The 288,358-nt window shown below is 42.4% G+C and overlaps 6 protein-coding genes and 1 long non-coding RNA gene across 22 annotated transcripts in view; 4 read left to right on the plus strand and 3 right to left on the minus strand.

The window, feature by feature from the left end:
* Positions 1-1,185: 1,185 nt before the first annotated feature.
* On the minus strand, positions 1,186-50,106 carry LOC118379282 (TBC1 domain family member 9B-like). 5 transcript variants are annotated; one of them, XM_052511178.1, is made up of 22 exons: positions 49,821-50,100; positions 39,080-39,190; positions 37,118-37,236; positions 36,480-36,585; positions 33,799-34,057; positions 33,246-33,453; positions 32,712-32,876; positions 31,289-31,459; positions 30,475-30,625; positions 24,540-24,754; positions 22,277-22,394; positions 15,606-15,891; positions 15,187-15,316; positions 14,956-15,054; positions 9,739-9,807; positions 9,066-9,306; positions 8,762-8,827; positions 8,281-8,349; positions 7,774-7,824; positions 6,931-6,990; positions 4,106-4,197; positions 1,186-4,008 (listed from the first exon to the last, which is right to left on the minus strand). In XM_052511178.1, exons 1-22 carry the CDS (start codon positions 49,936-49,938, stop codon positions 3,376-3,378), a joined length of 3,537 nt encoding a protein of 1,178 aa, XP_052367138.1. In that variant the 5' UTR covers positions 49,939-50,100; the 3' UTR covers positions 1,186-3,375. The 5 variants fall into 5 exon arrangements, with proteins under 5 accessions (XP_052367138.1, XP_052367133.1, XP_052367136.1 ...); XM_052511173.1 differs by having other exon boundaries at positions 36,357-36,585; positions 49,821-50,099; XM_052511176.1 differs by lacking the exon at positions 7,774-7,824 and having other exon boundaries at positions 36,357-36,585; positions 49,821-50,099.
* A 6,079-nt stretch (positions 50,107-56,185) lies between these two features.
* Positions 56,186-135,409, minus strand: LOC118379326 (E3 ubiquitin-protein ligase RNF130-like). Of its 7 annotated transcripts, XM_035766344.2 has the most exons (11): positions 135,068-135,340; positions 134,060-134,517; positions 110,412-110,606; positions 109,573-109,686; positions 93,173-93,435; positions 86,594-86,665; positions 80,433-80,515; positions 68,164-68,260; positions 65,147-65,369; positions 61,147-61,240; positions 60,263-60,474 (listed from the first exon to the last, which is right to left on the minus strand). In XM_035766344.2, exons 2-11 carry the CDS (start codon positions 134,325-134,327, stop codon positions 60,456-60,458), a joined length of 1,428 nt encoding a protein of 475 aa, XP_035622237.1. In that variant the 5' UTR covers positions 134,328-134,517; positions 135,068-135,340; the 3' UTR covers positions 60,263-60,455. The 7 variants fall into 7 exon arrangements, with proteins under 7 accessions (XP_035622242.1, XP_035622275.1, XP_035622237.1 ...); XM_035766358.2 differs by having other exon boundaries at positions 93,185-93,435; positions 134,060-135,337; XM_035766349.2 differs by lacking the exons at positions 60,263-60,474; positions 61,147-61,240 and adding an exon at positions 56,186-58,950 and having other exon boundaries at positions 134,060-135,345.
* Positions 135,410-138,734: 3,325 nt separating this feature from the next.
* LOC118379368 (proteinase-activated receptor 4-like) lies at positions 138,735-145,079 on the plus strand. Its single transcript, XM_035766402.2, is given in 3 exon segments — positions 138,735-139,322; positions 143,088-143,679; positions 143,681-145,079. Coding segments are annotated over 3 exon segments (1,176 nt in total). The 5' UTR covers positions 138,735-139,216; the 3' UTR covers positions 144,159-145,079.
* A 5,430-nt stretch (positions 145,080-150,509) lies between these two features.
* On the plus strand, positions 150,510-151,699 carry LOC118379444 (leukocyte cell-derived chemotaxin-2-like; the record flags this gene model as incomplete). Its single annotated transcript, XM_035766468.2, is given in 4 exon segments — positions 150,510-150,591; positions 150,594-150,612; positions 151,094-151,245; positions 151,533-151,699. Coding segments are annotated over 4 exon segments (420 nt in total), but the record flags the coding sequence as incomplete, so codon positions are not given.
* Positions 151,700-169,939: 18,240 nt separating this feature from the next.
* Positions 169,940-171,916, plus strand: LOC118384037 (uromodulin-like). Its single transcript, XM_052518252.1, has 3 exons — positions 169,940-169,958; positions 170,337-170,597; positions 170,664-171,916. Exons 1-3 carry the CDS (start codon positions 169,940-169,942, stop codon positions 171,914-171,916), a joined length of 1,533 nt encoding a protein of 510 aa, XP_052374212.1.
* A 44,910-nt stretch (positions 171,917-216,826) lies between these two features.
* Positions 216,827-224,715, plus strand: LOC118379452 (uncharacterized). 3 transcript variants are annotated; one of them, XR_004824639.2, is made up of 4 exons: positions 216,827-217,082; positions 217,777-217,807; positions 218,149-218,239; positions 224,434-224,715. It is a non-coding gene; the product is annotated as an uncharacterized LOC118379452 (long non-coding RNA). The 3 variants fall into 3 exon arrangements; XR_008094072.1 differs by lacking the exon at positions 224,434-224,715 and adding an exon at positions 220,061-220,091; XR_004824636.2 differs by lacking the exon at positions 224,434-224,715 and having other exon boundaries at positions 218,149-218,250.
* Positions 224,716-287,258: 62,543 nt separating this feature from the next.
* The window catches only part of LOC118379465 (leucine-rich repeat and immunoglobulin-like domain-containing nogo receptor-interacting protein 2), a 319,412-nt gene continuing 318,312 nt past the window's right edge, over positions 287,259-288,358 (minus strand). For all 4 annotated transcript variants that reach the window (XM_052511204.1, XM_052511207.1, XM_052511206.1 and 1 more), the window contains one exon: positions 287,259-288,358. This exon is cut by the window's right edge and continues 2,618 nt beyond it. The gene's annotated coding sequence lies outside the window, so the exon portion shown is untranslated.

Genomic DNA, 288,358 nt, shown 5'->3' on the forward strand with positions numbered 1-288,358 from the left:
CCGTGGAGAACGTTCTGCTGCCTGCAACATCCTCCAGCATGACCGGTTTGGCGGTGGGTCAGTCATGGTGTGGGGTGGCATTTCTTTGGGGGGCCGCACAGCCCTCCATGTGCTCGCCAGAGGTGGCTTCACTGCCATTAGGTACCGAGATGAGATCCTCAGACCCCTTGTGAGACCATATGCTGGTGCGGTTGGCCCTGGGTTCCTCCTAATGCAAGACAATGCTAGACATCATGTTACTGCAGTGTGTCAGCAGTTCCTGCAAGAGGAAGGCATTGATGCTATGGACTGGCCCGCCCATTCCCCAGACCTGAATCCAATTGAGCACATCTGGGACACCATGTCTCGCTCCATCCACCAACGCCATGTTGCACCACAGACTGTCTAGGAGTTGGCAGATGCTTTAGTCCAGGTCTGGGTGGAGATCCCTCAGGAGACCATACGCCACCTCATCAGGAGCATGCCCAGGCGTTGTAGGGAGGTCATACAGGCACGTAGAGGCCACACACACTACTGAGCCTCATTTTGACTTGTTTTAAGGACATTACATCAAAGTTGGATCAGCCTGTAGTGCGGTTTTCCACTTTAATTTTGAGTGCGACTCCAAATCCATACCTCCATGGGTTGATAAATTTGATTTCCAGTGATCATTTTTGTGTGATTTTGTTGTCAGCACATTCAACTATGTAAAAAAAAAAGTATTTAATAAGAATATTTTATTCATTCAGATCTAGTATTTTAGTGTTCCCTTTATTTTTTTGAGCAGTGTATATTGCCAAAGAACAGTCATTTAGTTTCATTTGTCCACAGAACATTTCCCCCAGGATTTACTTTTATTTAGGTGGGGTTTTAAGAAGTTAAAATCAGGCTTTCTTGTCTCCTTCAGCAGTGGGCTATTCCTACGTTTACCAATGACAGTGACTGTGTTGCCAGTGGCCCCTCCAAACTTCCATCCTACTTTTGTCTTTAGACGCAGACCTGAACTTTGCCCAGATGGGGAGATAGCAGCATGTACGTCTGCTCTGTGGGGTCCTCTCAGGAACTGACAGGGAACAGCAAGGACTACACTGAGCTCATAGTGCTGAGTGAGTGGCTCTTATCCTCTCAGGGCTTCCATTGATCCCCCTCACATGCCTGCATTTTGCACCACCACCCATCCATCCTATGACAAAACAAACAAACAAGTTATTCCATTCACTATTTGTATTTAGTACACAACATAGCACAGTACTGATCAAAGAATTTAAAATGCAAGTTTGTGAATCAATAAATCTGTTACATGAATACAGTGATGACATTATAGCTATAGGTGGATAAACAGACTTGCAACAGCCACATAGGCTATCCTAGAACCAAAAAGGATCCCAAACTGCTTCCTCATTCTTTGTTTTCACATTTAGGAAGTAGTCTGCAAGGTAAACAAGTACAATTAGTCATTTTCATTATATATCAGAAACATAGGCAAGTGCAAAGCAAATAATATACAAAGAGTGAGACAGGGTTTGTGTGCAAAAAAAGATAGAAAAACAACATACAATTGAATGAAATGGTACTTTGGTGTTTTAGGCCAAATAACACTGTGATACATTTACCTTGGGGTATAAAACAATTATCTTACAAAGCTACAAACAACGCCGGACTGTTGTGTTATGCACAATGGGCCAGCCAGACAACCTTTTACTACAGTCTGGTTTTAGTGTTACAGAAGAACATTTCTGAGATTAGAATTGAGCAGCGGCAGCACATTTCTCAGCTGATAACCAGACCCGTCTGGATAGCCATAGGGGAAACAAACTGTGAGGAGCCAATAGCCTTGTCTAACAATCCCGAACTCCTATTTACTACTCTAGTGTCTGAAGTAACTAGATAGGTGTGAGAAATATTCCAGACAATCCCCAAACCTCATCTGGACTGGAGCCATTGTTTACATCTGTACAGTCCCTTCCGAAGTAGGGGAGCTGAATGGTTTAAAAGGGCTTGTTAAAATATACTTTTTTTCTGGTAAAACATTAAAGATAGCTGTTGACGAAAGAGGGCATTAAGCATTCTGTAGAATTGCCTGTGTAAAATATCTGTTTGTGACCAATGTGGGTTTGTAGTAAATCAAAATACTGCGTACAAAGAATCTCTTTTTTACATTTACAAGCTTTGAACAACAGAAGATACTACGAATATGATATGCAGCAATTTACAGGTTGACACCTACAGGCGTGATGGATAATCCAACAAAAAGCCTTACATGACATTAAGCAAATATTTATAGACTGAAATGTAATTGCAATCAGTAAAAAATAGTAGTTGCTTGTTTTCAGTAAACCATCAGGAAGTGTTTCCTTACTGCTATTCTGAAACGACAGAAGTGCATTGCAGGGGTATCCATCGAACACTTACTTACAGGTGTTCAATTTACCTCGGCCCAAATACATAGATAAAACTGACAGTTAGGCCTAGTAACTGTAATGGTATTAGTATTTCTGTAATGGTTATAGTATTTATGTTGGTAAAACAATACTTGAGGTAATTTGATGAATGAACAGTCTAATCAGGCCCTAGTATGTTACGAGTGGCAGGCAAGTCACCCAATGAGAGAAGCTCCATGCTTATCTGAAGGCTGCAGATTCATTGACGGTTAGTTAAGACTGCTGAATTGGGACTAATAAAACAAGTACTGGCCAGAGAACAGACTGGTAACGCCAACGTTCTTCCGAAGAAAAAAACTACATAAAACAAAAACAAGCTCTTTCCAAAAAAATCTAACATCCAGTTTAGTCTTTTTTTTTTTAAGGCAAGGCTTTCTTTCTTTAGTTTGAGACCGCTGTGGATTTCACAGACACACAAACGTATACATGTCTCATATACAGGTCTTATATTTAAAGGCATTTATCCACAGCTTTGATTGTGGTCTGCAGAGTGCAGAGAAGCAACAGAAAGGGCACAGGGATAGATACAATAATACAGTTGAGTACCAACATCCTACCCTTGGATTAGCCACTACGCTCCAAGGCCCGGTTTTCCATATCAATATTAAAGCTTAGTCCTGGAATAGAAAGCGTGATCAATGGAGAATTTATATTATGAATGTGCTTTTTAGTCTAGTTACAGGCTTAGGTGGAATGCGTTTCTGGGAAACCAGCCCTAAATGTTTTGGGTCATGTGGCTTTTATCAAAAGGTAGGATCCGTTGGGCAGACTCTGGAGTATTTTGTTTCAATAGATATATTTCCTATATACACACACATCTGGTTCTGTATAAGGATGACAATCACAACAGATATACAAGTCTAGAGCTCCCTGTGAAATGGTAGTGAGGCAAGGAGCAACAGTAACTTGAGTAGGACAGTGATGGGTTTCCCCTACGGGTGAGAAGTGAGGTGAGTCAGGTTGAGAGCTGGGCCAATTCGTGGTCGCTTGACGAGCTCACCTGCCTTTCCACTCTCCTTTGCATCTTACAGATAGCCATCCTTGCCTGAATGTCTCCCTTCTTCTCAAAGTAGTCCACCAGGGGCGGCTCGGTGAGCATCGACGCCAGCACCTGCTCAAAGGTGATGGACCAATCGCCGTCCAATATGCTTCCCCGCCGCTGCTGGTCGCCGGCGCAGCCAATCAGGACTGTGTCGTCAGCGATGTCCTCACACTGCAGAGAACCTGTGCTCAGCATGGAGTAGGACGAAACCGACGTGTCATCCTTCACTTCTTCGTCCGACGTCTGCTGAGGTGGCGTTTCCAGCTGGGCCTCCGCCAAGGCCCTGCAGACCAGGGACTGCCCTGAGCTGCTCTCCCCGTTCGGCTCCTCTTTTTCGGGTTGGAGCAGTTCAGCAGCGGGGGCGGGAGCCTGGGCGTTGATGGTGTCAGTTGGTTTGTTGGCGCCGTTGTTGGTGAACTTCTTGCCCACCTCTCCGATGCGCAGCAGCAGGCTGGCCACAGTGGCGATGGCGTGGTAGAGCTCCTGCTCCAGTGGGTCCTCGCTGAACATGTTGTACAGGGTCTTACACAGCTCTATGAACTGCTCCTGTAGGGGACACACACAGGGGATCAGGAAGAAATGGCTTCTCTAAGTGTGTATGAGTGGTCAAGTTATGGTCATCTCTCAGTAATGTGGCATATACCTGGTTCATCCTGCGAAGGTCTTTAATGGTCTCCTTCTTGGGCTCATTCTCCATGGCCCACATCCGCAGGTAGTACTTATAGTCCTTCACCTCTGAAACAGATATCACAATATTACACTGGATTCAGTGCCTTCAGAAAGTATTCATACCCCTTGACTTATTCCATATTTTGTTGTGTTACAGCCTGAATTTAAAATTGATGAAATAGATTTTTCTCACCCATCTAAACACAATATTCCATAATAACAAAGGGAAAACATATCTTTAAAAATGACTGCAAATGTATTGAAAATGAAATACAGAAATATATAATTCACAAGTATTCACACCCGAGTCAATACTTTGGAAAAGCACCTTCGGCAGCGATTACAGCTTTGAGTCGTCTTTGGTATGTCTGTATCAGCTTTACACATCTGGATTTTGGAATTCTCACATTCTTCCTCAGATTTTCTCAGGCTCTGTTAGTTTAGATGGGGAGCAGCAGTGAACAGCAATCTTCAAGTCTTTCCACAGATTTTTAGTGGGATTCGTCTGAGCTTTGGCTGGGCCACTCAATGGCTTTCAAATTCTTGTTCTGAAGCCATTCCAGCATCACTTTGGCTGTAAATCTTCACTGTAGAGACTTGTCCTTCTTGCAGGTTCTCCCATCTCAGCCAAGGAACTCTGTAGTTCTGTCCCCTCCCTGACCAAAGTCCTTCTTGCCCGGTTGCTCAGTTTGGTCAGATGGCGAGCTCTAGGTAGGCTGGGTAGTTCCATATCTCCCAATGATGGAGTTCACTATGCTCTTGGAAACTTTCAACACTCTAGAAATTGTTTTATTCTCTTCCCCAGATGTAGGCCTCATCACAATTGTTGGAGATCTACGGACAGTTCCTTGGACTTCAAGCTATAGTTTCCGCTCTGACATGAACTGTCAAATTTGGGACCTTATATAGACAGGCGTGTTTCTTTCTAAATCATGTCCAAACAATTTAATTGGCCACAGACTCTAATCAAGTTGTAGTGACATCTCAAGGATGATCAAAGAAAATTGGAGCTCCGGAGCTCAATTTAGAGTGTCATAGCAAAGAGGTGTGAATCCTGATGTAAATCATTTTCAACAAATTTGCAAACATTTCTAAAAACATGTTTTACTTTGTCATTATGGGGTATTGCGTGTAGATGAGTAAGAAAAACAAATGTAATACAGTGGCACGAAAAAGTATGTGAACCATTGGAATTGGTCCTAAAATCACACCAATAGACAAACACAGTGTGCTTATCTAATAACACACAAATTATTGTATTTTTCTTGTCTATATTGAATACATCATTTAAACATTCACAGTGTAGGAAAAAGTATGTGAACCCTTAGGCTAATGACCTCTCCAAAAGCATATTGGACTCAGGAGTCAGCTAACCTGGAGTCCAATCAATGAAACGAGATTAGAGATGTTGGTTAGAGCTGCCCTGCCCTATAATTTTTTTTTTTTAAACTCACAAAATTTGAGTTTGCTATTCACAAGAAGCATTGTCTGATGTGAACCATGCCTTGAACAAAATAGATATCAGAAGACCTAATAATTGTTGACTTGCATAAAGCTGGAAAGGGTTACAAAAGTATCTCTAAAAGCCTTGATGTTCATCAGTCCACGATAAGACAAATTGTCTATAAATGGAGAAAGTTCAGCACTGTTGCTACTCTCCATAGGAGTGGCCGTCCTGCAAAGATGACAGCAAGAGCACAGCGCAGAATGCTCAATGAGGTTAAGACGAATCCTAGAGTGGCAGCTTAAGACTTACAGTAATCTCTGGAACATGATAACATCTCTGACGAGTCTACAATACGTGAAACACTAAATAAGAATGGTGTTCATGGGAGAACACCACGGAAGAAGCCACTGCTGTCCAAAGAAAACATTGCTGCACGTCTGAAATTTGCAAAAGAGCACCCGGATGTTCCACAGTGCTACTGGCAAAATATTCTGTGGACAGATGAAACTAAAGTTGAGTTATTTGGGAGGAACACACAACACTGTGTGGAAAAAAAACAGTAAAACCTCATCCTCACTGTAAAGTATGGTGGAGGGAGAATCATGGTTTTGGCTGCATCGGGGTCTGGACAGCTTGCTATCATTGACGGGAAAATAAATTCCCAAGTTTATCAAGACATTTTGCAGTAGAATGTGAGGCTATCTGTCCACCAATCGAAGCTCAACAGAAGTTGGGTGATGCAACAGGACAACGACCCAAAATACAAGTAAACCAACAACAGAATTGCTTCAAAAGAAGAAAATCCTTATCTCAACCTGTTTTGAGATCCTGTGGCATGACCTCAAGAGAGCAGTTCACACCAGACATCCCAAGAATATTGCTGAACTGAAACAGTTTTGAAAACAAGAATGGTCCAAAATTCCTCCTGACCGTTGTGCAGGTCTGATCTGCAACTACAAAAAATGTTTGGTTGAGGTTATTGCTGCAAAAAGGAGGGTCAACCAGTTATTAAATCAAAGGGTTCACATACTTTTCCCATCCACACTAAGTTCAATAAAGACATGAAAATGTATAATTGTTTGTGTGTTAGTGTAAGCAGACTGTGTTTATCTATTGTTATGACTATATCATGCAGAAATCCAGGTAATTCCATAGGGCTCACATACTTTTTCTTGCCACTGTACATTTTGAATTCAGGCTATTACACAACAAAATGTAAGTCAAGGGGTATGAATGCTTTCTGAAGGCACTGTATGCATAGCAATACCGTTTGAATCCTGCAGAGGGCAGGACAAGGACGAAGACCAGTACTGTAGAAGGGTCATTAATATTGGCAGGGGAGTGAGGCTCACCTTTCTTCTCCTCTGCATCTCCGCTTCCCAATGCGTCCTCAGCCTCTTTCACCTCCTCTCCTGCAGACAGAGTAAACCACCACCATCACCATGCCCACAAAGCCACTCATCAGACCATCCACACCAGTATACACACTACACATTGACAAGTAGGAAAGTGGGTTATCTAGACAGGGGTTGGGAGGAGGGGGGTCTTTTCAGTGGAAGATGATTGTGCTTGTGTGTGAGACATCCACTTAACAGAAGATGAGGTGAGTCAACTAGCCCCCAGATGCTAGGTGGGTAACAGGCAGGGAGGTGAATCAACTAGCCCCCAAATGCTAAGAGGGTAACAGGCAGGGAGGTGAGTCAACTAGCCCCCAGATGCTAGGAGGATAACAGGCAGGGAAGTGAGTCAACTAGCCCCCAGATGCTAGGAGGGTAACAGGCAGGGAAGTGAGTCAACTAGCCCCCAGATGCCAGGAGGGTAACAGGCAAGGATGGAAGATACAGATACCACAGCAGATATATACAGGGGGAAAGCGATGCAATGTCATTCACACCTGGACCGGAAAGTACCAAAGAGAGCCCAGAGTGGACTGTACCAAGTGGACAGGGAGAGTAAATTAAAAGGGGGGAAGAGTACCACAAAGAGCACCACAAAGAGCACCACAAAGAGCACCACAAAGAGCATTTTGATCAAGGGTCTACATTCTGTATAAAGATAGTTGTGTAATCTGCTGGTATGATGTCACTGAGTGTGCTATACCACATGAGATTGACTATTCCCCCTGAATACAGTGTGGCCACCATTTTGTTGATCAAAAGTGTCTTTGTGACAAAGAGATTTACAGAGAGACAAACCTGAGGTCACTTCCTGCACCAGGAAGTCCAGATCAGACAGGAAGGGAGGTTCTGGAGCAGTGAGAAGGAAACGGAACCAGATGGAGAGAGGACAGACATGAGAGAAAGAATTAAAGAGGGAGAGATAGATAAAGAGCAAGATGAAGAGATTAAGACAAAGTGAGAAGGGATGAAGGTGAGACGGAGGAAAGAGGGCAGGTGGAGAAAGAGGGAGGCATGGAGGAGAGGATCAAACGATAGGAAGATGAGAATACACATTCGGTCAGTTAAGTCAGTAGTAGGAATCAGTTTTCAATGCACAGACACATGCAAGGGACCAGGACCACTCATTGCCTCAAGCAAAAGAAACAAGAAAAATCGAACCAACATGTCAAATATCACATGGAAATTGTGAGCAAACTACAGAATGAAAGATGGTTCACACGTGTGCGTTTTCCCTCCTGAGGGATTATGTTACGTTTATGTCAACAGCAGTACGTTTATGTCAACATCAATGTGTGTGTGTACCCTGTGGAGTGTCATCAGTGAAGAACTGTGTAGCTTCCAGTGCCGACTCGGCCTCCTCTGGACACAATGCTGTAAGAGAGACAAGAAGTATGTTCGCCCCAGTATGTATTATCCTAACACACACACACACACACACACACACACACACACACACACACACACACACACACACACACACACACACACACACACACACACACACACACACACACACACACACACACACACACACACACACACACACACTTTATTCAAAACTGCTCAATTGTTCCCATTCTATAACATTATAGTAACACACCCACAGACACCAACACAATTCTTCCATCACAAATATACATGGTGACTGTCCCTTTAAAAAAAAAAAAACACACCACCCAAAGCACAGGGCCACAAGACTGTGCTGATTCACTACAACTGTGTTTGAGGGAAAAACGTGTGTGAAGCTAATTAGTGAGACAGAGTTGTATTTTCCCCTGCTTACCTGGCGGCAGGTGAAGATTGTACAGTAACTTGAGTTTCTCTGTCATGTCTCCGTGGTACATCCCACCTTTTGGGAGACACGTGGTGGGTCAGTGGGATCCATGCTGACTAATCGTAAAATCACTACCAGCCAATTAAGCAGTGAGATGTATCCTGCTACAAACTAGCACATAACTGATCTCGAAAATATCTCAGAACACCAGCTACACAAACCCAACCCCTCCTCCCGACACATCCATGTTTAATATAGAAATCAATTAATATTTTCAACGGAAAGTTGCGATTCTCTACTTCTTCAAACTCACTCAGACCCGTGACAAACTCCTTGAAGTTGATGAGGCCGTCCCTGTTCATGTCCAGCAGGCGGAAGAGGCGTGCGGCCAGCGTGGCGGTGTGCGTCCCACAGAGCCAGGTTCCCAGGGCCCCGAACAGCTGGCAGAATTGTCCCAAGTCAATGCGGTACTGCTCCAGGTAGGGCAGGCTGGGGTCGTGGCGCTCCGCCGCTGTGGTGCTGGCCCCCCAGTAGCAGCTAATTATGTGCTTGGCCTGCCATGGGGAAGGGGAGTGGGATGCAGCTCAGAGGTGGTACTGGCTGATTGAGACATTGATTGGAGAGTGCAAATGGTGCTTGACAGTTGAGACATTTGATCTATTGACAATGGCTTGATAATGATGGTTTTGGTGCCAGCTTTCAGTTTAAAAAAATACAAAATGTTTTGTCACATATACTGGATAGGTGCAGTGAAATGTGTTGTCTTACACTTGTTTGGGACATGAGCCACAACTTGTTTTGTTCTCAGTCTATTGATAATGCTTACAAAACACATACCGTGTAACAGCTGTGTGACTTGTCATCACAACCATGACCAGCATCACACAACAAACAACTTATTTACCACCTAAATGTTCAATGTTCAAAACCACTGCTGGGTAATGATGTAAAAAGCCGTAGGAACGATAATAACGATGATTTGTTACCTTGAAGTGAACATAGAGTTCCTCGAGCTCCTCGATACTGAAGGCTGAGTCTGTCATGATGGCTCTTACCTGTGGATAGACACACAGCTCTACATTAGACAGAGAAACACCTCTGGCTACAGCATATGAAGTGGGCACTGTATGACTTAAGTATGCACATGTTTTTGTTCCAACCTTAACATAACCTATTCGATACATCTCATATCCACAATTGATCACTATTAAAATGATTATTTTGGATTTTGGCAATGAGGCCCTTTATTTACTTCCCCAGAGTCAGATGAACTTGTGGAATCTCTCTCTCTCTCTCTCTCTCTCTCTCTCTCTCTCTCTCTCGTGTCCAATATTAAGGAAGTCAGTGGTAGTTTCGCGAGGTAATGCGAACTAGCGTTAGCCCAATTACTGGAAGTTTATGCGTATATGCTAGCATTTTGGCCTCATTGCCAAAATCTCAAAGTATCCATTAAATGTAAAACAATTTTTTATTTTAACCTTTATTCAACTAGGCAAGTCAGTTAAGAACACATTCCTATTTACAATGACGACCTACCGGGGAACAGGTAACTAACCAACTAATTAACTGCCTTGTTCAGGGGCAGAACGACAGATTTTTATCTTGTCAGCTCGGGGAGTTAATCCAGCAACCGTACGGTTACTGGCCCAACGCTCTAACCACTAGGCTACCTGCCAGCCCATGGGACTCCCAATGACATCCGGTTGAGATACAGCCTGAATTCGAACCAGGGTGTCTGTAAATCAAATCAAATTGTATTTGTCACATACACATGGTTAGCAGATGTTAATGCGAGTGTAGCGAAATGCTTGTGCTTCTAGTTCCGACAATGCAGTAATAACCAACGAGTAATCTAACCTATCAATTCCACAACTACTACCTTATACACACAAGTGTAAAGGGATAAAGAATATGTACATAAAGATATACAGTGGGACAAAAAAGTATTTAGTCAGCCACCAATTGCCAGAAATCTTGCTTGTTTGTAGGTGACCAAATACTTATTTTCCACCATAATTTGCAAATAAATTAATTCACAATCCTACAATGTGATTTTCTGGATTTATTTTTCTCATTTTGTCTGTCATAGTTGAAGTGTACCTATGATGAAAATTACAGGCCTCTCTCATATTTTTAAGTGGGAGAACTTGCACAATTGGTGGCTGACTAAATACTTTTTTGCCCCACTGTATGAATGAGTGATGGAACAGAACGGCATAAGCAAGATGCAGTAGATGGTATCAAGTACAGTATATACATATGAGATGAGTAATGTAGGGTATGTAAACATTAAAGTGGCATTGTTTAAAGTGGCTAGTGATCCATTTTTTACATCAATTTCCATTATTAAAGTGAGCTGGAGTTGAGTCAGTATGTTGGCAGCAGCCACTCAATGTTAGTGGTGGCTGTTTAACAGTCTGATGGCCTTGAGATAGAAGCTGTTTTTCAGTCTCTCGGTCCCTGCTTTCATGCACCTGTACTGACCTCGCCCTCTGGATGATAGCGGGGTGAACAGGCAGTGGCTCGGGTGGTTGTTGTCCTTGATGATCTTTATGTCCTTCCTGTAACATCGGGTGGTGTTGGTGTCCTTGATGGCAGGTAGTTTGCCCCCGGTGATGCGTTGTGCAGACCTCACTACCCTCTGGAGAGCCTTACGGTTGTGGGTGGAGCAGTTGCCGTACCAAACGGTGATACAGCCCAACAGGATGCTCACGATTGTGCCTCTGTAGAAGTTTGTGAGTGCTTTTGGTGACCAGACAAATTTTTTCTGCCTCCTGAGGCGCTGCTGCGCCTTCTTCACAACGCTGTCTGTGTGGGTGGACCAATTCAGTTTGTCCGTGATGTGTACACCGAGGAACTTAAAACTTACTACCCTCTCCACTACTGTCCCGTCGATGTGTTTCCTGAAGTCCACAATCATCTCCTTTGTTTTGTTGACGTTGAGTGTGAGGTTATTTTCCTGACACCACAGTCGGAGGGCCCTCACCTCCTCACTGTAGGCCGTCTCGTCGTTGTTGGTAATCGAGCCTACCACTGTAGTGTCGTACTCAAACTTGATGATCGAGTTGGAAGCGTGCATGTCCATGCAGTCGTGGTGAACAGGGAGTACAGGAGAGGGCTCAGAACGCACCCTTGTGGGGCCCCAGTGTTGAGGATCAGCGGGGTGGAGGTGTTGTTACCTACCCTCACCACCTGGGGGCGGCCCGTCAGGAAGTCCAGTACCCAGTTGCACAGGGCGGGGTCGAGACCCAGGGTCTCGAGCTTGATGACGAGTTTGGAGGGTACTATGGTGTTAAATGCTGAGCTGTAGTCGATGAACAGCATTCTCACATGGGTATTCCTCTTGTCCAAATGGGTTAGGGCAGTGTGCAGTGTGGTTGCGATTGCGTCGTCTGTGGACCTATTGGGGCGGCAAGCAAATTGGAGTGGGTCTAGGGTGTCAGGTAGAGTGGAGGTGATATGGTCCTTGACTAGTCTCTCAAAGTACTTAATGATGACGGAAGTGAGTGCTACGGGGCGGTAGTGACGCCTCTAGCACTGAGATGCAGTGCCTTAGACTGCTGCGCCACTCTTGAGCCCCCTTGGAATGAATAACCTAATCCAGAGATATTTACACAGAGCATACCAAACATTAGGAACACCTTCCTAATATTGAGATGCACCCCCTTTTGCCCTCAGAACAGCCTCAATTTGGTCAGGGCATGGACTCTCCAAGGTGCCGAAAGCGTTCCACTGGGTTGCTGGCCCATGTTGACGCCAATGCTTCCCACAGTTGTGTCAAGTTGGCTGGATGTCCTTTTGGTGGTGGACCATTCTTGATACTCACAGGAAACTATTGAGCGTTGCAGTTCTTGACACAAACCGGTGCGCCAGGCACCTACTACCATACCCCATTCAATGGCACACATACACAATCCAAGTCTCAATTGTCCCAAGGCTTAAAAATCATTCTGTAACCACTTACACTGATTGAAGTGGATTTAATAAGCGATATCAAATAAGGGATTTTAGCTTTCACCTGGTCAGTCTCTCATGGAAAGAGAGGATGTTCCCTCAGTGTATTGGGCCAATGTGGTTTCTGTCTGAACGTTCCAAGAGCACCACTTTCTCCTCCATAACCATTGCTAAGTGATAATTGACATGTCTGCGTTATGCTGTTTATTTCTGAACGTTTTTAAAACATATGAAGATGTCCAGTGAAAGCAGATACGGTTGAAGTTGGAAGTTTACATACACCTTAGCCAAATACATTTAAACTCAGTGTTTCACAATTCCTGACATTTAATCGTAGTAAAAATGCCCTGTCTTAGGATCACCACTTTATTTTAAGAATGTGAAATGTCAGAATAATAATAGAGAGAATGATTTATTTCAGCTTTGATTTCTTTCATCACATTCCCAGTGGGTCAGACGTTTACATACACTCAATTCGTTTTTGGTAGCATTGCCTTTCAATTGTTTAACTTGGGTCAAATGTTTCAGGTAGCATTCCACAATAAGTTGGGTGAATTTTGGCCCATTCTTCCTGACAGAGCTGGTGTAACTGAGTCAGGTTTGTAGGCCTCCTTGCTCATACAAGCTTTTTCGGTTCTGCCCACACATTTGCTATAGGATTGAGGTCAGGGCTTTGTGACGGCCACTCCAATACCTTGACTTTGTTGTCTTTAAGCCATTTTGCCACAACTTTGGAAGTATACTTGGGGTCATTGTCCATTTGGAAGACCCATTTGCGACCAAGCTTTAACTTCCTGACTGATGTCTTGAGATGTTGCTTCAATATATCCACATAATTTTTCTCCCTCATGATGCCATCTATTTTGTGAAGTGCACCCCCACAACATGATGCTATAGTCCTATAATTCCCATAATAACTACAACCTAAAACTTCTTGCCTGGGAATATTGAAGACTCCTGTTAAAAGGAACCACCAGCTTTCATATGTTCTCATGTTCTGAGCACGGAACTTAAACATTAGCTTTTTTACATTGCAATATGTGCCCTTTTACTTTCTTCTCCAACACTTTGTTTTTGCATTATTTAATCCAAATTGAACATGTTTCATTATTTATTTGAGGCTAAATTGATTTTATTGATGTATTATATTATGTTAAAATAAGTGTTCATTCAGTATTGTTGTAATTGTAATTATTACAAATACATTTAAAACAGAATTGTCCGATTAATCGGCATCGGCATTTCTTGGGTCCTCCAATAATCGGTATCGGCATTAAAATCATAATCGGTCGACCTCTACTTCAGGCGTTTGGAAATTGCCCAAGGATGAACCTTGTGGAGGTCTACAATTTGTTTTCTGAGGTCTTGGCTGATTTTTTTTTATTTTCCCATGATGTCAAGCAAAGAGGCACTGAGTTTGAAGGAAGACCTTGAAATACATCCACAGGTACACCTCCAATGGACTCAAATTATGTCAATTAGCCTTTCAGAAGCTTCTAAAGCCATGACATCATTTTCTGGAATTTTCCAAGCTGTTCAAAGGCACGGTCAACCTAGTGTATGTAAACTTCTTACCCACTGGAATTGTGATACGGTGAATTATAAGTTAAATAATCTGTCTAAACAATTGTTGGACAACTTACTTGTGTCATGCACAGTCCTAACCGACTTGCCAAAACTATAGTTTGTTGACAAGAAATGTTTGAAAAACGAGTTTTAATGACTCCAACCTAAGTGTATGTAAACTTCAGACTTCAACTGTATGCAACACAAGTACAGACTTGGATAAACATTATCCCACTGCTCTCTTTTGCTTGTTTCCAGAGGGTAATTTCATAAGGAACGGTCAGAGGTGAGGTCACCAAGCGCTTCATTCATGGTCACATCTTTGCAGTAATGGAAAAAGTACTCAATTGTCACACGGACAGCTAGGGGCACACTCCAACATCATTTACAAAAGCAGTATTTGTGTTTAGTGAGTCCGCCAGATCAGAGGCGGTAGGGATGACAACGGTTATATTGATAGGTGAGTGTATTGGAGCATATTGCTGTCCTGCCTGTACTTTTGGGTGTCAGGGAAAATGTATGGAATAAAAAGTACATATATTCATTAGGAATGTAGTGTAGTAAAAGTAAATGTATAAACAGTGAAGTACAGATGCCCCTCAAAACTACTTAAGTACTGTAGTATTTCAAAGTATTTTTAATTAGTTACTTTACACCACTGCTTCTTTGACGTATGAACTCACCACGCTCCTCTTGGCGGTGTCCTCCAGCGATTGGATGACCTTTAACCTCTGATGGAATCTCATCTGCTCGATGACATCAGCACGCAAACTACCAAACTTCTGCTCAGAGACACAGACAGAGGGAAAAGGCAGTGAAGTCACTAATATGTAGAATGGAAATCAATCTCTCCTTGTGCTTGACTTAAGTGAGTTGTATGAAAAAGTCACGTGGTTCTACTAGTCATGTCTTACCTCACAGGATGACTTGATGAGCTGGAACACGTCAATCTGAGGCGGCGGCTCATCGCCACTGGTCAACAGGGCGTGGAGGTGGGGAATGGGCGGAGACACGGTCTGCTTGTTGACAACATTGTCCAGATACCTGTGAGTGAGTGAGAGAGATAATCCAATATTTCTCACTCTGAGCAATATGGCTATAGCTTCTTCAGTATAGAGTAGTAATGCCATCATTCATAAATAGTAAAAAAACATAGAGTAAAAAAACAAGTAAACCTTTCTGTATAGTTACACTATAGTTACTATTCCAATTAAACATTTTGGCAGTGCAATGTGTATTGGTGTCAATTACATGGAAGTCAGTTCAGTCAAGTGAATTAGGGAAGAAGCACTTGAGAAATTGTTCCTTCCGTCCCTTCTATTCCCCCACTCACCGTCCAAGGATGGTCATGGCCTCTCCCTCGTCATTGCAGTCCAGTAGGGTGTCCATGTTGGCGTGCAGCACGGCCAGTGCCACTTGGAAGATGACCTTGATGCCCTCGTAGAAGAAGCAGTCAACCAGAAGCACGGCGCTGTCGAAGGGCATGACGCTGAGGAACAGGGTGAGGAACCAGGAGAGGGAGATGGTGGAGATGACTCCCAGCTCCTGCATGTGCTCGTAGAGGAAAGGGAGGCATGCGCGTGTCAGCTCCTCAAACACACCCTGGTCAACGAGAGCACCTGAGAGAGAGAGAGAGAGAGACTATTTAGAACGTACTATTTAGTAAAAAGGTATGCAATAAGCAACAAATATCAACATACCTCTCATCCATACTGAGAAGCAATGTTCCCTCCAAAAAAAATGTTTTATCCAGTTTACTGTGAACACTAATGCAATACCCACTTTAAAATAGTTTTCAGACAGTGGTCAAGTAGGCTACTGTGGCAATTTGATCATAATGCAGGCCTACCAGAGTAACCTACCATCATAAACAACGGAGAAAATGCATCCCGTAACATTTTAACATGGAAATAGCTGTTCTATCATTCAGCCTACAGTAGCAGCCAATGTGCGGTGTTCAATGTAGGCCTACATTCCATGAGACTTTTGAAAAAAACATGCAGGGCTTGACATTAACCCGTTTATCCACTTGTCCTTCAGACAAGGAGGTGACTGAAGATGGTGGTGTGTTGTTTGATGCAAGAAACCACTTTACAAAATACAATGCATTATTATTCCCATGTCATCATTACAGAGAATCAGACAAATTATGCTATCCTCTGCCTACTTAGCTTATTCAAGCCGGTCTCAAAATACAACACTGCCCTTTGAAGACACAAAAAAAAGCGATTGATTTAACTACTCACTTTTCAAAGATGTCTAAAAATGTACACGTTTTGTCCACTTGCAGGAAGCAATCACTGACTACAAATGATCTGTAACTGGGCCGACCGAGTGACTCAATAAATATAAAACGATATGAACAAAATGTGGCTACATGCAGCTCTCGCTTTGATCTCAAAACAAGCCATCTACTCCTGTACTCCTGACCGCTCATGCTGTAAACAGTCAGAGTCCAGTTCAAAGTGAACAGAACAGATCCATATACAGTGTCTTCGGACTCCTAGACTTTTTACACATTTTGTTACATTACAGCCTTATTCTAAAAATAATTAAATAAAAACAATTCCTCAGCAATACACACAGACTACCCCATAATGACATAGCTAACAGGTTTTTAGAAATGTTTGCAAATGTATTAAAAGTAAAATACAGAAATACCTTATTTACATAAGTATTAAGACGCTTCGTTATGAGACTCGAAATTGAGCTCAGGTGCATCCTGTTTCCATTGTTCGTCCTTGAAGTTTCTATAACTTGATTGGAGTCCACCTGTGGTAAATTCAATTGATTTGACATGATTTGGAAAAGGCACACACCTGTCCATACAAGGTCCCAGAGTGCAGGTCAGAGCAAAAACCAAGCCACGAGGTCAAAGGAATTGTCCGTAGAGCTACGAGACAGGATTGTGTCGAGGCACAGATCTGAGGAAGGGTACAAAAACATTTCTGCAGCATTGAAGGTCCCCAAGAACAAAGTTGGCTCCATCACCTTTAAAAAGGAAGGGAGGTGACCAAGAACCCAATGGTCACTCTGACAGAGCTCTAGAGTTCCTCTGTGGAGATGGGAGAACCTTCCAGAAGGACAACCAGCTCTCGGCAGCACTCCACCTATCAGGCCTTTATGGTAGAGTGGCCAGACAGAAGCCACTCCTCAGTAAAAGGCACATGAGAGCCCGCTTGGAGTTTGCCAAAAGGCACCCAAAGACTATCAGACCATGACAAACAAGATTCTCTGGTCTGATGAAACCAAGATTGAACTATTTGGCATGAATGCCAAGTGTCTCGTCTGGAAGAAACCTGGCACTATCCCTATGGTGAAGCATGGTGGTGGCAGCATCATGCTGTGGGGATGTTTTTCAGAGACTGGGAACTAGCCCGGGTTAGGGTTGCAAAGGGTCGGAAACTTTCCAGGAAATTGCCGGAAATTTTCCAATGGAAGTTAAGCCCGGGAATTTAGCTTAAATGAATCAAAAAATGTTAGCTTATAACAGTGAACCTTTTCTGTGAGGATACACACAAGGCAATTCTAAGTCTTGAGGCATATTTTGGTTAAACTATCCCCAATTCAATGGAATTGCAACCCTCTGCATGCACAGTGCATTTTTCCATCACATGTACTGCTGATTCTCAAGATGTTGAACACTAATGAGATGCTATTGAGCCAACACTACTACACTGTCTGAGCCAAGGACTACATACTTTTGATTACAATACTGGGTGGGGTGAATATATTTTATGACATACATCATTTTTTGTTAACTAGTGAATAGTAGCCTACAGCAAAGTGTGTTTAAATCATTTCTAACTTGTTAACAATTTCTGCAAGTTAGTTTTTGCTACGATGTGGGTTTTATCTTGCTTGAGCCTGCTAACTGAGGAGTGTTAATTCACCTGTTTCCAAACATGTTTCATTTTAAAACAATCTGGACAAGTGCATAAATTCCCCTCAGTGCTCATAACAATCAACCTCTGACAAAAGTCCCTCTACCTCTATTCAAGGTGAAAATGATGAATCAGACACCTTATCGATAGCAACAGCTCATGATCCTCCTGCAACCAGAAGTTTTTTTTGACAAAATGGAGGAACGTAGTCAGAGATGCTGATGCATGTCTTGCTCGAGCTGTGTATGTAACTGGTTCACCTCTAATGCTCACAGGCAATGTGTATTGGAAGAGATTTCTGAATGTTCTTCACCCAGCATACACCCCTTCAACCAGACATGCTTTATCTACTCATTTGCTGGATGCAGAGTTCAACAGAGTTCAAGTGAAGGTCAAGCAAATCATAGAGAAAGCAGACTGTATAGCAATCATCTCTGAAGGGTGGTTGAATGTTTGTGGGCAAGGAATAATTAACCACGTAATCTCCACCCCTCAACCAGTATTCTACAAGAGCACAGACACAAGGGACAACAGACACACCGGTCTCTACATTTCAGATGAAGGCAGTCATCAACAACCTGGGACCACAGAAGGTATTTGCACTGGTGACAGACAATGCTGCGAACATAAAAAAAAATAAAAAAATATGCCATTTAGCAGACGCTTTTATCCAAAGCGACTTACAGTCATGTGTGCATACATTCTACGTATGGGTGGTCCCGGGAATCGAACCCACTACCCTGGCGTTACAAGCGCCATGCTCTACCAACTGTGCTACAGAAGGACCACCACATGAAGGCTGCTTGGTCTAAAGTGGAGGAGTCCGGCCCTCACATCACACACATTGGTTGTGCTGCTCATGCATTGAATCTGCTCCTCAAGGACATCATGGCACTGAAAACAATGGATACACTCTACAAGAAAGCCAAGGAAATGGTTAGGTATGTGAAGGGTCATCAAATTATAGCAGCAATTTACCTCACCAAGCAAAGTGAGAAGAATAAGAGCATCACATTGAAGCTGCCCAACAACACCCGTTGGGGTGGAGTTATCATGTTTGACAGTCTCCTGGAGGGGAAGGAGTCTCTCCAAGAAACGGCCATATCACAGTATGCAGATATGGGCAGACCCATCAAGAGGATCCTCCTGGATTATGTATTTTGGGAGAGAGTTGTAAGCAGCCTGAAACCTAAAGTAGTAGCCATTGCACGGATTGAGGGAGACAATGCCATCCTGTCTGGTGTTCAGACTCTGCTTGCAGATCTAAGAAGAAATCCGTTCTGCCCTGCCCACTTCACTGTTGCTCCAAGCAGAGCAAACTGCAGTTCTGAAATACATCAAAAAGCATGAAGACTTCTACCTGAAGCCCATACACACCGCAGCGTACATGTTGGACCCCAAGTATGCTGGCAAGAGCATCCTGTCTGGTGCAGAGATCAACAAGGCCTATGGTGTCATCACTACCGTGTCTTTTCACCTTGGCCTGGATGAGGGCAAGGTTCTTGGCAGTCTGGCGAAGTACACTTCCAAGCAAGGGCTTTGGGATGGAGATGCAATATGGCAGTCGTGCCAACATATCTCATCAGCCACCTGGTGGAAGGGACTTTGTGGATCTGAGGCTCTTTCCCCGTTGCCTCCATCATCCTCCAAATCCCACCAACATCAGCCGCCTCAGAGCGCTGGTAGCCTGGTCCTGGTCCTTGTTTGGGAACTGATAAGGGAATTTACATGTTTAAAGTCTCAGTGAAATGTATTAGAATTATAAGACTATAATCCAATAATGTATGTGTGAGACAAGTTAAGGGTGAGAAATGTATGGTTGAGAAAACAAAGGAAATTTGAGCTACACATGACCTGGTTGTAACTCTGAAAACTGACAACAGGAAAGAGGGCCCTTCCAAGGCCTCTCTAAACTAGGGAGGAGGGGAACGGCGAGAAATTGCCAAGGCTGGTAGAAAAGTGATAAAACTGTGTGTGTGTGTAAGTAGGTCGGGGTGGTAGTTATAAAATTACTGCTTTTGCATTTTTGACTTCAGAGCTCTCTGAATAAAGAATTAACCTTTTGCAGTATCTGAGAATTTGCACAATTCTTATTTTGAACCCGGGATTTACAACCTCGGGTGAATTGGTCAAAGCTATAAAATAGTTTGGTTAGACCATTGGGAGAAAATTCTCGTGACAGGAACACACATACCAAAGCACGCAATAGGCTGACCAATACAAGGGTTGAAAAATTGGTGGCCATCCGGGCAAATTTGAGGCTTTTTGAGCCTGACAATGAGCCATCCTCAACGAGATCAGAACGTGACAGTGAAGATGAGGCCCCAGAGTCTGATGTTCAAGAGGTGGACATTGAGAAGTTCCAGGGAGAAGACATGGAAGACAGAGGAAGACAACCAAAGCTTTAGTTTCTAGACTATAATTTTACAGATGTATGTTGAAAATGTTTTGGGGAGATGCGATGGATCATTGGGGATCATTCAATATTCCCTTTCTTTTGTTGTTCAGTGAAATCATCCCATGTGAAGAGTTGACTCATTTAATTAAAGTTCAATTTGTAACGAAATGTATTTATTTTTCTATTGCAATTATGTCTACTTGTTATGTTATGGTAAATATATCCAATGCAAAAAACATTACATTTAAATGGTATTAATATTAATTTGCAGATATTTCCATTAATTCCGATATATTCCCACAGAAAGTTTCCACCTCTGAATATTCCCCAAAATGTGCAACCCTAGTCAGGATGGAGGAAAAGATGAATGGATCAAAGTATTGAGAGATCCTTGATGAAAACCTGCTCCATAGTACTCAGGACTTCAGACTGGGGTTCACAGCCAAGACAACGCAGGAGTGGCTTCAGGACAAGTCTCTGAATGTCCTTGAGTGGCCCAGTCAGGGCCCGGACTTGAACCCGATCGAACATCTCTGGAGAGACCTGAAAATAGCTGTGCAGCGACGCTCCCCATCCAACCTGATAGAGCTTGGGAGGATCTACAGAGAATGGGAGACACTCCCCAAATACAGATGTGCCAAGTTTGTAGCGTCATACCCAAGAAGACTCAAGACTGTAATCGCTGCCAAAAGGTGCTTCAACAAAGTACTGAGTAAAGGGTCTGAATACTTATGTAAACAAATATGTTTTTGCTTTGTCCTTCTCGGGTATTGTGTGTAGATTGATGAGAAGAACCATTTGATACATTTTAGAATAAGGCTGTAAAGTAACAAAATGTGGAAAAAAAAGTCAAGGGGTCTGAATACTTCTGAAGGCACTGTATAGCATTGGTCTATTTGCATATAGGCCTAATGCAGCTCTGATTGGTTATGCCTCACTGGTCTGTGTAGAGTATGGGCTGATTCGTGCGTGTTAATGCAATAGAATCCTACCTGCATTCTGCCCACAACAAAATCTCTTGCATAGTTTTTTTTTGTTTAGGTATGTTGCATTGCATTAATATTGCGTTGGTTCGATCACAATTCCCACAGTAAAGGGAAACGTTGATAGAGTTTAACTAAGGGGGAAAACTCTAGAAAGTTGAGTGAAGTTCAAACTCGTGCTTCTGTGTGGGCTGATATTTCTTCATGGCGTGCAATTTAGAGGGAACATTGCTGAGAAGGTGTCATCTTAGAAGTGCAATCGTGCTTGTTCCCCAGACATTCGTTCAATTTTGTAGAACGCGTCTCCTATTCTAATTATCAACTATTGTCAAACATGTGTGGAAAGACAATTCTCTGCAGGGAATTCTACTAGATGAAAATACAAAATGAGTATGACATCCTGGCATTTAAAGCATTCTCAATTTTCTAAAATTTCACATACTATAGAATGTTCTATTTTTCCATACCCAAATAGCCTATTAATTTAGAGCACAAGTATAGGTATTGGGACACAGTCACTGTGTGACCACTGTAAATTTAATTTAAGTGACGGCCATTTGAAGGGCAGTGAACGAAGAATGGGCTTGTCTACCCTATAAAACACTCTGAAATGAGGGGATTTGGAGGAATCATAACAGAGGATTCTTTCCTAAGCGTGTAGTGAGCGACAAAACAAAGACATAACCCAATGGAATTAAACACAAGTGTGTGTCTATGAGAGGTTGTGTCAGTCACTCACCCACCACCCTGGTGTTGTAGTAGTCAGGCAGCATCCTCTCACACAGAGCCACCAAAAGCCAGAAGGCCTCCTCCTCCGTACAGTACAGCAGCAGTACCGATGTCACAATGTTCATCGCCTGGAGAGAGAGAGAGAACGGTTCAGTGATAGATACAGAGGTTTATAACAACAGAAACAGACAGGTACATTAACCCTATTACAGGGACTGAGTCACTGACTTACTGATGCTCTTCCATGCTCTTCCAAGTGTAAATGTAAACTTCCGACTTCAACTGTAAATCACCACATGGTCAAATTTCTCTGTTGGCTCTTTAATGGTGTACATATATATTTTTTTCCATGTATTTCAGGGGTTTGACCAGCTGACGGCAATGACAAAGCTGGCCTCGCAGTTTGATGATTTGGGGCTGTCTACTCCTGCCTTAAACAGCTGGCATGCAAATGCACCGGCAATACCAGTGCCTTCTGTTAATTGTAAGAGGGTGTAGGAGCATTTAAATGTGAAAGTAGATCCCCTTTGTCCCTCTCCTTTCTCTTATTATTCTTTCTGTTATTGCAGGTCAAAACAGACTTGAGGAATAGACTGCAGGGAGAGCATCTCGCCTCCTGCATGCGACCCCCCCCTCCATCAAGGAATTCAATTACAAATATTTTTCCAAAAGCCCAGAAGAATAAAGTGCTCTGACAAGCTGTAAACTATGTCAGAACTCGGTTTTTGTGAGAACCTGGAAAGAGATTTCCAACACCCTCCTTTTGTAATGAACATGACTTAGTGGGCTCTAATTCATGTTCAGTCAAATGTTCCTCTGTTAATTTTGTCAAGATAAACGTTTTTATTTCAGAAAGAAGGTCTCTGTTGTGTTTCTTTGGATAGATGCAGGACTCAACCTTAAATTGCATCCTGTATACTATAATAATTTTACCAATACGTAATTGAGCTCATTTCTGGGGAGGAAATTATTTTTTAGACTGAGTTTTTTCCTTCTAAAAAGGAAAAGTCACCAGAACTATGTCAACAGAACCAAGACCCGAAACACCCCCACCCCCGATTACTTTCCCCCCCACAGCTAACACATTTTCCAGAGGAAACACTGCTTTACAGTAATGAATAAACAGTTTATGGGTCAATGAAAAGCCTCCCGGATACGAGTAGTCACCCTGACAGAATCATTTACAGTCAAAGAACCTAGTTAAAATATCATGATTATGTTTCAAGAAAACATTCACGCTTTGTTTTAGATGACATTTTCCTGGTATTTTCCTGGTATTTTCTAATTATAGCTATATGGTGAAGTGGTAGACCACACAAGCTCACAGAACGGGACCACAGAGTGCTGAAGCGCATAGCGCGTCTGTCCTCGGTTGCAACACTCACTGCCGAATTCCAAACTGCCTCTGGAAGCAACATCAGCACAAGAACTGTTTGCCGGGAGCTTCATGAAATGGGTTTCCATAGTCGAGCATCCGCATACAAGCATAAGATCACCATGCTCAATGCCAAGCATCGGCTGGAGTGGTGTAAAGCTCGCCACCTTGTAGCAGTGAAAACACGTTCTCTGGAGTGATGAATCACGCTTCACCATCTGTCAGTCTGACGGACAAATCTGTGTTTAGCGGATGCCATTAGAACGCTACCTGCCCGAATGCATAGTGCCAACTGTAAAGTTTGGTGGAGGAAGAATAATGGGCTGGGGCTGTTTTTCATGGTTCGGGCTAGGCCCCTTAGTTCCAGCATACAACGACATTCTAGATGTTTCTGTGCTTCCAACTTTGTGGCAACAGTTTGACGAAAGACCATTCCTGTTTCAGCATGACAATGCCCTGTGCACAAAGCGAGGTCCATACAGAAATGGTTTGTCGAGATCGGTGTGGAAAAACTTGACTGGCCTGCACCTCAACCCTATCGAACACCTTTGGGATGAATTGGAACGGCGATTGCGAGCCAGGCCTAATCGTCCAACATCATTGGCCGACCTCACTTGTGGCTGAATGGAAGTCCCCGCAGCAATGTTCCAACATCTAGTGGAAAGCCTTCCTAGAAGAATGGAGGCTATTATAGCAGCAAAGGGGGGACCAACTCCATATTAATGCCCATGATTTTATAATGAGATGTTCGACGAGCAGGTGTCCACATACTTTTGGTTATGTAGTGTAAGTAAGAAATTGTAATATAAAGTCTAAGTCAGTGTTGATAATGCGGCCCTGCGACAGACTAGCGTCCTGCCCAGGGAGTGGTACAACCCCCCCCGACAAGTCGGCATACCTGGCAGTATCCTATGCCAGGGTTGCGGCAGGCGTAGGCGGTGAGGACCCTGCGGAGGGCAGCGATGCCCATCTCATTCTGGAAGGCGTGGTGCTCAGGCATGGAGCGGTGCAGGTCCCTCTCGATCTCCTCCGTGGCCAGGGTACAGCGGCCCATGGCCTGCTCCACCCGCTCAGCGTAGTAGCCAGGGTGGGTGTCCATCTCATTCTGAGCTCCTGGAGAGGGGATGGATTGATTGATGGATGGATGGGGGTAAGTGGTTAACTCAATAGATTATAAGACAGACCCAGACAATATGGGTTTGTCAGTGGGCAAATTATTTAATGTTTAGATCCTTTTGATTCTAACCATTGTAAAAAATAAAAATAAATAAAAATAGAGGTCAGATTCAGACAACTGGTAGTTTCTTTGTTGTACCATCAAAAACGTGGTTAACCTTTACACATTTGCTAGAAAACACTAATTTCGAGGGATTCCTGAAAACAGAATTTAGACTTGTCATTAACTCTCACTCCAGATATCATTGAATGACACAATCCTGTTAATTTAGCCCCGTTTATTAAGTGCTACCATTTTAACATAGTATGACACATCCACATAGCAACACAGGCCATATGACTCCGGAGTCCAGGGAGTCAGTTGATCTCAGATTAGTCAGACGTTGCACCACTAGGTAATAACAACACTTCCCTAATAACCACGGCAGAGAGACAAACACACACTACCTTCAGATCACAAGGTAGGAGTGACTGCTGTCCTTGATACTAACCGAATTCTGATGTGGATGTAGTCTTGACACACACAATGCTTGCTTGCACACACAGACTCACTTATTGATAATGAGTATTGTTCATTGTGTTGCTAACATGGTGGCAACACAGTGAACAACGATATTAAGAACATAGAGCAGGCAGGTTATACACTATCGGCAAGAGAGAAAAACAGCCTCTGGTAAGACACGGGCCGGGGGCCTATGCATTTATGTAAACAGTTGGTGCACGATATCTAAGGAAGTCTCAAAGTTGTGCTCGCCTGAGGTGGAGTATCTTATGATAAGCTGCAGACCTCACTATTTGCCCAGAGTTTTCATCTGTTATTTTCGTAACTGTCTATATACCACCACAGAGCGAGGTTAGAACTAAAACCGCACTAAATGAGCTGTATTCCACCATAAGCAAACAGGAAAACACTCAGAGGTGGCACTCCTAATGGCCGGTGAATTTAATGCAAGGAAACTTAAATCAGTTTTACAGAATTTCTATCAACATGTTAAACGTGCAACCAGAGGAAAAACAATTCTAGACCACCTCTACTCCACATACTGCGACGCGTACAAAGCTCGCCCTCCATTTGGCAAATCTGACCATAACTCTATCCTCCTGAGTCCTGCTTACAATAAAAAATTAAAGCAGGAATCACCAGTGACTCGGTTTATTTAAAAAAGTGGTCAGATGAAGCAGATGCTAAACTACAGGATTGTTTTGCTTGCACAGACTGGAATATGTTACAGTGCCTTGCGAAAGTATTCGGCCCCCTTGAACTTTGCGACCTTTTGCCACATTTCAGGCTTCAAATATAAAGATATAAAACTGTATTTTTTTGTGAAGAATCAACAACAAGTGGGACACAAGTCCTTCTGTAGCTCAGTTGGTAGAGCATGGCGCTTGTAACGCCAGGGTAGTGGGTTCGATCCCCGGGACCACCCATACGTAGAATGTATGCACACATGACTGTAAGTCGCTTTGGATAAAAGTGTCTGCTAAATGGCATATATTATTATATTACAATCATGAAGTGGAACGACATTTATTGGATATTTCAAACTTTTTTAACAAATCAAAAACTGAAAAATTAGGCGTGCAAAGGCACTGTACATGATTCTTCCGATGGCATTGAGGAGTACACCACATCAGTCACTGGCTTTATCAAGAAGTGCATCGAGGACGTCATCCCCACAGTGACTCTATGTACATATTAGAGGTCGACCGATTAATCGGAATGGCCTGTTATGTAAATGTAGGTAGCATTAAACTTATCTTAAAAAAGAAATCAATCATAATCACTAGTTAACTACACATTGTTGATGATATTACTTGATATTATCTAGCGTTTCCTGTGTTGCATATAATCTGACTGAGCATACAAGCATACAAGTATCTAAGTATCTGACTGAGCGGTGGTAGGCAGAAGCAGGCGCGTAAACATTCATTCAAACAGCACTTTCGTGCGTTTTGCCAGCAGCTCTTCGTTCTGCGTCAAGCATTGCGCTGTTTATGACTTCAAACCTATCAACTCCCGAGATGAGGCTGGTATGATCGAAGTGAAATGGCTGGCGAGTTAGCGCCCGCTAATAGCGTTTCAAACTTCACTTGCTGAGCCTTGGGGTGGTTGTTTCCCTTGCTCTGCATGGGTAACGCTTCGATGTGTTGCTGGTTCGAGCCCAGGGAGGAGCGAGGAGAGGGACGGAAGCTATACTGTTACACTGGCAATACTAAAGTGCCTATAAGAACATCCAATAGTCAAAGGTTAATGAAATACAAATGGTATAGAGAGAAATAGTCCTATAATAACTACAACCTAAAACTTCTTACCTGGGAATATTGAAGACTCATGTTAAAAGGAACCACCAGCTTTCATATGTTCTCATGTTCTGAGCAAGGAACTGAAACGTTAGCTTTCTTACATAGCACATATTGCACCTTTACGTTCTTCTCCAACACTTTGTTTTTGCATTATTTAAACCAAATTGAACATGTTTCATTATCTACTTGAGGCTAAATTGATTTTATTGATGTATTATATTAAGTTAAAATAAGTGTTAATTCAGTATTGTTGTAAAAGTCATTATTACAAATACATTTTTATTTTTAATTATTATTATTATTTTTTATTTTAAAATCGGCCGATTAATCGGTATCGCCTTTTTTGGTCCTCCAAAAATCGGCATCGAAAAATCATAATCGGCCGACCTCTAGTACATACCTCAACCAGAAGCCATGGATTACAGGCAACATTCGCACTGAGCTAAAGGGTAGAGCTGCCGCTTTCAAGAAGCGGGACTCTAACGCGGAAACTTATAAGAAACACCAACACCATTATCCCAGAAACCCTAGATCCACTCCAATTTGCATACGGAACCACCAGATCCACAGACGACGCAATCTCTATTGCACTCCACACTGCCCTTTCCCACCTGGACAAAAGGAACACCTATGTGAGATGCTATTCATTGACAACATCTCAGCGTTCAACACCATAGTGCCCTCAAAACTCAACACTAAGCTAAGGACCCTGGGACTAAACAACTTCCTCTGCAACTGGATCCTAGACTTCCTGACGGGCCGCCCCCAGGTGGTAAGGGTAGGTAACAACACATCCGCCACGCTGATCCTCAACACGGGGGCCCCTCAGGGGTGCGTGCTCAGCCCCCTCCTGCACTCCCTGTTCACTCATGACTGCACGGCCAGGCACAACTCCAACATCATCATTAAGTTTGCTGATGACACAACAGTGGTAGGCCTGATCACTGAAAACGATGAGACAGCCTATAGGGAGGAGGTCAGAGACCTGACCATGTTGTGCAAGGACAACAACCTGTCCCTCAACGCGATCAAGACAAAGGAGATGATTGTGGACTACAGGAAAAAGAGGACCAAGCACACCCCCATTCTCATTGACGGGGCTGTCGTGGAGCAGGTTGAGAGTTTCAAGTTCCTTGGGTAGTACGTTCGACACAGTACATCACCGTTTTTCATATCGCTTACTTTTTTCTTAATTTTCTTAAACTTCATCATTGGTTAAGGGCTTGTAAGTAAGCATTTGACTGTAAAGGTCTACACCTGTTGTATTCGGCCCATGTGACAAATACAATTTGATTTTATCCACCCTGAAAGACTAGACACCCACACTCATTTCACACTCCGGCACAAACAACTGCTAGCAAATCAATCTTATATGTGACCTGTAGACCTTACAGTGAAATGCTTACTTACAAGCCCTTAACCAACAGTTAAAGAAAACAAGTGAAAAATAAAAACATTAATTAGAAGCAGTAAAATAACAGTAGCGAAACAATATACAGGGGGTACCGGTACAGAGTCAATGTGCGGAGGCACAGGTTAGTCAAGGGAATTGAGATATGTACATGTAGGTAGAGTTATTAAAGTGACTATACATAGATAATAAACAGAGTAGCAGCAGCGTAAAATGAAATGCAAATAGTCTGGGTAGACATTTGATTAGCTGTTCAGGAGTCATATGGCTTGGGGGTAGAAGCTGTTAAGAAGCCTTTTGGACCTAGACTTGGCGCTCCGGTACTGCTTGCCGTGTGGTAGCAGAGAGATCAGTCTATGACTAGAGTGGCTGGAGTCAATTTTTAGAGCCTTCCTCTGACACGGCCTGGTATAGAGGTCCTGGATGGCAGGAAGTTTGGCCCCAGTGAAGTACTGGGCCGTTGGCACTACCCTCTGTAGTGCCTTGCGGTCGGAGACCAAGCAGTTGCCATACCAGCCAGTGATGAAACCATGCTCTCGATGATGCAGCTGTAGAACTTTTTGAGCACTCACATATAAACATAGATGTCCTCTTATTCCTCATAAAAACTATTTACGCTCTATTTAACCTTCAAACTCTGGCATTCAAAATCATTGTGTTTGAAGAAACCATATATGGCGTATATTGAGTCAGTGTATTCGTTTATATTTAGTAAATTATCTACTTTATCTTAGCAATGTACAATTATGTTACCTTTATATAGGGTAAGTACAGTCTGCTAGGGCCATTTAAACTTTAACCCACAGAGAAGAACAGAAACCATTTCAGGAGAAGTTCCTCTGCAATGACACTACTTGTGGCTGGTGATTTGAAACCCCACTGAGGTGCTGCTAAAAACATCCCAAAGACATGGTGCGTCTGCAACAGTTCCAAGTGGCCTAGTGGTTTAAGCCAGAGGCTCACATATAGACCTAGACTCTGCACAGCCAAAGCAGAAGTTGAGAATAACTTTCATCAGATTCAGCACAAGTTAAGAAACATTGAGTGCAATTACTGTGGTGGAGCGGGTCAAGAGTTTCAAGTTCCTTGGTGTCCACATCACCAATAAACTATTATGGTACAAACACACCAAGATAGTCGTGAAGAGGGCACGACAAAATATTTTCCCCCTCAGGAGACTGAAAAGATTTGGCGTAGGTCTCCAGATCCTCAAAAAGTTCTACAGCTGGACCATCGAGAGCATCCTGACCGGTTGCATCACCGCCTGGTATGGCAACTGCTCGGCATCTGACCTTAAGGCGCAACAGAGTGCGTGCCTCCCAGTACATTTACATTTACATTTAAGTCATTTAGCAGACGCTCTTATCCAGAGCGACTTACAAATTGGTGCATTCACCTACATCACTGGGGCTAAGTATACTGCCAACCAGGACCTATATAATAGGCGGTGTCAGAGGAAAGCCCATAAAATTGTCAGAGACTCCAGTCTCCCAAGTCATAGACTGTTTTCTCTGCTACTGCATGGCAAGCGGTACCGGAGCTCCTAGTCTAGAACCAAAAGGCTCATTAACAGCTTCTACCCCCAATCCATAAGACTGCTGAACAATTAATCAAATGGCCACCGGACTATTTTCATTGACACCGCCTCCCTTCCATTTGTTTTGTACACTGCTCCTACTCGCTGTTTATTATCTATGCATAGTCACATCACTCTTACCTACATGTACAAATTACCTTGACTAACCTGTACCCCCGCACACCGACTCGGTACCGGTACTCCCTGTATATAGCCTCATTATTGTTGTTATTGTGTTAATCCATTAACCCAAACCCTGCAAGAAGGGTTATTTTGGGGGGGTATAAGCTTAGAAGCGCTTTGTAACAATTAACCATTTATAAAAGATAAAGTGCTTGAAATGAAATTGTTGGATAAAATGTCAACCTGAGAAGAGCAGCCACAGCTCCCCCCGGAGGCTCTCAGGGATCCCATTGAGCACCAGCTCTCTGGTCTTGGAGGTACGGTACATACACACACCCCTGCCAAACTCAAGGAAGTGGATGTTCCACAACTCCTCCTTCATCTTCTCCTTTGTCTGAGGAGAAAGAAAAGGGGGGAGTCAGTATATCAGTATGACCTAACAAAAATGTAATTGAGCTAAAGGGGTGTTTTAACGATATAACGACCAGAATGATGTATGGCCACGGAGACTATGCTCCTTTGGCACCATGATTTAGATGCACTATTGTAAGTGGCTGTTCCACTGGATGTCATAAGGTGTATGCACCAATTTGTAAGTCGCTCTGGATAAGAGCGTCTGCTAAATGACTTAAATGTAAATGTAATGAGAAAAGCAAACAAAGACGTACTACTAAGAGTCAATGATCCAACAATACCTTGAGTTTGGTATCCTAAAGCTGAGCTAGATAGCTGAGCTAGATGAATGAACAGATGATGGCCTTCAAGCATGCCTATGTACACATTTGGTTAAGATAGTATTTCCTCTAGTGTAATGTTAACCCTGAGGACCAGAACCAGAACCATAGACACAGCATACATTAGCCTACACTATAAAGCATCCAACTGTCTACATCTTTAGGTAGGGACAATAAAATACTGTTTTAGAAAGGATCACTTCAGATTAAAAACAGATGACCACACTGAAGTAATAAAACGCTATAGAAAGTGCGTAGGATATTCTAAAAGTATAAGACTGTCCAAGCCGTTGACGTGGGTCTGGGAGTGGGGTTGAACTCACAGCTTTGGGTCCGTGTTCCTCTGGGGCGTGCTTCTGGTAGATGCGGAGCAGGCTCTGAGTGGCTGTTGGCAGGCTGGGGCTGTAGTGGCGCCTCTGGGACGGTTCCCCTGTTGCACCAGTGGGTGTGGGGAGGCTGGAGGAGAGAGGGGTGGTACTAGGGCTGGGAGAACCCTGGGGAGAAGGAGGAGATCGGGGATTTAAAGGGGTGTTAGGAGAGAAAGAATACAAGGATATTTTGATATGTGTAACCAACTAATGCATTCAGAGAAATCATTCTGCCAAAAGCATGAACACAAATGAGTGATTACAACATATTATTGTTATGCAGAAAGTAGCATAAAAATCACTGTATACATCAAAAAGCCCCATTATCCATCACAATTGCGATCTCGTTCACGACAGAACGTGACTGACAGTTCAAAGTAGGCTTGGGCGGTATACCGTTTATCCCCTGACTATACCCTGATGAAGACAGCTTGGCTGTCGAAACGTTGGTAACTACATTTTTGCATCTGAGCTCCTAGAGTGTGCGGCTCTTTTATTTTCAAGTTTTCTACTCCGCTAGCCAGCACCTCGCCTAAATAGGTGTGCGTTTCTTTTTCTTCTAGGTATACCGTTTATAACATATACCGGGGTATTTGGAAAAAGACACAGGATGGTTTTTAAATACCGTCAATACCGTTGAAACAATTTCTTTGAAGTTTTTCAATAAATGTGAATATTTGTAGCAACTTTTTAAGTAAATACCTGCAGTCAACCTGTACAATAGGTTAGGAGATAAAAAACATTGCGTTCTTCGTGTCACCTGTCACATTATTATGAAGGTTACGGTTGTCTCCAGTCACGCAGTGTTTGTTTACAAGCACGCAACAACAAGAGACAGGAGCTTTTTGAGTCACTCACTGTTGTGCAGCACACGCCAGGTGATCTAGTTACAGTATGGAATTCACAACTAAATGTTTGTCAGCTAGATATCTTATAACTATTCAATTAACCGTCTAACATGTGCTAAATGCTCTGCAGTTGTACATATGGTTTGCTAATTTAGTAGCTAGTTTAGTAACTATCTATTCTTGCAAAATCAAGCATTCACTTGGTAACAGCAGAAAATCATCTTCTGGACCAAGAGCCTTGCTGGCTAATATTTGTTTTGTGCGTGCAGCAAACTGCGAGTAGCATTTTTTTGTTACTTGTATAGTTTAGGTAAGAAACTGTGCAAAATGTTCGCAATGTGCTCGTTCACATTTAGGTAGCATTCTCTATGGGCTTTAACATGCACTTGTTTGCATTAGGTTTGAAAACAGCGCCCCTTGTGCATTACCAAACATCCCGGTATGTCACAAAGTTGGCATGAAGGTAAAGCCTAGCCTAAGCCTAGCTCAAAGGGTAGACTAACAGCACACCTCCCCTCTGATTGGCTCACCGAATGGCCACTTTCAGGGGTGCGCTGCAGGAAGTCGGAGATGCGCTGGACCAGGAAGTCGCGGTCCTTGAGGTTGGCGAAGAGGAAGGTCATCTTGTTCTTGGTGCTGATGGACACGGGGCAGGGCAAGACGCTGCTGCTGTCTGCCTTCTCCACAATGGATACCTAGAGAGCAGGATGGACGGAAGGGAGGAGAGTCAGAGAAGGGTAGAAGAGAGATGGGGTGGAAGGAGGTGAGAGAAGAGATAAAACAGAGGGGCGTGAGAAAGGGAGGGGAAGAGAGCTAGAGAGCGAAGGAAAGATAAAGTTGTACAGTAGTTAAGAACATTAAGCACATCCCACAATGAGGGTATGTCCCCCATGAAAAACAAAAAGACAGATACAGGGTAAGAAAGTGAGAGTGAAAGAAAATTAAAATGAATAGGAAAGAGGGATGCAGGATATATGGAAAAGAGGGGGAAAGAGAAAGAAAGGAGGCAGGAAACAAAAGAAAGAGAGCGCTCGTGCTTTGCGTTGGGTTGTGTGTATAGGCACCTCTCTGAGGGGGATGATGAGCTGACAGAGGTCCTCCTCACGGCTGCAGAAGCAGATGTAGTTGTTGGAGACAAACAGCTGGCCCACGATGTGCATCTTGGCAAAGGGAGTCCACAGCGTGCAGTCTGTGTGTCCATCCAGGCGCTCGTCCTGGGTCAGGCGGAACAGCGCCCGGTAACGTTCGTTCTTGGCCCGTGCGTCCAGGTCCCTGTAGTTGACATCCAGTAGTGAGAGGAAGAGAGTAAATTACAAAACTAAGAAACACTACAGATACAGTAAATATATATACACACTAAAATATGAATACTGTCTAGAACTATACCCCCCAAAAATGATCTATTGGTGAGATGCAGACACGGACCACTACATTGAGGACCTGTCTTTGCTAAATCTGGTGTGTTGGTACCTGACTTGACTACACCTGTTCTCTAGAGGATTAAAAGACACGTTCTTGGAAGTACCACTTCATTTCAGTGAAAACAGTTGTTTGAAATACCACATTTTTTAATGGTCAGAAAAACACAGGACATTCCTTACTCTTGAACCCACCTACCTCTTCAGTGCCGAGACATTCTTGAGCGTCTTGCAGGCCTTAGGCAGCGAGTGGTCGGCGGCGAAGCCCTCGTTGTCAAGCAGCTGGCGCATTGCGATGGTGGCCAGCTGCTCCATGAGCTTGAAGGTGTCGTTAACGTTGAGGAACATGGAGAAGTAGTGCTCCGTGTGCCGCGTGCTCACCCGCACACTCTCCGGGAACAGCAGCGTGGCGTTCTTCTCTAGGCGGGTGACCTCCGTCCACTGCACCACCAGGGTCACTGTAAGGGGAGGAGTGGGCGAGATCACTTAGCAGACGCTGTCACAGAAATATTTTACTTCGCCCAGAAAAGAGGGTGAGAGACAGAGGGAGATACAGCATAGAAAAAGAGAGATAGACAGGAAGAGAAGAGAGCGAGAGAGCAAAGGAAGGAGTCCTTGGGGTCAGGGAGCAGGGAGAATAGAAGGTGTTCAGTAGAGGGGCAGAAACAGTAGGAGGAAGAAAGAGGTAGATTTCATAGAATGCTATCTTAGAGGTTTGAATTAGTACAGAATTGTGTTGGGGGTTGGTGCTGCAACATTGAAGTGGGGCAATTCACTATGAGTCAATCACATTCCTCAACATACACACACTCTCTGAGCCTCATTCTCTTCTTCTGTAATCTCATAAGACCACTGCCCACATACAGTGCATTGCTTTCATTCTCAGACCCACATGCATGCACACACCAGGGTTTCCGTTAGGATTTTAATTGACCAGACATCCATATGAATTGGGTGTTAGGGCATTCACCTACAGTGCTCAAAATCACATTATATTATTGTAATTCATGAATTCATCATGAGCCTTTAATGTCCTTATACCAACATGACAGATTTTATTGAAAAGCAAAACATTTTGCCTGTTGCTTCTTCTTCCCTGCTATAAATCATAAAATAATAAATGTTTTGCTTAGATGCCTACATAGTAATACATTTGTAAACATGTCCTATAGGCTATTTGTATGGCAATTTTAATTAACAAAAACACAGCTGTTTTCAAATACAATCTAGGCTTCTCTAATTTTATTTAGCCTCGACATGAACATTTTAATTAGACCTAATAAATAAAACATGGCTGTTTACGAACACCAGGTCATGGCTAGAAGGGATCCAGCAGTCAGATGTGACTTTTCGTAGCAGGTCAGAATTAACATACAGGTTAGGAAAATTAGGTTAAGAAAATGGTTAGCTACATTTGACAAAAGCTGGATCTCTTCTTACCATGACTGGCCCGGCCCACCCAACTCCCGCTGCGATTTAGCATTGATAACAACTAATTTTCCTACTATAGGCAGTTGGCTGCCTAGTGATTGCATCATTCTAACAGTCCGATGTGAAAAGTTGGCAATGATGTTTAATTTCCAAGTGCTACTGAATAAGCTGAACTGAAATGCACCAATTGTGCATGATACACATCATTACTCTACTCTATCAATCCATTCCAAATCTTGATACTATACATGACATGGGCGGGATATGTTGATCTTACCGAGGGGTGAGGTAGAACTGCTAGTAACGGGCCTGACAAACACAATTTGCCTATAATTTACATCAGCCTAGTTACTTTGTCCTCAAGAAGGCGTGATCTTGAGGCCGTCTTTAATCGGTTTTGGAGAAAGAACCCCCTCTCGGCCGGCACACTGGAAACGGACTTCAATTGCATCTTTTGCCTGAGTTTTTTTCTTTCTTCTAAAAAGGCACACACCCAACACTAATTTCCAAGCAGCTTAAGGATTTATTATCCTACGAAGTATATTTACCTATGAAGTTGGAGCACATCGTCTGGTATTTCCACCAATTAACACAAAGCATTATTTAGCAATGGATTTTTTTTTTTTAATAATTTGGCTGGCAACAATTTTAATACACACATATTGCACACACATGTTTGGGGTCACATAGAAATGTCCTTGTTTTTGAAAGAAAACCACATTTTTGGTCCATTAAAATAACATAAAATTGATCAGAAATACAGTGTAGACATTTTTAATGTCGTAAATGACTATTGTAGCTGGAGATGGCAGATTTTTTAGGGAATATCTTCATAGGCCGTTATCAGCAACCATCACTCCTGTGTTCCAATGGCACATTGTGTCATTAGAAAACACTTTTGCAATTATGTTAGCACAACTGAAAACTGTTGTTCTGATTAAAGAAGCAATAGAACTGGCCTTCTTTAGACGAGTTGAGTAACTGGAGCATCAGCATTTGTGGGTTCGATTACAGGCTCAAAATGGCCACAAACAAAGAACTTTCTTCTGAAACTCGTCAGTCTATTTGTGTGTGTGTATGTATGTATGTATGTATGTATGTATGTATGTATGTATGTATGTATGTATGTATGTATGTATGTATGTATGTATGAATGAATATGTATGAACGAATATGTATGAATGCATATGTATGCACGTATGTATGTATGTATGTATGTATGTATGTATGTATGTATGTATGTATGTATGTATGTATGTATGAATGAATGAATGTATTTTTTTTACCCGGCATTTACAGCTAACGGAAACCCTGCTCCACACCAACCTTCTTTCCCCAGGAGGAGAGAGTAGAAGCAGAGGTGGTTGACGCTGAGGTAGACCCAGCCCTGCCGGGGCACACGGCCCTTCCAGTAGCTACAGGAGTAGTAGTTGACCAGCTTCTCCTCACCGGGCATGCCAAACAGCTTCCTCATCTTCAGTTCAGCCTCACGGAACTTGCCAGAGTCCTCATCCTCCAGGGCAGCCTTGCTCTTGTTCTCCTCGGCGATGATGCCCTAGATAGAAAGAGTGGAGGAGGGAGTAAGGTTCTGTTACAATATATATAGACAGAGAGAAATTGTATCATTTATGCTGCTGCAGGGGGCTGCTGCGGCTATGGAACCCTGACCTGTTCACCGGAAGGTGCTACCTGTCCCAGACCTGCTGTTTAACTCTCTAGAGACAGCAGGAGCGGTAGAGATACTCCTAATGATCGGTCAGACCAGGACTGGACCAGGTCTATCCAGAATGGGTCTAGTTGTCGTCAGGTCAATTCAGAATGGGTCTCTATATTTAAATAAAAAATGTCTGTATGGGTGCGGATGGAAAACACCCAGGTTAATTTTGGAACGGGTCCAACTTTCTAGACCTGTGAAGGCCTCTAGTTCAGATTAAAGTGACAATGATGCATAAATCTGCATCAGGAACTGAGTCAGTATCTTAAAGATGGAGCAACAATTAGCTAGGACATAACAGGGTATGATAATTTAATTCTAATTTGTTCTAATTCTATGAGGTTGAACTATACTTTGTGGCAGCATTGCCTACCGAGATCTTCCCCTTGACGAAGGTGGTGATATCTTCGTTGTTGTCAAAAATGGAGAGCGTCTGGAGCAGGTTGGTCTCCAGCCACTCCCAATGCTCTGTGATCTCCTTCCGGGAGGAGCCTGGGAAAACACAGTATTTACCCACATCAACACCAAGGTAAAAATTGGGTATGGGTGTGCTTTAGAGAGTATACAGTGCACCTCCCCTAACCCGGACGACGCTGGGCCAATTGTGCACCGCCCTATGGGACTCCCAATCATGGCCCGTTGTGATACAACCCGGGATCGAACCAGGGTCTGTTGTGATGCCTATAGCACTGAGATGCAGTGCCTCAGACCACTGCGTCACTCGGTAGCCCTAAATATTATTCATCACTACCACAAATTCTACTCGATAGCATTTCACTACTTATTTACTAAATATATAAATGGTCGGGCTCTCAGCTAATTTTTTGTAATCGACCCACTAATATTTGAGTAGTTAGTTGCAGAGTAAAAACTAAAGGGAGACCTGTCAGAACCTGACTATGGGATGCAGGGGGGGAGTGCGAGGGTAGAGCAAGATGAAAATTCAAAGACAGACTACTTTTCTACCCACAATGAGAGACAAATAGCTACACTGCTGTGCTATTAAACTCAATACTATTGTTTTCAATTTCGTGAAGAAGTTTCTATTTCTTAACCAGGCAAAGCTAAATAGCAGGCTGTTGACTGGTGGTTACGGGGAAGCAAGAGAGTGGCTTGTGCGATGTGTAGCCTATGATCGGCGGCTGAGCGGCGCAGAGCCTGCCTGCCCACACTCTTCGCTTGCTCCTCCACAGCTCACCAGCCTGATGTTGGCTGTGCCAGGTATGTTAGATAATTCCCACTGCTAGAGAACAGAACCCTCGCTGCTCTGCTCATCCAGCGCTGCTAATATTCTGCTCATCATAGTAGCCTATCCAGTCCAAGTGGAAATACAAGTCACGTGGGGCCAGTCTGAGTCACTAATGGTCTAGATGGCGAGTGCGAGTCCTCAATGGTCGAGTGCAAGTCAAGTTAAAAGTCATGAAAATCGGGACTTGAGTAATATACAACACTGTTCTAAAGTGTGTTCCTCTCCTTGTCACTTTAACATTCTTGGCACAGATGTGAATAAACCAGTCCCCCGGTGACCGGTCTGGAGCTTGAAGTCACAAGCTCTTTGGCTGGAGAGTGAAGCGGATTTTAAAAAATTGGGGACTTTCGGCCTTCTCTCGCACTCCAATTTCAGTCAGGTACCGCTCAGCCATGAGTTCTGGGGTGAGAGGATGTGAGCGGAGTGGAGAGGAGCGCGTGTAATATGACTGGAGCGTGGAGCGGATATAATTTTTGGGGGATCGTCTGCTTTCTCTCTCGCTCCTGTACCCCTCAGCCACAAGCTCTGGAACTAGAGGTGCCAAAAGCCCTGGTCCCCACTGTGAAATATTTTAAAGTTTGCTACAAATTGAGATATTTAATTAAATAGTGATCCATTCTGACTACTACATTTGTCGTCACACAGGACCACGTGCTGAAACAGACCAATCTCAGGACGGCAGGCTACGAGGAGGCTCGCGCCCTCATGCCATAGACATTAAGTTTGACTCTCTCAGGCAGGATGAAAATGACTACTTCGACCATGATCCTTAGCGGTTTTGGTGCCATCCAGCCCCATGGCGCGCTTGAAATTTAAATACTTCCGGCTTCATGCTGCAGCAGGAGTTTTCCATAGGAATACGTGGATGACGTCAGAGCTATCACTATCTACTGGTTCTAATATCTATGGGATAAACCTAGAACATTGCAGATCAAGGAGAGGTCTCTTAATTAACACCTGATGATAATGGATCACATTTATATATGCCTAGCGCTTTTATTCAGTTTTAATTAAATAGGCTAGCTTCAAAGAAAGTTTGTCTGTCCCAGAATATTCAGAGGTGTCATGGCATGGTTTTGCACCCACCACATGCGATGCTGCAGAAGATCTGAGAGTCCCCTGTCTGGTGCAGGATCCTATAGGGAGCCACTCTGGCACTGGAGTCCAGGACAACATCCATGGTGCCCACCAACAAGCCTGAAGAAAAGCAGCACAACAAGTCAGGATACTATTCGATGTATGCCCCTTACAACACTATTTACATTTGAGTCATTTAGCAGACGCTCTTAACCAATATCCAGAACGACTTACAATAGCAATTAGGGCTAAGTGTCTTTGCTCAAGGGCACAGACAGATTTTTCATCAAGTCGTCTCGGGATTTGAACCAGCGACCTTCAGGTTACTGGCCCAATGCTCTTAACCGCTAGGCTACCCATACGAATGCAGTATCTCACTATAATGTTTCAACTGACTAGTTGAGATAATAGGCCTACAGGAATCCCAAAAGGTGACAACAGGTCAATCAGGAATCCCAATAGGTGACTACAGGGTCAATCATCCAAAATATTGTATTGCTGTCTGGAGGAGTCCTTACTTTGCATGGATGATTTTAAGCTGGGTAAACAAAGGTTATTTGGCTATGATCTGAACTGACATCTGTTTGTTAAGCTTGAGGAAGTCTGACGCCTGCTGGCCCAAAGCCAGACATTCAAACTCACGTGTGTGCAAGCACACGCACCGCACACATACACCACACACATTTCTACATGATTTACAATTTCATAGCCTACATTTTACGGTCTTCATGCAACTGGTGTACTGTAGGCTAGTATAAGACTTATGTTCCTAGAACTGTTCCGCAAAATAGCGGCAGTGACGCTGTGGCTAATAGAGACAGGGACTTGGGGAAGAATATCTACATCAAAGGGAAATGTCAAACTCTTGTGAATGAAAGACAACTTATGTTGAGTAACTTTAAAGAGCGACTGCCTTTAAAAAGCAACACATCCCTTTGAAAACGGCCCATGTGGAATCGACATGAGTCAGAAACAGTTATTCTAGTGTCAAAATTGAATACAAAGTGTAAATAGGATAATTTTGGTCATAAAGTCAGTCTCATCTAAAACTGAGTTTTGATTTCGGTTTTGATTTGACGATGTACATTTGCCCACTAACATGGTGTGAACAGCTGCAGTGGTTGCTCTCTATCAAATAGCATAGACAGCAACAGACATGCACAGCACCCCGACTTTGTTTACATAACATCTCACATTTTTTTTAACTTGAGAAACACCAAACATCTTAGATGTAAAACTGCGCAACTAAAACATAAAAACATAACAATTAATTACAGATTTATCGAATTGTCTTAGATTCATTCTGAGGATTTGGAGGAAGTGAAATAGGCTTCCACATCTACAGTGTCTCATGGGGGATAAACATTATCAACCAAATGCGGAATCGGTCAGGAAACGCACCTCCAAAACTGAATTTATAATAAAAAACAGAAAGAAACACATGCCAATCGGCTTGTTCTTCGGCTCTTTAAAATTAGACTTGACGACGTCTGGGTAGTCTTTCAGATGGGGGTGATTTGGTCTAATGTAGTAATAATCTAATTAAATCATAACTGTTGAAGTCGCTAGCTACCTAACCTAAAGTTTCAAAAGAGCTCTTTAATTTGAAATAGTTATTTTATTACATGACATTGTTATTCCCTTAGTTACTAGAATAACTGGAGATACCTATATCTGGTGTTTAATGATAGCATCCAAATTCAATATGGGAGGCTCATCCAACTTCCATTGTTTTGGTCATATGACAGGGCTAGCTAGACTCATGTTGGTTGAGAAGGGTGCAATTGCAGTCCGCAATTCAGGGAGTTCCTGCATGTGGGCATTATTGCATCTGCAGTAACTAGTGATGGGAAGTTCAGCTCTTTTTACTGACTGATCTTTTCAACTTGTTCTTTTGACTGAACAAATATTGACTCATTTCATTCATTTGAATCAGTAATGCCAAGAGCACAAATGACCCCCTCCTGGCTAACGATGAACTGGAAACTCGAAAGAGTCACGATTCTACAGGCCTTCCAGTCACGTCGTTCACCATACGGGCCTTATTGGAGTGGTCATTTATGACTGAGGCTTGTAAAAATGTGCTTTAAACCAGGGAATCTCAACTGGGGGTGTTAAGGGCATGTGTGCAATATATAAAATGTAATAAAAAATATTTAAGGTAACCGCCACACCAAACCTTTCATTTTGAAAGGATACGGCCTCACCGCATATTGTTGCTGAATTTCACAATGTTACCGCTACACACAGGCGTGCGTGCGCTGCACAGCTTACTGTTGCTGACTTTACACGTGTAGCGCGTCGGCAGTGGTGAAATGGCTTGCTACGTTCGGACTTGGAGGGTTTTCGCGATGCACACACTCACTGACCAATACAATAACGTTCTCGCCCCCCCATTATCTTCTGACATATATCTTGATTGCTAACTATGCAGATGTGTTCCGCAGGTATTGCACAGGCTAGCTGTCAGTAGGGCTGGGCGATATGACCAAAATATTATATCACAGTATTTTTTTTCAATTGGACAGTATGATATTTTTAGTTTTGAATAATAAAAGTTGTGATTAGTGAGTGATCCTAGGGTGGCAACACATACAAGTCATTTCAATGAGTCTTTCTCCATTCCGATTGTTTTATGCTGTTCAATTCCACTTCAACCAAAGCAAATTCAGGTCTACAGTATCACTGACATTATCAGGCTACACCATCACTGGTATTAGCAGGCTGTATTAGCTAGCTAAGTTTGCTCTTACTCAGTATATTTATTAGCTAGCTATTAGCATTAGCGTCTCACAAGATTTAGGGCAACTTGCTAAGAAAAGACAAACTAGCTGTTTGCTGATCAAATCAAATCTAATTTTATTTGTCACATACAAATGGTTAGCATATGTTAATGCGAGTGTAGCGAAATGCTTGTGCTTCTAGTTCCGACAATGCAGTGATAACCAACAAGTAATCTAACTAACAATTCCAAAACTACTGTCTTATACACAGTGTAAGGGGATAAGGAATATGTACATAAGGATATATGAATGAGTGATGGTACAGAGCAGCATACAGTAGATGGTATCGAGTACAGTATATACATATGAGATGAGTATGTAGACAAAGTAAACAAAGTGGCATAGTTAAAGTGGCTAGTGATACATGTATTACATAAGGATGCAGTCGCTGATGTAGAGTACAGTATATACGTATGCATATGAGATGAATAATGTAGGGTAAGTAACATTATATTGCATTACATTACATTGCATTGTTTAAAGTGGCTAGTGATATATTTACATAATTTCCCATCAATTCCCATTATTAAAGTGGCTGGAGTTGGGTCAGTGTCAATGACAGTGTGTTGGCAGCAGCCACTCAATGTTAGTGGTGGCTGTTTAACAGTCTGATGGCCTTGAGATAGAAGCTGTTTTTCAGTCTCTCGGTCCCAGCTTTGATGCACCTGTACTGACCTCGCCTTCTGGATGATAGCGGGGTGAACAGGCAGTGGTTCGGGTGGTTGATGTCCTTGATGATCTTTATGGCCTTCCTGTAACATCGGGTGGTGTAGGTGTCCTGGAGGGCAGGTAGTTTGCCCCCGGTGATGCGTTGTGCAGACCTCACTACCCTCTGGAGAGCCTTACGGTTGAGGGCGGAGCAGTTGCCGTACCAGGCGGTGATACAGCCCGCCAGGATGCTCTCGATTGTGCATCTGTAGAAGTTTGTGAGTGCTTTTGGTGACAAGCCGAATTTCTTCAGCCTCCTGAGGTTGACGACGCTGTCAGTGTGAGTGGACCAATTCAGTTTGTCTGTGATGTGTATGCCGAGGAACTTAAAACTTGCTACCCTCTCCACTACTGTTCCATCGATGTGGATAGGGGGGTGTTCCCTCTGCTGTTTCCTGAAGTCCACAATCATCTCCTTAGTTTTGTTGACGTTGAGTGTGAGGTTATTTTCCTGACACCACACTCTGAGGGCCCTCACCTCCTCCCTGTAGGCCGTCTCGTCGTTGTTGGTGAAACTGTTTGCTGATGAAACACAAACTAATAGTGTCATTATAGAACACTAGAGGATTTAAATTAAGAAGCAAAGTGAAAACAGTATTGTTGTCATCAACATTTTTGCATGTGCTGCATTGACCATGCAGACTGAACGCAAGTGTCTCATGGTTGAGGAACATCAAATGCACTCCTTAAGTGATAGGTGGCGTGGCTAGGTCTGTGTGGAAAATGGCACGGAGAGAAAGAGCAGAGAGAGATGACTCAAGTAGCTAAGTAAACTATAAAGATTGACATTAACAATGGCATATCACATTTAACAAACCAAACATTCAAATAACGGTATAGAAGGTAAAGTAAAAACCCAAACCGGTCCCTGCATCAATACCGGTATGTCATAAAATAGGGTATAACGCCCAGCCCTAGCTGTCAGAGTAAAATCATGGACACATTTTTAAAAGGTGCATCTCCCTCTTAATCTACTGCTGCTTCCAATGTCAACAAAAAGGCACAGCCCCTGTCAAGAAGAAAAATACGACCCCGGCTTCATGAAATCTGGTTTTACATATATAGAAGAGAGGCAGGGTGAGTGTAGACCGCAGTGCGTCCTATGCAACAAGCTGTTAGATAATGAGAGCATGAAACCCTCCGAACTGAAAAGGCATCTGGACTAGAGGTCGACAGATTATGATTTTTCAACGTCGATACCGATTATTGGAGGACCAAAAAGGCCAAAACCGATTAAAATAGGCCGATTTGTATTTATTTATTTGTAATAATGACAATAACAACAATACTGAATAAACATTTATTTTAACTTAATATAATACATCAATAAAAACAATTTAGCCTCAAGTAAATAATGAAACATGTTCAATTTGGTTTAAATAATGCAAAATAATGCGAGTGACGTTTGAAACGCTATTAGCGCACGCTAACTAGCTAGCCATTTCACTTCGGTTACACCAGTCTCATCTCGGGAGTTGATAGGCTTGAAGTCATAAACAGCGCAATGCTTGATGCAGATCGAAGAGCTGCTGGCAAAACGCACGAAAGTGCTGTTTGAATGAATGTTTACGCGCCTGCTTCTGCCTACCACCGCTCAGTCAGATACTTAGATACTTGTATGCTCAGTCAGATTATATGCAACACAGGAAACGCTAGATAATATCTAGTAATATCATCAACCATGTGTAGTTAACTAGTGATTATGATTGATTGTTTTTTATAAGATAAGTTTAATGCTAGCAACTTACCTTGGCTTACTGCATTCGCGTAATAGGCAGTCTCCTTGTGGAGTGCAACGAGAGAGAGGCAGGTCGTTATTGCGTTGGACTAGTTAACTGTAAGGTTGCAAGATTGGTTCCCCGAGCTGACAAGGTGAAAAATTGATCGTTCTGCCCCTGAACGAGGCAGTTAACCCACCGTTCCTAGGCCATAATTGAAAATGAGAATGTGTTCTTAACGGACTTGCCTAGTTAAATAAAGGTATAAAAAATAAAATAATATTTAATTTAAAAAATAAAATATATTGATTTTTTGTTGTTGTGGCAAATCGGAGCCCAAAAATACCGATTTCCAATTGTTATGAAAACTTATGAAAACACTAATTAGCATAACGCAACAGACATAAATCTTCCTATAAAATATTCCTATTCATGAAAATCACAAGTGAAATATATTGGAACACAGCTTAGCCTTTTGTTAATCACCCTCTCATCTCAGATTTTCAAAATATGCTTTACAGCCAACGCTAGACAACCATTTGTGTAAGTTTATCATAGCCTAGCCTAATGCCTTGCTAGCAGCAGGCAAACTTGTCACGAAAATCAGAAAAGCAATCAAATTAAATCGTTTACCTACCTTTGATGAACTTCGGATGTTTTCACTCACGAGACTCCCAGGTTGACAGCCTTAGTTCATTTTTTCCCAAAAGATTATTTTTGTAGGCGAAATAGCTCTGTTTGTTCTTCACGTTTGGCTGAGAAATCGCCCGGAAATTGCGGTCACCACAACGTCGAAAAATATTCCAAATTAGCTCCATAATATCGACAGAAACATGGCAAACATTGTTTAGAATCCATCCTCAAGGTGTTTTTCTAATATCTATTTGATAATATATCCGTTGGGACAATTCCTTTTTCTCTAGGACCGATTGGAGTAATGGCTACCTCTGCACTTTACGCGAGAATCTCTCTCGGAGCCACCATGTGACCACTTACGCAATGTGCCCCATACGTAAAACTACATCCCAATGCTGTAGACACCTTGGGGAATACGTAGAAAGCGTAAGCTCATTGATGGTACATTCACAGCCATAAAGGGAGTCATTGGAACGCAGCGCTTTCAAAACCTGGGGCACTTCCGGATTGGATTTTTCTCAGGCTTTCGCCTGCAACATCAGTTCTGTTATACTCACAGACAATATCTTTACAGTTTTGGAAACTTTAGAGTGTTTTCTATCTAAAGCTGTCAATTATATGCATATTCTAGCATCTTTTCCTGACAAAATATCCTCTTTAAAACGGGAACGTTTTTTTTCCAAAAATGAAAAGACTGCCCCCTAACACCAAGAGGCAGGCAGGCAGGCAAGTTGAGAACAAGTTCTCATTTGCAACTTGCGACCTGGCCAAGACAAAGCAAAGCAGTTCGACACATACAACACAGAGCTACACATGAAATAAACATACAATCAATAATACAGTAGAGAAATCTGTAAACAGCATGTGCAAATGAAGTAGGATAAGAGAGTTAACATAGTGAACAACAACTCATTAACCTGTTTATTTATTGTGTGTGTGTGTCTGTCTGTGTGTGTGCGCACGTATGGCCTATCAGTGGTAAAGCTGGAGGTGTTTCTTCAGTTTGATAAGTTTATTGAAGCCTGGGGTGATGGTTGACAGGGAAACTGAGGTATTGCTGGCTGTCCAGTTTGTTTCTGCTTTTAGTTTTCGCAGCAATCTCTGCTCGAAGCTCATAAAAGCGACCAAACACTTTATCCCTAGAAAGCTTTTCGCGGAACTCTTTTTGATATAGTTGACACACTTGATCACATCCTGGAGAGTGACGTGGAGCTCAGGCACCATGTCCTTCGCTGCCAATGCCTCCCTGTGTAGGAAGCAGTGGTTCCATGTCGCACTTGGTGCTCTCTCCAGGATCTGCATTATTACTCCGGTGTGCTTTCTCCTCATGGCAACTGCCCCATCAGTGGTTACACCGACGCACCCATCCCAGGCCAGTCCCACGGAGCTCAGGTGCATATCCATTGTGTTAAAGACCGCCTCTGCGGTGGTGGTGGTGGGCAAATCAGCACTAAAAAGGAACTGCTCGAAGTTAGTATCCGACACGTGTCTGACATAGACCATTAGAATTGTATGGTTAGCCACATCTTTGGATTCATCAAGCTGCTGTGCATAATGGCCATTTTCACTGATACGCTCTGATGTCTGGCGCGTTATGTCCTCAGACATGTCCTTGATTCTCCTCCTCATGGTGTCATTGGATAGGGGTATAGTTTTAAGTTTGTTGGGGGCTGACTCTCCCAAGATTTCAGTGCACATATCAATCGCAGCAGGGAGTATGAAATCCTCTGCGCTGGTGTGCATTTTCTTGTACCATGCATACGTTCTTCAATGGGTCTTGAGGCCACCAGGTATCGACATCTTCTTTAAAAAACGTCAGCCGTCTTATCGTTGTGACTTGGATGCTTGGTGGACCCCTACAAATCAGCCGGGCTAGACAATCTGGACCCTCTCTTTCTAAAATCATCTGCCGAAATTGTTGCAACCCCCATTACAAACCTGTTCAACCTCTCTTTCGTATCGTCTGAGATTCCCATAGATTGGAAAGCTACCGCGGTCATCCCCCTCTTCAAAGGGGGAGACACTCTAGACCCAAACTGCTACAGACCGATGTCTATTCTACCCTGCCTTTCTAAGGTCTTTGAAAGCCAAGTTAACAAACAGATTACCGACCATTTCGTACCTTCTCCGCTATGTAATCTGGTTTCAGAGCTGGTCATGGGTGCACCTCAGCCACGCTCAAGGTCCTAAACAATATCATAACCGCCATCGATAAGAGACATTACTGTGCAGCCGTATTCATCGGCCTGGCTAAGGCTTTCGACTCTGTCAATCACCACATTCTTTTGGCAGACTCAACAGCCTTGGTTTCTCAAATGATTGCCTCGCTTGGTTCACCAACGACTTCTCCGATAGAGTTCAGCATGTCAAATCGGAGGGCCTATTGTCCAGACCTCTTGCAGTCTCTTTGGGGGTGCCACAGGGTTCAATTCTCGGGCTGACTCTCTTCTCTGTATTCATCAATGATGTCGCTCTTGCTGCTGGTGATTCATTGAGCCACCTCTACGCATACGATACCATTCTGTATACCTCTGGCCCTTCTTTGGACACTGTGTTAACTAACCTTCAGATGAGCGTCAATGCCATACAACTCTAATTCCGTGGCCTCCAACTGCCCTTAAATGCAAGTAAAACTAAATGCATGCTCTTCAACTGTTCACTGCCCGCACCTGCCGCCCGTCCAGCATCACTACTCTGGACAGTTCTGACTTAGAATATGTGGACAACTACAAATACCTAGGTGTCTGGTTTGACTGCAAACTCTCCTTCCAGACTCACATTAAACTTCTCCAATCCAAAATTAAATCTAGAATTGGCTACCTATTTTGCAACAAAGCATGATTCACTCATGCTGCCAAACATACCCTTGTAAAACTGACCATCCTACCGATCCTCAACTTCGGCGATGTCATTTACAAAATAGCATCCAACACTCCACTCAACAAATTGGATGCAGTCTATCACAGTGCCATCCGTTTTGTCACCAGAGCCCCATATACTACCCACCACTGCGACCTGTATGCTCTCGTTGGCTGGCCCTCGCTTCATACTCATCGCCAAACCCACTGGCTCCAGGTCATCTACAAGTCTGCTAAGTAAAGCCCCGCCTTATCTCAGCTCAATGGTCACCATAGCAGCACCCACCCGTACGTAGCACGCGCTCCATCAGGTATATCTCACTGGTCACCCCCAAAGCCAATTCTTCCTTTGGCTGCCTCTCCTTCCAGTTCTCTGCTGCCAATGACTGGAACAAACTGCAAAAATCTCTGAAGCTGGAGACTCTTACCTCCCTCACTAGCTTTAAGCACCAGCTGTCAGAGCAGCTCACAGATCACTGCACCTGCACATAGCTCATCTGTAAATAGCCCATCCAATCTACCTCATCCCCATACTTTATTTATTTATCTTGCTCCTTTGCACCCCAGTATCTCTACTTGCACATTCATCTTCTGCACACCCTACCATTCCAGTGTTTAATTGCTATATTGTAATTACTTTGCCACCATGGCCTATTTATTGCCTTAAGTATTATTGTTCATTAATACTGACATTCATATTACATTTTATTAAACTGGTTAAAAATGTACACCTTTAAAAAAAGAACGTTAAGGTTGTGAAACTATTCACAAGGTAATTGATGATTAAGAATTCCTAATGATTGCTGTTTTTCTCTATTTTAAAAACGGTTGTGTTACTGTTCATTAACATTATCGAACTGGTTTTGATGTCATGTTCCGAGTCTGATAATGTACTACACCACTCCTGAACTGGTCCCCTAATTAAAATGGCTTATTCTTGAATTCATAATAAATGTTCTCTCAGTTAATATGGCTGTGTAATGACTTTAATACTATAAGAGTAGACTGTGATTTTGCAAGTGAAGCCTGCCCAATAAGGCAGCAGCAATACAACATTCCAAAATGTGATTATCAACAGTCCATAATATTGCATCACGACTCAATTGTCATTGTCAAATGTGGGTCCCCAAGCAAAACCAGTTGAGAACCACTGCTTTAAACAATGTACATCTGTTAATTGCTAGGCATTCAAATAAGATTATTTATTGACACATTTGAAACGAGCTCTGGCTGTGGCCACAACAAGACTAGATTGTAAACAACTCTTTGCGGAATGCATTGCTTGACTACCATAACGGTCGGTACAGTAGGTACCATAAAGTTGGACGCCAACCGGCGATAAAACCCACAGAAGAATAGTCGAGGGCGACAACGGTAGACAGTGTCCTTTAGCAGGTGGGAGTGAAGGACTAACGTCAGCTAGCTTGTCCTTGGGGACTCCGATACACAATAGGCGGGAACGACACCTTGTGGCCTGCGACGCAGGTAGACAGTGGCCTTCGCCCCCTGCTGGTCGGTGCACTGTTTTACAGCACTTCTGTTGATGACAGCGAGAGAAGGTTTTCGTATATGCAGGAACCAATGGGATGTTCGGGAGATGGGGTCGTTTATGATGGAACTAATTGTATGCTGGAGGGGGCGTTCCGAAAATGCAGAAATACCTAAATGCAAGAACGCCCCGAATTGCGGTCCGCAATCAAACAGTATTGGGTTGGTTAGGCTGGCATAGTTTACTAGCTATGTGTACTGTTTAGTGGTGCATGTGAGAAAATGCACATACTTCCAGCAAATATAACCTATCAACGATGTTAGTTAGTAGTAGCTGCAGACGAAGAAAAAACAACGCGCTAGCTTGGTTAGCCAGCTCCACTTTACACGTCAACATCAACAGCTAGCCTGCGCGCTAGCTAACGTTACCTTGCTAAAACACCAAGCTTTCTAGCTAACGTTAGCTAAATCCCTCATTCCATTAGCCAACGCAAATTACATGTTTTCATAAACATGACAGCAATTTTAAACCAAATAATGTTATTGTATAGTTAGTTACCAGTGATGCCCCCTCCTTTGCCATGGCCCTTTCTCCTCTGGAGAATGAAGAAGGGGTTCGCCCTTTCGCTCACCCACAGAGCGTTGGCAAGCAACACCTCCTCTGGGGTTATCCACATTTTGAATAAGCTTTTTCCAAATTACACACGTATTGTTGGATATTAGGGTGCAAAGTGTACGGTAAGCGACTTCACACAAGCATGTTTTGCAGACGTGTTGCCTGCTGTTTTGAGTTCATGTCCGTCTGTGCAGCTGTTTGCTCTGCTGTTGTCTACTCGAAAACGGGTTACACTAGTTACCACAGCCACAAAGTCTAAAGAGTATATCGTAAAAATTCGTGGAAACAAAACTTTAGCTTTTTGGTCTTGATTTAAATTTTGGGCTAGTAGTGGTGTGATTAAGGCCAGGTTTAACATTCAATTTTAAGAAGAGTAATTGTAGAAATAGGCTGAGATAACTAGTGACGAACCTCGAAACTGGTCGCTTTCTACTTTTACGTAAACACGTCCACTTTACGTTCATATCATAGTGTACATCGCTGATTGACTCACTGTATTAATTTAACCTATTTAATCCAATCAGTGACAATCGTGACCGTAAAAAAACGTTTTCAGTTATAAGGCTCTAAAATGTGTATGTATCAATGCATTCACAGCAAGTATTGAAATAATAAAGGGTCCCAATGAAATATGTGCAGTGTCACATGTTTAGAGTAATTTGTCACATGACCAGAGCTGTTTACTTCCTGGTTGCACCATGAGAAGATGATGGCTGCATCAAAGCTCCCAAACAAATGGTTAGTAAAGATGGGACAAGGATTTTTGGTACACGTCATATTTAAAGTGTCTAGTAATGATATATGGATTTGCAATTATTCAACTTTGTTCAGTATGGTCATACAATGTGTAAACATGTTGACGGCAACAATTAGTGACCGGTGGGATAACAGTGCATCTAGGTATACACATACATAGTTCTTGTTCTACCTAACTTTCTACTCTGTTCTTTCTTTTAGTTTCACTTTGAGTCAAATTCTGGATATGTTGGATCTAGGTGACTGCCCAGACAAGGCATGCAAACATTGCAGTTAGCCCTCATAATGAGAAAGATGCTGTCCTCCATGATTGTGCTAGTGACAGGTCAGATGTGGACTATGGACAGGCCATTTGCCAGCCAGGCTGTTGAATGCATATGCTGATCCTATGCAAACAGATCATGACAGGAACAACATTATCAGGGATGATGACCTATCCACCCCCCATTGTTAATAATGAAGAGCCAAGGGCCTCTACCTGACCGAGGGGTCAGCCAGAAGAGCCAGGGGAAAAGCTGCAAGTGGTCAAAAAGAAAGATTGAGTGTTCAAACGATCAAAGATGCCTGCCACCGATGTGATTCCAAACCACATAGTATACAGCCCAAATGTGCAAAAGTTTGGCACGAAACCACTGAGCCATGGAAGGAGATCTTTACTGGCTGTTACTGTTGAAGATCAGGCAAAATATGACAAAGCTTCTCACTGGCCAATCAACACGATGCACCGGTTCCAGAGATGTCGTCATTGTGACAAACGCACTACCTATGCAAGTGAGAAATGCAAAGCGCCACTGTACATTGAGTGCTTCGAGATATATCATGGACAGTACAAAAGGAGATAAGAGTGAATGAAAAAGGGCCGAAAAAGAAAAATAGAAAAGTGGATAAAGGGTGAGAAGAAGCAGTACAACAGACTCTTGGAAGAAAATAAAAGTAGATGAAAAAGACAATCAAAATGACTGAATTTTTTTGGGAAAAGGTCAATTGATTTGACATAATGTATGACAGGTCTGACTGATCGTAGTTCAAAATAGTGATGCACAAACTAATCATGCACTTGGTTCTGAAGCCTACCTCTATTATTTATATATATATATATATATATATATATATATATATATATGCACTCAATGTGGTGCTTTTTATGTGTATATATCAATCAATCAAATTTTATTTATATAGCCCTTCATACATCAGCTGATATCTCAAAGTGCTGTACAGAAACCCAGCCTAAAACCCCAAACAGCAAGCAATGCAGGTGTAGAAGCACGGTGGCTAGGAAAAACTCCCTAGAAAGGCCAAAACCTAGGAAGAAACCTAGAGAGGAACCAGGCTATGTGGGGTGGCCAGTCCTCTTCTGGCTGTGCCGGGTGGATATTATAACAGAACATAGCCAAGATGTTCAAATGTTCATAAATGACCAGCATGGTCAAATAATAGTAAGGCAGAACAGTTGAAACTGGAGCAGCAGCATGGCCAGGTGGACTGGGGACAGCAAGGAGTCATCATGCCAGGTAGTCCTGGGGCATGGTCCGAGGGCTCAGGTCCTCCGAGAGAAAGAAAGAAAGAAAGAAGGAGAGAATTAGAGAACGCACACTTAGATTCACACAGGACACCGAATAGGACAGGAGAATTACTCCAGATATAACAAATTGACCCTAGCCCCCCGACACAAACTACTGCAGCATAAATACTGGAGGCTGAGACAGGAGGGGTCTCATCCGAGGACACCCCCGGACAGGGCCAAACAGGAAGGATATAACCCCACCCACTTTGCCAAAGCACAGCCCCCACACCACTGGAGGGATATCTTCAACCACCAACTTACCATCCTGAGACAAGGCTGAGTATAGCCCACAAAGATCTCCGCCACGGCACAACCCAAGGGGGGGGGGGCGCCAACCCAGACAGGATGACCACAACAGTGAATCAACCCACTCAGGTGACGCACCCCCTGCAGGGATGGCATGAGAGAGCCCCAGTAAGCCAGTGACTCAGCCCCTGTAATAGGGTTAGAGGCAGAGAATCCCAGTGGAAAGAGGGGAACTGGCCAGGCAGAGACAGCAAGGGCGGTTCGTTGCTCCAGAGCCTTTCCGTTCACCTTCCCACTCCTGGGCCAGACTACACTCAATCATATGACCCACTGAAGAGATGAGTCTTCAGTAAAGACTTAAAGGTTGAGACCGAGTTTGCGTCTCTGACATGGGTAGGCAGACCGTTCCATAAAAATGGAGCTCTATAGGAGAAAGCCCTGCCTCCAGCTGTTTGCTTAGAAATTCTAGGGACAATTAGGAGGCCTGCGTCTTGTGACCGTAGCGTACGTGTAGGTATGTACGGCAGGACCAAATCAGAGAGATAGGTAGGAGCAAGCCCATGTAATGCTTTGTAGGTTAGCAGTAAAACCTTGAAATCAGCCCTTGCTTTGACAGGAAGCCAGTGTAGAGAGGCTAGCACTGGAGTAATATGATCAAATGTTTTGGTTCTAGTCAGGACCATCAGCCGTATTTAGCACTAACTGAAGTTTATTTAGTGCTTTATCCGGGTAGCCGGAAAGTAGAGCATTGCAGTAGTCTAACCTAGAAGTGACAAAAGCATGGATTAATTTTTCTGCATCATTTTTGGACAGAAAGTTTCTGATTTTTGCAATATTACGTAGATGGAAAAAAGCTGTCCTCGAAATGGTCTTGATATGTTCTTCAAAAGAGAGATCAGGGTCCAGAGTAACGCCGAGGTCCTTCACAGTTTTATTTGAGACGACTGTACAACCATTAAGATTAATTGTCAGATTCAACAGAAGATCTCTTTGTTTCTTGGGACCTAGAACAAGCATCTCTGTTTTGTCCGAGTTTAATAGTAGAAAGTTTGCAGCCATCCACTTCCTTATGTCTGAAACACATGCTTCTAGCGAGGGCAATTTTGGGGCTTCACCATGTTTCATTGAAATGTACAGCTGTGTGTCATCCGCATAGCAGTGGAAGTTAACATTATGTTTATATATATATATATATATATATATATATATATTATTTTGTTTAGCATAGGCCTATACTTGAATGCATACTCTACAGGCTACCTCTATCCTAAATGTTACCTTTATGTTTAGCATAGGCCTCTACGTGAATGCATATTCTACAGGCTACCTCTATCCTACATGTTACCTTTATGTTCAGTGTAGGCCTCTACTTGAATGCATATTCTACAGGCTACCTCTATCCTAAATGTTACCTTTATGTTCAGTGGAAATTAATCACACGACTGCTATACAGTTAGTGAGTGTTGCACTAAAACGTCACAATGACAATGTTAAAATGAATATTGCACTAAAGTACAAGTTCAAATGTTAAAGTAACAATATTAATGTCTCAATACATGTTGCACTAAAGTAACAATATTAATGTCTCAATACATGTTGCACTAAAGTAACAATATTAATGTCTCAATACATGTTGCACTAAAGTAACAATATTAATGTCTCAATACATGTTGCACTAAAGTAACAGTATTAATGTCTCAATAAATGTTGCACTAAAGTAACAGTATTGAAATACGTTGATGGTTGTTGTTTTTTGTCTTTGCTCTCAGTATTCATATCGGTGTTGTATAAGGGTTTTTGATATGTAAAATAATCACACTAGAATGTGATGGGTAATTCTAGTGGCAATATTGGGGACTGCCAGTGACAGAGTTTTACATGTGTTAATAACTGGGCTGGGATATATAAGAATTTTGATGACTGCATAGGAGAAATGTTAATTCAGTATACATAACATTATCCCACCGGTCACAACACACTTTCACATGGAAATGTAAAAAAAAGAATGATTGATTATTTCAAAGGGTTACTATGACACTTGATTTGGATATTTTCATGTCTGGGAAAAATTCAGCATTAAATGGGTTAAGTGAAAATGTAATCACAAACCACTTTCCCTGCACAGTTTTTATGTTCTGGACTTTGAGTTCAGAACTTGACAAAGTGAAACTAAAAGAAATATAAAACAAATGACAGCTCTGATGGTAGTTTCGGTACAATTGTATAAATGCCGACTGATCATTTGTTTGTTCGACATGGTGTGATATTTTTGCATCAGTGTAATTAATTATGCGCCAAATGGTGGCGGAAATGGCTTTATGCGCAAATATTTATATTAATAACAGTAAACTTATGAAACAATGCAGTTTATTCAGCCTGGCCTCAGACTAGACGTAACATAGTATACTGAACAAAAATATAAACGCAATATCCAACAATTTAAAAGACTTTACTGAGTTACAGTTCATAAGAGGAAATCAGTCAATTGAAATAAATAAATTAGGCCCTAATCTATGGATTTGACATGACTGAGCAGGGGCACAACCATGGATGGGCCTGGGAACGGCTTAGGCCCAGCCACTTGGGAGCCAGGCTCAGTCAATCAGAATGAGTTTTTCCCAAGGAAAGGGCTATATTACAGACAGAAATATTCCTCAGTTCATCAGCTCTCCAGGTAGTTGGTTTCAGATGATTCCACAGGTGAAGAAGCTGAATGTGGAAGTCCTGGGCTGGAATGGTTATGCATCGTCTGCAGTTGTGAAGCCGGTAGGACATACTGCCAAATTCTCTAAAACGATGTTGGAGGCATCTTGTGATAGAGGAATGAGCATTTAATTATCTGGCAACAGCTCTGGTGGACATTCCGGCAGTCAGCATGCCAATTGCAAGCTGTGGCAATGTGTTGTGTGACAAAACTGCACATTTTAGAGTGCCCATTTGTCCCCAGCACAAGGTGCACATGTGTAATTATCATGCTGTTCAATCATCTTATTGATATGCCACACCTGTGGATTATCTTGGCAAAGGACAAATACTCACTAACATGGATGTAAACACATTTGTGCACAACATTTTAGAGAAACCTTTAGTGCGTTTGGACATTTCTGGGATCTTTTATTTCAGCTCAAGTAACATGAGACTAACACTTTTACATATTGCATTTATATTTTTGTTCAGTATATTTTTTAAAGATAATCTTTGAGAACTAATAATTACCAATACAAATTAGACAAAGATTCTAAAATTCCAAAAATGTTATGGCATTTGATTTAATGCCAAATCATGCCCCAAATTCATTATGCCAATGAACGCTCCCTATAGCTGTTTCCATCTACTTGGCAACAGATTTTCATGCAAATATTCAACAGTGGTGTATTTCCACCAAACGGTTTTGTTGCGGATAAAAGTCAATGCGTGATGACGTAGTGCACACAAAATGTACTTTTTTGTTTAAGTTTTCATGTACCGAATAAAAATCTAAAGTTCAATGCGTTTCTATCACGTTCTCAATAGCCGATAGTTGTCACAAACTGTTGCATTAAATAGCATATGTACCTACTCTGGTCTTGGCATCTGCGCTCTAGCAAACAGCTTGCAGATACAGTGCAGGTAGGCTTGTCTACATTAGATTATGTATATTTATATTTGTCAAATGGCAATCAAGTACCGACCATTTATTGGAACCTATATTTATTGGAAAGGAGCATCAAGCTCATCACCATACACTTTCACCACACTGTGAAGTTAATAATTTATTTAATCTGAATAGATAAATAGAATCTTCTCCAAACTCCAGCTGAAATGTTAATAACATTGGGCTGTGTTTCATGAAGAAGCGGCACACATTGGAATGGGCTTCAACAGGACATAGGCAATAATTACACTTTTAATGCTGAGGCAGTGCTGTATGTAACACAGTGACCTGAAACTGACACACTCCCCTCTCCGCGTTACATCATCGCAAATATCAGATAAAGATAACACAAGGGGGACAACAAGAACAGAGGACAAACCCTTCCACCCAATTCGCTTGTACAAGATTGTGAAAGGAAAACAAACAGTACTTCAAGAGGCCGGTTTAGAGATATAATGTATATAGATTGTATATACTGTGTGTGTGTGTATATACATACATACATTACATTACATACATACACAGTACCAGTCAAAAGTTTGAACACTTACTTATTCAAGGGTTTTTATTTTTTAAAACTATTTTCTACATTGTAGAATAATAGTGAAGACATCAAAACTATGAAATAACACATGTAACCAAAAAAAAGGTGTTAAACAAATCAAAATCTGTTATATTTGAGATTCTTCAATGTAGCCACCCTTTGCCTTGACAGCTTTGCACATTATTGGCATTTCTCAAACAGCGTCATGAGGTCACCTGTAAATGCATTTCAATTAACAGGTGAAGATGGTCTTTTATCAAATAGGGCTGAGTCCATTATATGGCAAGAACAGCTCAAATAAGCAAAGAGAAACGACAGTTGATCGTTATTTTAAGACATGAAGCTCAGTTAATACAGAACATTTCAAGAACTTTGAAAGTTTCTTCAAGTGCAGTTGCAAAAACCAAGTGCTATGATGAAACTGGCTCTCATGAGGACCGCCACAGGAAAGGAAGACCCAGAGTTACCTCTGCTGCAGAGCATAAGTACATTAGAATTAAGTGCACCACAGATTGCAGCCCAAATAAATGCTTCAGTTCAAGTAAGACACATCTCAACATCAACTGTTGGAAACTGTGTGGATCAGGCCTTCATGGTCAAATTGCTGCAAAGAAACCACTACTAAAGGACACCAATAAGAATAAGAGAGACTTGCTTGGGCCAAGAAACACAAGCATGAGTCCAAATGACAGATTTTTGGTTCCAACCGCCGTGTCTTTGTGAGACACAGAGTAGGTGAACGGATGATCTCCGTTTGTGTGGTTCACACTGTGAAGCATGGAGGAGGAGGTGTGATGGTGTGGGGGTGCTTTGCTAGCGACACTGCCAGTGATTTATTTAGAATTTGAGGCACATCTAACCAGCATGGCTACCACAGCATTAAGCTATTCCATCTAGTTTGCACTTAGAGGGAGTATCATTTGTTTTTCAACAGGACAACGACCCAAAACACACCTCCAGACTGTGTAAGGGCTATTTGACCATGAAGGAGAGTGATGGAGTGCTGTATCAGATGACCTGGCCTCACAATCACCCGACCTCAACCCTTCTGAGATGGTTCGGGATGAGTTGGACCGCAGAGTGAAGGAAAAGCAGCCAACAAGTGCTCAGCATATGTGAGAACTCCTTCAAGACTGTTGGAAAAGCATTCCAGGTGAAAGCTGTCATCAAGGCAAAGGGTGGCTACTTTGAAGACTCAAATATAATATAGTTGATTTGTTTAACACTTTCTTTGGTTACTACATGATTCCATGTGTTATTTCATAGTTTTGACGTCTTCACTATCATTCTAAAATGTAGAAAATAGTAAAAAAATAAAGAAAAATCTTAGGTGTGGCCAAACATTTTACTGGTACTGTGCACACACACACACAGGGGTTGATTAATACACGATCTGGGTATTTCATAGGCTTTAAGTACACGTTAAAATGTTTTTTTTTTCTCCACATTTTTATACAGAGACGTCGGTTTTGCTATAGGGAAGTAATACTGCTTTTCACAGAGTTCAGAATGTTGCATCACTGCATGTCCATTGTTCCACTGGTCTTATTCTTGAACCCAGTCACCATGGTGGGTGCATTACACCAGTCACTTGAGGCATGGCCATATAGAGGGAGAGACTAGGCATGTCTGGACATGTCCCACCAGTCAAAATATCCTCTCCACTGTCGTTTAGGCAGCATAGTAAATACAACAGAGCCAACTGGTCCACCAGGGAAGAAAGAGACCTTTCTTACTGCATTAGAGCCAAAGGAAGCGAAATTAAATGATGGTTTGCTAATCATATATACAGATTTATTGTAGGCTGCACTAACAAGTGGTTTATTATTTCTAGCACACTTGAAATGGACGATACGCCGAGATCCTGCAAAGTAAGACTAGAAAGGGCTAATTCCCCACTACCGCATCTAGAAACAGATGTCAGAGTCAGTTGTTGAAATGAAAGTGTCAAGGAAGGACTTTACTGAATATCTAACCAGGGGGAGAATAGAGGACGATAATCCCCCCTCTTCTTTTTGACAGGCAATAATAGTACATTCTGCACTGGTAGAAAATATCTGATGTCATCATGTCATTGCTCCACAGGTTAGTCAAGGTTGTCATCTAGGTTGTTGTGCCACTCCTACCCCCCCACACACACACACAATGACTCGCAGGTGTGCAGGAAGGTACAAGGCCATCTGTGGGGGGGGGGGGGGTCGAAACCATGGCGACGACCCTCACGACTTGTCATCGTAGCGGTCGAGCGATGCCTGGGTGTCAGGTAGCTCCATCTCACAGACCAAACTGAGTGGGGACAGGGAGTTCCGGTTGAAGAAGTGCCCACCTGCAAAGAAACATGGGAAGATGTCATGTTTCTTGGCGTCACTGACATTGACATATGTCAGTAAGATTCCTAACTAGAAAAGCTGATGCTAGCACCATAAACAAAGGTATTATTCATACGTAATCATTTTTTCTTGGCATCTGTAAACATTATTGCAGGAGACACTGGGATTGGACACCATGATCGACATTTACAGGTGAGTAATAATGTGAGGGTGGGTGAGGTCAAGCTGAACAGTGACATTAAGGCAATTCCACAGTAACAGAAAGATGCTGTGACTCTGATTTTCCACTTTAAACGTATGCCAAAACAAAAAACACTTATTGCAAAGTTAAACAAACCATGAAGCAAACTGTGAACAAGGACTACTTTTAACAATTTCCACTGAAAATGTGATGCCAAGCTTGGTAATAGAATGATGGTTTGTGCCGTCATTCTGTTACCAAACCTTGCATCTGCACTGTTCTTCAAGTAAATATTTATTTATTGGGAAAATGTCTAAAAGTCGTTCTTGTGCATGGAGTTGTATGGTTTGTTTAACTTTGCAATCATTGGTTTTTGTTTGGCATACATTTTAAAGTGGAAAATCTGAGTCTCTGCATCATTCCCTAACCGTGGAATTGCCCATTGTGAATCTTCAAAGATCCTCAACATGCTATACAACCTCAAGTCAAGAGAGTGATACATGAAAGATCACCCAGACCGCCCTTTGATTCACACTAATCATCAATATCATTCAGGTCAGCCTGAATAAGAGCTAAGCAGAGATATGTGGAAGTTGTGACCTGATACGATTCTGATGTGGGAGGATAGACCTGTACTGTAATCGCTAAGAAATAGTGCCACCAACTGGGGATAGTGCTGCATTACAGCCAAATACACAGAGTATACCAAACATTAGGAACACCTTCCTAATATTGAGTTGCAATATTACTACCATACCCCATTCAAAGGCACTTAAATATTTTGTCTTGCCCATTCACCCTCAATGTCACACATGCGCAATCCATTTCTCAATTGTCTTCAAGGCATAATCAATTCCTTATGCTGTTTCCTCCCCTTCCTCTATACTGATTGAAGTGGATTTAACAAGTGACATCAATAAGGGATCATAGCTTTCACCTGGATTCACCTGGTCAGTCACAGTGTATTTTCAAGTCAAGGTCATGAATGAGCAAAGAAATGTCAACCTTTTATTGCGAGGTGTGTCTGGTTCGGGAGCACAAGAGTGATTCGTGTCTTTCATTAAATATAGAAACTCTCTCTCACACACACACACACACACGGAAAGTATTGATTACGAAAGAGAATATAACAAGTCAAAAGGAGGGAAGATTTAATGTCTCAAAGCGCTTTTCCCTATTACAACCACTAAAAACAATTACAGCCAGGCTCAGAAGCACAAGCTTACAAAATACAATACAGAAACATATGGCAGAAGAAGGCAACATTGCCATGAGGCTGCGCCAGAGAAAGGATCGAGAGGGGCAATAAGGCGATCATCTTCACTTCTCCCACTCCAGGCTGAAAGAAAAGAGGAAATGAACAATGTTAGAAAAGGTAGCAGAAAAAAGAGAGCATTAAAGACACGTTGATCGGGGAAAAAAATACTTCTTTTAAACCATGATTTTCTCGTGTTAAGGCACTTAGCTCTAATACTTTTGAAGTTTGTCTGAGAGGGGATGGAGCCTTCCGTGTTACTTTATACAGTATCCTTGTTAGTTCATGTGGAAACATTCACAATCCAATATTTCATTACTTTTCAAACTCTCTCTGTATCAGATACATGCCAGTACCTATGTCAACAGTACTTAACTTTAGTACACATATATTGTACAGTATGAAACAATTGTTCTGTTAAAGTATTTAGATTTATGTCAGCTGCGATCCAAGTTTTGTAAATTCATGGAAATGGAAGTTCGCCACATTTGAATACTCGTCTGACTGTTTTGCATCTGTCTGGTCAATATCCAAACTCCATTGTCTTGACAATGGTTCAAAGTAGCCTGAGTTGAGCCCATTTTCAGATATCCACAAATCAAGAAGTATAGCCCTGGATACGGGCTTAGTTAAGCAGAAATGAAATAGACAACAATAATCTATGACTCAAGCTTAATCAATAGACTTGATTGAAATGTAATTAAGGAGTAGACATATTGAATGTATTGAATTCTGGAAGTGTGTGGTGGTACTCACTCAGGGCTGGAGAAGCTGGCTGTGGCCTTGATGATCATAAAGCACAGAGTGAGAGTGCTGAGAAGGCCGAAGCTGGCGATTATAAACCACTCCTCTGTCAATAAAAGGAAAGGGGGGGGGTCATTGCAGCCCAACATGCGTTGGGTTAAAAACCGACGAGGCCAAACAGGAAAACACAAAAGATCTTTCCTCTTTGAAAACCAGCAGTAAAGTCAGGAAAACTAAGAGATAAAGAAAATACGTCCTTAAGATCCAGAGATATATCCAGAGGAGAGCGACACTGAGAGAGGCAGGAGAAAGGAGACATTCACCAGGACAAGCTTGAAGACCGAAGAGAAAGACCTGGAAGCATGGGCATAGCGTAAAGACCGTTATGTACACACAGGCACAAAACACATCCACACCGCAAGCCATCCACACATGCATCCACACTGCAGACGTATCCAACGACGACAAAAAGAGAAACCGAGGCACATCTAGGTCCATCTACACTGCATCAAATCAAATCAAATTTTATTTGTCACATGGTTAGCAGATGTTAATGCGAGTGTAGCGAAATGCTTGTGCTTCTAGTTCCGACAATGCAGTAATAACCAACAAGTAATCTAGCTAACAATTCCAAAACTACTACCTTATAGACACAAGGGGATAAGGGATAAGAATATGTACATAAAGATATATGAGTGAGTGATGGTACAGAGCAGCATAGGCAAGATACAGTAGATGGTATTGAGTGCAGTATATACATATGAGATGAGTATGTAAACAAAGTGGCATAGTTAAAGTGGCTAGTGATACATGTATTACATAGATGCAGTAGATGATATAGAGTACAGTATATACATATACATATGAGATGAATAATGTAGGGTATGTAAACATTATATTAGGTAGCATTGTTTAAAGTGGCTAGTGATATATTTTACATAATTTCCCATCAATTCCCATTATTAAAGTGGCTGGAGTTGAGTCAGTGTGTTGGCAGCAGCCACTCAATGTTAGTGGTGGCTGTTTAACAGTAATGGCCTTGAGACAGAAGCTGTTTTTCAATCTCTCGGTCCCAGCTTTGATGCACCTGTACTGACCTCGCCTTCTGGATGATAGCGGGGTGAACAGGCAGTGGCTCGGTGGTTGTTGTCCTTGATGATCTTTATGGCCTTCCTGTGACATCAGGTGGTGTAGGTGTCCGGGAGGGCAGGTAGTTTGCCCCTGGTGATGCGTTGTGCAGACCTCACTACCCTCTGGAGAGCCTTACGGTTTTGGGCGGAGCAGTTGCCGGTGATACAGCCCGACAGGATGCTCTCGATTGTGCATCTGTAGAAGTTTGTGAGTGCTTTTGGTGACAAGCCGAATTTCTTCAGCCTCCTGAGGTTGAAGAGGCGCTGCTGCGCCTTCTTCACGATGCTGTCTGTGTGGATGGACCAATTCAGTTTGTATGTGATGTGTACGCCGAGGAACTTAAAACTTACTACCCTCTCCACTACTGTCCCATCAATGTGGATAGGGGGGTGTTCACTCTGCTGTTTCCTGAAGTCCACAATCATCTCCTTAGTTTTGTTGACGTTGAGTGTGAGGTTATTTTCCTGACACCACACTCCGAGGGCCCTCACCTCCTCCCTGTAGGCAGTCTCGTCGTTGTTGGTAATCAAGCCTACCACTGTTGTGTCGTTCGCAAACTTGATGATTGAGTTGGAGGCGTGCGTGGCCACGCAGTCGTGGGTGAACAGGGAGTACAGGAGAGGGCTCAGAACGCACCCTTGTGGGGCCCCAGTGTTGAGGATCAGCGGGGTGGAAATGTTGTTGCCTACCCTCACCACCTGGGGGCGGCCCGTCAGGAAGTCCAGTACCCAGTTGCACAGAGCGGGGTCGAGACCCAGGGTCTCGAGCTTGATGATGAGCTTGGAGGGCACTATGGTGTTAAATGCCGAGCTGTAGTCGATGAACAGCATTCTCACATAGGTATTCCTCTTGTCCAGATGGGTTAGGGTAGTGTGCAGTGTGGTTGAGATTGCATCGTCTGTGGACCTATTTGGGCGGTAAGCGAATTGGAGTGGGTCTAGGGTGTCAGGTAGGGTGGAGGTGATATGGTCCTTGACTAGTCTCTCAAAGCACTTCATGATGACGGAAGTGAGTGCTACGGGGCGGTAGTCGTTTACTAACGTAACGTGCAGTCTCTTTAAATTGAGAAAAGTCAAGTAAAACTGTCCACATTGAAAGAGAACAGGCATAACTTTCACTATAGGAGCCCTTTGAGGTTTACCAGAAATGAGAGAAACCTGGGTCACATTATCCAACAGCAGAAATTGGGTGGATTTATAGAAGACTGACTTCAATGAATTTATGAAAGTAGGCCTATCCTGAAACAAGTTTAGGTATTAGGAGTTATCTAACAAATCTTATTCACTATTATTCAGATTATGAACTACTCACAGGATCAGCCATTCATTCAAATTGATGTTTTATTTAATTTATTTATTTAACCTTTATTTAACTAGGCAGGTCAGTTAAGAACAAATTCTTATTTATAATGATGGCCTACCAAAAGGCAAAAGGCCTCCTGTGGGGACGGGGGCCTGGGATAGAAAAAAATGTTATAATAATCAATACAATATAAATCTAGGACAAAACACACATCACAACAAGAGGCAACACTACATAAAGAGAGACCTAAGACAACAACATAGCAAGACAGCAACACATGACACACAGCATGGTAGCAACACAGCATAACAACATGGTAGCAACACAGCATAACAACATGGTAGCAACACAGCATAACAACATGGTAGCAACACCGTATGCATTACTGAATTATAATTACTAGCTATAAGTGAAAGAATGATAAACAAGGAGTACTGCAGTAATAAACAAGTAGTAGTACTGCAATAACTGCAGTGCATGTTCTTGTTTTTTTTGGTGCAGTGCTGTGAAATCACATCTTCCCCTCCTTCATAAATAGTTATGCACAGTAAAACAGATTGTGGTTCAAGAGGTCATCTTAGGTCAGTTGTGCATTTTGCCTTCTCATGGTTGGGGTTAGGATCAGTTGGATAGGGATTATGGATTAAACAGACAGCTGCAGCGGGGAGTCAGAGGAGGGTGCAGGGAGCAATGTGACCTACAAGAGACAAGTCTCTGAGGGGGGGTTCTGTGTCCAAGGTCAAGGGAAAGAGTGAAAGGAGACTGAAATCTAAATGAGTCAAAGAGATACAGAGAGAAAGAGACAGAGCGCAGGAGAGGATCCAGAGGTTGTCGTGTAAATCCTTTTAAAAGTGGTTGTCTTTTTGCTGACAAAACAGAACAACACTAATCTCACTTTTAGTGAAGGTAGGGATAAAGGGGCAGGGAGGGATTTAGGATCTATCTTTTGAGTGGGTGTGTGTGTGTGCGCGCAAGTGGTTTAGAATTATAATTTTGCCTTTAGTTTAACCTAATTTAAATTGCATAACAAGATATATATAATATATATATTTTTCATTTTTCAGAGGCTAATGCCTTCAATAAGTTAGAACTATGAAAAGGCTACATTTGATTTATTCCTATGTTCCGCTTACATAATAATTATATACATTTGGTGGATGTTTATATTTGTCCCAATTTACACAGATACAAGTGTGCATGATACGCATGTGTGAATTGGAAATGTGTTTTTGTTTTTTTGCATATCCCAACTCTCCCTGAGACACACTCGGAGAGTGGAGCAATTAGGGTTAGGTGCCTTGCTCAAGGGCACATCAACAAATGTTCCCCCTTGCCAGCTCAGGGATTTGAACTAGCGACCTTTCAGTTACTGGCCCAATGCTCTAACCGTTAAGCTACCTGCCGCCCTGATTTGCAAGGATCAAATAAAACTGTGAGAAAGTTGAAGTAGGTGCATGGGTCACAGTGTGTTCTGATTTTATAATGCTGAATGTAACCTTTCATATCAATAAAGTCATTTGAAATAACATCTAAACTTGAGTTGAAGACTAGAAAGTTGTCCAGGGCGGAAGCTGCTTACTGGTGACGGCGATGTTGATCTCTCCGGTGCGGGGGATGAGCTCTCCGCTGTCTGAGGGGATCTGGGGTCCAGTGCCGGGGTGGCCTTGCTGCAGGGGCTCCAGGCTGATGGATGTCTCACTGGACAGGTCCACCAGGGCTGTCCGCTGGCTGGCCATCGTCTGGCTGCGTCCTATCCTGTGGTCCATGTCGAAGCCGACGTTGTCCACACACGGCAGGTTGGGCTAAAGGGGGTAGGGGAGTAAACACAAGGGTTAGAGGAATGTTATGGCTAGTGGTTAAACAAGGATTAGAGGAATGTTATGGCTAGTGGTTAAACACAACGGTTAGAGGAATGTTACGGCTAGTGGTTAAACACAACGGTTAGAGGAATGTTATGGCTAGTGGTTAAACAAGGATTAGAGGAATGTTATGGCTAGTGGTTAAACAAGGATTAGAGTAATGTTATGGCTAGTGGTTAAACAAGGATTAGAGGAATGTTCTGAATAGTGGTTAAACAAGGATTAGAGGAATGTTACGGCTAGTGGTTAAACAAGGATTAGAGTAATGTTATGGCTAGTGGTTAAACACAACGGTTAGAGGAATGTTATGGCTAGTGGTTAAACACAACGGTTAGAGGAATGTTATGGCTAGTGGTTAAACACAACGGTTAGAGGAATGTTATGGCTAGTGGTTCAACAAGGATTAGAGGAATGTTATGGCTAGTGGTTAAACAAGGATTAGAGGAATGTTACGGCTAGTGGTTAAACACAACGGTTAGAGGAATGTTATGGCTAGTGGTTAAACAAGGATTAGAGGAATGTTATGGCTAGTGGTTAAACAAGGATTAGAGGAATGTTATGGCTAGTGGTTAAACAAGGATTAGAGGAATGTTATGGCTAGTGGTTAAACAAGGGTTAGAGGAATGTTATGGCTAGTGGTTAAACAAGGATTAGAGGAATGTTATGGCTAGTGGTTAAACAAGGATTAGAGTAATGTTATGGCTAGTGGTTAAACACAACGGTTAGAGGAATGTTATGGCTAGTGGTTAAACACAACGGTTAGAGGAATGTTATGGCTAGTGGTTAAACACAACGGTTAGAGGAATGTTATGGCTAGTGGTTAAACAAGGATTAGAGTAATGTTATGGCTAGTGGTTAAACACAACGGTTAGAGGAATGTTATGGCTAGTGGTTAAACACAACGGTTAGAGGAATGTTATGGCTAGTGGTTAAACACAACGGTTAGAGGAATGTTATGGCTAGTGGTTAAACAAGGATTAGAGTAATGTTATGGCTAGTGGTTAAACACAACGGTTAGAGGAATGTTATGGCTAGTGGTTAAACAAGGATTAGAGGAATGTTATGGCTAGTGGTTAAACACAACGGTTAGAGGAATGTTATGGCTAGTGGTTAAACACAACGGTTAGAGGAATGTTATGGCTAGTGGTTAAACACAACGGTTAGAGGAATGTTATGGCTAGTGGTTAAACACAATGGTTAGAGTAATGTTATGGCTAGTGGTTAAACACAACGGTTAGAGTAATGTTATGGCTAGTGGTTAAACACAACGGTTAGAGTAATGTTATGGCTAGTGGTTAAACACAACGGTTAGAGTAATGTTATGGCTAGTGGTTAAACAAGGATTAGAGGAATGTTATGGCTAGTGGTTAAACAAGGATTAGAGGAATGTTATGGCTAGTGGTTAAACAACGGTTAGAAGAATGTTATGGCTAGTGGTTAAACACAACGGTTAGAGGAATGTTATGGCTAGTGTTTAAACACAACGGTTAGAGGAATGTTATGGCTAGTGGTTAAACAAGGATTAGAGGAATGTTATGGCTAGTGGTTAAACACAACGGTTAGAGGAATGTTATGGCTAGTGGTTAAACACAAGGGTTAGAGGAATGTTATGGCTAGTGGTTAAACACAAGGGTTAGAGGAATGTTATGGCTAGTGGTTAAACACAAGGGTTAGAGGAATGTTATGGCTAGTGGTTAAACACAACGGTTAGAGGAATGTTATGGCTAGTGGTTAAACACAACGGTTAGAGGAATGTTATGGCTAGTGGTTAAACACAACGGTTAGAGGAATGTTATGGCTAGTGGTTAAACAAGGATTAGAGGAATGTTATGGCTAGTGGTTAAACAAGGATTAGAGGAATGTTATGGCTAGTGGTTAAACAACGGTTAGAGGAATGTTATGGCTAGTGGTTAAACAAGGATTAGAGGAATGTTATGGCTAGTGGTTAAACACAAGGGTTAGAGGAATGTTATGGCTAGTGGTTAAACACAAGGGTTAGAGGAATGTTATGGCTAGTGGTTAAACACAAGGGTTAGAGGAAAGACTAATTTGTGTCATATTAACTTGTTAGGTCATGTTGATCGCTAACCCTGATTTTGACCATGACCTTAACATGAACACTTAACTTCAGAGAAAATAGCTCTTGTAGCAGCTCATCAGATGTGATGATACCACTTTAGTCCTGGTTTGACTAGTTTCTGACGTCTGAGCAATAGTTCCATAACTTACCAGCAGGGGGAACACTAGGACTACGGATGAGGTCATACACAGCTGGCATAAACAGATGGTTACGCAATTGCCTGGGCCATGTTCAGTCGCCAAACATTCTCAAACGTTGCAGATAGAAATTCCATGAATGAAGCTGATGTGACTCCTTATGCTACATGTCAGAGAGGCATGTTTGTTCTACATTGCCTATTTCTGTCTGAATGTTCCAAAACGTTGCATCGTACTGAGCGCGCCAAAGGATGAACATGGTCTGTCACAATGACGGGGAGTAGCAGCATGTGAAGGGCAACCTGGGGAAATAACGCCTTAATCTACAACACAGGTTGTGTTGTATTCTACTGTTAATTAACATAACCATGTAAATTGAGATAATGACAATATATTAAGGCAATCTTTTTCCTCATTATTTGGGTCAAGAGTCGTTTGTGACGTTGATCATATTTTGTATACTGACTTCTAACACATTTCTACTGATAAGGAATTGAGATACTGACTATACTATACTCACCATGATGCCCAGAGCTTTGAGGATGTTCAGTTTACACATGGGACACGTACAGTGCTCATTCAGCCAGGGGTCCACACACAGCTTATGGAAGACATGTCTGTGCAGAGAGACACAGAAGCAAAGAACACGGTTGAAGAGCAGGAAACCACCTTCACAAACAAGCCCCACAACAGCCTCCATGCGACTCTTCAAAGTCAGACATGGCCGTCTTTACGTCCTGCGATTGCACAATGACCGCTCTGTTTGAGCTGACAAGGAGGGCCTAGAGTATGAACGAGCAAATGTAACACTTTATTAAGGTCCTGCAATAAACCATTTCTTAACAGGTTTACATACTATTTCTGAATCATTATTCCTACGTTTGTAAATGTCAATAAGCAATCTCTAAAGAGTCATTGATGTATTTATAAGCACTATTTTAATTGAACTGCCTTTCTCGTCAGCACGCTAGGCTTGCTAATGCTAAGCTAGCATTCTGATGAAGAAGGCAGTTTACTTAAAATAGTATTTATAAATATAATGTATAAATGTGGACCCCAGGAAGGGTAACTGCTGCTTCAGCAACAGCAAATGGGGATCCTAAAATAAAAAAAAGATATAAAACAAGACTTAAGAGATTGCTTAAATGGTATGTCAACTCTCTACAACCTGTTTATAAACGGTTCATTAAGGGACCTTATGATAAAGTGTCACCGAAACGAGTCACGCTTTAAGACACAGTGATCACTGTGGCGCAACTTGGACACAAGGTTGACATTGTCTGTCCGTCATGACACAAGACAGCCATTGTGGATCTGAGAGAAACGTCATGTTGGAGATAGCGCTCTGTTCCCTATTTTGATATGATGCCGGACGGCCAATTTCAATGCACTTCAAAAGGACCATTAGGACCAGATTTACTGTAGCTGGTCTTGCCTATCTCATAATATAATCACTAACCTTAACAGCTTAATGGCTTTATCAAAAGCATGGTGCATAGATTATTTCAACATTAAAAGATCCTCATGATGAGCATCCATAAAACAATACAAGGCCCCATTACATCATCGCTAAAGAACAAATCCTTAAGTGCCAGTACCAACCATGCATAATAGAAAATACTTAACCGCCGATTCCTAAGGACAAACATAAAAGTGCACGTTGATTCTGTTAAGTGCCTGTCTAACATGGCCGGGCATTTCCTGGGCATGTTCTGTTCCTTATCGAAGCCACTTGCAGCGGCCCTCTACCAATGCTTTACTTTCAAGGGGGGCACAGAAAACAAGGGCTCCATGCATTAATGATGAGCCCGTTTACCATACAATGGCTTGGGGAGAAAGTCAGTGGGCAGTAAGAAGCAGTCCTGCAAGAGAGAGACTTTTGGATAAGCTGTGGTTGTAGTGAGACTTGGATATATATGTGTGTGTGTGTGTGTGTCGATAAGCTTTGATTGTGTGTGTGTGTGTGTGTGCATGTCTATTTATATAACCAGTGTGATAGTGTTTGGGAATGTGTCAAAAGGGTGAGCTTGTGTAGTAGTTTGTGTGATTGTTTGACAGTGTAAATGTGTGTGTGACTGATGTAAAGTCAGTCTGTCTGTATGTGTATGCTGTAAGTGAAACACTCCAGCCAGGAAAAGATTCCGCTCACAGTCTGTGCCTGCATCCCAGAAGGCCCATTGGGCTCTGGTCAAATGTAGCGCACTATATAGGGAATAGGGTACCATAGTAAACACACTCTTTCTTAGAGCAGAGTAAAAACAGAGAAAAAAATGACAGTCGGACAGACGGGTAGATACCTATTAGATACTATAACAGATGCCATCACAGAACAACAACATACCAAGATACTTATGTTTGTTGTTCCTGTCTTGGTTGGTATGTTTGGTTTATCCAGATGACATGTTACGGCATTTAAAATATTTGTCCGCTTGCCTACCTGCCTGGCTGCCTGCCAGCCAGCCTGCCTATCAGTCCATTCAAGTCTGACCAAAAAAATCATCCCTCTATTGACAAGACATTGTCCTATAGACTGATATTAAATGTACAGAGACAAATTGAATGGCTGATGGCAGGTCAAGTGTACTCCCTTACTTCAATGTTTTTAGTTATTGATTGGGCATAGCAGCGTGTACTTAAGGGAGACACCAGAGGGATTGGTGTTCAGAGATACAGTATGAACACAGAGGATGCAGCAGTATGCACACACGTGATAACTCCAGTCTACATAAAAAGCCCTGTTCACCTCTCTCTCTCTCTGCCTCTCAATTGTTCTCTCTCGCTCGCTCTGCCTCTCCATTGCTCTCTCTCTGCCTCCATTGTTCTCTCTCTCTCGTTCCCTCTCTCTCTGCCTATCCATTGTTCCCTCTCTCTCTGCGTTCCCTCTCTCTCTCTCTGCCTCTCCATTGTGTTCCCTCTCTCTCTGCCTCTCTATTGTGTTCCCTCTCTCTCTGCCTCTCCATTGTGTTCCCTCTCTCTCTGCATTCCCTCTCTCTCTGCCTCTCCATTGTGTTCCCTCTCTCTCTGCGTTCCCTCTCTCTCTGCCTCTCCATTGTGTTCCCTCTCTCTCTGCGTTCCCTCTCTCTCTGCCTCTCCATTGCGTTCCCTCTCTCTCTCTCTCTGCCTCTCCATTGCGTTCCCTCTCTCTCTCTGTCTCTCCATTGTGTTCCCTCTCTCTCTCTCTGCCTCTCCATTGCGTTCCCTCTCTCTCTCTCTCTCTCTCTGCCTCTCCATTGCGTTCCCTCTCTCTGCCTCTCCATTGCGTTCCCTCTCTCTCTCTCCATTGCGTTCCCTCTCTCTCTCTCCATTGCGTTCCCTCTCTCTCTCTCCATTGCGTTCCCTCTCTCTCTCTCCATTGCGTTCCCTCTCTCTCTCTCTCCATTGCGTTCCCTCTCTCTCTCTCTCCATTGCGTTCCCTCTCTCTCTCTCTCCATTGCGTTCCCTCTCTCTCTCTCCATTGCGTTCCCTCTCTCTCTCTCCATTGCGTTCCCTCTCTCTCTCTCCATTGCGTTCCCTCTCTCTCTCTCTCCATTGCGTTCCCTCTCTCTCTCTCCATTGCCCCTCTCTCTCTCTCCATTGTTCCCTCTCTCTCTCTCCATTGCCCTCTCTCTCTCTCCATTGCGTTCCCTCTCTCTCTCCATTGCGTTCCCTCTCTCTGCCTCTCCATTGCGTTCCCTCTCTCTGCCTCTCCATTGCGTTCCTCTCTGCCTCTCCATTGCGTTCCCTCTCTCTGCCTCTCCATTGCGTTCCCTCTCTCTGCCTCTCCATTGCGTTCCCTCTCTCTGCCTCTCCATTGCGTTCCCTCTCTCTCTCTCTCCATTGCCCCTCTCTGCCTCTCCATTGCGTTCCCTCTCTGCCTCTCCATTGCGTTCCCTCTCTGCCTCTCCATTGCGTTCCCTCTCTGCCTCTCCATTGCGTTCCCTCTCTCTCTCTCTCTCTCCATTGCGTTCCCTCTCTCTCTCTCCATTGCGTTCCCTCTCTCTCTCTCCATTGCGTTCCCTCTCTCTCTCTCCATTGCGTTCCCTCTCTCTCTCTCCATTGCGTTCCCTCTCTCTCTCTCCATTGCGTTCCCTCTCTCTCTCCCATTGCGTTCCCTCTCTCTCTCTCCATTGCGTTCCCTCTCTCTCTCTCCATTGCGTTCCCTCTCTCTCTCTCCATTGCGTTCCCTCTCTCTCTCTCCATTGCGTTCCCTCTCTCTCTCTCCATTGCGTTCCCTCTCTCTCTCTCCATTGCGTTCCCTCTCTCTCTGCCTCTCCATTGCGTTCCCTCTCTCTCTGCCTCTCCATTGCGTTCCCTCTCTCTCTGCCTCTCCATTGCGTTCCCTCTCTCTCTGCCTCTCCATTGCGTTCCCTCTCTCTCTGCCTCTCCATATTGCGTTCTCTCTCTCTCTCTCTCTCCATATTGTTCTCTCTCTCTCTCTCTCTCTCTATTGCGTTCTCTCTCTCTCTCTCTCTCTCTCTATATTGCGTTCTCTCTCTCTCTCTCTCTCTATATTGCGTTCTCTCTCTCTCTCTCTCTCTATATTGCGTTCTCTCTCTCTCTCTCTCTCTCTCTCTCTCTCTCTCTCTCTCTCTCTCTCTCTCTCTCTCTCTCTCTCTCTCTCTCTCTCTCTCTCTCTCTCTCTCTCTCTCTCTCTCTCTCTCTCTCTCTCTCTCTCTCTCTCTCTCTCTCTCTCTCTCTCTCTCTCTCTCTCTCTCTATTGCGTTCTCTCTCTCTCTCTCTCTCTATTGCGTTCTCTCTCTATTGCGTTCTCTCTCTCTTCTCTCTCTCTCTCTCTCTCTCTATTGCGTTCTCTCTCTCTCTCTCTATTGCGTTCTCTCTCTCTCTCTCTCTCTCTATTGCGTTCTCTCTCTCTCTCTCTCTCTATTGCTTTCTCTCTCTATTGCGTTCTCTCTCTATTGCGTTCTCTCTCTATTGCGTTCTCTCTCTATTGCGTTCTCTCTCTATTGCGTTCTCTCTCTATTGCGTTCTCTCTCTATTGCGTTCTCTCTCTATTGCGTTCTCTCTCTCTGCCTCTCCATTGCGCTCTCTCTCTGCCTCTCCATTGCGCTCTCTCTCTCTCTCTATTGCGTTCTCTCTCTCTCTCTCTCTCTATTGCGTTCTCTCTCTATTGCGTTCTCTCTCTCTGCCTCTCCATTGCGTTCTCTCTCTATTGCGTTCTCTCTCTCTGCCTCTCCATTGCGCTCTCTCTCTGCCTCTCCATTGCGTTCTCTCTCTATTGCGTTCTCTCTCTCTGCCTCTCCATTGCGTTCTCTCTCTCTGCCTCTCCATTGCGTTCTCTCTCTCTGCCTCTCCATTGCGTTCTCTCTCTGCCTCTCCATTGCGCTCTCTCTCTGCCTCTCCATTGCGCTCTCTCTCTGCCTCTCCATTGCGTTCTCTCTCCATTGCGTTCTCTCTCTCTGCCTCTCCATTGCGTTCTCTCTCTATTGCGTTCTCTCTCTCTGCCTCTCCATTGCGTTCTCTCTCTATTGCGTTCTCTCTCTCTGTCTCTCCATTGCGTTCTCTCTCTATTATTCTCTCTCTCTGCCTCTCCATTGCGTTCTCTCTCGCTCCCTCTCTTGCGTTCCCTCTCTCTGCCTCTCCATTGCGTTCCCTCTCTCTCTGCCTCTCCATTGCGTTCCCTCTCTCTCTGCCTCTCCATTGCGTTCCCTCTCTCTCTCTATACTTCCATCTCTCTCTCTCTCTCTCTCTCTCTCTATATTGCGTTCCCTCTCTCTCTCTCGTTCCCTCTCTCTCTCTCTCTCTCTCTATATTGCGTTCCCTCTCTCTCTCTCTCTCTCTCTATATTGCGTTCCCTCTCTCTCTCTCTCTCTCTCTATATTGCGTTCCCTCTCTCTCTCTCTCTCTCTCTCTCTCTCTCTCTCTCTCTCTCTCTCTCTCTCTCTCTCTCTCTCTCTCTCTCTCTCTCTCTCTCTCTCTCTCTCTCTCTCTCTCTCTCTCTCTCTCTCTCTCTCTCTCTCTCTCTCTCTCTCTCTCTCTCTCTCTCTCTCTCTCTCTCTCTCTCTCTCTCTCTCTCTCTCTCTCTCTCAAAAGTAGTTATCCATCTTGGTAGCATTGCAGTGTGCCCTAAAACCACATAAGTGATGAAGGGCACAAATCAAAAAGGTACATTTTGGTACTACTAACATGACCAGTCAACAGTCGGGGCGGCAGGGTAGCCTAGTGGACTAGTAACCGAAAGGTTGCAAGTTCGAATCCCCGAGCTGACAAAGGACAAATCTGTCGTTCTGCCCCTGAACAGGCAGTTAACCCACTGTTCCTAGGCCGTCAATGAAAATAAGAATTTGTTCTTAACTGACTTGCCTAGTAAAATAAAGATAAAAAAAATAAATAAAAAAAAACTGCACAGGTTACTCCAAATCTGTAATTAGCCTACCTATGGATTGCAAACAGAAATTAGCTCTTTAGTTAGACTAACTGACACTTATGTATATAGTGTCAAGTCCTGACCTTAGTTCCTTTTTATGTCTCCATTTTAGTTTGGTCAGGGCGTGAGTTGGGGTGGGCATTGTTTTGGTTCTGTGTGTTATATTTCTAGGTGTTTGGCCTGGTATGGTTCCCAATCAGAGGCAGCTGTCAAACGTTGTCTCTGATTGAGAACCACACTTAGGCAACCTGTTTTCCCACTATGGGTTGTGGGTAGTTGCTTTCTGTGTTTGTGTCTGCACCAGATAAAACTGTTTTGGTTGTTCTCTTTGTTGTTTTGCATTTTAGTGTTCATTTTCAAATAAACAATATGAACATGTGCCACGCTGCACCTTGGTCCTCACCTTCTTCCACTAACGGCCGTTACATGCAGTAGTTCAGAGATAATGATTATTGTGCATTGCATTGTGTGTCTTTCACCTAATTAAATAATAGCAGGTTGAGGCCTGAGGCATAAAAACACTTTAAAATCAGTTGCAACGATGTTAAATCAAATAATTTTATTGGTCGTGTACACATATTTCGCTTAAGTTATCCCAGATGCAACAAAATGCTTATGTTTCTAGCTGTTACAGTGCAGTAATAACAAACAATACAAAATAAAAAAATAAAATGAAGAAATATCAGAACGAGCAATGTCAGGGTCTGGAATACAGGTCTATCTGTATTTGATAGTGTGTATAGACATTATGGACAATATGTGATTAGAAAAGGTGTGTACAGCAGTAGTTATATAGGATGAGCATTGACTAGAATACAGTATATACATGTAAAGTGGGTGAAACAGTGGAGTACAGGGTGGTATTGATGACTGTTTAACAGTCTGATGGCCTGGTTATCAGTCTCTCGGTCTCAGCTTTGATGAACCTGTACGGTCTCTGCCTTCTAGATGGTAGTGGGGTAAACAGGCCATGGCTCGGGTGGCTGTGGTCCTTGATGATCTTATTGGCCTTTCGTGTGACACCGGGTGCTGTAGATGTCCTGTAGGGAAGGCGGTCTGGAGAGCCCTGCTCAGACACTTTCAACTTCCTTTAATGCTAGCGATAGTCGATGCCTGACTATCAGCACGTCCACACCTTCTGTGAGGACGAGGACATACTGTATATGAAGTCTTGCCCTTTTTGCCTCATAGGAAGGACCTGTGTTCTTCACTTCCCCTTCTCCCAGCCCCTCTGATTGCTCCTCTTCGACAGAGACTGGATAAGTAGGATGTATGGAGAGCATTAAATGGTAGACGGCCCGTTTACATTTCTGATATCTGATCTGGACTGAACTGGTCTGAGGAAGGAGTGGGTACATAGTCCTTGTGTCAGTTGGGCCAAACTAAACATTTAGACCCTCTTATCCAGAGTGACTTACAGTTAGTGCATTCATCTTAAGATAGCTAGGGCTTCCCGAGTGGCATAGCGGTCTAAGGTGTCACTACAGACCCTGGGTTCGATCCCAGGCTGTGTCACCTCCGGCCGTGACCGGGACACCCATGAGGCGGAGCACAATTGGCCCAGCATCATCCGGGTTAGGGGAGGGTTCGGCAGGCCGGGATATCCTTGTCCCACCGCGCTTTAGCTACTCCTTGTGGCGGGCCGGGCACCCGCACGCTGACTTTGGTCGCCAGCTGGATGCTGTTTCCTCCGACACATTGGTGCGGCTGGCTTCTATGTTAAACGAACATTGTGTCAAGAAGCAGTGTGGCTTGGCAGGATTGTGAATCGGAGGACCCACAGCTCTCGACCTTTGCCTCTCCCGTGTCCTTAGGGGAATTGCAGCGATGGGACAAGACTAACTACTAATTGGATATCACAAAATATCCAATTGGAGAAAAAGGGGTAAAAGTACAAAAATATATATATACAAAAAAAATTAAACGATAGCTAGGTGGGACGTCATTGTAAGTACATTTTTCCTCAATAAAGTAGCTATTAGCAGAGCTAGTAGGTTGTAACCGCCTTAAACATAGCACCAATGCGACGACAAAGAGATTAGACTGCCAATTTGGCTGCAACTAAAGAGCAACAGTGCATCTCCTAAGTCTAGGAACACCCATCTTCTCTCCATCTGAACTGATCTACAGATTCAAAATAGAGGTGGTCGGATGTCTACTGGGAATCAGCTTTCAGCTGTCCAGTTCTTTCACATTAGTGCAGATGAAGGAGATGAAGTAGAGGAGGCAAGTAGAGGAGTGGACTCTGGATGTTCTGACATCCACAAGGCCAGAGAAGACACAGCAGATGGTGTCCAAGAACAAGACTACCGGACAAGGGCGCAGTGGTGTGTGAGACAGAAAAATAGAGAAAGTGTGTGTCCGCTTCTGAGGGCTTATGTGTGCACGCATGTTGGAGTATATACAGTGGGGAGAACAAGTATTTGATAACCTGCAAAATCGTCAGTGTTTCCGACTTACAAAGCAGCTGTAATTTTTAATCATAGGTACACTTCAACTGTGAGAGACGGAATCTAAAACAAAAATCTTGAAAATTACATTGTATGATTTTTAAGTAATTAATTTACATTTTATTGCATGACATAAGTATTTGATACATCAGAAAAGCAGAACTTCGCTGGGCAATATGGACTTTCAGCTCCCTCCAAAGATTTTCTACTGGGTTCAGGTCTGGAGACTGGCTAGGCCACTCCAGGACCTTGAGATGCTTCTTACAGAGCCACTCCTTAGTTGCCCTGGCTGTTTGTTTTGGGTTGTTTTTATGCTGGAAGACCCAGCCACGACCCATCTTCAATGCTCTTACTGAGGGAAGGAGGTTGTTGGCCAAGATCTCGCGATACATGGCCCCATCCATCCTCCCCTCAATACGGTGCAGTCGTCCTGTCCCCTTTGCAGAAAAGCATCCCCAAAAAATGATGTTTCCACCTCCATGCTTCACGGTTGGGATGATGTTCTAGGAGTTGTACTCATCCTTCTTCCTCCAAACACGGCGAGTGGAGTTTAGACAAAGAAGCTCTATTTTTGTCTCATCAGACCACATGACCTTCTCCCATTCCTCCTCTGGATCGTCCAGATGGTCATTGGCAAACTTCAGATGGGCCTGGACATGCGCTGGCTTGAGCAGGGGGACCTTGCGTGCGCTGCAGGATTTTAATCCATGACGGCGTAGTGTGTTACTAATGGTTTTCTTTGAGACTGTGGTCCCAGCTCTCTTCAGGTCATTGACCAGGTCCTGCCGTGTAGTTCTGATCCCTCAACTTCCTCATGATCATTGATGTCCCACGAGGTGAGATCTTGCATGGAGCCCCAGACCGAGGGTGATTGACGTCATCTTGAACTTCTTACATTTTCGAATAATTGCGCCAACAGTTGTTGCCTTCTCACCAAGCTGCTTGCCTATTGTCCTGTAGCCCATCCCAACCTTGTGCAGGTCTACAATTTTACCTCTGATGTCCTTACACAGCTCTCTGGTCTAGGTCATTGTGGAGAGGTTGGAGTCTGTTTGATTGAGTGTGTGGACAGGTGTCTTTTATACAGGTAACGAGTTCAAACAGGTGCAGTTAATACAGGTAATGAGTGGAGAACAAGAGGGCTTCTTAAAGAAAAACTAACAGGTCTGTGAGAGCCGGAACTCTTACTGGTTGGTAGGTGATCAAATACTTATGTCATGTGATTTTCTGGATTTTTGTTTTAGATTCAGTCTCTCACCGTTGAAGTGTACCTATGATAAAAATTAGACCTCTATATGCTTTGTAAGTAGGAAAACCGGCAGTGTATCAAATACCACTGTATATATACACAGTTGAGTCGAAAGTTTAGATACACCTTAGCCAATTACATTTAAACTCAGTTTCACAATTCCTGACATTTAATCCTGGTAAAAATTCCCTGTCTTAGGTCAGTTAGGATCACCACTTTATTTTAAGAATGTGACATGTCAGAATAATAGTAGAGAGAATGATTTCAGCTTTTATTTCTTTAATCACATTCCCACATTCCCAAGTTTACATGCAACCAAATACTAATTGAGTGTATTGCCATTAAATTGTTTAACTTGGGTCAAACATTTTGGGTAGCCTTCCACAAGCTTCCCACAATAAGTTGGGTGAATTTTGGCCCATTCCTCCTGACAGAGCTGGTATAACGGAGTCAGGTTTGTAGACCTCCTTGCTCGCACACACTTTCTCAGTTCTGCCCACAAATTTTCTATAGGATTGAGGTTAGGGCTTTGTGATGGCCACTCCAATACCTGGACTTTGTTGTCCTTAAGCCATTTTGCCAGAACTTTGGAAGTACGCTTGGGGTTCATTTGGGAGACCCATTTGCGACCAAGCTTTAACTTCCCGATTGATGTATTGAGATGTTGCTTCAATATATCCACATACTTTTCCTCCCTCATGATGCCATCTATTTTGTGAAGTGCACCAGTCCCTCCTGCAGCAAAGCACCCCCACAACATGATGCTGCCACCCCCGTGCTTCACGGCTAGGATGGTGTTCTTCGGCTTGCAAGCCTTCCCCTTATTCCTTCAAACATAACGACAGTCATTATTGCCAAACAGTTCTATTTTTGTTTCATCAGACCGGAGGACATTTCTCCAAAAAGTAAGATCTTTGTCCCCATGTTCAGTTGCAAACCATAGTCTGGCTTTTTTACGCCGGTTTTGGAGCATTGGCTTCTTCCCTGCTGAGCGGCCTTTCAGGTTATGTCAATATAGGACTAGTTTTACTGTGGATATAGACACTTTTGTACCCGTTTCCTCCAGCATCTTCACAAGGTCCTTTGCTGTTGTTCTGGGATTGATTTGCACTTTTCGCACCAAAGTACATTCATCTCTAGGAGACAGAACGTGTCTCCTTCCTGAGCGGTATGACGGCTGCATGGTCCCATGGTGTTTTAACTTGCGTACTATTGTTTGTACAGATGAACGTGGTACCTTCAGGCCTTTGGGAATTGCTCCCAAGGATGAACCAGACTTGGAGGTCTACAATTGTTTTTCTGAGGTCTTGGCTGATTTCTTTAGATTTTCCAATGATGTCAAGCAAAGAGGCACTGAGTTTGAAGGTAGGCCTTGAAATATATCCACAGGTACACCTCCAATTGACTCAAATTATGTTCATTAGCCTATCAGAAGCTTCTTAAAACCATGACATCATTTTCTGGAATTTCAAAAGCTGTTCAAAGGCAGAGTCAACTTAATGTATGTAAACTTCTGACCCGCTGGAATTGTGGTACAGTGAATTATAAGTGAAATAATGTGTCATGCACAAAGTAGATGTCCTAACCGACTTGCCAAAACTATAGTTTGTTAACAAGAAATTTGTGGAGTGGTTGAAAAACGAGTGTATGTAAACCTCCAACCTAAGTGTATGTAAACCTCCGACTCCAACTGCATGTGTGTGTCGGAGGAAGAGGAAGTGTGTGTGTTTGTGGGTGCAGGTCATTTGGCAGCACTAGATCTAAATATAGCCGGAGCTACCTAGCAGGGGTTACGACTCAGTGTGCAGCGAGACGAGATAGCCTTGATAGTGTCTACATTTCCAAAACAGACCAGACTCCATTTAGCAAGAGAACAACTCCCTTTTCTCTCTAACTTTGTCACGCTCTCTCACCTCCCCCCTCCTTCCCGTGCTCGTTATAATTCCTTTTTTTCTTCTTCCAATACCTCCTCCGGTCTGTTACTTTCCGTAACTCCATCTTCTTTTCCCTCTCTCTTGCTCCTTTTTCCTGGCAAGAGCTTAAATGTCATCTCTCACTGACATTACATTATCCACTTCCTTTGTAAAGCATAGTGATCCACTAAACCAACACGCTGTATGTGTGTGTCCTACAACTGATCCTAAATCAGACCCAAATGGTCAAACCAGAGGTGATTGACAGGTAGGAAAGACTCCTCCTATTGTATCAAGGTTTTTAAGGTTTAAGATTTGTCACCTCAACTGCATAAATACAGTATTAACTTTCTACCTTTCCTTATTGGTGGTGTGATACATCTTAATATGTGCAAATTAACGATGGCTGAACTGTGGGGAGGTGTGTCTCTGGTCTAGTCTGTTGTGCGTCAGTGCAGTCGTCCCACTGAGCAGATCAGCAGGAAAGGTGTGTGACGGATCTGATGGGGGGCGCCATGTGATGGATGGGTGTGGAGATTGCCTCAGACAGGAGGAGAAACTTCAGGGAGGGGTAGAAACGCACATCGGAGGAGGAAGGAGGGAAGAAGAGGAGGAGGGAGGGGATGTAAGTGGATGGTGTGACATTGAGAATGAGTGGATGGCGGACATGTTGTATTCCGAATCCGAGCGAGAGTTTGTTGTGTGTAAGAGCCACAAGGGCAGTGTCAGGCTGTCCCACACTCCTAGCTTAGGATGTATATAGGTACACACAGTCAACCCACCAAACAAACACACACACACACACACACTCACTTGCAGGGCAGGATGCGGACCACGTCGTTGAGCTGGTATCCCTCGATGCACACGGCGCAGTGGTTGAAGTCCGGGTCTGTTTCCTGCAGCATGGAAGACAAACAGAACAGGCCAGTCAGTGTCAGACAGCTACAATGAAGAGAAAGCCATCTATTACTGAGGAAGAACAGTGACAGACACTTTGCTTTTGACCATTCATATTCACTATCAACCAGATGATAAATAAACTGGTTTGTTCAACAGGCCGAGGTGCAGTACCAAACATGGCCAGTGTTTCCTCTTGAATGTTTGTTTGGAGAGGCATCAATACACTTTAGACATCCAGGAGTGCTGGGACTGAAAGTTGTATATTATTGTAGGCACGTTGGCTGGCTTTGTAAAGGAACGTAATGGTAGGGGAAACATGTTCAGTATACAGAGTACAATTAAGTAGAGTACTCTTGTTGAATCAGGGATGGAACTGAGGCCACGTTGCCGTGTCAACCACACCCATCACCGTGACAACAGCCATGGCAGGTGGCGGCATGTCTGTGACTGACTGACTGCCCTGGCATGTCCATCACAAGGTGTCACGCTTAAGCATGCCATACGAGGAAGAGAGAGAGGGGAAGGTGGGAAGAGAGGAAGAGGTGTGAAAGAGGTAAAGGGAGAGGGAGTGAAAGACAGCGATAGAGGGCGATGACACAATGCATGACAAGGGAGGTGCAGAGAGCCAAGGAAAGAAAGAAGGAAAGAGGGTGTGATAGATTGAAAGATGGCAGAAAAGTGTGATAGAGAGAAAGAAAGAACAGTTTGATAAAGAGAGAATATGTGAGAGAGAGAGAGACAGAGATGTAATCAATGCTGTTTTATTTATGGAGGGTGGCTAACCATCTCTGCTGACAGTAGAGAAGCTGCCACAGAGGTGCACAAGGACAGACTGGTGCCCAGCCCCGCCTGGCCGTGGACTGAATTAGCACGCGGTGCCGAGCGAACAGGGAGGGACCGATCGATACGCCAGGAAGAACTGAGACAACACAGACCTGTCATCTCTCTAGTCAAACCTGGGAACACTAGCCTAGTCCGACATGTATGCGCTGACACACACACACATACGTACATACACACAACTTTTCAAAAGTTTTGGGTCACATAGAAATGTCTTTGTTTTTGAAAGAACAGCACATTTTTTGTCCATTAAAAGAACGTAACATTTATCAGAAATACAGGGTAGACATTGTTAATGTTGTAAATGACTATTGTAGCTGGAAACAGCTGGTTTTTAATGGAAAATCTACATAGGCGTACAGAGGCCCATTATCAGCAACCATCACTCCTGTGTTCCAATGGCACGTTGTGTTAGCTAATCCAAGTTTATCATTTTAAAAAGGCTAATTGATCATTAGAAAATCCTTTTGTAATTATGTTAGCACAGCTGACAACTGTTGTTCTGATTAAAGAAGCAATAAAACTGGCCTTCTTTAGACTACTTGAGTATTTGGAGCATCAGCATTTGTGGGTTTGATTACAAAATGGCCAGATACAAAGACCTTTCTTCTGAAACTCATCAGTCTATTCTTGTTCTGAGAAATGAAGACTATACGATGCGAGAAACTGCCAAGAAACTGACGATCTTGTACAACGCTGTATACTACTCCCTACACAGAACAGCGCAAACTGGCTCTAACCAGAATAGAGAGGAGAAAGTTTGAGAAACAGATGCCTCACAAGTCCTCAACTGACAGCTTCATTAAATAGTATGCGCAAAACACCAGTCTCAACGTCAACAGTGAGGAGGCGACTCCGGGATGCTGGCCTTCTAGGCAGAGTTCCCCTGTCCAGTGTCTGTGTTCTTTTGCCCATCTTAATATTTTATTTTTATTGGCCAGTCTGAAATATGTCTTTATCTTTGCAACTCTGCCTAGAAGGCCAGCATCCAGGAGTCGCCTCTTCACTGTTGAGATATATAAATATATACACTGCTCAAAAAAATAAAGGGAACACTAAAATACATCCTAGATCTGAATGAATTAAATATTCTTATTAAATACTTTTTTCTTTACATAGTTGAATGTGCTGACAACAAAATCATCATAAATTATCAATGGAAATCAAATGTATCAACCCATGGAGGTTGGAGTCACACTCAAAATTAAAGTGGAAAAACACACTACAGGCTGATCCAACTTTGATGTAATGTCCTTAAAACAAGTCAAAATGAGGCTCAGTAGTGTGTGTGGCCTCCACGTGCCTGTATGATCTCCCTACAACGCCTGGGCATGCTCCTGATGAGGTGACGGAGGGTCTCCTGAGGGATCTCCTCCCAGACCTGGACTAAAGCATCCGCCAACTCCTGGACAGTCTTTGGTGCAATGTGGCGTTGGTGGATGGAGTGAGACATGGTGTCCCAGATGTGCTCAATCGGATTCAGGTCTGGGGAACGTGCGGGCCAGTCCATAGCATCAATGCCTTCCTCTTGCAGGAACTGCTGACACACTCAAGCCACATGATGTCTAGCATTGTCTTGCATTAGGAGGAACCCAGGGCCAACCGCACCAGCATATGGTCTCACAAGGGGTCTGAGGATCTCATCTCGGTACCTAATGGCAGTCAGGCAACCTCTGGCGAGCACATGGAGGGCAGTGCGCCCCCAAAGAAATGCCACCCCGCACCATGACTGACCCACCGCCAAACCGGTCATGGTGGAGGATGTTGCAGGCAGCAAAACGTTCTCCACGGCGTCTCCAGACTGTCACGTCTGTCACATGTTCTCAGTGTGAACCTGCTTTCATCTGTGAAGAGCATAGGGCGCCAGTGGCAAATTTGCCAATCTTGGTGTTCTCTGGCAAATGCCAAACGTCCTGCACGGTGTTGGGCTGTAAGCACAACCCCCACCTGTGGACGTCGGGCCCTCATACCACCCTCATGGAGTCTGTTTCTGACCGTTTGAGCAGACACATGCACATTTGTGGCCTGCTGGAGGTCATTTTGCAGGGCTCTGGCAGTGCTCCTCCTGCTCCTCCTTGCACAAAGGTGGAGGTAGCGGTCCTGCTGCTGGGTTGTTGCCCTCCTACGGCCTCCTCCACATCTCCTGATGTACTGGTCTGTCTCCTGGTAGCGCCTCCATGCTCTGAACACTACGCTGATAAACACAGCAAACCTTCTTGCCACAGCTCGCATTGATGTGCCATCTTGGATGAGCTGTACTACCTGAGCCACTTGTGTGGGTTGTAGACTCCTTGTCATGCTACCACTATAGTGAAAGCACCGCCAGCATTCAAAAGTGACCAAAACATCAGCCAGGAAGCATAGGAACTGAGAAGTGGTCTGTGGTCCCCACCTGCAGAACCACTCCTTTATTGGGGGTAGTCTTGCTAATTGCCTATAATTTCCACCTGTTGTCTATTCCATTTGCACAACAGCATGTGACATTTATTGTCAATCAGTGTTGCTTCCTAAGTGGACAGTTTGATTTCACAGAAGTGTGATTGACTTGGAGTTACATTGTGTTGTTTAAGTGTTCGCTTTATTTTTGTTGAGCAGTGTATATCACACAATATGTTAGAAATTTGTATGTGCTTAAGATCCAGTTCTCTCAAACTTTGTTCCAACCAACTAAACCATTTAGAAAGGGCTATGCAAAATTGGAAGAGCAGTGACAAGTACTCCTGCGTATGGGAATTCTGCTCAAGTCTGACAGGTTGTATAGAACAGATAGTTATCCGTACCAGGTCGCCATGCAGAGATACAGAGGACAAAAACATAGTACTGAGGCCCATCTGACCTAGTGGGGGAGGGGCAGTAGACCAGTTTTAAGACCCTGGGGAGTCTGCTCCATTTTCCCCCAACCCTGACCTCCTGTCACTGTGAGCGAAGCAAGCTGCTGTAAATGGCTGCCTGATTAAATATGAATGTTGTCCTCTACAGAGGCTGCTGGCACAGAATGAGGCCAAGGCACACAACACAGACCAGGCCGTGTGTGAAATAGGCTTCTGCTAAAATAAAGCAGATCTGTGTCACTAATGGCAGATTTTCATGATGGCAGAATCTGAGCTTTGTAGGGCCAGACTGGGGTTGTGGAAGGGCAGAGAAGTGTCTCTCACCACCACAAGTCACTTTGGACTATGAGACGGAACTGATGTGTTATCAGTTGGCTACGGACGTGATGGAATAGTCCCTAACGCAGCCCGAATGTGTCCTATATGGACTTTGACACATGGGTTACAGAGCTGACCAGTTCACTATTGAACGTGGTGAAGTGGTCCCGGAGTTGACCAGCGTCAGCGTTGACCGAGATGGAGTTGACAGAGGCCTGGCCCATGTCCTAGGGACTGGTAAAATAGGTGACAGCGCTGACCTTTTAATGTTGGCACTGGTATTTCAATCAATTGAACAACAGCGCTTCCGTTTTGATTGAGCTGGACAATGGTGGTATTGTTGGTCTATGAAGGAAATGGCCCTCCAGCTGAGCAATAATGTTTAATTAAACTAATGACCTTCATAGCATAACAGTCCATAGTAGCCGCAACATGTTAGAGATGCAGTGAATGCTGCTACATGAATTTCTGATACACAGTAGAAGTGATGGCTCAATTGGTTGGAGCATGTTGCTGGTTCCCACATGGGTCCACAAATAGTGAATTTATGCATTCGCTGTAATAACCATATAAAAGGTTGTATAGATAAGGGAAGGGCAGCCAAACATACTGGCTTAGAATGCTTCGTATTGTATTCCGGCAGTATCAGGTACAATGTAATTAGTGTAATTAATGTAATTAGCTCTCGACTGCAGTCCTTGTCGGCTGTCGATGGTTATGGCAAGATTTCGACATTGTGTTACAGCAGGGGAAGAGCTATCACACGGTTGTCGCTGTTTCTCCCAAACCCTCCTTCCATTCAGTCATGAGGGCTCTTACGTCCAAAGCCATCAAGCATGTGCGAGGTTAACATCATTTACTGTCCAGAGGGACGTTGTGGCCTGAAACTGGTTGGTTATTTGTGACCAGTGACACTGTAACCTGTTGTCATATCCGTCATCACTGTAACAGGCTGTATTACCTACCAAGAGCCTTGGCCCCTTAGTGCCTACCTTCTCCCCCCCTATCCTTCTGCTCCCCAATATCCAAGCTCGACATCCGGCTCAGTGAGGTCAATCACTCCCGGCGGCCTTCCTCCAGATTGGAGGTTTCAATTTCTGCGGCACACTCCAAGGCCCATGGTTTATTCATGAACAGAGACCTGTCTGACCTTGGCGAGGGCTCAGAGGAGAGGAGGGGCCGGACGGAGAGGACCGACCCGCTCTCCCCTCCTCCAAGCTCCGTCAGCCCTGACACTCGTCTTCACTGGAGACATTCTAAGAACCTCCGTTACACATCACTAGCATTTCACTTTTTCAGTCAGATGGGATTTCTACCATTTATGGCATGTATCAATGTAAGAAATACATCTGGTGTTACTATGGGAGGATTTAGAAAGGATTTGAATTGTTCGTCTTCGTTTAGTTGTTCTGGTTACACACGTTGACTACCAACCACATATTCTGGAATATTTTAATAATGAACCCAAGCAGTTTGTATTTAACATTCACAAGAGTGCAAGATCCCTCGATCAATAAATCAATCCTCTCCTTTGACACGTATGGTTGCAGCCAGCTCGTCTCCCATCACCTAAAAACACAGCGGTTAAGCAGACACTTCCGTCCGTCCATCCATCCATACACTCATCCATCACCTTTGACAACCTCATTCGGAGCTCTTTTCGAGGTGAGAGGCATAAATAAAGAAGAAAGCCTAATACGATAATAAACGTCCTTGTGTCAGATCCTACAGGGCCACCATTCCTGGAAGGACTTGATTTGCGAGAGAAACATGGCAGAAGCCATATTACTAATGGTGAACCTTCCACCAACCATTGGTCCGGAAGAGAAGAGCCAAGAAAGGACAGCGTGAATGGGTATTGGGAGGAATGTCTTGGTTTGTACAGGCAGAAATGTATTTATCATATCTTCCTAACATTATTTAGACAAGGCTGGATTATGGACCAAGATCAACTAGACTGGATATTCTCAAATTCTGGAAAGGCTCAATCCCATATCTCTAGACAGCATGGACAAATGGCTGAGAAAGTTACTAAGTTTGTGGACAGGGGGTGACATGGACAAGAAATAGTGCAGGCAGGTTTACCTTGTCCCCTTTCTTCACGGTCCTGGTTGTCAGCTTCCCTATGGCTTTCTTAGCAGCATCTCCAAGTCGACGCTGGCAGAGAGAGAGAGAAGGGATGAAGGGAGGGAGGGAAGGAGAGCAGGGGGAGGGAGAGATAATATTAAGGTGAATCTGGAGAGCAAATGTAGCCTGAGGGTTGAATTAACAATAGGAATGCAATATAACTTAGTCAGCAAAAAAATACTCCTCTCAAACTAATTTCCCCAAACTCCATAGTGTAGCTGTAATTCATCATCCTTTTTGCTTTAAACATTTCAAACTATTGGGGAATTTGTGCAAAACAGTGCAGAAACATTGACTTCCTGTCCAGTCAAAGACATGATTGTTAAGGCGAGTTGTACTTTAAAAATGGATGAATAATTATATTATATTTGAATTCCCCGGCCTGTGAATTTTAGAACATCATGTAGCTCACTCAAACCATCAGAGAAAATATGGGATCATATACAGTCTCCCCAAACTCCCAGTGTCCTCTGCTACCTTCCACCAGTAGGTTGCTAGGGATGTTGCTAGGGGGCAGGACATGTGACAGTCCTTCTGCCTGCTCAGGTCAGAGCCTCTTCATTCTCTCTCCAAGTGGACAAGAGAAGAGTAGGGCATAGACATTGAGGGATGTTATTAAAAATTGTGCATTTACTTTTGGTTAATGTTTCTAGTTGTTGCTATGTTATGCAGTCATTTGCTTATGCCACCATCTCCTTATACAGTACATCTTGTTATTGTTCTATTACGCAATTCTCATGCTACGTTTATTATGTACAATATATTCATTCATATCTCTTCTCTGTACAGAACCACATCTATCTCATATGTCCTCTGGTAATAAAGTTTCCTATTTGTGTGTAAAGTCTCTGTGAGGTCGCTCTATTCTTCTGACCAGGAGAGGGGTGAGTGAATCACAGTCCAGCCCAACTGGAGAGCCGCTCTCTTTCAGGAGTTGATCTTTGGTCATTTCAACCAAGGGCATACTAAGGTGCCAACGAGCAAGGCTTCAATACATTGGGACAATGTCAAAGGACCTAGAGCCAGAATCATAAGCATTTTGCCCTAATGCAGCATTTTACACTAATAACAGGAACATGTTCAATGAAGAGGTCAAAGGGCACACGACACAAACCATTCTGTCATCTTTAAGGCATGGTACTTCAAGGCATGGTACTTCCCGCCTGGGAAAATAAGTGGCACAATCTTTGCAGAGTTGCCAAAAACGTCTGGGTGAAGCTCTCCCTATGTAGCCACAGTGTGGAGAGAGCAGGGTCTAACTGTAGCTATGTAGCCACAGTGTGGAGAGAGAACAGGGTCTAACTGTAGCTATGCAGTCACAGTGTGGAAAGAGCAGGGTCTAACTGTAGCTATGTAGCCACAGTGTGGAGAGAGCAGGGTCTAACTGTAGCTATGTAGCCACAGTGTGGAGAGAGAACAGGGTCTAACTGTAGCTATGCAGTCACAGTGTGGAGAGAGCAGGGTCTAACTGTAGCTATGTAGTCACAGTGTGGAGAGAGCAGTGTCTAACTGTAGCTTTGTAGCCACAGTGTGGAGAGAGAACAGGGTCTAACTGTAGCTATGTAGTCACAGTGTGGAGAGAGCAGGGTCTGTTGTTGAAGGAAAAGCACTTGTTCATTGTCTTTCCACTGATGAAACAGGCTGGTGATTTGGTGATTTAGCAACAGTAGTGTAGACACAGTGAGAAAGATTGGGAGAGAGAGACAGCGATAGTGTTTATGTTTGTCAGGGTTGTACAGAGCAACCAGTTTACTCGCATAGGCGCCTAAATATTTTGCTGTGCGACCTGTAATTTTTATGTAGGGGTACCAGTGCGCATAGAAAAATGAACTATTGTAGTTTCATTATCTCAAATGTTTTTCATTGTGCTCCTAATTTTTTTGGTGTGCCTAAATTGTTCAACTTAAACGCACGCGCGAACCTAAAAGGTCCGCGTGGAGACCTGTATGTGTGCGTGTAGTTGGAAAAGAGACAAAGGCTAGTGATGAAAATGAGTCTAGCAACTTGCTAAAGCCAGCCTGATGTGTTGATTCAATATTGCATTGTCCGGATGGATGGCGGTATAGTAACATCTCACAGGAGAGCCCCACCGTTGCCGTGGAAATCACCAGGACGGGACCAGGACCAGGGCGGGATGTTCCCACAGAACCCTGGGGACACTATCAGGGGTGTGAAGACTGATGAAAGGGATGTTACTGTTCATAAAGAGTTATGAATGTTGATATGTCTCACTAGGAACGCACTGGTAGCGGCAATGTTGTTTCCACATTTCAATGACATTACACTGAACATAAATATAAAACACAGTATGTAAAGTGTTGGTTGGTCCCACGTTTCATGAGCTGAAATAAAAGATAACAGAAATGTTCCAAATGCACAAAAATATTATTTCTCTCAAATTTTGTGCACAAATGTGTGTCCATCCATGTTAGTGAGCATTTTGTCTTTGCGAAGGTAATCCATCCACCTGACAGGTGTGGCATATTAAGAAGCTGATTAAAATGGCATGATCATTACACACCCTGTGCTGGGGATAATAAAAGGCCATTAAAAATATGCAGTTTTGTCACACAACGCCACAGATCTTAAGTTGAGGGAGCGTGCAATTGGCATGCTGACTCCAGGAATGTCCACCAGAGCGTTGCCAGATAATTGAATGTTCATTTCTCTACCATAAGCCACCTCCAACATCGTTTTAGAGAATTTGGCAGTACGTCCAACTGGAGACACAACCGCAGACTAAATGTAACGACGCCAGCCCAGGACCTCCACATCCGGCTTCTTCACCTGTGGAATCATCTGAGACCAGTCACCTGGACAAATGATGAAACTGTCCACATCCGAAGAATTTCTGCACACTGTCAGAAAACGTCTCGGAGAAGCTCATCTGCGTGCTGCTCGTCCTCACCAGGGTCTTGACTGGACTGCAGTTCAGCACCGTAACCGCCTTCAGTGGGAAAATGCTCACCTTCAAATGGGCACTGGCACGCTGGAGAAGTGTGCTCTTCACAGATGAATCCCAGTTTCAACTGTACCATGCAGATAGCAGACGTTGTGAACAGAGTGCCCCATGTGGCAGTGGGGCAGGCATAAGCTACAGACAACGAACACAATTGCATTTTGGGGAATGCAATTTGAATGCACAGAGATACCGTGAAGAGATCCTGAGGTCCATTGTCATGCCATTCATACTCCACCATCACCTCATGTTTCAGCATGATAATGCACGGTCCCATGTCGCACTGTTCCTGGAAGCTGAAAATTTCCCAGTTCTTCCATGGCCTGCATACTCACCACACATTGAGCATATTTACCACAGTGTGTTCCAGTTCCCGCCAATATCCAGCAACTTCGCACAGCCATGGAAGAGGAGTGGGACAACATTCCACAGGCCACAATCAACAGCCTGATTAAATATGATGCGAAGGAGATATGTCATGCTGCATGAGGCAAAATGTGGTCACTCCAGATACTGATAGGTTTTCAGATACTAGCCAAGCATTTTTTTTTAAGGTGACCAAGAGATGCAGATTTGTATTCCCAGTCAGGTGAAATCCATAGATTAGGGCTTAATAAATTAATTTAAATTGACTGATGTCCTTATATGAACTGTAACTCAGTAAAATATTTGAAATAGTTTCATGTTGCGTTCATATAATTGACGTCTGTGCCCAGTGGGGTCTTACTGCATTGTAGGTTTTCTGGTTGATGTATTTTGAAGTGACTGGATTGAAATTTAATGTTGGGTTGAATGATCAGGCACATTTCTGTTGTCTGGACATCATTCCCATTGAGTTGATTAGTTTAAAATCTGGATTTGTTGTTCATTCCTTTTGTTTTCACAAACAAAGTGCACAGACATTTTTTTCATGTTGGTGGTGCATTCCTGCTTGACTTAGTTTAAAAGAGCAGTGAATTCACTCATACTTTGAAAACATGTTAGCAAGCTCCTGTGTGTATCACACAATCTTTTCTTTAGGACATTATTCTGAACTGACAACATGTGTAACCACGTTAAATCTTATTTAGGCGATAGTCATTCACTCAATTTGGAACTGTAATCTACCTCAATTGGGCCCACCAACAAGTGCTCCCGCACATTGGCTAACCGGGCTATCTGCATTGTGTCCCACCACCCGCCAACCCATCTTTTATGCTACTGCTACTCTCTGTTCATCATAAATGCAGAGTCACTTTAACTATATCTACATGTACATACTACCTCAATCAGCCTGACTAACTGGTGTCTGTATGTAGCCTCGTTACTTTTATAGCCTCGCTACTGTATATAGCCTGTCTTTTTACTGTGGTTTTATTTCTTTACTTACCTATTGTTCACCTAATACCTTTTTTGCACTATTGGTTAGAGCCTGTATTCGGCGTACGTGACAAATAAACTTGATTTGATTCTCTGTGTTATTCTGTAATTGTAACGATGTGCGCTGAGAGTCGAGAAGCAAGTTCAGGGAGTGTTTTAATAAATAAACGCAACATAATACAAAACAAGAAACTCGAACAATGCAGACATGAAACTGAAACAATAACGCCTGGGGAAGGAACCAAAGGGAGTGACATATAGAGGGAAGGTCATCAGGGAAGTGATGGAGTCCAGGGGAGTCTGATGACGCGTAGGTGCGCGTAACGGTGGTGACAGGTGCACGTTACGGTGGTGACAGGTGCACGTTACGGTGGTGACAGGTGCACGTTACGGTGGTGACAGGTGCACGCCATAATGAGCAGCCTGGTGACCTAGAGGCCGGAGAGGGAGCACATGTGACAGTAATGCATTTCATGTAATTGTTTAAGTGTCAATTATTTAGTGACTAATAAATCCTATTAGTTGAATTGAGTAAATGCAGTCCTTGCTTTACAGAGTAATTCGAAGATTGAATATGCGTTCATAATTTAGTAGGTATTTTGATAGTTAGTTACACTACACATATCATATGCTTGGGTACCACCTTGACATCCCTGATCTACTTGACTCAATAAACTAATGCTAGAACATTGGTCGCCAGGATTAGCTATTTGTATCTAGCCTTTTTCGTAACAGCTAAACGGGGATCCTAATAAAATACCAAATACCAATAATTGCAAGAAAGACATGTTTCATTCGTGAGTTGGTGATGTAATGATGCACTATCTCGCTAGATCCTCCAGAGACAGAGAGGGCGTGTTGCATTTATTCATATAATAATGAAGTCAGATTGATGACTGTAGTTAATTATTATTTAGTATAATTTCTACACATCTACATGCTTGTGTGTGTGTGAGAGAGAGACTCCCCCTATGATTAGAGGTAGTAGGTCTGGTCAGTCCCATTCACTACTACTAGAGGTCCGTGTGTAGATTAGAATGAACTTCTTTATAACTCACCTGATTAGTGGCTCTTCACTCATTAACACTGACCCCACTGATTTATACTGTGCCATAATGTGAAAGAATATACCTTGGGAGAGCGATCGCAAGAGAGGTGTGAGCTTTAGAAACACGCAGAAGCTGTTGACTGGGCAGTTGAGTGTGTTTGTTGGGTTACACTATCAACGTCCGTCACCTCTCTCCTCCTCAGAGAGCGAATGAGAACTACACTGTTATAGTGACCAGAGAATGCAATGACAAACATGGTAAGGGGTTGTTTCTGACAGATGACTTGAGAGAGAGGAGTCCCTCACTGGCAGATGCTACATTAGGAAACAATCTTAAAATGTCTCCTTGTTTGGAATTCTTTCCTTTTCCACAGAAAGGACTGTGGGGCTAAAGGAAATGAGACTATTTAAGATAATTGAAACAGGGCCACACTAACCTCTACTATCTTGGCTTAGATTGTCACAGTTCAGGTACTAAAGGTAGCGTCTTAGCACTAGACCAACAAAGGGTTGAGTGTGTATTTCAAAAATGCCAGACGCTGAGGAAGCAGCGTTTTACCACAACAATCCTCCATTAAGGATTCATAAGCAATTTATAGCATCAAAATTGTATGACTGCTTCCTCTTGCTGGCTTCCCCACCCAACAGGAGAGCGAGCAAGAGGGAGCACAGGGCGGTCAACATGAGCCAGACTACAAACATCTGGAGGGCATGAAAGAGAGGACAACTGGCACTTGACCTGCTCTTCACTTCCTTTACCTGATATGAGTCATCCAATTAGTCTGAAAACTGAAAATCAGTGTGTCAAAGTGACATTGAGAGCATAAGCCTCAACTAAAAGCTCCAAGCTTGGCAAAATGAGTCACCACTACTTCGCTCTAATGTAAAAATTTTTTTTTTTTTTAAATTCTTACATTAAAAAAAAAATTGAAAAAAAGGAGATGGATTTTTGTAGCCTTGGGTGTTAATATCAGGACCTCTGCCCTCTTACCAAATAAAAATCTAAAACAATGTGATATTTTTTACCTGACTGCAATACAACCATTCATATGTGGTAAAGGGTTTTGAGCTACATGTGTGGATCTCAATTTTACAAAAATTGGACCCTTAGTAAATAAACACCAAATAAATACCAGACAATAATAGAAAGAGTAACCATTAGCAAACATACTCTATGTCCTACCTGGCTGCGGTCACGTGCGTTCGTAAAGCGGATCTTCTGGATGAAGTAGAAGATGAGCCAGGCAGAGGAGATGATCATGAGTACGATGAAGGAGATGGAGACGAAGACCAGGGAGCCACGGTTGATGTTCTTGGCCTGGCCGTGTTGGCCCACCACCACACTCACCAGCACCGTCAGGTTCCTCTCCAGCAGACCCAGGATCTCCTTGCCGTAAGACTCGGTGATCATCACTGCCACCGTGTCGCCAGTACCTAAGAGAGTAGGGGGGAGTCAATAGTAGCTAGGTTTTAGTGGTAATCCAACCAGAAATGTTCTTTGGTGACACATCAAGCCAATGAAAAACCATGGCCAGTCAGTTCCAATCCATTGAGGTAGTCAGTCAGTTAGCATACACTTATTCATGTTCCCTCCACTATATGTATCTGCCAGCTTTTACACGTCAGATGCATAACACAATAATTGCATAGACAATCTCTTCACTCACGTTGACAGGATCCACAGAGCCAAGTCATTAACAAAATCTACAGATCTAGGAACAGTTCCCAGCTCTGGCAAAGTGGAACCAATCTCTTTAGCCACTATGAAAAGACTCAGAGCCAGTCAATAGATTCTCATTCCTAATTTATTAACACAGGGTTCTAAACACCTGCTCAGCCAAAACAACTGCGTAGTGACGGAGGATTGAATGTCCCATGGACTGAGGAAATACATGTGGAGACTGGAGAAATATATGCGTGAATATATTCATCATGTGAATAACATACCCTATGTGAATAAATCTGAACGATGAGGTCCCTGGTCCAGGTCTATACACAGCAACAAAGTGGATGTGGTATACATGCAGAGCAATTCATTCACTGACAATGATCGCAATGACTAGCAGAGAGCATTAGACAGTGGAAAAATATGAATAGTTTATTTTAAACTATACTGAGCAGTGGTAGAGCCACATGTGATCATCATCATCATCATCTTCATTTTAGTGAAATCCAGACAGCTGACTGCTACAGGCCAGGGGGAGTCATGTTACTGCTGGAGACGACTCCTCTCTGTCCCCCCGGGCTCTTTACCACAGCTTGCCTTGCCACTAATAGCAGCTGAAAGTGCACTTTGTGTGTCTGTGTGCGTGTAAGCGTGTCTACTGTACATCAGTGTTTGTGTGTATCCCGGTGTGTGTCTGCGTGTGTGTGTGTGTGTTTAGACCAATAAAGTGATGTTTCAGAAGCAGCAGAGAGAGTGCGGGGCAGTTTACCTTGCCCCATTATTGACGAATGGCCGACAGCACACTGATGTCACACACACCAGGGACATTTGTCTCAATCCTCATGCGAGTAAGACCACCAGCACCATGGCTGCTCTGTGCTAAAAAAAAACGTTGCGCCTCCAACATTAAAACAACATTGTGATGAAAGAAGTAACAAGACATTCCCTGACAGCTCAATCATCTTTTTAAATCACCAAACGCCCTTGAAAGTTTGACTTTGAATTATCAATAAACCATGGCTGCTTCTTATGAGATGGGAATTCCTCCAATACTTTTTTTTCTTGTAATTCAGAAGGCTGGGTATAATGACTCCCTGTCGTACAGGCTGAAAGGCAACAGTTAAGTCATTACGCTATTGATCTCTACCTCTCTCCATCTCTATACCTTTCCCTCCCTCTCTCCTCTGTGGAAGCCCTCTCTTAAAAGGTGCCCGTTAACCAAATGCCGCCTGGCTCCTGACTCAGCTTTTTTTGGGGAGCACGGGTGCCACAGGAGATGTGGCAATTGAGGCCACCTTTGCACTGAGCTTCCTGACAAAGAGGAGGAGGAAGAGGAGAGAGGGAGGAAGGGATATGTTCACATTGGCTAAGGGGGCTGGTTTTGTTTTGGTCATTCGGATTTGAAATCCCAAGGTTTGCGTGCACTTAAAAGGGATAGTTCACCCCACAATTACAGGGATAGTTCACCCCACAATTACAGGGATAGTTCACCCCACAATTACAGGGATAGTTCACCCCACAATTACAGGGATAGTTCACCCCACAATTACAGGGATAGTTCACTCCACAATTACAGGGATAGTTCACCCCACAATTACAGGGATAGTTCACCCCACAATTACAGGGATAGTTCACCCCACAATTACAGGGATAGTTCACTCCACAATTACAGGGATAGTTCACCCCACAATTACAGGGATAGTTCACCCCACAATTACAGGGATAGTTCACCCCACAATTACAGGGATAGTTCACCCCACAATTACAGGGATAGTTCACCCCACAATTACAGGGATAGTTCACCCCACAATTACAGGGATAGTTCACTCCACAATTACAGGGATAGTTCACCCCACAATTACAGGGATAGTTCACCCCACAATTACAGGGATAGTTCACCCCACAATTACAGGGATAGTTCACCCCACAATTACAGGGATAGTTCACCCCACAATTACAGGGATAGTTCACCCCACAATTACAGGGATAGTTCACTCCACAATTACAGGGATAGTTCACCCCACAATTACAGGGATAGTTCACTCCACAATTACAGGGATAGTTCACTCCACAATTACAGGGATAGTTCACCCCACAATTACAGGGATAGTTCACTCCACAATTACAGTTTTTCAGATGGTATCAATAGGGCTGTGACTAAAATGTAATAACCGTGTAACTGACGGTTATGGATGAAGACCATCATGAAAATAAAATAACCATCAAAACCATTTAATTACCTTTAATTTCATGTAGATAAGCGATCTGCTAGACGGGGGGCTATGGCACTTCAGTACAAATATTGTTTGATGTGTGGACATTCTTTTACACAATGTACGTTTTCTTTGTTTGCTAGTAAACTAATAGGTATTTTATTTAAAAAGGTTGGATGTTCTGACTATTCATTAATTATTCAACAGCAGTCGACAAGGTTGTACTGGCACTGAGGCCTACAATGCTCTAATGTTGTGTCAAATGGACAATGTGCCAATCCTCTTCAACCTGGCATGGTATAATTTGATACGGAAACTTTTCTTCATTTCTAGATGAATCAACGCTGATCAGGCCATGTCCTGACCGATATGGTGCACTAGGCGAGACCCCATTTTCTTTGTTGTCCTCCTATCCCCGCAATGTAGAATAATAGCCTAGGCTTCACAATGTCGGCCCATAATGTACTTCTATGAATGCCCACGTTGTCACGTTCTGAACTTAGTTCTGTTGTTATGTCTTTGTTTTAGTATGGTCAGGGCGTGAGTTGGGTGGGTTGTCTATGTTCCTTTTTCTATGATTTGGGATTTCTGTGTTTGGCCTGGTATGGTTCTCAGAGGCAGCAGTCAATCGTTGTCCCCGATTGAGAACCATACTTAGGTAGTCTGGTTTCACTTTTGAGTTGTGGGTGATTGTTTCCTGTGTCTGTGTTTGTACCACATGGGACTGTTTCGATTTTTGTTTGTTCATTTACATTGCTATTTTGTAGTGTTCAGTTTTATATATTAAAATGGACACTTACCACGTTGCGCATTGGTCCTCCGATCCTTCCTACTACTCTTCGTCAGAAGAGGACGAGGACAATCGTTACACATGTGGTACCCTACCGTTTGTAAAACAGGCAATTTACCACTAATCCCTGTAATTTTGTTACATTAAAATGTAGGTTAATGCATGAATTAATTACAGTAATATACGATTCTAATTCTCGGAATGGAAATGTTGTTTGTAGAGTTCAAAACTTGAGAGAAACATGTTTTGGTTTATTTCATAACCACAATTTACCTGCACCATGTGAGCAATGAGCATGTGTCCGATTTCTCTGTCCTGTTAATGGAGGGCGTGCACCTGAGCACACATAGAAATATCTGGTCTACTTCTCGCAAATGTCAAATGCAAGTGCTTAGCTGGGCTTCTCAGTCCTCTTTTGTTAACATCCATTCAAGTGATAATAGTTCCTCACAGTATTTGGATAATCTTTCCAACATTCCCACTCGATAATCAGCAAGGCTGATAAATAGGTTATGGACATGTTGTATTTGTTTCTATTTTAATGATCTTATCTTCATACTATAGCATAGCTGTCCCCTTCACACTTTCATTGTCAATTCATTAACACTGCCATTTTAGTCAGTTGGTAGAGCATGGCGCTTGTAACGCCAGGGTAGTGGGTTCGATTCCCGGGACCACCCATACGTAGAATGTATGCACACATGACTGTAAGTCGCTTTGGATAAAAGCGTCAGCTAAATGGCATATATTATTATAATTTATTATTATGTTCTTATTCAGAGTGAATTACAGTTAGTGCATTCATCTTAAGATAGCAAGGTGGGGACAACCACATATCACAGTCATATTAAGTACATTTTTCCTCCTTAACGTGGTGAGAGGGCCAAGAGACCAGAGGTGGCAGAATGGAGTGTTTGGGTTGTTGTGTAGGGTTTAAGCATAGCCTGAAGGTAGGGAGGGTCAGTTGAACACCAGGCAGGCTGCAGTATTCTGGATACGTTGCAGGGGTTTGATGGAACAAGCAGGGAGCCCAGCCAACAGAGTTGCAGTAGTCCAGACAGGAGAGGACAAGTGCCTGGATTAGGACCTGTGCTGCTTCCTGTGTGAGGTAGGGTCGTACTCTAATGATGTTGTAGAACAGGAACCTGCAGGAGCGAGTCTCTGCTTTGATGTTTTGCAAAGAACATCAAGGTGTTGAACAGGGTCACGCCAAGGTTCTATACACTCTGGAAGGGGGTCAACGTGGAGTTGTCAACCATGATGGAGAGGTCTTTCAGTGGGCAGGCCTTCCATGGGAGGAACAGCAGCTCAGTCTTAATTCATCATCTTATAGCTGTTAGCAGTTGATGTTATTCTTCAATAACACAGAACCCAAAACAAATCAGGGGGAGAAAAATTGGTTTATTCAAAAATAACAAATGTTATGCTGAGAGGTAGATGTTCCTTCTTTCCTGTCCTCAGTTCTCTCCACAGAACAAAGATAAATTACATAATGTATAACCCCCAACCCTTGCCTGTGGTTGACCAATTAGAATTCCTTGCAGTAAAATTGGGCCAATGACCAAATAACAAGTATCCTGTTTCAGGCTTAATGTGTAGACGATTCAGACCAATGATATCTTGTCACACGTAGCTATGAGTCCAGGACTGAAAGCCTTACACAGGTTCTAAACAGATGTTGAATTGAAAAATAACTTTCCATTGATCGTTAATTCCCTTTTGACCTCTAGTCCTTTGCGTTGTGTATAATATTCTTACGTAGGCTTTCCTGAAAGTAGGCTACGGTAGGCATAGGTGTTTTTAATACGTTTTAAGGAAAGGAGAAATATTTGCTCGTGTCGGACATACACTGGCGGCTTTGAATGACGAGTGCTTTTACGGGTTGGGTGTATGCGAGTTTGCTGATTGTCTCTATAGGCCTATATGTCCATTCAGAAAGTTTCCTAAAGCAGCCTGTCTGGATTCCATCTCTTTAATACAATTCAAATGCTCCTGTTATGATTTAATCTTGTAAAAGGCCTGTTTATCCTACTATAAATATGAATTGCCCTCACTTCACCATCTAAACCAGGGAGGGGCAACTGGGGACCCGCATTTTGAAGGCCCTCTGATCAATTCCTTCCTGAGGAACTCAGTCAGGGTCTCAACTTACTGTTGAGACTAGGAATAGTAGAATACACAAGGTGCAATTTCAAAATTTGGTTGTGCATCAGTTTTGATCTAGTTAAGACAATCAATTAGCCCATGTCAGCTAACTTTTTTAAGATTAGTAAATTAGTTTAGCGGCCAAGTATTTAAACTTGTTATCATGGTTGAATTACCGGCCAGGGGGCCCGCATTGATTTGTTAGTATCACTCCGATATAATTTTTCATTAATCTTTTAATTAACTAGGCACACTCTTGGCATTTGGGGTGGCAGGTAGCCTAGTGGTTAAGGCGTTGGGCCAGTAACTGAAAGGTTGCTGGATCGAATCCCCGAGCTGACAAGGTAAAAATATGTCATTCTACCCCTGAACAAGGCAGTTAACCCACTGTTCCCCGGTTGGCCATCATTATAAATGAGAATTTGTTCTTAACTGACTTGCCTAGTTAAATAAAAGGTAAAAATGAAAATAATAATTAAGAATAAAACTGCAAAAATGTTCTCCACCTTATGGCAATATGTGTAACATTGCACAATTTAATTTTTATTGTATATCCGATGTGCATCAACACAAAACACGCACACCCTTGCCCTGGCCCTAACACACACACACACACATATGATCTGCACCACCTCTGCTTATCACAAAAGAAGTGCACCTGCCTTTATGATGCGCTCTATTAACCAGGGATCGATGGGAAAATCACAGCCAGTCAAAACAATGGGCCGTGCGCGGCGGGCCGCTACCATTAGATTTATGGGGCCACGCCAGTTCACCATAGACCCAGCACTGGTTAGGCTAGGCCAGTTCTCCATAGACCCAGCACTGATTAGGCTAGGCCAGTTCACCATAGACCCAGCACTGATTAGGCTAGGCCAGTTCTCCATAGACCCAGCACTGATTAGGCTAGGCCAGTTCACCATAGACCCAGCACTGATTAGGCTAGGCCAGTTCACCATAGACCCAGCACTGATTAGGCTAGGCCAGTTCACCATAGACCCAGCACTGGTTAGGCTAGGCCAGTTCACCATAGACCCAGCACTGATTAGGCTAGGCCAGTTCACCATAGACCCAGCACTGATTAGGCTAGGCCAGTTCACCATAGACCCAGCACTGATTAGGCTAGGCCAGTTCACCATAGACTCAGCACTGATTAGGCTAGGCCAGTTCACCATAGACCCAGCACTGATTAGGCTAGGCCAGTTCACCATAGACTCAGCACTGATTAGGCTAGGCCAGTTCACCATAGACCCAGCACTGATTAGGCTAGGCCAGTTCACCATAGACCCAGCACTGATTAGGCTAGGCCAGTTCACCATAGACCCAGCACTGATTAGGCTAGGCCAGTTCACCATAGACCCAGCACTGATTATGTTAGGCCATCCCAGACCCAGCAGAAGTGTTATACCATAGCCCAGGGGCCAACCAGCCATGATGCAGCTTGACTTATTAACTACAGTGCCACATGCTAAAGGTTCATATCTTTTAAAGTTAAGATGAACTAGTCTCATATCCTCCTACTCTGTAACCCTGAAAATATATGAACAAGCTAACACATAAAAAAATGAGCAATACTTTGGGTTGACCTTTGAGTTGAACTGAAATTGGATAAAAAGACATCTGTGATTAAACTCAAACCGTTAATTTAAAAACAGAATGCAACTAAAGTGGTTTGCTTTCATCACAATTAAATCATTTGTCATTATCTACAGCTACTGATTACAGCTAAGTAATTAGATTGTAGTTGTCAAATGTAGTCGTACAGTAAATACATGATGGTATAAGGGCAACAATGTTAAGATGGTATAAGGGCAACAATGTTAAGAGTTACTAAGTGTCTAAATTACTTTACACAGCGAGGAATGATATATTAGGTAGCCTAGTGATTAGAGGTTTGGGCCAGTAACCGAAAGGTTGCTAGATCGAATCCCCAAGCTGACAAGGTAAAAATCTGTCGTTCTGCCCCTGAACAAGGCAGTTAACCCACTGTTCCTATGCCATCATTGTAAATAAGAATTTGTTTATAACTGACTTGCCTAGTTAAATAAAGGTTAAGTAAAAAAAAAAAAGTTTTTAAAAGTGTGTGTGCACGCTCTTCAGTGAGTGTGTGTTGCGTCTGAGAGGGCAGGTGCATAAGCGAACAGTCTTTTCTCTGATGACTCATGCAGTAGTCATCTGGTGTGTCTGTCCTGTTTGAGCATCCACTGAGAGTAGAACTAGCAGGGGGAGCATTAACTAACCTTCACCTGTTTGTCACACAATGATAAAGCCAGGTCCTCAGCCTTGTGACTACCACAGTCCCAGAGATGCTGACACTGATAACATACGCACAAGCATGTAAGCACAGTTGCCTACAGGTAATTGGCTGATAACACAGCCAAAAACACAGTAAGACGCTGGGCTAGAATGAGACTGCAGGGACCACAAGAGCAGGCATAAACAAGATTCTCGCCCTCTTCCACAATGACTACCACCCTGTAGCACTCACATCTATAATCATGAAGCGCTTTGAGAGGCTGGTTATGGTACACATCAACTCCATCATCCCAGAGCCACTTCAATTTGCATACTGCCCAAACAGATCCATAGACGATGCAATCTCAATTACACTCCACACTGCCCTTACCCGCCTAGAAAAGAGGTATACCTATGTGAGAATGCTGTTCATTGACTACAGCTCAGCGTTCAGCACAATTGTCCACTCCAAGCTCGTCACCAAGCTTAGGACCTTCTGCACCTGGATCATGGACTTCCTGACAGGCAGACCGCAGGTGATGAGGGTAGGAATCCCCTCCGGGTAACATCTCCTCTGCCACGCTGACCCTCAACACGGGGGCCCCACAGGGGTGTGTGCTTAGTCCCCTCCTGTACTCCCTGTTCACCCAAAACTGTGTGGGCATGCTGACGACACGACGGTGGTAGGCCTGATCACCGGCAACAATGAGAGGGCCTACAGGGAGGTCAGTGACCTGGCAGGGAGGTGTCAGACAACAATCTCTCCTTCAATGTCAGTAAGTCCAAGGAGCGGATTGTGGGACTACAGGAAACTGGAGGGTGAGCACTCCCCCATCCACATCAACAGGGCTGCAGTGAAGTAGGTTGAGATCTTCAAGTTCCTCAGTGTCCAATATCACTAATGACTCAAAAATGGTCCACATGCACACTCACAGTCGTGAAGAAGGTGCGAAAGTGCCTCTTCCCCCTCGGGAGGTTGAAAAGGTTTGGCATGGGCCCTCAAATCCTCAAAAATGTCTACAGCTGTACAATTGAGAGCATCTTGACTGGCTAATTCATTGCTTGGTTTAGTTAAAAGCACCACGCTCGATCGCATGGTGCTACAGAGGGTGGTGCGGACAGCTTCGTACATTACTGGGGCTGAGCTCCCTGCCATCCAGGATCTCTATATCAGTGTGAAAGGAAAGCCCGGATAATCATTAAAGACACTAGCCACCCAAGCTATAGACTGTTCTCTGTGCTTCCCGACAACAAACGTTACATTAAGTCTGACACCAACAGGCTCTTGAACAGCTTTTCTCCCCAAGCCATAAAACCACTAAATAGCTAACAAAATGGCTACACAGAGAGTTGACACTTGTATTTTATTTTGCACTCTCCCTATGCACACGCACAGGGAACTACACACTCATGCAAAATGTCACTCCAACATACGCACTAACACTCAATTCATCATTTGCTTACACAAAATAATATGCACATACAGAACCAGTGAAAAGTTTAGACACACCTACTCATTCAATGGTTTATCTATTGTAGAATAACAGTGAAGACATCAAAACTATACAATCACACATGATATCATGTAGCAACCAAAAAAGTGTTTGAAGAATCTAAAACATATTTTAGATTCTTCAAAGTATCCACCCCTTTGCCATGCTGATTGCCAAGAGTGTGTAAAGCTCTCTCACAACCAGCTTCACCTGGAATGCTTTTCCAACAGTCTAGAAGGAGTTCCCACATAAGCCAAGCAATTGTTCGATGCTTTTCCTTCACTCTGCATTCCAACTCCTCCCAAACCATCTCAAATTTGGTTGAGGTTAGGTGATTGTGGAGGCCAGGTCATCTGATGCAGCACTCCATCACTCTCCTCCTTGGTCAGATAGCCCTTACAGAAATACAGCCTGGGAGGTGTGTTTGGGGTAATTGTCCTGTTTAAAAACAAATTATAGTCCCACTAAGCACAAACCAGATGGGATGGCGTATCGCTACAGAATGCTGTGGTAGCCATGTTGGTTAACTTCTTATGGCTGCAGGGGCAGTGTTGAGTAGCTTGGATGAAAAGGTGCCCATTGTAAACGGCCAGCTCCTCAGTCTCAGCTGCTAATATATGTATATTATTATTAGTATTGGATAGAAAATACTAACGTTTCCAAAACTGTCAAAATATTGTCTGTGAGTATAAAATAACTGATATTGCAGGCGAAACCCTGAGGGATATCAAACCAGGAAGTGGCTTCTATTTTGAAAACTCCATGTTCCATAGCCTCCTTTTATGGTGGGTGTATCAACCAGATTCCTTTTCCTATCGATTCCTCAAGGTGTCAGTCTTCAGACATAGTATCAGGCTTTTATTTAGAAAAATGAGCCAAAACTATAACATCGCGTCAAGTGTTCGCATGAGTTTTGCTCACACAACAGAGTTTGGGCAGACATTGCCGTTCACTCTCCTACTGAACAAGACCGTTACGGTTGATATATTATTGATTATATATTTTAAAAACAACCTGAGGATTGATTATAAAAACGTTTGACATGTTTCTGTGAATTTGTCTGCGTTGTCGTGACCGCTCATTCCTGTGGATTTCTAAACATAACGCGCCAAACAAACGGAGGTATTTTGGATATAAAAATAATCTATGGAACAAAAGGAACTTTTATTCTGTAACTGTGAGTCTCGTGTGTGAAAACATCCGAAGATCAAAGGTAAACTTAATTTGATTGCTTTTCTGATTTACGTGTCCGAGCTACTTGATGCTAAGTGTACTTAATGTTTTGTCAAGCGATCAATAAACTTACAAACTCTTGGATTGCTTTCGCTGTAAAGCATAATTTCAAAATCTGACATGACAGGTGGATTAACAAAAGGCTAAGCTGTGCTTTCCTATATTGCACTTGTGATTTCATGAATATAAATATTTGTTGTAATATTGTATGAATGTGGCGCTATGCTATTCAGTGGTTGTTGATGATAATTTTCCCGTTAACGGGATTGCAGTCATAACAAGTAAAGTATGCCTCGAATTCTAAATAAATCATAGACCGTGTCACCAGCAAAGAACCCCCACACCATCACACCTCCTCCATACTAAAACAGTGGGAACCACACATACTGAGATCATCCGTTCACCTACTCTGCGTCTCACAAAGACACAGCGGATGGGATCAAAAATCTCTCATTTGGACTCAGACCAACCAAAAAGGACAGATTTCCACTGGTCTAATGTCCATTGCTCCTGTTTCTTGGCCATATTATTTGTGTCCTTTAGTAGTGGTTTCCTTGCAGCAATTCGACCATGAAGGCCTGATTCACACAGTCTCCTCTGAACAGTTGATGTTGAGAGGTGTCTGTTTCTCGAACTCTGAAGCATTTACTTGGGCTGCAATTTCTGAGGCTGGTAACTCTAATGAACTTATCCTCTGCAGCAGAGGTAACTGGGTCTTCCTTTCCTGTGGCGGTCCTCATTAGAGCCAGTGTCATCATAGTGCTTGATGGTTTTTCAAAGTTCTTGAAATGTTCAGCATTGGCTGACCTTCATGTCTTAAAGTAATGGACTGTAGTTTGTCTTTGCTTATTTGAGCTGTTCTTGCCATAATATGGTCTTCTACCAAATAGGGCTTTCTTCTGTACACCACCCTACCTCGACACAACACAAATGATTGGATAAAACGCATTAATGAAAGAAATTCCACAAAATATAAAAGCACACCTATTAATTGAAATGCATTCCAGGGGACTACAACATGAAGCTGGTTGAGAGAATGCCAAGAGTGTGCAAAGCTCTTATCAAGGAAAAGGGTAGGTACAATGAAGAATATCAAAAATTGTCACGTGCTCCCTCTCCAGTTTCTAGCTCACCAGGCTGCTCGTTATGGCGCACACCTGTCACAATCGTTACACGCACCTGCGTCTCAGACTCCATTACTTCATTGATTATCACACACACACACACACACACACACACACAGTTAAAGTAGGAAGTTTACAAAAACATAGGTTGGAGTCATTAAAACTACTTTTTCAACCACAACACACATTTCTTGTTAACAAACTATAGTTTTGGCAAGTCGGTTAGGACATCTACTTTGCGAGTATTTTTCCAACAATTGTTTACAGACAGATTATTTTACCTATAATTCACTGTATCACAATTCCAGTGGGTCAGAAGTTTACATACACTAAGTTGACTGTGCCTTTTAACAGCTTGGAAAATTCTGTCATGGCTTTAGAAGCTTCTGATAGGCTAATTGACATCATTTGAGTCAATTGGAGGTGTACCTGTGGATGTATTTCAAGGTATACCTTCAAACTCAGTGCCTCTTTGCTTGACATCATGGGAAAATCAAAAGAAATCAGCCAAGACCTCAGAAAAAAAATTGTAGACCTACACATATCTGGTTCATCCTTGGGAGCAACTTCCAAACGCCTGAAGGCGTCACTACTGGACACCCTGGTTCGAATCCAGCAAAATACCTTGTGAAGATGCTGGAGGAAACACGTACAAAAGTATCTATATCCACAGTAAAAACGAGTTCGATATCGACATAACCTGAAAGGCCGCTCAGCAAGGAAGAAGCCACTGCTCCAAACCCGCCATAAAAAAAGCCAGACTACGGTTTGCAACTGCACATGGGGACAAAGATCTTACTTTTTGGAGAAATGTCCTCTGGTCTGATGAAACAAAAAGGCTTGCAAGCCGAAGAACACCATCCTAGCCGTGAAGCACGGGGGTGGCAGCATCATGTTGTGGGGGTGCTTTGCTGCACGAGGAACTGGTGCACTTCACGAAAAAGATGGCAACATGAGGGAGGAAAAGTATGTGAATATATTGAACGAATCAGTCAGGAAGTTAAAGCTTGGTCACAAATGGGACTTCCAAATGGACAATGACCCCAAGCATACTTCCAAAGTTTTGATAAAATTGCTTAAGGACAACAAAGTCAAGGTATTGGAGTGGCTGGCCATCAATCCTATAGAAAATGTGTGGGCAGAACTGAAAAAAAAGCATTTGCGAGCAAGGAGGCCTACAAACCTGCCTCAGTTACACCAGCTCTGTCAGGAGGAATGGGCCAAAATTCACCCAACTTATTGTGAGAAGCTTGTGGAAGGCTACCTGAAAGACGATGCTAATAAATACTGATTGAGTGTATGGAAACTTCTGACCCACTGGGGATATGATGAAAGAAAGAAAATCTTGAAGAAAATCACTTACTATTATTCTGAAATTTCATATTCTCAAAATGAAGTGGTGATCCTAACTGACCTAAGACAGGGATTTTTACTAGGAATAAATGTCAGGAATTGTGAACAACTGAGTGTAAATGTATTTGGCTAAGGTGTATGTAAACTTCCGACTTCAACTGTATTTCACTCCCTTCGGTTCCTTCCCCAGGTGTCATTGTTTCTGTTCCAGTTTCACGTCTGTGCGTTGTTCGGGTTTCTTGTTTTGTATTATGTTTTCATTTATTTTTTAATTAAATTATTCACTCCCTGAACTTGCTTTCTGACTCCCAGCGCACGCACACGTTACAAATATAAACATTTTGGTTACTACATGATTACATAGTTGATGTCTTCACTACTATTCTACAATGTAGAACATAATAAAAACTAAAACCTTGAAATGATTGTGTCCAAACTTTTGACTGGTGCTCTACATTTATACTGACGTTACACACACACACAATCACCATATGCGCTGCTGCTACTCTGTTCATCACATATCCTTATGCCTAGTCACCTTTCCCTAAACATATCTACTTCTGTTACTCCAGTATCCCTGCACATTGTAAATATGGTACTGAGACTGACTGACCCTGGATATAGCTTACCTACTTCTTATTTCTCGTGTGTTCTTGTTCTACCTTATGTTTCTTTTTTGTATTACATAGTTATATAGTTATTGATTACTGCATTGTTGGGTTTAGAGCTTGCAAGAAAGGCACGTTAATGTACTTGTGCACCCCCCCCCCCTTCTTCCACTCACTTCTCTCTCCACCCTCCCTCTCCTCTTCCCCCTCCAGCTCTAAACAGTCATCTGAAAATCTCCACAGCTAAGTCTACAGACAGGCATTCACCACAGAGGAAAACAGAGAGAGAGAGCCGTGCAGGCACGTGCCCATTCACCACAGAAGAAAACAGAGAGAGCCAGGCACGCACGTGGCCAGGCATGTTTTCATGCCTCCCTCTCTGGCTTTGTTTTATAGGTGGCCCCTAAGGGCTGAACCTAGACCTGCTGTGATGGCTTGCTTCCAGATATTAATCCAAGGTCTGGATATTGTTTTTTACCTCTAATGGTTAAGGGTATTACTTGGGTAAGGTAAGCTGTTCCTAGACCTATGACATTACAGTCAGCACAGTAACAGGGCTCCCGAGTGGTGCAGCGGTCTAAAGCACTGCATCTCAGTGCTAGAGGAGTCACTACAGACACCCTGGTTCGAATCCAGGCTGTATCACAACCGTCAGTGATTGGGAGTCCCATAGGGCGGCGCACAATTGCCCCAACATCGTCCGGGTTTGGCCGGTGTAGGCAGTCATTGTAAATAAGAATTTGTTCTTCACCGACTTGCCTAGTTCCATGGGACGGTTGAGCTAACGTAGGCTAATGCAATTAGCATGAGGTTGTAATTAACAAGAACATAGACATATCTGATATTGGCAGAAAGCTTAAATTCTTGTTAATCTAACTGCACTGTCAAATTTACAGTAGCTACTACAGAGAAATAATACCATGCTATTGTTTGAGGAGAGTGCACAATTTTGAAGATGAAAAGTTATTAATGAACAAATTAGGCACATTTGGGCTGTCTTGATACAACATTTTGAACAGAAATGCAATGGTTCATTGCGTCAGTCTAAAAATGTGCACATACACTGCTGCCATTTAGTGGCCAAAATCCAATTTGCACCTGGGCTGGAATAATACATTATTGCCTTTCTCTTGCATTTCAAAGATGGTACAAAAAAAATAATGCTTTTTTTTCTTCTTTGTATTATCATTTACCAGATCTATTGTGTTATATTATCCTACATTCCTTTCACATTTCCATAAAAACATTGTTTCCTTTCAAATGGTACCAATAATATGCATATCCTTGCTTCAGGGCCTGAGCTACAGGCAGTTAGATTGGTTGTCAGTGTGCCTTCTTGTGCAAGACTGATGTCTATCTTTGACGCATATCTCCACGTATCATCTCTGGTATGGCCTTATCCCTCTTGCACTGTATCAGTGCTGCTGCTGCACTAAAACACACACAAATATGTGCACAACACGCATACACCCTCCCCACACACGCCACAGCTGTGATTCTTCTACCTTCAAAGTCAAATCCATATACAGCATATCCCATATTCCATGACATTAATAAATAAATTCCCACCCGTGATAAATTATGTGCTTTTCAGGCAAACAACAATCGATACTGTATAGTATGCGCTCGGGGGAACTATCAGCATTCCGCTGTTCGTTCATGGTAGAAAATGACCTTATAAATGAGTCATGGGGCTCCTTCTATATTTATAAACAGCCCATCGATCCCACCCAGATAGTGCTGTCACACCTTCTGACTCTTCTCTACCCCTCCCATTTCCTCCCTCCCTTTCCCTTGCTTCTCCTACCACTGCAAGACTCAACCAGTCTGCATGGCTTACCTGGTCTATGGATGCTATATAATATTTCTCACTTTGTTTTCTTTCATCCCCTCTCTCGCTTCTTCTCAGTATTTTTTTTTTCCTCGCTCCTCCCGTTTCCTGTCTTCTAACCACCACTGTCTGCCTGCCTGGGCTCCCGAGTGGTGCAGCGGTCTAAGGCACTGCATCTCAGAGCAAGAGGTGTCACTACAGTCCCTGGTTCGAATCCAGGCTGTATCATATCCGGCTTTGATTGGGAGTCCCATAGGGCGGCGCACAATTGGCCCAGTGTCGTCCGGATTTGGGTGGGGTAGGCCGTCATTGTAAATAAGAATTTGTTCCTAACTGACTTGGCTAGTTAAATAAAGGTTATACATTCCCAACGATCAGGTACTCAGTGCTATAGTGATTCTACACCAGCTCCCACCCCCCCTCATTCTCTCTTCACTAGAATCTTTCTTTATCGTCTCATTCATGCAGGCTTTTCAACTCTAGCGTGAATTAGCTCAGGCTATCCCCTGGGGTGGGGTGACGCTAAGGTGACGTGCAAAACAGCTCTAGGCTAGCCGTCAGCTACTGTCAATCACTCACTCATACAGGAGACTCATTCAAGTATCTGGTTATATTGGATGTTGTTTTTAGACAAGCTTCATGGAAAAAATTGTGATCAAAAGGTCAGAAAGTCTGACTTTACTCATACAACTTTACATTGTGGCCAAAATAAGCTGAGACAGTGACGGTAGCAATGACAGAGAGTGAGTAGGAAGAAACACATGTGAAGCGAAGGAGAGAAAGAGACAGCTGTGACTAAATATGTTTGTGTGCCCGTGTTGGCCCACGTGTGTGTGTGTGCATCTGTGAGTGTTGCAGTGTGACAGTACACTGGCCATACCCAAGCCTGCTGGCTGTGTTGGTGTTTGGCTGTGATTGTGGCTGAGGTCCAGCACGCAGGAGTCAGTCTCCATGTCCTTCAGACAGCCACACTGTCTGTCCCCTCTACTGTCCCCTGCAGCCACAAACAACAAACACACTGCACTATGACTGCTATATCCCCCCACCCCACCACACTATCAAATGACCCTTGGCAGGCAATATAATGCCATACACCCACCAACACAGCAGGTTAGCTGGCTATAACACCATATAACAAGAGCTAAATGCTAGCTTCACCACCAACACAGCAGGCTAGAACACCATATAACAAGAGCTAAATGCTAACTTCACCAACACAGCAGGCTAGCTGGCTATAAGCACCATATAAAAAGAGCTAAATGCTAACTTCACCAACACAGCAGGCTAGCTGGCTAGAACACCACATAACAAGAGCCATACAAACAAGCCAGATGAATACGATGTATAAAACAATGAACCTCATAAATAGGCCAAGCCATACGTACCCATAAGAATATGACTACCTGTTCATGCATAAGCCATATGGATAATAACCCATATGAATACATCTAGACATCGTCCTCCGTGGATTTGTTTTATATGAGTCAAATCAAAACCCATATACAAGCCATACATAGTCCTTAAGCCATATAAAAATTCCAAGCCATACAATTAATACATTTTAATTTGATGTTTTGTTGTCACATACACTGTATAGCTGCAGTGAAATTTGTTGTTTTACAGGGTCAGCCATAATAGTATGGCGCCGCTGGAGCAAATTAACAGTTAAGTGCCGTAGCCGTATAAACAACCCATTTGAATGACACTATGTGACCTCACCTTCGTGGCCCATCTTGACAGTGTCCTCCTTGGAGTTGTTGTTGTAGATGAGCACGGCGGAGGCGTTGAAGGCCGAGGCCTTGAGGATCTTTTCCTTGAAGGTGCAGTTGCCGCGCTGCAGCAGGGCCACCCAGTGCCCCGTCCGGGGAGGCACCACGAAGCGAGTGTGGGGGTCGCAGCCCTGGCGGTCCACCACTGGAGAGGGGCGAGGGGTAAAGGGTTAGGAACCATACCAGGCTGTATAAAATGGTGAGTGGTGTCAGTGTATTTGAAGGGATGTTGATAAACTACTTATAACTCTAAAAACAAACAGTTTTTTTGCCCTTTAACAAATCCACAATCAGGAAATCCAGTGGCTTATAATGGGTCACTACAGCAAAACATATCACAACATCAAAGCTAAGTACTGCATGGAGTGACTGACGAGAAGACAAAAGAAAAAAGGGTTACACATTAAGCAGAAAGCATGAGCCGTTTACAAAATGGGAAATTCTTCAGTAGTTACCGGTCACTCAGGTCAATGTTGTGTAGGGTTGCACATTTTGGGGAATATTCAGGAGGTGGAAACTTTCCGTGGGAATTAACGGAAATATATGCAAATTAATATTAATACCATTTAAATGTCAATGTTTTTTGCATTGGATATATTTACCATATTACAGTGGGGCAAAAAAAGTATTTAGTCAGCCACCAATTGTGCAAGTTCTCCCACTTAAAAAGATGAGAGGCCTGTAATTTATCATAGGTACACTTCAACTATGACAGACAAAATGAGAAAAAGAAAATCCAGAAAATCACATTGTAGGGGGATTTTTAATGAATTTATTTGCAAATTATGGTGGAAAATAAAATAATCCTTCCTATAAATATATTTTAAAAACTATTTAATTACGAGTTGACTCTTCACATGGGATGATTTCACTAAACAACAAAAGGGAATGTTGAATGATCCATCGTATCTCCCCAAAACGTGTTCAGCATACATCTGTAAAATGATAGTTTAGAAACTAATGCTTTGGTTGTCTTCCTCTCATGCTTCCATGTCTTCTCCCTGGACCTACTCAATGTCCACCTCTTGAACAGACTCTGAGCCCTCATTTTCACTGTCACGTTCCAACCTCGTTGAGAATGGCTCGTTGCCAGGTTCAAAAAGCCTCAACTTTGCCAGGATGGCCACCAATTTTTCAACCCTTGTATTGGTCAACCTGATGCGTGCTTTGTTGTGTATGTGTGTGTGTGTGTGTGTTCCCAAACAAGGACTAGTTGCGCTCTGAGGCGGCTGAAGTTGGTGGGATTTGGATGCCAAGAACTGCCAAGAACCTTGCCCTCATTCAGGCCAAGTTGGCGAGACACGTTAGTGATAACACCATAGGCCTTGTTGATCTCTGCACCATTGAGTAAACAAAAGGAGGACCATGAGCTGTTGCTATCGATAAGTCATCGGATTCATCATTTTCACCTCGAATAGAAGTATAGGGACTTTCAGAGGTTTCTTGTTGTGAGCATTGAGGGAACTTTATGCACTTGGCCAGATGATTCTGCATCGTTGTTGCATTCTTCACATATGATTTGGCACAGCATTTGCAAATGTACACAGCTTTTCCTTCTACATTAGCAGCAGGGAAATGTATCCACACATCAGATAGTGCCCGTGGCATTTTCCTGTAAAGATTTTTTTGTTGTTGTTGTAAAAAAAAAAAAAAAAAAATACAATTCCATGTAGATATAAATAGTTAAGCAGTTAGATTAAACAACTCCTTTGTAAGATGAATGTTTTAAAATGAAATGTGTGGTAACAGGTGAATTAACACTCAGTTTTGTATTTTATTATGGATCCCCATTAGCTGCAGCCAAAGCAGCAGCTACTCTTCCTGGGGTCCAGCAAAATAAAGGCAATTTATTCAATTTTAAAAACATTACAATACATTCACAATACACTGTGTGCCCTCAGGCCCCTACTCCACCATTTCCACATATCTACAGTGCTAAATCCATGTGTATGTATAGTGCGTATGTTATCGTGTGTATGCATGTGTGTGCCAATGCTTGTGTTGCTTCACAGTCCCCACAAGGTGCTTTTTAAAATCTGTTTTAATAAATCAAATTTTAAATTTTACCTTCACTTTCAGCCAGGAGAGATTGACATGCATATTATGAAGATTAGCTCTCTGCGTGCATCCAAGGCCCAGCCATGCTGTCCTGTTCTGAGCCAATTGCAATTTTCCTAAGTCCTTTTTTGTAGCACCTGACCACACGACTGAACAGTAGTCCAGGTGCGACAAAACTAGGGCCTGTAGGACCTGCCTTGTTGATAGTGTTGTTAAGGCAGAGCATCGCTTCATTATAAAACAGACTTCTCCCCATCTTAGCTACTACTGCATCAATATGTTTTGACCATGACAGTTTACAATCCAGGGCTAACTTAGTCATGGCCAAAAGTTGAGAATTACACAAATATTACTTTTCAAAGTCTGCTGCCTCAGTTTGTACAATTTGAATATACTCTAGAATGTTTGAAGAGTGATCAGATGAATAGCAAAGTCCCTCTTTGCCATGCAAATGAAATGAATCGCCAAAAAATATATTTCCACTGCATTTCAGCCCTGCCACAAAAGGACCAGCTGACATCATGTCAGTGATTCTCTCGTTAACACAGGTGTGAGTGTTGACGAGGACAATAATGGAGATCATTCTGTTATGCTGATTGAGTTCGGATAACAGACTGGAAGCTTCAAAAAGGAGGGTGGTGCTTGGAATCATTGTTATTCCTTTGTCAATCATGGTTACCTGCAAGGAAACACGTGCTGTTATCATTGCTTTGCACAAAAAGGGCTTCACAGACAAGGATATTGCTGCCAGTAAGATTGCACCTAAATCAACCATTTATCGGATCATCAAGAACTTCAAGGAGAGCGGTTCAATTGTTGTCAAGGCGGCTTCAGGGCACCCAAGAAAGTCCAGCAAGAGCCAGGACCATCTCCTAAAGTTGATTCAGCTGCGGGATCGGGGCACCACCAGTACAGAGCTTGCTCAGGAATGGTAGTAGGCAGGTGTGAGTGCATCTGCATGCACAGTGAGGTGAAGACTTTTGGAGGATGGCCTGGTGTCAAGAAGGGCAGCAAAGAAGCCACTTCTCTCCAGGAAAAACATCAGGGTCAGACTGATATTCTGCAAAAGGTACAGGGATTGGACTGCTAAGGACTGGGGTAAAGTTATTTTTCTCTGATGAATCCCTTTGTTTTGGGCATCCAGAAAAAAAGCTTGTCCGGAGAATTGTGCTACAATCAGTCCTGTGTCATGACAACAGTAAAGCATCCTGAGACCATTCATGTGTGGGGTTGCTTCTCAGCCAAGGGAGTGGGCTCACTCACAATTTTTCCTAAGAACACAGCCATGAATAAAGAATGGTACAAACACATCCTCCGAGAGCAACTTCTTCCAACCATCCAGGAACAGTTTCCAGCACGATGGAGCACTTAGTCATAAGGCAAAAGTGATAAACTAAGTGGCTCAGGAGAAAACAAATATAGATTGAGATTTTGGGTCCATGGCCAGGAAACTCCCCAGACCTTAATCCCATTGAGACTTTGTGGTCAATCCTCAAGAGGCGGGTGGACAAACCCACAAATTCTGACACACTCCAAGCATTGATAATGCAAGAAAGGGCTGCCATCAGTCAGGATGTGGCCCAGAAGTTAATTGACAGCATGCCAGGGCGGTTTTCAGAGGTCTTGAAAAAGAAGGGTCAACACTGCAAATCTTGACTCTTTGCATCAACTTCCTGTAATTGTCAATAAAAGCCTTTGACACTTATGAAATGCTTGTAATTATACTTCCGTATTCCATAGTAACATCTGACAAAAATATCTAAAGACAATGAAGCAGCAAACTTTGTGGAAATTAATGTCATTCTCAAACTTTTTGGCCACGACTGTATTCATTGACACCCACTCTGAAACTAACTGCAACTCTTTGTTGAGTGCTGCAGTAATTGCAGTGGCTGTAGTAGCTGTTGTGTATAGTGTTGAGTCATCTGCATACATAGACACTCTGGCTTCACTCAAAGTCAGTGGCATGTCGTTAGTAAAAATTGAAAAAGTAAGGGGCCTAAACAGCTACCCTGGGGAATTCCTGATTCTAACTGGACTATATTTGAGGCTTCCATTAAAGAACACCCTCTGTGTTCTGTTAGACAAGTAACTCTTTATCCACATTATAGCAGGGGGTGTAAAGCCATAACACATACATTTTTCCAGCAGCAGACTATGATCGATAATGTCAAAAGCTGCACTGAAGTCTAACAAGTCAGCCTCCACAATCATTTTATCATAAATTTCTCTCAGCCAACCATCAGTCATTTATGTAAGTGCTGTGCTTGTCGAGTGTCCTTCCCTATAAACATGCTGAAATTCTGTTGTCAATTTGTTTACTGTGAAATAGCATTGTATCTAGTCAAACACAATTTTTTCCAGAAGTTTACTAAGGGTTGGTAACAGGCTGATTGCTCTGCTATTTGAGCCAGTAAAGGGGGCTTTACTATTCTTAGGTAGCGGAATGACTTTAGCTTCTCTCCAGGCCTGAGGACACACGTTCTCCAGTAGGCTTAAATTGAAGATGTGGCAAATAGGAGTGGCATTATCGTCTGCTATTATCCATCCGGATTGTCAGACCCCAGTGGCTTGTCATTGTTGATAGACAATCATATTTTCACCTCTTCCACACTGACTAACTTCTTTGTGACAGGGGGCAGTATTTTCACAAAGCTAAGATATACATATTATTAGTATTGGATAGAAAACACTCTGAAGTTCCTAAAACTGTTTGAATTACATCTATGAGTATAACAGAACTTATTTGGCAGGCAAAACCCAGAGGAAAAACCTTTCAGATTTTTTTTGTTGAGGTCACTCTTTTCAATGGGTTTTCATTGGGAATCCAATCCAATTTCTAATTGACTTTCTTGCAGTTCCCATCGCTTCCACTGGATGTCAACAGTCTTTAGAAATTGGTTGAGGTTTTTCCTTTGAGAAATGAAGAAGTAACACTATTCAGAATGAGGCTCGAGGGAAGAGTACTCTTCGTTGAAGGCGCGTGACCTGAAAACACGCTCCACTTTGTTATCCTCCAGTATATCCCGTCTTCAATTGTATCGATTATTTACGTTAAAAAATACCTAAAGTTGTATTACAAAAGTAGTTTGAAATGTTTGGACAATGCTTACAGGTAACTTTTGAGATATTTTGTAGTCACATTGCGCAAGTTGGAACCGGTGTTCTTCTGGAACAAACGTATATCGACGGAATTAATCGAACAAAAGGACCATTTGTGATGTTTATGGGACATATTGGAGTGCCAACAGAAGAAGCTCGTCAAAGGGAAGGCATGAATTAAATTTTTATTTCTACTTTTTGTGTCGTGCCTGCAGGATTAAAATATATATTTTTTTATCTTTGTTTACTGGGGTGCTATCCTCAGATAATAGCATAGTTTGCTTTCGCCGTAAAGCATGTTTAAAATCTGAGACAGACGTTGGCTGGATTCTCAACAAGTGTAGCTTTAATTTGGTATATTGAATGTGTGATTTCAAAGTTATTTTTATAGTAATTTATTTGAATTTGGTGCTCTGCATTTTCACTGGATGTTGGCCAGGTGGGATGCTACCGTCCCACATATCCCAGAGAGGTTTTAAGGAATTCAAAATTACAATTCTTGTCTTTCATAATTTGGTCCGATATACTTGGATGTGTAGTGTCAGCGTTTGTTGCTGGCATGTCATACCTAAGTTTAATTACTTTTTAATTGGCAAGATAAGAAAATAAGTTCTCAATTTCAGTGGGCTTTGTGATGAATGAGCCATCTGATTCAATACTCAAAAATGTAATTTAAGGTGACCCAAGGCTCAAGCAAGCTAAAACCCACATGGTAGCATAAACTAACTTGCAGAAATTGTTAACAAGTTTGAAAATATTTAAATACACTTTGCTGTAAGCTACTATTTACTAGTTAACAAAAAAAATCATGTCATAAAATATATTCACCCGACCCAGTATTGTAATCAAAACTTTCCAGAAAACATGTAGTCCTTGGCTCAGACAGTGTAGTAGTGTGGACTCAATAGCATCTCATTAGTGTTCGAGATCTTGAGAATCAGCTGTACATGTGATGGAAGAATGCACTGTGCATGCAGAGGGTTGCAATTCCATTGAATTTGGGATAGTTTAACCAAAATATGCCACAAGACCTAGAATTGCCTTGTGTGTATCCCACAATTGATGAATTTAAGTAAAATTCCAAATTCCAAGGCTTAACTTCCCATGGAAAACTTTAGAAAAAAATTCCTGAAATGTACTGGAAAGTTCCCGACCCTTTGCATCGCTAATGTTGTGTACAAGCCATGCCCTGCTAAACCAGTGGACTGCAAAGCTTTTCATTACGGCAGGAAACACATAACAAAATATCTAAAATGGCACCCTTTTCCTTATACAATTCACTACTTTTGACAGTGCCTTCATAGAGTATTCACACCCCTTGACTTTTTCCACATTTTGTTGTGTTACAGCCTGAATTTAAAAATGATTCAATTGAGATTTCTGTCACTGGCCTACACAAAATACCACATCATGTCAAAGTGGAATTGTGTTTTATTTGTATTTTTACAAATGAATTAAAAATGAAAAGCTCAAATGTAGAGTCAATAAGGATTCAACATATTTGTTATGTCAAGCCTAAATAAATTCAGGAGTAAGAATTAGCTTAAGCCACACACGTTGCATGGACTCACTGTGTGTATTAACAGTGTTTAACATGCTTTTTTTAAATGACTACCTCATCTCTGTACCCCACACATACAATAATCTGTAAGGTTTTAGTCGAGCATTCAATTTCAAACACAGATTCAACCACAAAGACCAGAGAGGTTTTCCAATGCCTCACATAGAAGGGCACCTATTGGTAGATGGATACAGACATTGAATATCCCTTTGAGCATGGTGAAGTTAAGAATTACACTTTGGATGGTGTATCAATACAACCTGTCACCACAAAGAATACAGGCACACTTAACTCAGTACCGGAGAGGAAGGAAACCTCTAAGGGATTTCACCATGAAGCCAATGGTGACTAAAACAGTTACAGACTTTAATGGCGGTGATAGGATAAAACTGAGGCTGGATCAACAACATTGAAGTTACTCCACAATACTAACCTTACTGACAGAGTGAAAAGAAGGATGTACAGAATGCAAATATTCCAATACATATATTCTGTTTGCCACAAGGCACTAAAGTAATACTGCACAAATGAGGCAAAGCAATTCACTTTTTGTCCAGAATACAATATGTAATGTTTGAGGCAAATCCAACACAACACTTTATTGAGTACCACTCCCCATATTTCCAAGCATAGTGGTGGCTGCATCATGGTATGGATATGCTTGTAATCGTTAAGGACTGGGGACTTTTTCAGGATAAAAAAGACATGGAGCTAAGCACAGGCAAAATCCTAGAGGAAAACCTGATTCAGTCGGCTTTCCGCCAGACACAGAGATGAGTTTACCATTCAGCAGGACATTACCCTAAAACACAAAGCCAAATCTGCACTTGAGTTGCTTTCCAAGAAGACAGAGAATGTTCCTGAGTGGCCAAGTTAGTTTTGAAAAAATATTCTGTACTTCAAAATCTAGGGCAAGACCTGAAAATGGTTGTCTAGCAATGACAACAATTTTACAGAGCTTTTTGAAAAGAATAATTGATAAATGTTGCACAATCCAGGTGGGGATAGCTTTTAGAGATGTACCCAGCCAAGGAAAGACCACCGGCTAAACCTTCTAACCCAGACGACGCTGGGCCAATTGTGTGCCACCCCATGGGGCTCCCGGTCACGCCTGGCTGTAACACAGCCAGGAATCGAACCTAAACCACACAGAAACTAATTTCACACATAACAGCAAATGAAACGGTGAGGAGAGAACATTGTTGGAAAAGGGCTCGTAACTAAGCAATAAAGTGTCAGTATGATGGGGAAGAAAGGGGAGATTGGGTGAGATAACGAGCGAGTGGAAGAGAACTATGCATAATTATATAATCAAATTGTGAATGAACAGTGTCCCATTCTATCATATTGATCTATTATAATTATAATCTAAAACATAAAAAATAAAAACAGAATGATGCGCACTGAGAATGATGCGCACTGAGCACGGGCGTGCCACTAGAAAATTAAATGATGACAATGCTACGGGCTATTGTCAGCACAAAATATCATCCCAGAGAGCTGGCCTTACATTCCAAGCATAAAACATCAGCAACCCACTCACCATCTTTCATTGTTTATGTGACATGGGCATGCTCCGATTGATGCCATTGCCTGAAGATGCACACCATTTCAGCACGAGCTGACAATAATTTACATTTTTTGACTGCTGTCATACTGACACATTCATTATAATAATTGCTTCTGTGCTGATTTTCACTATTTATCAAGCACACTTGGTGCTTAAAGTGATGTTTAGGCTACTTATGTTTTCATCATTTGACTGTGCGTCATTATAAAAAGATGCTCTTACCGCATTCCAACACATGTTCTGTTTCACAGTTGTAATATGTTGTTTACATATAGCCTACAGTATTGTAATGTTACCCAAGACTTTCATAAACGCAACCAAATTATTAATATCGCAATAGCATATATGAAATGTATTAATTACAGTTAGAATGTTGCAGTCAGACTGCTCATTGGAATGAAGGGGGGTTCAGAGGCCCAGCGGTTCTACTGTTAATAGCAGAGACCCAGCCCACAGAGGGCTGATAGTGGCTGGGCTGATACAATACAAGGTCAAAGACATTGATTGTGTTTCAGAAAGGCTAGGAAGGAGAAGCGAGTGTTTCTGCTTGTTTCAGCGTCCTTTCTTGTTCCCGTAAACACTCAAATCAGCACTGATGGATCCATGCATTAAAATACTGTAATGTGAGCTTGTGTGAGTGAGGGTGTGTGTGTGTGTGTGTGTGTGTGTGTGTGTGTGTGTGTGTGTGTGTACTAGGGAGTGGTGATTGATAGTTTTATTCTGTGAGTGAGGGTGTGTGTACTAGGGACTGGTGATTGATAGTGTATTCTGTGTGTGTTTTTACCCCTCTTTCCCTCTGGTGCATGGTGGCGGCATGGTCCGCATCCTGTAGGTTCAACTTCCATGGACACGCACTCAGAGACAGACAGTGTAATATTCATCAGGCTGCAGTGTCAACACTAGGGAGCAGATGCTCACTGTCCTCGTAGGATTTACTCTACATGTGTGTGTGGCTCATTGAGTCAGTCCTGTTATATGTGTGCATGTCTATATCTGCGTGTGTGTGTGTGAGCATGTATTATAGTTGAGCGCATAATGAGCAGTTCGTTTAAAAATGAGAGAATTTAAGAGAGAGTGCGCTCTGTTGTCTATCACGTACGTAACGTTATCATTAACTAAACATATTCACAAAATTAATCATACACAGGCCGTCAAGACTTAACACACATGCACAAAACTAGCAACCCAAATGTGCCCCAAACACAAAAGAAGTGCATACTTCATACACAGCCCGGTAAAACGTGAGCAGCAGGTCAATAGCTCTTAGGAGAGACAAAAGGTAGAGCGGTACAGTACTTGACTGTTCACTGTAAAAAGGCCGCAGTCAGGACGACTTCTATTGACTTCACTCAATGCCGTGAGAACCATGACTGACGTTCATTTTAGCCTAATGAACAGGCACTCATTCTGGAAGGATGATTTAAAGTGGCAATCTGCAGTTCAAACAATAGCAAGTGCCACCCTGCCATTGATTTGGTAAAGAGCTGAGGGATGGGGCAATGTAACCTCAAACACAGACAGAGCTACGGATACAAGGACTGACTATCTATGATCTAACAATTAAAGTTCGAGGCTATACAGTGTTTGTTTACAAACAAATGAGTAAAATATATTCTTCAAAAATCAATGGGTATACAGTGGGGCAAAAAAGTATTTAGTCAGCCACCAATTGTGCAAGTTCTCCCACTTAAAAAGATGAGAGGCCTGTAATTGTCATCATAGGTACACTTCAACTATGACAGACAAAATTAGAAAATGAAATATCCAGAAAATCACATTGTAGGATTTTTTAATTAATTAATTTACTTATTTTCCACCATAATTTGCAAATAAATTTGTTAAAAAATCCTACAATGTGATTTTCTGGATTTTTTTTTCTCATTTTGTCTGTCATAGTTGAAGTGTACCTATGATGAAAATTACAGGCCTCATCTTTTTAAGTGGGAGAACTTGCACAATTGGTGGCTGACTAAATACTTTTTTGCCCCACTGTACATCATTAATTCAAAAGTCTAAAAATGGATACAGCAACTGCAGATCACACCTTTAAGGGTGTGAATGTGTGTATGACGTGAACATATAATGTATAACATATAATGTATGGGGGAATAAATGCACACAAAATGGTAGTTTCATCTAAATAAACCGCCTTCCAGGCGAATTTGGGCAGATTAAATGTAGCCACTATCGATGGATTGTCAGCACTAACCCATTTCTGAACAATAACAGTGCCTTCAGAAAGTATTCATACCCTTGAATTATTTTGTTGTCTTACAGCCGGAATTCAAAATGTTTTAAAATAATCTCTCTTCTCACATCTACACGAACACCCCATAATGACAAAGTGAAAACACGTTTTTAGAAATGTTTGCAAAATGTATTGAAAAATATAGAACAATCTAATTTACATAAGTTATTCACATGTGTGTTTCTTTTTAAATCATGTCCAAACAATTGCACTCACATCTGTAGCCATGAAATGCTTTGAAAAGCTGGTTATAGCTCACATCAACACCATCTCAGACACCCTAGCCTAGACCCACTCCAATTCGCATACCACCCCAACAGATCCACAGATGATGCAATCTCAATTGCACTCCACATTTCTCCAGGTGGGAAATGGAAAAGGAATACCTACCTGAGAATGCTGTTCATTTTCTACAGCTCATCGTTCAACACCATAGTGTCCTCCAAGCTCATCACTAAGCTAAGGTCCCTGGGACTGAACACCTCTCTCTGCGACTGGATACTGGACTTTCTGCAGCCCCCAGGTGGTGAGGGTAGGCAAACACACACCCTCATTTACCTCGTACCCCTGCACATTGACTCCGTACCGGTAGCCCTTGCATATAGCCGTATTTACTTTTTCTCCCCAATTTCGTGGTATCTAATTGGTAGTTACAGTCCTGTCCCATCTCTGCAACTCCCGTACAGACTCGGGAGAGACGAAGGTCGAGAGCTGCGCGTCCTACAAAACACAACCCAACCAAGCCACAATGCTTCTTGACACAATGCCCGCTTAATCAGTACACCGTACACCTGGCGACCGTGTCAGCGTGCATGCGCCTGGCCCGCCACAAGAGTCACTAGAGCGCGAAGGGACAAGGACATTCCTGCCGGCCAAACCCTCCCCTAACCCGGACTATGCTGGGCCAATTGTGCTCCGCCCCATGGGTCTCCCGGTCGCGGCCGGCTGCGACAGAGCCTGGACTCGAACCAGGATTTCTAATAGCACAGCCAGCACTGAAGCAGTGCCTCAGACCACTGGGTGGGCCTAGTGTTGGAATTAGTAAAACAATAACAATTTTTTTTCAGCAAATGTCTTACTTTTGAACTCTGCATTGTTGGGAAAGGGCTCGTAAGTACACATTTCACAGAAAGGTAGTAGTAGTAGCAGCAGCAGCAGTAGTAGCAGTAGTAGGGGTAGTAGTAGCAGCAGGGGTAGCAGTATCAGCAGTAGTAGCAGGGGTGGCTGTAGCAGCAGTAGTAGTAGCAGCAGGGGTAGCAGTAGCAGGGGTAGCAGTAGTAGGAGCAGCGGTAGTAGGAGCAGCAGGGGTAGCAGTAGTAGTAGTGGCAGCAGTAGTAGTGGCAGCAGTAGTAGTAGCAGCGGTAGCAGTAGTAGTAGCAGCGGTAGCAGTAGTAGCAGCGGTAGCAGTAGTAGCAGCGGTAGCAAGGGTAGCAGTAGTAGTAGCAGCAGCAGCAGGGGTAGCAGTAGTAGCGGTAGTAGTAGCAGCAGGGGTAGCAGTATAAGCAGTAGTAGCAGGGGTGGCTGTAGCAGCAGTAGTAGTAGCAGCAGGGGTAGCAGTAGCAGGGGTAGCAGTAGTAGGAGCAGCGGTAGTAGTAGCAGCAGGGGTAGCGGTAGTAGTAGTAGTAGCAGCGGTAGCAGTAGTAGTAGCGGTAGCAGTAGTAGTAGTAGTGGCAGCAATAGTAGTAGCAGCGGTAGCAGTAGTAGCAGCGGTAGCAGTAGTAGCAGCGGTAGCAGTAGTAGTAGTAGCAGCGGTAGCAAGGGTAGCAGTAGTAGTAGCAGCAGCAGCAGGGGTAGCAGTAGTAGTAGCGGTAGTAGTAGCAGCAGGGGTAGCAGTATCAGCAGTAGTAGCAGGGGTGGCTGTAGCAGCAGTAGTAGTAGCAGCAGGGGTAGCAGTAGCAGGGGTAGCAGTAGTAGGAGCAGCGGTAGTAGTAGCAGCAGGGGTAGCGGTAGTAGTAGTAGCAGCGGTAGCAGTAGTAGTAGCAGCGGTAGCAGTAGTAGTAGCAGCGGTAGCAGTGGTAGCAGTGGTAGCAGTAGTAGCAGCGGCAGCAGCGGTAGCAGTAGTAGTAGTAGTAGTAGCAGCGGTAGCAGTAGTAGTAGTAGCAGCGGTAGCAGTAGTAGTAGCAGCGGTAGCAGTCGTAGTAGCAGCGGTAGCAGTAGTAGTAGTAGCAGCGGTAGCAGTAGTAGTAGTAGCAGCGGTAGCAGTAGTAGGTAGCAGTAGTAGTAGTAGCAGCGGTAGCAGTAGTAGTAGTAGCAGCGGTAGCAGTAGTAGCAGCGGTAGCAGTAGTAGCAGCGGTAGCAGTAGTAGTAGTAGCAGCGGTAGCAGTAGTAGTAGTAGTAGTAGCAGCGGTAGCAGTAGTAGTAGTAGTAGTAGCAGCGGTAGCAGTAGTAGTAGTAGTAGTAGCAGCGGTAGTAATAGTAGTAGCGGTGGCAGCGGTAGTAGCAGCAGCGGTAGTAGCAGGGGTAGCAGTAGCAGCAGCAGGGGTAGCAGTAGTAGTAGCGGTAGTAGTAGCAGCAGGGGTAGCAGTATCAGCAGTAGTAGCAGGGGTGGCTGTAGCAGCAGTAGTAGTAGCAGCAGGGGTAGCAGTAGTAGGAGCAGCGGTAGCAGTAGTAGTAGTAGCAGCGGTAGCAGTAGCAGTAGTAGTAGTAGTAGCAGCGGTAGTAGTAGTAGCGGTGGCAGCGGTAGTAGCAGCAGCGGTAGTAGCAGCAGCGGTAGTAGCAGCAGCGGTAGTAGCAGCAGCGGTAGTAGCAGGGGTAGCAGTAGCAGTGGTAGTAGTAGCAGTATCTGTAGCAGGGGTAGTAGTAGTAGCAGGGGTAGCAGTAGCAGTGGTAGTAGCGGTAGTAGCAGGGGTAGCAGTACCAGGGGTATCAGTGGTAGTAGCGGTAGTAGTAGGGGTAGAAGTAGCAGCGGTAGTAGTAGCAGTAGCTGTAGCAGGGGTAGCAGTAGTAGTAGTAGGGGTAGCAGTAGCAGCGGTAGAAGTAGCAGGGGTAGCAGAAGCAGGGGTAGCAGTAGTCGCAACCCTTCCAGGGAAAAATGACTACCACACTGAACAGTTTTTCTCAGCGCTCTAATCATTTGCACATATTGATTGGGCCGGGTTTTTGCTAAATGTGATGTGTTTAGCTACATTTGATGGTTTCAGCTGCATTTGATGGTTTTGGCGCTTAGTAGTGACAATTAAGGTCTGTCTTTGAGGAATTGGCAGTTGGGGCATGCGCACAGGACAAGCACAGACCCACCCACACACATTGCTCCATACTGTATCAATGTCAGGGCTGACATTAGATGGCTAAGCCACCCTGACTTTGAAAATGATGAAGTTGGCCTACTGTGCGAAGAGATGGAGGGAGCACAGTATTCCATCTCATATGAAGTGATGGGATCAAATCAAAAGCTTGCAATATACCCCAGAAAAGTTGCAAGTAAATCACTACGCGTACACGACACATACACACAATATGACAAGCACAGAGCATAATGATGATTACCCAGAGTGCCTGAGGGTGAATGGTATCCCAGATGCCTACGCTGCCATCAATACTCATTAAATGGGTAGACAGTAATTAAGGGTCACAGAGTTTGTTTTAATCATCATTGGCATTCTAAATTTGGGACATTGGCTATAGTGGAAAGATGTGAATTGAACACCCACAGGCACTCTGAGTAATCAATGAGCAGAGTATTGCTGCTTGAAATGATGAAGTACTCTTTATTCTTTTCACCCGAGGTAAATTAATATGAAATGAGTTGACCAACATTTGAACTGGTAAGCCAATTGGCAATCAACTTACTAATAAGCTGACTCCATAGATATTCAACCACTGGAGGTGTGGCCTTGTTCTCAGGCTTAAAAACCCTACATGCATGTATGGTAATGTCTCAGTGGAAACAATAGAGCATTTGCACTAGCCCTTATCGCAAAGGGCCTTGAAAAACACAGACTGGAAACCACCATTTATAGTGCACGTCACTACAAAGACAATGTTGAAGTTTTCAACAGGGTCATTTTCATTCCTATTAATATCTGAGCATTACGGTGCAATTCAGAATGTTGTTCCTGAAGTGCTTTCTTGGGTGAGATATTAAAATAAGACGAAGAGTTGTGTGGGGTGACTCAGAGCAATGTTGCACTACGCAGTTGGTGGAGCAACAGGAAGCTTGAATCTGACCCGATAACACAGGAAAACTGCTGCTGGTATCGTGGCGAGAATCAACACTTTACATGGCGCCAACCGTTTGCGAGATGGGGTTTGATGTCACGAAAGCACCTGTTCCTCTTTGACATCTAACTTCTATTTGCTCGGCATGATGGCGTATATACAGCGAGAGCTGCGTTTAGAGGAAGGACACCTGTGTACTGAACATCACAGCATTGCAAAGCTAACCTCAAAGTGAAACTGCCAAAACATGGGATGTTGTGAAATGCAGTGGTGTTAAACTGAAACCTAGTCTGGCGTTCTGCAGAAGTATCTCAACAGCCATTTCAGAGGTGTCTTAAGTATGCCCAAGCACAAATCACCATATCTGTTGTTTTAGTCCTGCCCGAATCTGCCATGTTACTTTTCCAGCAAACTCCCAGGTCCTCTGATAATACGTATACCGTGTGAATCGTCATCCCTGTGCTAATACGTATACCGTGTGAATCGTCATCCCTGTGCTAATACGTATACCGTGTGAATCGTCATCCCTGTGCTAATACGTATACCGTGTGAATCGTCATCCCTGTGCTAATACGTATACCGTGTGAATCGTCATCCCTGTGCTAATACGTATACCGTGTGAATCGTCATCCCTGTGCTAATACGTATACCGTGTGAATCGTCATCCCTGTGCTAATACGTATACCGTGTGAATCGTCATCCCTGTGCTAATACGTATACCGTGTGAATCGTCATCCCTGTGATAATACGTATACCGTGTGAATCGTCATCCCTGTGATAATACCTGTGAATCGTCATCCCTGTGATACGTATACCGTGTGAATCGTCATCCCTGTGATAATACGTATACCGCGTGAATCGTCATCCCTGTGATAATACGTATACCGCGTGAATCGTCATCCCTGTGATAATACGTATACCGTGTGAATCGTCATCCCTGTGCTAATACGTATACCGCGTGAATCGTCATCCCTGTGATAATACTAAATCGTCATCCCTGTGATACGTATACGCGTGAATCGTCCCTGTGATCCCTGTGATCATCCCTGTGATACGTATACCGCGTGATACCCTGTGATAATACGTATACCGTGTGAATCGTGATATCGTATACCGTGTGAATCGTCATCCCTGTGATAATACCGTGTGAATCGTCATCCCTGTGTGAATCGTCATCCCTGTGATAATACGTATACCGCGTGAATCGTCATCCCTGTGATAATACGTATACCGCGTGAATCGTCATCCCTGTGATAATACGTATACCGTGTGAATCGTCATCCCTGTGTTTTGAGGGATATTACAGAGTTTAAAACAGGTGCTGCATCCAGTTTGGGGAAGAAAATGGGAACAAATTGATGCTTAAAACAAAGTGCTATGCATGTAGCCTACAGATGAAGGATCTGTTTTGTCATATCAACTTGCCATACTTCTCTTTTAAAAGAAGTGTTGACATGCATTATTATTTTGACTTTCTCCAAACTGAAGGCCATTAGGTTATCAATAGACATGAAATATCTTCACACCTAAAGGAGCCTCCAGGCTTCCGTCATAATTTTGAATCAGGGAAAAAAAATAACTACAAGGACAGTTTGGGAAAACTCATCCCATCCCAATCGATCACTGCAAAACGGACATGCTGGGGTAATGATCACATAACGAACGTTCTATAGTACTACTAGTCTCGTATGAATAGGGCTATTAGTGAACATACTATATCTTTACCAGATTAGTTTTTCAACCAAGAAAGCTCTAAAACTGATGTGGGTGGGGGCCATAAAAAGTGCCACAGTGGCTCGTGGATCTGCGTGCCCACATCCATACAAAGCCCATCTTGCGACCTCAAACGGACATTTTTTTTCTTATGTTGTCGAGTTCATTTCCTGCAATTGGACACATTTTTAGTCACGTACGAATAGGGCTATTAGTGAACATACTGTATCTTTACCAGATTTGTTTTTCAACCAAGAAAGCTCTAAAACTTTGATGTAATACAGTGTTTCCCAACTTCAGTGCTTGAGTACCCCAAACAACTCCAACAAAAATGTGTGCTGTTGGGAGGTACTCGAGGACTGGTGCTGGGAAACATACTACATGAGCTCACCCGACTCACCTGGCTCACACAGGGAGACTGCAAGACCGCTCTGAGGTAACAATCTCACACAGGAATTATATAGACGCCCTCTTAAGGACAGGGTCAAGGGAAGGTTATTATAGCCTACTTATTCACTCAAATAACCTTATAATTCAAACTTCTGGATAGTAATAACGATGCTGGTGAGTGAGTGAGTGGAATTCTGTCATAAATGTCAATCCCTCAGGCATCATCCTGTACAAGTAAATCCAAGGTTTAAAAGAATAAAAATAAAGTAACAGCTCAGGGCACGCGCACACACACACTAAATGTTCATGTTTTTAAAATGTACGTCAATTGTAAAGTCTCGTCTGTAATGCATTTTCCGTTATATCACAAACCCCAGTAAGACTAGCTGTCGCCATTGGCGTTGGCTAATGGGGATCCAAATAAATCAACTAACAAAAGGCTAACAAACGTCTGAATTGTGCAGGGCACATGGCATCCACCCTACCACAGACAACCAACTGGGACTTATTCAATATACCAACAATACCAAATGTACAGTACAGTAAAACCCCAGTAAAACTCCAGAGAGATGTCGTTATGACAGAGAGTGCCATGCTGCTGCCCTTTGTGCTCACATTCATCTTGTCTCTGTGGCTAGTCTGGTGGGGCCGAGGCCATTTAACAGCACATTTTTCTCCTTAATAAAGCGGATGGAGCATTTTGTTCGACTCACCACCCTTCTGCCAATCAAAAACGTCCCATTCGTCACCATCACTGAGGGCTTAGGAGACTGAGCTCTCCCTCAATCTGCTCCAGGGCTTCCCTCAATCTGCTCCAGGGCTTCCCTCAATCTGCTCCACGGCTTCCCTCACTCACATTCACCGGGCCTTAGCTAGCAGCACACAATAGAAATAATACGCTGCAGTCTAATAGCAGAACACTGGATGGAACACCACTACCAAGGTTGTCAATGGTCACCACTGACCAGAGTGTATGTTGTATGGTATTACATGTTACCACCCAAATTCCTTTTGAATATTAATTGTGTGATTCAGTAGATACAGCGATACTGAGAGAAAGTTCACAAGGCATACAGTAGTACAGCTATAAGCAGGTCCTGGCTATTCTGCCGCCCAAGGTGAGAGGTGAGAATATTGCTGCCCTGCAAAACTAAAATCTGGATTTTCCGGACGTTGATATCAGGTTCATTTTCAGTTCTGAATTAACAGAAATTAATTTGAAACATTGAAAATGTTTATTTTCTGGATGTTTAAATCAGGTTTGAATGAAATTTGAAAAGACGTCGTCATTTCTAAATCAAGGCCAGTCCTGAACAGACAAAATCTGAATCACACATAGACGTCTAGGTTTGGGTCAAATCAAGGCTGGTCCAGACCGAACCAAAAACAAATGTCCATGGAAATCATTGCTGGTCTGGAATGCCCCAAACAAAGGCTACTGGTCTGGACAGGACAAAAAAAGACACCCGAAAGACATTGGTCTCTTACTGGAATATAGGCCTGCAATATAATTGTATGAATGCCCATCCATGTGTTAGGCCCACCATTTGTAAAACAGGCCATTGCATTGGCTTCACTAGTCCATGATTCCTGTGACTAATCATGTTGGCTACTTAAGCTCTGAATATCAGCTACCAATATTTGTCAAATAGAATTGTATTGGTCACATGCGCCGAATTAATGTACAGGGGAACGGGTTAGTCGAGGTAATATGTACATGTAGGTAGGGGTAAAGTGAGTAGGCATAGATAATAAACAGAGTAGCAGAAGCGTACGTGAAGAGTGTGAAGGAATGTGAGTGTGTGTGTGTGTGTGTATGGTGTCAATATGCAAGTGTGTGTGTCCGTGTGTGTGTTGGAGTGTCGGTGTAGTATGCGTCAGTGTGTGGTTAGAGTCCAGTGAGTGTACATCGAGCCTCTGCAAAACAACAGTAATAAAATAAGAGGGTCAATGCAAATAGTCCAGTTAGCCATTTGATTAGCTATTCAGCAGTCTTATGACTTGGCGTAGAAGCTATTAAGGAGCCTTTTGGTCCCAGACTTGGTGGTCCGCTACCGCTTTCCGTGAGGTAGCAGAGAACAAACAGTCTATGACTTGGGTGGCTGGAATCTTTGACAATTTTTTGGGCCTTCCTCTGGAGTTAACCTGAGCCTATTTGTAATGGGTTTACATTGCATGTCCCGCTAAGTATTTTATTTTTCGCTAAGATCAGATAGTCAAAAATGTACATATATTGACATTCAAACTTGAAACCATTGATCATGACAATTTAGCCAACAGAAAGAAACTCCTGGACAGCAGTTGTGAGTAGCCTGATTGTCCATTCCATATGGTCCATTTTACTTTTAACTCTCCTGTTTTTAGGATATGTTTGTTAACATGTCAGCACATTTCTTATTTGATTGGGTGCCATTTAGGTTAGACTATTTGGTCGGAGAAACCTGCAGGATGTAAAAAGTGTCTCTCTCATTACATTGTATCGCCAGCCTACAGGCTGCAGAAAAGGCCAAAGACAGGATATGGTAGAAAGAGTATCTGCTACATGGTTTATGTTAGATGATTTTTATGACGGCACATTGGTGGAGCGCAGCAGCGATGCGTCTCTACAACAGCACCCTGGAGAGGCACGCTGGGAATGGGTAAGTGAAATATTTTGTGCCCCCGTCTAACAGAATGAGCACTACGTATCACAAGGCGGCATCAGCGCTCACCTAAAAAGCCCATATGCCACTGGTTGAGAGAAATTGTCATTGTTTTTGGGCAGAATTATGTGAGGTTTTGTGTGTTATTAGAGGCGTGTCTTGGTCAGTTTAGCTCAGAAAAGGTCACCCTCTTCAATCTGACTCCTAATCCTGCCTAATGAGTAGGCGGGCCTTGGCCATCAGTTGTGCACAATTTCAAGTGTGGCAGCCTGTAAGGACAGTACAAATAACTGGGCAAGCCGACAGTTGTCCTTCCTTCTTCCCAGTAGCTAGGGAGAGTTGGTCATCCATGGCCTGGGATGAGGCTAATTAGCCAACATCCCTACAGAGCCACGCATTGCCAGGGTCATTTACCACCATGTGTGCCCACTCAAGCACCTCAAATCCCTGGGCTCGGCAACTATGCAATGGCATAATAGGGTTTCCATTGACACATGGTCTTGTTGGCCAAGTATTTTTTATGTTAGGCCTCCATCCATCTGACAAGGCTGCTCTGTCTTAATTCTGATTGGGTGTTAGTGGGATGCTGAATGTCTTGATAGGTTGGCTAGTTTCTGGAATGATTTATCATTGGCTGCTGAGTCAGACCTGTGGTAAGGAGAGACTAGTCAAAGTAAATGGAGCGTAGGAGAGAAGCAGCAAGGCAAGGATTCATCCGAGGGACTGCTCATCTTTATGGTTCGCCGAATGGGCTCAGAACAGCTTTGGTTCTGATCGTTTGATCTCCCCACCATATGTCTTCCGCCTCAGTCATACGGTTCCGCAGCCAGAGAGACAGAGAGCCATAGATGGAAAGGCAGGAAGTGCTAAATCAACTGGTTTATGTTCCAAGAGGCCCTGAATCTGGAGGAGGCTGTAAATCATGTTTTTACTTCTCTCCTGAAGTACTACCAGTACTCACACTCTGTATAATAAACCATTTTAATTAAGGGGATATAAAAAAGGTTGTGTGAGAATGTTACAAGATATTAAAACTGTCCTAATATAAAAAGAGACCTGAATTAAACGGATACGATTGGTTTGACACCTTACCTTGAGTAATTTGACACTTACAGACCAAAGACAGAGTTCAAGGTTCAAAATACCAGCAGAGCATAGTGTGAATTAAAATGTCCTAGGCACAACTAAGGGTCAAGGTTCAAAGGCTACAGAAAAAGAAAGGTCAATGTGAAAAGAGTATTTGTACATTATAGGTGCTCTGATTCTGCCAAGAATCCAGTCAGAGTTTGATAATGCCAGGATTTTGTTACCATTTCTATTCATGTCCTCCATAGAAGTGACAGCTGGCAGCCACTGCAGCAGTATATTTGCCATTGTTATTAAGTCCTTACAATATTGGGTCCTGGTGGAGAACGTGTTACATTTCTTATAATAGCAGTCGGAAGAATTTGAGAACAGTATTTGGAAGCAAAGGGCCTGCAACACACCTAGCACTAGTGACTCTGCAAAACAGGTGGATGGATTGTTGGATAGATAGAAGTGAAGGTGGGTGATCAAAGAGGCTTGATGCTGTAGTCTCATACTGAGGAACAGGCTACATTAGAATAAAATGTTACACGGGCAACTTCTACCTGATGCTAAGTCGTTTTGTTTCTCATTTCCTCAGCTATACGAACACAAGTGTCAAATGGAATGCAGGTGACTGCCAAAGCAAGATTTTTTGTCCAGTCAACAGCCATGCGACATCCTTGAAATCAAATGGAGTGCTGATGATAATTCCATCGAGTCAGGTACATGTGTGGTGCTAAGAGATTGATTTCTGTCAGACCTATTGAATTGAAGAAAGACCAGAAACAGGGTAGTGTGCCTGCTCGCCTATGTACAGACGCAATGGAGCAAGCAGAGTAACGGACTCCTGTACAGCACTCGCAGAGTGCGGCCAGCGAGGAAACCAATTTTATTTCAGTCCTTCAACAGAAGAACCTTACCATGACTAATAGCACTTCCCCATTGATGTGATACACAACACCAGGGATCTACCAAGTAACTATGGCCCAAGTCATACAAACTCAAGTCCATTTGTTACTTTGGTGAACATTAGCCCTTCCTTTGGTCATATGGTTGTTAACATACTGTTGGTGTTCCACTTTGCCTGACCGGGGTTGGGGTTGGCGGTTAGACTATCACTGGCAGGGTTGTAGCACAGGTCACACCACTCCCCCAAGGCCAAACTGCCACTACGGCACCAGCAGCAGACAAAGGAAACTAGGTGATTGGTCGTCAACCCGAGCGACACCAAAAACAAGGTAGAGTCAAGGACACAAGGCTAAATTACATTAAATCAGATTTCAACCAATTAAGTTCTTGATAAAACGTTTGGACATTACAAGAACAGGAGAAGTGTAACTACTTTAGGCTGCCCATACTGAAGTGATACACTTAGGACAAATCAAAAGGTGCCTTCTACCCACAACAGGGATGGCAACCGTAGTGCTGCTTTTCTGGCCACTTCAGTTTCCATAGCAACTACACACCTATCGTGTTCCATATCATCCTCCAAAGGGACCAGTAAAAGCCTTTCAAAGGGTATCCTTTTGTTCTTTGTGAACAAGCAAGACAAAGAACTGTTCAGAACAAAGTCCTTATGCCAAGAACAAAAAGGTAGAAACATGTTTAATGATGTTTACTTGCTTCCTCTCACAGACGTAGAGGATCGGTGAAGATCGTAGGTTCACACCTACAATGCCAGAAAGATGATACCACCACCCCCCCCCCCAACGGTGGCATTATTGACATAGTACATCCCCATTGGTCTTTCGCTGCAATACACATGCGACAGTCTAAGGACCAGGATGATTCAGCTAAAACATTTAAGTTACCCACTATGTAATGTTCTACTACAGTAGCTTAGAGACCTGGTTAATGGTTGTTGGAGTAGGGGAGAAGTGGACCAAAAGAGAGTACAATGTTCATAGCTATAGGGTGAAATTATGCTCAGTAATGCAGTCACACACACACACACACACACACACACACACGCTTAGTTATTTAGGGGACGCTGCTGTTTAGTGTTTACCGAAAGCTGAGGAGGGAGACACAGGACAGCTGTATCCAGTCTGTTTACCACAACCAGATTAACCCGAAGGCACTGAAACAAGCAGCTTAGGGAAATGGGGCAAATATGAGTTTGCACAGCAAGGAGAGCCAAAAAGCCCATGTGAGCTTACAGGTTAAAATTTGAACAGAGAAGTTACCACTGTTTGCAAATCTTGAAAATGAGATAGTGCTCAGTTCAGAACAAAATAGAATGTGAATGAAAATCTCCAGGAAGTTGTCCATGTCAGAGATTTATTTTAATATTCTGAGAAATTAGTTTAGCTTCGCAGAAACATTGTCTATTTCCAACCAGTGGCCCCATAACCGGGGCGGGAGGGGAAATGCGACTACTGAAGAAAGAGTGTGATAATATTGCATCGTGAAATAACAGGAAAATATTGCCTAAACAATTGGGCATTTATTAATCCAGCAGCAGTTTGGTAGAAGGCCCTTCAAAAGGGTCTTTAACGTCACAGTAGTTTGTCACCGTGTGTCATTTGGTGAGGCACTGCATTTGTCTGGTTTACTGTGTGTGTCACTAGCAGAGTCAAATAGTTCAATGTTTTTATAGATAAAATTGCTTGACAAACTCAAACCTTGACCCTTATTCTTTTAAATGAGTGTCATAAGATGTTAGAGGTTATAAAAGGCTTTTAGAAATTATAACAAAAAGGGTCTCTGTATGAAAATTATTTCTCTCTCATTCACACACGGATGTTGATGATTACACAGATGCAATGTGTGGAACTTTAACATTTTATGGGAACAGGTTTCACTTAGAAGCAACGTGTGTGCGTATGTGGGTAGTATTATTGACACCTTGAGTACAAAAATACACTAATATAGAGTACAAAAACTAATGCATGCATTAATACCATACATTTTAACATGCATGCAATGATGCATCACTGCCGGTAAAAGGTAGGCTACAATGGATGCGTTTACAGTCAGCCGAATTCTTATCACAGAGCTGATTGGTCAAAAGACCAATTAGTTTACAAATATTTGAATTGTCTGCCTGTGTATAAGCAGCAAGTGTGGCACACTTGTGCCAACCTACCTCCATGATTCGGTGCAGGTGCAATCACGATTCCTTTCGCGTCCACTTTCGGTGAATTCTGTCCGTACATGCCATCGTCCTTGGTTAGAATTTGTTTAGGATTGCCTTTTGAGTCAAGTACGGTGGCATTGACCGTAGCACTAACATGGTCTTCCTTGCTGATGGTTTTGTCGGCACGGATCGACAGTATACATCTGGGCAGAACGAGCACCAACAAGACGACCGGGAGATAGCTGCATGGCGTTGCTGTGGTCCACCTCTTGGGCATCTTCGGAATGTCTTACTGTAATGTCCCCTTTACATCCAAGCTGTTATTCAGGGAATCGAACCACTCCAACGATTCCCCCCACACACACAAAAAAAAAAAGACAAGAGGCTCGGCGTCTTCCGTGTGGCGTCCCGTCATAAAAACATGCTGTGCTCTTCACACAGTTGTCTTATTCCAATACATGTGTAGCCTACACTTCATTTGGAACGAAGCAATACATAATAATAAAAGCGCACATTAGATCTGTAGAGACGAGCTGAAATAATGACATTAAATTGCTTTGGGAAGATGACAATATCCTTATGTTATAATTTTCTTATTTGCTGTCAATTGCTTAATATTACAAGGCAATCCATTTAACCTTTAATCGCATGAAAACCTAAGGAGAGACCTTTATTTGAATATCATAGGCTCTATATTAATGTCAACTATAATGCGCATGTGTATCGTTAGATTACTTAGCAGGCTATCCCGATAACAAATACATAAAATTAGAAGGTTATGAAAACCCTATAGACCGTATCCAGATTTTTAATAGCCGGCACGCTGTCTGAGTGGCAATGTCTTTCTAAAATATGCTAACGTTACAGCTGTGTATTATTGCCACAAGTGAACAGCTGTCATTACTGATGTGTTCACAATAGCGGGCCAATGATTGCCAGCTACCTTTGCTCGTAGCCACTAATGTAAAAAAAAATCGCATTGATTCACAGCTTCGAAAGCCATGACGCGGTACCTACCTTCTCCATTTCCTCGAACCAAAACGACATTGATACAAAACCTCTTCACTTGCTTTATTATTATGAACGTTCAGTGGCCCTTGCCATCAAAAAAACGATAATGCGATTCACTCTCTGGTCTTTGCCTTCTGGATTCACACAGCGCAAGCGCAGCGCGACTTAGAAGAGGACGACAGCTGCGCTTGTAGGCCTACCATCACGCCAACGTTCTCAATATCTGAAAAGACGGCCACCTGTAGATAGCCTTACAATCACCTCACCTGTCAACATTAATGGTACCGTTATTTAATCAATTATAGCCTACTGATAAAGCGTGGTTTGGTCACAGTGTCCCTCATATCCAATTGTAGGCAGTCAATTAGGTTAAACTTTTTCAAGACATGTTCTAAACTGGTAGGCTATAGTCTTATTGATTAGAGCAACCAATATGTCACTATCCTGCAGTGACAGGTTTATGCTATCAAAACCAAACTAAGCTATAAAGATCTCTTTATGTAGCCTAATCTTGTGAATTTTGAGATTGTATGAGTGTTTTCACCAAGGCCAATTTCGGGGAAAAGGGAGCAAAAGACATGCCAATCATCCAGACAAGGAGCACCTGCTCAAAGATGATGGATCCCATTCACACACAGTGTGTGTGTTACACTGTTCCAATCTGAACACAAAATGGCTTCCCTTGGTGTTCCACTACTTAGTCCATTTGCCACTATACCCTCTGGTCCCGCTCTATCCATTGTTGACAGGCTCTTGTATTTTTCCACCTGTGCTGTGCTCTGCACAAAAGCCAGTCGATTTAAAACGAACAGCCAACAGTAGACTCAGGATGAAGCGGGGGAGTTTGAGATGAGTCTCTCCAGTCCATGGCCAGTGTACAGACGTTCAGCCATTATTAAAATCATGACTAGGAGGAATATGAGGGATTCTGGCAGAGGAGGATAGGAGAGGGGGACTGATGGGGAGGAGAGGGAGAGTGTGGCGGAGGAGGACAGGAGAGAGGGAGAGTCTGGCAACAGGAGAGGAGCGAGTAAATAGTCTCCCCTTAGACCAGGCAGGTGGCTACATTGAGGGATCGGCTTACCTTTGGCAAGAAGAGAGCCCGCGGCCACCCGGGGCTCAGTGACAAGCTAATTTAAACATGTCGCTCGGGCTTGCTTCTGTTACTAAATCCGTGTGGCACTGGAGAGACCTGCTTAGGTGGAAAATGACTGAATGATATAAGATCTGATTCTCAATGGAGTCGTGCAGTAAAGATCAAAGAGGTGCAGTAGAGAGATGTCTGGGTTGTCGTTACAGTACATCAAACCTGGATACTGTTATGTATGGCTGGATGGCTGTGAACTAAATCACCGAAGCTTTGGTGGGCGTTTGAAGTTACAGTAAATTAGGAACGATGGGCTGTTTAACGACAGCATCTTCGAGATGTCACTCCTGATATGACAGAAAAACTAAGGGGGCGACATGCTGTCTACTTTAACTGAAGTAAATAAAGGTGTCAGAGCTGTCTCTGATATAAAATATCTGTTTTTGCCTTAGAAACATTGATTGTGCCTGTCATTTGTTTTTATGTAGGTATTCTTTCGCTTCCTCTGCCCTCTTATCAGTAGTGGAATTAGGTTTGAGATGTCCTATATTAATACATACCACTGTTTCTGTCTTGCTGACGTTCTGTTGAATCAGAGACTGCGTGCAGGGCCTACAGGCAACGGAGTATTTTCCAAATTCCACCCACATATTTTCTCAGCTCAAGAAAACAGTTGCGTTTTTTACTTTTGTTTGTCAAGACTGACCTCTGGTGGTTGAAGTAGGTAACAGTGAACAGTCTGGAAAATGCCAAACAGAACTCCACAACATTTTGTCTTGTAATTTCCTGTTTATGTGAATTAAATACAGACCAACAATACTCTATTAGGCAAAAGTGACTTCTAAGAAATTAATACTTTTGTTAATTCTGTAAAAAAAAAAAAAATCTACATCCATTCTCGTCTGTAGACTATTAAAACAATGAATTAGGTCGAATGAAAATTACAATGTAGTTCTGTCCAGTTTGCATGTGGGCATTTCTATATAAAAAAGCCCCATTAACATTAACGTGAAGTTCATAGAAGCACAACACATTTGTGTCAAATGAAAGATAAGGCTCTATATTTGGTGAGAAAATAAGAGATATACACTGGGGTCCAAAATGATTGACACCCTTGTTAAATATGACCACTAATGTCTGTATAAAGTAAATTCTTCAAATAGTGAGTTATATTGTATGCTACAAACAGGGGAAATTATATTAGGTTATACTAATACAGACCAACATGAAAGATATTTTGATTTACAAGTACACATTTGTTTTTCAAAAGGTAGGGGTCAAACTTACTGACACCACTACAGATTCTTATAAATAAAGTAAGTTTAGTATTTGGTCCCACATTCCTAGTCTGCAGTGACTAAATCTTGTGACTCTACAAACGTGTTGGATGCATTGGCAGTTCATTTTGGTTGTGTTTCAGATTATTTTGTGCCCAATGTAAATACATGGTAAATAATGTATTGTGTCATTTTGGTGTCACTTTTATTGTAAATAAGAATAGAATATGTTTCGAAACACTTCTACATTATGCTACCATTATTACTGATAACCATGAATTAATCACGAATAATGATGAGTGAGAACGCTGCAGAGAGTCAAATATCATAATACCCAAGGCATGCTAACATTCCCTGTCATTGTAATGGTGAGGTAAGCATGTCTTGGGGGTATGATATTTGTGCCTTTGTAATGTTGTATTGGTCAATCAGTAGTTTTTGTTTGGTACTTTTAAAGTGTCTCAGCGTCATTCTGTTACCATGGAATTGACCGTGTGTCAGCTATGATCAAAGTCCAACCACACAACTGTCGTATGGTTAGGTATGGTATGGTTTGTTATGGTTTGCTATGGTATGGTTTGGAATGGTTCGGTATGTGTGCAGATTAAGGACTAACTGCACAAATATGTTCAATTGGTGCCACAATCCTAAAGAGGAGCAATAAACTAAGCTATGTAAACAATAATCCAGGTCTCACATAAAAGCAATAGTTGGATATTTCTTCATTCTGTCTTTGGGTGGAAAGCACATCCTCTATGCCCAGTGCATGATTATTGACATACTGTAAGCTTATTCCGAAGAACGACAGGAATGTCTTTCTTCTGGCATCAACACCTGAGGGGCTTTTTGTGGCTTGTGTTTTAAATGGTGTCTGAAGATGCACTATTGAGTCCAGTATGGATTAGAAAAAGATTGCTAAAAGGGAGAGGATGGGGAGTGTGTCGGCGTTGCTTAGGACAGGATATTTCAATGAACGTCAGAGCATGGAGCTCTTGAACACAATGACACTTACCTATGAAGTATGTGTTTGTGTGTTTTTTAATGTGTTTGTGTGTGACTGCCACTATAGAGACAGTCACTGCAATACAAGTGGACTTGGTAAGAAAAGAACCAGCTCTACACCGCCACTTCAGATTCAAATTTCAGACTGCATCTCCTTTCATCAAGTGGATTTGGTACTCACACAACTCCAGTCAGAGGCTATATGCTCTCTCTAATTCTCTCTTTCTTTCTCTCTCTCTCTCTCTCTCTCTCTCGGAGGACCTGAGCCCAAGGACCGTGCCCCAGGACGACCATGATGACTCCTTGCTGTCCCCAGTCCACCTGACTGTGCTGCTGCTCCAGTTTCAACTGTTCTGCCTTGTTATTATTCGACCATGCTGGTCATTTATGAACATTTGAACATCTTGGCCATGTTCTGTTATAATCTCCACCCGGCACAGCCAGAAGAGGACTGGCCACCCCACATAGCCTGGTTCCTCTAGGTTTCTTCCTAGGTTTTTGCCTTTCTAGGGAGTTTTTCCTAGCCACCGTGCTTCTACACCTGCATTGCTTGCTGTTTGGGGTTTTAGGCTGAGTTTCTGTACAGCACTTTGAGATATCAGCTGATGTACGAAGGGCTATATAAATAAAATTTGATTGATTGATTGAAAACATATTACTGAGCAGGTGGTAATGGGAGGAGAGGCTGTGTAACACAGAGAAGAGAAAGGAAGGGAGAGGAGCGTGTGAGGCAGCTCTCTGCTTGCGGAAGTACCTTCTAGCCACAACTTACAGATCCTCTCCTGAACCATGGCTCTCTCTGCCCCAGCTGGGACTCTTATTTTGCTGTTCTTTCTCTCCTCTCTTCTACATGGCTGTTCCCCCTCTTCCACCACAGAGGAATGCACTGGCGTCCGTAAGTTGATGCATCTCTTCTTCATTCGAAACTCCCTTCTGACTTTTTTCCATCAGGCAAACCATTAACCGAGGCTTTATCATAAAACATTCAAAATGTGTGTGAATTTTTTGCGTGTAGGCGTTCATGTTCAATCTTACTCATCTTGTTTTTTTTGTTATGTTGAAGATATCAGCATGCAAGCTGAACATACCTCTTATCTACAGAGTAGGAATGTGTTCGCTGAAATGGGCCTGAGCTCTCTGGGAACTTTCACTATAGCCTGCCGCCTAGCTGTTATGGCTTAACAGCAGCAAGCATGAATTCCATGGCTGATTTGAAAAAATGTGTCCACAACACTGAGCCACTACCAGGGTTGGGTAGGCTACATTTCGAAATGTATTACCTTTTTTTTTTTTTTTACCTAATATTACATTTGGTCATGAAGAGCACATGTTCAACTTGATACAAAAAAAACATGTTTTCCCATCTCAAAAGATGAAATAAAACAAATATTATAGTAAGTGCCAAAAAAAGTAACAGGGTTGACCGTAACAGGGTTGACTATTTCATCTTAAATCAGCCATAAATACCCTTGTGACAGGGGGAATGTAAGCTTGTTGTCTGCAACAGAGTGGCAATTGAATCCAAGCTTCACCATTTTTTTAAATAAATGTTCAAACAAGTCTAGCCTGACTATCTAATGGGTAACACAGTTGACGTGCTATGCTCGACCCACACAGTTTTCCACCACTAAACATGGCCAAAAAGAGTAGAAACAACTCACCTGCTTTTACACTATGATTTGACTTTTAGATGTAACATTTTTCTTTTGAAATAAATATTTAAAAAGGAATAGATCCGCCATATTAAAACAACAGTCTAGTTCACGAGAAAGTGTTGACCTTAAAAAGGCATTAAGAAGAAGACAAGAAAGATCCATCAAATGCATATGGTGTGTCATCATAGTGGTCTGTGACTCGCTCAGGTGGAACAAACTTAAACTTTGAGGAAAAACGGCAAGGTGTCATAATGTATTTTTATTTCTCTCGCAAACATAATTTCTGAATTTAAAAGTAATCCAAGAAGTTAAGTTTTTCTAAAGTATCTGTAATCTGATTATAATATTTTATCTGGTAATGTAACTGTCACACCCTGACCTTAGAGATCCTTTTATTTCTCTATTTGGTTAGGTCAGAGTGTGACTAGGGTGTGGGTGGGCATTCTAGTTTTTCGTTTCTAGGTTGGCCTAGTATGGTTCCCAATCAGAGGCAGCTGTCTATCGTTGTCTCTGATTGGGGATCATATTTATGTAGCCTTTTTCCACCTGTTGTGTGTGTGGGATCTTGTTTTGTATTGTAGACTTTTTGCATTTCAAAGCAGCACATTAGTTTAGTTAGTCTTTACTGTTTCGTTGCTGGTTCACATTAATAAACATGATGGGAGCCTTCCGGGTGGCGCAGTGGTTAAGGGCGCTGTACTGCAGCGCCAGCTGTGCCACCAGAGACTCTGGGTTCGCACCCAGGCTCTGTCGTAATCGGCCGCGACCGGGAGGTCCGTGGGGCGACGCACAGTTGGCCTAGTGTCGTCCGGGTTAGTGAGGGTTTGGCCGGTAGCGCTAACCAAGGCTGCCAGGTGCACAGTGTTTCCTCCGACACATTGGTGCGGCTGGCTTCCGGGTTGGATGCGCGCTTTCAACCTTCGTCTCTCCCGAGCCCGTTACGGGAGTTGTAGCGATGAGACAAGATAGTAGCTACTAAACAATTGGACACCACGAAAAAGGGGTAATTTAAAAAAAAAATAAACATGATGAACGCCTTCCACGCTGCACCTTGGTCCAATCCTTCCAACAACGATTGTTACAGTAACTGATAAGTTAAGTTAAGTATTTTGGGGGTAATCAGATGACATGTAACTCCTCAACTCTGGCCACTATATGCTCAACTTTAGACCTATAACAGTGCTAAATCTGGATACCAAAATATAAATTTGCATTTTACCACACTTAGTACTGTTATTAGGTTAATGCACATTAACTCTCAACTTTCCAGCTCACATAGATGAATATTTATTAAGCATCCAGGTCTCAAAGGGGACATGTGGTCATTATGAGCTTTCAGCTGCAGAGTAAATGTCAATTACACAGTTAAGGGGTTATTTGTTCAGCATCTAGAGGATCTGCTCGAGGATGTGATGAGTCAAGCTGACCTTTGGACACACCACGGACCACTTTAATGTTCTTGCTAGATCCCTCCCATGACCCTAGCGTCTTTTGAAGCTGATGAGACACATTTTTTCTTAATAGGTAGGTTTCCATTGAAATTGGCCACAGATGTCATGTGAATATAAAGAAAATATGTGCATTTTCCCACCAGTGGTGTGTTTCCGCCAAACTAGTGTTGAGCAATTAGTGCTTTTTGAGGTTGTTTTGGTTAGATTATAAAAAAAGTTTTTTTATTTCGGTTTTGATTATTTGAGTTGAATGCTGTAACAGAATAAATAAAAGTCCCATGATGGTAGTGACTGACGAATGCTTTTCACTTATTAACCATCATTTATTCACATTGCTTTAACACATGTTAAATTTGCAAGAAAATTAACACAGTTGACATTGAGAGAACGTTCCTTTACAAACTGATATTTTGGCATACTGTAGTATTTCGTACTGTTCTTGATAGCTTTTTGATGTTCTCCATATTGTGGTTTGATATTTCAATGGATTTTCAGAGTACTAGAGAAACTGCAATATGCGCCTTGAGCTCACAGAAAAAAACTGAACCAGATGAAATTCAAATACTCAACTTACATTGGTCAATTATTATTTTAAAAAACGAAATAACTGTTGTTTTGGTTAATCGCTCAGCACTACACCAAATGGACTTGTTGCAGATCAACATCACTGTGTGAAAACATACTGCACACATATTTGACATTTTTTTGCTTTAAGTTTTCATGTACAGAATAAAAATCTGAAGTTCAATGCGTTTCCATCACATTTTCATCTCACATTTCAACAAAAACTTAAATAGTAAATGTACCTACTCTAGTCTTTGCATGTGTGCTCCAGCCAACAGCTTGCAGATACAGTACAGGTAGTCTAGCGTACATTATGCGCGAGAATATTTTTATGGCAGTCAAGCACTGATCATCATGTCGACCATAACGGTATTTTGTGACACATTTTTAAGACCTTTTTTAGGCAAACTACTTCCATATATACTTTGATTCATTTTTTAAACTGGTACTGGGCTACCTTCAGACAAGTCGTGTTCCTGAGAGTCATCTTACCGTAGAGGGGTCTGTAGTTTGTAGGCCAAACCTTTAGGATGCTACAGATGTCTTCCTGAGAAGACCGTTTCCATCACAGCTGTCATGAATTGTTTTTATATGATATGACTTTACTTGCATAAAAACTATGGATGGAAACGTGGTTAATGTGTTAAATCCTAGCTTGAGATCCTCGTGAGTAACTCAATGTTTCACCCAAATCTCCCTTTGACATCACGACATGATTTAAATACGTGAAAGTCTTGCAAGCTTAACAAAGTGGGCTGAATCCTAATTTGAGATATGCCCAGCTCAATCTTTTGTGTAAATCACATATTCATGTGTACAAACTGTTTATATCAAATGAAATATATTGACAAACTTGTAATGTAAGCCCACACTAAATCCTTGAATCAACATACAGTACATGAAGTACAGTATACTGAGAATCATTGTATAATGCTTGTAGCATGTATAATGTCTAATGAATCCTCAAATCTTCTGTGCCTTCTTGGACAGGGCTGCGCTCCTTTACGCTGATGTCCAAGTGTAATTTCACCACCCTGAACGACAAGCAGATCAAGGAGGTGCAGGCTTCCACCTCTGTGCTCTACATACCCATCCTCTACATAATTACCTTCACTCTGGGCCTCCCGGCTAACCTCCTGGCACTGTGGGTCCTTCTGTTCCGTACCAAGAAGCTGCCCCACACCATCCTCCTCATCAACCTCGCCGCCACCGACCTCATGATACTGATGGTGCTCCCTTTCCGCATCGTCTACCACTTACAGGGCAACGACTGGGCCTTCGGTGAGCCATTCTGCCGCGTGGTCACGGCGCTCTTCTACGGCAACATGTACGGCTCGGTGCTGTGTCTGGCATTCATCGCTGTGGACCGGTACGTGGCTTTGGTGCACCCTTTCGGTGCCAAGACCCTCCGCAGCCACCGCACCTCTTTCTACATGAGCCTATGTGTGTGGGTGGTGGTGTTGGCTGCCATGCTGCCTCTCCTCATCTCGTGCCAGTCCTACACACTGGATGAGCCGCGCATCACAACCTGCCATGACGCGCTGCCTGAGGAGGTGCACGAGAACTACTTCCTGCCCTACTTCCACACTCTTTTTACTCAGCTTCCTGCTCCCCCTTCTGGTCGTCCTCTACTGCTACGTCTCTGTGATACGCACCCTGGTGGCAGGAGGCCAGCGCTACGCCCACGCCATGCGCGTCACCATGTTGGTCCTGGTGGTGTTTGTGGGCTGCCTGCTGCCCAGCAACGTCCTCCTCCTCCTGCACTACTCAGACTCCTATCTGGTGGACAATGGAGAGGACCTGTATGTGCCATACATGGTTAGCCTAGCCATTAGCACGTTGAATAGCTGCATCGACCCCTTCATCTTCTACTACATCTCCGACGACTTCAGGGACAAGGTCGTGATGGTGCTGTGTTGCCACGGCAACAACGGGAGAGACTCGTCCACGGGGAATCAGGTGGCCTATTCGTCCTCCATAAAGGGGACACAAAGGTCAAAGGTCATACTGCTGTCCATGTCTAGTCAGAGGCCGGGGACGCCAGAGGGGGAGGCAGCATGAGGCCAATAGGCAATAGCGGCCTAGACGTATAGACACCTAGATCAGACTCAGGCTCACTCCATTGTTGTGGCACGCAATGTTTTCCTATGGTATATGTGAGACGTCTCATGTATACACATTCAGTGACTTGGTATACACAGCTATACCAGATGTGAGGACTTGTCATAGACAACTCCAAATGGATGGTCTTCCTTTGCCATTTCCGTGCCATTCCCATAAACAAGCAGTCAATGGAGGGAGGTGGAGGATTAAGTCTTTAGGAATCATCACGTAGGGATACAGTTTTTGTCATGACAGAAGTAAAGGGCACTGGAGATAGGGGTGAGGGCTAGTGGGTCTGGACAGGTGTGATATAGTTGTTTGTATTTGTATCTTTTGTATTGTTTAGGCGAATATCCTACTATAGATTCTTTACTGACAAGAATATCTCAGAGTACAGAATCAGCAGTACAGTATTACAGCTATGTGGTAATTGTCTGCGGAATATAGACTGCATAGCTTGTAGCTGTGAGGTCACCAACAGCTTATCACGTAAGTGATGCCACCATTTGTTTCTATTTAGACTTTTTGGCCGAATTCAGGCTTGTCCATGTAAAAATGGGCAGGCATCTGGAATGCATTCTGTTTATACCAGGTGTGACTGACTGCTTATGTCTGGAACCAATTAAAGTTTTGGACATTTCCTTCATGAATTATAGATCCTAGAGTATGTTTTCAAGGTAAAGTATTTAGTTACTAAAACATCATGTGGCTTTGTCTGAATGTGTACCGTTAATTTAGTAATTAAAAATATACAACACCCAGTAAATGTTTCTGATTGAATATTTGAACTTGTATTGCTTCCACTGGTATTTGTTTACCAACATTTGCAATGGAAGTATGGGGTATTATGCTTACAAGATATCCACAGGTTCATTTCCTTTCCGTAAAGTTGTATTGACTTTTTTTTTTTAAGTGATGGTACTTTTATTCGTGCTTCAGAATTTTATAGGATGCATCACCCCAAACATATTTTTCACACTCAAACTCTCTGTCATCACTTGAGTAGAAACCAAATGTGTCCTTTGTTAATCTGGTGACAATGCTTTTGTTCAAAATCAAACAGAGGGATGCTTCCTTGTCGACTCTGGAGCTAAGGCATACACAGTTCACAGGAAAACAGAGGGCAGAGAACAAGGCCAAGCGTTCGCTGTGGAACATTCAGACAGCAGTCATACATCAAAACCAGCTCACACCCTCAGCATGTTAATAGTTCTGTTCATCGGTACTCTGAAACTCCATTGAAATATCAAACCACAATATGGAGAACATGAAAAGCTATCAAGAACAGTACGAAATACAACAGTATGCCAAAATATCCGTTTGTAAACTCAGCCAAAAAACGGAGCGTCCTCTCACTGTCAACTGTGTTAATTTTCAGCAAACTTAACATGTAAATATTTGTATGAACATAACAAGATTCAACAACAGACATAAACTGAACAAGTTCCACAGACATGTGACTAACGGAAATGGAATAATGTGTCCCTGAACAAATGGGGGGTCAAAATAAAAAGTAAGTCAGTATCTGATGTGGCCACCAGCTGCATTAAGTACTGCAGTGCATCTCCTCATGGACTGCACCAGATTTGCCAGTTCTTTCTGTGAGATGTTACCCCACTCTGCCACCAAGGCACCTACATGTTCCGGGACATTTCTTGGGGGAATGGCCCTAGCCCTCACCCTCCGATCCAACAGGACCCAGACGTGCTCAATGGGATTGAGATCCGGGCCCTTCGCTGGCCATGGCAGAACACTGACATTCCTGTCTTGCAGGAAATCACGCACAGAACAAGCAGTATGGCTGGTGGCATTGTCATGCTGGAGGGTCATGTCAGGATGAGTCTGCAGGAAAGGTACCACATGAGGGAGGACGTCATCCCTGTAATGCACAGCGTTGAGATTGCCTGCAATGACAACAAGCTCAGTCCGATGATGCTGTGACACACCGCTCCAGACCATGACGTACCCTCCATCTCCAAATCGATCCCGCTACAGAGTACAGGCCTCGGTGTAACGTTCATTCCTTCAACAATAAACGCGAATCCGACCACCACCCCTGGTGATACAAAACCGCGACTCGTCAGTGAAGAGCACTTTTTGCCAGTCCTGTCTGGTCCAGCGATGGTGGGTTTGTGTCCATAGGTGACATTGTTGCCGGTGATGTCTGGTGAGGACCTGCCTTACAACAGGCCTACAAGCCCTCAGTCCAGCCTCTCTCAGCCTATTGCAACTTGCCTACCTGGTTAAATAAAGGTAAAAAAATAAATAATTGTAAAGATGAAGGTGGTACCTTCGGGCATTTGGAAATTGCTACCAAGGATAAATCAGACTTGTGGAGGTCTACAATGTTTTTCCTGGCCTGAAGTCTTGGCTGATTTCTTTTGATTTTCCCATGATGTCAGGCAAAGAGTCACTGAGTTTGAAGGCAGTGTGTAATGTGGGAAAGTTCTCACTTTTATTTTTAACTAAATGCAATTTCCCAGGCAAACATTTTGCTAGTACTGTCTGGGAGTCATCTGAGAGAGGGGCTTATTTGGAGGAGCTTGATGGGCAGAATGTGTAACCTGAAAACAAGCTGTTAATGGCTGAGAGGGAAATCTCTTTATTATTAGTCTATTAATTTATTGTTACAAATCCCTTTTGGCCCGACAGTCTAGGTGGGGGGGGATGGTAATGAGACCCGTAACATAACTCATGCAAATTATAATAGTGACAAAGTCAAAGTGAGAACTAAATAACTACGACAACTGAGATCTACCGTCAAACTCAGGGTTTATTAGTAAACACACAGTAATGGGGGGAGCAGGAAAAGGGGCTGAGCTGGACCCAAGGAAAGAAACAATAAGTATAAAAAACAAAAAACAAAGCTAGACTAGCCTACTTTAACAACAGCTAACTAACTAACCAAAAATACAGTGGGTGGTCCACCCAGTTCTAACTAGTGTATTTAACTAAGTTTACCTACGGGTAGTGTATGCCCATGGGCAACTTGTCTTAGTTTCCCCTTTTCCCACCAGCAATCAAACACCATAACCAAAAACAATACTCACAGGTGATGACAAAGTGATATGGAGGTGTTAATACACAAAGCGAGTGAAACACAGAGACCTACAGACATGGCATTTACAGAGAGGTTGAGCTCCTGAGCAAACAACTGACAGGGTTTTTAAACCAAGGGAAAGGAACTGTGATTGGGTAGGAAACAGGAGGAGGTGTGTCTTCTGATTGATGATTGGATTGGTGACTGATTGGGGAGTGATGATTTTCACCTGTGAGGGGAGACGGAGAGAAAACAACACAGGATACATACACACACACACACACAGGATACTGGTATCCGTAACACTCCCACCCTTAAAAGAGCAACCCTAGGGATTGCGACTACAGTATTTAAATGAATACTCACAACAACAACGCAACAACCTTGCAATACATACAACAATCATTACACACGAGACGAAGCATCCGCAAACACATTATCAGAACCCTTTTTGTGGCGGATCTCCAAATTATAATTCTGTACAATCAGCGCCCAAAGCATAAGGCGCTGGTTCTGGTTGTACATTCGGTGGAGAAAAACTAAGGGGTTATGGTCAGTATATACAATCACTGGTAGGGCACTGGAACCAATATATACTTCAAAGTATTGCAGAGCCAACAACAAAGCAAGAGCTTCTTGTTCTATTGTCGCATAGTTTGTTTGACATTTATACAATTTACCAGAAAAATAACAAACGGGATGATCTACTCCACTCTTGTCCTGCTGCAGTAGAACAGCACCAGCACCTCTGGCACTAGCATCTACCTCAAGCTTGAACGGTTGTTCAAAATCTGGAGCAGCAAGTACAGGGGTACTACATAAGAGTGCTTTCGCTGATTCAAAAGCTCTCTTACAATCAGGGGACCACACAAATGATTTAGCCGGACTGAACAAATCGGTCAATGGAGCAACTACAGCAGAGACATTTTTACAGAAGCTAAGGTAGTAGCCAACCATCCCTAAAAAGCGGCGTAGCTCTCGTCTGGTGGTAGGTGCAGGGAATGCAGTTATAGCCAAGACCTTGGCATCAACAGGGCGCACCTGTCCATGGCCAACCTCTTTGCCGAGATAGGTAACAGTAGCCTTCCCAAACTCGCACTTTGCCAAGTTCAGGGTTAGAGAAGCAGCTGCCAACCGTTCACATACTACCCTTAGAGAGTCAACATGATCTGACGAATCAGACGAATAAATCACTAGGTCATCAAGGTATGCTCCACAATTAGGAACGCCAGCTAATACGGAGTTAACCAGTCGTTGGAAAGTGGCTGGTGCATTTCGCATCCCAAAAGCCATGACTGAGTACTGTAGGAAGTTGTCTGGGGTCACAAAGGCAGAAATCTCAGAAGCACGTAAAGTTAACGGCACCTGCCAGTAACCTTTTAAGAGGTCCAACTTAGTTACATACTTAGCAGCACCAATAGTGTCGATACAGTCGTCCAGTCTGGGTAACGGGAACGAATCTGGCATTGTGACAGAATTTACCTTTCGATAATCCGTACATAACCTGGACGTACCATCAGGTTTAGGAACCAGAATGCAAGGAGAACTCCAAGGGCTGGAACTTGGCGTAGCCAGGTCATTCTCCAACAAATATTTCACCTCATCCCTCATTATCTTCCTCTTGGAAGCGTTGATACGATATGGGTGTTGCTTGATAGGTGTAGCATTTCCAACATTAATGTCATGTTCCAACACGTTTGTGCGAGTGCAGCATTTCTGAGTTGGGCAATCTAACACACTGCTGCTGAGTATTGCGCAACTCCAAGCCATCAACATCATCAATATGACAGTCCACTATGATAGCAGTAGTAGCAGAGGAGATAGCAGTACCTTCCTCTGTTTTTGAACTCTCTAACTGTGTGATGGGTCGGGTGTGGTAAGCTTTCAACATGTTAATGTGACACACACAAGATTGGCGTTGTCTATCTGGAGTTTGAAGCACATAGTCAGTTTCACTTATTTTCTTTTCAATTAAATAAGGACCAGAGAAACGAGCTGACAGTGAAGATCCTGGAACAGGTAATAACACCAGTACTTGGTCACCTGGCTGTAGTGGACGAGAAACAGCCTGTTTATCATAGTGTCTTTCCATGCTCCTCTGTGAGGAAGACAGAGCTTCCTTTGCGAGAGCACAAGCTTGGTGTAGGCGCTCACGAAAGCGACTAACGTAGTCCAACACATTCTCATCTCTGGTACACAACTCTTGGGACAAGAACGGTTCAAATCAAATCAAATCAAATGTATTTATATAGCCCTTCGTACATCAGCTGATATCTCAAAGTGCTGTACAGAAACCCAGCCTAAAACCCCAAACAGCAAACAATGCAGGTGTAAAAGCACGGTGGCTAGGAAAAACTCCCTAGAAAGGCCAAAACCTAGGAAGAAACCAAGAGAGGAACCAGGCTATGTGGGGTGGCCAGTCCTCTTCTGGCTGTGCCGGGTAGAGATTATAACAGAACATGACCAAGATGTTCAAATGTTCATAAATGACCAGCATGGTCGAATAATAATAAGGCAGAACAGTTGAAACTGGAGCAGCAGCACAGTCAGGTGGACTGGGGACAGCAAGGAGCCATCATGTCAGGTAGTCCTGGGGCACGGTCCTAGGGCTCAGGTCCTCCGAGAGAGAGAAAGAAAGAGAGAATTAGAGAGAGCATATGTGGGGTGGCCAGTCCTCTTCTGGCTGTGCCGGGTGGAGATTATAACAGAACGTGGCCAAGATGTTCAAATGTTCATAAATGACCAGCATGGTTGAATAATAGTAAGGCAGAACAGTTGAAACTGGAGCAGCAGCATGGCCAGGTGGACTGGGGACAGCAAGGAGTCATCATGTCAGGTAGTCCTGGGACATGGTCCTAGGGCCCAGGCCAGTTGAAACTGGAGCAGCAGCATGGTCCTAGGGCTCAGGTCCTCCGAGAGAGAGAAAGAAAGAGAGAAGGAGAGAATTAGAGAACGCACACTTAGATTCACACAGGACACCGAATAGGACAGGAGAAGTACTCCAGATATAACAAACTGACCCTAGCCCCCCGACACATAAACTACTGCAGCATAAATACTGGAGGCTGAGACAGGAGGGGTCAGGAGACACTGTTCTTTAAGGACTTTCATTGGTCTTCTCACTGTGTGACCAAACATTAGTTCAGCCTGGCTGAAACCTAGGGACTCCTGCACAGTTTCACGAGCAGCAGGCAAAACTAGTGGAAAAGAATATCAGCATAAAAGGGTTTCCTCCTTAGTCAACTTATCTGTTGTCCATCTAATCTCTATCTGTGTTGCCAGAGTGTGAGATGGCAAAGTTTGGTCAACTGTGTAGCAGAAATTCCTGTAACAGGAGGAGGACAGGGGACAAAGACAGTATGGAGCAAGCAGGTATGGCAAGTTAATGTATCAGTTTTTTATTTATTTTACCTTTATTTAACTAGGCAAGTCAGTTAAGAACAAATTCTTATTTTCAATGACAGCCTAGGAACAGTGAGTTAACTGCCTGTTCAGGGGAAGAACGACAGATTTGTACCTTGTCAGCTCAGGCATTTGAACTTGCAACCACTCTGGTTGCTAGTCCACCGCTCTAACCACTAGGCTGCCCTGCCACTCCTGGCTTAGCTTTATTTGACTGTCTGCAATTTACGTCATAATTTAGTTGGTAAGATGGTAACCACATAATAATTATTTCTAAGAACCAATTAGTACAATATTAATAATATAAATTTGATCTGAGACCCCTACTCTTACTGTACACAGTACAATACTCACAAAACAACAAGTGAAAACATACCATAGTGTCTGATTGAGAGACTGTGAATGCTTTGTGAATCCTTCTGCATTAACCCCTTCCACTCTCTATGTCCAGAACAGACCATGTGCATGAGGGCATTGACATTGTGTGTAACGACGGGGCCACAGTGTACGCTCCATTTGACGTGAAACTCAGCGGCAAAGTGACAGTGTACACAAACCCGAAGAAGGCAGCCATCAACGATGGGATCAACCTCAGTGGGGAGGGTCAGTGTCTACCCTGAATAATTTATTTTAATAGCCTGGAAGGAGATCAATAGTCTATCCTGAATTATTTGTTTTAATACCCTGGAAGGAGATCAATAATACTGTAAATGCTATTCCTATTTTAATAATGCATCTCAATGTAATGACTACTGTTTCACTGAGGTAGAGTACACACCGGCAACTAACGTGTCATGGCAGAATGAAATGGAAGAATATATGGCAAATTCATTGATTGACAGGTTGAATGATTGATTGATTGACTCACACTGTGATTTTCTGTCTTGCACGTCTGTGCTTTAAGCTGTTCTACGTGAAGCCTGACAGTTACTCTGGGGTGGTGAAGAAGGGCCAGAGGATTGGGACCCTGCTCCCCATGCAGAGTGTCTACCCAGGGATCACTTCTTACGTCCACGTCCAGATGTGTGACAAGTCCGACCCCACCAAGTACTTCTGATTGATTGGTTAAATAAATCATCTAAATGATCACAATGATAGGCCTTACTGTGTGAAAACATTACTTCATCCTTTTTTATTATTGTATGAAATACATAAATGTTGTAAACTTCTGAAATTACATTTTACATTCATTCTATATTGGAGTATAAACATAGCTTAAAGGGATAGTCCACCCGTCATGAATTGATCATATTCTGACCTCTTACCTTTATGATACTCCCACAACAAACAACATGTTGAAGTTTCAAAGAGCTCAACATGACATTTATCATTGATATGGGTTACTGGTTATACACTCCTATTCACTTCCTTGTTTATCTACATTAAACACATATCAGATGTCTTGTGATTGATACAAGGATATCAAAAAGCAAACCCATTATGCTGCTGTTATTGTTTTATGGGAAGTACTGGAGGCACGTGAGAGATTATAAAGCTGTCTTCAAGACAACGGTCTCTGGCAATAATTATGTTTACATTATATTCATAGATTAAGTGTTACAAGAAGGTGCCAAGTAGTGTGTGTGTGTGACCTTTGGCAGTGTTTACACAGTCATCGTATTAACCCAATTCTATATTTTTTTATATACAATACTTTTTTCTGACTGTCCACACTTAGTTTTATGTGACCCATATCAGATTTGCACATTTACGCTGATGTAGCCTTTGAAGTAGAATGCAGATTTAGCATGCACTTTTTGGTGGTTGTCATGGTAATGGCAGATCAACAGGCAGTTCAGTTATGATATTTTGCCCAATTATTGTCAAAAGAGCTGATCTGATAGGTTAAAATAGAAATTTGTGGGAAAAGATCAAAATTGGGCTGACTGTGTAAACACAGCCAATATTCTATCAAGATTGAGAACCGCATATGAATGTGATATAAATCGGAACTCAAAAGATCAGATAACATGTGTTTTTTTTTTGTGTTTAGACATTAGGTGTGTTTGCACAGATCTTTTGACCAATCAAATCATATCTTTGCCAATAATTTGGTCTCCTGTGTAAACGCAACTATAGTTTCCCACAATTTTTTATTTATTTTTTTATTTCACCTTTATAACCTCTTAAGGTTAAGGGGGCAGCATTTTCACTTTTGGATAAATAGCGTGCCCAATTTCAACTTCCTGCTACTCATGGAATATAAGATATGCATATTATTAGTATATGTGGATAGAAAACACTCTGAAGTTTCTAAAACTGTTTGAATCATGTCTGTGAGTTTAACATAACTTATGTAGCAGGCAAAACCCAGAGGACCAACTGCTAAGAATTATTATAATGTTTTTGTCTCTGACTGTACCCTCCGTTGTCTTTGCCAAGGGATATTTGATAGGAACCATTTTTCAGTTCCTACCACTTCCACTGGATGTCACCAGTCTTTGGAATGTGGTTGAGGTTATTCATTTGTGCAACGAAGAAGAAGCATATCCTGGAACAGCGTTACACTATTGAGAGTTGCGCAAGACGTAAAAAGGAGCATGGTTTGTTTACTTGCTGTATTGAATGCAGATTGCCCCGTCTACAATTTGATCGATTATTAACGTTTAAAAATATCTAAAGTTGTATTACAAACGTAGTTTGAAATATTTTAGCAAAGTTTATAGGCAACTTTTGAAATGTTTTTTAGTGACGTTGCGTTTTTGGAAAGCTGTTTTTTTTCTGGATCAAACGTACTTTATAAATGGATATTTTGGGTATATATGGACGGAATTAATCGAACAAAAGGACCAATTGTGATGATTATGGGACATATTGGAGTGCCAACAAAAGAAGCTCGTCAAAGGTAATGTATGTTTTATATTTTATTTCAGCGTTTTGTGTAGCACCTACAGAGTTGAAATATCCTACCCTCTTTATTGACATTGTGCTATCATCAGATAATAGCTTCTTATGCTTTCGCCGAAAAGCTTTTTAAAATCTGCAAGCGTCCCCTATACCATAGGCTAGTTGAGAACAAGTTCTCATTTGCAACTGCTACCTGGCCAAGATAAAGCAAAGCAGTTCAACACATACAACAACACAGAGCTACACATGGAATAAACAAACATACAATCAATAATACAGTAGAAAAATCTATATACAGCATGTGCAAGTGAGGTAGGATAAGAGCGGAAAGGCAATAAATAGGCCAGGGTGGTGCAGTAACTACAACATAGCAATTGAAAACTGGAGTGATAGATGTGCAGAAGATGGATGTGCAAGTAGAGATACTGGGGTGCGAAGGAGCAAGATAAATAAATACAGTTTCGGGATGAGGTAGATTGGATGGGCTATTTACAGATGGGCTATATACAGGTGCAGTGATCTGTGAGCTGCTCTGACAGTTGGTGCTGAAAGCTAGTGAGGGAGGTTGGAGTCTCCAGATTTAGTGATTTTGCAGTTCGTTCCAGTCATTGGCAGCGAACTGGAAGGAGAGGCAGCCAAAGAATTGTCTTTGTGGGTGACCAGTTGCCTTTGGGGGTGACCAGTGAGATATACCTGCTGTCACCACTGATAAATCCACTATAATTGAGAATTTCGATACGCATTTTTCTACGGCTAGCCAGGTGGAAAGAATGGCCAGCCGTAGAAAAATGCGTATCGAAATTCTCAATTATAGTGGATTTATCAGTGGTGACAGTTTTCCAAGCCTCAGTGCACTGGGCAGCTGGGAGCAGGTGTTCTTATTCTCCATGTACTTTACAGTGTCTCAGAACCTTTTTGAGTTTGTGCTACAGGAAGCAAATATCTGCTTGAAAAGGCTAGCCTTAGCTTTCCTAACTGCCTGTGTATATTTGTTGCTAACTTCCCTGAAAAGTTGCATATCACGGGGGCTTTTCGATGCTAATGCAGAATTCCATAGGATGTTTTTGTGTTGGTTAAGGGCAGTCAGGTCTGGAGAGAACCAAGGACTATATCATTTCCTGGTTCTAAATTTCTTGAATGGGGCATGCTTTTTAAGATGGTGAGGAAGGCATTTAAAAAAAAATATCCAGGCATCCTCTACTGACGGGATGAGGTCAGTATCCTTCCAGGATACCCAGGGCCAGGTCGATTAGAAAGGCCTGCTCACTGAAAAGTTACAGGGAGCGTTTGACAGTGATGAGTGGAGGTGGCTTGACCGCTGACCCGTTACAGATGCGGGCAATGAGGCAGTGATCGCTGAGATCTTATTTGAAACCAGCAGAGGTGTATTTGGAGGGCAAGTTGGTTAGGATGATATCTTTGAGGGTGCCCGTGTTTACGGCTTTGGGGTGGTACCTGGTAGGTTCATTGATAATTTGTGTGAGATTGAGGGCATCAAGCTTAGATTGTAGGATGGCTGGGGTGTTAAAACTTCTTGATTGTAGTGGGCAGTATTTTCGTTTTTGGCTAAAAAACGTACCCATTTGAAACTTCCTATTTCTCAGGCCCAGAAACTAGAATATGCATATAATTGTCAGATTAGGATAGAAAACACTCTAAAGTTTCCAAAACGGTCAAAATATTGTCTGTGAGTATAACAGAACTGATATTGCAGGCGAAAACCTGAGGAAAATCCAACAAGGAAGTGCTGTTTTTCCTGAAAGCTCTCTGTTCCATTAGATGCCTTGCCTCCATTTAAAGAGATATCAACGAGATTCATAATTTCAGGTTTTTATTTTGAAAAACGAGCGAGAAAGAACCCATCGCGTCAGTGGATGGCTGGGTGCCAGCAGAGTTTTTCATGCGCAACAGCCATTTTCTCTCTCTCCCTATGGAAGAAGCTACATTCCGGTTGACATATTATCGATTATATATTCTAAAAACAACCTGTGGATTGATTATAAAAAACATTTGACATCTTTCTACGCACTTTACGGATACTATTTGGAATTTTCATCTGCGATGTCGTGACCGCTCGAGCTTGTGGATTTCTGAACATAACGCGCCAAACAAATGGAGGTATTTTGGATATAAAAGTAATATTTATGGAACAAAAGGAACATTTATTGTGTAACTGGGAGTCTCTTGAGTGCAAACATCCGAAGATCATCAAAGGTAAGCGATTTAATTGATTGGTCACGAAAGTCAGAAAAGCTATCTACTTGGCTGCTAGCTGTTTGTAATATTTTGTCTACTGAGAGAGATGTTCTTACATAAACGCTTGTTATGCTTTCCCCCGAAAAGCTTTATTGAAATCTGACACGCCAGGTGGATTAACAACAAGCTAAGCTGTGTTTTGCTATATTGCACTTGTGATTTCATGAAAATTAAATATGTCTAGTAATTTAATTTGAATTTGGCGCTCTGCAATTCAACGGCTGTTGATGAAAATGATCCCGCTAACAGGATGGGTGCGTCAATAATTAAGCATGTTCCAGTTTAGGTCACCGAGCAGCACGAGCTCTGAAGATAGATGGGGGGCAATCAGTTCACATATGGTGTCCAGAGCACAGGTGGGGGCAGAGTGTGGTCTATAGCAGGTGGCAACTGTGAGAGACTTGTTTTTATAGAGTTTGATTTTTGAAAAGTAGAACTTCAAATTGTTTGGGTACAGACCTGGATAGTAGGACAGAACTCTGCAGGCTATCTCTGCATTAGATTGCAAGACCGCCCCCTTTGGCCGTTCTATCTTGTCTGAAAATGTTGTAGTTAGCGATGGAGATTTCAGAGATTTTGGTGGTCTTCCTAAGCATGTAACATAATAACGGTTATCTTTTATTTCCCCCTACATGTAGCACGATGACTATATTTTATAAAATCCTACATGTAGCATTTACATTTACATTTACATTTAAGTCATTTAGTAGACGCTCTTATCCAGAGCGACTTACAAATTGGTGCATTCACCTTATGACATCCAGTGGAACAGCCACTTTACACTAGTGCATCTAAATCTTTTAGGGGTGGGGGGGGGTGAGAAGGATTACTTATCCTATCCTAGGTATTCCTTAAAGAGGTGGGGTTTCAGGTGTCTCCGGAAGGTGGTGATTGACTCCGCTGTCCTGGCGTCGTGAGGGAGTTTGTTCCACCATTGGGGGGCCAGAGCAGCGAACAGTTTTGACTGGGCTGAGCGGGAACTGTACTTCCTCAGTGGTAGGGAGGCGAGCAGGCCAGAGGTGGATGAACGCAGTGCCCTTGTTTGGGTGTAGGGCCTGATCAGAGCCTGGAGGTACTGAGGTGCCGTTCCCCTCACAGCTCCGTAGGCAAGCACCATGGTCTTGTAGCGGATGCGAGCTTCAACTGGAAGCCAGTGGAGAGAGCGGAGGAGCGGGGTGACGTGAGAGAACTTGGGAAGGTTGAACACCAGACGGGCTGCGGCGTTCTGGATGAGTTGTAGGGGTTTAATGGCACAGGCAGGGAGCCCAGCCAACAGCGAGTTGCAGTAATCCAGACGGGAGATGACAAGTGCCTGGATTAGGACCTGCGCCGCTTCCTGTGTGAGGCAGGGTCGTACTCTGCGGATGTTGTAGAGCATGATGCATGATGACTATATTTTATATCACCCTACATGTGGCATGGTAACTGTTATTTTATATCACCCTACATGTAGCATGATAACTGTTATCTTTTAAATCACCCTACCGTGTAGCATGATAACTGTCATCTTTTTTATCATCCTACATGTAGCATGATAACTGTTATCTTTCATATCACCCTACATGTGGCATGATAACTGTTATCTTTCATACCACTGATATGACATGCTATTCTCTAAAATAATTTCTCCGTAATTAATATCACCTGATTGAGCTAATCATGTAAATGTAATTAACTAGAGAGTTGGGCACCACAGAGTGTCACGTTCTGACCTTAGTTATTTTGTTATGTCTTTGTTTTAGTATGGTCAGGGCTTGAGTTGGGTGGGTTGTCTATGTTAGTTTTTCTATGATTTGCTATTTCTGTGTTTGGCCTGGTATGGTTCTCAATCAGAGGCAGCTGTCAATCGTTGTCCCTGATTGAGAACCATATTTAGGTAGCCTGGTTTTACTTTTGAGTTGAGGGTGATTATCTTCCATGTTAGTGTTTGTTACCACACGGGACCGGTTCGTTTGGTTCACGGTGTTATTTTTGTAGTGTTCAGTTTTTCTTATTAAAATGGACACATACAACGCTGCAAATTGGTCCGACATCTTTTTCTCCTCATCAGAGGAGGATGAGGAACGTTACATAGAGAGAGGAAAAAAGGGGGGAAGAGGTATTTGTGACTGTCATCAACCTACCCCCCAGGCCAACGTCATGACACCACCCTACATTTAGCGTTATAAATGTTATCTTTTATATCACCCTACATGTGAATGATAACTGTTATATTTTATGCCACCCTACATGTAGCATGATGACTGTTATATTTTATACCACCCTACATGTAGCATGATGACTGTATTTTATAACACCCCAAATGTAGTATTGTAACTGTTATCTTTAATATCACCCTACATGTAGCATGACGACTGCTATATTTTATATCGCCCTAACTGTAGCATAATAACTGTTAGCTTTTATTTCACCCTACATGTAGCATGATAACTGTTATCTGTTATATCACCCTAAATGTAGTGTGATAACGGTGATCTTTTATATCACTCTACATGTAGCATGATAACGGTTGTCTTTTATGTCACTCTACATGTAGCATGATAACTGTTATCTTTTATGTTTCACCCTACATGTAGCATGATGACTAACTTTTAAATCATCCTACATGTATAATGATAACTTATCATTTATGTCACCCTACATGTAGCATGATAACTGTTATCTTTTATGTTACACCCTACATGTAGCATGATAACTGTTATCTTTTATGTTTCACCCTACATGTAGCATGATAATTGTTATCTTTGATATCACCCAATATGTAGCATGATGACTGCTTGTATATGATTGGTGAAATATTAATGTTTTGCATATAAGAAAATACTAAACAATGATGAATGTTTAAAAGGTAAACAAAGAAAACCTGTGCAGGATAAGTAAGAAACCCAGAGGGGCTTTTATTAATTTAACACCTTTTTAGAATCAAGGTTCCATGCTGTCAAAACAGTTCACACAACTTCAAAACAATTCTTTACGTGTGCTAAACTACCTTTTCTTATCTGTGCTCAGACAGTCATATGGGCCTCATGCAGGTGTTGACATTGTGTGTGATGATTGAAGTCCTTGCTCCATTCAACGTTTTTCCCCAGTGTACGCTGGAGAGGATAGCAGAAAGGAAGTCATCAATAAGGGGCTCAAACTCAGTGGCGAAGGTCTGTATCTGTCCAGGGGAGTCTGTTTGAACATTTGGTGTGTGATTAAGTGGGAGATTAATGTATGTCTATTAATAATTCACCCTGTTTTGACTGTAATTAGACGCTACAGATGTAGGATCTTAATTTGATCACCTTTGTTGCTGAGAATTTTCCTGCACGGCAGGAAATGCAAACTTGTAGCGCATATGCGATGTTTAAAAGGCTCCTAAAGTTTGTCATTTTCACTTTAAAAATGTCAGACTTGATTTGCCCTAACAAAAATATGTATCAACCCCTACAAAAAATATCCATTAATTATAATCCACATAATAATTCACATTTCCTGTTGCTGCAGGATTATTTTCCTGTTGTAGCAAAACTGGCTCAAATGAAGATCCTACATATGTATAATTTGTAGAGTAAAGCTATATAAAGGAACAATTAGGTCAAGGTTGATTGATTGCATGGATTGGTTGGGTAATGGTCTGGTTGTGCCCCTTTTGCCAGGCCTTTAAGCTGTTCTTTGTGGACTCAGACATAAAGCGTGGAGATTGAGTATGGAAGGAGGAAATCATTTCTACAACGTTGCCAATGCATTATGTCAGAGCTCACAGAGGCATTACCTCTCATGTTTATGTCAAAATGACAGACCCAAGCATTGATCTCACCCTCAAAGGGGTCTTTTTGACTGTACATTAACAGTCAAAGAGACACCATCTAATCCAAATGTCAACCTAGAGTCACCTTTTACAGATTAATTTATATTTGTAACACATTTACTATGTATAACATTTTTTTTATTTGAACAGTCCCTGTCTTGAAGGGATAGTGTGAGATTTCGGCCATTAATCCCTTTTTTACTTCCCCATATTCAGATGAAAATGTATGTCTCTGCGTTCAGCTTGAAGGAAGTTGAAGGTAGCTTCACAAGCCATTGCTAACTAGCATCAGTGCAATGACTGTTCCCATAGACTTCCAGTTACTTAGCAATTATGTTAACGCTAATGAGAAACTTCCTTCAAACTGCATGCAGAGACTTACCAATGGTAACCATGAGTTCATCTGACTCTTGGAAAATAGAAAAAGGGCTTGATTGCCAAAATCTCGCTCTATCCCTTTGAGAACCAGTAACATAGCATCTAATGTAGAATTACAAATCAAATGTTCCTTAGTTCCACAATGGCAATTAGAAATGGGAAATTAAATGTGATGCTTTGCTCTACCAAAAGCAGCAGATGGCAGCAATGTATTACTTTATTTCAAGGATGAAATGGCCAAATTAGAATTGATAGACTGCATCTACAGTTGAAGTCGGAAGTTTACATACACTTAGGTTGGAGTCATTAAAACTCGTTTTTCAACAAGTCCACAAATATCTTGTTAACTTACTATAGTTTGGCATGTCGGTTAGGACATCTATTTTGTGCATGACAAGTAATTTTTCCAACAATTGTTTACAGTGGGTAAGAAGTTTACGTACAATAAGTTGACTGTTCATCCTTGGGAGCAATTTCCAAATGCCTGAAGGTCCCACGTTCATCTGTACAAACAATAGTATGTAAGTATAAACACCATGGGACCACGCAGCCGTCATACTGCTCAGGAAGGAGACGCGTTCTGTCTCCTAGAGATGAACGTACTTTGATGTGAAAAGTGCAAATCAATCCCAGAACAACAGCAAAGGACCTTGTGAAGATGCTGGAGGAAATAGGTACAAATGTATTTATATCCTCAGTAAATGAGTCCCCAATCGACATAACCTGAAAGGCCTCTCAGCAAGGAATCGGCCATAAAAAATCCAGACTACGGTTTGCGACTGCACATGGGGACAAAGATCGTACTTTTTGGAGAAATGTCCTCTGGTCTGATGAAACAAAATTGAACTGTTTGGCCATAATGACCGTCGTTATGTTTGGAGGGAAAAGGGGGAGGCTTGCAAGCCGAAGCATCATGTTGTGGGGGTGCTTTGCTGTAGGAGGGACTGGTGCACTGGACGGAATGAGGAAGGACACATCAGTCAGGAAGTTAAAGTTTGGTCGCAAATGGGTCTTCCAAATGAACAATGATACCAAGCATACTTCCAAAGTTGTGGCAAAATGGCTTAAGAACAACAAAGTCAAGGTATTGGAGTGGTCATCACAAAGCCAATTTTATAGAAAATTTGTGGGCAGAACTGAAAAGGCGTGTGCGAGCAAGGAGGCCGACAAACGTGATTCAGTTACACCAGCTCTGTCAAGGAGAATGGGCCAAAATTCACCCAACTTATTGTGGGAAGCTTGTGGAAGGCCACACGAAATGTTTGACCCAAGTTAAACAATTTAAAGGCAATGCTACCAAATACTAATTGAGTGTATGTAAACTTCTGACCCACTGGGAATGTGATGAAAGAAATAAAAGCTGAAATAAATCCTTTTCTCTACTATTATTCTAACATTTCACATTCTTAAAATAAAGTGGTGATCCCAACTGACCTAAGACAGGGAATTTTTACTAGGATTAAATGTCAGGAATTGTGAAAAACTGAGTTTAAATGTATTTGGCTAAAGTGTGTGTAAATTTCCAACTTCAACTGTAAATATTGTTCATGTTGCGAGGCTGCAAGATGTCCATTTTAGTTCCTAAGCATGGTAATAACTTATCCTCCATCCCTCATGCTGCAGATAACGGTCTTAGATTGCATGGTGGGATGATTGCAGGCTAGAACAGTGATGAGAAGCAATAATGAGTGCAATGGAACATTATACTCATACTGTACACATAAATCCAACATGGGCATTGTTCACTGTGATGTAATAAGGAAGTAACTGTCACAGTAGGACTAATGCTACTGTATACACATACCAGTTAACCAGAGCTTCTTTCCCTAGGTTATAGCTTTTTAACTACCCATGCACTTCTTCTGGATATTTCTGTCTGTATAGTGTTTATAGAATTGTGTGTGTTTATGTGTGTGTGAGCATGCATGCATTTGTGTTTGATGACGATGTGGAATGTTTTGGGAGTTATTAATTTGCATGGACAGTATTGCCAGAATATCTAGAGAAAACAAAAAGTATATTCCTCAGAAAATCAAACTAGTCACTTATGATTATGGTGATCACACTCCGCATATAGGAGGGGGCGAGAATGAGGGAGAAGAAAGAGACTGTGTGGTGGAGTGTGTTGTACTGCTAAATTGATATTTCTCTCAACAATAAGGCATATTTAAAACGATAGGAACCCTTCAGAGATAAGGAAGAGTTTTTTAACGAACTCTTCCAAAAGCATATAAACCCCCGAATAGCAATAGCCACCTGCTTCTTCTGTGAATGGACTAAAGCATCCCGGGGGTATAGATGAAGTGTTTGCTAACTGATTTAACAAGAACGATTTAGAAGAAGTCTGGACTGTATCTACGAGGCACAGGGCAGCCTAAGGACTAGTTTATGCAAAAACATGCCATGAGAATTATTTAGCATGTATTCTTCTTTAGGTTATGGAGAGGTCTCGGTGGGGCCTCAGGCCAATTACAATATATAATAATTCAACTTTTTTATTCAACAATTGCTTCTGGAGAGAATTTTTGTGACAGCTTTCCCCAACGCTGTTGTCGTTATGCAGACAGAGATGTTCATCTGGAAGAAATAAGAGATCAAAAAACATGTGGGGGCGAGGAGACCAGAGAGACCAGAATATCCATAGAGATCAGAACATGTTCCCTCTTTTCGTCATATTAATCTTTAACCAATGCAAAGCCGTCACATATTACAGCTTAATTTCTGAACCAAAAAAACAAGTTTCACATCTAAATTGCCCTCCCAGTATTCTCTTTCCCTCTTTCAGACAGAGATATAAAACAGCCATTTGCAAAGTAAAAAGCCATGCTAGTCTATTGTGACAACGTCTCTCTGTGTTCCTTCGTTGTCCTATTCTGATGGCCAACTTTATCTGAGGGTCCATGTTGAGACGTGGAAGCTACAGCTTAATTCTTATAATGGACTTCGTTATACAGTATATCATATCACCAAGAGTTGCCCACATTAATAGCCACTTTTGGGTGATTTAACACTCCCAGAATGGAGACATTCATTCTCATCTCATGCTGTAATGCTTATCTCTCTGAGGAAGAAAGGACCTTTCAGTGTTCATAGTTGATATCACCAGTGATAGGCTAAGCGGCAATATGGTGCTGGCTATTAACAGTACATCAGGCATTCAGTCAGTGCAGGGGGTCCCGGAAAGTTAACTTCGCTAAAAAATGAATAGCGCTAAAACTGGAATTGTCCTGTGTCGGGGATTCACTGTAAATTGACCGTGTATCATTGCGGTTTAATATCTGCATACAGTATGTGTTTAGTACCATGTTACTTTTACTACCATGTCCTTGCCTTCAGAGTAATTAATGGTGTTGTTTACTTTACATTCTGTAAGAGCTTAATGAGGAACATGCATGTTTTAGGCACATAATACATTTTCACAAATGAACAATTGAATTCAGAGCCCTAATTAGTCCTGATAAATGATAAATGATAAATGAGTGAACCTATAGGTTAATACGTCATTACATCTCCGTAATATAAGATGACCAAACATGTTGCGGACAGTGTATCGTGTATACGTTAAACACATTGATTGAATCAGACCTGTATTGTGGTAAATCCACATCATTATGACCTTGTATCTTCCCTGCCAACATGTTGTATGTACGACAGTGTCCGAGACCAAGGATGTCCTAATATGGACACCACACAGTTATCTCAGAATCTTAACAGACAAAGTCAGGTAAAAATAAAACCTGACTCACTCAAGCTTTCAATCTGTGCTTAGCTCACTTAACACAAGGGAAGAAAACTTTTGCGACCCACTAAAATATTCAAGCTTAAAGCATTGACCTTATTAGGAAGATTTTTGCATGTTGTTTTTGCCATGGGGAAATTTTGTTACCGTGTCATGTACACGTTTAAAGTGGCATTTAAATACAAAACAATTTGACAATACAACTTTCATAACAGTTACATGCCAATAAAAAGAGACTAGCCTGCTGGCCTTACTGGGTCGATAGGAACACTAGTCCGAGCTATTTAGGAGAGATATCACACCTGGCACAAATGATTGTCTAGTTCCGTTTTTCCTGCCGAGGGGTGCCCTATACCTGCGCCCAGAGGGGAGTAGTTCAAAGTCTGGATACAGGGTGTGGCTTGGGTCTAAAATTATTTTGTGAGCCTTTCGGAGGCCCCTGGACTTAAAGATCTCATCCAGGCCTGTCTGTTTGACTCCAAGTATCTTGCTTGATGTGGTGATAATCTTTCACAGCATATTTCTCTGGCTGACAGTGGCATTGCCAAAAAAACAAACAATACAATACTCTCAAACTAATGGTTGTCTTTTGTATTGCTTCCACGTCTCAGTTCCCTGCTGAGCAGGGGTGGCTGCTTTGTGTTGTACCACTTCTCAGTTCCCTGCTGGGCAGGGGATGGCTGCTTTGTGTTGTACCACTTCTCAGTTCCCTGCTGGGCAGGGGATGGCTGCTTTGTGTTGTACCACTTCTCAGTTCCCTGCTGGGCAGGGGATGGCTGCTTTGTGTTGTACCACTTCTCAGTTCCCTGCTGGGCAGGGATGGCTGCTTTGTGTTGTACCACTTCTCAGTTCCCTGCTGGGCAGGGGATGGCTGCTTTGTGTTGTACCACTTCTCAGTTCCCTGCTGGGCAGGGATGGCTGCTTTGTGTTGTACCACTTCTCAGTTCCCTGCTGGGCAGGGGTGGCTGCTTTGTGTTGTACCACTTCTCAGTTCCCTGCTGGGCAGGGGATGGCTGCTTTGTGTTGTACCACTTCTCAGTTCCCTGCTGGGCAGGGATGGCTGCTTTGTGTTGTACCAATTCTCAGTTCCCTGCTGGGCAGGGGATGGCTGCTTTGTGTTGTACCACTTCTCAGTTCCCTGCTGGGCAGGGGATGGATGCTTTGTGTTGTACCAATTCTCAGTTACCTGCTGGGCAGGGGATGGCTGCTTTGTGTTGTACCACTTCTCAGTTCCCTGCTGGGCAGGGGGTGGCTGCTTTGTGTTGTACCACTTCTCAGTTCCCTGCTGGGCAGGGGATGGCTGCTTTGTGTTGTACCACTTCTCAGTTCCCTGCTGGGCAGGGGATGGCTGCTTTGTGTTGTACCACTTCTCAGTTCCCTGCTGGGCAGGGGATGGCTGCTTTGTGTTGTACCACTTCTCAGTTCCCTGCTGGGCAGGGGATGGCTGCTTTGTGTTGTACCACTTCTCAGTTCCCTGCTGGGCAGTTGTTGGCTGCTTTGTTTTGTACCACTTCTCAGTTCCCTGCTGGGCAGGGGATGGCTGCTTTGTGTTGTACCACTTCTCAGTTCCCTGCTGGGCAGGGATGGCTGCTTTGTGTTGTACCACTTCTCAGTTCCCTGCTTGGCAGGGGATGGCTGCTTTGTGTTGTACCACTTCTCAGTTACCTGCTGGGCAGGGGTGGCTGCTTTGTGTTGTACCACTTCTCAGTTCCCTGCTGGGCAGGGGTGGCTGCTTTGTGTTGTACCACTTCTCAGTTCCGTACTGGGCAGGGGATGGCTGCTTTGTGTTGTACCACTTCTCAGTTCCCTGCTTGGCAGGGGATGGCTGCTTTGTGTTGTACCACTTCTCAGTTACCTGCTGGGCAGGGATGGCTGCTTTGTGTTGTACCACTTCTCAGTTCCCTGCTGGGCAGGGATGGCTGCTTTGTGTTGTACCACTTCTCAGTTCCCTGCTGGGCAGGGGATGGCTGCTTTGTGTTGTACCACTTCTCAGTTCCCTGCTGGGCAGGGATGGCTGCTTTGTGTTGTACCACTTCTCAGTTCCCTGCTGGGCAGGGGATGGCTGCTTTGTGTTGTACCACTTCTCAGTTCCCTGCTGGGCAGGGATGGCTGCTTTGTGTTGTACCACTTCTCAGTTCCCTGCTGGGCAGGCGATGGCTGCTTTGTGTTGTACCACTTCTCAGTTCCCTGCTGGGCAGGGGATGGCTGCTTTGTGTTGTACCACTTCTCAGTTCCCTGCTGGGCAGGGATGGCTGCTTTGTGTTGTACCACTTCTCAGTTCCCTGCTGGGCAGGGGATGGCTGCTTTGTGTTGTACCACTTCTCAGTTCCCTGCTGGGCAGGGATGGCTGCTTTGTGTTGTACCACTTCTCAGTTCCCTGCTGGGCAGGGATGGCTGCTTTGTGTTGTACCACTTCTCAGTTCCCTGCTGGGCAGGGGATGGCTGCTTTGTGTTGTACCACTTCTCAGTTCCCTGCTGGGCAGGGATGGCTGCTTTGTGTTGTACCACTTCTCAGTTCCCTGCTGGGCAGGGGTTGGCTGCTTTGTGTTGTACCACTTCTCAGTTCCCTGCTGGGCAGGGGATGGCTGCTTTGTGTTGTACCACTTCTCAGTTCCGTACTGGGCAGGGGGTGGCTGCTTTGTGTTGTACCACTTCTCAGTTCCCTGCTGGGCAGGGGTGGCTGCTTTGTGTTGTACCACTTCTCAGTTCCCTGCTGGGCAGGGGGTGGCTGCTTTGTGTTGTACCACTTCTCAGTTCCGTACTGGGCAGGGGATGGCTGCTTTGTGTTGTACCACTTCTCAGTTCCCTGCTTGGCAGGGGATTGCTGCTTTGTGTTGTACCACTTCTCAGTTACCTGCTGGGCAGGGATGGCTGCTTTGTGTTGTACCACTTCTCAGTTCCCTGCTGGGCAGGGATGGCTGCTTTGTGTTGTACCACTTCTCAGTTCCCTGCTGGGCAGGGGATGGCTGCTTTGTGTTGTACCACTTCTCAGTTCCCTGCTGGGCAGGGATGGCTGCTTTGTGTTGTACCACTTCTCAGTTCCCTGCTGGGCAGGGATGGCTGCTTTGTGTTGTACCACTTCTCAGTTCCCTGCTGGGCAGGGATGGCTGCTTTGTGTTGTACCACTTCTTAGTTCCCTGCTGGGCAGGGATGGCTGCTTTGTGTTGTACCACTTCTCAGTTCCCTGCTGGACAGGGATGGCTGCTTTGTGTTGTACCACTTCTCAGTTCCCTGCTGGGCAGGGGTGGCTGCTTTGTGTTGTACCACTTCTCAGTTCCCTGCTGGGCAGGGATGGCTGCTTTGTGTTGTACCACTTCTCAGTTCCCTGCTGGGCAGGGGATGGCTGCTTTGTGTTGTACCACTTCTCAGTTCCCTGCTGGGCAGGGATGGCTGCTTTGTGTTGTACCACTTCTCAGTTCCCTGCTGGACAGGGATGGCTGCTTTGTGTTGTACCACTTCTCAGTTCCCTGCTGGGCAGGGGTGGCTGCTTTGTGTTGTACCACTTCTCAGTTCCCTGCTGGGCAGGGATGGCTGCTATGTGTTGTACCACTTCTCAGTTCCCTGCTGGGCAGGGGATGGCTGCTTTGTGTTGTACCACTTCTCAGTTCCCTGCTGGGCAGGGATGGCTGCTTTGTGTTGTACCACTTCTCAGTTCCCTGCTGGGCAGGGATGGCTGCTTTGTGTTGTACCACGTCTCAGTTACCTGCTGGGCAGTTGTTGGCTGCTTTGTGTCGTACCACTTCTCAGTTCCCTGCTGGACAGGGATGGCTGCTTTGTGTTGTACCACTTCTCAGTTCCCTGCTGGGCAGGGGTGGCTGCTTTGTGTTGTACCACTTCTCAGTTCCCTGCTGGGCAGGGATGGCTGCTTTGTGTTGTACCACTTCTCAGTTCCCTGCTGGGCAGGGGATGGCTGCTTTGTGTTGTACCACTTCTCAGTTCCCTGCTGGGCAGGGATGGCTGCTTTGTGTTGTACCACTTCTCAGTTCCCTGCTGGGCAGGGATGGCTGCTATGTGTTGTACCACTTCTCAGTTCCCTGCTGGGCAGGGGATGGCTGCTTTGTGTTGTACCACTTCTCAGTTCCCTGCTGGGCAGGGATGGCTGCTTTGTGTTGTACCACTTCTCAGTTCCCTGCTGGGCAGGGATGGCTGCTTTGTGTTGTACCACGTCTCAGTTACCTGCTGGGCAGTTGTTGGCTGCTTTGTGTCGTACCACTTCTCCCTTGCCTTGCTGGGCAGTTGTTGGCTGCTTTGTGGCAGGTTTACCTACCTACCTCCCTTGCCTTGCTGGGCAGTTGTTGGCTGCTTTTTGGCAGGTTTACCTACCTACCTCCCTTGCCTTGTTGGGCAGTTGTTGGCTGCTTTGTGGCAGGTTTACCTACCTACCTCCCTTGCCTTGCTGGGCAGTTGTTGGCTGCTTTGTGGCAGGTTTACCTACCTCCCTTGCCTTGCTTACTTTATAACAACTCTTATTCAAAGGGATGTTCATTTCAGTTTAGAAAAAAAAGTGCATCCAGGAGTTAACAAAAATACAACATGTATCACAAACAATGCACAACATTGTACAGGTGTAGCACTTAACTATTATACAATATGCTCAAGTAATTGAGTTCACTATAGCAATACACATACTCAAATAAAGGGCAAGCCAGCAAAACATTTCTCCAGTCCAGCTAATTAGATAGACACCCTGTCTTTTTGTATGAGATTTGAAGTGGTTTATGGTTCATGAAGGCACCACCTGCTATGACCCCATGATTAAGGGTCTTCCCCCAAATTGCATCAGTTAGCCAGCGTTATCTGGTATTTGTCTTTACAAGATGGTATCGACTTTTGTGACATCATGCAGAAAATGAACTGTCATGTGTGCAAGTGCTGCACTGAATGAACGCTGATAAAACCTTCCGAGCCAATGGTAATAAATACTACAGGCCGACGAAGAACAGGCTAGGCAGACAAAGCACAACCACAATGTCTGGCCTCCTTTGAAATGAGAATGTTAATCTTGTGAGTGGCTTTAAACATCAACATGTGTGAAAATGGTGCGTTTCTATGTTTTGTAGTAAAAAAAGATAGAGGAATGACAATATCGGTGTGCATTGTGTGATTTTAACCAATTATGAGCAGCCATTGCCTACTAATTGGTTGATGATGACATTAACACTTAACTTCCTCTATCTTCTTTTCAACAAAACATAGAAATGTGCAATTTTCACATATGTTGATGTGATTTATTTCTCCTTTATTTAACTAGGCAAGTCAGTTAAGGACAAATTCTTATTTTCAATGACGGCCTGGGTTAACTACCTGTTCAGGGGCAGAACCACAGATGTGTACCTTGTCAGCCCGGGGGTTTGAACTTGCAACCTTCCGGTTACTAGTCCAACTCTCTAACCACTAGGCTGCCCTGCCACCTGCTGCCTGCTGTGATGCTGGAGATTAAGTTGAAGTTTCCCTTTTAATATGAGCTCACTCCTCATTTGGAAATATATTTTGAACAGAGGTCTTAGTGAAGAAATAAAACAAATCAAGCTATTCCAATGCTTGGATGGCCTAGATAATGGGGTCATAATCTTTTCTTTACATGCGTTGTGGAAATGTGATACAAAAACCAAAGTGATAGCCAGCTCTGCTTTTGTTGTGCGTAAATAGATACTTAAAGTCAGATTAACATCCAAGAAGCAACATCTAACATGATGGATTTCAAGGATTTTTTTTGCAGGTTCTGGAGGCCATTATATTTCCCCAAGGACATCAGAACAGCAATAAAACTAGCTATTAGAACATTGTCTATTTACATACTGATCTGTTTGGTGGGTTTGATACGGATTCTCACTCAGAATATTCTGACTCTTTACTTCGTTAATTATAAATGTTACGTTTAATATTCTGTGGCTTTCAACTTGTAGCCGCATAGTGCAACAGAAAGACAACTTCCAATATGCCAAACAAATTATATTTAAAACCACAAAGCATCACGACTCAATCCGATTCCAAGTGAAGGTCATTCATGTTGTTCTTTTGTTTGTGCCGTTTCTGTTATTGTTTTTACGTGTGCTGTTGCAATAGGGACAATTATGCAATAGGGAAGTTAACTTTTCACTAGGGAAGTTTACTTTTCACTAGGGAAGTTTACTTTTCACTAGGGAAGTTTACTTTTCACTAGGGAAGTTTACTTTTCACTTGGAAAGTTTACTTTTCACTAGGGAAGTTTACTTTTCACTAAGGAAGTTTACTTTGCATGACTAGGGGGACTATTATGGGAAAATAACCCAATCAAATCCTAAATGTGTCAGATGTACAATTGTAAATGAAGTCAAAGCTTATCGGTTCAACAACTTTACAATCTCCAAAGTTGTATTTTACATGGGACAAGAATTACGCAGATTAAGCGGAGCCATATTTTTCAGATGAAGAGTTATTCATTTATACTTGAGTTATCAGTTTTCATAGTGATTAATAAGTAACTCCATGCACGTAATCACATAAAACATAAAAGTATTTTACCGATAGTCACATGATGTCTCTGGAAAAATATAAATTCTCAAGTTCACAGGTAGAAGCCAGCACATACTTCCTGTGAATGGTGTGTAGGCTGTTTTGATCTAAATGATGGGACTCTTAGTGATGACATCAGGGGCTCTGCTACTCTTTCACCTGCACCTTTCACCTGCACCTGTTAAGACGGCTTTGTCGGCAATGGCATCACCTGCTATGACCCCAAGATCTGCGAAAGCGGCTCCTGCTGTCGTCAAGGTTACCGCTGGTCTTCGATACTGGGTTGTGTGGACGTTGACGAGTGTTCCTTTCCTGACCAGCCCTGCGCCCCTCAGGTCTGTGAGAACACCCCTGGGTCCTTCAACTGCCTGGTGCTTTCTGACGATAACCACCGCTCAGTCCAGCACACCAGCCCAAACGTGGACCCCCACTCTGTCCAGTTTATGTGTGGGGACACATAGTGTCCAGTGGGACAGGACTGTATCAGTATTGGTGGAACATCTCGTTGTGCAGACCACTACCAGCACTACTCTGTACTGAATGACGCCTGGCGTGCCACGACCTACAGGGGTATAGGGAACTGCGACAAGGATATCAACTTTCGGGGCTGGTATCGCATGTTCCTGGGGGACACCAGTGTTCAGATGCCAGAGAGGTGTGGTACCAACAGCCCGATGTGGCTCACAGATCCCCACCCCCAGCTGTCGGACGGAGTGGTTCAGCGGGTTGTCTGTGGGAGCTATGATAGCTGCTGCCAATATAAACAAACCCCAATCCATGTCAAAGCCTGCTATAGAAACTACTATGTCTACAAGTTTGTCAGTCCAACGTATTGCACCTTTGCCTATTGTGCAGACGTCAACACTATGGTATGTGCTACCTGTGGAAGTGATCAGACTTGTGTGAGTGAGGATAAGATCAACTGGAGATGTGAGAGGAAAGCTCCAGAGCTGGTATGTGGGCGGAGCCTCCTACAGGTGGGTCTCAGCAGAGCTCATCTGGAGGCTGCTGGTATAAACGCTACCACTGCTCATCTGGCTGACCGGCGCTGCTCCGCCCACGAGGATCGTAATGGCATGGTGTGGTACCAGGTGGAGCGCAGGGAGGGACACTGTGGAAACACAGTGAAGACAAATGGCACTCAGGCTGTCTACTCCAACAGCATATTTGTTCATCCAGTAGATGCACAAAATGATTCTCCTCTTAGCTTTCCTTTCTCCTGTATCTATCCTCTGGAGATAGAGAGCAGCCTGGATGTGCCCATCAGACCCCATCTACCAACTGACAATGCAGTTGTCGCAGTCGGTGCCAAGGCCAGAGCCTCCATGTTTCTGTATCGTAACTCCAACTACACAGAGCCTTACCCAGCTGGTCAGGCAGTCACTCTGCTTGTGGGTTCCACCCTGCATGTGGGCGTGTCCGTAGACGAGTCAGACCCGGAGCTTTTCGTGGACGACTGCTTCACCACGGAATCCCCCAGCACTGACAACCTCCTTCGATACTACATAATTCAGGACTGCTGTCCAAGCAATTGTACCCACGTGACAATCGAGGAAAGCGCCTCATCCCTCCAGGCTCGATTCTCTGCTCTGCTGTCTGGGGGCTACCGTTACGTCTTCCTGAACTGCCGCCTCAGCCTGTGTAACCACAGAAGCTCATCCTGCTCTCCAGTGTGTTCCAGGAAGAGGTCCCGCTCTGTGGCCAAGTCTGTCTCCCTCAACCCCCTCACCATCAGGCCAATCACCTGGGCCCAGAGTCTAGAATGACCGCCAGCTTCTCCCCCACCCCTCAACCCCACTGTCAACCCACTGGGCCCTCTCCCTCCCCAGATCTCCATTCCCACCAGCACAACCAATGGTCATGCAAGGGCACCAAATTACTTTCTGCTATTATTGATAATGAATGTTTGCAATACAGTGTGTGATTTCATTGTACTGTAAATGTTTTATACACATAGACTTGCACTGCTTTTGCGGATCGATCATTTACTCAGTTGTGTTCGTGCCAACCAAACCTGAGTTGCTCAGTGTGTATGCTGCCATTTGACAATGACAATAAAGAACTATATGATAAAGAACACATCACTATGTATTTTTTCTCTATCTCTCCTCCCCCACTTGCACATAGATACACCCCCCTCTATTTCCCCAGCCCGCAGACATTTTTCAAAGCCATTTGACATAGACACAACTGTTGCCTGAGGATTTTTCTTTCACCTTCTTGTAATTCCCAGTTGTATCTGGAAATCTAGAGTATACCTAGAGTCAGTGCGAGGTACCTGAAGTCATACCTGCAGCCATTTTGGGGCAATCTTGAAGAAAGAGAAAGTATCAACCAGCCAGATAATGCAAGTAATGCTTACAGTAGGGATGATTTCCGACATAGCCGGGCTACCAGGGTCACCAGGGAGACCAATCTGAAGGGGAGAGAGAGGAGCCCATTACATCCGCTAGTAGAGGGAGAAATGATTCCCAGGGGAAGATAATTGTGAGGAGAAAAGCATGAAGCAAAAGCAGTGCCAGGAATTGTATCAGTCGGTGGCCCCTTTACAGCCTCTGCCCGTCTCGGATAAGGGGGATATGAACACTGGCAAGGTGCAGCTGGGAGGGAGAGAATGTCATTATCGTGGGACCCCCACACAACCCCATAACCCTTTCCTCTGCTTTATTTTACTTTCCACTTAATTTTGTGTATGCTCTTTGCTCTGCCGCTCGCTTGACGAGGTAAACGTGTAAGTCCCCCTGGCTTTTGAAATCAATTTGGGTCCTCGCTGTGTCTCCTACGACACCTGACTGGCCCTGTGGTGCCCCTCCTTGATGAGGCCCGACTGGCCCTGTGGCGCAGCTCCTTGATGAGGCCCGGCTGGCTCAGTGGCGCAGCTCCTTGATGAGACCTGGCTGGCCCTGTGGCGTAGCTCTATGAGGAAGCCTGGCAGGGGGCTTTTGGCTGCTCTCACATTTTTGAAAGGTGGAGGAAGTGATTAACAGTGACAGCACACACACACATGCACGTGTGAACACACAGATCTCTGGTTCACTCATACAGCGGTACACAGGTTTGAGCTCCATTCCTGTGAGATTGTAAAGTAGGTTGTTGATTGAAAAATTGGCACTTCCTTAAGTAATGATACCTCGCTGGAAATAATTGATTGTTCAGACCCACTAGTGTACATTGACCTCATACACAAGCAGGGTTAACAAGAACTACTGTTACCACAGCAATATTGATTGTCAAAATAATCAAAGTAGGTGCACCCCACTCCGATAAACATGGATCTATAGTTATTAAAGGATGCTTTACTGTAACCAGTGGGTCAAGGAATGAATTTCAGTGTAGTGGAGAAAAGACGAGACTGGTTAACCAGGAGAAAAAGATCAGACTGGTTAACCAGGAGAAACAGAGCAGAGTGGTTAACCAGGAGAAACAGAGCAGAGTGGTTAACCAGGAGAAGCAGAGCAGAGTGGTTAACCAGGAGAAACAGAATAGAGTGGTTAACCAGGAGAAACAGAACAGAGTGGTTAACCAGGAGAAACAGAACAGAGTGGTTAACCAGGAGAAACAGAGCAGAGTGGTTAACTAGGAGAAACAGAGCAGAGTGGTTAACTAGGAGAAACAGAGCAGAGTGGTTAACCAGGAGAAACAGAGCAGAGTGGTTAACCAGGAGAAACAGAGCAGAGTGGTTAACCAGGAGAAACAGAACAGAGTGGTTAACCAGGAGAAACAGAACAGAGTGGTTAACCAGGAGAAAAAGATCAGACTGGTTAACCAGGAGAAACAGAGCAGAGTGGTTAACCAGGAGAAACAGAGCAGAGTGGTTAACCAGGAGAAGCAGAGCAGAGTGGTTAACCAGGAGAAACAGAACAGAGTGGTTAACCAGGAGAAACAGAGCAGAGTGGTTAACCAGGAGAAACAGAATAACTGAAGTGGTTAACCAGGAGAAACAGAACAGAGTGGTTAACCAGGAGAAACAGAACAGAGTGGTTAACCAGGAGAAACAGAGCAGAGTGGTTAACCAGGAGAAACAGAACAGAGTGGTTAACCAGGAGAAACAGAACAGAGTGGTTAACCAGGAGAAACAGAGCAGAGTGGTTAACCAGGAGAAACAGAACAGAGTGGTTAACCAGGAGAAACAGAACAGAGTGGTTAACCAGGAGAAACAGAGCAGAGTGGTTAACTAGGAGAAACAGAGCAGAGTGGTTAACTAGGAGAAACAGAGCAGAGTGGTTAACCAGGAGAAACAGAACAGAGTGGTTAACTGGAAGAAACAGAGTAGAGTGGTTAACTAGGAGAAACAGAACAGAGTGGTTAACTGGAAGAAACAGAGTAGAGTGGTTAACCAGGAGAAACAGAACAGAGTGGTTAACCAGGAGAAACAGAACAGAGTGGTTAACCAGGAGAAACAGAGCAGAGTGGTTAACCAGGAGAAACAGAGCAGAGTGGTTAACCAGGAGAAACAGAGCAGAGTGGTTAACCAGGAGAAACAGAGCAGAGTGGTTAACCAGGAGAAACAGAGCAGAGTGGTTAACCAGGAGAAACAGAACAGAGTGGTTAACCAGGAGAAACAGAGCAGAGTGGTTAACCAGGAGAAACAGAACAGAGTGGTTAACCAGGAGAAACAGAACAGAGTGGTTAACCAGGAGAAACAGAGCAGAGTGGTTAACTAGGAGAAACAGAACAGAGTGGTTAACCAGGAGAAACAGAGTAGAGTGGTTAACTAGGAGAAACAGAGCAGAGTGTTTAACATGTATGGACCCAGAACTTAAATCTAGAGGCTGACCAATTAGTTAACAGAGATTATTCTTGGATGTGTCACCTTTCACCCTTCACCTCATCTCTTAGTACATGTACTGACATATGGTAAGCTTGTGTGCTCAGAAAGATGACAATCAAATTAAATGTGAAATTATCAATATTGTTGAGGCATTTCACTGAAAAGCCCTCATAGCCAACTAAAGTTACGGATAGAAGAAAATGGAATGTAGGCTACCATAGTGCTGCACACTAAAAATATGACCTTTTTTACCATGGATTCGTGCATTTCTATTACCCTCAGTGTCTGAGTGCTGCAGAATGTACAGAGTGCCAGGATTAGTGGGAGGCCTGATGATCGGTCCTCAAAAGACTGTCAAAAGCCTTACTTTGAGTTGACGTGAGGAGATGTCCTCACTGGGTCCAGAATTACTCCATGTGATATCAAGAAGCAGAAAGTCAAGAAAATCTCCTGAGTTCTCCTTAACGGTCTTTATTTACTGCTATAGCTGTGACAGAATGCAGCCAGCGTGATTCCATTCATTTGTAATTAGAAGAAACTAAACACAAAGATTTAATGACATGTGCCCCTGCCAGTTAAATCAGTTTCATGAGGGGAATTTTAATTCAGACTTTTCGGGATACGATTGCACCCCTCAGCGCTTTTGTTAAAGATTGATTAATGGTATATTTGGTGCAAGAGGACCGAGGGTAGGGACAACATACTAATCTTTTGCATCAAGAATGTGTACATTACTTTACAAATTACACAGTCAGTAGGACTGTTAAAAAAAGTATTATCCAACTTGAACTTGTTCAAGTCTGGCCAATTAAAATGTGAAACCTTTCATGTTGTCATGGTTCTCTGGAGGTGCTACTATGTTGGCTGCCTTGTGCTTTGCAATAGGAGAGCATTTACTTGCAATGGTTAACTCATGGGTAAGCCCACTGCGCATGGGCTTTTTTGGATTATGTTTGCTTTCACCTGGCAGACTCCTCTTAAGACTCACCCCTCTGAACCCGGCTGTCTTGAGTGGCAGCTGAGCACGTCCTACAAGCCCCCATAATCCTTCGCTCTGCTTCTGTCTGATGTCATCTTTTCTGTAGGATAAACACTGGTGCCCCCAGGGCTTCCCGATAAGAACCTCTTCTGAGAATGAAGACAAGGATTAGATTCTTTCACTTCCACACCCTGGAACTAAAAAACTAAAATATCAGCATTTATTTATAGCCGCAAAACCCCTTGGCAATTAGTTACCCTGTGAAGCAAAACACACTGCCACATCTTCAAGTAGAAGAGAAGATACATATATATATATTTCAGCTGGCGTCACATTAAATAAATTGGGTGTGCTTAAAAAGATTTGCTTACAGTAGTTAAAGTTGCCGTACTTGAATTGTGCAACAGATGGTGCCTGGTACTTTGTGTTGTTGATCCATGTCTATGCCACTTAAGTTGCTTTAGAGAATAAAACAAAAGAAACAATGAAATGTATTTGTCTAGCAGCACATTTGGTTGAGTCTCAAAGCACTTCATGTCTTAAATAGATTACGCACTTCATCCACCACCAACGTGTAGCTGTCCCAATATGAACACTGTGCGCATGCTAACCACTGCCACCAACCTCCAGTGACTATACATGTACTGTTTAGCCAATATGCTCGTACGTGCATGTAAGAAAACAATGCAATCACATGCATAAGGGCTTTAACTTAATAAGCAAAAACCAAAGCTACACGGATACCACATACTTTCCCCAATTAAATCCGACATCGCTGTCCCCAGTTAATACCATGAAACAATACCTGACCCATGCTGAAACAAACATTTTTCGACCACACTGAGCATAAATCATTCATGTCATCGATGAATTATTGACCAGGACAGGGAGCAGAAAAACAACATGCAGACCCATTTTGATAAGCATTTGTCTCCTGTACTCATGGCAGCCATTTTGCATTTTGGTCGGGGACTTGATCACCAGCATTCTTCCAGATAACACTTGATTTGGATAGTCTGTAGAGCATCTACAGATGGACTATCAGTGACATTTTAACTAACTATCTACAAAACCTAGCCCTCCAACCATTATCCTATCCCTAAACATAAACTTTACTCTAGCCTATAACCCTTACCCTAACCCTTATTTTAAACCCAACCCTAACCGTAACCTTAGCAAGCAGTTGCTTATCAACAGATAGTGTGTTGACAGTTTCACCTTCTACATCGGACTACCCAAATAAAGTGTGACCTTCTTCCAGGTCATAATCTAACATGAAACGCCGACCTCATTTCAAAAACTGAATTCAGCTTGTCTGCTGCAATAGAATAGTCACAAAACTGTAAAAACCCGCTTATTTGACACTCCAGGCAGGTTAAAGCAAACGCTAGATCCATTTGAACGATTTCAAATAGTACTTGAACCCAGGTCTGGTGAAACGCCCCACAATGTTTTTTTTTCCCATTCTGCCTCTTTCATCACTGTAAAATAGAATGATTTGCATATCTCGGGAGGTGTCCCCGCTGAGATTTTCTGTGTGTTATCTGTACAAAATTTCCCTCAGTGCACTTTTAATCAGTCAACAGATAGGGGTGGGATTCTTGTGAAAAAAATTAACGGAATACAAAAAAAGTTAATGAGGTTTTTCCTGCACTACACCTCTAGAGGAATGGGTCCACTTAACTGCAATGTCATTATCCAGGAATTAAATGGGGACGGTTGTTTTGCAATGCAATCTGTTTAGACTTTAATTGCATGTGAACGGTTCTCCCTACAACAAGGGAGCAAAGGCTCTGCGTGTGACATGATATTCCAACCCGTCCAGGAGTTTGAGCTGTTCTCTATTTCTTTAACGAGGAATGATTCTTTTGTCACATTGTGGGGGGCGAAAGCGCTTGCGTGTCATCAACCTCAGGCAAGCAGGTATTGGATGTAACCTAACAACGTTCCTTTTTAGTGTCCGTATAACTTTTTTTTTTAAATGTTGATTTTATTTTTTACTTTTATCTTTGACCGTCATTCTAACCCCCGCCCAGCAACTTCACTCCCACTTGTCTCCAGTTCCAAATCCCAACCCTCAGCCCATGCAGAATAGGTGGTTCGAGTTTGTTGGTTCCCAGTGCAGTGGTAGCTAAGACCATAGACTTCTGCTTATGTATCTGGTTCTACTGAGTTACAGTTCATATAAGGAAATCTATCAATTGAAATGAACTCATTAGTGAATACAGATATGCCTCTGTTGGCCACACATACCCCCCCCCAAATAAAATTAAAGTAGGGGCATTAATCAGAAAGCCAGTCAGTATCTGGTATGACCACCATTTGACACGTGCAGCGCGAAACATCGCCTTCTCATAGAGTGGATCAGGCTGTTGATTTTGTCCTGTGAAAAGTTGTCAGACTCCTCTTCAATGATTATGCGAAGTTGTTGGGTATTGGCGGGAACTGAAACGTGCTGTCGTACACGTCGATCCAGAGTATCCCAAACATGCTCAAAGGGTGACATGTCTGGTGAGTAGAGGTCGACCGATTATTCAACGCCGATACCGCTAACTAGCTAGCCATTTCACTTCGGTTACACCAGCCTCATCTCTGGAGTTGATAGGCTTGAAGTCATAAACAGCGCAATGCTTGATGGACAACGAAGAGCTGCTGGCAAAACGCACGAAAGTGCTGTTTGAATGAATGTTTACACGCCTGCTTCTGCCTACCACTGCTCAGTCAGATACTTAGATACGTGTATGCTTGTATGCTCAGTCACATTATATGCAACGCAGGACACGCTAGATAATATCTAGTAATATTATCAACCATGTGTAGTTAACTAGTGATTATGATTGATTGTTTTTTATAAGATAAGTTTAATGCTAGCTAGCAACTTACCTTGGCTTACTGCATTCGCGTAACAGGCAGTCTCCTTGTGGAGTGCAATGAGAGAGAGGCAGGCCGTTATTGCGTTGGACTAGTAAACTGTAAGGATGCAAGATTGGATCCCCCGAGCTGACAAGGTGAAAATCTGTCGTTCTGCCCCTGAACGAAGCATTTAACCCACTGTTCCTAGGCTGTCATTGAAAATAAGAATGTGTTCTTAACTGACTTGCCTAGTTAAATAAAGTTTAAAAAAAATATATATATTTTTTTTAATCGGCGCCCAAAAATACAGATTTCCGATTGTTATGAAAACTTGAAATCGGCCCTAATTTATCTGCCATTCCTTTAAATCGGTCGACCTCTACTGGTGAGTAGGCAGGCCATGGAAGAACTGGGACATTTTCAGCTTCCAGGAATTTGTATAGATCCTTGCGACATGGGTCCGTGCATTATCATGCTGTCTGCCACCATCAGCATGATAATGCACGGCCCCATGTCACAAGGATCTGTATAAATTCCTGGAAGCTGAAAATGTCCCACTTCTTCCATGCACGACAATTGGCCTCAGGATCTCGTCACGGTATCTCTGTGCAATCCAATTGACATCAATAAAATGCAATTGTGTTCATTGTCGGTAGTGCCTGCCCATACCATAACCCCACTGCCACCATGGGGCACTATGTTCACAACGTTGACATCAGCAAACAGCTTGCCCACACAACGCCATATATTCTGTCTGCCATCTGCCCTGTACAGTTGAAACCGGGATTCATCCGTGAAGAGCACATTTCTCCAGCGTGCCAGTGTCCATTGAAGGTGAGCATTTGCCAACTGAAGATGGTTATGACACTAAACTGCAGTCAGGTCATGACACTGGTGAGGACGACAAGCACATAGACAAGCTTCCCTGATACTGCTTCTGACAGTTTGTGCAGAACACCTTCGGTTGTGCAAACCCACAGTTTCATCAGCTGTCCGGTTTGCTGGTCTCAGACGATCCCGCAGGTGAAGAAGCCGGATGTGCAGGTCCTTGGCTGATGTGGTTACACGTGGTCTGCGGTTGTGAGGCTGGTTGGACATACTGCCAAATTCTCTAAAACAACGTTAAAGGCGGATTATGGTAGAGAAATTACCATTAAATTATCTGGCAACAGCTCTGGTGAACATTCCTGCAGTCAGCATGCCAATTGCACACTCCCTCAGAACTTGAGACATCTGTGGCATTTTTTTGTGTAACAAAACTACACATTTTAGGATGGCCTTTTATTGTCCCCAGCTTCTTGATATGCCACACCTGTCAGGTGGATGGATTGTCAATGGAGAAATGCTCATTAACAGTGACGTAAACAAATGTGTGCACAACATCTTAGAGAAACAAGTTTTTGTGCATATGGGACATTTATGGGATCTTTGATTTCAGCTCATGAAACATGGGACCAACACTTTACATGTTGCATTTATATTTTTGTTCAGTGTATATTTGAACATTTGTTTTCGAAAATACACAGCTTGATAGACGTGTAGGCTATTTCCACAGCCAAGTAGATACAACTATTCACAAAGGTAGGGAGAGAGAGAGACAACTGCAAGTGAGCTCTCACATTTTTCAACATGTTGGAGTTAGATAAACTTTGATTTTTTGGCAGGGACATATACATATATTACTACATATACTACATATATACATATACTACTACCCTCCACAGCATAACTTTCACTCCAGATCAAAACTCCAGACCTACAACCTAATTTTGGACAGAATTACCTGGAAAGATTACTACTACAAAGGATTCCTTTTTCCAAGATATACAGAAGGTGCTCTAGCAAACAAAGAGCAGAGACCTGAGGACACCTTCCAACCTGGAACTGAGACAGACCAGATACAACTTCAATTCGCACTCAGGTGTGAAATGAGCGGTGTCGAAGCCTTTGAGCCCAACTAATGGCAGGAGTCTCACAGGCTACCCCACCCAAATCCAGAGGTCTTTGAAGTCCTCTCCCGCTGTTCAGAGACAATCCACTGGCATTTTCTACAATAAATCTGCCTCCAGAAATAAAAGCTTCTCCCAAGTGGATGTGACACCTACTCCTGTAGCCTGCTGCACTGCTGCTTGGATTCCACCTGGCGATCTGTTCACCGTCTGCCCTGGCTTGTCTCGCCCTGTCTGGTACTGGTACCCCCACCACATTCCCCCTCTCTCCCAAGCTTTCGCTTGCCTCCAGCAAACAGGCACTGCTGGGGTGAGTGACTCTGTCCTTACAATGGCTAGCCCAAAGTCGTTATATTTTTTTCTCTTGTGCATTTAGCTATTTTACAATTTGCCTCATGACTCCTACATGCTTTGTTGACTATGAACTTTCTTGTTTACCCAACCGTGGGACAGACTATGTTGGTTCCCACACTCGGGACTCTGACTCTGTATTGGTTAGACAGACTTTTGGCCTCCCATCCTATTCTAACCACCTCTCACCGGCTTTGTATTCATGTTACCTGATGAAATTGCTGTACAATATGATCTAACGCACATTCAAATGTCATAAATGAACACTGCAGAGCTCTGCCTGTCCTGCACCGTGCCTTTATTGTTTTACTCTTGATGATATCTGGAAATGTGCATGTACACCCTGACCCATCTACTGTTGCTAGCTCTGATATCTGATTCACTGATTTCTGCTCTCGCGAAAGCCTGGGTTTTCTGTACGTTAACACTAGAAGCGTATTACCTACAATGGATCTATTGAAAGTGTAGGTTCACAGCTCCAATCCAGAAGTGTTTGTCATTACTGAGACGTGGTTAAAGGAAGAGTGTTTTGAATATTGATGTTAACATTTCTGGTTATAACCTTTTTCGGCAAGAGAGATCTTCCAAAGGTGGGGAGTGGCAATCTTTACCAAGGATCACCTTCAGTGCTTGGTTGTCTCCACCAAGTTTGTCCCCAAACAATTTGATTTGCTGGTTTTAAGCATTAAACGTTCAAATAGCTCTTCGTTGACTGTTGCTGGGTGTTATCGTCCTCCATCAGCACCAGCCTGTATGCTACCTGCCTTAAACTCTCTCCTGGCCCCTTACACTAAGTCTGAATTTGTCCTGCTAGGTGACCTAAACTGGGACATGCTTAAACCACCTGAGCATGTCCTAAAGCAATGGGACTCCCTCAATCTTTCCCAGATTATTACCAATCCCACAAGGCAAGACTCCAAACACCCAGAAAAGGCTCCTCTCCTCGATGTTATCCTCACAAATAATCCTGGTAGGTATCAGTCTGGTGTTTACTTAAAGGTTAAATTAAAATAAAATAAAAAATACTGTAATACTGTAATGAGTGATCATTGTTTTACAGCCTGTGTTCGGAATGGCTGCTCAGTAAAATTACCTGCCTTGATTTGTCATAGACGCTTGGTAAAAAACTTTAATGAGCAAGTCTTCCTTCATGACCCGGCCTCTGTAAATTGGTATAGGATCAGCTTGATCCCCTCTGTCAAAGACACTTGGACCTTCTTCTTGATATTTTCAGTGGTATTGTTAACCAACACCCCCATGAAGAAAATTACAATTAAAAACAGGTTCAGCTCCTGGTTCGACCATGATTTTGCAGAGTTACTCCACCTCAAGAATTGCATTTGGTGAAGGCTCGGCACACGCATACTCAGGCTGGCTGACTCTCATTCAGGCAAATGAGAAATAAGTGCACTCAGGCTATCCCGAAGGCCTAAGTTAGTTACTTTAAGGAGCAGTTCTCTCTCTGTGGGTCTAACCCCCCAAAATGGTTTAAAGACCTGTAGAATAAACCCTCCTCCTCACAGCTGCCCATGTCCCTTAAAGTTGATGATATGGTTGTTACTGACAAGAAGCACATGGCTGAGCTCTTTAATCACCACTTCATTAATTTAGGATTCCTATTGGACTCAGCCATAACTCCTTGCCCGTCCAACATTTCCTCATCTCCCACTCCTTCTAATGCGACTCGCCCCGATACTCCTCCCTCTTTTTCCCCTGCCCCGCTACAAAGTTTCTCCCTGCAGGCGGTCACTGAGCCTGAGGTGCTAATGGAGCTCCTTAAACTTGACCCCAAAGTCAGATAGTTTAGACCCTTTCTTCTTTAAGGTTGCCGCCAAGCCTATCTCTAACCTTTTTAACCTGTCTCTCCTCTCTGGGGAGGTTACCATTGCTTGGAAGGCAGCCACGGTTCGTCCTTTATTGAAAAGGGGAGATCAAGCTGATCCTAACTGTTATAGGCCTATTTCTATTTTGCCATGTTTATCAAAAGTGTGGGGAAATCTTGTCAATAATCAACTGACTGGCATTCTTAATGTCTATAGTATTCTCTCTGGTATGCAATCTCATTTCCACTCAGGTTATGGATGTGTCACTACAACCTTAAAAGGTCCTCAATGACGTCACCATTGCCGTTGATAGTAAGCAATGTTGTGCTGCTATTTTTATTGACTTGGCCATAGCTTTTGATATGGTGGACCATTCCGTTATTGTCAGCCGGCTAAGGAGTATTGGTGTCTTTGAGGGGACTTTGGCCTGGTTTGCTAAATTGTGTATAAAGTCAGAACATCTGCTGTCTCATCTACTGCCTGTCACCAAGTGTGTACCCCAAGGCTCGATCCTAGGCCCCAAGCTCCTCTGAATTTACATCAACAACATAGCTCAGGCAGTAGGAATCTCTCTCTTCCATTTATATGCAGATGATACAGTCTTATACTCAGCTGGCCCCTCCCTGGATTTTGGGTTAAGCGCTATACAACAAAGCTTTCTTAGTGCCCAACAAGATTTCTCTGCCCTTAACCTTGTTCTGAACACCTCCAAAACAAAGGTCATGTGGTTTGGTAAGAAGAATGCCCCTCTCCCCACAGGTGTGATTACTACCTCTGAGGGTTTAGAGCTTGAGGTAGTCACCTCATACAAGTACTTGGGAGTATGGCTAAACAGTATACTGTCCATCTCTCAGCACATATCAAAACTGCAGGCTAAAGTTAAATCTAGACTTGGTTTCCTCTATCGTAATTGCTTCTCTTTCACCCAGCAGCCAAACTAACCCTAATTCAGATGATTCAGATTTGCCACCAATGCTCCTCATAGGACACATCACTGCACTCTATACTCCTCTGTAAACAGGTCATCTATGTATACCAGTCGCAAGACCGACTGGTTGATGCTTATTTATAAAACACTCTTAGGCTTCACTCCCCCCTATCTGAGATATTTACTGCAGCCCTCATCCTCCACATACAACACCCTTTCTGCCAGTCATATTAAAGGTCCCGAAAGCACATCCCTGGGTCGCTCGTCTTTTCAGTTCTCTGCAGCTAGCGACTGGAACGAGCAGCAACAAACACTCAAACTGGACAGTTTTATCTCAATCTCTTCATTCAAAGACTTAATCATGGACACTTTTACTGACCTTTGTGGCTATTTGTTGACTATGTATGTATTGTTGTCTCTACCTTCTTTCCCCTTGTGCTGTTGTCTGTGCCCAATACTGTTTGTACACTGTTTTGTGCTGCTACCATGTTGTGTTGCTACCATGTTGTTGTCATGTTGTGTTGCTACCATGTTGTGTTGTCATGTATTATTGCCATGCTATGTTGTTGTCTTTAGGTGTCTCTTTGTGTAGAGTTGTCTCTCTTGTCGTGATGTGTGTTTTGCCCTATATTTTTAGGACAAAACATTGTCCCCGCAGGAGGCCTTTTGCCTTTTGGTAGGCCATCATTGTAAATAAGAATTTGTTCTTAACTGACTTGCCTAGTTAACTAAAGGTTAAATAAAATAAAAACTATTTGTGAAGTGCATTAGCAAAAAGCGTTGTCCTTTTTTTAGAACTAAATTATATTTACGACTTGGCTGTTTACTAAATCACCCTGGCCCTCCCAGTCAACACCACCAGTTGATTGAGAGATGTCCAGTTTGCAGCCGAACATGCACCTTAGTGAAGACCAGCAAGTGGGCCCTCTTCAGTGTGTGTGACCAACCTTTATGATGAGAGTCCAGGAACTGATCTACACTGCTATGCCCATCAATGTGGCTCTGGCAAAGACCTCACCTCCAGCCTCACCTCTTGCCTGCTCACCAATGGTTGTTTATGGGGAGAAGATAATTAGGTACGTTTAGTCTGACCTGTTCAAACTTCAACATAGTATATGTTTGTGTATCAGATATCCCCTATCTCTAACTTCCATTGGTAATAGTACAGTGACTGTGTGTGTGTTCGTGGATGCATGAGATGCAGAGATACATGGCTCTCAACACATCCACAATAAGGTGATTACTAATAACACAGTATAGCAGAAATGTCCAGTAAAGCAACACCCTTTTTATTCCATGTGTCACTGATGAACTGTGCCTCAACTCTGCCTATTTCTACAGATGGACTGGAGATGCTTTTGCCAGACGCCAGCCTCAGTCGTTTGATGTGGAGACCATAATTGGCTAGGTTTTATCTAAAGTGTTCAAACTTCAACATAGGTAATATCTTATACACAAACAGGTACTATCTTAACTGCCATTGGTAATCGAACTGTGATTGTGTATGTGTTCACAGACACATGTAAGGAGCAAGCCCAAAAGCTAGGCCAAATCAGCAGGTACAATTTCTCAACACAATGCCTACTCCACCCATGCTCTACCAATGTTTTCTAGCACACAGATTTGACCTACTACAGTAGCTATGTTGGTATTGTACTTCAAACTATGTCTCGGCAGGTTGTATAGGATTCAAACATTCTCAAACAGCTTAATTCATACTCTTCAGATGGATAATGGACTTTAAATGGCCCTGCTTTTAAAATGATGTATACCAATATTATATATGTATATATATATATATATATATATACAGTACCAGTCAAAAGTCTGGATGCACATACTCATTCAAGGATTTTCGTTATTTTTGCTACTTTCTACATTGTGGAATAATAGTGAAGACATCAAAACTATGAAATAACACATATGGGATTATGTAGTAACCAAAAGAAAGTGTTCAACAAATCAAAATATATTTTCTATAGTAGATTATTCAAAGTAGCCACCCTTTCCCTTGATGACAGCTTTGTACACAGCTTTGTACAATCTTTGGTTCTGTACTCCAGCACTTTGGATTTGAAATCATACAATGCCTATGAGGTTGAAGTGCAGATGGTGAGCTTAAATTTTAGGGTATTTTCATACATACTGTATTGGGTGAACTGTTTAGAAATTCCTGAATAATTTGTACATGGTCCCCCCATTTCAGGGGACTAAAGGTATTGGGCCAAATTCACTTATGTTTGTTAAAGTAGTCAAAATGTTGTATTTGGTCCCATTTTCCTCGCACTCAACAATTACATGAAACTTGTGACTCTACAAACTTGTTTGATGCATTTACTTTTTGTTTTGCTTGTGTTTCAGATTATTTTGTGCCCAATATAAATGAATGGTAAGTAATGTATTGTGTCATTTTGGAGTCACTGTCACGCCCTGACCTTAGAGAGCCATTTTTTTTTATCAAATTGGGTTAGGTCGGGGTGTGACTAGGGTGGGTACTCTAGTTTTGTTATTTCTATGTTGGCCTGGTATGGTTCTCAATCAGAGGCAGCTGTCTATCGTTGTCTCTGATTGGGGATCATATTAAAGGCAGCCTTTTGCCACTGAGTTTTTGTGGCAACGATCCACGGTCCGGTTCCTCCGCTGATGATCCACGATCCGGTTCCTCTGGTGACGATCCACGATCCGGTTCCTCCGGCAACAATCCTCGGTCAGGTTCCTTCGGCGACGATCTACATTCCGGTTCCTCCGGCAACGATCCTTGGTCCGGTTCCTCCGGTGACGATCCACGTTCCGGTTCCTCCAGCGACGATCTACATTCCGGTTCCTCCGGCAACAATCTACATTCCGTTTCCTCCGGCGACGATCTACATTCCGGTTCCTCCGGCAACAATCTACATTCCGTTTCCTCCGGCGACGATCTACATTCTGGTTCCTCCGGTGACGATCCACGTTCCGGTTCCTCCGGCGACGATCTACATTCCGGTTCCTCTGGCGACGATCCACGATCCGGTTCCTCCGGTGACAATCCACGATCCGGTTCCTCTGGCGATGATCCACGGTCCGGAGCTTCAGGCGATGATCCCGCACCAGAGTCGCCACCGAAGCGGGTGGAGCGAGGTCTACGTCCCGCACCGGAGCCGCCACCATGTCTAGATGCCCACCCGGACCCTCCCCTATAGAGTCAGGAGGAGTCTGCACCTTTGGGGGTACTGTCACGCCTTTTATTCTCAAATTGGGTTAGGTCTTGGGGTGACTAGGGTGGGTACTCTAGTTTTGTTATTTCTATGTTGGCCTGGTATGGTTCCCAATCAGAGCCAGCTGTCTATCGTTGTCTCTGATTGGGGATCATATTTAGGCAGCTTTTTCTCACTGGGTTTTGATGGGATCTTGTTTTTTGTGTAGTGCCTGTGAACACTGCATTTGCCTCACGTTTTGTTACTCTTTATTGTTTTTGTGAGTTACATTTAATAAACATGTGGAACTCTACGTACGCTGCACCTTGGTCCGACATTCATTATAACGATCGTGACAGTCACTTTTATTGTAAATAAGAATAGAAAATGTTTCTAAACGCTTCTACATTAATGATGATTACGGATAGTCCTGGATCAATCATGAACAATGATTATATTATACATGCTAACCTCTAACCATTACAACAACAGGGGAGGTTAGCATTTTTTTTGGAGGGGTATGATAGTTGTGAATCTGTAACTTTCCCAACATATCACAAAATGTGAGTGCAGAGCCAAAACAACAAAAACTGTGTCATTGTCCCAATACTTTTGGAGATCACTGTAGCTAATGTAGTAGGTCAAAACTGTGTGCGGGAAAACTTTGGTAGAGCATGGATGGAAAAGGCATTGTGGTGCTTGTCATATTTTTTCCCTTTTCAGCTTCAGACCAATGCCTACCAATTGATGTTGATCTACACTTGGACATATGTGTTTTAATCATATTGATATTTTTTCACTTCTTCACAGCCGGTCTTGCCATGCTCAGATACTGCTGGCTAACCAACTAGTTTAATACACATTATCCAGAGTAATAGTCTTATTTAGGGATGTCAGAATACTGAAACCTTCTAATTTTCTACCAAACAGGGTCAATCAGTAAATAGATCATCACCAAACACAGTCATTGATACCTTCCCTTCAATCGGAATGAGATGATACATTAATATCACAGTCTCCTTGCAGTACTCGAGGCACTGTAGTTAACCAAATTAGGTACCTAAATGATGCAAATGTCAATACAGCATTCCTGGAAGCGGGGAGTCATTGGTGCACACACACACACACACACACACACACACACACACACACACACACACACACACACACACACACACACACACACACACACACACACACACACACACACACACACACACACACACACACACACACACACACACACACAGGTTCAAGAAAATATCAGTCAAACTAGCTGCCTGTATTAATGCCATGCAATGAGGTAAGATAGCTTTAAACATTTTTGGCAGCAAAATGTTTCCGAGCCAAAGTCGATGTTACTCAGTGTAACACTACCAATTTCTCATATTTTTCTTTAATTTGATTGAAAGGATCCCATTCAACCCTGTACTAAAGCCAGAGACTGCATTTACCCAGGCATCCCAATTATTATACACTATATTTAGAAAAGTATGTGGACACCCCTTCAAATTAGTGGATTCGGCTATTTCAGCCACACCTGTTGATGACAGGTGTATAGAAATCGAGCACACAGTCATGCAATTTCCATAGACAAACATTGGCAGTAGAATGGCCTTCCTGAAGAGCTGTGACTTTCAATGCGGGATCATCATAGGATGCACCACATTCCAATTGACTCTAGGATATCAAGATGGGGGGGAGGGGGGTCCTGGCGCCAGGTGCATACTAAAATAGAGTCCTCTCATTGGACACTTTCACAGGGATGCAATTTTGTCAATGCATTATGCATACGGTGCATTCAGAAAGTGTTTATACCCCTTTACTTATTCCACATAATTTTTTTAACACCCATCTACACACAATACCCAATAATGATGAACTGAAAACATGTTTTATAGACACATTAATTCTTCAAGCTCTGTCAAATTGGTTGTTGATCATTGCTAGACAACCATTTTCAGGTCATACCACAGATTTTCAAGCAGTCAAAACTGAAACTCTTCTTGGTAAGCAACTCCAGTGCAGATTTGCCCTTGATGCAACCATCACTATGCTTGAATGGTGTGGCACTCAGTAATGTGTTGAATTGGATTTTCCCCAAATATAAGTGATTTACTTTGGCACATTTTTAGCAGTATTACTTTAGTGGCTTGTTGCAAACAGGATGCATGCTTTGAAATATTTTTTGGGGAATATTTTATTCTGTACAGGCTTCCTTCTTCTCAATCCGTCAATTAGGTTAGTATTGTGGAGAACTACAATGTTGTTGATCCATCCTCAGTTTTCTCCTATCACAGCCATTAAACTCTATAACTGAAATCCCTGAGCGGTTTCCTTCCTCTCCGGCAACTGAGTTAGGAAGGACACCTGTCACACCCTGATCTGTTTTACTTGTCTTTGTGCTTGTCTCCACAGCCCTCCAGGCGTCGCCCATCTTCCCCATTATACCCTGTGTACTTATACCTGTGTTTTCTATTTGTCTATTGCCAGTCTGCCTTGTTTGTCAAGCTTACCAGAGTTTGTCCTGTCAGCTCCTGTCTTTTCCCCAGCCTCTCTTTTTCTCATCCTCCTGGTTTTTGACCCCTGCCTGACCTGACCCTGAACCCGCCCGCCTGACCACTCTGCTTGCCCCTGACCCTGAGCCTGCCTGCCATCCTGTACCTTTGCCCCTATCTGGATTTCCGACTTCTGCCTGACCTGACCCTGAGCTTGCCTGTAATCCTGTACCTTTGCCTCTGTTGCTGTAAAAAACATTGTTACTTCGACACGGTCTGCATCTGGGTCTTACCTTATCCTGAGAGACATCTGTATCTTTGTAGTGACTGGGTGTATTGAGGTCTTTGTGGTTGAATCTGTGTTTGAAATTCACTGCCCGACTGAAGGATCTTACATACAATTGTGTGGTTTACAGAGATGAGGTGGTCGTCATTCAAAGATCATGTTAAATACTAACATAGTTGCATACTATACATGCAACTTATGTGACTTGTTAAGCATTTTTTTCTCCTGAACCTATTTAGGCTTGCCATAACAAATGGGTTGAATACTTAATGACTCCCCACATTTCAGCTTTTGATTTTGAATGAATTAGATTTTTATTTTATTTTCACATTATGGGGTATTGTGTGTACATCAGTGACCATTTGTAGCACAAAATGTGGAAAAAAGTAAAGGGGTGTGACATGGATTATGTGTATGTGCTAACATGTGACATGTCACATGGATTAGCTGAAATGCCACCTGTGGTTTGTCTCTCAAATACATATACTACAGGAGGACACAGCAATCATTTAGGAAACTTTTCGGTGGAGAGGTCTTTTTAGAACGCATGCAGATTCAGTCGTACATTTCAGGGGGATGTGACGACTGTTTAATGTAGAGGACGTAATTGATTGATTGCGTTTATATGGATTTATTGTGACAAGTTGAGAAAATAAAAGGGCTGGTGGAAGACAGGTCCTTACTATCAGAAAGGCTACATACTTATCTGTTAATAAAAAAGTACTTAGAAATGCTATCATGGCTCCTGTCAACCATATTACATTAAAGGTTAACTGGTTGTAAAGTAAGGCTTTGTAATGATAGCTACTTGTAAAGTGTTACCATCATACCCTAACAGTTCTTAAAATACTTTAATAGACTTCCTGTTTCCTGTTTTATCAATTGCTAACATCACATGAACAGACTTTCATTACTTTGCATGTCCCTGCACAGCTTAGCATTTACTGCCTACTCTAATCTTTCTGCTACTGTAGGATTTTGAATTGAAGTCACATAACCTAATCACAATGCCCTACACCCCACTGCTCCCTCTATCTCATGGTAGATAACGCGCATCTCAATCCAGGGGCTTTCAGCGACGGGGCCAGGTTCAATGGGACGCCGTTTGTTATCTTAGCTTGGGGGTGACCATAAAAGCAAGATAGCAACCTGCAACTCAATAACCATAGAGTGGAGTTAGTTGACAGTGCCTGAGGGAGACGTATGAACTAGACCCTCTGCTTTGGAGGTGTAATCCCTCTAATATCAGACTGGATTTCCCTCTACACAAAGCTGTTCAGAAACACAGGATGTTTCTGGGTGGGCATCTTGACTCCCACACTGCACAATAACATATTTTGTGTGCATCCCAATTGGCACCCCATTCCCTATATAATGCACTACCTTTGACCAGAGCTCAAATTGAATCCAATTCTCTCTATAGGATATTGAGAGGAAAAAGTTGTGCTGTTTCGGAGTGGTTGCTAAAGTGACATCCGCCAATCATCGTACAAAGGCTGTTTGGAAATTGTGGTCTCAATCTTTTCCTTGAACCAGACAAGAGGGGGCAGGGGGTAGAGATTTTTGGAAGGTTGACTGACAGCTATGTGAATGAACGACACTAACAGGGGTACAGGCAGGAAGAAATACCTCTTGCGAAGATGTTGGTCTGTCTGTTTCTGACTAACCCTGGGAATTGATTCAGTTAATACAGTCTATTGTTTAGTAACTGTTATGATCTGTATATGGGGCAAATGATGGAATTCTGCTGGTGTCCTTTTTGTCCTATTCACCATATGACGCCTGGCAACAAGGGTGCATCCAATTTGTTGCTATTGTTTTCCTCCTCCCGGGCCATTCACAAACAAGGAAAACTTAGTTAAATATGAGTTAAATTGATCAAAGCGATTAAATAACGTGCACATAATTAGAAAATAAACGTTTTATTTTCAAGCAGAATAAGCACTCGGAAGCCAACTTTCGTTTAGCATTTGTGAACGGGCCGGAAGGAGGAAAACAATCACATTTGAGTTGGCATCATATGGTGACTAGTCGTAGCGGGATGCCAGTTAATTTATTATTTTCTAGAGCATTTGTATGAGTGTGTGCGTCTGTCCGTGTGGCTCAGTGACGATTTTAGCATGTAAATCTTGGAGGGGCAAAAATAAATAATAATTACGGAATGCCTGCCAGCAAAGCCACTACACAACACAAAACAATACATTAATTGCAGTATAACGGTGAAAAACGGTGGGCAATTCGAATGTAACTCTACGGCAGCACCCGAAGGGCTAGAATCTCTCCTCTTACACTTGGCAGTAATGTGAAGTCCCCATAAGTGACAGAACACTGAGCCAATCACGGCGCGACGCCCCATATCTTCTGCTGGCTTGTCCCACCAGACAGAAATCACAGGTATAAATACACAGGGGATAATGGGGAAGATGGGCGACACCTGGAGGGGGGTGGAGACAAGCACAAGGACAGGTAAAATAGATCAGGGCATGACACATTGACTTCAATACAAAACCTAAGAGTCTCGTAGGCCTCACCCCCTTCCATAGACATACATAGTAATTATGACCACTTCCGGAGGACGTCCTCCAACCAATCAAAGCTTTTACAGTATTGACATGTTGTCCATCCAATCATAGAATTAGGATCAGAGAACGAACCTAGTGAGTTGTATTGGGATTGTGCCATAGAGCATTATGGGGGTTCTATTTGTTGACGAACCCCTTTCATTCTCTGGGGTACACAGTGAAAATGAAACGAGATCAGTTTCCGAGAAGGATGTTTCATGAAGATTAGTTTCATGAAGAAGGATGAAAAGGTGAGGGCGATCAATACCAACTGGTATCAAAAGTATAGCTGGTTAACAAGGAGTCTTTCATCAAGCCGCCTGTATTGCTGATCTTGCCTCCATTTTTGAAAAGTCTGAGCCTTGGCTTGGGTGAAAGAGGGGTACAGTGACCTGAAGAACATCGATCGTTCAGTAGGCAGCATATAAATGCCCACATCAGATTCAAGCTTCTGGGAAAAAGCTCCATCGATCATGACGAATGTCTGTGTATTAAAATTGCGCGACACAACGAGAAAGTTAGAAGAAACGGGGATGTTCTCAAGCTGATTATCAACACCACTGCGTTTTTGGACATGTAAGAATGTGCCTTTAGAGGACACTACGAGAGGGGCTATTTACGCTGACAAAGGAAACTACAATGAGCTTGCAGAGGTATTTGCACATAAAAATGCTTTACTTGCTGAACATATCGAACTTTCGACTGTCTTTTCTGGGATGTCGAAATAAATTCCAAATGATTTAATAGCTTCCATCGCATCATCCATTTAAAATGTGATTACAGAGATGCGCTGTGTCAACCTATTTTCACGTGCACTCAAGGAGGCTTTCCGCTTACCTCCGGAATTGGTTTAATAACAAAGATGAAAACGCATCACTCACACAGACAGACAAAAGTAAAAACTCATGATATGACTGTTGCAGCAGCCTAAGCTACACTTAAACATTATAGATCTGACATGGTGTATGCGAAAACTAGACCATTTTTCAGTCTGATCAACTGTAGGCTACTAATAAGAGCAGACGCATACAGACTATGTGCACTGTCCATTTGGTCAGGGTAAACTAATTGGCAACGTTATGTATTTATAGTCCATTTGTGTGTCAGGAGAAAATGTGAATGTGATCAAACTTGGTTTATAGTCAAAATTGGGCTGGCTATGCTGCCTATACATTTTCAAACCAAAGTTTTAACTGGAATTAATCAATCAACATAATAGTGATGACAGATGTGAATACATTTTTTACAAGGCCTACAGTTTTATAGAACTGAATGATGCAAACATGCATAAAGCAAGGTCAGCCCTGTGAGTTCTATTGTCTATCAGTTGTTGTCTCTGTGTCTGGGTAGAGGAAATCCCCTTCCCAATCTAGTCTAAATATAATGAATATGAACAAGTATAAGGTAGCTGCAGTTTGACAGGGTTTTCAACCCCCCAGGGCCAGGAGTTTTTTTTTCTCTCTATTTTTTTTAAAGCTATGTGACCTGATTAGCAAAATCTGGTCCCATCATAGCCTTATAAAACCTTTTTTTTTACAACTAATTAGTCACTGTCATACCTTACCATACCATACTGTCATCCAGAAATGTCCTGGTTAGGTTAAAAGATAAGGAAAAACTCTGGGCCCCAGGGGGTAAAAATTGCCTACCCACTCTGGACCTATGGTGCCACCAGTCTGCTTGCAGTTGTCAGTTATCGTCAGGTATGTGGATGATCAGGGCGATATTCAGGATTGTTATTTGGGCTACTTTGATGTGTCAAGTGGGTGAGATGCCAACTCTGTGTTTAACTTCACAGAGACACTTGACCAAACCTATGATGGTGCAGCTGTAATGGTTTTTATTTCCAGCTAAGTCCCATCCGGTTCCCTGATTAATAGGTGATGACCACTCCACTCCACTACCATTGTCAACTCTGTCCTGACATGAACTGAAGCTACATGTATGTCTCATGTGTGCACTCATCCACTGGCACATTGAATGTTTCCTCTCCAAGCACTGTGAGTACCCATATCAATTATTCTCATTACTCTATGTAGAGTCAATCACATACACACACAATTACATTATTACACATCAATGATTTTACTCCTTGCAGGTCAAGAGCTTTGATACAATCTATGGGATGCTGTCCCCATTGTAAACAACGGCAAGTGGCCCAGGCATTATGGGAATTATGCCGTTTCTACATTAAGATTGGCCTTGGGAATTATATAAATATACTGAGCTAAAATATAAATGCAACATGCAACATTTTAAAGATTTTACTAAGTTGCAGTTCATATAAGGAAATTAGTCAATTTAAATAATTAAATTAGGCCCTAATCTATGTATTTCACAGGACTGGGAATACAGATATGCATATGTTGGGAGCGTGATACAGATACAATAAAAAGGTAGGGGCCAGTCAGAAAACCAGTCAGTATCTGGTCTTACCCCGTTTTGCCTCATGCAGCGAGACACATCTCATTTGTTGATCAGGCTGTTGATTGTGGCCTGTGTGAATGTTGTGCCACTCCTCTTCAGTCGCTGTGTGAAGTTGCTAGATATTGGCGGGAACTGGAACACTCTGTCGTACACGTACAGTTTAAGTCAGAAGTTTACATACACCTTAGCCAAATACATTTAAACTCAGTTTTTCACAATTCCTGACATTTAATCATAGTAAAAATTCCCCGTCTTAGGTCAGTTTGGATCACCATTTTATTTTAAGAATGTGAAATGTCAGAATAATAGTAGAGAGAATTATTTATTTCAGCTTTTATTTCTTTAACTTGGGTCAAACGTTTCGGGTAGCCTTCCACAAGCTTCCCACAATAAGTTGGGTGAATCTTGGCCCATTCTTCCTGACAGAGCTGGTGTAACTGAGTCAGGTTTGTATCCCTCCTTGCTTGCACACGCTTTCTCAGTTCTGCCCACAAATTTTCTATAGGACTGAGGTCAGGGCTTTGTGATGGCCACTCCAATACCTTGACTTTGTTGTCCTTAAGCCATTTTGCCACATCTTTGGAAGTATGCTTGGGATCATTGTTCATTTGGAAGACCCATTTGCAACCAAGCTGTAACATCCTGACTGATGTCTTGATTTTGCTTCAATATATCCACCTAATTTTCCTTCCTCATTCTTTCCTCATGATGCCATCTATTTTGTGAAGTGCACCAGTCCTTCCTGCAGCAAAGCACCCCCACAACATGATGCTGCCACCCCCGTGCTTCACGGTTTTGATGGTGTTCTTCAGCTTGCAAGCCTCCCCCTTTTCCTCCAAACATAACAATGGTCATTATGGCCAAACAATTTTGTTTCATAAGACTAGAGGACATTTCTCCAAAAAGTCTATCTTTGTCCCCATGTGCAGTTGCAAACCGTAGTCTGGCTTTTTTTTAATGGCAGTTTTGGAGCAGTGGCTTCTTCCTTGCTGAGCGGCCTTTCAGGTTATGTCGATATAGGACTCGCTTTACTGTGGATATAGATACTGTTGTACCTGTTTCATCCAACATCTTCACAAGGTCTTTTGCTGCTGTTCTGGGATTGATTTGCACTTTTCGCACCAACTATGTTCATCTCTAGGAGACAGAACGTGTCTCCTTCCTGAGTGGTATGACGGCTGCGTGGTCCCATCGTGTTTATACTTACATACTATTGTTTGTACAGATGAACGTGGTACCTTCAGACATTTGTAAATTTCTCCCAAGGATGAACCAGTCTTGTGGAGGTCTACAATTTTCTTTCTGAGGTCTTGGCTGATTTATTTAGATTTTCCCATGATGTCAAGCAAAGAGGCACTAAGCCTTGAAATACATCCACAGGTACACCTCCAATTGACTCAAATGATGTCAATTAGCATTTCAGAAGCTTCTAAAGCCATGACATCATTTTCTGGATTTTTCCAAGCTGTTTAAATGCACAGTCAACTTAGTGTATGTAAACTTCTGACCCACTGGAATTGTGATACAGTGAGTTATAAGTGAAATAATCTGTCTGTAAACAATTGTTTAAACATTACTTGTGTCATGCACAAAGTAGATGTCCTAAACGACTTGGCATATCTATAGTTTGTTAACAAGAAATTTGTGGAGTGGTTGAAAAACAAGTTTTAATGACTCCAACCTAAGTGTATGTAAACTTCCGACTTCATCTGTAGATCCAGAGCATGTCGAACATGCTCAATGGGTGACATTTCTGGTGAGTATGCAGGTCATGGAGGAACTGGGACATTTTCAGCTTCCGAGAATTGTGTACAGATCCTTGCGACATGGGGCTGTGCATTGTCATGCTAAAACATGAGGTGATGAATGGCACGACAATGGGCCTCAGGATTTCATCATGGTATCTCTGTGCATTCAAATTGCCAATCGATAAAATGCAATTGTGTCCGTTGTCCGTAGCCTATGCCTGCCCATTCCATAAACCCACCGCCACCATTAGGCACTCTGTTCACTACGTTAACATCAGCAAACTGCTTGCCCAAACAATGCCATACACGTGGTCTGAGGTTGTGAGGACGGTGTGACATACTGCCAAATTCTCTAAAATGACATAGGAGGTGGCTTATGTTAGAAATGAACATTCAATTATCTGGCAACACCTCTGGTGGACGTCCCTGCAGTCAGAATGCCAATTGCACGCTCCCGCTAAACTTGAGACATCTGTGGCATTGCGGTGTGTCACAAAACGGCACATTTTAGTGGCCTTTTATATTCCACAGCACAAGGTGCACCTGTGTAAGTATCATGCAGTTTAATCAGCATGATCATTACACAGCATGATCATCTTGATATGCCACACCTGTCAGGTAGATGGATTATCTTAGCAAAGGAGAAATGCTCACTAACAGGGATGCATACAATTTTAAATAAATATTTCGTGTACGTATAACAAACAAAAAATAAAAATGTTTGTGGGGGGCGCAGCAGTCTAAGGCACTGCATCTCGGTGCTGAGGTGTCACTACAGAGGGGTTTGGGTGGGGGGGGTATTTTATTTCAGCTCATGAAACATGTGACAAACACTTTACATGTTGCGTTTATATTTCTGTTAAGTATGTATTGGGATTTGCTGGATGTTCGGGTCAATGAGAGGGTTGTTGGATTGACCTGAGGATTTTGCATGTATGAATGTGCACGTAAGATTGATAATTGAGGAACTCGGAATCTCAACCTATCCTGAGTGTCATGAAATATGCATAATCTGCATTCGTGGACAAAATTAGCCAAACCTGTTAGTGGTCTTTGAAATGTGGTTGTCACTTCAACCACTTTAATGAATTTATAAATGTACAGAAGGATGAATCATGCCACTAAAATAGGTTGGTGTAGTTACAGTTCACAAAAAGACCTAATTGTAAAATCTACGTTATATATTTAGCATATTCACTCATGCAAGCTTCAAATCTTTGATGAAAGAATACTTTGTAATATTTAAAAATCCTGTGGGTTTGAGAGTGCAACCTATTGTTGACTTCTGATGATTCACATTCAAGTGACCTTGCAGCTAACCTGAAAAAAAAAAACGTGTGGGGAAAATGTGGGGGAAAAAACGTGGGGAAAAATGTATATTATGAATGCACCGCCGTAGGGGATTCTAAGGATTATGGAGTGGAGATATGTGTGCTTTTAACTTAAAGGAAAGGAGAAAATGACGTGACATTTCTAAGTGATTAAACACCTCTAGGTAGCATGACATTAAATGGAGACTAAATGTGACAATTCCGTTGCTTATCCCTGTAATGGACTGAAACTCATAAGAAATGCACTTTAAAATATACTTGGTTTGACTTGATATGAATTCAGTTGACCCCGAAATTCATTTTTAATTCAAACTTTATTTAACTAGGCAAGTCAGTTCAGAACTGACTTTGCTCCCGAGTGGCGCAGCAGTCTAAGGCACTGCATCTCGGTGCTGAGGTGTCACTACAGACACCCGGGTTTGGCCGGTGTAGGCCGTCATTGTAAATAAGAAATTGTTTTTAATCGTCCTCCCTATAAAGGTTAAATATATATTTTTTAATTATTTTATTTTATTTTCAATGATAGCCTACCCCAGCCAAACCCTAACCTGGATGATGCTGGGCCAATTGAAAAAATGATGTGACATTTCTAAGTGATTAAACACCTCTAGGTAGCATGACATTAAATGGAGACTAAATGTGACAATTTCGTTGCTTATCACTGTAATGGACTTTGGATGGTGTATCAATACACCCAGTCACTACAGAGATACAAGCGTCCTTCCTAACTCAGTTGCCGGAGAGGAAGGAAACCGCTCAGGGATTTCACCATGAGGCCAATGGTGACTTTTAAACAGTTTTAAAGAGTTTAAAGGCTGTGATAGGAGAAATCTGAGGATGGCTCAACAACATTGCAGTTACTCCACTAACCTAATTGACTGAGTGAAAAGGATCCTGTTTGCAACAAGGCAGTATAGTAATACTGCAACAAATGTGGCAGAGCAATTCACTTTTTGTAGTGTTATGTTTCAGGCAAATCCAATACTTTACTGAGTACCACTCTCCATATTTTCAACATATAGGTGGCTGCATCATGTTAAGGATATGCTTGTAATCATTAAGGACTGGGAGTTTTTTCTGGATAAAAAAATCAACTAAATGGTACAGGTAAAATCCTAAACCTGGTTCATTCTGCTTTCCACCATAGACTGGAAAATGAATTCACCTTCCATTGGGCAATAACCTAAAACAAGGCCAAATCTACATTGGAGTTGCTTACCAAGAAGACAGTGAATGTTCCTGAGCGGTAAAAATTGGAGTTTTGACTTAAATCTGTATGGAAATGGAAAATGGTTGTCTAGCAATGATCCAACAACCACATTTGACAAAGCTTGAAGAATTTAGAATAATCCAGGTGTGCAAAGAGCTTCAAGAAATACTCAGAGCTGTAATTGCTGCAATGGAGTTTTGTGTGTAGATGGTTAGAAAAAAATCTATTTAATACATTTTGATTTCAGGCTGTAACACCACAGAATGTGGAATATGTCAAGGGGTATGAATACTTTCTGAAGGCACCATAAACAGTGACGCTGCGAGATAAGAGGACTGAGTTCAGAGCTGGCAGTTTGACAGTTACTGTATGTCAAGCTCATACCCAGCCTTCGTTTTATGCCTTCATCTTTACTATGTGATGCCAAATAGATCATCCTTCTCTTAAAGAAAGGGGGGGCAGCATCTCTCACAGTTAAGCAGATAGGTGTTGATCGATTGATTCAGCCACTCACCCATCCATCTATCCATCCAGCCATATTACATTTGCATTTTAGTCATTTAGCAGACATTCTTATCCAGAGTGACTTAAAGTACTGAGTGCATACATTTTAATACTTTTCTTCCATCCACCCATCCATCGTCCACATATATAAAGTAGATAAACCTATGCCTTGTGGATTTCACTTCTGAGCAACGCCACTATCAACAGACTCCTGGTTTTCTTCAACCCCTGTGATGCAGGTAATACAATTAGCTCTCTCCATGTTATTCTAAGCGACTGTGAGTTTAGGTCGCTCCTGGCTGGAGCCTTGTGTCAACACTCTCTCTGTGCATGGCACACCTGCCACACAGTGCCAGAGGGAAACTGGAGCCGAGGTAGACGGTGTTGGATTATCAAATGGAGCAGAGAGCTCAGTATCAAACGGCTTAGCAGAGACTGACAGAACATGAAGCGGGATAGAGAAAGAAACGAGGGAGGTAATTTGGGTGCCACAAAGAGTGAGAACCGTGAGTGACCAGACCTAACAACTAAATCACAAGGGAGTTTGGGGTTGAGATTTCAGCTGGTCTCAACATAGGTGCTCAACACACTCTGGCAGCTCCGGGCTGGAGGGAGACTCTAGAGGAAGGAGACGGGGAGACAGCCTGGTCCTTGGAGGCGCACTGGAGGTCTCGAACTAAGGGCCTGCACAACCCGACCTGGCTGGATGGTGATTTTAGCCTGGCACGTGTGGGGCGCAGGTACAGGACGCACTGGGCTGTCCAGACACACGGGAGACACAGTGCGCAGCGCAGGATATCCTGGCCCGAGGAGACGCACTGGAGGTCTGGAGAGCAGGGCTGGCACCACCCGTCCTGGCTGGATCCTCACCCTAGCCCAGCAGATGCGGGGAGCTGGGATGTAGCGCACCGGGCTAAGAACACATACTGGAGACACTGTGTGCTCCACCACATAACATGGTGCCTGACCAGTACGATGCCCGCCATGGTAAGCACGTCTTGGAGAGTTGTAGCGCCGAGCTGGCACAGGATGTGCAGGGCTAGGGAGGCGCACCGGAGGCCTGGTGCGTGGGGCTGGTACAGTCTTCACCAGATGGCTAGCACGCACCTCAGGATGAGTATGGAGAGCTGACTCAGGTGGCATCAAATCCCAGACACGCTCCGTCAGGCGGATGTCGTGCCTCATGCACCAACACACCAACTCCCTCATTACTCTCTCCTCCAATCTCCCCATTAACTCCTTCACTGTCTCTATCGCTCACCTCAAATTTCAGCATCCTTGGCTCCTTACGATAAGCATGGGGAGTTGGCTCAGGTCTGACTCCTGACTCTGCCACACTACCCGTGTGCTTCCCCCCTTGCCAGCCGTGCCAACTCCTCGTAGTGTTTCCGCTCAGCCTTAGCTGCCTCCAGTTCCTCCTGTGGACGGCGATACTCCCCAGCCTATGCCAAGGGTCCCTTGCCTTCCAGTATCTCCTCCCATGTCCATTTCTCCAGATAGCTCTGCTGCTCCTCACCACGCTGCTTGGTCCTTTGGTGGTGGGTAGTTCTGTAACAATTCTCCTCCTCTGAGGAGGAGGAGTAGGAAGGATCTTACCAAGATGCAGCGTGGTAAGTGTTCATCCTTATTTTAATTAACTGAACACTAAATACAACAAGCAACAAAAGAAACAACCGAAACACACTAAACAGAAAATAACTACCCACAAAACCCATGTGGGCAAGAGCTACCTAAGTATGGTTCTCAATCAGAGACAACGACAGACAGCTGTCCCTGATTGAGAACCCTACCCGGCCAAAAACAAAGAAATACAAAACCATAGAAAAAAGAACACCCACCCTAGTCACATCCTGTTTTGCCACATCCTGTTGAGAGAAAAGTGATAGCTTTTAGGCGATAGAAAAAGGGGACTCAGTCATGTGGTCTGGGGAAAATGTCATCCACAACAACAGAGAACAGCATTGTCCGATGAATTGCCTGTTTTGGAAAATGTAATGTACTGTATGTCATATCACCCCATATAGTAATACTGTATTTAAAAACACAATTTTCATCCATCCTTACTTTATATAAGCATAACCCACCCACTGGACATGCAAATAATGGAAAGTGCTCATCCGAGTCTAGTCCGATGAGCCCTGAAATAGACAAGCCAATTCCTACTGGAATTCGAAGGGACAGATCCAATTCCTTCAGAGCCCAGAACACCTTGTTTGTAACTTTAGTGTTATGCAGACCTTGCAACAAATGTCGTCCACACTCTAGGCGTATGATAATCCAACACCGTCTACCTCGCCTCCAGTTTCCCTCTGGCACCTCCAGTATGTTCTGACACCCGCCTTTTCTTATTTGGTCTCTCCTCAGTCCTCTCCTCAGTGACCCGGAAACCAATAAGTGGTTGAGTGGTCAAGGAGTGTGTAATTCATTAGTAGACAAAAGGAAGACGGTCCCCCCCTCCTCGTTGGCTCCTTTTGGTGAGGAAACATGTGTATCCTACCCGAGTCCTTTGCGGAAGAGTTTTGAAATATGCCACACCCCCTTTGAAGCAGTTGTTTTCTCGAAGGAGAAAAGCATTTACAACTATATGCCACTTATATATGTATCTATAAAATGTCTTGTGCAACTAGCTACATTGTTTTTTTTATCACCTTATACATTTATTTTGGGATTCCACCACCATTTCCCTGATAATGAACAATTTGAGATGGAGTCTCATTTCATAGAAGTGCATTTTGTTCACTTTCCCTCACCTCTCCGCCTCTCCTAGATTACCTTTGACCTTTTTCAAAGGGAGGCCAGAGAGGACAGAGGAGAGAGGATGCAGGATTTGAGCAAATCCAATTGAGAAAATGTCACTCGCTCCCATATTAGCATGTGAAACCTGATACAAGCTTTTTAACCCCTTTTTCTTGTTCCCTGAGCCAGAAAGGAGGGAAAACAACCCGAAGTGTAGTAGCTTTCAAAAACCAGGTGGGGGCACTCTTGTATTTCTTGCATCTCTTCCCATGTAGGCCATGAGGGAGATAAATTATGACGTGTCAGATCTTCCCAGAGGCTTAATTCACAGATGCTAGCGTAGCGGTGTGCGTGGACAGACTTGGGCAAAGGTTTTGCTGTATTCTCTGCTCACATACTTACCAGGGAGTTGTCTGTGTCAGCGTGCAGCTGGGTCTAAGGGAGTACCAGAGATCATCCTATGGAGCTATGGGGGCAGTGTCAGTGTTTTTCTCCTGCCACAAACAAATTAAAAGTACAAGTGCACACCGACTTGGTTTGCTGGCAAATCACTGCATGGAGGCGTCTATGGACTCCTCCGGTACTGGGGGTGCCACTGCTCCCGGTCCTTTTCAGAATCGCCTACAAAGAGCAATTCAGTTTTAATCTGGCAGCATCTTCCTTCTATGAACTGGTTAGAAAGAGAAACAGGAAAGGCCAAAGAAAGAGTGCTTTGTGTCAGGGTAAAACAGTTGGTGTTAAATCATTGAGGCAAAAAGGCTGCTTTTTAAATCCGCTTTAAATCTATCAAATACTATTATCTCCTCCCTGTATCAATTCATCAAATCTTAAAGAATAAGTTATGTAAGAGCTGTATATGCAATCATAAGGCAATCAGTTTCTCATCCACTGCTACCAAGAGAAACCTGTCTAACAGATCGGGGGCCAGTCTAGGTAAAGTGTGCTTCTCCAAAAACAAGCCTCCTGTATTGCTTTGGTATGTCTTAATGTTTCTTAGTAATTATTAGATGACTTGTGGCTGTCTTGATATGGACACCGCAGACTTATTTGGACAGTTAGCAACTTGTACCCACTAATTTTTTCTTCATGCTTTTGCCTATACGCTTACATTAAGCTAACATAGTTTCAGAAACCCTATTTGACTGGATATTTAATATTTGTTAACCCTAATAAGTGAATCCAAATAAATAATGCCCGAATTAGACATTTCCTACTGTCACCAGTTAGCTTTAATTACCAAGAGTTGTTAGAACATTTCCATATCTGAGATGCCTATGCAGTTGAACACAATTTTAATTAAGGCCGCCGCCTCATGTGACAAGATCCTTGAAAGTCTTGACTCATGGTGCGATATGTCCATTTCAAGTTTCGAGTTCAATCTGACACGTTCTCAGCCCATGTAAACTAAATCATGATATCCCAATTGATTTGGTATTCTACAATGTTCGCCGACAAAAACGTTGAGATGATGTGACTCCTCGACAATAGCTCCGTCACGTGCTATATTGTTGAGCTTCGAGTCACACCCCATTGAGTAAGACATCCGTCTAACCCTTGGGAAATCACTACTTGAGTTCAAATGAGATGTGTGGGCAGGTATAAAAGGAACGTCAGACAGTATGTTTCTTCACATCGAAGCACTTTGAATGAGCATCATACTGTATTCATATTTAGATATGTGGAGGGGTAAGGAGACTGGCATCATACATGTTAATCAGGTTGATCATTCAAGACATACACATACAGTCAAAGGTCAAACTTTCAGTTCCAATTCTCTGCATGTGCATACAACCGATGAGGTAACACTGCGATGTGTGATCATGCAAGTGGTCTCTTTCAATACTATTTCAGTAAAGAAAGGAAAGGGAAAGGGGGATACCTAGTGAGTTGTACAACTGAATGCTTCCAACTGAAATGTGTCTTCCTCATTTGACCCAACTCCTCTGAATCAGAGAGGTTTGGGGGGGGGGCTGCCTTAATCAACATCCATGTCTTCGGGGGCCCAGGGAACAGGGTTAGCTGTCTTGCTCAAGGACAGATCATACTTGCATCGTGAAAACCAAGGTCATTTCACCTCTTAAATGTAACTTCATGTAGTCTACAGAAGTAATTATTCATGAGAGGAAACAATAACTAATTACGCTGCATAATCTAAGAAAGGTTCAAATCTCACAGTTCTGGTAAAAATAGTTATAAGTTGCTGAGGTGTAGTCACTTTTGAGAACACAAGCTTAAGTACACAGTACAAATATGATAAAAATATGAAATGTTTTGACATATTTCCTATTAAATAAAACTGCATGAATAAGGCTTGAAATTACATTCTCTAAAAATAGTATAATCCAATTTATAGAACCACTATAAGATTTCACCTTCCTTATAACTATAAAATACATACAGTATTTGTATGTTTTAGTGCTAGAGAAAGTGCATATTTTCTAAAGTTCTGTCTTGAACAAAAGTCTGCCCCCATCGCTGTGAACACCACACAGAGCTCTAGCTTGGCTTCTTGAACTTGTTAGGAACTCGCCTTTCATTTCACAGTAATCCTGTAAATCTACACTACATGACCAAAAGTATGTGGACACATGCTTGTAGAACATCTCATTCCAAAATCTTGGGCATTAATAGGAGGTTGGTCCCCCCTTTGCTGCTATAACAGCCTCCACTCTTCTGGTTGGGGGACTTGCTTCCATTCAGCTACGAGCATTAGGTCAGGCACTGATGTTGGCCGATTAGGCCTGGCTCGCAGTCGGCGTTCCAATTCATCCCAAACGTTTTCGAAGGGGTTGAGGTCAGGGCTCTGTGCAGGCCCGTAAAGTTTTTCCACACTGATCTCGACAAACCGTTTCTGTATGGACCTCGCTTTGTGCATGGAGCATTGTCATGCTGAAACAGGAAAGGGCCTGTTGCTACAAAGTTGGAAGCACAGAATCGTCTAGAATGTCATTATATGCTGTAGTGTTAAGATTTCTTTTTAAGGGGCCTACCCCAAACCATGAAAAACAGCCCCAGCCCATTATTACTCCTCCACCAAACATTACAGTTGGCACTATGCATTGGGGCAGGTAGCGTTCTCCTGGCATCCGCCAAACGTAGATTCTTCCAGGTGGTGAAGCGTGATTCATCATTCCAAAGAACGCATTTCCACTGCTCCAGAGTCCAACGGCGGCAAACTTTACACCACTCCAACCAACATGTGGCATTGCGCATGGTGATCTTAAGCTTGTGTGCAGCTGCTCCGCCACGGAAACCCATTTCATGAAGCTCCCGGAGAACAGTTCTTGTGCTGCTGATGCTTCCAACGGCAGTTTGGAACTCGGTGATGAGTGTTGCCACTGAGGACAGACGATTTTTACACGTTACTCGCTTCAGCACTCAGCGGTCCTTTTCTGTGAGCTTGTGTGACTTGACACTTCGTGGCTGAGCCATTGTTGCTCCTAGACGTTTACACTTCACAAAAACAGCACATACAGTTGACCGGGTAGCTCTAGCAGGACAGAAATTTGACACACTGACTTGTTAGAAAGGTGGCATCTTATGACGATGCCACGTTGAAAGTCTCTGAGCTCTTCAGTAGGGCAATTCTACTGCCAATGTTTGTCTATGGAGATTGCATGGCTGTGTGCTATATTTTATACACCTGTCAGCAACAGGTGTGGCTGAAATAGCCAATCCCACTAATCTGAAGGGGTGTTCATATACTTTTGTGTATATAGTGTATGAAAAACAGAAGTGTTTGTTTAAAATCTGTGATGATTTTGTTTAGATTACTGGCTATACATTGACCGCTGAATGTTCTATAGTGATTAAACCACTCTGTCCTGCTGCGCTACGATGTAAGGATTGCAGGCATGTACTTTGACAGTGGCTGTGACATAGGCTTCAGCCAGGAGTTGATGGACAGTCGGGAGAGTGAATGAAATGGTAGGAGGGACATCCCAGAATTTTAGGTAGTTCAGATTCCACATCCTACATCACACAGGCTCAAAACTACTATGTCTGTGGGAACCAGGGCTATCCAAATAAAGGCTAACACAGACACTACAGATTGCATCTTTTAAGTTCATCAAACGTGTTTCCAATTACAATAGTAAGTTTGATCATGTGTTGATGTTATTTTAATTGGGCCTATGGAATTTTATTTATCAGGATTAATTAGATTGAGCAATAAAAGCCCCACTGTTATTCCATAGGCTGGGATCCGCACTGCAGCTGTTGCAAGAGCGCATTTTTCACTGGTAGTCCACTGGATTCAAAAACAATGATTGATAGGCAGCTTAAACTTCTTGAATTCCACCATTATTGGGTTCAAATACACATTTAGATTTGTTAACAGCCCTCCACAACAACCACAATCTGTAAGGCGAAAATAGATAAATGAGAGAGCAGCAGTGTGATTCACAATAATGCACTATGTAGTTATCAATAATAAGTGATATCCATATCACTGTAGACTACACCCCTGCTGTCATCCTTACCTCCAAGCATTTATTCAAGTTGGATAATCGTTGGATGCCGACAGCAGTCGCACCATTGGAAGACATAGCTTGTACTATAGCTTACAAAAGCCTATTCCTGCTCTTTTCCTGCCATCCATCAAACACATTTGCTGTGTCATCATAGTGTCTCTGACTTGTGGTCAGACTCGCTCAGATAGAACACACTTAAACTTGTGCCTTTTTTCAATGCTGATTTGAATGTCATTAAGAAAACAAGAGAGAATTGTCCCAAGTTCTTTTTAGCAAACATCCTTTCAGAATTTAAACGTAATCTTGAAGTAATCATCTAGTTTTTCAAAATGATCTGTAATCTGAATACAATATTTTTGCTGATAACATAACGGATTACAGTTAACCGTTTTTTTGTAATCCCTTACATGTAACAGATTGCATGTAATCCGTTACTCCCCAACCCTGCGGGCGGGTGTTAAAAAGCCTGGTTTGGCGGGTCATGCTTTGGAGGACGCATGATTCGACCTTCACCTCCCGAGCCCATTGGGGAGTTGCAGCAATGAGACAAGATCGAAATTGGGGAGAAAAAGGGGTAACATTTTTTTTGAGATATGTATATACAAAAAATACAGATAAAGTTGCCCATTCCCTGAGCTAGATAATCTGCAGTATATCAGATTTAATTGAAAACAACCAACCACCACCCAGCAGCCCTTTGTCTTGGTGCAGCATCTTCAGTTTCTCCCTCATCCCTCAGCCCAGTTCAGGGATCAGCCCGTTTCTCTCAGCCCAGTCCAACAATTAGCACAGACTAGTGAGGATAATCCCTATTGTGTTCATCAGAGAGGCTGTCCCTCTGCACAGGGCTCCGCAGCACGTCCACATATCAGGGGCTATCCCTCTGCACAGTGCACCACAGCACATCCACACATCAGAGAGGCTATTCCTCTGCACAGTGCCCCGCAGCACGTCCACACATCAGAGAGGCTATTCCTCTGCACAGTGCACCACAGCACGTCCACACATCAGAGAGGCTATTCCTCTGCACAATGCACCACAGCACGTCCACACACCGACTGTACGGCTGGAAAGAGTTTTACTGACTTTGTACAAGAGGGCCTGTGAAAAAGCAAAACAAACATGGCATCGACTTATCTTGCCATTTGACTCGGGCCTTTTCCTGTTACGCTTAGTCAGGAAGAAATCGAACGAGACGGGCTTCGTACAAGGACTGAAAGCGTAAACAGTCCATTTGTCAACATTCTATTAGCCTTGTGTGTTAGCATGGCATAATATTTTTAAAAAACCTACACTGTTTTTAAAAAAACAACTTTGGAGGTACCAATGGAGAGGAGACCAGCGCAGGGGAAAATAGGGGGAAATAAGAGACTTGTGATTTCAGCTACTAGTACATTGGCGAATCAAGAATAGATTATGGAAATGATTGGTCTTGCCCCACGTTTGAAAATGTGGGCTGTGTTCAATTAAAACATAACAACGTTTCCAGAAGAAGATCAAAACAAAAATACAGTGGAAACTGAATATGGTTATTGACATACCCTGAAAATAAACTGTTACCGGATCGCCGGAATAGATTGTTAGGGAAGACTACCATTTCCTCTATTGTGATTATTATTCATGAATTCAATAAGTCTTGCTTATTTTGCATTAATTAATGCATAGTACAAAGTGCACTACAACAGATGAATGAAGACCTAGAAATAATCAGACACTAGTTGTGTTGGCGCCACACAACAGACAAGGCTGCATCACATTTTTATTTCAAACATCCAAGCTACTAGCTAGTCCTTTATAATCTCTACACTGTTGGATGGGAGAGTTCACACAAATTACAAAATGACTCATTGGTTTCCTGACACCATAGACTGCTGACAGAGTAAGGTATGACAGCGACCCATGCTTCGGTTTAGTTTCCCTGGTACTCTTTCTATTATGCTAACGTTTAGCATTTGCGGCTCAAGACCAGTATTCATTTTATTTTCCCATTACTGTGTCTGCATACTGTATCATCCAAACCTATCTTAAAATGATTGTGAAGCTCAACAAAGTCACTATAGGTGTTTTGAACATGACGCGCGAAAAAAGCTAATCTGTGTCCCTTGACGTTTGTGCTTCAAATGCTAAAACGCAGGCATGTGGAAACTAAACCCAAGCATGGATCGCTGTCATATCCTGTCCATAGACTGCTTACAGGTTAATAAGGAAACCAATATGTTATTTTGTCATTTGGGTGAACTGTCCCCTTTAACTACATTCAATTAAAGAGTGAGAATATGCATTTAGAGCAAGTCCTTTTAGGGTTCATAACCTAATGGCGACGTTATGACAGTGTCAACTTCCTATCTTGGCGTTGCATAGAGAAAGTTAATGAGGGAAACCCTCCTTTTTGTATTCTAGGAGCAATTGTGTTGTATAGACCCAACACTATGAAGACAGTCCCCTAAAAAATGCTCAATTGAACATGTATTATGTGATAAAGCCGTATAAGATCAAGTATTGCACTTAGACACAAAATAGTACACTGCAAAAATGTATTTTCGGGAGACTTGTCACATTCCTGCGGTTTGTGAATCATCCCTTCAGGGGCCAAAAAATATATAAAAAACACTGTTCTCATCCTCTATCCAAGCCAGCCAATCATTTGGCCTTCAAGGCATTCTGCAGAAAATCAATGCAGAGAATTCTTCTGAAAGACAGTCTCCCCACAACAGGAACAAAACAAATCAACACTCTCTTGGTGTTATCTATTCTTGCCATCAAAGGTTCAAGGTTCCATCAAGTTATTAAATAGAAGCTTGTGTTAGTGCGACATATATAAAATCATTTTTCTCTCAAGTGAGCTTTTGCTTTCCTCCGATATACTTAACTGTGTAGACAGAAGACAGGTGCACTACTCGGTTCACAGAAAAAACTTGTAATCAAGTTTGAGAGTGAGCCGGGAGAGAACGTGTTTTCATTGAGCCACACAGCACATTGTATCCCTTATGTAGATCCTTTGAATAATCACCATCTAGGAGAGAACTACCAATTAAGTTTGGGCACAATCACTGGTCACACAATACATTGGAGGTGTTTCATCTCTCACGGTTGTAATGGAAGATAATGCCAGAGCGCAGATGTCCATTCACTAAAGCTAAGCAGCATTCAGGCCTGTAGGAATGTGGCCATAATAGCCAGAGATCGGAAAGGTAACATTCTCTGCTGACAAGCAACAGTCATACAATCATGAGCATGACCTCTGTGGCCAATATACAATGGCTTAGGGACGGAGTGCCTGGACACACCCCTTAGCCGTGGTATATTGGCCATGCATCACAAACCCCTGAGGAGCCTTATTGCCATTATAATCTGGTTACGAGTGTCATCAGAGCAGTAAAACTAAATGTTTTGTCATGCCCGTGGTATACGGTCTGATATACCATATCTTTCACCCAGTTGATAATGCCCATTGACTCTCTGTCATCTAGGGGTCAAGGAGCAACTGCTGATTACTACCTCTTTTTTTATCCATTCCCAAAGTCCAAAACAACCCAGCATGAAATGTTATTGTTTATTCCTCATGCATCACAATGGATCGCATATTCTTTTGAATTACACTGCTCAGAAGAATGAAGTGTCAAGGCTAGATTGATAATGTTATTGCACTGGTGCAAAGTTTGCAAAGCTAAGGATATGAAACATGATTTTATTATGCTGAGTTATACGCTCATAGTACATCCCTTTAGTGTCACGTTCTGACCTTAGTTCCTTTGTGATGTCTTTGTTTTAGTATGGTCAGGGCGTGAGTTGGGTGTGCAGTCTTTGTTCTTTTTTCTACGATTTGGTATTTCTGTGTTTGACCTGGTATGGTTCTCAATCAGAGGCAGCTGTCAATCATTGTCCCTGATTGAGAACCATACTTAGGCAGCCTGTTCTCACCCTTGAGTTGTGAGTGATTATTTGCTGTTTAGTGTGGTTTGCACCTGACGGAGCTGTTCCGGTTGTGTCTTATGTTCCTTGTTGTATTTAGTGTTCAGTTTAAATAAATAACATGAACAAGTACCACGCTGCGCTTTGGTCCTCACCTTCTTCCACCGACGACTGTTACATTTAGCATCATTTTGCTCTACTGATTTGCACGGACTTAGGGTGGTATGTGATTTGGAGTGATATCTTGGCATGTAATGCCACCTATTGTGCTTGAAAGGTTGACTTTTTTAGTGAATTTGGTTGGTGTTTGTTACTGTTAGTGCACTATACCAGCACTGACAGACTATTACCAGAGGCAATTGCCTCAGGCCTCATCATCAAGAGGCCTGATAAGCTGGGCATAAAACATTTAAATTATACAAATATTTAAATAATTGATCCTCTCTAGGCATAAAAAAAAATCCCCATCAAAATCTGTCTGTTTTAACTAGAGATACAGTATCTGTTCCTTTCAGTCCACCGCCGATGCCGGCCTTTCCCATCTGCGGTAGAAGGTGGCAGAACTACAGCTGGGTCTGTCAGACCAGGAGATATCTCGGAAATTGTTGTTCTGACAAAAACGTCTGTAGCGTCAGAACAGTTTGGCCTACAATTTATTATGACCCCTCTAAGGAAAGATGGGACTTGTCTGAAGGTAACCCTGAAGGTAATTCATTTTGATAAAATGTTGGACTGTTTTTTTTTTATTAATCTGTTATTCAATGTGTTTCTATGAGCTAATAGCAGTACTTTCATCAAATCCATTTTTTTTATACCAACAGGGGACCTAAAATTCCAAATCAAATAGCAATGGTCTGCAAGAATTTGATTGGATTTAACTTATTAAGAACCCACCCCCACATGCCCATTGGTGCTCCATGTTATGGTTGGCACTGTTTTCAGACCGGGAAGGGCACATTTAGCAGTTTTTCCATATGCTAGCTTGCAATATTGCAGTAAATGGAATAAAACCCGGAGGAAAAACGTAATTGTTGTCAGATGTGTTCTCTATACATCAACTCGACATACTGAACTCTTGCACCTACGACACTAATCTAGTAAGCACGAATGGAGCACCAGTTCTTGCTCCTCTCAGACAAGGCATTTGATTGGTTTGGCATGTAGCTAGGAGTAACTGATATACACCAGGTCTCCACCCCAATATAGCTATTTTACTGCCATGAACTTCATTAGCCCTTCCCGTATTAAGGAAGCTTTGTTCTTGACAAGGCTATCTTAGTAGAAACCCAGCCCCGGGCCCTTAGACTCTAGGGTAGCGGTCACCATCGGTTGATCGCGATCGACTTGTCTATCTCTAAGCAACCTCTTTGGGATAGGGGGCAGCATTTTCACTTCTGGATAAATAGCGTGCCCAATTTCAACTTCCTGCTACTCATGCCAAGAATATAGCATATGCATATTATTAGTAGATTTGGATAGAGAACATTCTGAAGTTTCAAAACTGTTTGAATCATGTCTGTGAGTATAACAGAACTTATGTAGCAGGCAAAACCCAGAGGACTAGCCATTCAGATTTTTTTTTTTGGAGGTCACTGTCTGTTCAATGAGTTCTCATTGGGAAACTATATTTCTTAGGCACTTGTTTGCAGTTCCTATCGCTTCCACTGGATGTCACCAGTCTTTGGAATTTGGTTGGGGTTATTCCTTTGTGCAATGAAGAAGTATGGCCATCTTGGAACAGGGTAACGTTATGTGTACTGTTTGAGAGACTTGAAAAGTAGCATTAGTTTGTGATCCTCCTGTATTGAAAACAGATAGACCTGTCTTCAATTTGATCGATTATTAACGTTTAAAAATACCTAAAGTTGTATTACAGAAGTAGTTAGAAATGTTTTGGCAAAGTTTACAGGTAACTTTTGAGATATTTTGTAGTAACGTTGCGCAAATTGGAAGCTGTTTTTTCTGGATCAAACGCGCCAAATAAATGGACATTTTGGATATATATCGACGGAATTAAGCAAACAAAAGGACCATTTGTGATGTTTATGGGACATATTGGAGTGCCAACAAAAGAAGCTCGTCAAAGGTAAGGCATGATTTATATTTTATTTCTATGTTTTGTGTGGTGCCTGCAGGGTTGAAATATGCTATTGTGTCTTTGCTTACTGTTGTGCTATCATCAGATAATAGCTTCTTATGCTTTCACTGAAAAGCCTTTTTGAAATCTGACACGTTGGCTGGATTCACAACGAGTGTAGCTTTAATTTGGTATCGTACATGTGTGATTTAATGAAATTTTGAATTTTATAGCATTTTTTTTTTAAATTTGGCGCTCTGCATTTTTCCTGGCAATTGGCCAGGTGAGACATTTGCGTCCCGTCTATCCCGGAGAGGTTAACTAATCGATCAACAAACATTTCTGTAAAATAAACCTTGCGTTCCTATTTTTTTTATTTTATTGTTTCACGCCGTTGACGGTAGGTGCACTTGATTCAGCAGCCCTAGCACCGGGAAGGCAGTGTTCCTATTTTGAACCATTTCATGTGTCTGAAGGAAGAACTCTGCCTACTCGGCAGTCCCAGAGAGCAAATCAAGTGCAACTATAGGTCTACCGCTGGCCAATCAGATTGTCATCTGAGCTGTGTCTGCACAGTTTCCTGGCGCCATAGACTGAAAAAAGGAGGCCTCGAATGCACAGCAAAGTTGATAATGTGAGATTATAATGTGATTTTAAAACCATGACTAGAGATACTCAACGAATACAACAAAGAACTGCTGTTTTTATGTCCATGTTTAAGTTGTTACTCAGCGCAGTCAACAATTTGTTCAATACTTTTATTAGCCTTAAAATGTGCGTTTCGATAAGCTTGCAGTATTGTTTGCGGCTTGTGTCTTTTTTAATATCAAGGAATATTTCACTTTCTCTGGTCATAGAAGTAACAACATTAATTGGTGCATGAGGCAGAAGTAATGCAGTGTGACTTAAGTTTCGCCATCAGCTGGAAGACTGACTCCCCTTTTCTCAGCGGAGGGAGGGGAGTGAGGAGGGACGGTGAGTGGCAGCCTCACCGCTCCCTCCCTCCCTCCCTCCCTCCCTCCCTCCCTCCCTCCCTCCCCCTCAGACTGACCATCAGATGCAGGCCATCAGTCCAGTAAAAAAAGCTAATTATTATGCTCACTCAGCTGTGTCTCACAAGTAACACAACAACTGATCTATACCAGTGTGATCACATAACGAACATGTTGAAATATAATTTTCTAAATGGTCTGAGAACAACAACATAAGCAGGTTAATTCAAGCATAGCCAATATGCAGTGATAATATATTGGGCCAATAGCCTAATGCACAAACCTCATTGCTACAGAACTGTTTTTAATTTGTTAGTGTTGCATAGGCATATGTTTTTTAAGTCGTGTTTCAAAAATCTGAGTAGTAGATCTCATATTGCATTTTGACTCTCAAAATGATCTTGACTCTGAAAAGGTTGCTGACCACTGCTCTAGGGGATACAAATCGCCTTTCCTTAGTAAAAAGACAAGTGCTGCTGATTATACTGTCATTGTTGTGGAGACAGAGGACATGTATGTGTAGCCAATGGGTCTGATGCTGTCTGGCCAAAAAGAGTATGGCATGTTATACTCTTTTTTTTCTTCTCTTCGCCAGACAGCATCAGATACGTTGGCTACATACATGATAGTAAGACAGACTGGCCTCTGCCTGGGGCTTCCAAATGACAAAATCTGCCCTTGTATACATACTGGTGATGTGTTCTGACTTCCCATTTGCTCGTCAAACCATGCTGTCTATAAATAAACCAACAACATCTTCCAAAAGATCTGGAAGAGTTTCCTGGAATCACAAAGAACGACATACTGTGAAGTGTTTTCAAGGTTTTGTACAATTTCAGCCAGTAGTTTTGAAACAAGCTCTCATGAGCCAAAACGGGTCCTCCAAAAATAGTTTACAATTGTGTACGTCATCCACTTTGTATGATATGTTACGTCCTAAAAATAAATAAAGTATATAAATACTGCAATTCAATTTCTTTAAGTAACCATAGCTCAGTGACTTTGCTACCCTCAGTACTATACCACTAACGGTTTCCCCTCACTTTCTCTTACATGACTGACTGCTTTTTGTAAACCAATACAGAGCCTCGGTTGACTCTATGGATGTAGATAGCACTGTTTTACTTTTCATGAAGGGTTCCAATTCAAGGTTCTCTTCCCTTGGGTGCAGATGGAGAAGGAAGAGGGAGATGATGTGAAGTGAGCTTGATGAGTTTGGTAATAAGCAATCACTAAGTGGACCTCTGAAAGTCATTTGGAATGAGTGAAGTACAAGGAAATCATCAGTGATCATGGCACATTGCCTAATATTGTAACAAACTTGCGTAAACCACAAACTGGTCAGTGTTATAAAACTGCATTGATCGGACAAACATAAGATCGAATCGTACTACACCGGCTCTGACACTCATTGAATGTGGCAGGGCTTGCAAACTATTACAGACTACCAAGGGAAGCACAGCCGAGAGCTGCCCAGTGACACGAGCCTACCAGACGAGGTATGCTCGCTTTGAGTCAAATAACACTGAAACATGCATGAGAGCACCAGCTGTTCCGGAAGACTGTGTGATCACGCTCTCCGCAGCCGATGTAAGACCTTTAAATAGGTCAACATTCACAAGGCCGTTGGGCCAGACAGATTACCAGGACGTGTACTGCGAGCATGCGCTGACCAAATAGCAAGTGTCTTCACTGACATTTTCAACCTCTCCCTGTCCAAGTCTTTAATACCAACATGTTTTAAGCAAACCACCATAGTCCCTGTGCCCAAGAACACTAAGGTAACCTGCCTAAATGACCTGTAGAACTCATGTCTGTACCCATGAAAGCTTTGAAAGCCTGGACATGGCTTTGAAAGGCTGGTCATGGCTCACATCAACACCATTCTCCCAGAAACCCTAGACCCACTCTAATTTGCATACCGCCCTAACAGATCCACAGATGATGCAATCTCTATTGCACTCCACTGCCCTGTTCCACCTGGTCAAAAGGAACACCTATGTGAGAATGCTATTCTTTGGCTACAGCTCAGCATTCAAAACCATAGACTAAACACCTCCTTCTGCAACTGAATCCTGGACTTTCTGACGTGGTAACAACACATCAGCCACGCTGATCCTCAGCACAGGGGCCCCTCAGGGTGTATGCTCAGTCCCCTCAGTCCCCTCCTGTACTCCCTGTTCACTCATGAGTGCACGGCCAGGCACGACTCCAACACCATCATTAAGTTTGCAGATGACACAACAGCCTGATCACCGACAACGACGAGACAGCCTATAGGGAAGAGGTCAGAGACCTGGCCTTGTGGTGCCAGGACAACATCCTCCCTCAACGAGATCAAGACAAAGGAGATGATTGTGGACTACAGGAAAAAAAGGACCTAGCATGCCCCCATTCTCATTGACAGAGCTGTAGTGGAGGTTGAGAGCTTCAAGTTCCATGGTCCACATCACCAACACACTAACATGCTCCAAGCACATCAAGACAGTCATGAAGAGGGCACGACAAAACCTATTCCCCCTCAGAAGGCAGAAAAGATTTGGCAAGGGTCCTCAGATTCTCAAAAGGTTCTACAGCTGCACCATCGAGAGCATCCTGATTGGTTGCATCTCTGCCTGGTTTGGCAACTGCTCGGCCTCCGTACGCACCATAGAGTAGTGATGCTGGACGGGCGGGCAGGTGTGGACAGCGATCGGTTGAAGAGCATGCATTTATGCATAATCACTTTAATAACTCTACCTACATGGGGAGAACAAGTATCTGATACACTGCTGATTTTGCAGGTTTTCCTACTTACAAAGCATGTAGAGGTCTGTAATTTTTATCATAAATACACTTCAACTGTGAGAGATGGAATCTAAAACAAAAATCCAGAACATCACATTGTATGATTTTTAAGTAATTAATTAGCATTTTATTGCATGACATAAGTATTTGATCACATACCAACCCGTAAGAATTCCGGCTCTCACAGACCTGTTAGTTTTTCTTTAAGAAGCCCTCCTGTTCTCCACTCATTACCTGTATTAACTGCACCTGTTTGAACTCGTTACCTGTATAAAGACACCTGTCCACACACTCAATAATTTTTTTTTAGATTTGTGGGCAGAGTGCAGATGACTTCGCCTACAGTATGTGCAAATTAGGCTATCGTGTTCAAAACCCATATTAAGATTGCTTTTTATAAATCATGTTTTGTTGTTGCATTTGACTGCCAAAAATGCTGTCATTTCCTTAATATGTGATGTCATAGCTCAACATGTGGGAGAAGTGCTCAGGGATGATACAAGTTTCCCACTAGTAATTACCAGTTGGAGGGCCATTCAACTGGATTTTTCCCAGTCATATGAGGTAAATGCCACCTTTCCACTTGTTTATGAATACAGCTTTTGAATAGAAGTAAAGATCGAAGGAAATATGCAATCCAATTGAAAATGAACAATACCAGGAATAAAGTCAATAATCCAAAAATTCAAAAGGTCAAAATGAAACAGACGGCTCTGAACAATTTAATGTCTATTTTCCACCAAAGCTGTATGGAATATGTAAGGAAGAGGCCTGAACATGTCTATTTGTAGCATTGAAAGCTAGGTTATTCCCAAACCATGGCCTGCAGCTTAATTCAAGATGGCGTCTATAGGTTGGACATGCCTCCAACCACACCCATACCCCTACAGCCTTAAAGGCCTACTACCTAATAGGCAATTATCAGCACAGTATATGCTGTGTCCCAATCCAAAGGCAGCTGCCTACCTGCCTCCAAAGGCACTTACATTTGTAGGTAGCACCTTTCCAGTTGGCAACTGCCATTTTGGTCAGGATTTGAAGGCAGCATCACATGACTTTGCATTCCACTCAGCGTGAGAAGTTTGTTAACATTGAGCAAATAGTGCTAGCAATTCAGTTAACAGCTATCCCAAAATGGAAATATCTGACACGAATAACAAGTAACAGAATTGATCTCCTCAGTACCTTAATGAATGAAGTTGACACCGACCAAAATAATTATCCTACGGCATATGGTCCTCCTTTCTCATATTGCTAGGTCTGCTGCACCATCGCTGTGGACATGACAGGTAAGCTTACATGCATGATACAGGATTACATCTTTGTTTTGGATAGATAAATAAGCTATTTTACTGACTGTTTTAAGAATTGTTAGTAGCCAGAATAGTTGTTTCACTGTGAAGATAATATTGCATTAGAGCTGCTAATGTTTTTTTGATGAGTTGGCTTACATTGTGATTAATTCGTACAACTATCTCACCTGTGCATATTATTAAATGACACTGGCAAATATTGGCTTGTGATGAAGGATAACATGTCCAATATAATTATATAAATCATATCAAACAGGAATATATATTTGTTGAAATGAATACAGCATTGTAATATTGATGCCTTTCTCTCCTTGCAGGGGATTAGACAGATGAACAACAGGCACCAGATGCCCAAGCCTCGAAACCAGAAACATGTGGAGACATCGTCACTTATCATTTTGAGTAAATGTAAAAATACATATACAGTATATTGTTTTTCCTTTATCTGTTCACGAGTCCTTAAAATACAGTCCATTGTACAAAATAAGTCATTCCCAAGTGAGGGACATCTCGAAGGAGATTATACATAAATCTATTCAGCACGAGGGCACTTCCTTAATTTTTTATTTTTATTTATTTTCACCTTTATTTAACCAGATAGGCCAGTTGAGAACAAGTTCTCATTTACAACTGCGACCTGGCCAAGATAAAACAAAGCAGTGAGACAAAAACAACAACACAGAGTAACACATAAACAAACATACAGTCAATAACACAATAGAAAAATCTAAGTACAGTATGGTTCCTGACTTCCCTGAGAAGTTTCATATTGCGGGGTTATTCGATCCTAATGCAGAATGCCACAGGATGTTTTTGTGCTGGTCAAGGGCAGTCAAGTCTGGGGTGAACCAAGGGCTATATCTGTTCTTAGTTCTACATTTTTTGAACGGGGCATGCTTATTTAAGATGGTGAGGAAAGCCCTTTAAGAGCTACCAGGCATCCTCTACTGACAGGATGAGGTCAATATCCTTCCAGGTTTTAGTGTTTTAGGGAGCGTTTGACAGTGATGAGGGGTGGTCGTATGACCGCAGACCCACTTGATAATTTGTGTGAGATGGATGCCTTCAATCTTAGATTGTAGGATTGCCGGGGTGTTAAGCATGTCCCAGTTTAAGTCACCTAACAGTACGAACTCTGAAGATATATGGGGGGCGATCAATTCACACATGGTGTCCAGGGCACAGCCGGGGGCTGAAGGGGGTCTATAACAAGCGGCAACCCTGAGAGGCTTGTTTCTGGAAAGGTGGATTTTTAAAAGTAGACACTTGAATTGTTTGGGCACAGACCTGGATAGTATGACAGAACTCTGCAAGCTATCTCTGCAGTAGATTGCAACTCCGCCCCCTTTGGCAGTCCTATCTTGTCGGAAAATGTTCAGGATTTTTGGTGGCCTTCCTAAGCCAGGATTCAGACACGGCTAGGACATCCGGGTTGGCGGAGTGTGCTAAAGCAGTGAATAAAACAAACTTAAGGAGGAGGCTTCTACAGAAGTCAACAAATGTGAGTGCCTGGAGAATGTGAGTGATGCTGGGGGCTGCAGGGCCTGTTTTAACCTCTACATCACCAGAGGAACAGAGGATGAGAAGGAGAAGGATACAGCTGAAGGCTATAAGAGACTGGCAGGAATTGACCGGTCTGAGGTTAGCTGATGTCCGAGTTAACGGTGGTGACTGCTGGCAGTGGCTAACTGACTACTAGCTAGTAGCTAGTTCGTTGGCTAGCCTCTGATGGGCGTTCCTGTTCTAATGTATAAAAAAGTTGCAGATCCATACAACGTTGGGTGAGGCGGTTTGCAGGAGAGTATGTTCTGTCCGTAGATGGAAATTGAGATTAAAAGAATATATATATATATATATATGAAGAAAACAATATATACATGGGGCGCGACAAGACAGAACAGATGTCCGACTGCTACGCCATCTTGGAAACGACATTAGTCATGACAGCCACAGGTTTTTTTACACACAGGACAGGAGTTTTGTTACAGCCCTTTACTAACACATCATCTCAGCTAATTGTGGTCTGAAATACCTCATCTCAACTAATTGTGGTCTTAAATACCTCATCTCAACTAATTGTGGTCTAAATTGAAGACTTGCCCACAGTGCAAGAAAGAAAATCACGTTTGTATTTACAAACGAGCTTCATAATTTACAATGTCCTGACAAATCTGCATGATAAACAATAACATGGGTGGATCTTTTTTTTATATATCTGCCGGGTGTCAGGGTGAGATGTCCTTCAAGCTGGATCAAGCAGAAACAAGAAGAGTAATTAACCTCACAGTTGGTATGTATTTCAGTGCTCTTTTATGTCGCTGAAGCCACAACTACCTTTTATTATTGCGCAGTCGTTTTGTTTACAGATTCTTTTTTATTTTTAGGCCTTTTAGGCCATATTTATTTTCATATAATTAGCCTGTAATTTGAACTAGTAACACCAAACTGAATCGTGCAACAGCAGGGGAAGGAGAAGTGACAGGAGAAAGTTGGCTAATGTTAACGTTAGGTAAACAGACACTGCTAGCTAGAAAGCAAGCTTGCTAAATCAATTCAAAATGTATTAGTCACATGCGCCGAATACAATTTCACCTTACAGTGAAATGCTTACTTACAAGCCCCTAACCAACAATGCAGTTAAAAAAATATGAATAAGAAATAAAAATAACATGTAATTAAACTGCAAGTCTATCACTCCAGTTTTAATACTAATGTAATAATGTAATTATTTCGACTCTATGTCCTATTTATTGCTTTACCTCCCTAATCTTCTTCATTTGCACACACTGTACAAATATATTTATATTGTGTTATTGGCTGTATGTTTGTTTATGTGTAACTCTTGTTGTTTTTGTCGCACTGCTTTGCTTCATCTTGGCCAGGTCGCAGTTGTAAATGAGAACTTGTTCTCAACTGGCCTATCTGGTTAAATAAAGGTGAAATAAGAAGAGCAGCAGTAAAATAACAACAGCAAGGTTATATACAGGGCACTGGTACAGAGTCCATGTGCTGGGGCGCTGGTTAGTTGAGGTAATATGTACATGTAGGTAGGGTTATTAAAGTGATTATGCATAGTGGATAACGACAGAAAGTAGCAGTGGTGTAAAAGGGGGCGGGGGGCAATGCAAATAGTCTTTGACAGACTCATAAACAGAATGCACAAATAACTTGGCTGGCTCGCAAGCCTAGAATGAACAGAACACAGCTGGCTACATTGCCTACGTTTTTCATCAGATGTTGTAAAACATTTTTTACATGTCTTACCTCCAAACGAGTCGGGCGGTACTATTTTCTCCTGCCAAGCCAATATAATGCAATGGAGTGAAACACAATCAGATGTCTACTTTAGTCCCTGAAAACAAATGGGAAAAACGATTTGCTACATGTTTTTAGCTGGCTAGCAGGTTCACCAATTCATGATTTAAAAACTGTCAGGGTCTTCACAATTGACATTGTTGTTAGTCCTTAAACAGCCATCAAGTAAGATGAGATCGCCCACTAATGTTAACTCTAGCTTCATGTAGGTATTGCGTACGACGAGCTGATAAATAACAATTACGCAACATTTGAATGAAACATTTATAAAGTCATTTGTTGAACATTTTAACATAATTTAGTGAATAAATAAACAACATACTGTACTTACATTTCTCAAAATTGTTCCTTATTCTTCTGGAAAAGTATATGTCAGCTATTATGTTGACACATCACAGAATCCCATTGAATCAATTAGGTTAAAAACTGCAATCCCAATACCGGGATCGATATGACAACTACCAGTGAAAATAGATGGCGCCAAATTCAAACCACAGAAATGTCATAATTACAATTCCTAAAACATACGTGTCTTATATCATTTTAAAGGTAATCTTATTATTAATCCCACCAAAGTGTCCGATTTCAAATAGGCTTTTCAGCGAAAGCACTACAAACGATTATGTTAGGTCTCCACCAAACCACAATAAGCACAGCCATTTTCCAGCTAAATATAGCATTCACAAAAAGCAGAAATAAAGATAAAATTAATCACTAACCTTGAATTATCTTCATCAGATGACACTAATAGGGCTTGATGTTACACAATACATACATGTTTTGTTTGATAAAGTTCATATTTATATTTTTAAAAAAATCAGAGTTTACATTGGCTTATTAGATTCACTAGTTCCAAAAGCATCAAATGATTTTGCATAGCCACATCGTTTCAACAGAAATACTCATCATTAATGTAGATGATAATACAAGTTATTCACATGGAATTATAGATATACCTCTCCTTAATGCAACTGCTGTGTCAGATTTCAAAAACAGTTTACGGAAAAAGCAACACATGCAATAATCTGAGACGGCGCTCAGAACAGAAGCCAAATTAGCCGCCATGTTGGAATCAACAGAAACCAGAAAATACATGATAAATGTTTCCTTACCTTTGATGAACTTCATCAGAATGCAGTTCTAGGACTCCCAGGTCAACAATAAATGCCTGATTTGTTCGAAAATGCCCGTTATTTATGTCCAATTAGCTACTTTTGTTAGCACGTTTGGTAAACAATTCCAAAGTCACAAAGCACGTCCACTATAATGTGCCGAAATGTCCAAAAGTTCCGAAACAGTCAGTAGAAACATGTCAAACGATATACTGAATCAATCTTTAGAATGTTGTTTACATATATCTTGAATAACGTTCCAACCGGAGAATTAGAATGACTTCAGATGACCGGTGGAACGCAGGTCCTTCCCCTGTGAACGCGTATAGTGAATGCATGGTCAACTCGTGGCAGTGGTGTCTATTTCCTGTGTCATTCGACCCCCCTTCACATTAGAGTCATCAGACAAAGTTCTATTGACTGTTGACATCTAGTGGAAGGCGTAGGAAGTGAAAACTCATCAATATCTCGCTGTAATTTCAATGAGAGCATGGTTGAAAATCTGCCACCCCCAGAAAAAAAAACAGGAAGTGGAATTTCTCAGGTTTTTGCCTTCTATATGAGTTCTGTTATACTCAGAGACTTAATTCAAACAGTTTTAGAAACTTCAGAGTGTTTTCTATCCAATAATAATAATAATATGCAACTGACACTGAGGAGCTGGCTGTTTATAATGGGCACCTTTTCATCCAAGCTACTCAATACTGCCCCTGCAGCCATAAAAAGTTAAGACAAATATTATTTAGCAATTTGATCACTGGTATTGATCTGTAGAAAATTATGGTCAACACTTTCAACTTTTAAGATATTACTCTTCATGATACAAAAAATATACAGTGCCTTCGGAAAGTATTCAGACCCCTTTACTTTTTCCACATTTTGTTAGGTTACAGCCTTATTCTAAAATAGATTTTTCCTCGTCAGTCTACACACAATACCACTGTATATGTGTATATATACTGGCACTGTATAAATACAGTGGGCTAAAAAATTATTTAGTCAGCCACCAATTGTGCATGTTCTCCCACTTAAAAAGATGAGAGAGGCCTGTAATTTTCATCATAGGTAGACTTCAACTATGACAGACAAAATGAGAAAAAAAGTCCAGAAAATCACATTGTAGGATCTTTAATGAATTTATTTGCAAATTATGAGTCAGCTATCAGGTTCCCGGCCCTGTCACGAGGAGTTGCTAGAGCACGATGAGCGAAACCCTCCTCTACTCCAGACGGCGCTGGGACAATTGTCCGCCGTCCTATGGGGCTCCTGGTCATCGAAACCCAGGCTGTGGTGGCACCTCAGCATTGCGGTGCATTGTTTTTGACCGCTGCGCCACCTAGGACCGTAACATGATAAAAATATCTCTGAACATTGCATAACGTTGCACCCTCCTGAACTAAGGGGGTTATGTCGCACCCCCAAAACAGAATTAGTGTCCCTCTTTTTCAGACAACCTTCCCACTCGTCGCCCTGCTGACTGAGGTCAATGCTCTATGAGTCGACTAGACTACCTGCATGCACCACTGACTGACTCAAAGCAGAGGATTTAAATGGACAACTGTCTGCTCTCCTTCTCCCGAGCCCCGATGAACCATGAAGAGTAATTTTTCCCTGTCGCGCCGTGCAGACGTCTTTCTCCAAAGACGTCCGCAGGAAACAGACTGTAGCTCTTTCATCATTCTTGATCAAGTGCTCAGATTTTGAGCTGCTCTGAATCCAATGTTTATCTTTTTGCTGTAGGGTGACATGTCCTACAATTGAGTTGACTGCTCTTCAGCGAATTAGTGGTAGTAAAGCTGGTATTTTTAGGGCTGCATAATGAAGAATATTGTTTGATTTTCTGTGCAAGGTGAAAAGGTGTCCTCCGTTTATCAACCACAACGCTAAACACCTTGGGTTAAATCATGACAAGGAAATTCTAGAAGATAATGACAAATAGCATTGTGGATTATGTCACATTCACTTAATGCCACAACCACAACACATACGTTAGGCTTGACCCACTTGGCCTCGCACTTTGATGAGCAAAATAAATTGTGTATTTGTTAGAAGTTTACTGCACTTTAGGGAGCAAGTCTATTGACTTTGGCTTAATTGTAACTAGCGAAATAACTACACTCCAGCTGGTGCCAACCTTGACAGGGCTATAATGCATGTTTTCTTATCCCATGTTAGGCCTCTTCCATCATCCCTGGTCAGTGGAGTCATAAGTAGCCCTCCCCTCACGCCAAGAGATTGATGGTGACCTTAGCTATGGTTTATCGAGCGTCCACCTTCTCTTCGCTCTTGACAAACCACTGACAAAGTAGTTAGTCCATCATTGTTCTCATGGATCTCGAGTGGACAAATCCTCCAGGTTAGGTCTGAGTGTAATCATCTTTCCTCAAAGTTGATAATTCCATACTTTGATAGACTTTTATTGAGATCCTCCACCTGAAGATCTGAAGGGTCGTCACCTCCTGCAAATTCCTATGTGGATCCCCCGATGGAAGAGGTGACCTGGGTCTGTCGGCTACACGTCAGTGGCCTCTTCTGATTTCTCTGGGGCTTGCTTTCCAGTCTTGTCCAAAGTAACCAAGGTGTACAACACCAGGACATTGAAAGGTTTCTATAACCAACATGATACTCAACTCTGTGATAACGACGACTCTAAGAGGTACTCGCAAGTTGTGGGCAATCTTAACGCTCAGGTTTTGGTGTGGGTGCAGGCTTTTTTTCTAGTCAAGCAGTAACACACCTGATTCTACTAGCTTATTAACTGTCTATGGGCCTGAATTAATCAGTTGATGGGTATTTGGGCAACACACAATTGGGGATGGTCACAGCTGAACGTATAAAAAAATATTCAGTGCAACAATTTTATTACTCACTTTTGTAAGTGGAAATAAATTGTAAATAATGATGCCTAGTCTCATAGCTGCTGAATGACTTGTTCTTGAATAGAGATGTAATTGATCACTATCCCAGCATGTAAAATCAACCTCGCCCACATCATTCTGACAGCTTGTACAGATTCTGTTAGGAAGTACATGGGAATGAAGGCCATCTGTCTTGATCATATCATGTCTTCACAATGTCTGTCTCCTGTGCTACTGTACGATGTAAACAACTCCATTTGTCAAGAAATGGCGGACCTTGACTGTCATAATACACACACACACACACACACACACACACACACAGCTCTACTTTTCCAGAGAGTGACACCACACTACAAACAGAGTTACAGAACATAAGGAGGTTATCTTCCCTCTCAACTGTGTAGAAACAGTTTCTCCTTATACACAGTTGACTCTGCATCAAAATACAGTAAGTAACAGTTAAACGTTTGGACACCTACCGGTACTCTTTCCATGGTTTTTATTTATTTGTAAGCTTTGTTACATTGTAGAATAATAGTGAAGACATCGATACTATTAAATAACATATATGGAATCCTGTAGTAACCAAAAAAGTTTTAAACAAATCAAAATGAAGTCGGAAGTTTACATACACTTATGTTGGAGTCATTAAAACTCATTTTTCAACCACTTCACAAATTTCTTGTTAACAAACTATAGTTTTGGCAAGTCGGTTAGGACATCTACTTTGTGCATAACACAAGTAATTTTTGCAACAATTGTTTACAGACAGATTATTTCACTTATAATTCACTGTATCACATTTTGAGTGGGTCAGAAGTTTATACACTAAGTTGACTGTGCCTTTAAACAGCTTGGAAAATTCAAGAAAATGAATTCATGGCTTTAGAAGCTTCTGATAGGCTAATTGACATAATTTGTGTCAATTGGAGGTGTACCTGTGGATGTATTGCAAGGCCTACCTTCAAACTCAGTGCCTCTTTGCTTGACATCATTGGAAAATCAAAAGAAATCAGTCCAAGACCTCAGAAAGAAATTCTAGACATCCACAAGTCTTGTTCATCCTTGGGAGCAATTTCCAAATGCCTGAAGGTACCACGTTCATCTGTACAAACAATAGTATGCAAGTATAAACACCATGGGACCACACAGCTGTCATACTGCTCAGGGAGAAGACACGTTCTGTCTCCTGGAGATGAATGTACTTTGGTGCGAAAAGTGCAAATCAATCCCAGAACAACAGCAAAGGACTTTGGGAAGATGCTGGAGAAAACGGGTACAAAAGTATCTATATCCACAGTAAAGCGAGTCCTATATCGGCATAACCTGAAAGGCCGCTCAGCAAGGAAGAAGCAACTGCTCCAGAACTGCTATAAAAAAGACAGACTACCATTTGCAACTGCACATGGGGACAAAGATTGTACCTTTTGGAGAAATGTCCTCTGGTCTGATGAAACAAAATAGAACTATGTGGCCATAATGACCATCGTTATGTTTGGAGGAAAAGGGGGAGGCTTGCAAGCCGAAGAACACCATCCCAAATATGAAGCACGGGGGTGGCAGCATCATGTTGTGCAGATGCTTTGCTGCAGGAGGGACTGGTGCACTTCACAAAATAGATGGCATCATGAGGGAGACAAATTATGTGGATATATTTAAGCAACATCTCAAGACATCAGTCAGGAAGTTGAAGATTGGTTGAAAATGGTTATTCCAAATGGACAATGACCCCAAGCATACTTCCAAAGTTGTGGCAAAATGGCTTAAGGACAACAAAGTCAGTTGTGGAGTGGCCATCACAAAGCCCTGACCTCAATACTATAGAACATTTGTGGCCAGAACTGAAAAGGTGTGTGTGCAAGCAATGAGGCCTACAAACCTGACTCAGTTACACCAGCTCTGTAAGGAGGAATGGGACAAAATTCACCCAACTTATTGTGGGAAGCTTGTGGAAGGCTACCCAAAACATTTTACCCAAGTTAAACCATTTAAAGGCAATGCTACAGAATACTAATTGAGTGTATGTAAACTTCTGACCCACTGGAAATGTGATGAAGCTGAAATAAATCACTCTCTACTATTATTCTGACATTTCACATTCTTAAAATAAAGTGGTGATCCTAACTGACCTAAGACAGGGAATTTTTACTTGGATCAAATGTCAGGAATTGTGAAAAACTCAGTTTAAATGCATTTGGCTAATGTGTATGTAAACTTCCGACTTCAACTTCTATATGTTATAGTTGAGATTCTTCAAAGTAGCCACCCTTTGCCTTGATGACAACTTTTCACACTGTTGGCATTCTCTCAACCATCTTCATGAGGTAGTCACCTGGAATGCATTACAATTAACATTTATGCCTTGTTAATCTGTGGAATATATTTCCTTCTTAAAGTGCTTCAACCAATCAGTTGTGTTGTGACAAGGTAGGGGTGGCATACAGAATATTGCCCCATTTGGTAAAAGACCAAATCCATGTCATGGCAAGAACAGCTCAAAGAGAAATGACACTCCATTACTTTAAGACATGAAGGTCAGTCAATCTGGAACATTTCAAGAACTTTGAAAGGTTCTTCAAGTGCAGTTGCAAGTACCATCAAGTGCTATGATGAAACTGACTCTCATGAGGACCACAACAGGAAAGGAAGACCCACCGTTACCTCTGCTGCAGAGGATAAGTTCATTAGAGTTACCCGCCTCAGAATGTGCAGCCTAAATAAATGCTTCACGGAGTTCAAGTAACAGATACATCTCAACATCAACTGTTCAGAGGAGACTGCGTGAACCAGGCCTTAATGGTCGAATTGATGCAAAGAAACCACTACTAAAGGACAACAATAAGAATAAGAGACTGGCTTGGGCCAAGAAACATGAGCAATGGACATTAGATGGTGGAAATCTGTCCTTTCGTCTGATGAGTCCAAATTTGAGATTTTTGGTTACAACCACTGTGCCTTTGTGAGACCAGAGTAGGTGAACGGATGATCTGTGCATATGTTGTTCCCACCGTGAAGTATGGAGGAGGAGGTGTGATGATGTGGGGGTTCTTTGCTGGTGACACTGTGATTTATTCTGAATTCAAGGCACACTTAACCAGAATTGCTACCACAGCACTCTGCAGAGATAAGCCATCCCATCTGGTCTGCGCTTAGTGGGACTATTTTCTTTTTCAACAGGATAATAACCCAATACACCTCCTGGCTGTTTAAGGGTTATTTGACCAATAGGGAGAGTCTATGGAGTGCTGCATCAGATGACCTGGCCTCCACAATCACCCGACCTCAACCCAATTGAGATGGTTTGGGATGAGTTGGACCACAGAGTGAAGGAAAAGCAGCCAACAAGTGCTCAGCATATATGGGAACTCCTTCACTTGTTGGAAAAGCATTCCAGCTGAAGCTGGTTGAGAGAATACCAAGAGTGTGCAAAGCTGTTATCAAGGCAAAGTGTGGCTACATTGAAGAATCTCAAATATAAAATATATTTTGATTTGTTTGACAATTCTTTGGTTACTACATGATTCCATATGTGTTGTTTGATAGTTTTGATGTCTTAACTATTACTCTACAAAAATAGTAAAATATAAAGAAAAACCCTTGAATAGGTAATTATTTCCAAACTTTTGACTGGTACTGTATGTCAGGGTAGAAATGCTTAATTGGTTACAACACTTCCTTTCAACAATGCCATGACATCATTGAAAGTGCGAGTTTTTTCTGCATGGCTCTAACCCTTACACTGAGGCTGACAGAGATATCTATATTGATAAACCCCAAGCTGCATTTCTTTGCATGAAGACTGGCATTCATCAACCAAATGCTGTCTGGTATGAACGTAATTATTCTTTACGTAAATCCGTGACACTCTGTTTAGTATGATATGTTACCTTTCATATGGTATGTATTAATTTGTGGAAGCCCATCATCCGTTTCATATGATATGTTACGAATTTGCTGAACATACAATATGTTATGAATTGTAGCTAGCTGGCGAACGTTAGCTAGCTCGCTAACGTTACCTAGGCTAGGGGTTAAGGTTAGTGTTAAGGTTAGCTAAAAGGGTTAAGTTTTCGGATGACTGCCTTGCCTGGTTCACCAATTACTTTGCAGACAGAGTTCAGTGTGTCAAATCTGAGGGCATGCTGTCCGGTCCTCTGGCAGTCTCTATGGGGGTGCCATTTCAATCTTTTCTCTGTATATATCAATGATGTTGCTCTTGCTGCGGGCGATTCCCTGATCCACCTCTACGCAGACGACACCATTCTATATACTTTCGGCCCGTCATTGGACACTGTGCTATCAAACCTCCAAACGAGCTTCAATGCCATACAGCACTCCTTCCGTGGCCTCCAACTGCTCTTAAACGCGAGTAAAACCAAATGCATGCTTTTCAACCGATCGCTGCCTGCACCCGCATGCCCGACTAGCATCACCACCCTGGATGGTTCCAACCTTGAATATGTGGACATCTATAAGTACCTAGGTGTCTGGCTAGACTGCAAACTCTCCTTCCAGACTCACATCAAACATCTCCAATCAAAAATCAAATCCAGAGTCGGCTTTCTATTCCGCAACAAAGCCTCCTTCACTCACGCTGCCAAGCTTACCCTAGTAAAACTGACTATCCTACCGATCCTCGACTTCGGCGATGTCATCTACAAAATGGCTTCCAACACTCTACTCAGCAAACTGGATGCAGTCTATCACAGTGCCATCCGTTTTGTCACTAAAGCACCTTATACCACCCACCACTGCGACTTGTATGCTCTAGTCGGCTGGCCCTCACTACATATTCGTGCCAGACCCACTGGCTCCAGGTCATTTACAAGTCCATGCTAGGTAAAGCTCCGCCTTATCTCAGTTCACTGGTCACGATGGCAACACCCATCCGTAGCACGCGCTCCAGCAGGTGTATCTCACTGATCATCCCTAAAGCCAACACCTCATTTGGCCGCCTTCGTTCCAGTACTCTGCTGCCTGTGACTGGAACGAATTGCAAAAATCGCTGAAGTTGGAGACTTTTATCTCCCTCACCAACTTCAAACATCAGCTATCCGAGCAGCTAACCGATCGCTGCAGCTGTACATAGTCTATAGGTAAATAGCTCACCCTTTTTCACCTACCTCATTCCCATACTGTTTTTATACTGTTTTTATTTATTTACTTTTCTGCTCTTTGCACACCAATATCTCTACCTGTACATGCCCATCTGATCATTTATCACTCCAGTGTTAATCTGCAAAATTGTATTATTCGCCTACCTCCTCATGCCTTTGCACACATTGTATATAGACTGCCAATTTTTTCTACTGTGTTATTGACTTGCTAATTGTTTACTCCATGTGTAACTCTGTGTTGTCTGTTCACACTGCTATGCTTTATCTTGGCCAGGTCGCAGTTGCAAATGAGAACTTGTTCTCAACTAGCCTACCTGGTTAAATAAAGGTGAAATAAAAAAATAAATAAAAAGTTTAGGGTTAGGGGGTGGGTTAGCTAACATGCTAAGTACGTAGTTGCAAAGTAGCTAAATATTAGTAAGTAGTTAAAAAGTTGCTAAAATTCTGAAGTTGTCCAAGATGAGATTTGAACTCGCAACCTTTAGGTTGCAAGACGTTCGCCTTACATGCCTACCCATCCACCCCAACCAACAACCCCCCCCAGGTTGATGAGACCAGGTTGATGTACTGTATGTAAAATAAATGCTTACTGGCCACCTTTATTGCTTCACCGAGTTTAGTTGAATTAAAGTTTGGCCTTTTATACCACAATAGGCCTCTTGACATAAGGTGAACCAATTTGTGGGGATTCTAACTAATGTATATTTAAAATTGACCTGAATTGTGACCATCAGAAATAGGAAATGTGTGTGAAATGTGGCACTGTGTTACATTGAATGATAAGACCTTGCTATCAGTGTGCCATATTGCAGTAGAGTGATAGCTATTTTTGTAGTAGCGATAATACGATTCTGAAATTACATTTCTTTTATTTCACAGTATACTTACATCTTCTGAGGCAACAGTAACACTTTTTTAAAACATATTGCTGTGTTGGAGAAACAGATCAACCTACACAAATCAGCTTGTGTGTGTGGTAAATTATGCCTAGGCTGTAGGCCGTCTTACCTAATAATAACAATGATTGTTTTGCAGGCCTTGATGCCCTATATTCTTAAGGGTTTAACACTACGACACCTGTCTGCTCCCAAATGTGTGATTTGATCACACAGTCTTGAGGTTATTTTAATGAGATGCTTTAACAATAACAACTCATCCTATTCTCTCCATGGCGTGTTGTAGACTGATGTGTGTGACTCTCTGAACTGGAAAATAAATTGTTTCGATGCAACTTTGCCACAACTGTCGCTCCACAAATCGTTTTCAAAGCGCTGACAGACAAACCTAGATGATTTGTTTCCTTTTAACCCAGAAGAAAAGCCAGAGGGAAATCACTTTGGCTTTGATTTCACTTCCAGCGATGTGTACGACGAGCGTCCACTCACACTACGTCTCTGTTGCTTTTGATAAATTTCACAATCATCCCTCCCTCCCTCCCTCCCTCCCTCCCTCCCTCCCTCCCTCCCTCCCTCCCTCCATCACTCCACTGATATTCTCATCATTTTCTTTGTCTCCTTATTCTTCTTGACAGTCGTTGTGATTACATTTTACAGATAGAAGGCTATAATGGACTGGTCTTTCTCAACATTGTTCTGGTTCCATGAAAAGAGGTGGCTATAATCTAAAGCTGTTCTACACTCCAATACTAAACAATCATTTGGTAGTCAACGTTATCGGTTTACTGGTCCAAACTATGCCTGTGATTTTAATAGATTTTAAGGCAAATCATCAAGAGGAAAGTGAAGATGGCTATGAATTGAAGACCATGCACTCTCAAATGTCCCTTTGCATAGTGCATGTTACGACCAGGACATGCTACCAGGGGTCTTTTCACAGCCAAATCTAAAAGGAATTCAAGCCAACTCACAGCACAACACCTCTCCCGTTTTCTGACCTAAATAACTTGGAGACCTATGTATAGGTACTAATCAGGGGAACTTAGTAGGATCGTAAAACTCCGGATGCACGGTTGCTGAGGTGAAGCTGGAGAACTCCATTTGACAGGCCTCTTTGGCTCCTTTTATATGAGCATGGGGTGAAGGACTTTACACAACGCTCCAAATGATGAATTGTAGGACCCTTGGTGAAGATCCATATGACGCACACAGTTTTGTTTGTTTCATATACTGTAAGCAGCATATTGAAACTGTATGAATGAGCCGGTTATGTTTGATAGTCTGTGTGATTGTATGATTGATGATATGTGACTCTGTTCATGTCAGGGGAACTGAGTAGGAGTCGATGACCTCGGTGGAACTCCACATGATCATGGTTTTGATGTCAGACGGTAGGACACGGATTGCGTGGAAGAGTAGTGCCGAGTAGTACCAAGTACCGAGAAAGAGTGTGTGTGCAAGCTTTTTTGTACGACACTAAGAGGTAAGCAGCAATCATGTACAAATACTTACGCATTTGGTAAAATTTCAGAATACCATTTTCTATCACTGACAACAGTCATTATTTTGGTGATAATGCCCTAGTAAGTCAGTGTTTTGGAGGATATATTGGCACGGTTTAATAACTACCGTGCCAATATATCCTCCAAAACACCAGCTATCACTTTTCTACAAGGGGCTACCAACATATTCAAATAATGATTGACATACACTATTTTCATTAAAATCTTTATTTTGATGTATGTGTTCATACTTTTTCATCCTTTCACGAGATATAGGCCTGCAACCCAAGCCGGCTGTTCATTCTATCTGTTCGGTTGCTGGAGACGCGACCCAGTCGTTAAGTCTTTTTAGTTGTTGTCGTCAAGGGTGTGTACGGGAGGCGAAGTCAGGTGCAGGAGAGCAGAGTGTAGTGAACAGGTCCACTTTAATTCCATTCCACAAAATACAGCACATAAAAACAATAACGTGCCAAAAACACGGAACATGGAAAAAGTAAAGCACCTGACAAAAATCCACATCACAAACAAACAATTACACACAAAGACATGGAGGGGAAACAGAGGACTAAATACATGCAGTAATTATGGAGTGAAAACCAGGTATGTAATGGAACAAGACAAAACCAATGGAATATGAGAAGTGGAGCGGCGATGGCTAGAAAGCCTGTGACGTCGTTCGCTGAACGCCGCCTGAACAAGGAGAGGAACCGACTTCGGTGGAAGTCGTGACAGTTGTTTTTGTTTGTTCTAAATGTTCCATTGTGATGAAAACCAAAATCCCAAAGGCTGGACCTAATGTAGTGTATAAGAGGTCATACAATAAGTTCTGTAGTGATTCCTATGTTGACTATGTAAACAGTACCCAAACAGTTCGAACTACTAATTTAGAAAATTACTCTCTCCAGAAATAAGACTCTCACTGTTGCCGCCTGCTACAGACCCCCCTCAGCTCCCAGCTGTGCCCTGGACACCATTTGTGAATTGATCGCCCCCAATCTAGCTTCAGAGATTGTTCTGTTAGGTGACCTAAACTGGGATATGCTTAACACCCCGGCAGTCCTACAATCTAAGCTAGATGCCCTCAATCTCACACAAATCATCAAGGAACCCACCAGCTACAACCCTAAATCTGTAAACAAGGGCACCCTCATAGACATCATCCTGACCAACTGGCCCACTAAATACACCTCCGCTGTCTTCAACCAGGATCTCAGCGATCACTGCCTCATTGACTGTATCCGCTACGGAGCCGCAGTCAAACGACCACCCCTCATCACTGTCAAACGCTCCCTAAAACACTTCTGTGAGCAGGCCTTTCAAATCGACCTGGCCCGGGTATCCTGGAAGGACATTGACCTCATCCCGTCAGTTGAGGATGCCTGGTCATTCTTTAAAAGTAATTTCCTCACCATTTTAGATAAGCATGCTCTGTTCAAAAAATGCAGAACTAAGAACAGATATAGCCCTTGGTTCACTCCAGACCTGACTGCCCTCGACCAGCACAAAAACATCCTGTGGTGGACTGCAATAGCATTGAATAGTCCCCGCGATATGCAACTGTTCAGGGAAGTCAGGAACCAATACACGCAGTCAGTCAGGAAAGCTAAGGCCAGCTTCTTCAGGCAGAAATTTGCATCCTGTAGCTCCAACTCCAAAAAGTTCTGGGACACTGAAGTCCATGGGGAACAAGAGCACCTCCTCCCAGCTGCCCACTGCACTGAGGCTAGGTAACACAGTCACCACCGATAAATCCATGATTATCGAAAACTTCAACAAGCATTTCTCAACGGCTGGCCATGCCTTCCGCCTGGCTACTCCAACCTCGGCCAACAGCTCCACCCCCCCGCAGCTACTCGCTCAAGCCTCTCCAGGTTCTCCTTTACCCAAATCCAGATAGCAGATGTTCTGAAAGAGCTACAAAACCTGGACCCGTACAAATCAGCTGGGCATGACAATCTGGACCCTCTATTTCTGAAACTATCCGCCGCCATTGTTGCAACCCCTATTACCAGCCTGTTCAACCTCTCTTTCATATCGTCTGAGATCCCCAAGGATTGGAAAGCTGCCGCAGTCATCCCCCTCTTCAAAGGGGGAGACACCCTGGACCCAAACTGTTACAGACCTATATTCATCCTGCCCTGCCTATCTAAGGTCTTCGAAAGCCAAGTCAACAAACAGGTCACTGACCATCTCGAATCCCACCGTACCTTCTCCGCTGTGCAATCTGGTTTCCGAGCCGGTCACGGGTGCACCTCAGCCACGCTCAAGGTACTAAACGATATCATAACCGCCATCGATAAAAGACAGTACTGTGCAGCCGTCTTCATCGACCTTGCCAAGGCTTTCGACTCTGTCAATCACCGTATTCTTATCGGCAGACTCAGTAGCCTCGGTTTTTCGGATGACTGCCTTGCCTGGTTCACCAAATACTTTGCAGACAGAGTTCAGTGTGTCAAATCTGAGGGCATGCTGTCCGGTCCTCTGGCAGTCTCTATGGGGGTGCCACAGGGTTCATTCCTCGGGCCGACTCTTTTCTCTGTATATATCAATGATGTTGCTCTTGCTGCGGGCGATTCCCTGATCCACCTCTACGCAGACGACACCATTCTATATACTTCCGGCCCGACCTTGGACACTGTGCTATCTAACCTCCAAACGAGCTTCAATGCCATACAACACTCCTTCCGTGGCCTCCAACTGCTCTTGAACGCTAGTAAAACCAAATGCATGCTTTTCAACCGTTCGCTGCCTGCACCCGCATGCCTGACCAGCATCACCACCCTGGATGGTTCCGACCTTGAATATGTGGACATCTATAACTACCTAGGTGTCTGGATAGACTGTAAACTCTCCTTCCAGACTCATATCAAACATCTCCAATCTAAAATCAAATCTAGAGTCGGCTTTCTATTCCGCAACAAAACCTCCTTCACTCACGCCGCCAAACTTACCCTAGTAAACCTGACTATTCTACCAATCCTAGACTTCGGCGATGTCATCTACAAAATAGCTTCCAACACAATACTCAGCAAACTGGATGCAGTTTATCACAGTTCCATCCGTTTTGTTACTAAAGCACCTTATACCACCCACCACTGCGACCTGTATGCTCTAGTCGGTTGGCCCTCGCTAAATATTCGTCGCCAGACCCACTGGCTCCAGATCATCTACAAGTCCATGCTAGGTAAAGCTCCGCCTTATCTCAGTTCACTGGTCACGATGGCAACACCCACCCGTAGCACGTGCTCCAGCAGGTGTATCTCACTGATCATCCCTAAAGCCAACACCTCATTTGGCCGGCTTTCGTTCCAGTTCTCTGCTGCCTGTGACTGGAACAAATTGCAAAAATCGCTGAAGTTGGAGACTTTGATCCTCCTCACCAACTTCAAACATCTACTATCTGAGCAGCTAACCGATCGCTGCAGCTGTACATAGTCTATCGGTAAATAGCCCAACCATTTTTACCTACCTCATCCCCATACTGTTTTTATTTATTTACTTTTCTGCTCTTTTGCACACCAATATCTCTACCTGTACATGACCATCTGATCATTTATCACTCCAGTGTTAATCTGCAAAATTGTAATTATTCGCCTACCTCCTCATGCCTTTTGCACACAATGTATATGGACTCCCCCCTTTTTTCTACTGTGTTATTGACTTGTTAATTGTTTACTCCATGTGTAACTCTGTGTTGTCTGTTCACATTGCTACGCTTTATCTTTGCCAGGTCGCAGTTGCAAATGAGAACTTGTTCTCAACTAGCCTGGTTAAATAAAGGTGAAATAAATAAATAAATAAATAAAATCATATATGCTGGTCTGTGGTGTGTAATGAGCAACCAGATGCTGTACTTGACACATTTATGAAATTGCTTATTACAGTTACTAATAAGTGTGCACCCATTAAGAAAATGACTGTAAAACGGTTAAACCCCCATGGATTGATGAGGAATTGAAAAATTGTAAGGTTGGCAAACATACTGCAAATTGGGAAATCATGTGACTAAATACATTTAAACTATACTATATAAAATATATATAAAGAATGATAGTAAAAATCTTTGGAGTACAAATTAAATTATTAGGAAAAAAGGCAAGCTTTGCTCCATTATTCATTGAATCAGTTGGCTCATTCATCAGAAAACCAACTGATATTCAAATCAAATTGAATTTTTCACATGTGCCGAATACAACCTTACAGTGAAATGCTTACAAGCCCTTAACCAACAATGCTTTTAAGAAATTTTAAGGGAAAAAAAGTGTTAAGTTAAAAATAGAAAATAAAAGTAACAAATAATTAAACCGCAGCAGTAAAATATCAATAGAGAGGCTATATACAGGGGGTACCTGTACAGAGTCAATGTGTGGGGGCACCAGTTAGTCGAGGTAATAGAGGTAATATGTACATGTAGGTAGGGGTAAAGTGACTATGCATAGATAATAAACAGAGAGTAGCAGCAGCGTAAAAGAGTGGTCTTGTGGCTTGGGGTAGAAGCTGTTAAGAAGCCGTTTGGACCTAGACTTGGCACTCTGGTACCGCTTGCCCTGCGGTAGCAGAGAGAACAGTCCATGACTAGGGTGGCTGGAGTCTTTGACCATTTTTAGGGCCGGATGGCAGACCTGGATGGCAGGAAGCTTGGCCCCAGTGATGTACTGGACCGTACGCACTACCCTCTGTAGTTCCTTGTGGTCAGAGGTCGAGCAGTTGCCATACCAGGCAGTGATGCAACCAGTCAGGATGCTCTCGATGGTGCAGCTGTAAAACCTTTTGAGGATCTGAGGACCCATGCCAAATCTTTTTCAGTCTCCTGAGGAGGAATAGGCTTTATCGTGCCCTCTTCACGACTGTCGTAGTGTGCTTGGACCATGATCATTTTTTGGTGATGTGTACTACTTTAATATTTTTTTTAATTGTCAAAATTAGCTAACTTAGTCATTACATGCCAGCAACAAATGCTGACACTACACATTCAAGTAAATCTGACAAAATTATGTAAACACACAAAGTCTACATGAAGTTGGTTAAAAAGCTAAATTTCTGTAGTTTTGGAATGGCCTAGTCATAGTCCAGACCTAATCCCAATTAAGATGTTGAGGCAGGACTTGAAACGAGCAGTTCAACGCTTAAAAACCCACAAATGTTGCTGAGTTGAAGCAGTTCTGCATGCAAGAGTAGGCCAAAATTCCCCCACAGCGATGTGAGAGACTGATCAACAACAAAAGGAAGCATTTATTTTAATTTTTTATTCAACCTTTATTTAACTAGGCAAGTCCGTTAAGAACAAATTCTTATTTAAAAGGACGGCCTACCAAAATGCCTCCTGCGGGGACATGGGCCTGGGAATAAAATAAATAAATACAATATAAATATAGGACAAAACACACATTACAACAAGATAGACAACACTACATAAACAGAGACCTAAGACAACAACATAGCAAGGCAGCAACACATGACAACACAACATGGTAGCAACATAACAACAACATGGTAGCAACACAACATGGTAGCAGCACAAAACATGGTACAAACATTATTGGGCACAGTCAACAGCACAAGGGTCAAGAAGGTAGAGACAACAATACATCACACAAAGCAGCTAAAGGTGGCACAACCAGTTATTGAGTGTAAGGGGGAAATTACTTTTTCACACAGGAGAATTGGGTGTTGCATAACTTTGTTTGGAAGTATGGAATTGTTGTTATTTGTCTACTCAGGTTCCCTTTGTCTAATTTTAGGTTTTGGTTGAAGATCTGAACATTCAGAATCAAAAATATGCAAAAATAGAGAAAATCAGAAAGTGGGCAAATATTTTTTCACGGCACTGTATATCCATAAAAAAATTATGCTGAGTCATTATTTTGACCTGCTGAGAAAAGCTGCTTGCCTGTCTGTCTTGTCCCAACTCCTGACATGTTCATTACTATGGGACAGCTGGAGATTACATTTCAATACTGAAACAATGTTCCAAATGTCAGAGAGAGACACATCTCCACTGTTGAAAACCAAATGCTAGTCTAAAAGAAATTAGAGATAATGTCTAGATGCTTTTAACAGTGGAGATCAAGATTATAAATTGCCTGGCTGGGCTGATGAGACAGTGGATTGCACAGACAGATGGAATAATGAATAGGCATTTCTGTGTCATAGTTTTAGCTGGTGGTAATTTGTGGAATAGGCACCGACTGGAACATGGTTTTAACCAATCAGCATCTAGGATTAGACTCACCCGTTCTAGAATGTGTATTATGCACTCGGCCAATTTCTGAGCTTAGCCTTGAAATCTGGCATTACACCCCCCCTAGCAACATTGTCGCACTTTATGCTTTGTTTCTGCAAATGAATGTTTTGTCCTATTGTCAATAGATTGCATGTTTCTAGACAAATGAAAGTGTGTCTTTAGTGATGTTTTGGGCAGGAAATAATGCCTTTCAAAAGGGATTGTGGTTACCAGGCAACAAGGACAAAAACCAATCCTAGGCTGAAGGAACAAACCAATGTTTTTTTCTTATTCTTTGCTTCTCTGAGTTGCTCTCTCACTCTATCACACTCCCTCTGCCTCACTTTCTCTCTTACACACATTGCTATGCCTGGAACCAAAATCCCCTCCCAATCGGATTTGACCATGGAGAAGAGTCTTAGCCCAGTTCTTATGCTCACGTGTGGGATTTATGTCCAACTGAAATAGAAAAAAGCGCTTACGTACACTGGACAAGGTATTGGGCTGCTATCTCAAAAGGTTTGCATTGTGGGATTGGAAGGCCAACTGGATGCTGTGTTGACCTGATTCAGGAGATAGAAGGGTTCAAACACAGGGCCTACTGACTGGGTGAGGTTAAGAGTTCAAACACAGTGGGCCTACCGACTGGGTGAGGTCAAGAGTTCAAACACAGTGGGCCTACTGACCGGGTGAGGTGAAGGGTTAAAAAACACAGTGGGCCTCCTGACTGGGTGAGGTGAAGGGTTCAAACACAGTGGGCCTACTGACCGGGTGAGGTGAAGGGTTCAAACACAGTGGGCCTACTGACCGGGTGAGGTGAAGGGTTCAAACACAGTGGGCCTACTGACCGGGTGAGGTGAAGGGTTCAAACACAGTGGGCCAACTGACCGGGTGAGAAATCTCCTTTGATGAAGAATTTAGGTTCAAACACAGTGGGCACAACATGAAACACCTCCATCAGTCTGAACAGTTAATTACACCAACATGTAAACAACATACACAAACAACAGAAATCTCCTTTGATGAAGAATTTAGAACAGTGCCTTCAGGGTCTTTAATTACAAACATGGTCTGAACAGTTAATTACACCAACATGTAAACACCTCCATCAGTCTGAACAGTTAATTACACCAACATGTAAACACCTCCATCAGTCTGAACAGTTAATTACACCAACATGTAAACACCTCCATCAGTCTGAACAGTTAATTACACCAACATGTAAACACCTCCATCAGTCTGAACAGTTAATTACACCAACATGTTAATTACAGTTAATTACACAACATGTAAACACCTCCATCAGTCTGAACAGTTAATTACACCAACATGTAAACACCTCCATCAGTCTGAACAGTTAAATACACCAACATGTAAACACCTCCATCAGTCTGAACAGTTAATTACACCAACATGTAAACACCTCCATCAGTCTGAACAGTTAATTACACCAACATGTAAACACCTCATCTGAACAGTTAATTACACCAACATGTAAACACCTCCATCAGTCTGAACAGTTAATTACACCAACATGTAAACACCTCCATCAGTCTGAACAGTTAATTACACCAACATGTAAACACCTCCATCAGTCTGAACAGTTAATTACACCAACATGTAAACACCTCCATCAGTCTGAACAGTTAATTACACCAACATGTAAACACCTCCATCAGTCTGAACAGTTAATTACACCAACATGTAAACACCTCCATCAGTCTGAACAGTTAATTACACCAACATGTAAACACCTCCATCAGTCTGAACAGTTAATTACACCAACATGTAAACACCTCCATCAGTCTGAACAGTTAATTACACCAACATGTAAACACCTCCATCAGTCTGAACAGTTAATTACACCAACATGTAAACACCTCCATCAGTCTGAACAGTTAATTACACCAACATGTAAACACCTCCATCAGTCTGAACAGTTAATTACACCAACATGTAAACACCTCCATCAGTCTGAACAGTTAATTACACCAACATGTAAACACCTCCAGTCTGAACAGTTAATTACTGAAACACCTCCATCAGTCTAACAGTTAATTACACCAACATGTAAACACCTCCATCAGTCTGAACAGTTAATTACACCAACATCCATCAGTCTGAACAGTTAATTACACCAACTCACATGTAAACACCTGTAAACCATCAGTCTGAACAGTTAATTACACCAACATGTAAACACCTCCATCAGTATGAACAGTTAATTACACCAACATGTAAACACCTCCATCAGTCTGAACAGTTAAATACACCAACATGTAAACACCTCCATCAGTCTGAACAGTTAATTACACCAGCATGTAAACACCATCAGTCTGAACAGTTAATTACACCAGCATGTAAACACCATCAGTCTGAACAGTTAATTACACCAACATGTAAACACCTCCATCAGTCTGAACAGTTAATTACACCAACATGTAAACACCTCCATCAGTCTGAACAGTTAATTACACCAGCATGTAAACACCATCAGTCTGAACAGTTAATTACACCAGCATGTAAACACCATCAGTCTGAACAGTTAATTCCACCAGCATGATAATTACTGACCACTCACTTCACCTCAAGTCAGACGTCTAGAGTTTTTACAGAGCCACCGAGTGCTGTACAAACAGACTTCTGGCAGGCGGTGTCACTTCCCCCTCTCTTTCTGCCTTTTTTTCCTGTGAAGGCTGAGTCTTTTTGCCTTGCCAACCCATGATTCATTAGCCATGCAACGTGGGCACAATAATTGAACACAGTGCAGCGACGATGTCACAGTCTACCAAAAAAAGAGTCATTGCTTTTCTCCAAAGGTATTTTTCCCGATTGGTTCATGCAATCTGAAGATTGATTCAGCGGAGACATTTTTTGAATTAATTATAATTCATGCAAGACTTCACATGAAAAACACATTGTAAAACTGGTAGAACCCAGTGCAGGCGAGGTGGTGCAGAACTAATAAGACCTATTATAGACCGAGAGGAAAGAGGGGGGAGAAAAACATTCATTGTGTTGTGGACTCACCAAACTATTGGAGTATGGGGTGTAAATTATATCGTCCTGCTGTCGAAAGTTTCCCGTACAAGGGAACCTTCCAGTCCTCAGTTATCTTTCCTGTGCTGTGTTTGCACACCTTCTCTGTGGGAAGCCGACAGGCCATACCAGACAAACGGATATTGACAGGAAGAAACAAACAAAGCACTGACCATATAGTATCATTTCCTGGAACAATCTCAACTTTCTCCATGAGATACAGCTGCTGATATTGGTGAATCTTTCTGTGTGACAAAAGGAAGTTATGTGTGCAAAGATTGAATATGAGATGTGATTTCCTCTCCCAGAAACAAGTAGGACAAAAGTAAACCCCTCTGACTGTCATTGTTTTTGGTCATTCGATTGCACACATTTGTTGAAACCTCCCTTCAGATTATTTTGCCAGAGGATTCTCTTAAGAGCTTCGGAAGCCCTCTTAAGAAAATGTGAAAATGTAATTTTGTCAAATGATCCGCACAGAAACCATGATCTAATTTAAAGTGATATCAAAGCCAAGGGCCTCTGCCGAAGTAAGGAAATAAATTGGCTGGTACGAGTCACAAAAAGAAAACCTGATCAAAATAAGTATTTTATTCTAACAAAGAGAAGTCCCTTTCATTTGCTGGTACCAAGCATCACTAGGTGACTGGAAAATTTGTGACTTATAGTAGCTATGTACCTTACTCCAATAAGCACGTGTGATCCAAGGATTAATTTGCAACATGAAGGGGTGGCAGGTACCCTAGTGGTTAGAGCTTTGGGCCAGTAACCGAAATGTTGGTGGATCGAATCCCTGAGCCGACAAGGAACAAATCTGTCGTTCTGCCCCTGAACAAGGCAGTGTCACTGTTCTTAGACCGTCATTGTAAATAAGAATTTTTCTTAACTGCCTAGTTAAATAAAGGTTGAATAAATAAAAAGGTGAGTTGTAGACAGTCTATGTTTTAAATGTAAAATGTAAAACCATTAATGAGCATAGGGAAGCAACATATTGATGTTAGTAAGTCTACAGATGTAGGATCTTAATTTGAACTATATTGTCATAGAAGAATGATCCTTCAGGAACAGGATTTGAATGTTTAGCCAATAATGTTGCTTGGTCTATTAGCTGGCCAAGTTAATATAACTGTGTGTTAATTTGGGTTTTCAGTGAATTTGTGTAAACCTACCAAAAGCATGCTAGCGTGCCAGACCCACCAATTTAAATGTGTCATGAACGGCAAATGCTACTGGGTTTTTCACGTTTCAACAGTTTCCTGTGTGTATCAAGAATTGTCCAGCACCCAAAGGATATCCAGCCAATGGCAGGCCAGTGGTCAAAAACAGGTCATTGATGAAAGAGGACAAAGGAAGCTGACACAAATTGTGTAGCGCAACAGAGAGGCTACAGTTAGTCAACTGACAGTCCAGTATAACATTGGTGCCCAAAGACCCAGAAAATAACGCACAACTCGTCATACGTTGACACGAATAGGGTATGGCAGCCGATATTCCACTTCTTTCAGCAAAAAACAAGAAACGGCAGTTGCACTGGATTAAGGAACGAAAACACTAGACACTGGAGAATTGGAAGAACTTTGCCTGGTCTGATGAATCCCGGTTCCGGCTGTTTCACGCTAATGGGAGGACTATATATATCCATCATGCCATGTGTCAACATTGCAGGCTGGTGGTGTGATGGTGTGGGGTGTGTTTTCATGGCACACATTGGGCCCCTCGATAAAAGTGGACCAACATTTGAATGCCACAGGATATCTGAATATCATTGCCAATCAGGTGCTTTCCTTCATGGCAGCAGTGTATCCATCTGATTTTTTTCAGAAGGATAATGCCCCATGCCACAAGGCTTGTCCAGGAATGGTTCCACGAACATGACTGTGAATTCAGCTTACTGCAGTGGCCTGCCCAGTCACCAGATCTTATTCCAATTGAGCATCTGTGGGATGAGATGAAACAAGATATTTGAGAGAGAGATCCACTGACATTACCAGCCAGCTTGACACAACTGTGGTAAGCATTGGAGTCAACATGGGGCAGCATCCCTGTGGAACACTTTCAACACTTTGTAGAGTCCATGCCCCAATGAATTGAGGCTGTTCTGAGGGAAAAAGGGGGTGCAACTCGAGATTAGGAAGGTGTTCTTAATGTTTTGTACACTCAGTGTATTTCAATTTATCTAACTCCTATCTAATCCTTCCAGATCTTCAAGGGAGAACCAAGCACTCACCTTGGGGCAGATAGCCAACGATGGCCAACGATTTGCGCTGATGTCAGTTGAGTACATGTTACAAAGTAAATATAGAAAGTGGGTCGAGACACTCACTGGCCTTGACATAACTTCTATTTGTAGAGGTGAGGGGAGAAAAACACTGGGAGGGAAATTAGGTTATGGTGGCATTATTAAAGGATGTGCTCTCTGATTAAGAGGGGATGTATTCCGCCAGACGCTGCAGGAGAAGAAGAGAACTCATCAGGAAGAGGTTAGACCCAAACCTTTGGAGGGGCCCAGGCATCCAATTACTCAGTCCTCCAGACTTCTGTACATCACACGCATTTAGGGGTTAAGTACCCATCCTGAAAATGTTGTTGCAAGGTATCAAACGTGGGCCACTTTTTGTAAATTCATGCGCACACGACATTCAGTCTATGATTGAGTTGACAAGTCAATCTGATGAATTAAAAGGGAAATGGCATTTAGTGTCGCTGTATCATATCATACATCAAGACATCAAAAGAATCTAATTAAAAATGGGTGACATTTCCAAATGAACTACTACCCTTCATTGATTTGTGGTTATCAGACAGCAATTGCTGTAGTGAATTACTTTGATTCACTTATTCAATTATTATTTACACTATATCTTTCTGCCATAGTTTGCACCTGAAACTCATGTTGTGTTCTGCCCTAACTAATCATTACGTTTATTATCAAAACACACGTTAACTACAGAGTCGATGTCCTCTGACCGTGGTTAACACGTTTAATCAATCACCATTGTAAAAGCATTTACATGACTTTTTTGTCATTGTTGAAACTGTTGCTACAGCAGTTGCTGAAGGTTTCCTCATGCTGGAGTACTCTTTTGGATGCCAACTTGGTTTCGGCTTCCCATATTGGTCACTATGTGTCATTCACCCTCCTGACATGCAGAGTACATCATGTCATAATGGGATTAACACCTCTTCTGTCTGTGAGAAAAGTCATATAAGATTACATTGGCTCGACCTTGTGATAAATAGAAACTCCAGTCCCAGTACTACAAGTACCAGAACTGAGTCGTGAGTGTATTTATTCAGTGCAGTGTGTGTGTGTATAGACAGTACTTCTACGTCACCTATTGCTGTTGCCTTGACTCCATGGAGCTTTTACTGCAGAAAGGTGATAGGTATCTGGCCGTTCGAGCATCTCATTTCCCACTTTTCAGCCTACATAAGGCAATGAGCCACACACTAATGGGTCAGTAATGAATTTAACCCATTGCTAATGGTTCAGGTAGCTGACTGCAGGGGGATGACAGTAGGTGGGCGTGGGTGGAGAGGTCCTTAGCATGGTCATACAATACCATCTCGATTGATTAAAGAAACACCCAAGAACTCGCTGAGGTCTACAGGCAGGAGCTATAGTAGCCAATGTTCTCTGCTATTATACGTATTGTCTAGACTTGGGTATTGTGAAAGAGAATATAAACACCGATTATGTTGGCCCTGTACTGGGAATCATTCTGTCTAACTCCAAATATTGTGTAGAAGAAGAGCTATTCTTTCACATTGAGAAGCTGGGCAAGGATTTGATGATAATGAGGTGCATTTGGCAAAAAAACAGGGCTCCAACATCACGTGGGAGAAAATTGGGTTTAAAACACAAGATGTGGTGACTTCAGGGTACTAGATTGGCTTTGTGGGATTTTCACGAATCCAATTTATGGACTGCCATGAGAAAGAGTGGGAAGATTGAACTGAAGCAATTCTAAAAAGAAAATGTCTTTAGCCCTGTCAGACTGAGGACATGTCAAGACATGCCCCTTATTTACATGTCTGCAATATCTTCTATAGTATGAGCCTTAGCCTCTGTTAGTGGAAAGCAGCAGCCTCTTCTGGCTAAAGCCATGATGAGGTGGATTTCAACATCAATGATTTCATTGCAATAAAGAAACTGGGACAGAGGACAAGACTGCTGCCCATGTTGCCAGGATTCCCAAATTAGATTTCGGAGGCATCTGCTTGCAGGATTGCTCAATACGTCTTGATGCCAGAGGGCAGGGTATGCATAGCCAAACTCTCAACATTATCGGGACACTGGTGGCATATGTTTTTAAACTGAAAAGAGAGTTACAATATTATATCATCAGGCGATTACAAAGCAAAAAACCTAAATAAAAGAAAGCGGCACTAGATGAAACGGCAATGAAGGAGACGAGAGGCCACATGATAAATCGGAGCGAGCATGTGGCAGGCGCACCTGCTGCAGCGCGCTTTGATGAATATCTCCCTGTCACCAGCACAGGCCTGCAGGACAGCATAATTACAACCCTTTAATTTCCTCCATCTTGACAGTACCGCTGAGCCCAGGGAAACCCGGTCGGTCCAAATTCATCACAGGCTTATTAACACAGGTCGTGGCTGGTGCCCTGTTTCAATGTCCTCTTATCTACCCACTTCCTCGCCCCCTCCCTCATTTCACATGGCAGAACAGTAACAGTAATATGTGTATGCAAAGTGGCAGATTATTACCTGATTGAAAAATGATTTGTGTGACAATCAAAGTGCAAAGTGTGAGTTGAAGAGGCCCTCTGCATGTGGCAAGGCAATCCAAAACCAAAATCATCTAGATTAGTCAAATCATTTATTTTCATATGAGAAGGCACATATTGACAAGACAATCCTATTTAAATAGAAATGTAACTAAATAAACAATTCTCATAACAAAGTTGAAGCAGTATACAGTATGGTACCTTGTGTCTTCATAGACCTTTTCGTTTCAATCAAACTGGCTTTGACTGATATTAATGATATAATGTTCATATTCAATACTAGTTCTCTCTGCAAAGCTGTCTGATAAAAATGGCTAGCCTCGCAGCTTGGAGTCTTTTGTCGTGTCTTTGCTATGCCGGATTAAGTGATATGACGTGCTGTTCTATAAAATAATTTCTCTGTAATTAATATTACCTGATTGAACTAATCATGTAAATGTAATTAACTAGAACGTCGGGGCACCATGAAAGAATGTTTATAGAGCTGTTATCCTCCGAATAAACTCTTAAAGACCTGGTAATCTTTTACATCAACGTTATCATTCTTAATTGTCACCTTATTCAGTCTCATGTGAAGTCGTAGAATTCTTGGTTATCTTCACCAACCCTTGCTTACAAGTTGAATCAGCAATACAACATTTGGTTTAATTATTTATTTACCAAATACCTCAACAATCACACAGAATTACATATACACAGGATGGGTCATACATTGATTACTAATTACGTCATTAAAGAAAACGTCCCTACCGGACGGAACAGATATGACGGCTGGTTACACAAAGAAAAGGGGGTTGGGTTTTGAATGAAAGCGCGGGAAGACTGAGAAACAAAGACATTTGGTCTCTGATCGGACCTTGTAAAGCTATGCTATCGTAAATACAGAATCTTATGCATTCTAAATAACCGCCCATTTGGAAAAGGAAAATGCAAGGAATGTATACTCTGAGCTGTGTTTCAATAGGTTGGTCATAGATGGAAGGGCGTGTTGCCCAACAGAGATCTTCCTGTCCTCTGAAGAATGTCTGGTAGAATGGATGCATTGTAGTAACGTCGTGTGTTTGGTAGAAGATCACTGATGAAAACCAATTATCTCATTTAGAAGCTAAATTTACATTTAATCTTTTGACAAAGAGTCATATTTAAACATTTAAATTGCACAACAATTCCATGTGAATCTGATAACCAGAATGTGTAGACTTTCCAAGATACAGTTTATGTCATCCTATCATCAGTAATAATGTCTCAGATGACAACTGATCTGATATCATATTCTTTAAGTACCAACGCATATTTTCAACTGGTTGGATTACCGAAATATGGCTTTGGTCCCCACCCTTTTGATGTTTTCAGACTCTCTATGTTAACAAAGGGCTTTCCAAGAGTCACTCTGTAGAGAGAGAGAGGAACAGAGGAAAGGTATTTATGGGGGTCATAAACCTCACCAACAGGCCAACGTCATGACACTTCCATGCAAAAGTGTCTGCCGTGAGATAAGGTGACACGTCTATGTGGCTTAATCTCTCACTGTCATGTGCAATCATACCTCAGGATTTGCAGATATCTCGGTGGCCATCTTTGTATTTTCTTTTTCCTTGTCCTGTTCAGTTACATTTAGCCTACAGCTTACAAAGCCAAGGAGAGACCTTGGAGCTGGGAGTAAGAACAGGCTCTATCTTTAGTTCCAGATGTGTTGACAAAACACACTGCTGTAAGAGCTGTTGACAGTTATTCCCTCTTATCTCTACCATGGGCTTTACCGCTTATCTCAGGAGGGCCACTTTGTGGAGTTACTGTGTTTAGAGTATGGGGTTGTATGTAAGGATAATACATACTGTATATTTAGTGTATAAGGACAACAAGTATACAATGACAATCTTAACAAACTCATTTTCAATGTAACTAAAGGTCATGGTAACAAAAGGTCATGGTAACTGAAGGTACAGGTGAATGACATTGGACCAAGAGCCATTAAGCATGGTATTCCAAAGTACCTTACATTTAACAAGTTATCAAGGATAACAAGGATAAAGGTTATCCTCTATAGAACACATTTCTCCAATAAATCGCATGGTGGCTACTTGCTGGCTTATATATTGGTTGAGGTATTGTTTTGGGCTGTAGTGGTGATACTACTATATTACTATGGGGGAGCCAAAAGCATTTCAATAACAACATGCAAATAACCTTGTTAAAGGATGAATCAGATGCAATGTCTTGCCTTTAATAGTTTCATATGTCATTGAAAAGACGCTCATGAAAGCAGTTATGGGCTGTCTATGTCAAGCATATTGGTGCAATCGATTCAGTAAATCCTTGGGGTGTGGGAAGGTCATAACAAAGAATAAGGCAATCTGCTCCCCGAACAAAAAATGTCACTTCTGGTTAGAAATATGTTAAATGATGCTCTGAACACTGTTTTTCAACAGTATCGCACTCAACCAGAAAATGTATTGGAGGGAGGCGGCATTCTTTCTGGATAATACCTTCTATAAGGCATGACCGGTCAACTGGGACATGCTGGAACTCATAAACTGATAAATGGTCGTGGTTGGTCAATGGATCAGCTGAACGCTAAATGATGGTAAGTCTTGTGAGTATCCACATCTGACCTTCATCTTTGATCAGTTCCATTGTACCTAGTACGAGTCAATATGGAGGATAACACATTGATGAGGTGCTATGCAGAACTGTTGTATAGAGTCTTGTATCATGCATCATCAGTTCATGAGTTCATTTGTATAACTTGCTGAGCTCATGGAAGACAAATTATGAAGCTACTTATGCTTAACCGTTTTTTTAATGTCCACAAGTTTCTCCCCAGAATTAACACCACGCAACAGATCTCACCCTCAGACAATGGGTACGCCGTTCCTCATCAAAGTCAATCAGCGTTGCTCTTGAAGCGCAGGGGATGAGGAGGAGGAGTGTGGCAGGGGTTAAAGCTTGCAGCATTTGTTAAATGAAAGGAGAACTTCCTATCAAATGCTTCTGAGATTATGGCTGATGACACATACGGGGGTCAACCGGAGAGGAGGATCTCCATTTGGCGTTAATCAAGAGGCACGTCGGTATGCCAAGCCTTTCATCCCTGACTCTGATGGTGATGATGAGTGAACCCTTCACCTTGGGTTTCCCTTTTGAATAGAAAGTTCCATAACTCAAATCAATTAGAGGGGCCGACTCACAGGAGCAGAGGATTTATGGGAATTTGTTGAAATATTAAAGCATTCTATTGCATATAGCTCAATCCTACTGGATCAGAGGAAGGTTGAGGTGATTTTTGCAGTTGCACAGGTATTTCCTCAGCCTCTGAGATGTTGAGGTCATAGACTCTAAGGCTGGGGGTGACTACACGCCCAGTGGACTACCCTCAATTTGAAATGTTTATTATTTTTCATATTTTCTCCCTTTCGGAATTCTTCACTGGTATGTGACACAGATGCAATTACTGTTGGTAAATGTGGGGTACAGACTGAAATTAGTGAGAATCTCAGGTTATTAAGTGATTAAACGTCCAATTACTCAGCGCTGTTCCTTCAAAACCTGCAATGAGACACAGAGAAAACAATGTGGAAACAAACTCGGAGCTACAGTTTGAAAACAGCGTTAGACTAATCACACAAAGCACAGCGACTCATGTTTCCAGTTTCAAACGAACAACCCAAACGAGGGAGATCACAACAAAGAGAAACACAGGAAGTAGTACTCAGTGGACATTTAAAAAGAACTAGGAGCTTGTTATACCAATTAACTGAATGTCTGGAAAGAGGAAGACATGAGGGAGAGAAGGAGGGAGCGAGGGATTGTAAAAATATGTTTCTATTAGTTGAGAAATACAGAGTTTAAAACACAGAGCCCGTTGTTTAGAGTTCCTCCTTTTTTCCACTTGTCCTGTCAACCCGGGCATAGCAACGAAGGAATATTCATAGATGTGAATTGCCTGGCTCTGGAAAGGGGGATATGCTGGCTTCTCTATACAGTTATGTCTGCCAGGTATCTGCACTGTAATGGTGGGCCCTCTCAGATGAAAGCCGATCCCTCAGTTACATTGGCAATAAAGAGGTGGAGGGGAGGCATATGAATATCCACTGCTGACATGCTGGACAGATAGGGAATCACTCCAGAACAGAGCTGCAATGGAAGAGGGCTGCTGCAGGGGCGAGCTATGTTATGCTGGCCACAGGGAGCCACATCAAACTAAGACAAATCTTAGTAATATTCAACGCTTCTTAATGACAGTTAAGTTCATTGCTTCTCACTTCGAGCAGACAGTGAACACATCCTGGCGTTAGCTTTCCTATTCTTCTAAAGATGCACTATTTTGTATCCAGATGTGTGACAAACGTACACACATTGGACCATAATGCATTTGGGGCTCATTTCAGTGAACGATCAACATATGTTGTCCCCATGTGCTTTGCATATTTTGAGGACATAATACGGTATAACATCTGGAAGTATGAAAAAATGAAACAGACCTGTTACGTTTGCGCAAGATCTGATTTCTGCATATATGGGTTTGTAGACTCTAGAGAGGGCGATTTGTATTCTAACCTACAGTACTTCTGTTTTCCCTGTGAACCTGTTCCCTGTGCTAAAGCTTTTCCACTGTTGAGAGAGCAGACCTCCAATATAGGCTGGTGAGCGATAGCATCTGTACAGATGTTGACCAATTTGGATTAGTCTCCACAGTCTTTTCACCAAGGACCAGCGCTCCCACGTAGTAATCCAGCTGACTCTGGAAACATCACCAGATAATCGGGACGCCATGTGATTTGATCAATAGAACCTGCAGTCAGTGCTTATGTTCCAAATGGAACCCTATTCCCTATTTAGTGCACTACTTTGACCAGGGCCCATATCGCTCTGGTTAATAGGAGTGCACTATATAGGGAAATAGGTTCCATTTGGGACTCAATGGCAGTGTGCCTGCCATTCATACGATGTGGCTCATGGTCCCTGGAGATATCTTCACTCCAGGCACACCAAGTCGAGCTGCACAGCTGCTTGTCCCTAGCTCTAGGAGCCACACATATTTGAGTGATGGGAAGCCATGGTCACCACTCTACTGATTAATGATCCTGTGAGACCAAATGCAATACCATTACCACGAGTTAAACGCATCACTAGCACAGAGAATAGGTGTTTCAGAGCATTAGTCATAGATAAACTGCCAACGTGACGACAACATGGCATCAGGGTTGTCGTGAAGCATCTGTAAAAAGAAAAGGTCAGTCTTACACTTACTGTGACCAAAATATTAATGTAATTAGAAACTCCATACATTTTATAAGCTGCAATAGATTTATTTTTACACTTTGGGCTCCGCATTAACCATGTAAATACAACAGTATTGGATACATACAATGAATCGAAGAGGACAAATGAGCTAAAAGTACATTTCCAACCGCATTATTTCTCTCACAAATTCAACTGATAATGAAATTCTAATTGAAAGTGGCATAAACCCGCTAAATGCCACAGGCACACACACCTACCTGGGCGGCAGGTAGACTGGTGGGTAGGAGCGTTGGGCCAGTAACCGAAAGGTTGCTGGTTTGAATTCCAGAGCTGACAAGGTAAAAATCTGTTGTTTTGAGCAAGGCAGTTAACCCACTGTTCCCCGGGCGCCGATGACGTGGATGTTGATTAAGGCAGCCCCCTCTCTGATTCAGAAGGGTCGGGTTAAATGCAGAAGACACATTTCAGTTGAACAACTGACTAGGTATTCCCCTTCCCCACTGTCTTCTATCGAAGTAATGGATCTATGGATGTCTCTCATTTCCTCAGCTGCTCTACTAACGAAACCTAATCTCCTACATACACCACACCACATTGGGAAAGATGTTCTTCGTCCAACAGAACCATTATATCAGTCTGGTACAAAACAAAACAGGACCGGTGCCCATTCTATCTATTCAGGTGGACAGCTTTTTGTCTCATGCCGTTGCTCTGGAGAAAGACAGACTTCAGAAAGACAGACTCACCGAGCCCTGTCACCTCTACTGAAAGGATCTCAGAGCGTCTTGTCACACCCATCCCACCTCCCATTGTGTCAGGAGTCTGGGCTGGCAGGTCTCCATTGATCCGCTTCAGAGGTGCGATAATTGGCCCATTAAGAGCTAAAAAAGACAGCGAATCCAGCGATGGTAGTCTGGCTTCTGTCTGAAAACACCATTTCCTTCTGCCGTTTGTGTGATTTTACTTGTGTAGCTCATAGAAGGCAATGTAATTGAAAAACGACAAACAGAATCTAGGCCTCACCGAGTTCTGGTTGGATTATTAAAGGTGTTGTATGACAAAGTGTTGAATGCTCCAAAGTTGCCCTGTGATGAGTTACACAGTAGAAGTAGGTTGTGGGTTAACAAAGCAAATGCATGCCACTCAGTTAACGACCTGCCGGTCCAAACATACCAGTCCAATGCATCAAAAGAGATAGTGACTTGCTGAGTTTCTGTGAGGACACACTATGTGGTGTTCTGCACATCTACTCAACTCCTAGAGACTGGCAGACAGCATTTCACATCCAAGTTCTCAGTTCAACGTGGTTACGTCTGTCTAACATCATGTCAAAGTCACTTCTCTGCTTTAAGGCACCACATTTTCCTGATCTTTTTACTTGAGGGCTTATCAAGTTCTCTCACAACATGGCACATGACACTATCCCCTAAATACCTACTTTTAAGGGGTGATTGGTTACATTTTGAAACAGGGATTAGTGTCTCAGACTTAAGTTTTTAAACAGGGTTGAACTCAAGATATTTGAATATTGAGAAAGACAAGTAAACAAACAACCATATTGGATGAGTTAATATCTTTCCAGATAGTCTGTACTGTAAAGAAATATATTGATATTGAGTACTTCATTTCGCAGGACATGGCAATCTTTGTATACAGTTTACGGTCAGTTATTGACAAGTTAGATTGAGTGAATAGTTTGAATCCCACACAGCGAATAACAGAAGATCCCAACTTTGTTCCAGCACAGAGTAAGTGTGAATGAAGTCCCTATGTAATGTTGGCCTTGTTGGCTAAATGTATGTAAGTGCAATGGTTAGATCTTTTCTCAACCTGCCTTTGGAATAAGTCATATGTAAACACTTTTCCTATGTCTAAGCAACATTAACACTGTGGCGCAATAACACTGGTCCCAATCGGTCCGTTTATTTGATATAGAATGGTCATTTTTGATTGCTTCCAAGTTTCCTACAACATACATTTTTTTCCTCAATTAAACACTAGGTTGGGATCAAATGATTCCACGGTAGCTTTTCTTGTTCGAAGTTCTACTTTCTCCCTGCTGTATAAACACAATCATAGGGGAGAATAATTACTATATTTTCATTCTGGAGTGCTACTGAAGTTGTCAAACTGAAGTAAGACAAAGCTGAGCAAGACACATTATATTCCGCACAACACTTATTACCACAGCTCTTCAAATCTCAATGTCCTCATTTTGCCTTCTCAACAACATTTTCTGAAAAGAAAGGGACTTTGTATTTAAAACAAGCCTTGATGAAATACATGCTTTCAACATCACAAATTGTTCCGTTTCTGGGTAATATGTTCATAATTTGCTTCCTTTTATTGACCTATTATTAATGACATTTTTCTTACTGAGAATCCCTTAGCAATCAAGTAGATGATTGACTGCCTGTCCGTCCCATCTGTCCCTCCCACTTAAGCATGTCCAGGAAGCCCAACCCTGTGATCAAATATTTAAACAAAGGTTTGAGTGAATGCATGAGGAATCATTCTTTTAACGGTTCAATAATTTGGACACTGTTAGTTTCACATCCATCCTCTCTTCCAAGCCATCCTTATTACGTAACATTGTCAATTGATTTCTGTGAACAGTATCAAAACACATTAGAGGAAAAAAAATACAGAAATACAAAAATTGCAAGGTGAGGATCAAGTTAGGTTTTAGGGGTAGGGGGTGGGGGTAACACGATGAACTACCTGCGACTCTTCTCCCCACCCTGCTGTCATTGAGGTCTCAGTGTCTTTCAAAGCAAAGCAGAGAACACTTGACAGCCGTCAGACTGCCTTGATTGAATCAATACAGACACTTGGTTGGGGGGCGTAAACCTCATGGTCTACAAGACAGCTGTGCATGATGGATAAGAGGGAGCAGGGAAGTTGGCTGGCTGCTATAGCAACTCCCAACCTCTTAGTTATTCTTTAGTCATGTCGGTTGAGATGATAAAAATATCTTTATTTCTTTCTCTTCAGAGAGAATACGTGTCTCCATTGTGAGTCAACGTTCCCCTGTTCTCCCTCTTTTCTTTTACCTGCTGACTAACAGTCAGCTGTCGTCATAGCTCTCTCCTCCATGATTCAGGATGAGCTGAAACTACCTTGAAGGAGCCTTTCAGTCCATGTATGACGGCTACGACAGAAATGACAAGTAAGTCTGGGAGACCTTTTCTGAAGAAAAGTGCAGGCTCAGTAAGGCTCTTTTCCAGATGACTAGACCCCTCATCGGGTATTTATTTAATGAGGCAAGTTAAATATTTATGATGATGCCTAAATTAGCTCAGTTTGGTAGACCAGCAAGGTTGGGATGCATTCATTAGTACATTTCTGGATAGCGCTTCTACCCATTAGAAAATCCCTAATCTAGCTATAGAATGTCCTGTGGGGGGGGTACTGGTATCACCCTGTCTAATAAAAAGTTGCTAAAGCACAGTCTCACTAGGGAATGAAAGATAGTCTCTGCCATTTCTGAAAATAAATATGGCTCTGCAAATTGATCAAGTATCCTATTACTGCTATCTGAAGGGTTCCGTTCCCTTAGTAAGATCCAACATACTGTAGCTCTGACTGCTGACAAACAGCTGGCAAACACTAACACTTTAGCTGTGTTGAATGTTAAGTAACTGTGTGTTTGCAGGCACGTCCTTTGACAGTTTGCCAGTGCCGCGACAACATGTCTCTGAGTGAAACTTGGGCTTTCCTCAACGTTTATTTTGTCTGAATAACAAGATGGTTGAAAATGAGTTAAAAACAAACCAAATGTATTTACTGTTGGTAATCATACCTAGCACATTATATACACACAGTACCAGTTTTATTTACTAGATTGGGGACAGTGGGAAGGTAATCATTACATATCCAATCAGTCCCGATTCCTCAATGCTAAGTTGGCCTAAATGGCAGCAAAACAATGCAGCAAAAAGTATTTAACTGGCTGCCTTGGGAAGGAGGAGATGGGAGTAATGAACACGTCGCACAACAAAAACAGAAATAATAGAGGGATTAGCCGTGGCCTCACAGGCTTCTGTCCAGCCTGGTTTATTATTTACAAGTTGTGCATTGAGGCCTGCAGCGGGAGATAATATTGCATTGTCGTAGGGAGCGAGTGCAATAAGAGTGATGAGAAAAAGGGAGAGAACTGCGGGGTGCGTACCGCATCATCCCTTCCCCTGTGGAATATACTTTGGAGGAGACAGGAGAGGAGGCATTAGTCAGCTAGAGGTGCTTCTTTGTTTTGTTTGTCAGTAATATCATCTCATTTGAGGGGCGATGTATGCTGATTACATCCCAGGTTGTTGGAATTTCAGTCTAACTGTGCCCTAAAATAATTTGGATAGTGTTTGTTATTACTTGTGTGGTTGAAAATTGACCAATGGCGAGGCATACTTTGTTATTCAGTTTCTATGCCTACAGAATCACTTGGCAGAAAAGAAGCAGATGCTATTTCTGACCAAGGATGATTACGAGGAAAAACATGATTCATTCCTCACAGATGGATGGGGTCTATTATACTTTACTGTTGTATATGTCTCAAGGTGTTACAGAAACCTTGTGGATTGGATGTGGGGTTGGTGTGACCGCTCCCTGCTATTTTGTCTGGGAGAGAATGGTGTGCAGACGTCTACTCCATTCGTCTTAGTTATTAGACAATACAAAAATGTTGATGTGTAATAATCAGCATCTTAAACAGATCAGAAGGATATGGTGTTTTGTCTCATTCTCCCCACTCCCCCGAGATTCCTAGGCGCTAAGTAGTTATGGTACATTCATCAGGGTCTGTACTCTGACGCACCACTCTATTGTAGTGGAGTAGGGTGAATCTTGCGCAGTGATTAGTCCCCTGCTGCATACAGAGCCCCGCACTTCCTTCCTAAACCTCCCTTTTTAATCCCCTTGTGTCAGAATAAGTCCCTTCATTCAAAGTTCATCGGTTGGCCAGCCCTCAGGGTTCAGTTGGAATATGAGAGTTGCGGAGAGATTGCTAAAGGGCACAGATATCTCAGAGAGAAATCAGAGGCTAGGTGAGACTGTTAGTTGGTAAACTTAGTTACACTCTGACCTCACCTTTTCAGCTTGGTAAGAGCTAGACTAGGCTTCCCAAATAGGACACCAAATAAAGGCACTTTGAGAATACTTATTTCACCTGTGTACAATATGCAATTTTAAAAAATGTAGGGGCCGTTACAGATATTTTGGGGGATACGGTATGCTGGTATTCAATGTCATTGCATTTGAAAATGTTGATGACAAAATGCCTTATAGATGACCATGTATGCGATAAGGAATCAACTATACAATCAAAGGGTACAATCAAATGATACAACTATACAATCAAATGATACAACTATACAATCAAATGGTACAACTATACAAACAAATGATACAACTATACAAACAAATGATACAACTATACAAACAAATGGTACAACTATACAAACAAATGATATAACTATACAAACAAATGATACAACTATACAAACAAATGATACAACTATACAAACAAATGGTAAAACTATACAAACAAATGATACAACTATACAAACAAATGATACAACTATACAATCAAATGATACAACTATACAAACAAATGGTAAAACTATACAAACAAATGATACAACTATACAAACAAATGATACAACTATACAAACAAATGATACAACTATACAAACAAATGGTACAACTATACAAACAAATGATACAACTATACAAACAAATGATACAACTATACAAACAAATGATACAACTATACAAACAAATGGTACAACTATACAAACAAATGATACAACTATACAAACAAATTATATAACTATACAAACAAATGATACAACTATACAAACAAATGATACAACTATACAAACAAATGGTAAAACTATACAAACAAATGGTACAACTATACAAACAAATGATACAACTATACAAACAAATGATATAACTATACAAACAAATGATACAACTATACAAACAAATGATACAACTATACAAACAAATGATACAGCTATACAAACAAATGATACAACTATACAAACAAATGATACAACTATACAAACAAATGGTACAACTATACAAACAAATGATACAACTATACAAACAAATGATACAACTATACAAACAAATGATACAACTATACAAACAAATGGTACAACTATGCAAACAAATGATACAACTATACAAACAAATGATACAACTATACAAACAAATGATACAACTATACAAACAAATGGTACAACTATACAAACAAATGGTACAACTATACAAACAAATGATACAACTATACAACAAATGGTACAACTATACAAACAAATGATACAACTATACAAACAAATGGTACAACTATACAAACAAATGATACAACTATACAAACAAATGATACAACTATACAAACAAATGATACAACTATACAAACAAATGGTACAACTATGCAAACAAATGATACAACTATACAAACAAATGATACAACTATACAAACAAATGATACAACTATACAAACAAATGATACAACTATACAAACAAATGGTACAACTATGCAAACAAATGATACAACTATACAAACAAATGATACAACTATACAAACAAATTATACAACTATACAAACAAATGATACAACTATACAAACAAATTATATAACTATACAAACAAATGATACAACTATACAAACAAATGATACAACTATAATATCAAATGTAACTTTGTTGTCTACTAGGCTACATGACCCTTTAAACCCCAAATTTTGATCTAAGATTCACCTCACTATGTGCCTAAGAGCCAAACCAACCCAGTAATGAAATGTATTGCTGAAAAACAACACCTAAACCTGAAAGTATTACAGTAATTGACCATTTTGATGCTAATTGATTTGTCTGTTCAAAATTGTAGGAAATAGTCAAATAAATATTACTGAAGCTCAAATTGAAACCTTTAGGCTAGCTAAGGAGGTCAAACGAAATGTCCTAAAACAGAGGGCATGGTAAAGAGATACAGAGATACCTGATCTTATTATACCTAATTTTGGTGGATATCTGATAGGTTATTGTCTTATTTGCAATATTGTAGCCTTCAAACAATTTACGCCTCCGTGCAACATGTTTTCGATATTGTTTGTTAGCTCATTTCTGTGTCGTATGAGTTTGGAGTGCCGTAAACTATTGTTTTTAATACTGTACACTCTGAGCAATATGAGCCGCTTTGCCAATGTTTCTTAGTCATGGCTTATTTTCCTAATGCAGTTTAATTGTAGTTTCCCTCTCCCAACAGGATACTGTAGTATAGAAAAGTTGAGCCACCCTGGTGTTGATACATAACGAATAAGAAATACATGAACAGGTAGTAAATTGACAGTTAATGTATTTTTTTTATAGAACTAAATAGAAATGCACTCGATTTGCAGCCATCTTTGTTCCATTCAGTGTTGGCCTGCTTATTGGCGGCTTCTTTATGCTTCCTATTACAAGGAAAATGATTTGCCTAGCTGCTCTGAATGATTAATCCATGCTGTACAATGACAAATCTGGTGCTGAATTGCAAATCCTGGTTGGCCTACACAAAGGAGAAAACACATTATTTGATGCGATTTTGCTAATCATTTCCTCATCAGAAGATGAAATCCTGCACCTTGGAGACTGCTGTCCTATAGAGTCATTAAACACGGGTCACTTTAATAATGTTGACATACTGTTTCATCCACTTTCTATGCATTTACTGTATTGTAGTCATGGCACATCCTATATAACTTATAACTTACTTTTCATTTATTTTAATTAATTAATTAATTTTTATATGTGCAAGAGTCCAGAGAGGCCTAAATTAACATAAGTAAATTGTGATCTCGACATAACGAGGGAATGCTTTTTTGAAAACAGTTCAGCCTTTCAACAGAGCTTTGGTAAAGAGGCACTGTCATCCCTGTTTGAACCCGAGTTGGGAGCTTTGGTAAAGAGGCACTGTCTTCCCTGTTTGAACCCGAGTTGGGAGCTTTGGTGAAGAGGCACTGTCTTCCCTGTTTGAACCCGAGTTGGGAGCTTTGGTAAAGAGGCACTGTCTTCCCTGTTTGAACCCGAGTTGGGAGCTTTGGTAAAGAGGCACTGTCTTCCCTGTTTGAACCCGAGTTGGGAGCTTTGGTAAAGAGGCACTGTCATCCCTGTTTGAACCCGAGTTGGGAGCTTTGGTAAAGAGGCACTGTCTTCCCTGTTTGAACCCGAGTTGGGAGCTTTGGTAAAGAGGCACTGTCTTCCCTGTTTGAACCCGAGTTGGGAGCTTTGGTGAAGAGGCACTGTCTTCCCTGTTTGAACCCGAGTTGGGAGCTTTGGTAAAGAGGCACTGTCTTCCCTGTTTGATCCCGAGTTGGGAGCTTTGGTAAAGAGGCACTGCCTTCCCTGTTTGGCGATCTAAGGCGTGTGGTTTACAGGGAGGCAAAGTTGTACTGCAACCCCGATTATTTTATTCTATTGAAGATGAATTCAAAATGTAATTCCTATGTACTTGCCATTTGTTTCAACAAAACCCAGGTTGCCACAACCACTGATTTTGAACATACAGTCTCAGACTGAATACATCACTCTTTTATGGAAATAATAACTGCCCCCTGTTTGACTGTATGTCTGAGAATACCGTTAAGGAACACTCTCCACAGTCACAATTGATGGAGAGAAGTGAAATTGCATGGCCCTGAAGTAATGCGTTGCGACTGATTATTCCTCCTCTGAGAGCATTCTCTTTGGAACAATGAGCTTCTTACAGTGTCAGTGAGGACATGCTGTGAAATACTCCAGTAAAGATAAATAGAGGCAGAGTGAGAAGGAGGGAGAGAGTGGGCAGAGAGAAAGAGGGAAATGCGTATGCTGTGAAACGTAGTCCGACATTTGATTGTGATTGCAGTATTAATAGAAATGCAATGATCAACCAGCCTTGCAGAAAAATAAGTACATTGATTGTTGAGTTGAGTTTGCATTTTCACGCCTGATCCCGCATTTCTTCCCCCTGGAGCTTGAGGGCGCCAGGATCCCCAGCATTACGCTCTCAAGCCACAATTACTTGTGTCATTACCTTCCCTATATCTGTCTCTATCAAGCTCTGTTCCCTGCTTTGGGATTGATTGTCATGTGTCCGTGTTACTCGTGTTCTGACGCTGTTCCTGTCTTGTTCTATGTCTGTTCCTTATTAAATGTTTTACTCTCTGTACCTGCTTCTCCGCTCTAGCGTCACTCCTTAAATGCATACTGTACCATTACTATATTCATCAGAGAATGAGTTCCTCTTTCCATTGCGTCACTGTTCTGTAGCTACCCCTTTCAATGACCAAAAAGTGCCTTCTAGTGGCCTCATGGGTGGAATGTTATTAATATCTTAAATACTTTCATCACTAATAAAGATTATTTTTAAAAACCTGAAGAAAATCCAGTTTTCCTATGTCAAACAGTTTTGTCATAAACTCAGCAAAAAAAGAAACGTCCCTTTTTCAGGACTCTGTCTTTCAAAGATAATTCGTAAAAATCCAAATAACGTCACAGATCTTCATTGTAAAGGTTTAAACACTGTTTCCCATGCCTGTTCAATGAAGCATAAACAATGAATGAACATGGACCTGTGGAACGGTCGTTAAGACACTAACAGCTTACAGACGGTAGGCAATTAAGGTCACAGTTAAGAAAACTTAGGACACAAAACAGGCCTTTCAACTGACTCTGAAAAACACCAAAAGAAAGATGCCCAGTGTCCCTGCGCATCTATGAGAACGTGCCTTAGGCATGCTGTAAGGAGGCTTGAGGACTGCAGATGTGGCCAGGGCAATAAATTGCAATGTCCGTACAGTGAGACGCCTAAGACTGCGCTACAGGGAGACAGGACGGACAGCTGATCGTCCTCGCAGTGGCAAACCACGTGTAACAACACCTGCACAGGATCGGTATATCACACCCGCAGGAGAGTTACAGGTTGGCAATAACAACTGCCTGAGTTACACCAGGAACGCACAATCCCTCCATCAGTGCTCAGACTGTTCACAATAGGCTGAGAGAGACTGGACTGAGGGCTTGTAGACCTGTTGTAAGGCAGGTCCTCACCAGACATCACCGGCAACAACGTCGCCTTTGCGCACAAACCCACCATCACTGACGAGCCGCGATTTTGTCTCACCAGGGGTGATGGTTGGATTCACGTTTATCGTTGAAGGAATGAGCGTTACACCGAGGCCTGTACTCTGGTATGGGATGGGTTTGGAGGTGGAGGATCCGTCATGGTCTGGCGCGGTGTGTCACAGCATCATCAGACTGAGCTTGTTGTCATTGCAGGCAATCTCAACGCTGTGAGTTACAGGGAAGGCATCCTCTTCCCTCATGTGGTACCCTTCCTGCAGGCTCATCCTGACATGACCCTCCAGCATGACAATGCCACCAGTAATACTGCTCATTCTGTGCGTGACTCCATGCAAGACAGGAATGTCAGTGTTCTGCCATGGCCAGCGAAGAGCCCGGATCTCAATCCCATTGAGCACGTTTAGGACCTGTTGGATTGGAGGGTGAGTGCTAGCGCCATTCCCCACAGAAATGTCCGGGAACTTGCAGGTGCCTTGGTGGAAGAGTGGGGTAAGATCTCACAGCAATAACTGGCACATCTGGTGCAGTCCATGAGGAGGAGATGCACTGCAGTACTGAATGAAGCTAGTGGCCACACCAGATACTGACTGTTACTTTGATTTTGATCCCCCCCCCCCCTTTGTTCAGGGACACATTGTTCAATTTCTGTTAGTCACATGTCTGTGGAACTTGTTCGGTTTATGTCTCAGTTATTGAGTCCTGTTAAGTTCATACAAATATTTACAGATGTTAAGTTTGCTGAAAATAAATGCAGTTGACGATGAGAGGACATTTCTTTTTTTGCTGAGTTTTTTTCAGTCTCCTGTGTATATAAAGTGTAATATTGGGAGGCAAACTCAAATTTGGCTTATTGTTACCTGTGAGTATAAATACATCGTTATTGACTTGTTTGAAGAGACAGCTGGAGCAATATCACCCAATTCAACTCCAACATGTTACTTGTGCAACAGCTCCCTTCAGCACCATGGAGAGCACCCAATTTTAAAAAAGCATGATCCCCGTGAAACGGCTCCTTTCAGCACCATGGACAGCTCCCTATTCAACCCCAGCATGATGCCTGTGGAACAGCTCCCTTCAGCGCCATGAAGGAACGTCTTCCCAGTTCTCCACTGTGACAAACCGACAGCATTACTCTCCCAACCAAATGTGGTTTCAAATCAAACACTTGTGTGGGCTCTACAGACATTGATATATATAAAGGTAAAACATTGAACATTCCATTTCTCACTCTGATCACTCTGAGTCGGATTTAACAGAGTAAGGCTCACACTGTGGCGAAGTAGGATTTACTTTTACTCATTAAAAGAGGTTGAGCGCTACTTAAAAGGAGCTCCAACACCACTGAAGTCATTAAAGACTCCCTGGACTGACCGACCGGCTTATAAGTGTGAACTGCCTGAGTAAGTCTAAGAATGTCTCCAGTGCGACTGGCAGCCCTCTCAGCCCCTTGGGCTCCCAGAGTGGAAGTAAATGTCATGCAGTGGAGGATCCTCAGAGGAGGAAGGGTAGGACCATCCTCCTCAGTGAATGAAAAAAATACAAATAGTGAACAATTAAAAAAGTTATCCTTTTTAGATTCGCATCACCAAATACTTCATTAAAACACACTGTTTTGCAATAAAGCTCTACAGTAACATCAACAGCATTCTATAGGTTGGCACCATGGTGTAGTCTGCTCATGGTTCTCAAACCCTTCCATAGACTTACACAGTAATTATGACAACCTCTGGAGGTCATCCTCCAACTTATCAGAGCTCTTGCAACATGAACTGACATGTTATCCACCAAATCTAAGAATCAGAGCATGAATCTACTACTGAAAGCATAAGCAACAGCTAGCTAGCAATTCATTGCTTGAAATGTGGTGAGTAGCTGACTCAAAAAGAGAGAAAGACAACATTTAAACAGTTTTGAACAAATACAATTCTTCAAAATGAATTAAAGCGAGAAAGAGAGCAACATGTATAATGATTTTTTTCTCACTTTCACTTTCTTAGCTGGGGAATGCAGCTAGCTAGTTTAGCTTACTCAAACACCCGGCTCAATTAGAGGGGTGCTGTGCTATGTAGCTGTCTATGGCTATCCAACTCTGGAACTCTTCCAAGTCAAGGTAAGCTTTTGGTTTTATTAATTTATTGCCAACGGGGCCCGCCGGTGTAATTGCTAAACTGCTTGTTAACTGTACACTGTACTGTATTATTGTAGCGGGTTTACTAACATGTAGCTATGTTGACTTGACGTTAGCTAATATTGTCACAATGATGAAGGCCGTGTGTAGCGGTTCGAGGTTATGATATGAAGGTTTGGCTTGGAAAGTTTTTTTCGCCTTTGTGATTGCTTACACGCTTGTTGCGGAATTTGGCTCATTGTGACAAAACTCTACACACAAGCCAAATAAGACACAAGACTTGGAGATAAACATCTCACGTCTATGTCAAAATGAAACTGCAATCAAAACCTAACAATCCTTTTTCAAAATTGCATTTTTGCAACGAAATAATACATGCATGCACCATTTGAATTACTATTTCAAAGCAGCAACAACACACTGATGTACTTTATACAAAACACTGCTGTCTTTAGTACTTTGTATACCATTTTTATTTTCTCATACAGGCTTCTGTGACAGATTGTTTCAGTACAGTAAATCTACTCACATTTCAATGAACACAAAAATAGAAATGCTTCAGAAAAAATATATACCGCTTTTTTTTACATTTACATTACATTTAAGTCATTTAGCAGACGCTCTTATCCAGAGCGACTTACAAATTGGTGCATTCACCTTATGACATCCAGTGGAACAGCCACTTTACAATAGTGCATCTAAATCTTTTAAGGGGGGTGAGAAGGATTACTTTATCCTATCCTAGGTATTCCTTAAAGAGGTGGGGTTTCAGGTGTCTCCGGAAGGTGGTGATTGACTCCGCTGTCCTGGCGTCGTGAGGGAGTGTGTTCCACCATTGGGGAGCCAGAGCAGCGAACAGTTTTGACTGGGCTGAGCGGGAACTGTACTTCCTCAGTGGTAGGGAGGCGAGCAGGCCAGAGGTGGATGAACGCAGTGCCCTTGTTTGGGTGTAGGGCCTGATCAGAGCCTGGAGGTACTGAGGTGCCGTTCCCCTCACAGCTCCGTAGGCAAGCACCATGGTCTTGTAGCGGATGCGAGCTTCAACTGGAAGCCAGTGGAGAGAGCGGAGGAGCGGGGTGACGTGAGAGAACTTGGGAAGGTTGAACACCAGACGGGCTGCGGCGTTCTGGATGAGTTGTAGGGGTTTAATGGCACAGGCAGGGAGCCCAGACCATTTTTCTCGCCATTGCAGGTTTTACAACAAAAAAACACAAAGAAAAGTAGAATTACAGTAGAGTAATCAATACAATATGTTACTGTAAACCCATGGAAACAAAAATAATTACAGGGCAATGGTAAACAATTTTTTTTTTATTGTTAGGGATTATAAGGGATGGGGTTGATGGCTTATGGATCCCGCCTTCTGTTAGGGTCTGGCCACATCACCTCATCCACATCACAAGCAATGTCATCCCTGGCTAGGCAACGGGGAAAGTATCGCCTTGACAGACCCCAACTCAATGTCTCCGCATGCCTCTTCCATTGCTTGCAGAAGAGGCAGGCGGGCATGTGGTTGACGGTCATACACTTTCCAATGCCAAGCCAAAAATATTTCCTCAAATCGGATTGAGAAATGTGGAGTAAGGGTGCAAGTATACAGTATAACTGTGAAGTTATTGTGGTTGGTGAACCAATCTCTGACCATAGCAGCCCAGTGGAAACTAACATTATACCAGATGACAACAAACCTGTGCTGCTCTGGTCTGTACTGTACAACTGCATTATGTAGTGCATCCAGAAATATGATTATGTGTGCAGTATTGTAGGGACCGAGGGTGGCATGGTGATGGAGAACTCCTTGCAGACTAATGGCGGAACACAAGGTGATATTTCCCCCTCGCTGCCCAGGGACATTCAGAATGGCTCTTTGTACTATAACATTTCGGCCCCGACGCCTGGTTTTAGCTAGATTGAATCCGGCTTCATCAATGAAAATGAACTCATGAGGCTGTCAGATGCATCAAAGTCCAGGACTCTAACAGAAAATGCATACATTGTACCGTGAATATGGTGTAACTCAAAACACAGGACTGCAATGTCTACATTTTTCACACAAGGATGGGGGTGGCGGGTGGTTTGGGTCCGACACATTCAGTCAAAACTACAAGCCAGGCAGTTGATGTCTCGTAGTTGATGTCGTCAGATGTTGTTGTTTGCCAACACTAGATTGACAATGGCCAGTTCCTGTTCAGGGTGAACAGACGTTGCCTTCCACCCTCAGGAGGTCATCTGGCAGTTCTGTAGAAAATGCAAGAATATGATGTCATTGGTTAGGTTATTTTTTACATACTGTATTGTCAGATTGTACACAGTAACATCACAACTGTATTACATGTACTTCACAGCACTGTATCTATTTGTTTTGTTCACTGAGGAGCATAGACCTCATATTGTAGGACTAAATTGTATTGTACTGTGATGAAGAATGATGTGCGACAATTACGTACAGTTGATGTCAGAAGTTTACATACACCTTAGCCAAATACATTTAAACTCAGTTTCACAATTCCTGACATTTAATCCTAGTAAAAATCCCTGTGTTAGGTCAGTTAGGATCACCACTTTTTTTTAAGGATGTGAAATGTCAGAATAATAGTAGAGAGTGATTTATTTCAGCTTTTATTTCTTTCATCACATTCCCACTGGTTCAGAAGTTTACATGCACTCAATTAGTATTTGGTAGCATTGCCTTTAAATTGTTTAACTTGGGTCAAACATCTTGGGTAGCCTTCCACAAGCTTCAAACAATATGTTGGGTGAATTTTGTCCCATTCCTCCTGACAGAGCTGGTGTAACTGAGGCAAGTTTGTAGGCCTCCTTGCTCGCACATGCTAATTCATTTCTGCCCACAAATGTTCTATAGGATTGAGATCAGGGCTTTGTGATGGCCACTCCAATACCTTGACTTTGATGTCCTGAAGCCATTTTGCCACACCTTTGGAAGTATGCTTGGGGTCATTGTCCATTTGGAAGACACATTTGCGACCAAGCTTCAACTTCCTGAGTGATGTACTTGCGTACTGTTGTTTGTACAGATGAACGTGGTACCTTCAGGCATTTGGAAATTGCTACCAAGGATGAACTAGACGTGTGTAGGTCTACATTTTTTTCTGAGGTCTTGGCTGATTTCTTATGATTTTCCCATGATGTCAAGCAAAGAGGCACTACGTTTGAAGGTGGGCCATGAAATACATCCCCAGGTACACCTCCAATTGACTCAAATGATGTCAATTAGCCTATCAGAAGCTTCTAAAGCCATGACATTTATTGGAATTTTCCAAGCTGTTTAAAGGCACAGTCAACTTAGTGTGTCTTAACTTCTGATCCACTGGAATTGTGATACAGTGAATTATAAGTTAAATAATCTGTCTGTAAACAATTGTTGGAAAAATTACTTGTGTCATGCACAAAGTAGATGTCCTAACTGACTTGCCAAAACTATAGTTTGTTAACATGACATTTGTGGAGTGGTTGAAAAACGGGTTTTAATGACTCCAACCTAAGTGTATGCAAACTTACGACTTCAACTGTAGATACTGTCTAAATTGAAGACATACCTGTTCTCCAGTCTAAATGTCCGTATTATGGATGCTACCCTGTAGCGACTCCGGTTGGGCTGGACTGTCTGCCCAGCCTCCGTCATCATCAGGCCATGATTTATGACATGGTTCACCAAAGTGTCGTGAGAAATATGTCTCAGTCTATTGCCTGGTCCCCTTCTTTGTTCTTGTCCTCATCCTCCTCCTACTCCTCTCTCTCTTCCTCGTCCTCTCGCTCTCAGTGCCTCCATGTTTGCAAAGTTCTCACAAAAGAGGTGAGCTTACCTGAGGTCTATTTGCAGTGCTGAGGCGCAGACTAACTGGTGTTAAATTACTGTAGAAGGGCTTTCATGTGTGGGTGTTGCCAATTTCAGGTATGTTTTGTATTTTGAATAGAAGTGTTTCCCCAATGGTTGCAAGAGGTTTCGTTCTTGAACAAAGTGTCTATTGGAAGAAACAGTGTGTAGTGTTTTGCAAGTGTGTTGCAGAATTGCAAACAAAGTGCAAAGCAGAAAATGTCTTTGTACTTTTGGTGCCTTTGTTTGAGGCATGGTTACAAAAGTTAAGGTTTCGGTGCTTTTGTCTTAGCATTCACTTTCAGTGTATAAGCAATCGGCAAAAACTGTAAAGGCAGTGGTTGTGGATAAGAGACATGAACAACATCCAACAGTATGAGGTTATAACCGGAAATTAAATCTTCATGCTAGGTATTCTGAAAAGGAGAGAGAGGTTAGACCCATTCATTATTCATCATCTTTAAATGCTATTACATCTTTGTTCTCTCAGAGTTTTTTTTACGCTAATAAACATGAGTTTACTCTCATTAATTCACTGTTTTCACTCAAATGTTTTTTGTTTGTTGTCAATGTACCGTTTTATCAACCTTTGTCTTCCTTATGGGGTCCAAGGCTGTACAGCACTGTACCTTAAGGAGCCTTAATAATTCTATGTAGTGTGCTTTTGGGGATATTTTGGTGATAAAGGCTCTCTTTTAGAACCGTTTCGGGGTTTATTTTGTTTTGTACCACATTTGTTTCACGTAGCATACAGGTTTACTGCATTTCCATATTTGGCATCATGATTATAAGTAACACAACAGCAAGCAATATTTTTGAATGGTAACAATGGAACAAAAATGTTAACTTTGCATTAGCATACTATGTATGCCTCCTCCCAAATAAATGTACCCTCCATTACATGAGATTTTTGCATTTTGTGGCAGCACACATTGTGTACCCAGAGCCTTGGACTCAAGGCCCGAGGCAGTACACCCAAGCTGGGACACTGCTGTCCATTTCCTCTCCATCCAGTAACTTACTTAACTGTGTTACGTAAGTGTCCCTATTCTCTTTCTATTAGAATTCTGGGTGTCATCTGTAGTTCCTCTGTTTATGAATAACTCAGATGCGGCCTCTAGGGTTGTCTCTAATCTTAGCTGATTAAGAAAACAGACTGCAAAGGAAATGGGGGAAAATAAGAAATAATTGAATATAGAGGTTCTCCGTTGACTGTCGCGTGTGATTCGACACAGTTGTGGCTACATAGTTAAATAAAGGTGCAATACATTTGTTTTAATGGCTATAGTGTGACTGTGTCCAAATAAAGAGACTCACTTTGATGCTGAATACATTTTTTTTACTCTTTTTAAAAAAAAATTCTCCCCAAATTGGTAGTTACAGTCCTGTCCAATCGCCACAACTCCCCTACAAACTAGGGAGAGGAGAAGGCCGAGAGCTATGCGTCCTCCAAAACACGACCCTGCCAAGCAGCACTGCTTCTTGACACACTGCTCGCTTAATCCGGAAGCCAGCCGCACCAATGTGTCAGAGGAACACTGTCCAGCTGGCAGGCGCACGGCCCACCACAAGGAGTCGCTAGAGCGTGATGGGATAATGAAATCCCGACCGGCCAAACCCGGACGACACTGGGCCAATTGTGCGCCGCCTCATGTGTCTCCCGGTCACAGAGAATTGAACCTGGGTCTGTAGTGACGCCTTAGGCCGCTGTGCCACTCGGGAGGCGTTGAATCTATTCTATGTCTCCTTGTGTATGAGCAGGAAGTTTCAGTATAGGGTTTATCCAAAGGAAAAAACACTTCCAACCAGAGCAAAACAAATGGAGAAATTAGAAAAAAGAAAGAAAAACAGCTGTGTTTGTTCGGAGCCTTGAACACAGGCCTCTGTGATATTTACACTTGTTCTGAAATATGTGAAAAGTAATGCTTCACCTATTAAACCACTTACCAATCTATACATACAGTATGCCAGCACAGAAGGTGCAGTATGTTCACATAACCTTTGGTATAAAGATAATGTTATGCCGAATCTAGGTAGATCTGTACTGATAAAGCCCACTTTCATGCAACACCATCTAATCCTCTACTTACTTCTGTATTGCATCATACAGTGGGGCAAAAAAGTATTTAGTCAGCCACCAATTGTGCAAGTTCTCCCACTTAAAAAGATGAGAGAGGCCTGTAATTTTCATCATAGGTACACTTCAACTATGACAGACAAAATGAGAAAACAACATCCAGAAAATAACATTGTAGGATTTTTAATTAATTTATTTGCAAATTATGGTGGAAAATAAGTATGAGTACTTTTTTGCCCCACTGTATATATATATATATATTTTTACAGTGCATATAGAATACAAGTTGTGCATGGTGTTGTATACCTCATACCGGCACTGTATAGTATATTCACACCTGGACAATATTGTGTCGAGGCACAGATCTGGGGAAGGGTCTGCAACATTGAAGGTTCCCAAGAACATAGTGGCCTACATCATTCTTAAATGGAAGAAGTTTGGAACCACCAAGACTCTTCCTAGAGCTGGCCGCCGGCCAAAATGATAAATTGGGGGAGAAGGGCTTTGGTCAGGGAGGTGACCAAGAACCCAATGGTCAGTCTGACACAGCTCCAGAGTACCATCTCTGCTGTCACCCCCTGATCTGTTCTTGTGATTGTCTCCAACCTCTCCAGGTGTCGCTTGTTTTCGCCAGTGTTTTTATTGCTGTGTTTCCTGTCTCTCTGTGCCAGTTCGTCTTGTATGTCCAAGTCAACCAGCGGGTTTTTCCCGAAGTCCTGCCTTTTCCATTCTCCTTTTGCTAGTCCTCCTGGTTTTGACCCTTGCCTGTTTCTGTACTCCATACCCTCCTGCCTGACCATTCTACCTGCCTTGACATCGAGCCTACCTGCCACTCTGTACCTCCTGGACTCTGAACTGGTTTTGACCTTTTGCCTGTCCACGACCATTCTCTTGCCTACCCCTTTTTGGATCAATAAACATCTAAGACTTCAACCATCTGCTTCCTGTGTCTGCATCTGGGTCTCTCCTTGTACCCTGATGTCTGTAGCACTCCACCAATCAGGCTTTCATGGTAGAGTGGCCAGACGGAAGCCACTCCTCAGTAAAAGGCACATGACAGCTCTCTTGGAGTTTGCCAAAAGACACCTGAAGACTCTCAAACCATGAGAAACAAAGTTCTCTCATCTGATGAAACCAAGATTGAAATCTTTGGTTTGAATGCCAAGCCTCATGTCTGGAGGAAACCTGGCACGATCCCTATGTTGAAGTATGGGGATGGCAACATCATGCTGTGGGGATGTTTTTCAGCATCAGGGATTGGGAGACTAGTCAGGATTGAGGGAAAGATGAACGGAGCAAAGTACAGAGAGATCCTTGATGAAAACCTGCTTCAGAGCGCTCGGGGCCTCAGACTGGGGCACTGTTCACCTTCAGGACAACGACCCTAAGCAGACAGCCAGGACAACGCAGGAGTGGCTTCGGGCAAGTCTCTGAATGTCCTTGAGTGGCCCAGCCACTTGAACCCGATCGAACATCGCTGGAGATACATTAAATAGCTGTGCAGCAAAGCTCCCCATCCAACCTGTGAGAGCTTGAGAGGCTCTGCAGAGAAGAATGGGAGAATCTCCCCAAATCCAGGTGTGCCAAGTAGCGTCTTACCAAAGAAGACTCGAGGCTGTAATCACTGACAAAGGTTCTTCGACACAATACTGAGTAAAGGGTCTGAATACTGATGTAAATGTGATACTTCTGTTTTTTTTGCTTTGTTTTAGCATTGTTGTTATGGGGTGGTGTGTGGATTGATGAGTAAAAATAACTGCCTTTAATGTCTGTAATGTAACAAGGCTGTAATGTAACAACATGTGGAAAAAGTCAAGAGGTCTGAATTCTTTCCAAATTCCGTGTAAATGTGCAGTCGTGGCTTTGTAAAAAAGTATATAAGTCTACTCTTCTCAAAAATGCCCTTTATGTTATCTTGTTTAGAAATGTTTTGGACACAATTACTTAGGTTACAGACCACATAATTACTGATTATAAGCCATGGACGTGTGTACTGATTCTCACCACTCAGGACGCCTGGCAAATAAATTACTCTTTGAGTAAACCTAAGGTGTGTAAAATTGCTTTCAGGCTATTTTTTATTTTATTTATTTATTTTATTTCACCTTTATTTAACCAGGTAGGCCAGTAGAGAACACGTTCTCATTTACAAGATAAAGTCAAGATAAAGCAAAGCAGTGCGACACAAACAACACAGAGTTACACATGGAATAAACAAACATACAGTCAATAACACAATAGAAAAGTCTACAGTGTGTGCAAATAAGGTAGGATAAGGAAGGTAAGGCAATAAATAGGCCATAGTGGTGAACTAATTACAATTTAGCAATTAAACACTGGAGTGATAGATGTGCAGAAGATGAATGTGCAAGTAGAGATACTGGGGTGCAAAGGAGCAAAAACAATAAATAACAGTATGGGGATGAGGTAGTTGGATGGGCTATTTACATGTGAGCAGGTGCAGTGATCTATGAGCTGCTCTGACAGCTGGTGCTTAAAGTTAGAGAGGGAGATATGAGTCTCCAGCTTCAGTGATTTTTATAATTCGTTCCAGTCATTGGCAGCAGAGAACTGGAAGGAAAGGCGGCCAAAGAAGAATTGGCTTTGGGGGTGACCAGTGAAATATACCTGCTGGAGCACGTGCTACGGGTGGGTGCAGCTATGGTGACCAGTGAGCTGAGATAAGGCGGCGCTTTAACTAGCAAAGACTTATGGATGACCTGGAGCCAGTGGGTTTGGCGACAAATATGAAGCGAGGGACAGCCAACAAGAGCATACAGGTTGCAGTGGTGGGTAGTATATGGGGCTTTGGTGACAAAACGGATGGCACTGTGATAGACTGCATCCAATTTGCTGAGTAGAGTGTTGGAAACTATTTTGTAAATGACATCGCCGAAATCAAGGATTGGCAGGATAGTCAGTTTTATGAGGGTATGTTTGGCAGCATGAGTGAAGGATGCTTTGTTGCCAAATGGGAAGCCGATCCTAGATGTAATGTTGGATTGGAGATGCTTTATGTGAGTCTGGAAGGAGAGTTTACAGTCTGACCAGACACCTAGGTATTTGTAGTTGTCCACATATTCACACACATATAAGTCAGAACCATCCAGAGTAGTGATGATGGACGGGCGGGCAGGTGCGGGCAGCGATCGGTTGAAGAGCATGCATTTAGTTTTTCTTTCATTTAAGAGCAGTTGGAGGCCATGGAAGGAGAGTTGTATGGCATTGAAGCTTGTCTGGAGGTTAGTTAGCACAGTGTCCAAAGAAGTGCCAGAAGTAAACAGGATGGTGTCGTCTGTGTAGAGGTGGATCAGAGAATCACCAGCAGCAAGAGTGACATCGTTGATGTATACAGAGAAAAGAATCGGCCCGGGCATTGAACCCTGTGGCACCCCCATAGAGACCCCAGATTTCCGGACAACAGGCCCTCCAATTTGACACACTGAACTCTGTCTGAGAAGTAGTTTGTTAACCAGGCGAGGCAATCAATTGAGAAACCAAAGCTGTTGAGTCTGCCGATAAGAATGTGGTGATTGACAGAGGTGAAATCCTTGGCCAGGTCGATGAAAACGGCTGCACAGTACTGTCTTTTATCCATGGCGGTTATGATATCGTTTAGGACCGTGAGCATGAGTGAGGTGCACCCATGACCAGCTCGGAAACCAGATTGCATAGCGGAGAAGGTATGGTGGGATTTGAAATGGTCGGTGATCTGTTTGTTAACTTGGCTTTTGAAGACCTTAGAAAGGCAGGGTACGATAGATATAGGTCTGTAGCAGTCTGAGTGTAAAGTGTCTCCCCCTTTGACGAAGGGGATGACCGCAGCAGCTTTCCAATCTTTGAGGATCTCAGACGATACGAAAGAGAGGTTGAACAGGCTAGTAATAGGGGTTGCAACAATTTCGGCGGATACTTTTAGAAAGCGAGGGTCCAGATTGTCTATTTAAGGTCCCTCTTAATTAATATTACTTCTCAATATTTTTTTGATCGGTTGATGGCTACAGTATGAGAGATTATTTGAAAGTTAGCTAACAAGTAGGATCAAAAAGAGAGATGCAGGCATCAAGTTGGCCGACTTTGAAATTTCCCTAAGACCCAACATACAAATGAGTGCCTTGACTGAGATGGAAATTATTTAAGTTCACTACAATAGAATAATATGTCAAATGGTAAAAATGCCTCATGCTAAGTAGTTTATTTAGGTACAGTAGATGAAAAACATATTAAAAATTAGGATTTGACATGTTTTCTGTAGCATAACACATTATTATTTAATATACAGTACCAGTCAAAAGTTTGGGCACACATACGCATTCCAGGGTTCCAAGAACTTTTAAAGTTCAAAAACTCTTGAAGCAAAAACCATCAAGCACTATGATGAAACTGGCTCTCATGAGGACCTCTTCAGGAAAGGAAGACCCAGTGTTACATCTGCTGCAGAGTAAGTTCATTAGAATTACCAGCCTCAGAAATGTCCAAATTAACTGTTGGAAAAGCATTCCAGGTGAAGCTGGTTAAGAGAAAACCAATGGTGTGCAAAGCTGTCATCAAGGGAAAGGGTGGCTACTTTGAAGAACCTCAAATATAAAAAATGTGTAGATTTGTTTAACACTTTTTTTGGTTACTACATTACTCTATATGTGTTTTTACATTGTTTTGATGTCTTCACTATTATTCTACAATGTAGAAAATAGTAAAAATTAAGAAAAACCCTTGAATCCTTTGTGTCTAAACTTTTGACTAGTACTGTATGATAAAATAAACAGTTAAATGTTTGGATTTTGCAAAGAGGCCTGGCTTTTAATGCTTCTCTGACAGTTCTCGAACATGAATCGTACCAGAGGAGAACCCTGTGCTTCAAAAATAGCATACATTCCACTGCCTCCTCGGGTCAAACCACCTCAGCGAAATGAAGGGGTAACTCATTTTAAAAGCATCTGATATCATAAATCATCCCCTTTAATGAATGAACTCATCCGCCCTGATAAAAATCAATGGATTAAATAGCTTGGGTTTATGGCCCAACAGTCATAACTTGACATGGTTAAGTTGAACTGCGGCTCATAAATCTTAGTTTGCTATGCACCCGTCTTGGTGCATCTCAGGGAGGGAGGATGCAGCCTGAATTCAGAATGCTGTTAGGTGATGGGAGGCATACAGTTGTCTGATTAAAAAGCAAGGCTAAACAACATTTTTATTTGCATTCAGCAAAGTGGAGGGCACAAATTTAAATATTTAACACCGCACTTTACTGAGCCTGATGTCAACTGTGTTTGCTAAGTTTTTAAAATAATCCTTTGTCAACAATTCTGGCTTCAACATTGGGACCCTTTAAGAGCTCTCATTTGGGTCAGTGTAGCTTTCAAAACAAATCATATTTAATAGACTGTATACATTTTAAACGAAAACATTTGCATACATTTTAAATGTGTATTTTTCTCAAAGTGCAGTGTAGATCAAGATGAGATCCAATGCTGTAAATCTACTTCTGTCTGCTTCACCACACATAGCCTACAGATGTCATCTGTTTAAGTAACCTGTCATGCCCGTACATGCGTACATGCATGCTCTCATAAGGGTTACCATAGTGATTTCCGTAAGATTGTTATATTCATTTGTGGTTTTGGGACATATTTTCCTACATATGGCTGCATTTCTTTACATAGAGAAATTGAGAAGATTAGCATTAATGAGAAACACAATACTTATGGATAGATTATTTTACAATATTGTTGCTTTCACCTAGACAGTGACTCATAATCAGTTCAGCTAGCAGTGAGATGCCCAAACGTGAATACATTTTAAAATGAATACTGTTGAAGTTGGAAGTTTACATACACTTAGGTTGGAGTCATTAAAACTCATTTTTTATCCACTCCACAAGTTTACATACACTAAGTTGACTGTGCCTTTAAACAGCTTGGAATATTCCATAAAATAATGCCATGTTTGGAGGAAAAAGGGGGAGGCTTGCAAGTCGAAGAACACCATCCCAACTGTGAAGCACGGGGGTGGCAGCATCAAGTTGTGGGAGTGCTTTGCTGCAGGAGGGTCTGGTGCACTTCACAAAATAGATGGCATCATGATGCAGGAAAAGTATGTGGTTATATTGGAGCAACATTTTAAGACATCAGTCAGGAATTTAAAGCTTGGTCGCAAATGAGTCTTCCAAATGAACAATAACCCTAAGCATACTTCCAAAGTTGTGGCAAAATGGCTTAAGGACAACAAAGTCAAGGTATTGGAGTGGCCATCACAAAGCCCTGACCTCAATCCTATTGACGTGCGGGCAGAACTGAAAAAGCATGTGCGAGCAAGGAGGCCTACAAACCTGACTCAGTTATACCAGTTCTGTCAGGAGGAATGGGCCAAAATTCACTCAATTCATTGTAGAAGCTTGTGGAAGGCTACCTGAAAGGGTTGACTCAAGTTAAACAATTTAAAGGCAATGCTACCAAATATTAATTAAATGCATGTAAACTTCTGACCCACTGGGAATGTGATGAAAGAAATCAAATCTGAAATAAATCATTCTCTCTATTATTATTCAGACATTTCACATTCTTAAAATAAAGTGGTTATCCTAACTGACCTAAGACAGGGAATCTTTACTAGGAGTTCAAATGTATTTGGCTAAGGTGTATGTACGTTTCCGACTTCAACTGTAGATTTACTGCCCAACACTAATGCCAATGCAAGAGAGATAAAAACATGGGGAAAGCTTAACACATGATGATTGTAGACATGCTGGATTTCTCTCGATAGGCCGAAGATACGTAGGAGGAGTACATGGAACAGAAACCTAGCCTGTGTAACGGTTTTCTAGGTGTGGTGAAGGAGAGTCGGACCAAACTGCAGTGTGTAGATTGCGAACCATGTTTAATGAACAAAAAACGTAACACGAATCTAAAACACAAACACTACAAAAACAAAGAACGTAAAGAAAACCGAAACAGCCTATACTAGTGAAAACTAACATAGACAGGAACAAGGACACTAAGGAAAATCACCCACGACAAACTCAAAGAATATGGCTGCCTAAATATGGTTCCCAATCAGAGACAACAATAAACACCTGCCTCTGATTGAGAACCACTCCAGACAGCCATAGACTTTGCTAGATCACCCCACTAGCTACAATCCCAATACATACACACCAAAACCCCAAGACAAAACACACCACAATACAAAAACCCCATGCCACACCCTGGCCTGACCCAATACATGATAAACACAAAATACTTCGACCAGGGCGTGACACTATGTTAATTTGTTACATGTACAATATGACTTTTCTCTTTGCTCCCTCCCTCCCTCCCTCCCTCCCTCCATCCATCCATCCATCCATCCATCCATCCATCCATCCATCCATCCATCCATTCATCCACCGATGGATGTGCATTCCTTGCTGAATGGAGTTGTCGGTTGGAGTCCTTGAAGGGTTTAAGTGATGGGCAAGGCTGTATATCAAGTCAAAGCGCAATTTGTGTTGCTTGGTTGCAGTTCTCAACGCAGCAGCAATTTGACTTGACACTTGACAGAAATAAAGACAAATTGCATATGGTATTCAGTGTGCCACTTTATCACTAAGGTAAAATCTCACAAAATGCCCCCAATAAAAAAGTCACTAAGACATTAATTAAAGAAAATTAATCTAGTAGCACCATTATTTTTCAGTCCTGTTTCGACTGGTATTTGCCTGTTACTTAAAGCTACAGTCTAGAGAATGTTGGGGGTAATCACACAGCGAGTGTACATTACCCCAACATTCTGAGAGTGTAACATATAAGTGTTGAAAAAAACTCTGGTAAGTCTATGGTACTTACTGCCGGTAATTCAAGGGAATTGGTGAATTCAACAAAATTGTTAACTATTCTTACAGAATCCTGGGAAATATTTTTACATGGCTAGTTGTCACCCCTGATGGTTAATGTGTAGTGTAATATAATCTCAGCAATCATGTCTGAACTCTTGCCAGTCACTGTAGATATCTGTACTTGCAGCGGACACCAGGGCAATTATTTGATGACGATCACCAAGTCACACGGTATTGGCAGATCTGAATCAATTGTCTGATATTCAGATAAGACTTCTGTCGTGAACGCCCTCACAGCAAAACGTCCTTGAAGAATGAAAAACAGGGAAGTAATGGAAGGATGTACATTTCAGGATTGTCCCTTAATAGGAGGGTGCATAACAGATTGAACTTGATCTTGGGAAAATCAAAAATAATATATGTGTATTTAGCACTTTTGATCAATTTATCACTTAAAGTAAATACAGGACAACCCTTCATTAGATACATGATTGGTAAAATCCTACAATTCGCATTCTAATCCAAAAAGAGGGTAAATACCCCTGTGTTTACATTCTCAAGGATAGAAAATGGAGACCGGCTGGTTTCACAATTGTTAGTACCAAACGACGTGCTTAAAATGCGTCTCATTAGATGAGTTCACATATGATTTTGCTAATGAGCCACAGCACATATATTTCAATTCAATCCAGATGTCAGAAAGAACTAGCAAACCACTTACTCATCTAACATAGTATTCACATATGTTCCTCACACAGTTATATGTTAGTATTAGTATTAGTATTTAGTATTATATCATTATTATTATTATTAGTAGTAGTAGTAGTATTAGTATCATTATTATTATTATAGTAGGATTACTAGTAGTATTAATATCATTATTATTATTAGTAGTAGTAGTAGTATCATTATTATTATTGGTAGTAGTATTAGTATCATTATTATTAGTAGTAGTAGTAGTATTAATATAATTATTATTACCAACACAGTACTGTGGATAAAGAACAAATTACAACGCAAAAATGGGTATCACAAAATATAAGTAGTGTTACATACAGCAAGCAGGTATATTATAAACCATTTAGAGGATTTGCAAATAATCTCACAATTGAGATAACTGAGTGATATACGTAGGTATAACTGTTGCCAGTAACATGTATTCACACTGTACCTGTCTAGAGTACTAACTACTCTACCAAGTGGGGACTAACAAGTGGGACTACTGATGGGACTACCAAGTTGGACTAAACAAGTGGGACTACCAAGTGGGACTACTAAGGGGACTACCAAGGGGGACTACCAAGTGGGGCTACTAAATGGGACTACCAAATGGGACTACTAAATGGGACGACCGAGTCGGACTACCAATTGGGACTACCAAGTGGGTCTACCAAGGGAGGTTGTCTTCTTTTTATTTTCTGCTCTCTTTTTGTGTGATGGAAGGAGCTATTAAAAAGACAAGCCAAACTTAGGGGACAAGTTGACAAGTTGAAATCAAATCCCGGCGGTGTGGCTTTCATCTTCTGATGGTGTTTGTCCCTCTTGCTGTAGGGACCTGGGACACAGGTGCCTCTAGATAATCACAGTCCCCTGAGGAGAGATGACCATCACTGGTGCCATAATATGATGCTCTGGAGCATCCAGACGTTGTACTAACGGCACCTGACGGAATTATAATATATCTCCCCCACCCCTTGTTGCATATATAATATATGAGCAAAGAGTCTATGCAGTATTGAATGAAGTGCGATTGTACTGATGATGTTACCAAAGCGTAAAAGGACTCTCACTCAAGGGTGTAGGTTAATATCAACAATTGAAAAAAAATCTGTACAGTGAATGTTTTTCCCCCCAGAGAGGAAGATGTAAATGTTTAGGACATTCTCTAGTGTATTCTATATTATGAACCTGCCTAGAGTATGGTATTTAAACCCCATATTTTGGCATTAAACAGTCTCCATATATACTTCCATTCATTTTTTTCAACTTGCACCGGGGGACCTTCAGACAAGTCTTGTGAGGCCTATGGGCGCCCTAGAGCAAAATAACTGACATGTTCATACTAGTTTTTAGGCCAAGCCTTTCAGATGATACAGGCGATTTTGTGAGAAGACCGATTTTCGGATCGGCAGAGGCTGTGGATTGAGATGTATCCAATGCAAAAACATATCTGTAGCTTAAACTGACAGATTTTTTTATGGGGATGTTTGTATTATGCTAATTATATGTCGACTTTATGGGGTCATCAATGTGGCTGCTTCAAGGGGGCATTTTGCTTTCTCTACAAAAAGCTACAAAGAAACGATCAATTTCCATTTACAGCCAATTGGTGCTTGGAATATAGCCAGCGGATCTCTACTCACACAAAAACCACCGCACCAAACAAGACATATAAACACAAGAGCCTTTATCTAAGGCAGATATACTTGTTCCAGGCATTTCATTGTGAGACCCATATTTAACCAGAGAGTTTTTTGTGATATAGTATCTTCGTTAGCTGGAATGCGCAGCCATTGTGTACTGTGTCCATTAACTCAAGTCCATGGGTCCATACATCACTAAACAGATATGCATTCTATTTCCACTGTCTCTTTTCTGTATTCATTATATTGTTTTCGGGAAAGGGCAAACACGTCATTACAGAGTTGTGCAGCACACTAACAAATAAATATTGACTGTTGGCTCAGAGTGTGAATATCATTGAGATATGATTTACCATTTCCTGCATGATTGTACAATTGAGTCAGGGAAATAGTACTATATTTCCTTGCTGGCTATGTACTTTGCTTTTGTGTGCACATACAAAGGCTGTGTAAAGGCTTTCCTTGATTTTGTATTGGCAACAAGGTTACTTGAAACATATTAACTGTAAATGTACACTACCGTTCAAAAGTTTGGGGTCACTTAGAAATGTCCTTGTTTTTTTAAAGAAAAGCTACTTTTGTGTCCATTAAAATAACATCAAATTGATCAGAAATACAGTGTAGACATTGTTAATGTTGGTAAAGACTATTGTAGCTGGAAATGGCAGAATTATCATGGAATATCTACATAGGCGTACAGAGGCCCATTATCAGCAAACATTACTCCTGTGTTCCAATGGCACGTTGTTTTAGCTAATCCAAGTTTATAATTTTAAAAGGCTAATTGATCATTAGAAAACCCCTTTTCAATTATGTTAGCACAGCTGAAAACTGTTGTCCTGATTAAAGAAGCAATAAAAGTGGCATTCTTTAGACGAGTTGAATATCTGGAGCATCAGCATTTGTGGGTTCGATTACAGGCTCAAAATGGCCAGAAACAAAGAACTTTCTTCTGAAACTCGTCAGTCTGTTCTTGTTCTGAGCAATAAACGCTATTCTATGCGAGAAATTGATGATCTCGTACAACACTGTGTACTACTCCCTTCACAGAACAGTAGAAACTGTCTCTAACCAGAATAGAAAGAGGAGTGGGAGGCCCCGGTGCACAACTGACACATTAGAGTGTCTAGTTTGAGAAACAGGCTCCTCACAAGTGGCAGCTTCATTAAATAGTACCAGCAAAACACCAGTCTCACCAGTTCTTTTAATGGACAAAAAATGGTGTGTGTGTGTGTGTGTGTGTGTGTGTGTGTGTGTGTGTGTGTGTGTGTGTGTGTGTGTGTGTGTGTGTGTGTGTTTGTATTTGTTTGTGTGTAGAGTGTACATACAGTACCATTAAAATGTTTTGACACACCTACTCATTCAATGGTTTTTCTTTATTTTTTTAATATTTTCTACATTGTAGAATAATAGTGAAGACATTACAACTATGAAATAACACATGGAATCATGTAGTAACCAAAAAAGTGTTAAACAAATCAAAATATATTTTATATTTGAGATCCTTCAAAGTAGCCACACTTCGCCTTGATGACAGGTTTGCAGACCAGCATCACCTGGAATGCTATTTCAAGAGTCTTGAAGGAGTTCGCACATATTCTGCTTTTCCTTCACTCTGCGGTCCAACTCAAACCAAACCATCTCAATTCCGTTGAGGTCGGGTGATTTTGGAGGCCAGGTCATCTGATGCAGCACTCCATCACTCTCCCTCTTGGTCAAAAAGCCCTTCAATAGACTGGAGGTGTGTTGTTTCATTGTCCTTTTGAAACACATATGATAGTCCCGCTAAGTCGGATGGCAGGTAGCCTTGTGGTTAGAGCGTGGGGCCAGTAACCGAAAGTTTGCGAGATCGAATCCCCGAGCTGACACGGTAAAAATCTGTCATTCTGCCCCTGAACAAGGCAGTTAACCCACTGTTCCTAGGCTGTCATTGTAAATAAGAATTTGTTCCTAACTAACTTGCCTTGCTAAATTAAGGTTAAAAAATGTGCAAACCTGGTGGCATGGTGTATCGCTGCAGAATGCTGTGTTAGCCATGCTGGTTAAGTATGACTTGAATTCTAAATAAATCACTGACAGTATCACCATCAAAGCACCATCACACCTCCTCCTCCATGCTTCACGGTGGGAACCACACATACAGAGACCATCTGTTCACCTACTCTGTGTCTCACAAAGACATGGCTGTTGGAACCAAAAACCAAAAATTTGGACTTATCAGACCAAAGGACAGATTTCCAATGGTCCAATGTCCATTGCTAATGTCTTTGCCTAGAAAGTCTCTTCTTATTATTGGTGTCCTTTAGTACTGGTTTCTTTGCAGCAATTCAACCATGAAGGTCTGATTCACGCAGTCTCTTCTGAACAGTTAATGTTGAGATGTGTCTGTTACTTGAACTCTGTGAAACATTTATTTGGGCTGCAATCTGAGGTGCAGTTAGCTCTAATAAACGTATCCTTTGCAGCAGAGGTAACTCTGGGTCTTCCTTTCTGTGGCGGTCCTCATAAGAGCCAGTTTCATCATAGCGCTTGATGGTTTTTGCGACCTCACTTGAAGAAACTTTCAAAGTTTTTGACATTTTGCAAATTGACTGACCTTCATGTCTTAAAGTAATGATGGACTGTCTTTTCTCTATGCTTATTTGAGCTGTTCTTGCCATAATACGGAAATGTTTTTTTTTTTTACCAAACAGGGCTATCTTCTGTGTACCACCCCTACCTTTTCATAGCAGAACTGATTGGCTCAAACGTATGAAGAAGGAAAGAAATTCCAGAAATTAACTTAACAAGGAAATGAATTCCAGGTGACTAACTCATGAAGCTGGTTGAGAGAATGCCAAGAGGTTGCAAAGCTGTAATCAAGGCAAAGGGTGCCTTCTTTGAAGAATCTCAACTATAAAATATATTTGGATTTGTTTAACACTTTTTTGGATAGTGCATGATTCCATGTGTGTTATTTCATATTTTGGATGTTTTCACAATTATTCTACAATGTAGAAAATAGTAAAAATGAAGAAAAACCCTTGAATGATTAGGTGTGTCCAAACTGTTGACTGGTACTGTACACACTGTGCCTTGCAAAAGTATTCAGAGCCCTTGGATTTGTTCACATTTTACTGTGTTACAAAGTCGTGATTAAAATGGATTTAATTGTCATTTTTTTCAACCTACAAAAACTACTCTGGAATGTCAAAGTGGAAGAAATAGTAGATATATATTTTTTAAGATGACTAAAACATGATAATTGCAATATTAACATTGCATCTGTATTCAGACCCTTTGTTTAGCCTAAATTTAAGTTCAAGAGTCAAATGTGGCTTATCAAAACACATAATAAGTTATATGCACTCACTCTGTGTGAAATAGAAGGGGTTGACATGATTATTGAATGACTAATCCTTCCTCTGTCCCCCATACACACAACAACTTTAAGGTCCCTCAGTCAAGTATAACATTTCAAGCACACATTCAACTACAAAGATCAGGGAGCTTTTCGAAAGCCTCATATAGAAGGGCAGTGATTGGTAGATGGGTAACAATAACAAATCAGACACTGAATATCTCTTTAAGCATGGTCAAGCTAATAAGTATGCTGTGGATTATGTATTAAACCAGCCAGACACATCAAAGATGCAGTTTTCCTTCTGAACTGAGCTGCAGGATAGAAAAGAAACTGCCCAGGGATGTCACCATGAGGCCATTGGTGATTTTAAAACAGCAGAGTTCAATGGCTGTGATGGGAGACAACTGAGGATGAAACAACAACATTGCAGTGATTCCACCAGTGACCTAAATGACAGTGAAAAGAATATACTGAAAAAATATTCCAAAACATGCATATGTATAATAACAAGCCACTAAAGTAATACTGTAAAAAAATACAGCAAATGAATCAACTTTTTGGCCTAAATGCAAAGCCCTGTTTGGGGCAAATCCAACACATCACTGAGTAACTGCTTACTTATTTTCAAGCATGCTGGTGGCTGCATCATGGTATGTGTCACGACTCCCGCCGAAGTTGGCTCCCCTGCCTGTTCGTGCGGTGCTCGGCGGTCGTCGTCACCGGCCTACAAGCCGCCACCGATCCATTTTTCCTTTTCTGTTAGTTTAGTCTTATTAGTTGCACCTGTTCCTATTTGTGTTTTCTAGATTTTCTAGCCTATTTAAGCTTGTTAGGCCCGCTCTAGTTTGTGCGGGATTATTTTGTGTTCACGTTTAGTGTTGGCTGTGGTTTTGTGCTCCGGACCGTTTTACCCTGTGTTTTTGGGTTGGTCAGTGTTCTCCGCAATGTGTTTGGGCATGACCGTTTGTGCCGGAATAAAGTGCCTATTGTTCTCGAACCCTCTGCACCTGACTCCCGCCTTCCACTCCTATTCATCTGTGACAGTATGGGCATGCTTGACATCAGCAAAGACTGGGGAGTTTTTCAGAATAAAAGGAAACGGGATGGACGTAAGCACAGGCAAAATCCTAGAGGAAAACCTGCTTCACTGCTTTACACCAGAGACTTGGAAATGAATTTACCTTTCAGCAGGATAATACCCTATAACACAAGGCCAACTTTACACTGGAGTTGCTTACTAAGAAGACAGTGAATGTTCCTGAGTTGCCAAGTTACAGTTTTGACATAAATCTTCTTGAGAATCTATGGCAGGACTTGAAAATGACTGTCTTGCCATGATCCCCAACATATTGACAGAGCTTGAAGAATATAAACACACACAATTTGACTCTACACATTTCCCACCAGTACAGCTGGTAGTGGGTCGAAGGGTGGAACAGCAGTGGGATCACTAGGGAGCTCATTTGGCAGGGAAGCACACCATGAGGGAATGTATGAAAGCTCACCTAATGAAAGCACACAGCACGCAACCTGCCCCGCTTACATCTGCCCAGACTGCGGTAACTGCCAGCCTCACTCTAGGACTAGTTGATATCAATGTTGGAAATCCCATTCCCTTCCCTTCCCTCCCACATCTTTACATTCCTTCCCCTTACACAGCGAAGACCGTTCACATATGATGCTGTCTGTTGTGTCCACATGGTGATATTAAATCAAATCGTATTGGTCACATGCGCCGAATACAACAGGAGTAGACTTACAGTGAGATGCTTACTTATGAGCCCATTCCCAGCAGCGCAGAGTTAAAAAGTAAGACAAATATTTGCAAAAAAATCAAATAAATAATAACACAATAAAAACAATAATGAGGCTATATACAAGGAGTACCAGTACCGAGTCAATGTGCAGGGGTAAGTTCGTAGCAGCCTGTCTCGAGTCCTGCAGAGGCAATGATTATTCTGTTTGTAAGCTCTGTAGTACATGGGGAACGTTGAATCATGTCAATGGTAGCTGCTGTGAGATGAAATGCTGCTGAAATTTCATTCTGAATGTGTACGTTTGACTACATCAAGAAAACAAACAGAGACATGTTGCAGGAAATATACATACCTCTTTGCATTTGTGAATAGTGAAAGTTTGAGAGCGTCCCCATACGTGTACTGACTACATTGGGTTCGATGTGTTGATATAAAGGAAAACCTTGAGGTTTAATAGCCCCATTGGCAAATATCTTGTCAAGAGCAATAACAATGAATGGCTTCATTGACCTCCATAACCTTTACCAAAATGATAATGCAGTTGAAAAATACATTTTGAAATAGTTCAAAAGATTGTCCCTTCCCTTTCCCCTGGGAAAGAGATATTCTAACATCAGAGGTAAAACAAATGAAGACAAAATGACTTCTTAGCACTGGTTACAAAGAGGCACTGCTAAAACATGGCCTGTGAACAAAGGCACTGTGGTGGGCTGTCTGGTGGGGTGTATTTCTGATACTGCTCCACGGGGGTCTTAAAAGATGAGTACATCACCTGGATTGGCAGTTCATAACCCCAACAGGACAGAGTGTCATGGGGTTTAAGGGAGACCCCTGTCGCTCACTGACACATTTCTGCAGGGTGCAATCTGAGCAAAAACATCCTCATACAATCATATGGCCCAGCTTTTAAGTTTCTTTCAGTGACTGTGGAGAGAAGTGAAATGGTGGTCAAAGTGGGGGATCCATTTGTAGTACAGGTTTCATCTAGCACAGCTCTATGTGCCAAACACAGAATGTGGCCATCACTGACCTAAAAACTCAACCTCATTTATTTTGTATTTTGGTGTTCTGATTTCACAAGAGACCAATGGGATTGAGGACATCGAAACAAAGGCTGTATTTACACAGGCAGACCAATTCTGATATATTTTTCACTAATTGGTCTTTTGACCATTCAAATCAGCCCTGAAAAAGAGCTGATGTGAAAAGATCTGATGCGATTGGTCAAAAGACCGATTAGTGGAAAAAATATCAGAATAGGGTTGCCTGTGTGAATATAGTGAATTGGGCAGCATTGTATCTCCTGTAGCATTGCAATCTGCTATCTTCGTAACCCAGGATACCCCTCCGGTTTGCAGTCTTCATCTCAGTGATAAATGTAACGCCTCCAGGTGCTCATCTGGACTGTGTCAGAAGGTTAACTGCATTCCTCCAGATTACACCTCTGATAGTGCCTTCCTCCTGGTGCACACTACCTGCAACATCATGCTGTCCAGACTTAGGGACTAGACATTTTGCCCTGTTCCTTCTTCTGATTTGAAAGGTTAGGGGTGGATATCAGACGTTTTTGCATGTTAAAAAGGTCATATTCAAAGATTATGGTTTTAGTAAAAGGGAGAATGTGTGCTTAATTGCCCCAAATCATTTCATTTTCTCAACCTGTGATCTGTCGTAGTTGTGTTTCTGCAGATCTCGTTCCTTGAATGGACTTGTCAACTTCATCTGATGTTGTAGAAATACAAATAACCGTTAGAATTAACAGACATTGTAAGACAGTTCTCTTGATGCCAGTGATTGATATTTGATATGTTCTATTTTAACAATTGTATTCAATTATATGCTAATGTTACTATGTTGTTTCCAGATGTTCAACAGGCATATTATATACTGATCAAGATCCTCTTTTGCTTCATTGCAGTAAATATATAGACACACTAAATGGTACAAATAAATATTATTTTATTTCACATACATTATTTTTTTTATTTTACTTTGAACTTTTCACAATCTAAATGATTCAACAACCAAAATGAGGAACTACCACAACAAAGTCCAAATGTTTTACTGGGGAGAAAAGATGACAACTTCACTGTAGTAAGCTGGACACATATTTTGCCATCAGGCAAAGGTTACAGTCAAAGGAATAAAAAGAGACAAGAAAAGGACAGAAAAGTGGTCCATGTAGGTTCTCTGACCAATATGTCACCTTCTAAATCATCAAATGTGATTATTTCTCCTGGAATAGTGTTATGATACTCACTTTTGTAAAACCCTCAAACCACGTTGATAAATAAAATATTTTTCCTTTATGGTTGACAATAAACAAAAATATCTTCAATATCTAGGTGTATATTTGGGGAACAGGGATATATTTTCTCCAGTGTGACATTGCAATCCTGTAGAAGCCCTTTCCTATATCCATGGACAATTTCATTAGTGAAAAGTGACCATTTTGCTTGTTAGGTGGGGGAATTGAGATTTTGGCTGACATTGCATCCCATGAGTATTGCTATGAAAAGTTTGTTTAAATGAGTATGTACATACCTGTACATAATGAAGCATTAAGTACATATATGCAAAGATTATGGTTGGAGGGAATGCTCTGTTTCATCAATCTGTTTGGTGCGTAAGCATGTTGCAAGACCAAACCAATAAGAGTAATACCTTTAGATACAAATGTGTACTGTACACGTTTCTGTAGTGTCTTTAAAACCAATCCTGTACTTGGGCATGTAAATAGAATTTCAAAAGCTTGATTATGACACCTGTTCCTTTCGGGTCCCCTGGGTAGAGATTCAGATCATTTCGGAGGATCCGTTGTGGACAAGCTCACTAGCAACAGCAAGAACATTTGTCACAATGTCCTGGCATTGTATCCAATACGATGCCAAAGTTGGGGATTGCACTCCCGTGTCCTGTCATGGCACTCTGTAGTACTTTTTCCATTCCTAGTAAACCAAAGAGTGATCCTGATACTCTGATGTCTTCACTTTAAAGGGCCCAGTGCAGTCAAAAAAGTATATATATTTCCACACTATGAGG

This window comes from Oncorhynchus keta, chromosome 4 (genome assembly GCF_023373465.1).
Source record: "Oncorhynchus keta strain PuntledgeMale-10-30-2019 chromosome 4, Oket_V2, whole genome shotgun sequence".
NCBI classification, from domain to species: domain Eukaryota; kingdom Metazoa; phylum Chordata; class Actinopteri; order Salmoniformes; family Salmonidae; genus Oncorhynchus; species Oncorhynchus keta.

What these genes read in the sequence shown, in the direction of transcription:
- LOC118379326 (XM_035766344.2), bottom strand. Translation starts at nt 134,327, where the DNA reads ATGCCCAAGAGGTGGACCACAGCAACGCCATGCAGCTATCTCCCGGTC. An exon ending in AACACAGCCAGCAGGCTTGG is followed by an intron (nt 93,436 to 109,572) that starts GTATGGCCAGTG and finishes CTACTCTCTTAG; the next exon opens with GTACTGGCGACACGGTGGCA. An exon ending in GCAGCCAGGTAGGACATAGA is followed by an intron (nt 86,666 to 93,172) that starts GTATGTTTGCTA and finishes TCTCTCTGCCAG; the next exon opens with CGTCGACTTGGAGATGCTGC.
- LOC118384037 (XM_052518252.1), top strand. An exon ending in CCACTCTGTCCAGTTTATGT is followed by an intron (nt 170,598 to 170,663) that starts GTGGGGACACAT and finishes CTCGTTGTGCAG; the next exon opens with ACCACTACCAGCACTACTCT.
- LOC118379282 (XM_052511173.1), bottom strand. Translation starts at nt 49,938, where the DNA reads ATGTGGATAACCCCAGAGGAGGTGTTGCTTGCCAACGCTCTGTGGGTG. An exon ending in TCGTCAAGGGGAAGATCTCG is followed by an intron (nt 36,586 to 37,117) that starts GTAGGCAATGCT and finishes CTTTCTATCTAG; the next exon opens with GGCATCATCGCCGAGGAGAA. An exon ending in ACACCGCCAAGAGGAGCGTG is followed by an intron (nt 9,808 to 14,955) that starts GTGAGTTCATAC and finishes GTCTATCCACAG; the next exon opens with GTAAGAGCCATCATGACAGA.